Source organism: Solanum lycopersicum, chromosome 7 (assembly GCF_036512215.1).
Source record: "Solanum lycopersicum chromosome 7, SLM_r2.1".
Taxonomy (NCBI): Eukaryota; Viridiplantae; Streptophyta; class Magnoliopsida; order Solanales; family Solanaceae; genus Solanum; species Solanum lycopersicum.
Window position 1 is genome coordinate 67,854,204 of NC_090806.1, and position 245,293 is coordinate 68,099,496.

The 245,293-nt window shown below is 32.3% G+C and overlaps 29 protein-coding genes, 2 long non-coding RNA genes and 1 other non-coding gene across 48 annotated transcripts; 20 read left to right on the forward strand and 12 right to left on the reverse strand.

The window, feature by feature from the left end:
• The first annotated feature begins 3,861 nt into the window (after window positions 1–3,861).
• Window positions 3,862–7,628, forward strand: LOC101262936 (uncharacterized). Its single transcript, XM_004244207.4, has one exon. The coding sequence runs from the start codon at window positions 5,380–5,382 to the stop codon at window positions 7,519–7,521; it is 2,142 nt and encodes a 713-aa protein (XP_004244255.1). The 5' UTR covers window positions 3,862–5,379; the 3' UTR covers window positions 7,522–7,628.
• An 8,500-nt stretch (window positions 7,629–16,128) lies between these two features.
• Window positions 16,129–19,096, reverse strand: LOC101262637 (uncharacterized). The gene is made up of 2 exons (XM_004244206.5): window positions 17,760–19,096; window positions 16,129–16,676 (listed from the first exon to the last, which is right to left on the reverse strand). The coding sequence occupies exons 1-2, from the start codon at window positions 18,609–18,611 to the stop codon at window positions 16,347–16,349; spliced, it is 1,182 nt and encodes a 393-aa protein (XP_004244254.1). The 5' UTR covers window positions 18,612–19,096; the 3' UTR covers window positions 16,129–16,346.
• Window positions 19,097–21,907: 2,811 nt separating this feature from the next.
• On the forward strand, window positions 21,908–27,510 carry LOC101262330 (uncharacterized exonuclease domain-containing protein At3g15140). 2 transcript variants are annotated; one of them, XM_004244205.5, is made up of 6 exons: window positions 21,908–23,676; window positions 23,805–24,007; window positions 25,283–25,363; window positions 26,057–26,182; window positions 26,663–26,786; window positions 26,877–27,510. In XM_004244205.5, the coding sequence occupies exons 1-6, from the start codon at window positions 23,458–23,460 to the stop codon at window positions 27,075–27,077; spliced, it is 954 nt and encodes a 317-aa protein (XP_004244253.1). In that variant the 5' UTR covers window positions 21,908–23,457; the 3' UTR covers window positions 27,078–27,510. The 2 variants fall into 2 exon arrangements, with proteins under 2 accessions (XP_004244253.1, XP_025887918.1); XM_026032133.2 differs by having other exon boundaries at window positions 23,417–23,662.
• A 1,630-nt stretch (window positions 27,511–29,140) lies between these two features.
• LOC101247940 (uncharacterized) lies at window positions 29,141–37,921 on the forward strand. 2 transcript variants are annotated; one of them, XM_010326077.4, is made up of 6 exons: window positions 29,141–31,174; window positions 31,900–32,040; window positions 32,213–33,971; window positions 35,290–35,546; window positions 35,776–36,611; window positions 36,702–37,921. In XM_010326077.4, exons 1-6 carry the CDS (start codon window positions 29,777–29,779, stop codon window positions 37,804–37,806), a joined length of 5,496 nt encoding a protein of 1,831 aa, XP_010324379.1. In that variant the 5' UTR covers window positions 29,141–29,776; the 3' UTR covers window positions 37,807–37,921. The 2 variants fall into 2 exon arrangements, with proteins under 2 accessions (XP_010324379.1, XP_069143261.1); XM_069287160.1 differs by having other exon boundaries at window positions 36,707–37,921.
• Window positions 37,922–38,231: 310 nt separating this feature from the next.
• LOC101262030 (E3 SUMO-protein ligase MMS21) lies at window positions 38,232–41,674 on the reverse strand. The gene is made up of 7 exons (XM_004244204.4): window positions 41,485–41,674; window positions 41,323–41,394; window positions 40,094–40,204; window positions 39,903–40,013; window positions 39,356–39,495; window positions 38,691–38,779; window positions 38,232–38,612 (listed from the first exon to the last, which is right to left on the reverse strand). The coding sequence occupies exons 1-7, from the start codon at window positions 41,578–41,580 to the stop codon at window positions 38,464–38,466; spliced, it is 768 nt and encodes a 255-aa protein (XP_004244252.1). The 5' UTR covers window positions 41,581–41,674; the 3' UTR covers window positions 38,232–38,463.
• A 7,223-nt stretch (window positions 41,675–48,897) lies between these two features.
• On the reverse strand, window positions 48,898–52,108 carry LOC101261729 (D-amino-acid transaminase, chloroplastic-like). Of its 2 annotated transcripts, none has more exons than XM_010326076.4 (5): window positions 52,011–52,108; window positions 51,856–51,920; window positions 50,725–50,900; window positions 49,607–50,280; window positions 48,898–49,301 (listed from the first exon to the last, which is right to left on the reverse strand). In XM_010326076.4, exons 1-5 carry the CDS (start codon window positions 52,045–52,047, stop codon window positions 49,204–49,206), a joined length of 1,050 nt encoding a protein of 349 aa, XP_010324378.1. In that variant the 5' UTR covers window positions 52,048–52,108; the 3' UTR covers window positions 48,898–49,203. The 2 variants fall into 2 exon arrangements, with proteins under 2 accessions (XP_010324378.1, XP_010324377.1); XM_010326075.4 differs by having other exon boundaries at window positions 51,856–51,923; window positions 52,011–52,107.
• A 729-nt stretch (window positions 52,109–52,837) lies between these two features.
• Window positions 52,838–55,177, forward strand: LOC101247638 (pentatricopeptide repeat-containing protein). Its single transcript, XM_004244321.5, has one exon. It carries the CDS (start codon window positions 52,838–52,840, stop codon window positions 54,689–54,691), a length of 1,854 nt encoding a protein of 617 aa, XP_004244369.1. The 3' UTR covers window positions 54,692–55,177.
• A 398-nt stretch (window positions 55,178–55,575) lies between these two features.
• On the reverse strand, window positions 55,576–56,155 carry LOC138337264 (uncharacterized). Its single transcript, XR_011210840.1, has 2 exons — window positions 56,025–56,155; window positions 55,576–55,791 (listed from the first exon to the last, which is right to left on the reverse strand). It is a non-coding gene; the product is annotated as an uncharacterized lncRNA (long non-coding RNA).
• A 9,062-nt stretch (window positions 56,156–65,217) lies between these two features.
• On the forward strand, window positions 65,218–67,454 carry NAM (NO APICAL MERISTEM). The gene is made up of 3 exons (NM_001247325.2): window positions 65,218–65,494; window positions 65,639–65,922; window positions 66,705–67,454. The coding sequence occupies exons 1-3, from the start codon at window positions 65,308–65,310 to the stop codon at window positions 67,290–67,292; spliced, it is 1,059 nt and encodes a 352-aa protein (NP_001234254.1). The 5' UTR covers window positions 65,218–65,307; the 3' UTR covers window positions 67,293–67,454.
• Window positions 67,455–70,983: 3,529 nt separating this feature from the next.
• On the forward strand, window positions 70,984–85,489 carry LOC101261434 (uncharacterized). Of its 2 annotated transcripts, XR_003247522.2 has the most exons (18): window positions 71,018–71,345; window positions 71,429–71,492; window positions 72,386–72,494; window positions 73,622–73,684; window positions 74,244–74,341; window positions 75,361–75,427; window positions 75,550–75,621; window positions 76,536–76,697; window positions 77,534–77,607; window positions 77,711–77,808; window positions 78,849–78,956; window positions 80,772–80,869; window positions 81,186–81,323; window positions 81,933–81,980; window positions 82,386–82,500; window positions 83,338–83,438; window positions 83,658–83,747; window positions 85,068–85,397. XR_003247522.2 is itself a non-coding variant. In XM_004244202.5 (17 exons), the coding sequence occupies exons 1-17, from the start codon at window positions 71,276–71,278 to the stop codon at window positions 85,152–85,154; spliced, it is 1,572 nt and encodes a 523-aa protein (XP_004244250.1). In that variant the 5' UTR covers window positions 70,984–71,275; the 3' UTR covers window positions 85,155–85,489. The 2 variants fall into 2 exon arrangements, 1 of the variants encoding a protein (XP_004244250.1); XM_004244202.5 differs by lacking the exon at window positions 83,658–83,747 and having other exon boundaries at window positions 70,984–71,345; window positions 85,068–85,489.
• An 806-nt stretch (window positions 85,490–86,295) lies between these two features.
• On the forward strand, window positions 86,296–89,516 carry LOC101261139 (small ribosomal subunit protein bS20c). The gene is made up of 3 exons (XM_004244201.5): window positions 86,296–86,514; window positions 86,709–86,875; window positions 89,130–89,516. Exons 1-3 carry the CDS (start codon window positions 86,376–86,378, stop codon window positions 89,376–89,378), a joined length of 555 nt encoding a protein of 184 aa, XP_004244249.1. The 5' UTR covers window positions 86,296–86,375; the 3' UTR covers window positions 89,379–89,516.
• Window positions 89,517–93,282: 3,766 nt separating this feature from the next.
• Window positions 93,283–97,723, forward strand: LOC101260842 (protein yippee-like At5g53940). The gene is made up of 5 exons (XM_004244200.5): window positions 93,283–93,602; window positions 95,392–95,435; window positions 96,963–97,071; window positions 97,270–97,325; window positions 97,474–97,723. The coding sequence occupies exons 1-5, from the start codon at window positions 93,507–93,509 to the stop codon at window positions 97,556–97,558; spliced, it is 390 nt and encodes a 129-aa protein (XP_004244248.1). The 5' UTR covers window positions 93,283–93,506; the 3' UTR covers window positions 97,559–97,723.
• A 1,089-nt stretch (window positions 97,724–98,812) lies between these two features.
• LOC101260555 (protein yippee-like At5g53940) lies at window positions 98,813–105,418 on the forward strand. Of its 3 annotated transcripts, XM_069287524.1 has the most exons (6): window positions 98,938–99,175; window positions 99,510–102,311; window positions 103,047–103,090; window positions 104,655–104,763; window positions 104,963–105,018; window positions 105,168–105,418. In XM_069287524.1, the coding sequence occupies exons 2-6, from the start codon at window positions 102,300–102,302 to the stop codon at window positions 105,256–105,258; spliced, it is 312 nt and encodes a 103-aa protein (XP_069143625.1). In that variant the 5' UTR covers window positions 98,938–99,175; window positions 99,510–102,299; the 3' UTR covers window positions 105,259–105,418. The 3 variants fall into 3 exon arrangements, with proteins under 3 accessions (XP_004244247.1, XP_010324372.1, XP_069143625.1); XM_004244199.4 differs by having other exon boundaries at window positions 98,813–101,705; XM_010326070.4 differs by lacking the exon at window positions 99,510–102,311 and having other exon boundaries at window positions 98,813–99,175.
• Window positions 105,419–106,648: 1,230 nt separating this feature from the next.
• On the forward strand, window positions 106,649–121,543 carry LOC138337051 (uncharacterized). 8 transcript variants are annotated; one of them, XR_011210897.1, is made up of 8 exons: window positions 106,649–107,197; window positions 109,751–109,825; window positions 111,312–111,355; window positions 112,765–112,876; window positions 113,212–113,268; window positions 115,313–115,447; window positions 117,251–117,325; window positions 118,302–118,463. XR_011210897.1 is itself a non-coding variant. In XM_069287525.1 (7 exons), exons 1-7 carry the CDS (start codon window positions 107,129–107,131, stop codon window positions 120,170–120,172), a joined length of 549 nt encoding a protein of 182 aa, XP_069143626.1. In that variant the 5' UTR covers window positions 106,649–107,128; the 3' UTR covers window positions 120,173–121,180. The 8 variants fall into 8 exon arrangements, 7 of the variants coding, with proteins under 7 accessions (XP_069143626.1, XP_069143629.1, XP_069143628.1 ...); XM_069287525.1 differs by lacking the exons at window positions 113,212–113,268; window positions 115,313–115,447 and adding an exon at window positions 120,138–121,180 and having other exon boundaries at window positions 118,299–118,437; XM_069287528.1 differs by lacking the exons at window positions 113,212–113,268; window positions 115,313–115,447 and adding an exon at window positions 120,141–120,217 and having other exon boundaries at window positions 118,299–118,437.
• Window positions 120,141–126,723, forward strand: LOC101259957 (protein yippee-like At5g53940). Of its 3 annotated transcripts, none has more exons than XM_069287532.1 (6): window positions 120,141–120,276; window positions 121,838–121,912; window positions 124,380–124,423; window positions 125,918–126,026; window positions 126,235–126,290; window positions 126,450–126,723. In XM_069287532.1, the coding sequence occupies exons 1-6, from the start codon at window positions 120,181–120,183 to the stop codon at window positions 126,511–126,513; spliced, it is 444 nt and encodes a 147-aa protein (XP_069143633.1). In that variant the 5' UTR covers window positions 120,141–120,180; the 3' UTR covers window positions 126,514–126,723. The 3 variants fall into 3 exon arrangements, with proteins under 3 accessions (XP_069143633.1, XP_069143635.1, XP_069143634.1); XM_069287534.1 differs by lacking the exon at window positions 120,141–120,276 and adding an exon at window positions 122,886–123,021 and having other exon boundaries at window positions 121,830–121,912; XM_069287533.1 differs by lacking the exon at window positions 120,141–120,276 and having other exon boundaries at window positions 121,838–123,021.
• Window positions 126,724–127,469: 746 nt separating this feature from the next.
• LOC101259653 (uncharacterized) lies at window positions 127,470–132,146 on the forward strand. Its single transcript, NM_001329051.1, has 3 exons — window positions 127,470–127,807; window positions 129,251–130,933; window positions 131,561–132,146. The coding sequence occupies exons 1-3, from the start codon at window positions 127,739–127,741 to the stop codon at window positions 131,624–131,626; spliced, it is 1,818 nt and encodes a 605-aa protein (NP_001315980.1). The 5' UTR covers window positions 127,470–127,738; the 3' UTR covers window positions 131,627–132,146.
• Window positions 132,147–132,335: 189 nt separating this feature from the next.
• Window positions 132,336–137,583, reverse strand: LOC101259352 (protein methyltransferase PrmA-like). Its single transcript, NM_001329049.1, has 7 exons — window positions 137,126–137,583; window positions 136,540–136,614; window positions 136,079–136,219; window positions 135,240–135,305; window positions 134,796–134,963; window positions 133,505–133,831; window positions 132,336–132,837 (listed from the first exon to the last, which is right to left on the reverse strand). Exons 1-7 carry the CDS (start codon window positions 137,411–137,413, stop codon window positions 132,742–132,744), a joined length of 1,161 nt encoding a protein of 386 aa, NP_001315978.1. The 5' UTR covers window positions 137,414–137,583; the 3' UTR covers window positions 132,336–132,741.
• A 199-nt stretch (window positions 137,584–137,782) lies between these two features.
• Window positions 137,783–154,080, reverse strand: LOC101259061 (serine/threonine-protein kinase sid1). Its single transcript, XM_004244194.5, has 22 exons — window positions 153,705–154,080; window positions 153,083–153,338; window positions 150,340–150,396; window positions 149,263–149,290; window positions 149,048–149,170; window positions 147,101–147,212; window positions 146,680–146,717; window positions 146,514–146,567; window positions 146,228–146,296; window positions 145,899–146,015; window positions 145,651–145,719; window positions 143,705–143,784; window positions 143,045–143,173; window positions 142,704–142,974; window positions 141,956–142,060; window positions 141,690–141,857; window positions 141,069–141,196; window positions 140,841–140,979; window positions 139,495–139,619; window positions 139,227–139,400; window positions 138,837–138,881; window positions 137,783–138,115 (listed from the first exon to the last, which is right to left on the reverse strand). The coding sequence occupies exons 2-21, from the start codon at window positions 153,175–153,177 to the stop codon at window positions 138,845–138,847; spliced, it is 2,118 nt and encodes a 705-aa protein (XP_004244242.1). The 5' UTR covers window positions 153,178–153,338; window positions 153,705–154,080; the 3' UTR covers window positions 137,783–138,115; window positions 138,837–138,844.
• A 10,916-nt stretch (window positions 154,081–164,996) lies between these two features.
• LOC101258771 (protein RICE SALT SENSITIVE 3) lies at window positions 164,997–168,410 on the forward strand. The gene is made up of 7 exons (XM_004244193.5): window positions 164,997–165,502; window positions 165,582–165,632; window positions 166,334–166,462; window positions 166,646–166,751; window positions 166,866–166,907; window positions 167,200–167,256; window positions 167,474–168,410. The coding sequence occupies exons 1-7, from the start codon at window positions 165,372–165,374 to the stop codon at window positions 168,218–168,220; spliced, it is 1,263 nt and encodes a 420-aa protein (XP_004244241.1). The 5' UTR covers window positions 164,997–165,371; the 3' UTR covers window positions 168,221–168,410.
• A 2,822-nt stretch (window positions 168,411–171,232) lies between these two features.
• Window positions 171,233–172,533, reverse strand: LOC104648566 (uncharacterized). The gene has a single exon (XM_010326068.4). The coding sequence runs from the start codon at window positions 172,281–172,283 to the stop codon at window positions 171,558–171,560; it is 726 nt and encodes a 241-aa protein (XP_010324370.1). The 5' UTR covers window positions 172,284–172,533; the 3' UTR covers window positions 171,233–171,557.
• A 3,455-nt stretch (window positions 172,534–175,988) lies between these two features.
• Window positions 175,989–178,978, forward strand: DIG3 (protein phosphatase 2C). Its single transcript, NM_001247571.2, has 5 exons — window positions 175,989–176,096; window positions 177,145–177,387; window positions 177,540–177,816; window positions 178,353–178,507; window positions 178,642–178,978. The coding sequence occupies exons 1-5, from the start codon at window positions 176,061–176,063 to the stop codon at window positions 178,777–178,779; spliced, it is 849 nt and encodes a 282-aa protein (NP_001234500.1). The 5' UTR covers window positions 175,989–176,060; the 3' UTR covers window positions 178,780–178,978.
• LOC101258473 (squamosa promoter-binding-like protein 3) lies at window positions 178,946–180,146 on the reverse strand. The gene is made up of 2 exons (XM_004244192.5): window positions 179,874–180,146; window positions 178,946–179,282 (listed from the first exon to the last, which is right to left on the reverse strand). Exons 1-2 carry the CDS (start codon window positions 180,065–180,067, stop codon window positions 179,078–179,080), a joined length of 399 nt encoding a protein of 132 aa, XP_004244240.1. The 5' UTR covers window positions 180,068–180,146; the 3' UTR covers window positions 178,946–179,077.
• A 3,029-nt stretch (window positions 180,147–183,175) lies between these two features.
• LOC104648565 (uncharacterized) lies at window positions 183,176–185,295 on the reverse strand. Its single transcript, XR_011210898.1, has 2 exons — window positions 185,158–185,295; window positions 183,176–183,627 (listed from the first exon to the last, which is right to left on the reverse strand). It is a non-coding gene; the product is annotated as an uncharacterized lncRNA (long non-coding RNA).
• A 2,864-nt stretch (window positions 185,296–188,159) lies between these two features.
• Window positions 188,160–192,378, reverse strand: LOC101258171 (phytosulfokine receptor 2). The gene has a single exon (XM_004244191.5). The coding sequence runs from the start codon at window positions 191,534–191,536 to the stop codon at window positions 188,402–188,404; it is 3,135 nt and encodes a 1,044-aa protein (XP_004244239.1). The 5' UTR covers window positions 191,537–192,378; the 3' UTR covers window positions 188,160–188,401.
• An 8,020-nt stretch (window positions 192,379–200,398) lies between these two features.
• On the forward strand, window positions 200,399–203,344 carry LOC101257879 (uncharacterized). Its single transcript, XM_010326066.4, has 4 exons — window positions 200,399–200,731; window positions 201,028–201,249; window positions 202,261–202,373; window positions 202,844–203,344. Exons 1-4 carry the CDS (start codon window positions 200,546–200,548, stop codon window positions 203,211–203,213), a joined length of 891 nt encoding a protein of 296 aa, XP_010324368.1. The 5' UTR covers window positions 200,399–200,545; the 3' UTR covers window positions 203,214–203,344.
• Window positions 203,165–207,277, forward strand: LOC104648564 (extensin-like). Its single transcript, XM_010326065.4, has 4 exons — window positions 203,165–203,303; window positions 203,396–204,004; window positions 204,108–205,148; window positions 205,355–207,277. The coding sequence occupies exons 2-4, from the start codon at window positions 203,833–203,835 to the stop codon at window positions 207,091–207,093; spliced, it is 2,952 nt and encodes a 983-aa protein (XP_010324367.1). The 5' UTR covers window positions 203,165–203,303; window positions 203,396–203,832; the 3' UTR covers window positions 207,094–207,277.
• A 2,986-nt stretch (window positions 207,278–210,263) lies between these two features.
• LOC101247044 (protein RALF-like 22) lies at window positions 210,264–210,650 on the forward strand. The gene has a single exon (XM_004244320.1). The coding sequence runs from the start codon at window positions 210,264–210,266 to the stop codon at window positions 210,648–210,650; it is 387 nt and encodes a 128-aa protein (XP_004244368.1).
• A 1,969-nt stretch (window positions 210,651–212,619) lies between these two features.
• Window positions 212,620–218,397, forward strand: LOC101257584 (probable bifunctional methylthioribulose-1-phosphate dehydratase/enolase-phosphatase E1 1). Its single transcript, XM_004244189.5, has 12 exons — window positions 212,620–212,942; window positions 213,029–213,165; window positions 213,851–213,946; window positions 214,483–214,602; window positions 214,810–214,899; window positions 215,150–215,290; window positions 215,402–215,557; window positions 216,733–216,882; window positions 216,998–217,099; window positions 217,353–217,462; window positions 217,546–217,664; window positions 218,066–218,397. Exons 1-12 carry the CDS (start codon window positions 212,729–212,731, stop codon window positions 218,155–218,157), a joined length of 1,527 nt encoding a protein of 508 aa, XP_004244237.1. The 5' UTR covers window positions 212,620–212,728; the 3' UTR covers window positions 218,158–218,397.
• A 655-nt stretch (window positions 218,398–219,052) lies between these two features.
• Window positions 219,053–219,886, forward strand: LOC112941885 (uncharacterized). The gene has a single exon (XM_026032238.1). It carries the CDS (start codon window positions 219,053–219,055, stop codon window positions 219,884–219,886), a length of 834 nt encoding a protein of 277 aa, XP_025888023.1.
• A 9,053-nt stretch (window positions 219,887–228,939) lies between these two features.
• Window positions 228,940–230,631, reverse strand: LOC101257285 (VQ motif-containing protein 4). Its single transcript, XM_004244188.4, has one exon. The coding sequence runs from the start codon at window positions 229,811–229,813 to the stop codon at window positions 229,112–229,114; it is 702 nt and encodes a 233-aa protein (XP_004244236.1). The 5' UTR covers window positions 229,814–230,631; the 3' UTR covers window positions 228,940–229,111.
• A 4,411-nt stretch (window positions 230,632–235,042) lies between these two features.
• Window positions 235,043–241,873, reverse strand: LOC101256992 (dynamin-related protein 5A). 2 transcript variants are annotated; one of them, XR_742538.4, is made up of 9 exons: window positions 241,474–241,873; window positions 240,794–240,985; window positions 240,503–240,709; window positions 239,513–239,941; window positions 239,087–239,314; window positions 238,807–239,014; window positions 237,779–238,460; window positions 237,216–237,475; window positions 235,043–235,218 (listed from the first exon to the last, which is right to left on the reverse strand). XR_742538.4 is itself a non-coding variant. In XM_010326064.4 (8 exons), the coding sequence occupies exons 1-8, from the start codon at window positions 241,828–241,830 to the stop codon at window positions 237,289–237,291; spliced, it is 2,490 nt and encodes an 829-aa protein (XP_010324366.1). In that variant the 5' UTR covers window positions 241,831–241,873; the 3' UTR covers window positions 236,853–237,288. The 2 variants fall into 2 exon arrangements, 1 of the variants encoding a protein (XP_010324366.1); XM_010326064.4 differs by lacking the exon at window positions 235,043–235,218 and having other exon boundaries at window positions 236,853–237,475.
• Window positions 241,874–243,783: 1,910 nt separating this feature from the next.
• On the forward strand, window positions 243,784–243,856 carry TRNAE-UUC (transfer RNA glutamic acid (anticodon UUC)). The gene has a single exon. It is a non-coding gene; the product is annotated as a tRNA-Glu (tRNA).
• The last annotated feature ends 1,437 nt before the right edge of the window (window positions 243,857–245,293 follow it).

Below are 245,293 nucleotides of genomic sequence, written 5' to 3' on the forward strand. Positions count from 1 at the left end.
ATTAAGTAGTGTAGGTTTACTCAACCGAAAAATAAATTGAATGGACTCTTTTAATATTAGTCGTTCACGTATCTCGCTATTAGATATAAGGGTATATTTAGCCTAAAAATATTATTAAAATAAAATGAAAAGCTCAAAATAGTCTCTTTAAGTTGGGATTTACACTAAAAATTGCTCATTAAATATATGGTAGAAGGCTAATAATTCTCCTATTCAACCCATTTAATATCATTGATTATTAAAAAAATTCCAAATAGTCCCTTCCATTTGTATATTAATTCAAAATTATCCTTTATTTATATGGTAGAACACTAATAGTCCCCTTATTCAATACATCTTTGAAAACCATTGTTCTTAATACATTGTTACTTTGTTGGTGATAATAATTACTTAAATCCAAATTAGTCCCTTAAGTTTGAAGAAAAAACTTAAAATCAATACTTAAATATATGATAAAATAATTACAATCCTTCTACAAGAACATCATAATCCGTAAAGTTTAAACGTAAAGTTGATTTTAGGATTATTAGTTTTAATAAACTTCGATACAAATGATGTTCTTTTAGGAGGATTGCAATTAGTTTATCATATATTTAAATTAATATATTACATTTTTCTTCAAACTTAATGAATTAGTTTGGATTTAAAGTAATTATTGTTATTAACTAGTAATTAACAGTGTGTTAAAAGCAATGGTTTGAACAATATGAATAAAAAGGAATAAAGGCCTTGGGCTGGACTGGGCCATTTCAAAGTGGACTGGACTACTCTTAAGATCCACGGGCTTATAGGTTGGATCTTGAGTGAATGCAACCCAAATTTAATCTGTTCGTTATTGGAGTTTGAGGTACTGCTATTATGATATAAGTATTTTGTTATGTGTGAGTTGCATCGAAGAAGCACTTTCAAAGCGAGTAAGGCAGAGTCAATATATCGTTTCTAGGATTTCCATGAATAGATTAGATGGTCCTCGGCTCCTCGCGCCTACATACTAAATTCATCTTTTTAGTAAGATGAAATTGTATCATATTTTAATATTTCTTCAACCTACCTCTATTTTTCCTTAACTTTCCAAAGTAAATATATCACGCCTCTGCGCCGAGAGACTCATACATCTCTTCTTCACATGTTTGAACAATTTTAGCCCCTCAGCTCTTCATCTTGTCCTCTATCGAGACCACTATTGAAGAAAAAAGGGAATAAAGGCCTTGATAAGGTAGGACCAAGTAAAAGTGGGCTGAATTTTATTCCTAAAATCAAGGGGCTTAAGGTTGGACTTTGACTTTGAACTTTATAAGGAAAGCCCAAAGACAAAAAAAAGAGTCACTATCACTTCACTAAATTGGAGGTTTCAACTTCATTGGATTGGACCACCTTATCTAGTTCTAATTAATTCCAAGTTGACAACCCAACTAATCCTTCAAACTCTTTCTTCATTTCTAATCAAATCACTTATAAATAAAATATTTATAAACTCTCTTTATTACTCAATTGTCTTTTTGTCCCTTTTTGATGTAATAAATGTTGGTCAAAGCCCTCCTTTTAAAGTAATCCTTGACTTAAATTAGACTAATAACCTCCCACCCCCACACAAAAGAAAGCCAATTGACTCAACTTTTATACATGTTAACATTGCTTAACCTTTGAATATTCTCTTTCATTTATATAAGAGAGATTGAAATTGAAACACTTTGTTGATAAGTGTTGATTTAATAAGGGTATTTTTTTTAAAAGAGAAAATTAGAATCTTTTATTTATTTTACTCTTATTTAATTAATGCTTCTTTTTAAAAAAAAAAATAATTATAGGATCCATTTTAACTATGACATCTAGTAATAGATAAAATAGATTTCATAATTTCGAAAATATTATATAAAAATTAAATTAAAATGAACATAAGAATATTTTTTAATGATATTTTAAAAAATAAATACCCTTGTTGAAGTGGGCCGTCAAGACGTGTTTGTTTCAGCAGAGATTTTTTTGAGTGAATTTTTCAGAATTGTTTTCATTGACGTCGATGAAGACATACCCACTTCAGCTTTAAACTTTCTTATATATTCAAATAATACTTTAACTTCATCTCATGTGATATCATACCAGAAATTCATTTCACATGACCAAACATACTTAAAAACTTAATACTAAACATCAATTAACAAAGATAGTACGATGAAATAGTTAGTCAAATTGTTTTCTTAATAGGTATGTTAAATTCAAATATAACAAGTAAACATTAACATAGGAAACATTTTATATGTTTTAAATGACTCTATTAAATTTTACTTGTTTATTTTGGATTTTACACATTTGTTAAAAAACAACACTTACTAGTATTGGGTATTACAAATTGAAAATCAATTTTAAAAATATGGAAAAAGACTAAATACACCTTTATATTATTAAAAATAATCTAAATATATCTCTCGACATATTTTTGGGCTAAATATATCAATCATGTTAGTTATAAGCATATATATACAACGAGAGGATTTACCTCAAAAGTATAACGAAAAGGATATATATTAAGTCATTTTCAATAGTACAAGAGTATCTTTGATCATTTTTTGTTAAAAATAATAGATAAATAAGACAGCGATTGTAATTCACGAACACAAGTGGCGCGTGGGTGAGGCATTTTGATTACTAGTCACGTCACGTGCACCTCTTGTAGTTTTCTGTTTCACCTCGTCTCTATCGATCTTTACTCCCCATGTGATCGGTCCACAACTTGACACTAAAGTTCAATTAAATAACAGAAATACCACTTAATCCAAGCACAAAATGTCGGGTAAAAAAGAAATAGTGGAGCCTACACTTGGTAATTTTACAATAGATTTTTTACTCACAAGAGGACAATATTTCCCTAATTAGTCAAAATAAGAGGAAAATAATATTCCCTCGTTTATAATTGTTCGATAGTATACTAAAAAGAATAATTAATTACTTTTTTTAAAATTTATCCTTAATGATAGTGTAGTTCAATTGAAAAGTTATATAGACTTTTGATATTCTTAATATACTAATAAATTTATATTAGTCAAATTACATCTTGTATTAATTTTCTCCTGAGCGGTGTACATTATCTTACCACGACAAACAGTTGTGGACGAGGGAATAGTAGTTTGGTTTTGCATAAATAGGTCCTATTGTACTTGAGTTATTTTTATAAATATCTAAAATACTACTAGACAATTTTTGTGAGACGTAGGCATAAAAATATTTCTTTGAATAAGGTGGAAAATGATACTCGAGTGTAAAATAAGAAGGGAACTCAACCACAAGAATATAGAAGGGAAAATTATGCTCTTTCTCTCGCTTGGTAGTGTGATTATGATCGATAAGTTGCATCTAATCAATATCGAAATCAAAATCAACTATGAAAGCAATCGAGTCAATTACTATTTTCTACGAATCTACTAAACAGTTCCCGTGTGAGGTAAGCGTGAAAATGTTTCCTTGGATATGGCAACAAATGACTCTCGAGTGTAAAATCAACAGGGAGCTTGACTATAAAATATAACCATCGAATTGGGAAATAATTCAGATTCAATAATGACAAATGAAAAACCATCACTCAAAAAATAAAAGTTACTAATGGATAATAGGCCGACCTTGTCCAAAAGCTCACATCGATGGAAAGATTTGACACCTTAACATCAATTCCTCATCAACTATAATATGTTTCAAAGGGTTGAGTTGTTTGCCTATTATAGTGATACATGAGATATTCACTCTATATTAAAAATAATACTAGACATGCACACACCCCTACCCTATGAATCCTAGTAAAACATATGGTAATTTTGGTCCATTGGCAGCTGGATTAGTAATTGATGAAGTCATGATCTGGCCACGTTCATGAAGGGATTTATTAGAGGTAACATAATAGAAAACATTTACACTACTTTATCATCATTTCATCAAAATCAATATGTCTTAATTAGTTGTTGAATATGATAAGAACCAAAAATAAAAATAAAAATGAAAAGGATCAACCATGTGGTATGCAAGCTACAGATAGTGTTAAATGGGACCAAAAGTTGGAAAATGATTGGGTGGTCCAATGCCATGAAGCCAACGTACGAAACTAATTGACAAAATCACTTGAAAACTTTTTATGTAAAATATGTTATGTCCACAATTTACCTAAGGGTAAAAATATGGGAGAAACCCTTTTTTTTTCTCTTTTACATTGAACCTCGATAAATTTAGCTTCACAGCGAAAGTTTTATATTTGAAGGTAAAATATCTTTTTAACAAAAATAATGTCATAGTTAAAATATTCGAATTTAAGATATCTAATTAAGAATAAAGGAATACTAATTATCCACCGTAATTCTTGATAAGAGAGAAAGCCTTTTGTTAGGGTGTGGGTTATAGCTCAATTCTTTTTCCTTTTTGTTTGTTGTTTTTGTCTCAATCCTAGAACATTTATTTTTATTACATTTAATAGGGAAATGAAAGGGTTAATAATTTTTACCACTACTAATCCTAAAATGTATCAACTTACACAATACTTTTTCGGTTCTTAATTATTTATCTATAATTTTTTTCAGTTTTTTCTAATTATTTATTCATTAATAATATTTTTTTAAAAAATTTATTATACTTTCAATTAATTATTTTGAAAGAAATAGAACTTTTGAAAATATTAAATTTTTAATTCATTCACTTCACAATTAATAGGAACAAGTGATAAATTTATTATGTCAATTATAAATTTCTTAATAGGCATGTCAATTCAAAAGCGACAAGTAATTAAAAACAAATGGAGTATAACTTAAACAACATCACAGGCTCAAAGGCCTTAAACATATGTTGTTTTTTTTGGTGAGGTTTATGGAGTTACAAGCAACCAAGAAAGAATTATTATTTGTTGCTTGAAGGCTCGATAATTTTTATTTCACCAATCCTTTCTATTTTCAATTGATTAATTTCTTTCTTTACGCAAACATTTAATTCGTCAATTATTATATTTACGATTTTTTATTTTAGTTTGCATTTTTCAAATAGCCAGAATCGGACGTTAATTTTAGATGTGGTACTCGCTTGTAATTAACTTTTGCGATGTACATTGTAAAATGGCAAATTATTTTATTTTACTATCGCCAAAAGGTTTCATATTTAAGTCTTGAATATTTCAAGTCTATGCGCAGGGTTCGAAGAAAGACCGAATACGAAGGGCTTATTCCTCTTTTATTTCTGCGACACACAGTCCATTATCCACGCACACGCACCCACTCTTTTTTCTCTTGTTCTCTTCAATTTTTCTGCGCCTTCACAGTTGGCCACTATCGTCCATGGCTTACTATTACACTCTGTATTGTACTGATGAAAGCAAAATATCGTAGCTTCACAGTCAATTTTTAGGGCTTAATGGACTTAGACACCAAAACCCATCAACGCACAGCAGCCGTTACAAGCAGTAGTACTAAAACTGAGCTTTTTATTTGCTTTACTTCTCGTCTTTCTTCTTCTTCATCTTTATCTTCTTCCATGAAATTCTCCAAATCAATTCTTAGTCCTGGTCGTGCACGTGATGGGCCGCTTTCTCTTCCCATTTCTCTTAGCCGGAGACTCAGAGCAAATGGGAGCTTAAAAGGTGGTCAAGCTTCTCCGATGTTTCCGTCCACCGGGAAGAAACGTGGGTCGGGTTTTGAAAACCCGGAACCTACTTCTCCGAAGGTTACTTGTATTGGTCAAGTTCGAGTGAAGACGAAGAAGAAGGTGAAACAGACACGGAGTTTGTCGAAGAGAAGAAGTGGAAGCGGTGAGGTGAGTTTTAGAAAAATAGAGCAAGCTCAAGTCAGTGAGGCATTTAATCAAACAGATGATAGGCTATTGTTAAGGAATCAGAGATACTCACAAGGGAACTCGAGTGTGCATTATCAGCAACAAGAATGTGTTTCTCATAGAAATCAAAGATGGGTTCATCTTCCATTGACGATATGTGAAGCTTTGAGAGCTTTCGGTGCTGAGTTTAGCTGTTTGTTCCCTTGTCGTTCGTCGTGTTTTTCGACGAACCAAAGGGTAAAAGAAGAGAAAGGAGGGGAGAACAATGAACATACATCGTGTGGGGCGGTGTTTGCTAGATGGTTAGTAGCAGTGCAAGATGGGGAAGGAGGGAAAAGAAGGGATATTGAGTTGGTGGTAGCGAGCGGTGAAGAAGAAAGAACAGAGGAGGCGAGGTGTAGCAGTACAATGAGGAGTTCAAGAAGACATGTATTTGAAGATATTGAATTTAAGGATGAGATTGTTGAAATGGAAAGCGGAGGAGGTAGAGTGAGTGTTTGTATTCCGCCGAAAAATGCTCTGCTTCTTATGAGATGCAGATCCGATCCTCTGAAAATGGCTGACCTTACTAATCGGTTCAGGGAGTCACCTGTTTTGAAACATTATGACGAGGAGGAAGACGAACAAGAAGATGTTGGAGAATTGGAAAAATTCGGAGAAATTAAGCGTATGGAAATCTTAGATTATCAGATACGTGAACCAAGTAACGATGTTGAATCAACGGGGAAATTGTGCAAAATGCCTGGTGAAACTAGTCTTTCGGTAGATCTCAATGAAGTCGAAGAGAATCCGGAGGAAATAGAGGAAGAAAGAAAGCATGAAACTTGTGAATTAGCCGCAGAAAAAATGGAGGAAGAGCATGACCGAATAGAGTGTTTTGTAGGCGAAGTCGAAGAGTATCTTGAACAACCAGTCCAAATGGTTAATCATACGGAAGATAATGAAGAAATTGGAAGTAACCATGCTGAAGAGATTGCGGAAGGAGGAGAAAAACTGACCATTTCGCCTCGTTTATCGTTATCAGAGAGCTCGAATAGACGAAGTATGAAAATTGATGAGGAAGAACTAGAACTAGTAACTGAAGAAGCTGCATTGGAAGAAGAAGAAGAACGATTCAAGTTAACCGTAATGAAAGAGATTGAAGAAATACTAATGCTGGGTAAAGTAGAAATGAATTCGACAACGCCCCAACAAGAAGACGAACAAATTGAAGCAGAGAAGCAAATTGAACAACCCAAAGAGCCTGAAAACGAAGAAAAAGAATCCGTTTTACCAGAGTGTTTGTTACTAATGATGTGTGAACCGAAGCTATCAATGGAAGTTTCGAAAGAAACATGGGTGTGTAGAAGGGATTTTCTCAGATGGTTACCCGAAAGAAAACAACACACCAAACCACCCAAGAAAGAGATCCCCGAAGAACTACCCAAAAGGCGGCGAAGCACTGACACTAAACCCACGGAACACAGGAACAAACACCTATTACAACCACCAAGATCATCGTGTTCTTTACCAGCAGCCACGGGGATGTCCATGGCTACTATGATTGAGCAGAAACTAGTGAATGCAGCAGCTTACGAGCCGTTTGTATTGACAAGATGCAAGTCGGAGCCAATGAGGACAGCGGCAGCTAAGCTGACCCCGGAGAATTGTTGCTGGAAAAACAGAAAAATTGAGCCTCACCGGCCAGCTACATTTGGCGTCGGGGCAGCTGGAGTCGGGTTTTGAGCTGACCCGATTGGTTTGTTACTATTGAATACAATAGTCTAGCACTGTGTGTCTAGCTTGTACATTTTCTTTAAATGAAATTATCAATTTAGGTTTATGATTTTTCAGTTGGTGTTCGGTACATTCAAGTCGAAAAGTTTTATATCGAGGATGCAATAAACATTATCTAACAAACACAATTTCATATATCAAGAGTTAAAAGAAGTACTTATCACTCTGCTACGACTCTCGTGATAAATAGTTTAGTTGGTATTTTCTTTAATATCACTCTGCTACTGTTGTCTGAATTAACATCAATTTGTTGGGGAGGTAGACGATAAGGATTGAGGATAGGTTTTATATGAATGTTTTTTTCTGATATACTAATGAGATGTCACCCTCCTTCTATTGGTGTTTCCTTTGTTTTTTTACGATTCCGATAGCATTTGAAGTCTGATTAATTTAAATTTATTTATATGCAAAATATTCACTCTAAAGGTGAAAATTCTAGTTAGTCAATGATATAGAAATACTTACCACTACCATGTAACTTTTAATAGTATGCCTCATTTCATACCAAGGAAGGTTATTTTTGTCATTTTGAAGAAATATTTTCGAAAATTTGATCTTGAAAGTATCTGATATTTTTCTCCGTAGCAAACACATCCTTGATCTTACATTTTCCTATTTGTTTGCTACTTACTTACTTTGTATCTTGCCATTTTAATGTTATATTTTCTTACAATCCAGTTTTGAATACTTGTTTTTTAAGTCGAGGATCTATCAAACACAACCTTCCTACGTACGTTGTTGTTCCAATAAACAAAAATGAAAATGCTAGTATATTTATCCCTAGTACTTAGTTAACAAAAAGCAATCACTAGGTTCAAACAAGCTAAGCAATATACCAAAATTGAATCGTCCCCATTTATGCGTGACGCTCCCAACATAATTTTTTTCTATGTCAATAACTTAAATTTAAAACTTTCAATTAAGGATGAAGCAATTCAACCCTTGATGATATTTAAGTCAAATCTTTATGCAATCTATGTACTAACTTATTAAGTAGTTCCATGTAATCATTTATATGAATCGAAGACTCACAATTGAACGTCCAAAAAGTAAAATTTGACTGAATCTTAATATAAAACAATCAAAGCCAAAATTTCAATGAATACTATAATTAATAGTAATTATTAGAACTATAGTTTTATGTCTTTGACCTAATGTTAATGGGGCAATCTGGCTAACCACATCATAACATAATGTATAAGTATACCTATAATGTAAGTACGGAAATTCGGTTACACTCCTAACAATAACAATATTCACGTAACGTAAAATCTACGTACATTTTATTCTCGTCAAATCTTATTCTGTTGTATAAAAGATTCAAAGAGAATAGTATATGGTCCAAAAGATATTTTAATGGAAGTTGATTTTTTTTTTTTTTTGTATTATTATGGGTGGCTTGTTTAAATGTCATGTGACAAGGAGCCTCTTTAAGCCTCTCTATTTATTTCTTCAACTGTATACCACTAGTATATTAAAGTTTAAAACATTCTTATACAGTTTTACCTCTTTGTGTTAATACATATTTTTGATAATTCTATAATTGGTAAATTTAAGTTTTTGTGATATATGACATATTATACTTAATTATTATTTAACATATTTTTTTATATCTTCAAATAGAAAACATATTATGTATTTTGGACTATTCTTTACAATTATATTACCTTTCAAGGATATACTAATTTTTATTTGTCCGATATACTTTTCTGTTCAAGAGGTGTAAATATAAAACTTCCAAATTAAGGAGAAAAACTAAGGACTCGTTTGATCATAGATTTTTCGAGTAAAATTTGGTAAATATTGTTTGTCAATATAATTTATCGTTATTTAATAAATATTTTAAATTTTCAAATACCAAAAAAAATTAATATTTGGGTCAGATTTCATTTTTTGAGATCTTTTAAAAGTTCAAACTGTAATCTTTTACAAAAACACTCCCTACAGTAATTGTTTGTGCTCTATGACATAATTTTTAACGTGAACACCAAAATACTGATGAAATATTCAGTTATATGAAAGTGGTGATATCACATACTTCCGTTCTCATGGACACTACTTGTTATTTTTTGCAATGAAGATTCAATTGACTTGTAATACGAACTTATAGTTAGTTTGGATAGTATTTAAAATTTATGAGTAGAAATCATATTTTTTAAAAAACGTGACATACGTTTTTCAAATACTATAGTCAAACACATGTAAAATTTCGCTCACATTTTCCCCTAAATAATATTTGTCAAAAATATTTTTAAAAAAATATTCAAACGCTAGTTAAGTATTTTATTGTTTAACTTAAATTTATATTTTGGTCTCAATCGATTAACTTATTTTATTTTTATTTGGTGTTGATAATTATATGAGTTGAGCTTAAATAAAATTATAAAAATTTCTATAATTTATTTAAAATTAAAGCGTAATTATAATTGCATAAAAAAATATAGGAATTATGACCCGACCAAAAATATTTCTTTCCAACATTAGATTATAAGTATTTGCTTTTTTCCTTTTCAGTGATTGTCTTGCTTTTTCAAGTGCTCACTTTTATGCACTTTTATTATAATTATATATATTTTTTATCATAAAGAAACTTAATCCAATCGAAACCATGCAATATATGTCAATTAAGGAAACAAATAAAACAAAAACCAAAAAGATATAAAAGAAAATAAAAAAAAGTGAAATCTGCAAAAGTGATCATGTTTGAAAAGGAGGGAGATGTTATTTATAAGTTAGATTTATAGCTTTCTGATATCGAGTTCATCGGAATATAATAAATTTAATTCGAGTGAAGTATATATAAATTTATACAATATGAAAGTTTATAAAAATTGAAAGTATCGAATATTGATTTAAATTCAATTGCTTACGTACGATTGGATAGGGTTTAAAATATTTTTTATAAAAATTTCATACATAGCATATTGAAACTTAAATTTCTTAATCATGGGGTCATATTCTGATACTTATGCCCTACTTCACATGCAATTAATCTGTGCTTCAACAGATATATTGTACATATAAGATATTTAAATGATTAACTTCAATTCGAAATATATATTTTTTTTAAAAAAATTACTTTATTATCATCGTTAAACAACAAAAAATGAGAAAGATGAAGATTTCGTCAGTTGAAGTTTAATATAATTTTCCATCAACGATGGAAGAAGAAAGACTATAAATATCTTGTATAGTAAAAGATTTAATTAGAAAATACAACCAAATATAATTAAAATAAAATAAGCAAAAGTTAGAAAATGATGTACATTTATATTGATCCGCAATCGGATTAATTCAAATTTGCATGACGTATGAGAAAATGTTAAAGGGCGCGTTTGGTCATAGATTTTTCAAATAAAATTTGGGAAAATTTTGATAAATAGTGTTTGTCTATATTTTGTCATTATTGGATAAATATTTTTGGCAAATATCCCAAATTTCTAAATACTAATTTTTTTTTTAGTATTTGGGTTATATCTCATTATTTAGGATCTTTTGAAAATTGAAATTTATCTCAAACTTTTATCTTTTACAAAAACATTGTTTATAGTAGTTGTTTGCGTTGTATTACATAATTATTTGACGTGAACAATCGGCTCAGAGTAACAAAATCATATGTTTTATCTATTTTACCATGTATGAGATGATGTTTGTTGCACTCACTTTAAATTTAATGTCATCGAGACAATTTGTTATTATTGCAACGAAGATTCAATTGACTTGTAATACAAATGTGTGGTTAGTTTTGATAAATTTCAAAACTTATGGATATAAATAATACTTTTCTAAAAAAGTGAAATTTTTTTCAAATACTATGACCAAATACATGATGAAATTTCATCCAAATAATATTTATCAAAAATATTTAAAAATCTATAATCAAACGCTAATAAATAACGGATTACTTGATTGAATCTTCTTCTTTTTTTTTTTTTTTAGAGAAACCAACGTACACAAATTTCAAGTTACAAATACGTATGAATTATGATGGGCAGAATTTATAGGAGTCCACACACAATTTAGTTATTATTATTTTTTTACTTTTATTATAATAAAATAAAACCTTAATAAATTAAATTCATTTAATCAAATATAACACTTTAGTATTATACAAAGGATCATGTATGTTTCTCCACTTTCTCTGACAAAAACAACTCCCAGGCTATTATTTAATGTTATGTACTCGAGATTTAATAATTTATTATACCAAATTGATTAACATGAAATGAGAAATCATTAATTACTTTTTTTTCTTAATATAAACAACACCTAGGTGACAGGATGTCCTACATATTAAGAAATCGAAATTAAAAAAAAAAAATAAAACAAGTTTTGCAAGTAATTTTGACACATTTTTTTTACATATATACTATTATTTGTTCAGCAAACATGTGCTTAGCTAAATTTAAATTTAACATCAGAAAGTCTAACAAGAAGAATAAAACGTTTTTAATATAGGTGATTTCATATTTAAGAAAATATAAACGAATACTTATTATGTTATTGTAATCTTTGTTGTGATTATTTTTTATTAAACTTAGTACATCTAGTTATAAATATATTTATACTTATCAAACCATGCCCAAAATTCAACATTAATTCATCTTTTAGAGGAAGCATAAATATTTTACATTTTGAGACAAATCTGAATATTTTTTCCCAAAAGGTCTCACATGTAATTCGAATTATATGCACTATATGACTTTTTTCAGGCCACTTCTTGTTTGTCCTTGAGATTGAATGTTCTCTGATTTTTGTCTTTAGAATCAAATTTATTTCTAGTAAGACATAAATTGTGAAATATTATAATGTAAAAATATAAGCTTATGTCCCATAAAAATATTATTCATTTCAAAGGATAAAATTAAAGACCATCGAAATAGGAATAAAGGTACAAATAACCTATTTTTCTCTTTTAAAGTAAGAATAATACACAAGTACACCTCAACCTATGCTCAAAATCTCAGAAACACACTTATACTATACTAAAGTCCTATAACCCTCTGAACTTATTTTATTAATAATTTTCTATCCTTTTAGGTCTACATGACACTATCTTGTCGGTCCAATACTGGTTCACTTTTTTTCAAGCTAGTGCCACGTAGGCCAAAAAGGGATAGAAAATTACTTAAAATATAAATTCAAGAGAGTAATAAAATCTTAGTATAATATAAATATATCTATAAAATTTTGGATGTAGATTAAGAGGGTGCTTGAACATTTTCCTTTTAAAGTAGTTGATGAAATTTATGAAATTTGCATCTTGCATACAAATTTAGTCCATTGGACTGACAGGGAACAAACAAATATTTATAAACAAATGCTCAGTATGGGCTTTTAACTTTTTGTCCAGAAATAATTGGGCCTGCTTGATCTGGATTTTATTGAAAGTTTAGTAAATGTAGACCTTTGCATTGACAAAATGTTAGATAGCATCAAAACGTTTCTCATCATATTTTTAATGCACAATTTTCACATATAGCAAATAAAAAAAATTTATATTTGTATGTTATAGCAAACTCTGCATAATTACGCTCCATAGCAAACATAGAAACTGTATCATTTGCTATACATATACAGTTGAAGCAAATTGTATAAAACAAAGTGTATAAAACAAGAAAGAGAATGACACTTGGACAGAGAACTGTATAAAAACGAAGTGTATAAAATGAATTGTATTATTATACGTGTATAGAACGAATATATACAATTTGAATTTGTATAAAATGAGAAAGAGAGAAAGAAAAAAGAGACTTGACAAGGAATATATAATTGAATTGAATTGTATAAAACGAGAAAGAGAGAAATTAGATACAATTTAAAAATTGTATAAAATGAGAAAGAGAGAAAGGCAAAGAAACTGGGCAAAGAAGTATTTTTATTGTATAATTATAAGTGTATAAGACAAAAATATATGTAATTGCATGTGTATATACAATTTTCTCACGCTTTATACAAACAGAAACGCAATATATATATTTCGCTTCTGTTTGTATAAGTGATAAAGGCGAGGGTGGCGAGCGAGATTTGGGAGAGTGGCGAGCGAGATCTGGAAGAGGGGAGAGAGGAGAACAAAAATTTATGTATTTATACAATTTTCTCTGCTTTATATAATTAGAAATAATTTTTATACACTTGTGTTTGTATAACAAGTGAGGAAGCGAGCAAGAGATTGGAGGAGTGTGGCGAGCGAGATATTTGGAAAAGAGGCGCCTGACAATTTTTTACAAACATTTACTATGGAGCATAATTAAATTAAATCCTAACTACTCCATTTATTATATACAATTTTCTCATTTTTAATTTGCTCAAATGAATTTGTAATCCATGATCTAAAAGGTCCATTGATTGTGAGAAAAATAAAAGATAATCATTTACTAAACAATTGTCCTGAAAAGGCACCATCAACAAAAATTCCAGGCAAGTGTTTGATAATATATTAATAATCATGCGGCTTAACCAATATACATTTGGATCACAAAGCTAATCTTTTGCTATTTCACTTAAAAGGTCACTTAATTCGAAAAGTGATATATATGGTCATTTTTAAATGATGTGACACCTGAATTTTTACGTTAGAAAATATTAAATTCAAACACCTCGTCAACAAAAAAATGTCATATCCGATCCAATATTTAATCGAATGGAATTTCTTCATAAGCTCAGCAAATATCTGAAAATGTGAAATAATTTAAGAGACAAGTATCCAAGACACCTTTAAAATGGCACAAATTTTTAGTTTTATTTTCGAATTATCCATAGCCTTAAAAACACTCATTTACTTGACTAATTAAAGTTAAATACATCCTTGATCTTGCAACATTAGTCAAATACGTCCATAAATTTTTGCCAAGTTTAAGGGTATTTTCAACGCTTCTCTCGTTTCTTATTAAGAATTTCATGCTCCTACAAGAGTTTGAAATCATTTATTATGTCATGTTGCATATCGAGAATGTATATTGAGGTGTATCTAATTTTAGTTAGTCAAATAGAGTTATATTTTTAGACTCTCGATAATTTAAAAATGAGACTGATAATTTACGTTAAATTCAGAAATGATATCTTTTATACTCGTCTCATGGTTTAATCAAGGAAAACAAATATTGTCTGACAAATTATTTCATATAGCAAACATCTCTTGTAGTGAAAATGTGGATGTCAAGATGCCATTGATTAAAAAAGATTATACCCCAAAATTGAAAAAAAGAAGAAGTGAGAGTTACAAATTAAAAGAATGTTGCTTTTGGAAATTAAATGTATCTAATCATGTTCTCTTTTAGCATTTTCCTAATTAGGTATGAAATTTGAAGTAAATTAATTTTTGGGATAAGGATTTAAAAAATATCTTAATTTTAGTTGAATTTGCTATTGCGCTACTAAACTTTCACGAGGATGTATTACCTCCCTAGACTATTTAATACCGTATTTTCAACATTTATATTTGTCTATGTGGACATAAAAAATAATGCAAAATAATAAATAGTAATGTGTCTAAGTAGACACATATATACCTTTAAAAATACACTATTAGATGGTTCAGGCAGTAAAAATACACTATTAAATAGTTCATGAATATAATAGGTCCTCATAAAGTTTAGTATCGCAATAATAAATTAGACTAAAGTTAAAATATTTTACAAATCCTTATCCATTAATTTTAAAATCATTTTAGTCATTTTTAAGACTTTTATTATCAACTTGGGCTTTCAATATCAATTCAATTCACAACCTACGTGCCCTAAAATAAAAAAAAGTTAACATCTACTTTGCAATAAAAATTAGCAAAAAGCCAAAAAAGGTATTCACAACTTCTCTACTTTGTCACCTAAAAATAATAAAAAGTAACTCACAAAAACACATGATTTAAGCTGTTCTCTTCCATACATTATTTGCCTTTTTTCCCTCTTTTTAGATTAATATGACAACTTTTTAGATCGTGAATCTTACATTTCTAATTATCGAAAAGGATAAAGTAATAGGTCATATTAAACGTTTTTGCTGAATTTAATATTATCTTTTTTTAATTTTTTTCTTTTTGTTTCTCGATGAGTCTCTAAGCAACAGTAAAATTATCTTTGTATGATCTATAAATAACTGATTTGAGTAATCAAAACAACTTATAATACTTATATTAGACTAAACCGCTTTGCAGTACACCTTTTAAGTACGACCTTTCCCCAAATGTTTTGTGCACCGAAATAACCCAACATGAATAGGGACCCAAAAATATATTTGACACCTTTCCTCATATATGTTAAGCATATAGAGGCATTTTACGAGTTGATCCTATAGTTTCTTTGGTTAAAATAGGTTATGTTTGATATTTTATGTGTTTTAGCTTGACAAAAATAAGGTGCCACGTTAGAAAAAAGATGGATAAATATACAATTTAATTGCTCAAGTGATCTTCGAATTGTCAAAAGAAAGATAATTTAATTATTGCTTCGAGAACTATTGCGCTGAGTATTTATAGGAAATAATTTTTCTACTCCATACAAAGGTAGTTATAGATCACATAAAGATAATTTTACTGTTGCTTCGAGACTCCTCGAAAAATATTGCAAAAAAGTTCAATTTTTTCATATAGAAGTCACCAAATCTTTTTTTACAAAATTATTCCCACAATGAGCACTTTGATTATACAACAAGTTTTGTAATTAACAATTATTTGTCTTATGAAATGCAGAAACAGAGGTTGTTTCTGTTATAATCAGAGAGTTAGAAGATCATGAGCTTTATATCCTAAAGTAAAAAATTGCAAAAATAGCCACTTTTTAGCGAACATTCGATGCCACAGCTCTAGCCCAATATTTGATCTGTTCTTTCATGTGATCTTCTGGTGAATAAGGTTGTCTTCGTATCTTGTCTAAATCTGATAAACCAACTGGTTTCTTCTTGTTCTTCTCTATCAAGCCTGGAGTACTTGTGTTTGCAAATTTTGAGACCGAATCCTTCTTTTCGTTGTCCAAGTCTAAGTTCTTGAAACCTTGCAAATCTTCAACTTCTAAGCCATTTGAACTATATCTAGTCTTGCTTTCTTGACCTTGTTTTCTCCTTAGTTGGTGCTTTGTGATGCTAGAAATGCTTGGACTTCTTGTGAGACCCTAATATATAACAAACACATTAAAGTTGTTCAATTGATGACATGTTACGAATCAAACATCAGATAAATTCAGAATTTGAACTTCATGAGTTAAATCTATGACATTCGTAGCCTAATGAGTGTACTTTTGAGACTATGGTTATGGATTTTATTGAAATTTAGTATTTTTTTTCAATATGTACAGTTGAATAAAATATGAGAGGCAGATTCAGAAGTCTACACTTGATGAGCTCAACCTTTATTGTTCCTAGCACTGACTTGATGAGCTCAACCTTTATTGTTCCTAGCACTGATAGGTGTACTTTTGAGACTATGGTTATGGATTTTATTGAAATTTAGTGCTTTTTTCACATGTATATTCAAATTCAAGTTTAGTTGATGTTGTGAAAAGATATAATAAAATAAAATAAAAGTGTGTTCTCTCTGACAACTTAAGCATTTTTGCGAAACCCTGTTATATAATGACATACCACAAAATAAAAATAGAGGTGAATTCAGAATTTGAACATGATGAGTTCAACCTTTAACGTTCATAGCATTGATGAGTGTACTTTCGAGATGATGGTTATGGATTTTATTGAAATCTACCGTCTTTTTTCACATGTATATTCAAAATTCAAGTTCAATTGATTGTTGAGAAGATATGGTTAAGTAAACTACAAGTGGTACTCTCAAACAACTTAAGTATTCTGATGAGACAATCACATACTTCAAAAGTTTCTTTCGCCAGTAGTCTAAACCATATTAGTAAAAGCTACTCTCAACAACTTAAAGTAATCTGATGAGATGATCACATACTTCAAAAGTTTCATTCAGTTGAAGTCTAAACCATATTAGTAAAAGCTACTCGAAAACAACTCAAGTATTATGATGAGATTATCACATACTTCAAAAGTTTTATTTGGCTGTAGTCTAAACCATATTAGTAAAGCTACTCGAAAACAAGTACTCTAACGAGATGATCACATACTTCAAAAGTATCATTCGTCTGTAGTCTAAACCATATTAGTAAACGCTACTCGAAAAACTAAGAGAAACATGCAAGTTTAAGCAGGAAGTAAGTAAGTTGTATAGCAATCAATACCTTTGAAGTATGTTTAGGAGGCAAGACTCTTGCATTATTGTTCAAAGATGCTTGCCTAATCAACTTTCCCATAGAAAACTCATTTTCCTCATCATGAATTTCTTCCACTTTCGCGTAAACCGGCAAAGAAGGTGCCCTCTGAAGATTGCCCTGTGATGTCTTTAGTAAATTGACCTTTGTAGTATGTTTTGAAGGTGAGATTTTTACTTTGTTTATAGATGCTTGCCTTATCAACTTCCCCATTGAAAAATCACTTTCCTCATCATGAATTTGTTCACTTTCTAGTAGTGCCTTGTTCTGTGATGATGCTTTTGGTAACAATACTTGACAAGTATCACTGATTTGTTCACTTTCTTGATTAACAGGCAGAGAAGGTGCCCTCTGCAGATTACTCCTCTGTAATGTTTTCGAAATTGGAACTTTTACTTCGTTTATAGATGCTTGTCTAATCAATTTCCCCATAGAGAAGTCACTTTCTTCATCATGAGATTCTTCTTTATAATCCACAAAAACAGGCAAAGAAGGTGCTCTCTGCAGATTACACCTCTGATCGGATGATGATGACGAAGATGCTCTTTGTAATCTTGGTTTGCTTCTTCTTGAATCAAGATTCAATTTTTCAACTTGTGGGAGTTTTTGCAGTGAAGAAAATGTTTCTTCCATGGATTTTCCAGATAAAAAATCTTGGGTTTTCTTTGAAGAAGAACAAGGCTCAGAATAACATCTCAACATTCTTGATTTTCTATCAAGTAAGTTTCCAAAAAACCAACTTTCTTCAAGGAGCATTCCAGGTTCCATTTTGTTACCACTTTTGGGAGAAGTTGGAACAGACATTTCATCAAACACATACATTGCTATTGCAAAATTTCTAAAATTTAACTGTTTTTTGGACTCACAAACATAAGTTAAAAGAGTCCCACATGGGATTCTTGAGGCATCTTTTATACTTTATTTCTTATACTCCCATCTGTCTCCGTCAGGTAATTTGATTCGGTACGAAATTTAAAAAATAACAAATTTTTTTTAAATTTATAATCTAAAATAAAGAATAAAAATGTGTGCGACTATATATCATTTCACTACGATAAATTAAATATTTTAAAATTAAATTATTATTAAATACAAAAATATAATTTTTTTTAAGATTAAAAAAAATCATAAAACTATAAAAGCTGTCAAATGGGGTTGATTAGGGAGGCCATGTTGTGTGATTGGGTGTCATGTGCATATAGAACAGTTGCGTATTTAATCAGTACAATGTGGACACAGAGACTTGAAGGGAGAAAAAAAGAAGACAGATATGTGGTAGGGGTTGATCTAGCGGCTCGATCGAATACAGTAACTAAAAGTTTACTTGTTAGATATAAATATTAGATTTTGAACTTGGTAATTTTATAACTTTTTAATTGATTCACTGATATATCGATATAAATTTTAAATTAAATATGTTATGTGTAATTGTTTTATTAGAGAATAAAAGAGAAAGACATGAATATTGCATCAATGAAGTGAGTTACTAATTTTGAGGTTTTAATTTTCGAGTTCAAAATTTAACAAAACTAATAATCATTAAATACATATTGTCCCATCGATGGATCGGTCTTTCATTTCGCCTTTCAAATGAATTGTTCTTTTAACTTTTGTTCTCCAACTATTGAACTTATGTTTACCAGAATATAAATTCTTTAGTCCTACGAGATGTAATTTGTAAGATATTATAATGGCGAAAATACAAACATATGTTCGTAAAGAAAAAATTAAAGACCAACACATATATAGAGATATAAGTGCTAATGGCTCATAAAGAATACTATTTAATTTATTTTTGATATTTATATTGATGAAAAATAATTAGCATGTACTTATAAAATTAATCAAAATATACCTACATCATAATTATTAAAAAAGACAAATATATGTGTAAATGTTTTATGATGGAGAGAAAGAAAGAGACATTAAATTATAAAAATAAAATAAAACTTGTGGTGTGATAGATAGAAAATATAGAAAAAGGGAGGTGTGTATGCATTTAATTGGAACAAAAAAAAAAAAGGATATATGAGGAAGTATTTTATGAACAAAATACAAAGACTTAGCTAATGCCAGCACATCCCATGTGATGGACTTGTTTTTTTGTTTGATTATTTGCTTCAACAAATCACAAAATTCACTAGAATATTATCAACTTAATAATAATGTAACAGCTAAGTTGTACTAATAATAAATATACTTTTATTTTAGTTGGACAACCTAATAAAAAGGAATAAGTCTAATTTGATGATGGTGTTTCTTTGACGTTGGTTTATTAAGAGAGTTTAATTTCCCTCAATCATATCAAATATTTTTGGTTAGTTGAACGGTTTATGACCATATGAAAAATTTACACGTTATTTTGTTTTTCTGTATTTATTTTAAATATTATGAATAATTTAAATATTCATTGAAAGTCATTCTTTGGAGATAAAATGTTTTTTTATTAGGGGCAGAGCTAGTATTGTTATGAGTTTAACTGAAGTTAATAATTTTGATTCGAAAATTATATTTATCTTTAAGAAATTCATTAAATATGTATTAAATTATCAATCAATTTAGAAGTTTTAAGTTTCGACTCTATTTCTATTTCCTACTAAAAATAATTTCGTATTCATAACTTGTCCATAAAATCTCTTAATTAAGAATGAATTAATATTTTACTGTTCCACCGCTGGTATATATTTTTGGATAAGAGATAGCTTATGTTCATATTGTTTGGACATGAACTTAGCATTTGTAGTATCTCCTCCACTTCCCACTAAAAAGATTATGCAAAAAATACACTGTGGATACAACTTTTTTTTTTATCATATCACTTAACTACCATGTAGTTGTATAAGATTAACTAATATGGGCTGTGGTCGAGCTTTAAATATAAAAAATATATTATTAGAAGCTTTATTATGAACAAATTTTATAATATATAAAATAGATTTGATCGAACTTCGAGAATTATTATATAATTTTATAAAACTCCAAAGAAAAAGCAAAAGTCAAGTTGGATCTCAAGTGCAGTCTAGATCCGGTTTGTCTTGTTTGGGTCCTCAGCCAACATGCCTATCTCAAATAGATCTACACTTTGTCCTCTTATTACCTTCCAATTTTTCAATCTCTATTTTGCCCTTTTTCATAAATTGGTAAAAAAATTATGAAAATATTATTTAGACATTATTATTTAATATACATTTAATTTCTAGAAAGTTCTACGTATTTATCTATTTTAAATAAGTTTAAAATATGTTGCGTCTGAAATTTTATATGACTAAAGTTTAGATCGAAGTAATATTTTACTATCATATTTGGGCCATATCTACTGGCTACTGGTCTAGTATGAGCATGTGCAGCCGTCGAAATTGTATTAGGACCTTAACAAATGCAACTAAATTAATTTATTTTTTGGACTTTGTGGTATTTGGTTTTATTACTTATATTCCAAGTATTGGGTACTTGGTCTTTTGGTTCATTGAATAGACATTGGTGTTTGATGAAGTAAAAAAGAAAGGAAAATTTAAATAAATCTCAATACTATATAAGTTACTTAGATTTATTCTAATTTATAATATTATAAATCTCAAATATTTGAGTTTGGTGTGTTCAGTAAGATATATGGATTAATATGTTCAAGATATACTGTATTTAAGTGGATTTATATGTATCTGAGAGACATATAAATTTTGTTCGCCTCCTTTCCATCTGATTTGCCACTCTTCTATGTGAATTGTATCTCAAATACATATGAATCACACTAAATACATATATATACATATATTTTGTATGTATCTAATGTAATTTGCATGTATATGAGATATAATGACTATACCGCACGCCTCTCTTCCTATTTTAGTGTATCTAGTATCAAATATATGCATATGTTAGTATATTTTCATCAATATATGATATAGAATTTTTAATTAGTGATAAAATACATAATATTTTATAAATATAGAAAATAATAGTAATAATATTAATAATGTATATGATATTAAATTTATATTCCACAGTATTTGTTGCCTAGTCTTTTGGTTCATTGAATAAGCATTGATGATTGGTGAAATAAAAATATTTTTTTCTTTCAACTTTTTGTTTAAGCAATATTGCTCCTTTACTTCTTTTTTGTATTTGGGCCGTATCACTTTAGTTATGGCCCATATTCTCTCAGAGGCCTCAGCCTTTGTCCAATGGGCCTGTCGAACTCCCGATGTGTATAGAAGTGTTCGGTACATATTTTTCCTTCCCCTATCTGTATTTCGCGCTCTTTTTGTATTGATGTATTTTACTATTGCGGATGAATATAAAAATGAGAAAATTGTATATAACAGCAAACTAATAACCTAAAATAAATAGAGTAGCTAAGGTTTGAGCAAACGTTTGCAAAAAATTGCCAGACGTCTCTCTCCCAAATGTCTCGCTCGCCACTCTCCTCCAATCTCTCGCTCGCTTCCTCACTTTTTATACAAACACAAGTGTATAAAAATTGTTTCTAATTGTATAAAGCAGAGAAAATTGTATAAATACATATATTTTTGTTTCCCTCTATCCCTCTTCCAGATTTCGCTCGCCACTCTCTCAAATCTCGCTCGCCACCCTCGCCTTTCTCACTTATACAAACAGAAGCGAAATGTATAAATTGTGTTTCTGTTTGTATAAAGCGTTAGAAAATTGTATATACACATGCAAGTACATATATTTTCGTCCTATGCACTTATAATTATACAATAAAACTACTCCCATGCCCAGTTTCTTTTGTCTTTCTCTCTTTCTCGTTTTATACAATTCGATTCAATTGTATATTCCTTATCAAGTCTCCTTTGTCTTTCTCTCTTTCTCATTTTATACAAATTCAAATTGTATATAATCGTTCTATACATTTATAATAATACAATTCGTTTTATACACTTCATTTTTATAGAGTTTTCTGCCCAAGTGAATTTCTCTTTCTTGTTTTATACACTTCGTTTTATGCAATTTGTTTCAACTGTATATGTATAGTGAATTATACAGCTTCTATGTTTGCTATGGAGTGCAATTATGCAAATTTTGTTATAGCATACAAATATGAAAATTTTATTTGATATATGTGAAAGTTGCCCTATAAAAAATAACAAGAGAGAATGAATATTATTAAAACAAGAGTAAATATAAATGAAATTATAGAACAAATAAATACAATTCAATGTATTGATATATTTCTTTTGTTTCGTATACACCAAATGTAGTTATTGATACATCTTAGATCAATATGCACTGATAAATACAAGTGAAATCAGAGTGAACAAATGAATACAATCTGTACAAGCAAAACTAAAGTGAATGCATACAGTTTTCTATTTTTTTTGTATCGTTATATATACCTAATATATATTCGTTGATATAATTTTGATACGTTAATAAATATAAGTGATATTAGATTGAATGAATACAATTGATATAAAAAATAAATGAATAAAGTGAAATTAAAACAAAAAAATACTATCTTTTATAATTTTTATTTTATATATATAAATTTTCATAAAACCCAAAATATATTCATTTTTTTTTTTAAAAAAAAATCCCCTCTCTTTTCCTGTTTATATTATTCCTTAACTATTTTTATTTTTTTTCTTCATATCCTTTCATTTCTTCTTGACAGAACAAAACTCAGGTGGTTTCTCAAAGTGCCGTTTCCATGGCTATGGGATTTTCTAGAGTCCCCATGCTCCGGCGGTTTCCCGTTTATTCTCCGGCGCTACCTTATTCTTCATCACTTCAATCCAACCGTAAAATCAATATCTCCGCCTCTCTTTCTAGAATCGAAGAGTCTACTTCTTCCCTAATTCAGCATACACCAGTCCGTACCCGGTGGAAGCCAATGTGTCTCTATTTTACTCAGGGTAAGTGCACTAAGGTAATACAGCTCAACCTTCTCATACACACCTCTGTTGTTAGCTTTTCAATTGAGTTCGACATTGATAAATTTGTTTTTAGCTTTTCAATTGAGTTCTACATTGATAAATTTGTTTTCGAACTGAATAGATGGATGATCCTATGCATATTAATACGTTTAATCATAATTGCTCATTGGAGCTTATGCGAAATGCTGCTAGACTTGAGAATTTGAAGCAGCAGGAGTTTGAGTACTTTTTGGTGCTTGATTTGGAGGGTAAAGTTGAGATTCTGGAGTTTCCTGTTCTACTTTTTGATGCTAAAACCATGGATGTGGTTGACTTGTTCCATAGGTCAGTTTCGTTTTCTTAGCTTTAATGTCCTGTTAAATGTAATATCAAGTGTCTTATTTGCTTGAGCTATTATTGGAAGGATGAAATACTTGTGCTAGCATTCCATATTTATGTAATAATGGCCTGTTGGCTTGGATACTTTTAAGGACCTATATAGGTTGCATTTCTTCCGGAAGATAGAATGGAATAGGTTTAGGACTGTTTGATGTTATGTGGAGCGGGATAACCTATGGATGGAGAGTAGAACTTCCCAGAATGCACACGTAATCAAATTATCGAAGTGGATTCTTCAACAATAATTTGACTGATAAAATAGTTGTAGAGAAACACAAGCAGGACTAAGGTAGGAAAAGTCATAAAGATACACTTCTGATGCAAGTATAACTATTGAATTTGCTTTGGGAGGTCTATTCTTTGATATGAAAATGATAATTGCTAGAGGGGTCAAATGAAAATAACACTGTAAAAGAGTCGACAAAGCTTTTTACAATATTTTGAGAGAGAATGTCACATATACTTTTCAAATGCACAACCGCAAGGGAGTGATGAGCTGCATGTGCATTAATATTTTGCAAGCGAATTTGGCTGCCTGGACAAGTCTTGGTTCTCTTAGGAAGCAGAGGAAGAAACCGGAAACAAGCCATTGGCTGTTAGGGTTTCACAAGTTTGAAGGAGGGGGATGTTTGTTACCTATATAACAGAATCTGCTTCTCTAAACTGTGTTACTGATCAATTAGATCTATTAAATTAGTCTGCTACCCATTCTTCACATTCAATGGGTGGTATTACCCATTCCTAGAAACTCATCCAAGCTTCATTTTGTTTTATGTTATGTCGTATGTATTGGCAGTTTGGTATGTATTTGCCACCTTTAACTGGAAGCTGTTCGATGAGATCTGTCATATCATATTTCTACAGCATGATGTGGAAAAGTCCATATGATTGATTGTATGGTGTATTAAGGTTTGTTACATGGACGGTGGCATAGGATTGCAAGGGGGTTCAATTGAACCCCTTTCATTGAAAACTAAACTATGTAAATAGACAATCATGATTCTTTTAGCATATATATATATGTTGTTGAATCCTCCAAGTATAAGAATTCTTTTCTTAAAATCCCCTTGTTTGAATTCCTGTCTCCGCCACTTGTTTGTTAGATTATTGTGTTTAAACTTTTTTCACATCAGTGAAAGACTATGTTTCAATGTTGGAAATAGCGTTGTGTTCTATTAGACTAGATCCATCTTAATTCTTTCTTTTTGGGTATCGCTACAGGTTTGTGAGGCCAACAAAAATGCACGAAGAAAGAATAAATCAATATATAGAGGGGAAATATGGAAAGCTAGGAGTTGATCGGTATGGTAACTACTACATTAGATTGAAATACAATTCAGCGCTTGGCACGTTGCATCTTTTGCTTTTATATGAAGAATTGCAGTGTTGATGTATCACATGGATCATCTCTCTTATGGGTCTCACTTGTGTGTGCTGAGTCTACTATTGGCATTCCATTCTCAGAAAAAAAAGAGTCTACTATTGGCATTGCTTTACCGTTTTCAAAGTCTTCATTATCTTTCCTTCTTTTCCATGAACATAAGAATGAGTTCCTTCACTACTTTGTGATAGCTATTTATTATTGCATGAATGTCATGGGTTCAGATACGGAAGCAGCATGTATGCTTAGGATAAAGTTGCGGACACATTATCCTCCTACACCTTGTAATGTTCCAATTCTTATTAGCTACGTTACCGTCTTAATAAGATATATTCACGAGAAAGTGGCATCAAGGAGCGTAGCTATAGGAAACATACTTAAAGATCCAAACCTGTTGTTAAATCATCAAGATAGCTAAAAGGATTTCCATATTTGGATTTTTCTAGTGAAGGACAATGGCGAGGAAGAAAAAATTGGATCACTATGCATGCTTAATTGCTGAAAGGAATTAATTCCAATTAACCACGGAAGCACACATCATTTATGCAACAGTTGTTAATTCCTGAATTTGACTCTTAATGTTGGTTCATTTGCATGTATGTCAATGCATGCAGTGTCTGGCATGATACAGCTATACCATTTGCAGAAGTTATTGTGCAGTTTGAGGTTTGGCTAGGTGAACGCCAGTTGTGGAGAAATGAACTGGGTGGCTGTCTCAATAATGCTGCCTTTGTTACTTGGTGAGTCATTGCTATGAAAGTATGAAATATTAAATAAATGCTACTGGTTAACTATCAGTTGATAGTTAAACTATTATCTGATATTATAGTTAATGATGCAAAATATAAATGGGTGAGAAAAGTCGTTTGGGTTTGTTGTGTCCTATGTGGATGACTTGGGAGTTGCTTATATCCTAAAAGGTGCTCCAGCTACTTTCTTGTGGTGCATTTGTCACTAACCGGAGAATTACCTGTTTTTAGCTGTACTAGCCGATGTTAGAGCTTCATATTTGGTAGCACATGTATCTTCATTTTTACTGCACAACTTGTATTACATATTAATTTAAGGGTATATCATGAAGTCAGAATAACGCTACATTTAACCCCATCTTTCATATTTGAGTATTTTGGCATTAGCATTTGTATTTATATCCAATGTAAAACAAGGAGGGGGTATGACTAAGTACTTCTGAGTGACTGAGCTCAATTTGTGTACGGCAGTGGGAACTGGGATCTGAAGACTAAAGTTCCCCAGCAGTGCACCGTAGCAGGGATGAAATTGCCACCATATTTCATGGAATGGATTAATCTGAAGGATGTGTTTCTGAACTTCTACAAGAGGAGGGTGAGTGCAAACTTCTAAAAATTCCTTTTCTTTTTTGTATACTTATTGAAATATATAACCGCAAGTATGGTTTTACTTCATTGATGGTAGGCGCCAGGAATGCTCTCAATGATGAGGGAACTCCAAATTCCTTTGTCTGGAAGCCATCACCTTGGAATAGACGATTCAAAAAACATAGCAAGAGTAATACACCACATGCTAACTGATGGTGTCCTTTTGCAGCTAACAGCTAAAAGAAACCCCCGTTCTCCTGAGAACGTTGAATTTCTTTTTAAGAATCGCATAGTATAACCACTTCCTGCTGAACCATTATGCAACATCACCTAATGTTCCCAAGCTTCAGTTGAGGTCTGTTTTTTTTTGCGAAGCATCACACCAACCCATGCGCCCAAACCCATCCAAGACCAAAAAGGTAAACACAAAAGACTATTTGTGGAGACTTGCATCAGTGTTTTTACATTAATATCATTTCCTTTCAATTGTTAGTGGAGTTCTTAACTTGGACAATCACAAATCTTTCTTGATTGGTTGGGCACTTGGGTTGGTTCTATGGATTTGTTCTATTTTTTTTATACTAATTGTTCTCTCTTTGCTCTTGCAATCATCAAATGTATATGCATGTATTATCATATTTGTTCTTGGTAACAGGGTAGAACAGTTAATTGAGCTAAAAACTAGTTAGAGTTCCTTTTAATCCAAGGCTGCCTCTTGGAGTTGCACTTAAGTACTTGATCAACAGTGATATTATCTGTCCTTTTTCATGTACATAGCTAATAGTATGATTATAATGATTTAGCGTAAAGGGGAGACAAAATTAGATTCTTCTAAGTTTATGGATTCTAAGTTCTAGAAAAGATAGTTTATTTGATTCTTTCGAACCCAATTTAGACACCACGAAAAAATTCTTTCCTTTTTTCATGTTGTAGAAAACTAAATCCAAATTGAGCTAAAGTTATTTTGTATAGCCTATTCTAATGTGTAATTTGAAAGCTCCAAGAGTTTTTTGTTGGTTCATTTATTTGTTTATTTTTCATTTCCCTATATCTTTGTAAACATGTTCCTTTTTAGCCGGCAAATGGTATGAGTACCATAGGTTTCCACTATTTAATTTCTCATTACGTATATACATTTGCAAGAAAAGATTCTGTTCAATAACCACGTGCGATAGGATTAAGAAACGTTTTTTTTCAAGAAAGTAATAAACATATTCATTATAAAATTAATCTGAAATCTGAACAAATAAATTCTTAAAAATGTCGTCCAAATCTAAACCGAAACAAAACATTGACATCTTCAATTCTGAACTTTGTAGAATAATTTAAATTTGTCTTTAGTAATCCTTGGGGTTAATTGTACATGATTACATGTCACAAAAAGTTTGTCTAAATTTCTTTTTAAAAACAAGAAGTAATATTTTCTTCTTCAATATTTAAAACACTCGACGGATAAAATCGTTGTTCTCTTGCTCCAATTAATCACCTTCATGTTTCAAATCATTAAAACTCGAATAATGAATAATTACTATTATTAAATTAAAAAATAATTATCTTTGTCAAACCATTACCTACCATTCTCCTATTAACAAATCAATGGCGTTGCCAAAGATCTACATCAAACTCCTAATCCCAAAATAGACTTAAGATGGTGTTCAAATGATTTTGGGTTGGTGATTTTAAATGAAGATAAAATATGATCAAGAAAAATGAAATATGCACAATTTCACAAACTTTAACAACAAATCTAGATAACATCACATAGTTTGATGACACTAGTTTTCATCGTGAAACAATTTTGCGTGGTGAACTCTTTAATTATTAGAATAAGAATATATCCTAATAAATATCATAAATAATAAGTAAGGTATATTTGACTTGACGATATTAACGACACAAATTTAAATCATTCGACAAAAAATCAAGGGTAGTTTGGACCTTTTCACTTTTTTTAAATTTAGAAATAGTCTCATACGTTTAACACTTTTAGCCGTTAGTAGCTAAGGATATACTTAAATAAATCTAATAATGATTACGATATAACTGAGTCGATTATATTATCGACACGTAATTTAGACCATTGCACAAATGTCAGGGTAGTTTGGTCTTTTCCCCTTTTATTTTTATCAGAAACACTCTAACGCGTTAGAACATTTCTATACGTTAGTGAATAACAATATATATTTAAATAAATAACGGTATAACTCAACTATCTTAATAACACCCAAATTTAAACGATTTTTAAAAAACAAGGGTAATTTGGTCATATTCACTTTTATTTTTGTTATTAGTGGCTCTCTCCTACCAGCCCTATTACTTGAAAAAACTTTCCGTAATTGTGGAAAAAAAAAAATTGAAACTCAACACCCTTTATATACGAAAAGAAAATCTATTTGGCGGTAACGTTTGGTGCGAAATACCAATAAAATTTGCAAAATCACTCTGTTTTATATAACACACGCGCATCAGCTAAGAGCGTGGTATACACATTCACAAATCAACTCCAATAAAAAACCACCTACTGTATGTGATATACACGTTCGATTAACGCGCGTGTATATAAAGTGATTTATCTCACTACGCTTTCAAGTGAGAACCCTTTTCTTCTATATACCTCCGCCCCCAGTCTTCGTTTTGTTAAACTCAGAGAAATTTCAGCGAAAAAAGAGAAAAATCATTGAGAGAAATGGAGCAGACGAAACCCTAATCGGAAGAGTAAGAAGGAGAATCGATGATTTTCAAGTGTTTTTTCGGTTGGTATTGTGGTTTTTGATCAATCAATCGAAGGTTAGTTGTATTGTTTTTGCTAATTTATGTTTTTTCAGAGGTTTAATTGAAGAAAAAACGAGGAGATTTGATTGTCATTGGTGTTTATTGGATGATATTAGATAGGGATTTTGATTTGATTGTTGAAACGAGGATATATTGTTATATAGGTGTAGAGACTGTTAAATTAACGTAGAGATATATATTAGGAGGTTGGTGGTTGTTATTGTCATGCGATTTTCGCGGATAGCGTCGTTTGAGAGGAGTAGGTCGGATACGAAATTGGTGTATTCTAGGGCTAGGAAGAAACATAAAAGACTAGATGAAGTCTGTGAAGAAACGTATAATCAGAACCATAATGGTGTTGATAAAGTTGAGACGAGTGAGTGGAATGGTGAGGAGAGTGAGGTTGAGCTACGGAGGAGCTCTAGGGTTAGAAAAGCTCCTGTTGTGCTTGATGCATCGCCTCATCCTGCGAGGAAGCGCCAGAAGATTGATAGGAGTGGGGTGAGAAGTAGTAGCAGGTTGGAGAAAGGAGATATGGTGAAGGTGGAGTCACCTTGTTCAACTTCCAACCATTTGGAAGAAGGCACTAGTGCTTGGGGATTGAGATTGAGAGCTAGGAGTAAGAGAATGAATAATAGAGTGAGGAACAGTGTGGATTCGTCTCCGGTGGGTAAAAGGAAGATTTTTCAAGATGTTGACGAGCTGAAGGAAGAAACAGAGTTAGAGGTTGCAGAGTTGGATAAAGAAGAAGATAGTGAATGTGAAAAGTCAACTATAGTTAAGTCGAAGAGACCTGGAAGAATAAAAGCTTCAAATGTAAGGGTTACTGAGCAGCAAGAAACTGGTACAGGTGGTGGTGTGGAGGATGGTAAGATGATAGACCAGGAGGAGCTGCTACATGTGAGGGATGAAACAGATGACAGCATTTCAACAACTAGATTTAAGGAGGGGGTTGAGGATGGCAATGTGGCATTGCCGTTAGATAATGAAGACAAGGCTCAGTTAGAGACTTGTGTAGAGCCAGAAGAATTCCACACGGCTGACCAGGTGAGTATGCTGGAACAGGATTTGCAAAGAAGAAATGAAATGAGTGTTTGGGTGAATGACCAAAAGGATGGTGTGGAAGGTGGTTTACTTCCTAATGATGAAAAAGATGAAGGCACAGAGAAAGAAGCTCAAGATGAAGTTGACAGAGTTGATTTTGCCCAGGAAAAAGATGGAGGCACAGAGAAACAAGCTGAAGTTGAAGTTGACAGAGTTGATTATGCCCAGGAAAAAGATGAAGGTGTTTTTAGTGATAAAGCTCTGGAAATGGAGAAGGTGGTCAAGAAAGAATGTCCTTCTGATAATAATTTGAGAAAGCGGCGAATAAGAGAGGGAAGACATTGTGGTTTGTGTGGAGGAGGTACTGATGGTAAACCTCCAAAAAAGCTAGTTTATGGGGCTGCCAGTGATGATGAAGAACGCAGTGGGTCCTCTGCTTCTGATGAACCTAACTATGACATGTGGGATGGATTTGGTGATGAACCTGGCTGGCTTGGACGCCTCTTGGGGCCCATAAATGATCGATATGGTATAGCTGGGATTTGGGTGCATCAGCAATGTGCTGTGTGGAGCCCAGAGGTATGTTCCGTTTCCCTTCTCAATTGCATTTTCCTTGATCTATGTCTTCAAATTTAATAATTATTGAAATTAGACTGCCTACTCCAACTGGGCATACTAGAAAATTAAGATCAAGCATTTCCATTTTTTGTTTCAGAAAGAAGAATGAACATGCATTTCCTTTTCAATATTTCTTATTCCTTTTGAGAAAAAAAGAGTAGTTAATTTTTTGGAAGAGACGATTTGAAACAAGTGCAATAGGCATGTCTTCTTAAGGAAGGATAAGGTTTTTTGAACTATTATAACTGTTGCTCTTAGCATGGATGAGGAGTTAATTATCAGTTCCATGGCATACTTGAGACAATTTTAGCAGTTGTGTGGTTTTGAATTTTTCTCAATTGATTATCTTTTCATAAATATTTGTGTCCAAAAAGATAGGAATGAATATTGAAAATAGCCAACCCCAACTAGCTATGGACCAAGGCGTAGTTGATTGATGATTTTTCTCCATTACTGCTCAATGGTGTGTTTAAAAAGTTATTAGGCCTTGCTATTATCATCTGTGGGATGCATTGTGCTAGTATAAAGTAAGCAACAGACTGAACTGTTTGATTTCAGTTTCTATTGGTATATGGCATTCATTGAATTTCATGCTATCTGGATTCTTTTCCTGATTGGGCACTCAATTGTTCAAGTCAATAGTTTCATGGGCAAGGATCCAATACATCTTTTACTTGTGCTCTCAGGTTTATTTTGCTGGCTTGGGATGCTTGAAAAACGTTAGAGCAGCGCTCTGCAGGGGAAGGGTCTTAAAATGTAGCCGCTGTGGAAGGCCTGGGGCAACAATTGGTTGCCGTGTTGATAGATGTCCCAAAACTTATCACCTGGTTAGTTTAAATTTGCTGAATCATTTCATACTTCAAAAACTCAGCATAGACCACCATTGGTATTACTTACTTTTTGGTCATTGCTTTTTTTATTGTATCTATATATCTTGATTACCTCACTTTTTGTCTTTGTAATATTATCTTTTGACTAAGCATGTGTTAAATTTTGCAGCCTTGTGCACGGGCAAATGGCTGCATCTTTGACCATCGTAAATTTCTCATTGCCTGTACAGATCACCGACATCTCTTCCAACCATATGGAAGTAATTATTTGCAACGTATAAAGAAATTGAAAGCTAGAAAAATGAAGTTTGAGCTGAGGAAGTTGTCAAATGAAGCATTGCGCAAGGATGTTGATGCAGAGGAAAAATGGTTAGAGAACTGTGGAGAGGATGAGGAGTTTTTGAAACGTGAAAGCAAAAGACTTCATCGAGATCTATTGAGAATTGCGCCTGTATATATTGGAGGTTCAAACTCCGATGCTGGTGTACAGTTTCAGGGTTGGGACTCTGTTGCCGGGCTCCACGATGTCATCCAATGTATGAAAGAGGTTGTCATCTTACCACTTTTGTATCCTGAGCTCTTTAGTTCTCTGGGGCTTACACCTCCTAGAGGAGTTCTTTTGCACGGATATCCTGGGACAGGTAAAACTTTGATAGTACGGGCACTGATTGGTTCATGTGCACGCGGCGATAAACGAATAGCATATTTTGCTCGTAAAGGGGCAGATTGTTTGGGGAAGTATGTCGGGGATGCTGAGCGTCAGCTAAGACTTCTTTTTCAGGTAGCCGAGAAATCTCAACCTTCTGTCATTTTCTTCGATGAAATAGATGGTTTGGCACCTTGCCGTGGTAGGCAGCAAGACCAGACACATAGTTCGGTCGTGTCCACTTTGCTTGCTCTAATGGATGGTTTAAAATCTAGAGGTTCAGTAGTAGTAATAGGTGCCACAAATCGTCCGGATGCTGTTGATCCCGCATTAAGGCGTCCGGGTAGGTTTGATCGTGAGATTTATTTTCCACTTCCATCTGTTAAGGACAGAGAATCTATTCTTTCATTGCATACAAAGAAATGGCCTAAGCCAGTGTCTGGACCAGTACTCAAGTGGATAGCTAGCAAGACAGTGGGCTTTGCTGGTGCTGATTTGCAGGCTCTGTGTACTCAGGCTGCCATAATTGCTCTAAAAAGGAGCTTTCCCTTGCATAAGCGACTCTCTGCTGTTGTAAAGGTGCCCAATGCTTCATGTCCCCCTCTTCCCAATTTTAAGGTGGAGGAGAGGGATTGGGTAGAGGCTCTTACATGTGCACCACCTCCATGTTCACGTCGAGAAGCTGGAATGGTTGCAAATGACGTGGTTTCAGCACCTCTACACACTTTTCTTGTTCCATGTCTGCTGCAACCTCTTAGTAGATTGATTGTATCCCTTTATCTGGACGAACGCCTCTGGTTGCCGCCTCTACTCTTCAAAGCTGCTGAATTTGTAAAAGATGTTGTTCTTTCTGCAATGGTTGAGAAGAAATTACCAAGCAATAATTGGCAGTCCTATGTTAATGATTTGCTTCAAGAACCAGATGTTATCAGTCAGATTGAGAATCACTTTGTACGTGCCAACATTCTGGATGGAGATGCTAATATTGGTGGTTTTGATGCTGTTGATGATGGCATTGTTCATGGTCTCTCTAATTCTCAACCATCAAAATTGCAGTTGGCAGGGGCTCGGCCTAAATTGTTGAAGAATATCTTTCATATGGCCGGAAACAAATCGGGATTTAGAATACTAATTTCTGGAAACCCAAGATCTGGCCAAAGGCATCTTGCTTCCTCTCTTCTTCATTGTTTTGTTGGTAATGTTGATGTCCAGAAGGTGGATTTGGCTACTATTTCTCAAGAAGGACATGGAGACATCATTCAGGGGTTGACGCAGATACTGAGTATGTTCCTTCTCTGTTTTATTTATGTCATCTTAGTGGCTCAAAGTGCTTACTTGAAGTACAAACGTCTACTGAACTTGCCTTTGTGAGTTCGGGATACCTTGTCTCCAAGTTTTGATATCAGTTCTCAAAGTATTTCTATTCCCAACAACTCAGTTCCATTCTAAAGAGAGATTCCTTATTAATGCACTCCATCTTGTGAAAGTTTCCCTTCTACATTATCTTCCAAACTTGTTAGCACCATAGGTTTTGCAACATCTTAGTACCTTCACCATATTATTCTGATTAATTGCTTGCAATCAAAAATCATGTGAAAAGTATTTGAATTTTGAGGTACTTATAACTGTTCTGTATTGTTTCAATGAGTGCCGTGCAGAAATTGTGGTGAGTATAGTTATCATGGTTGAATGTGATTGTAACAAATAACATGTAGCACGTCTTATATCTTGTGAGCGGAAGATTGTACAGAAGAAATTTGATCTCACAACATGGGAACATCCCTGGACCTTGGAAACAAATATGGAAATCTAAATATCCCTACCAAGATTAAGGGTTTCACATGGAAGGTTTGTAGAAGAGCATGTCTCACTCAGGAGAAACTGAAAAAGAGAGGTTTTGAGACAAATAGCCATTTGTTCCTCCATTGTAGAGTGACTTCAGGTTGTGGCATATGCTTCTTAATCACATCCAAAAACCATGGGTGATGCCTGAGCATGCGGCAGATCTTCTAACCTGCTGGATGAGAAGAGGTGGGAGTAAAAAACAGAAAAAATGGTGGAGCCTAGTCCCTTCTTGCATATGGTGGTCAGTCTGGAAGGAAAGAAACAATAGATGTTTTGAGAATATTACTAATCCAATGCTGAAAGTAAAAGAAAACTGCATTAATACTTTATATCTTTGGTGTAAAGAAGAAAGTATAGATGAGGTTGAACAGCCAGTAGACTTCTTAGACTATCTGTAATTATGATTACTTGCACTGTAATTTTTTTTGATGGTTGACAGCATACCCACATTGCTGAAGAATATAACTTTACCTTGCTCAAAAAAAAAAATAAAATCTTGTCAGCCAAATAAATCTGCATAAAGTTTTTATAATCATTGTGATGAAGGTGCTTTGGCTTTTTTTCTCTCTCATTGGTCTTCTCGAGGATGCTAAATGGTCATTTGTGTACATAGCCTTTTTTAAAAGAAAGGTTATTTGTGGGCACGAAAGGCCTCTGAAACTATGCTAGTATGCTTGAGGAATTACTTGTTTTAAAATTGATTCGTTAAATTTTGAACATCTTACTTAAGCAGTAAATTTGTATCTCATGTGCAGTGAGATGTGCTAGTGTGGATAAGTGCATGATATTTATGCCAAGAGTTGATTTATGGGCCATGGAGACATCTGACCTAGTCTGTCAAGATGATGGTTCCTCTTTAGTAAACCCTGAATCATTAGGCAAGGACAAGGAAAGGAGCTTTAACCATAGTGCTGAGCAGGCTGGAGATGCTCTCAAAAGAGCCTCCTATCTGTGGAGCTCCTTTGTTGAGCAAGTGGAAAGTATATGCATGGCCACATCCTTGATGCTTCTGGTATGTGCCTTTTGTCCTTAAATTTGCTTGGGACCCTTTATATCTTTCTGAATATTATGTTAAAGGAATACATCTTGATGTGGAAACAAGAAAGCCGCATGTGGCATACAATATGATTCTCTTCAATTTTAATTCTTTTAATTAGACAATCCTAGATTGTGCAATTACTTTACAACAAAAGAACTCACTCTTTTGCACCCCACACCCTTTTCCTGTTTTCCTTAAACAGGCTACATCTGATGTACCATTGGAAGCACTCCCTATTAGAGTGAGGCAGTTCTTTAAAAGTCAGGCGTTGAACAACAGTATCCTATTTCCCTTGGAGGATTCAGTTTCTAGATTTTCTGAGCAGCTTGATAGAAATTTTGATGAAGAATGTCTGATTGATTCCTCAGCCGCTAAGTTGTCAAAAGATTTAGCTCAGCACTTCATTCAGCTGATTCATCGTACAAACCATGTCCACTTGCAGACATGCAATGATGAAGCTAGTGATAAATCTGAGGGTGATGCTGCCATAGAATGTCAGAGGTCAGATCTTAGATCAACCATTGAGCCTGTGAATAAACAATGTCCACTTCCTACTTCTGCAATAGCCAACAGTAGAAATGTAAAAGGGAAATCAAACTTGATGTTAGCAATTACCACATTTGGCTATCAAATTCTGAGATATCCTCATTTTGCTGAACTTTGCTGGTTTACATCCAAATTAAGAGAAGGTCCTTGTGTTGACATAAATGGACCTTGGAAGGGTTGGCCATTCAATTCTTGTGTCATTCGTCCTGTTATCTCAATAGGAAATGTTACCCTTCCACTCAACAATAATAAAGGCAAAGAGAAATACTGTATGGTGCGAGGCCTGATAGCCATTGGATTGTTGGCATACAGAGGCAAATATTCATCCGTCAGAGAAGTTTCTGCAGAGGTTCGAAAAGTTCTTGAGCTTCTGGTTGAACAGATCAATGATAAAATTCGGAATGGGAGGGATAGATATCAATTTGTTCGTCTTTTATCCCAAGTTGCTTATCTCGATGACTTGGTTAATAGCTGGGTTTATTCGTTGCAGAGGTAAGTTTTGCTCTAGCTGTAGTTCATGTACAGTTATCTTTGGTTTCTTATTGCGAGCCTTACATCTAATGTAAATGGCTTTACTTTCAGTTTAGGGGGAGAGACTCAACTTGCAGAGGCAAACACAAAGATTAGTTGTGCTGGACTTCCAGAAAGCGCTGATGCTCCTGAGAATACACCTCTGAGGGAAGGAGGTTGCAAGCCAGAAGAATTTCTTGAGAAAGCTGAGACGTTGGAAACATGTCGTCCAGAACTAACTGCTGAAAATTGTACGCCTGCTATTCCTGAAGCATATGGTGTTTCTAATTTTCCAGATATTGGAGCTGTAGAACGTGAGCCTCCCCACTTGGTGGCTGTAAACCATTCTGTCCCTTCTAGGCAAGTTACTAGTTCTGAGCACAGTGTTCTTAATGATAATTCATGCATGCCAGATGATACTGACAAACATTTAGGAAATATTGGAGATTGTGTATTAAAGAGACAATCTAATGGGCTCATTCAAGAGGATGGTAGTAATCATTCCAGGTACGGGCGTGGTATTGATGAGCATTCTAGTTATACGTTGAGTTCCAACTCAAATGGCAGATTGTCCACTCCGAACAACCTTCAAATTGGAGATAGCAACCAAAAGTCTGTTGGCAATAGCTTAGGTCTTGAATGTTCAAATATATCTTCCAATCTTTCTATTGATTCTAGCATAGTGTGTTTATATCGGTGCTGTCCTCAGTGCCTGCTGAACCTTCAGCGCACCTTGAAAAAAATGCTTTCCTACGAGTGGGGACTTAAAAAGGCCGAGTTTATAGTAGAGGATGCTTATGACTTTCTGGCCTCGTTAGCTGCAAATCTTCATTCGGCTTTGAGGGTATGGTTGTTGGCTGATGATTCAACTTCATTTGATGAGAAGCGAGTACAAGAAAGGTACGGTGAATCCTCTGAATGCAAGAAAACTAACTTTTGTGAATGTAGAAACTTAGAGAACAGGTTAATCAAGCTGATAGAATGCAACTGCCATTTGAAAAGCAGTGACCAAACTGAGAAATGCAAATCTTCTCAGAATTTGTCTCAGGATTTTATATTTAGAGATGGTGTACTGACCAATTTAGATGAGAAGAATGTCTCTACTCATTGTAAATTTGAGACTTTGTGCCTTTGTTCTCTTGTAGACTGGATAGAAATGAGAAAAAAAAACACTTGATTTATTGGCGTATGCCGGAATTTTTTTTGTTAATTGCAATGTAATAGTGGAAGTTGAACTCCGAGATGTAAAAATCAAAATTTTGGCTTTCTATTTCAGTTCTATTTTTTTTTAATCTTCAACGTTCACAGTGGCTCGACTCTTTGTTGCGTCTATTTTCTGTTTCTATAACTGCTGATGCAATTGTGGTGCTGGATGCATTGTTGTTAACTTATAGTTTACGCAAGTTTCTGAACTAATTGTTGTTGAGCTTTGAGAGACTATTTTTGGGAGCTGTAATCCTTCCATCTCAATCTAACATCGTATATTTATTTTGGAACGTTTACCTGCTTATCTTTTCACCAACACAATTATCGAGTAACTTTGAAACTAAAACCTCATAATTTTAAATCTACTTCATTAACTGTTATTAGGTCACATTGTCATGAGAGAAAATTAAAATTGTCCATTTGCAATTTATACAAGTATGCACAAGTTGGTCATTTCAAGGAATTTTAAAATATTCATGTCCCCTTCTTGGGAAAGAGAATCAAAATAACTTCCAAAAGATTAAGAACAAGGCTTTCTTTTTCCACAGAAAACATAAGCTGTTCATGAGTAGAACCCTTAATATTTAGATATCTAGATTCTAGAGGGTCCATCAGGGCCTCAAAACCCTCAATCATCTTCATCTTCATCCAGCGCAGTAAAATCTTCTATCGCATCAGGTCTAGCATTTTGCTTATTCATAGAGCGGACTTCATCAATTTCTATAAGTAAGAAAGGGTCACATAACACCCTTTGCGCCTTCAGAATTTTCGGACAACCTGAAAGAACAGAAAATTAACTTGCATTTAGTTATTGAATGAATAGGAACCCAGTTTTGTTAGGAAAAACACAAATACCTGCAACGGGACATTGGCCACGTGTGCTTTTGGACTTCTTCATGTACTGCATGATAGCCTTCCTATCGTATATATGCTTGCAGTCCATGCTACAAGGAACAAAATATGAAAACCATATATTTAAAGGAACATGCGGAAAGGAAATTTCTAAGACAAATTCTAATCAGCCTGTACATGCAGAATTACTGGGTAAAAAGTAGAAAACTAAGAATGTGACCCAAAAAAAAATAAAGAAGAGGTTGTGTGCAAAACTCTGAGATGGGGAGAAGAGAAAATATAAGGAAGCATTCCCGCACTCTTAAACAGAATTGATGTGCCTTACTTACCGATGTGCATTAAAACTTAATAACTGAAAGAAACTATAATAAAACCAATTGTTGGGGTCAACAGTTCAATTGAGAGTTAGTTACAATATAGTGATAAAAAGCCTCATTTGAGACAGGAGTGTAGTGGTGTACTGGATTGAGGTTATAGCATCTGAACCAAGAATACACAGAGCAATGAACCTTAGTATAGTGGCAAGTGGGAGAATAGATCATATCAAATATATATATGCAAATGAAAAGCACTTACACGGGTAACTATCTACAGATGCTCATGTCTAAAGCACCCTCTCCATTGGAAACCTAGATATGTATGAAATTGAAGAAAGATATTCACTATACCTACGAACTGGTTCAACAAGTTCAATAACGGGCTTTCCACTTAATGGGCAAGTCACATTCAGAAGGTTGCACTGTGTACTGGTCATTACAATGTCCTCCTGCTCGTCACCTGGCATTGGCTGTCCTTCGTGATGAACATGCTGCAGAAGAAAGAAAGAGCTCAATTACCCATAAGAGGTTACTCAACAGGGCCCCTAAATAATATAACGGACAAATTAATAAATTTAGACTAAAAATTAATCAAAACTATAAAAGGAGATTCTAAATGGAAATAGTCATCCAGTGGACATAGTTAAATGGAGAAAGCAGATGGTGGCATTCAAGAGGAAAACGTCTCCCTTTTTGCTTGGACCATCTCTCTCTTCTTTATTATTATTTTTTCTTTCATCTTCTTTACCGCTCTTTTCTCTTTTTCCCTTTTCTTTGTTGTTTTTTTCAGCACAGGAGGGTTGAGTTATCTTCTCAGTGCTCTTGATCAATACAAGTAAGATTGCTTTTCTTCCAAACAAGAATACAAAATGTTGTACAAGTAACAAGAAAAACATACCCAAACGGCTTCCCGGAATTTTCTCAACAAAGACTGGTTCTGAGTGTGAGAAGATGATCTAGCCTTTGATTTTGCAATTTCTTCGTCAAACTTCTTCTTGAAATTTGTTGGCTGCATGCATATAATTGAAATCTTAACAGTCCAAGCTGAGCAGCAGAAGACCAATATATATAATTAAAACAAAAGGTCACCTCTGGCCCAGGCTCTAATGTATCACCTATAGACTGAATTGCCTCAGATAGATGCATGCACTCATCAGATGCTGCCAACAACTGAACAACACCATCTTCAAGATCTTTTACCTGCAACAGAATAAGCCAAACTCATTTACATTCCATCAAGAAAGAAATTGTATGGTTCCTGATAATATTGAACAATATTTGGATCAGTTTTTAACTGGTTAACATCAACAACTTTACAGGATAACACATCATCTGCTAGCTACCAACATATAATTCACCTAAACATTTTGAGGAAACTAACCTTATGTGTTCTATCATCAGTCATTACATTCTGATAGGTGGAATCGAGTACTATCAAGCCAGTTTATTCTTCAATTAGTCAGGATAATTATAACCTTCAAATAGCTTCATTGAACCGGTATTTTGTTCAATTTCTGACTAGAGGTTCAGTTCCTATTGCAGATTACACTGGTACCAAAAGTCAAAAGAAACACAATGGACTATGTACATGATTATTCTAACAAAGCTTCAAAATTGGGTAGTATTTCTAGAAATTTACCCCCTCGTCCGTAAAGAATGTGTAAGCACCTCAAATTTTTGGTGTGAATTCAAACATAAATTTCTTAACTTCTTTAAAATTATATTTGAAAAAAACACTACATAGAGACTACTATGAACTATGTAGTCAAAAGAAATATTGCATCAACTCCCCAATAGCAATATTACCATTTCTTCTGAAGAAAAGCTTGTCTACTACATTATTTTCAAAAGCTTTTTGTGAACCTAAGCTTGGTCATTTGACAAGCACATCAAGTTAAAGCAGAACAGTTTGGAATTGGGACGGACAGACGAAGATAAAGTACAAATTACCAAAACCACTATTCCCTCTATCCCAATTTATGAGACACTTTTCCTTTTAGGCCATTCGAAAAAGAATGTCACCTTTCTATAATAAAAAAACAATTTAACTAAACCCTTTGTGATTGATTCATAGTCACACTGATGGTCAATGAGTGTTTTAAACCACAAATTTCAAAAGTGTAAGTTAAACACCGTATAAATTGAGACAAAGGGAGCACAAATAATTATAAGCATTCAAACTAACCAATGTAAAAGTAAAAAATTAAGGTGAGATTCAAGTTCAATACTACATATATTGCTCACATAGCACTGATTACAAAAGAAATATTTAAGAACAAAAAGAATTGAACATATAACTAGGGTTTATCTTGAAGTACCATTTGGGTTCTCTCATCTCTCTCCAAGTGGACCGCAATATCTTTCATCATAGTCACAGACTTCCTAATTTCCTGCAATAGAAAACGAAAGCAATCCGATTCAGAACGAAAAAATTGAAATTTAAAGTTTAATTTCAAAAGTTGCGAGAACAAGCATGATACAAGGATGAGGGATTGACTGTCGGAATACAGCGCCGATGTATGAGATCTGATCCTTCCGGCAGCTACGCCGCTGCCTGCGCCGGACGTCGACGCCATTCTGAGTATTTTACGGCGTCGTTTGAACTCAAACAGTAGCTTTTATTTGTTCCCTTTTTTTCTTCTTCTAAAATTTGGAGGGAAAAGTGACCTTTTTGTAGTAGAAGCGCGAGGGCAGAAAGTAATTTTATAAAAATACATATTTAGGTATAAACTTTGCATATGCTACAAAGAGGCCCTGAGAGTTCCATTTATGATGTTTCGTCCCTCAAATCATCATTTATATGACGTGCGAATAAAATTTCACATTAAAAGTTAATAAAAAAACATATATATATAATATGGAGCTATTCTTAATGTTGGTAAGGTCTATTGAGAAAATTTAGTAGACTTGAGAATATATAATGAGAATATTTTTGAATTGATTTAACTCATTCATTAATATCAGAGTTAATAATTCATTAAGATAATTAGATGATGGAACGATGACGTACGTGGGGGTGCTTGACTTACTTCCTTTCCCCGTCTACAAGGCCGATTTGTTGTATATTCACTTGTAGTTTTGATACAAGATGCATATACAATAAAAGGCTAGCATGTGTACATCATAAACATTTAGATATGTTCACGTTAAATTAGCCCAAAATCATTGTATTGATTCCTCATGTAAAATTTTGTTTGAAAGATAATTATTAAGTATACAAAGAAAGTCTTAAAAAAAAAAAAAGATCATTGTACAATTGAGAATATGAGATCTTTTCTCATTAAATTTCCCACAATTGTTATTGATTTCACCAAGTTGAACAACATTTATTGGACATACCTATCATAGCATAAAGTTCATCAAATTGCAAATTACTATAATTAACCTCATCATTAGGTACCCTTGTAGTAGTACTATAGCTAATCAAATCTTCACAACATGTAGACAATGTGAATTCCCTAATTTGCCCTTGTGCACCTGACTTCAGTCCAATTAACATTTCATTTGCTTTTTCCAACTCTCCTTGAAGAATTTTAGTTTCTTTTTCAAGTAGCATTTTCTCAGATAATGCATTTTCAAGCTTGAGTTGAAGGGCATTGTAGTCATTTTCCATGCTCTGATTTTTCCATCGCGCTCTCCTATTTTGGTACCAAATCGAAATTTGTCGCGGCGGAACCCCTAGTTCTCTTGATAATTGGAGTTTTTTCTCTAAGTCGAGTTTTTTAGTTGAATCGAAACTCGCCTCTAAAAGCTTAACCTGTTCTTGATTTAGCCTTTTTTTGTTGTGTTTTGAGTATTTTTGCAAGTTTTGGGAATTGAAGGAACTATTCATTTTGGAAAAATAATGGAGCTAGCTATATAGGAAGAGTGTATATGGGACTTTGAAATGAAATGATTATGGTTTTCTATTGTTGGCATTTATATAGGAGATAGATGTGAGATATATAAATTTGTGTTATATTAAAACAGGTCAAATCAACAAACTAATCCTAATAAGTTATTCTAAAGTTTATTTGGATCAAAATCGATTAAATCAAAATAGTTAATTAATGTGTCATCATTCAATTTGCTCAACTTGTGCCCCCCCCCCCCCCCCCCCCACACACACACTAAAAAATGTAACTTTTTAATCAACAAATGTTCTAAGAGATTCTTTAGTATTTTAATTTTCTAGTAGTGCAGCTTTCTTAAATTATTTGTGAAAGTTACATTACATATATTTCAACATATAAGTAGTTGATTTTGTATCCAATTCAACTAGTTAGGTCAAATCAATATATAGTTTGATGAGACATTTCAATTTCGATTCATTAAATCAGATCAATAAATATGTTATAATTAATCTTTATCTCAAAAAGGAAGTTACTAATAATGAACCAATTTTGTCACGATATATATATATATATATATATATATATATATATATATATATATATATATATATATATATATATAATGCAAAGTCTTCACTATATAACATGTAATTAACTCTTAAGCCTGATGCATGATTAGAGGTTTACAAAAATTTTAGTGATCGAAATTATTATAATAATATCAAATTCTGGACATAATGTATTACCCTCTTGCACTTTTTAATAATGTATTTTAAAGATATATAAGTATCCGTGTGGACAAATTACTTTTTAATAATCTATTTCCTAAAATTTTATGACAATTTCAAATTACTATATAATGATAATTGAATATACAATCAAGATAAATATAAATGATCAATCTAAACAAAAGTTACTGAATTCACGTATAATTTATAGATCTCCCTGAATGTTATATTAAAGTCTATATATTGTCATAAGTATTTGTTTGTTTAGTAGTATTTGTTTAATCCACATGGGGAAGCTTCAAAAGATTTATGTAAATTAAAAAAATATAAGAGATGGATATGGCTGACTTCTCATGCAGTGAGCTTTGTGAGTTCACGTGAAGTTGGTCCTACTATGTTAGGAGAAAACAGTATAGTATTATTTATTTGATTTTAGTATGTAATTATAGTATTTAATTTTATCCATGACGAACTAAAGAGTTGCTAATCAAATAAAGTAACAATATCCTAATACTTTTTAGCAAAAAAAATATTAATATCAATCTAGTTCCAATCTTGATTTAATGTACTTGGACATCTTTTTTATGATCCACTACAACATTATTTTATTTTTTAGAGAAAAGAAAGCTCACAAAGAGAAAATTAAACAAAACTATCTGAACTAATGTTATGACCATTACACTATGTTAATTTTTTTAGTCATGAAAAATTTAGCGGAAATTGAGTCAGTATCATTGTATCTAGAGAGCGGTTTTTGTACAAAGGGTTGGTTTTAATTATATATATTATTACTATCGTTAAATAATTGTTGTAAAATTCTTTATTTATTGCAGGGCTAATGCTTCCCGTGGTATGTACGTAGTTCCAAATTTTAATAATATATCAACATGGATTTAAGTTTACTATTCTTTGTAGTCGATTTAAAGAATATTTTAGTTTTGCACGTGATATACTTAACAAAACGATAAGACTCAACGATATGTATTCTGATATATTTAGTCTATTTTTAGGAATTTTTAACCAAACTAAGCCATTATATAAAACAATTTACCAAAGTAATACATTTTTCTAAAATTTTACAAAACTAGTATAAACGTATTTCACGGTAACGTTTTAGGATATATTTTTTTAAAAAAAAACTAACAGCATTAGGTTGATATACGTTACTGTAAGTAACATTTTACTCCTAAAATGTTATTTTCAGTAACGTTTTACTCCTAAAACGTTATTATTCTTTATAGTCAATTTAAAGAATATTTTAGTTTTACACGTGATATGCTTAACAAAACAATAAGATTCAACGATATATATTCTGATATATTTAGTCTATTTTTAGTGTATGATCATACAATTTAAAAGTCTTGGTAATAGTTGTCAAAAATGTAAGTTGGTGGAAGGACACTTTCATTCATTTCAGATTACGTAAGGTGTAGTGGTTGAAATCTTTGTCCATGCATGCACCTAAGACTATATTTAGTGCTATTGATATGATTACTGATAAATTCAAGATCTTGAACAAAAAATTTAAGAAAAAAACAAAAATTAATATATATATATTTTTTTTAAAAAAAAGTATCTATCCACATAATAATAACTTTTGTCTTTTGATATACGAAAAGATGTCAACTAATTGATATCAGACACAACAAATAGAAAATCATAAATCTGCTTCACCTCGTTCAAGAAGATACAACATAATGACAATCTAATTAAAATTATAAATATCAAACAATTTCGAATTTGAACAAAAACCAAAAGTACATATGTTTTCGGAGTGCCAATAGGCTGGGTTAATCTCTGTGTGTGGGGTGGGTGGGGGGTGGGGGGATATTGGATTAGGAATATATAAAATCAAATCATTTATGATAAATATTAAACAAAAGTATCCATCACATGACTTGTTAGATTGGTTTCCTCTACTTCTTGAACCATGCATTTTTATTTTTATTTTTGGACAAAGAATAAAAATAAAACAAAAAAAATGCCAAGCATTGGGTACCCATTGTCCATCTAAAATAATATTAATAAAAAAAAGAGCATTTTGGATATAAAGCACCATTGAATAGATAATGATTCTAAGTTCTAACTAAATTAATCATGGATAGACTAGTAAAATCAATCCTAACTATAATCACTAAATAATATTTTTTTGATAACAAAAAAATCCTATATATATGCCCAAATAGCTAATAACTTTGTTTTCTGGAGCATAAAAATCATTCAACTAGTAATAATTATATCTCAAAATGTCACTCAATTTTATATAGTACAAAGAGAACTTTCATTATATTTGAATGATCGAGAATCTGAAAAATAAAATTAAATCTTTTAACTCAACAAGGGATCTTTTGAATGAACCATATGATAATTTTATTAGGAAGCTTTACCATATTTATGGCCACTCTTCCAATTCCAGCGCAACAAAAACAACAAGGACACAAACAACTCAACAATGACCTGCATTATTTTCATAACAAAAAAATATCAAAATAAGAACAACACAAAATGCATAGGGGAATCATATTCTAAAATTGAATTTAAATAATTATATACATTGACAGTATAATAACATTAATGAATTTTATCAGGAGTGAACAAGTTAGTTAATTACTTCACGTTTATGAATTAACTAGTTCCAGACATGAGCGTTGCACGTGTTCCCCAAGCTAAATTGCATGAAGTTGTTGTAACGATGTGTTGTATGACCTCCTTGATATTAAAGATGAAGAAATCACAAATATTGTGAAATAAAAATAATTATATGTTAAATGGTGCGTACATTTTTGATTTAGTAATTTGCTGATAGAATAAAAATAGATCAACAAAATAATAATTACAAATTAAAATAATTAATTAAGAAAAATATATAGAAAACCTTCACATATATAAGAAAATATTAGGCAAAATAGAAGGCATACCACTATATAAGAAAACTCACATTTATAAGAAAACTTTCAAATTTTCTTTTCAAGAAAATCAAAAAAGTCTTTCTTTTGTAATGGAAGATATATATACGTTTTTCTTGTAAAGACGGTTTAACTTAACTAAGAGAAAAGTAATTAACTAAGTTGGACAATTTGAACTTAAACTTCATATTAGAATTAAAATGAATTAAATGAAAGAAAATGAAGGATAGGAATCAAAGTCTCAAACATCTTTACATATTTCACCTGTAGCTAGAGACTTTTAGTAGATGAATATGGTCAATATATTAAATTAAGTGTATTTAATTATTAAGTAACCCTTCAATTTCTTCAAATTTTATAATTTCAAAGAGTGTTATACTCTATACAAATTTATAGGATAATTCTAGCAATCTAACCTTAACTTTGTTGCTTCACACTTTTAATAGAACTAATAATTCTATTTTTACTATAAAGTTTGTAAAATAAGATAGTAAATTCAAGAAAAAGTACTTTAAAAGCTATACAACTTATGTGGTTATCAAAGCAAGAATAATTATCAACTATGCAAAGACTTAAATCATAAAACTCAAAATCTTATTGTGTACAATAATATTTTATTTGTAGTTATTAATTTATTAAATAGGAAAGAAAATAGAAATTTTTTAATGGTAAATAAAAGAACACCTCTAAAGAATCAACAAAAATATTATAAAATGAAGCTAAAATTAACAATGTGAAATAAAAAAGTAGTAACAATGTGAAAGAAAAAGAGATGACAACTTTCTTTATTCTCTTCCAATTATTCAAAATCTCTTCGATAGGATATAATTGAGGGACTCAAAGGATTGTCATGAATATGTCATTAACCCATTTCATAGATGAAAGGTGAAAGTAACAAGTATATTATTATGAACATCAACAAATGTATAATATCTTCATTTCTAATATAATAACACAAAATAAAAATTCCACTTGAACACATAATAGAGAAATCTTAGCAGATCTTAGTTAATCTACAATAAAATTATCAAATAAATATTAAGATACAATAAATGAAGAGAAGTAGCTATCATCAAAACTAAGACAATATATATCATGACATAATTTACAGATCGGAAAATTAGTGAAGCACACGGTGGTATTTATAGCCAAGATATATAAAAACTCAAAAGTCAAGTTAGAAAAAGATCATTAAAATATCATTAAATCTCTTTATTAAAGAAGTAAAAGGACACTTTATATTTTATTTTTTAAAAATGGTTAAATTTCCAAAACTATTAAAATCCAAATTTATAGTTATTCTTTAAAGTTAAAACGTATGACTATAAGTATTCAACATATGTACTAATACACATAAAAGAATATGAAGAACCAATTTTGAAACTGTTAAAACATTTATTGTATGGTAGTCAATATGATACTTAGCATTTATTTAAACATATATTTACATCTTTTTTTACACAAATTATTAAAGAAGTATTTTCTTTATTTAAAGATAAAAATGTTTAATTAATTATATTAGATGAATTTAATTAAATATTTTATAGCCTTTTCATTAAATATAGGGATAAAATGATAATTCAACTTTTATGTTCTGAGCTTCATGCTTATAATAATATATGATTAGTAATGTTAATGATATTGTGACTTCATAACTTTATAACATTAATGAATAGAACTTAAACTCTTTAAAATTTCATCATAATTATTCACATTTATAATTGGATGAAACTAGATAATCATGTGCCTATGGGCTATGAATAACCTAAATCGTATAGCATGTAACTAAATTTTCTAAGTGACTTTTTGGTTACATAAGTATCAATATTGTGAGTTCAATTATCTTATACGATACTTAGGCAAGCTTTAGTAACTTGTTAACCATTATAGTGACATTTGATATGCCAAATTGTATGTTTTCCGTAAATAATAATAGTTTAATGACTCTAGTGAAATGTAATGATTGTTGAAAAAACGAAGGAGAAAGAGAGAGAAAGGAAGAGAAGAAAACGAACCCGATAAGCCATATGAGTGCTCCAAGGAGAGATAGAAACAACGCGATAAAAGCAAAAGGCAAAGCAAACAACAATGCCAATGGCTTACAATGATAATAATCTACCATTTTTGTTTACTTCTTTAGTTTCTTCCACCTTTTTGTGAAAATGAAATAAATTATAGTAGTAATTTATAAAAAAATTGAAAAAGATTGATTATTTGATAATTTGATTCAAGTGTAGTTTTTTGCATTTGAAAATACTGACGGTTTTCACTTTTAACAGAGATGCAAATATCAAAACGATTAGAGTGTAACGGTTATCTTTTTTTAAAAGTAAAAAAAATAATCCTTTTATTCATTTTCTTAAATTCCATTAAAATACTTCAAACACTTTGTTTAAAACTTTTAACTTAAAAGATAGCTGTAAAAATTCATAAACTTCAAATTCTAGATTCGTCTCTAAATTTCATGATACAGTTTTGAAGTTTCATTTGAATAAGTTCAAATGAAAATCGTTTTCAGATTTGTCTAGTGTAATTTTATTCCAAACATAAAACTTAGAAAAAAGTTCATCTACCAACTACCATTACATTGCAAGATATTTAGTTGCGTCACTTCAGGTAGTGATCAATACTTGAAAAGCGACATTATGCAATGCTGGAGAAGCTCAACATGCAAAACAAATCTGTTTAGAGCGTACTCTGTCAGCATTGTTCTTCGATTTGAGATTGATTTCTTATGCATATGGAACTGGAATTCTCTGTGATTCCGGACCAGCTGCCATATCTTCCCAAAGTAAATCTGAGAGTGCCATTGTCAGTTCTCCGACTTCACCTGTCACGATAAACAATGTTATTCTTCTCTCCTATGCTTGCAAGTTGCAAATTATCAATGTCTAGCTAACTTTAGTATCAAGGGGTTTTAGTTTCCGTTTGACTGCTGTTGTTTCAATTTGTTTGTCTTACTTTCCTTTATTGTTCGTTTAAAAAGGAATGCTTCTCCCCTTTCTGCAACTCTTTAATTTTGATTTTCTATGTGATATGTTTAAGACCATTCTTAAACTCTGTGTCAAGCTAAGTCAAGTCAAAACCAGACAAACAAAATGAAGAAGTGAGGAAAAACGTGTTAAGTGAACGTACCATTTCCAATAGGTTTCTCATCCCACATGATGATAGGTAACAAAGGAAGTGTGCTTCCAACGTACATCATTTCAGCCGATTCTTTGGCCTCTTCGACTGTGATGTCTGTTATTTTGACACATTTCAGACGTCCCTGCTCGACCAACTTGGGTGCGAGTTGAAGAAACCTCATAGCAGTGCATCCGCTTAGGATCTTATCAAAGCTAGGCAAGATAAGCTCCTTATCAGAATTTATAAAAGCAACGTTCACGTTTGGACCCTCAGCGATATAACCTTTTTCATCAACCCATATAGATGAAAATGCTCCCTTATCCTCAGCCTCCATTACGGAGAGTACATTGGGAAGGTAGTTCACATTTTTCATAGTGGCAAAAAGAGGTGATTTCATGGGGATCGTAGAAGTTATCACTTTTACACCTTCTTTGCATTGTGCGAAATCTTCATCAATCACCACAGCATAGAATGCAGATGTCGGGCATTTAGCTGGGGAGAGTAAGAAGTTCCCAGGCCCTGCACTCAACCAATATCTCAGAGTGCCTTTCCTGCACTTTGATGCTGCAGAAAGTTGAATAAGAATGCTTTTAAGTTCTGAAAATGTAAATGGAGACGCGATCCTTGCTTTGGATGCTGATCTAAGGAAGCGGTTAATGTGGACATCCAATTCGTACAGATAGCTGCATTAGAAAACCAGAGAGTAGCTGAATCAACCATAGACTTATAGCTTAGGATCTTAGCTCTGGTAGAGGTTCTCTTACTTTAGTAACACTACGGATACATGATACGTAAAATGATTTTAGCATATACTTCCATATTATCGCTACTTAATGATAGGCACATTGTTTTTTTTACTTTTTTTGTTGGGGAGTCCTTGAACCGAGGGTCTATAGGAAACAATCTCTCTACCTCCCAAGGTATACACTATGCTCCCCAGACTCCACTTGTGGGATTACACTGGGTTGTTGTGTTGGGGAGGAGGGGGTTGACTTATAGGGGAATGCATTGTACATCGGAGTTGATAGGAAATGAAGCACGTTATTCACGGGGTCTTAACATAAACTTGATACTTTCAGAGATCAAATCACAAATTATATTTTAAAGGAACAAGACTAGATTCATACCCATCAAAAATAATAGCTGTGTCAAAGACGCCATGTCCTCGATGCACCATGTGATCATCCATTGGAATAACCATCATTGCTGGTTCAAGAATGATTCCACCATAGACACTAGAATACATAGCCGGATAAGGTTGCTGCTTCACTGAATTCCACTTCTCGTGCAACTTCTCAACTAACTGTTTCAGCAAAAAACATCTAACTCAACTCATAATGCACTAAAAATGTGGATGACTGTCAATGACAATAGTCAAAAAATTGCACATACAGGGGAATTTCTTTGATTCATTTTCTTTCGCTTTTAGATATTTTAACTTTTAACTCTTAAACACGAGTCAACCCTAGCTTAAATTTGAGAAAAAGAGCACTGTAAAAAAGTACCAAGAATCAATACTAAGTTTGTTGGGCAGCAATCAAGTTCGGTGGACTACATATATTTTATACTCAAACATGTTTTGGAGCACACAACTATACTAGAGTTTGCCATAACTATATGTCAGAGTTCAAGCTCATGATACGTATTGTCCACTTTGGCCCAACATACCTCACAAATTTGTCCCTTATGATACCAATCATTGAGCCCAAAAGCGTGTGTACCATGTGAACTCGGGTTATACCATGAAAAGCCCTTAACTTTCCTCTCTCATTCCGATGTGAATTTGGCTGATGTGTAAATGCACCCCTTCTTCAAAAGCGTGATAGCCTAAAAGTCTGTCAGTCCTCCTTTTTTACCCCTTCTAGTCAGCCCGCACTCCGCCATGGACGTCACACTATACTAGTTCTTGAACCAATTGAACCAATTCTCCCTCATCTGTTGTATCATGCAACTATTATCTATCAACTCTTTCAATATTCTATTCTTACTATTTTTCCTTTTAATCCCTATTTCAACGTTAACTAGTAAAGCTAAAGATTGTAAAAATATGACATTTGAACCTAACTCAATCCCAAAAGTCAGCCGGAGTAGGCTTGCCAAATCCATATATGCAAACAACTATTCCATTCCCCAATGAGACTCTTAACACCCCTTCACACCCCAGCCCAATTGGAGTGTGGACTCGAAGCCCAAACAGATGAACCCGACTCTGATATCATGAAAAAAATAAAGTTAAAGAGGGATTTAATAATTTTTACCTCGGCGGAGGAAGAGAACACATGAACTGAGAAATCTTCCCCACTCTTAGCCTCTGCTGCTACAGCTGCTTCTCAGGAAGAACAACACATCACAAACACCAAAAAGCAAATTATTTGTTGACATTTTATTAAAAACTTAAAGAAAAAAAAAGTACCTGATGTCTGATCAAATGAAGAGTTTGAAGCTGCCATAGTGCAAAAAGATTGAAACTTTACAAAGAAATAGATGGATGAAATGAGAAGGACCAGAATTTTATAGCTGCAGAAAACAGATGACAAATGAGACAAAAGCAGTCCATTTGGTTTGATATTTTAGTGTAAAAAACTAAAAAGAATCATTTTTTTTTGTCCTTAACGTTTGTTGGTACTACTACATTGTTTTGGAGAAGTGGTTTTGATGCTAAAGACAGAACTGCCGTCCAATTACTCTTTGTTATTCTGTATGATTCGAAATTGGAATTCAAAAGCCCTTTTTTCTACTATTTTTGAGTCATTATTGGACATAAAATTGAATGTATAATGAAGAGAAAATGACAATAATTGTGCATTATCAAAATGTATATACTTCTTCACTTGCTCTACCAATTCGAAATTGATATATTTACTGTCCTTATTTTACTACTATACTGTCAATCAATTTTGTTTGACGTTCGTATATAAATACGAATCTATCCAAAAGTTATGAATTTGTAACGAACCCACGAAAACCTCACCTAGGTCCGACTCAGTGTGAAAATGCAGCAGAGTGAATGAATAACGAGGCAAAAATATCTTGGGCCTTTTAAACTTTCTCCTCTGTGCTGTGCTGACGCATTTTGTTGAAACTTGAATTCTTGCTTTGTTCTATTCTTCCTTCTTGTTTGTTGCTGAAATTTATCAGCTGAGTTCTTCTTTCTTGAGAGAATTGGGGAATTCTCAATTCTTGGAAAATTAGAGAAAGCTGGAGTCTTGCTGCTAATTTACCAACAGCATATACTAGGCGATGTTTTCACCTTCAATTTGCTTTCCAACAACAATTCTTCAAATTCAGCCAGATAACAGAAGTCGGTTCAGAACCCACAAATGTAAAAGCTATACTGATGACAGAAAACTTCCCTGTTTCTCTTTCAAAGACCCATCTTCCTCAGCTCGTTTTGATGTTTCTGCAAGTTTTTGTAGAGACAATGAATTAGTTTGTCAATTGGAAGTTCCAGGTGATAAAATTTGTTCAGTGAATAGTTTTGTGGCTGATTCAAGTTTGCTTGGTCGTTTGCTTCAATCTAGTTCTAGTTTAAAAGAAGTTAAAATACTTCATGCGATTGTTTTAAAGTGTTTGAGGAGCAGTACTATATTTGTTGAGAATAATTTGATTAGTGTGTTGGTGAAATTTGGGCGTTTGGATGATGCTCGTAAGGTGTTCGATCATATGCTCGAGAGGAATGTGGTTTCTTGGACTGCTATGCTTAATGGGTATTTGAGATATGGGTTAGATGATGAAGCTTTTGATTTTTTCGCGGAGTTTGTTCGATGTGGTTTGTTGTGGAATTCCAAGACTTATGTGTGTGTGTTAAGCATGGCTGGGAGGTGTTGTTATTTTGAGCTGGGGAAGCAAGTGCATGCTGGTGTTGTAAAGGGTGGATTAAGTAATTTGATCTTAGATAGTTCGGTTGTGTCTTTTTACGCGCAATGTGGGGATTTGGCAAGTGCTTTCCGCGTTTTTGACGTGATAAAACGCCCTGATGTAGTTTGTTGGACAACTATGATCACTGCTTGTTCACAGCATGGGAGAGGGAAGGAAGCTTTACTAATGTTCTTGCAGTTGTTCTCTGATGGTTTTGATGCTAACGAGTTTACTGTCTGCAGTATCTTGAATGCGTGTGGGGAGGAGAGGGAGTTAAAATTCGGGAAGCAACTACATGCTGCAGTTATTAAGAACAGATTTAGAATGGATGTCTTCATAGGCACCTCATTGGTAGATATGTACGCAAAGTGTAGTAAGATAGATGATGCTAGGACAGTGTTTGATGGGATGGGAAAAAGGAACACGGTGACTTGGACGTCTATTATTGCAGGATATGCACGTAATGGTCACGCAGAAGAGGCCATAAGACTCTTTCGGATAATGAAAAGGCGAAAGATCTTTGCTAATAACTTGACTATGGTAAGCATCCTTCGAGCTTGTGGCCTACTTAGAGCTTTACCAACTGGAAAGGAAGTGCATGCACAAATTATCAAGAATTCTCTCCAAGATAATATTTATTTAGGAAGTACATTAGTGTGGCTTTATTGCAAATGCAGTGAAAATTCTACAGCACATAAGGTCCTTCAGGAAATGCCTATTAGGGATGTAGTTTCATGGACTGCGATGATTTCTGGTTGTGCCCATTTAGGACATGAGTACGAGGCTCTTGAATACTTGAAGGAGATGCTAGGTGAAGGCGTAGCCCCCAATCCATTTACGTATTCATCAGCCCTGAAAGCATGTGCAAAGCTGGAAGATATCGAGAGAGGGAAGCTGATCCATTCCTCTATAAGCAAGACACCTGCTCTGTCCAATGTGTTTGTGGGCAGTGCATTGATCAATATGTATGCAAAATGTGGACATCTTCCTGAGGCAATTCAAATATTTGATAACATGCCTGAGAAGAATTTGGTTTCTTGGAAGGCGATGATTGTTGCTTATGCTAAAAACGGGAACTGTGGAGAGGCATTGAAGCTCATGTATCGTATGCAAGTAGAGGGTATTGAGGTGGATGATTATATCCTTGCTACTGTTCTCACAGCATGTGGAGAATATAAGGAAACTATCAAGTCCAAATCGAAGTATTTCTTGCATCCAAATAGTTCTATAACCTAAACAGATATGAGTCTCCTCAAGAAGCTTCAGCGAAATACAACAACATATCCAGTGTAAATGATGGTTTCGTTCATGTCTCAATGACAGCTGAACTCTGAGCGTTTCATGTTAAGAGTCTGGTTCATAGCTATGTCATCGGCTTACTTCTGGACCATGATGGACATGTCTAGTAGCCCCTGCCTCGCCTGATAAAGAATGAGGTACAATTTATCGGACTGTGCTTTTAGAGGTCCATCATATTTGAACGTTGTATCTTCTAACCTCAGTGATACTCTGTGTTGTATCTTCTAACCTCAGTGATACTCTGTATTATACGTAGTTAGGTCCCTACGACCGCGTATTGTCATATTAAGATCATGTATACTTGAACTTTTTCTTAGTGAAGTGATAAAGAAAAGGTTATAACAACAACTATGTGTACTAGATATTTGAATGTTAAAAACATACTAGTAACATTCATGATTGTCTTCAAATTTTTAGCTAAAACTATTGTTGCAAAAAACTTGTATTTGGACAAAGCAAATAATATCCCTTGGGTTTTATGCCCCAGCTCCAACAAATTTGTGGATTATGAACTCAAAAATTGATTGTACTAACTATTAACATTGAATAACTTGTACTCAATACAACATTAACATAGTCAGTATAATCCTACAAGTTGAGTCTGGAGAACGTGGTGTGCACCAATCTTACCCTACCGTGTAAAGGTATATGTAGTATACAAATGTGGTAGGTGTATTGGCATTTCTAGTGTATTTCCATGTTATTATTACGCTCTGAAATTACCATAGTCATTGCATGTATATAGCAATCAACTTTTAGCAAGCATACCCTTAAGGTGGGTGAGTTGGTGCAACAGGTAGTATCTCTTTTCGTAAGAGAGGTTAAACATCAATATTCTCGACTTATATAGAATAATTTATCTCATACTATGGTATAAATAGTGATAAATAATCCAAAGACTACCTAATACTCCTAGCATAGGATTACATAAACTTGCATTTTATTCTGAGATTAATATACCTTATAACTCACACCGAACGACTCCTTTGCAAGCTTGAAAGTCAATATCATCACTTAGAAGTGACAGATTCCTTCACCTGGAAAAAGCATATAAACCATATGAATACTCACACATTACAGCCATTAATCCTTCAGTTAGATGTGAGCAATTTATGCAGGGAATCTACATCAGCTTTAATTTTCACTAATAAATCACTTTAAAATACAGTTAATTTTAAAAAATTGTTCAGTAATTAGGGACAGCTGCCTACACATTCCCCCACAGATTAACTTGAAACTGATAATCAAGAGAAAAAAGCTGCATTATTACCTTGATGTAAAAACATTTTTGGAAGTTAATATTGCACCAAAACAAGGTAGAAAAAGTTAGAATTTGAATGTGGAAATTACCAAAAATGGGAAATAAGTCAACCATGAACATTGAGGGATTAGGGATGACTTAGGATATTTGTAATTACATTTATACATATAAAAAATAAAATATAATTTAATTTTAATAATTTAAAATAGCACAAGGGTCCGATGAACCCCTCGAATTTAGCTCTCTCAAGCAACAAATTGGAAAGTAGTTGACCAATTCTTTTTCCAGGATCCCTAGTCGTGTTTGTCTCATCAGGTAAGGCCCAAATGGTACAACAAGCCCAATAATGGACGATAATTTACGTAAAAATCTCTATCTTAAAAAATGAGATAAATGACATAAATCTCATCTTTAAGTTTATTTTTCATCATTATTCTCTATAAGTTATACAAATTCCTCATTTTCACGCATTAAATTAATATATCATCGCATCAAATTAATGTATATCGCGCATCAAATTAATGCATTATGTATAAAATGTACATCAGATTAGTGTATCATGTATAAAATATAATGTATCTTACTTAACGATTAATGTATCTTGCACATCAAATAAATGTATGCACTTATATTATTGTATCAGTTAGTGGATTTTTGTAATTATAAACTTATAAGGAACAAATAATAATTTTGCCTTAAAAGTATGTAATTTCTGTTATTTGCCCTAAAAAATGTGTCAAATATAACTCTTAAAAAAAATAATCTTTCTGATATCGTTAGCCTTGAAGCTAATATTAGTTTAAATATTGTTTAATCTTACCAATAAAATATTTGAACTATTATCTAATATTCGTAATACTTATTTTATATAAATACTCACAACGCCATATCTGATTCGCTCAATGTTATAACAATTAATTTAATAAAACCAGTTTGGATTGGTTATATCATACTCTAATAATGAATTCACTAAGGATTAATCTCAGTAATTTAATCACTAATTTTGTTGCATTTATATTTTTGTTGGAGAAAGGGTAATTTTTGTATTAAATGAGAGGTGATACATAGTCCAATATTTTCCTATTATGGTTGATTCTAATGGCAGCAAATCCACCACTTTTTCTTTTTTTCTTTCTTTTATTTCTGTTTTAGTTTGAAATATCATACTGTAAAATTTTATGAGTGAGAATCGAGAAAATTGGATTCACCAATTGTTCACGCCAAACAGAAAATAAATAATATTATTATTTTTTCTGAATATTATTTTTTAAATAATAATAATAATAAAACGTCGTAGTTGGAGGGCGGCGGCTGACTTCAGGTTACCGTCATTGTTCAATCTTCTCGTACAGTTAATTTTCTCGATATTTGAGCTATTTTTGTTTTTTAATAAAATATTTTTGTGAAATTAAAAAGTGGATTTTTTACTATTTGTAAGAAAAGAAAAAAAAGTAAAGAAAGTCAACTGTTTTTACCGATGTCGGAAGCCAAATTCATGGGACGGTGAGAAACAAGATGATATTAAATAACAATCATAATATATATTCAATATAAATTTACAAGAAAAAATTTGAAAAACATATTATATATGTTATTTTATAATTTTGTATATAAATTTTTTTCGATAAAGTTTTCTTCAAGTTGTTCAATTATAAATTATATAGTTAGTTTTTCCTCAAAGGTATGCATTCGTGACGTAATAATATTTCATACCAACTTAGATGTTCGATGTTAAATGTGTCATAACAATTCACTACATCAAAAATAATTATTAGCTGTAATTAATTTTTAATTGTCGCTAAATATGATTTTTAGCGGTACCTAACATTTTTAATACATGTCTCTAAACCGTTTAGCGAGCACTCTTTATTAATGTCAAAATTTATTGACGCTAAAATTGATTTTGTTATAATGATTAGTCCTTTTTATAATGCAAAAGAAAATCCTCTTGAAATTTCAATATATTCTTATTTAATTGTAATGCTCATTGAGAAATATTTTCAATTTTAACATATTATACATATCTTTTTTTATGATCACAAATTTAAAATCTTAACTGTATTTTTAAATATGAAAATCAAATAATTATATTAAAACAGGAGGAGCAAATGAATAATGTAAAATTCGAAAATTGAGAAACTTTGTTGCAACCAAAGAATAGAAATATTTTGGCTTTTTATGGTAACTACTGTGTGAACGGTAGCTAGGCTTGAATTGAGTAGCCAATTGAAAAGATGGCTCCTTTTTATATATCAAAATATACTATTCCTTTATTTTATTTTGTACTTATTTATTATATTAAAAAATTAATATATTTTTATTAAATTTTAAAAATCAAAAAGTATTTTATTACTTAGCTCCTAATTTAAATTTGTAATTAATTATCAAATGATGATACATTAAAATTTTAATAGTCAATGAATATATCATTTAATTTAGTTTTAGCTAATATTTATGTTCTTCAACTTAATTTTATACATTTAAAGCAATATAATACACTTAAGATATGATGTGGATATTAAATAGGAAGTATTTATCTAGCAGTTTGTTCGATTTTATAAAAATTTAAATTAAATAACACGTTTATATATTACGGAAGGAGTATTACTGATGGGAGTAAGTAATTGTGTAAGTATAGTAAGTGGGAGAAAGTAGCTATAGAATAGGTGCATGCAGATTGAAGAGATGATTTGATATAAAGCCTGTTACCTACCCTCTTTTATATATATATATATATATATATATATATATATATATATTTTAAATATTTTGTATATGAAAATTTGATTTTTCTTCATGACAAGTCTAATAAAATCGTATACATCCATCCATCTATCTCTATTTATTCGTATTGATAGTGAGTGATGGATTTGATTGATGATGAGATCCATGCATGAAACTATTTTTGTTTTTATTTTTTAATTTTACTATCTATCCAAATCATGAATATATATATATCCTCTACCTAATTTTCATTTTTATAATTTAAAAGTATTAATGTATTTTCTATCATAATTTATATGATGCAAATATAATTTGGGATTTGAAATTATACTTTTTTAATCAATATTAGAATTACAATTTCGATCCTAAATTACGTTTATATTCAAAATGACATAGTATGACTATACATAAAGTACTGTTTAAAATGAATATCGCTCAGTTAAGATGTCTAGGTAAAATATTGGTGTCAACTTTATCGGGACGTCGACGAATTTGACCTTGATATTATAATAATTTCATATCACATGTGCACACATAAGTTATTTATAACCTAAATTACACATTCAAAATGTTAATTTTAAAATTATAATTTTATATTACAGGTGGGTACACAAGATATTAATAAGATGGTTATAACGATAATTTTTCTCTCCCGATAGAAGTTCATTACGGAGACATTCTAATAAGAATGTGAAAGGAGACGCAACGAGATATCACTTGTATGATAATAATGGTTGAAATAATATATTCTTTTTACTAGAAAAAAAATCAAAATAGAAGAAACTAAATAAATACACAAAGGAGTAAATAAATTAACATTTACTATATTATATTTCGACAAAGATGTTCAGATGACCAACCAACTTGTTACGGTCAGTACGTTGAATGACTAGCCCCACGAAACATATCCTTGAAATTGAACTCTCATGACTTATGTTTGCAAGCTTGTTCATTCACAATCGCGAAATCAGTATTTTAATTTTTTTAATACAAATATTTATTAAATTTGATTAAATCTGTATCTCGACTTTGACTCGGTAATACCCCAAGAAGTCAACCTATATAGTGTAGAGCGACTCTCCAACTTAGCCTTCAAAGCGAATAATGACAATAATTCGACGTAAAGCTCTTTTTTGGATTCCAAACGAACTTAGTAAAAATATTTACGAACATCAATAATAATTATATTATCATCTTGTTATATACAAAATAAAAAATTTGTGAAACCATATTGTAATTTTTTTAAAAAAAAAATTATACTATTGGTTGGACAAATATTAATGATAAAAAAAATTGACTATAAAAAGAGCAGCTTTAAAGCATGGGGGGCCGGGGTATTTCTGGAGTTTCCTAGTTTGCAGTGCAAGTTGCTAGATCACCGTGAGTTTTGTTTTATAATAACGGCAACTCATTGTAAATGCTCTTATACTCTTAAAAACGGTTTTAGAGAGAGTATTTATATATGTAGTAGTGTATATTTGTTACGGTTGGAGGGGTAGGTGGTTTAGGAATCATGATTTCTCGTCGTATCATCGGTAATAACATATTCAGTATAATTTTATATATATATTATTTTTATCGCATGAAAATAGAGAATTTGTTTGCGATAATCGATCGATCGAGCATCTCACAAAGAAAGGATTTGATTAGAGAAAATAGGAAAATGAAGTAGGACTAGTAACAACAACAAAATTTACAATCGCATTGAAACACAAAATATAAAAATTAATAATAAAAATCGAAATAATAATTAATTGAGTATAAGAATAATTCTACTATTAAAATTTTTAGTAAGAAAAGTATTAATGCATTATTTGTATACCTAAAAATATTTTGTTGTATTTGTCTTCAATTAGTTTGAAAGCAACTTGGGCATACGAGCATTTTATTCACGGATTGTCTCGTTATGGTCATCAATTGTTTCAGACTTAAAATTTGTCATTTTCAACTTGGATCACTCAATCCACGAATTATGATAGTAAATTATTAGTAATATTATTATATGACTTAATTAAGGCCTTCATGAGAACTATTAAATGGTTTTATTTTCCATTTTCATTTATAGTAATAAAAAATAATAATAGTGTTTTATATTTATATACATTAGTTCAACACAAGAAAACCTTAGTAACATTAATTAAGAAATTTTAGCCTGCATGTTTACTAAATAATTTATGTATCTTATCTAGATACTAATTATATAATTTGTTATACATTATATATTAAATATACACCGACTATATACAAACTATTACGATTATAAATATTTATCGTAATAAAATATTAGTGTTTTTTTCCTTTCCAGCTATTCAAACCTAAAACTTCTAATTAAAAAATGAAACATTTAATTAATATCTTATTTTACTAAATAATATATGTATCTTATCTCGATACTAATTATATAATTCTTATACATTATACATTAAATATAAAACCGACAACATACAGACTATTACAATTAAAGATATTTATCGTGATAAAATATGGGAAAATCGTATATAATAGCAAATTAATAATCTAAAATTAATAGAGTAGCTAGGGTTTGATTTAATTGTGCTCCATAGCAAACGTTTGCAAAAAATTGTCAGACGCCTCTCTCCCAAATATCTTGCTCGCCACTCTCCTCCAATCTCTCACTCGCTTCCTCACTTTTTATACAAACACAAGTGTATAAAAAATTGTTTCTAATTGTATAAAACAAAGAAAATTGTATAAATACATATATTTTTGTTCCTTTCTCTCCCCTCTTTCAGATCTCGCTCACCACTCTCCCAAATCTCGCTCACCATCCTCGCCTTTCTCACTTATATAAATAGAAGCGAAATGTATAAATTGTGTTTCTGTTTGTATAATGCGTGAGAAAATTGTATATACACATGCAAGTACATATATTTTCGTCCTATACACTTATAATTATACAATAAAAATATTCCCCTGCCCAGTTTCTTTTGTCTTTCTCGTTTTATATAATTTTCAAATTGTATCTAATTTCTCTCTTTCTCGTTTTATACAATTCGATTCAATTGTATATTTCTTGTCAAGTCTCTTTTGTCTTTCTCTCTTTCTCATTTACACAAATTCAAATTGTATATAATCGTTCTATACACTTATAATAATAAAATTCATTTTATACACTTCGTTTTTATACCGTTCTCTGCCCAAGTGTCTTTCTCTGTCTTGTTTTATATACTTTGTTTTATACAATTTGCTTCAACTGTATATGTATAGCGAATTATACAGTTTTTATGTTTGTTATAGAGCGCAATTATGCAAACTTTGATATAGCATACAAATATAAATTTTTCATTTGCTATATGTGAAAATTACTCATAAAATATTGGTGTTTTTTAAAATTTTTAGGGCCTCAAACTAAAAATCTCCAAGAAAAAATGTATACATTTAATTAATATTTTATTTTACTCATAAAACTCATGACCTTTAATTTGTAAATAACATAAAAAACAATTTTGTTGCTACTCTAAAAACTTGATCAAAATGTTCACTATGCACATGTATTCGAGTCCGACTAAATGACATAGTGTTGCCACTATTCTAAAAACTTCATCAAAATGTTCATTGAGCACACGTATTCAAGTCCAACTAAATGACATAGTGTTGCCACTACTCTAAAAACTTGATCAAAATATTCACTAGCACACGTATTCGAGTCCGGTTAAATTCATATCATGAACTATAATTCCTAACATAATTTTTTTTTCATGTTAAGTGATTTTCAAATTCAAAACTTTTAATACTTAATTCTATGTATTAAACTCGTGACGTATAGATCAGATGAAGCTATTACTAAATTTTGTTGTTACTCTAATAAACTTGATGTAAGATGTTCTTTTAATAATAAATGATGAAGTTGTGTAAGTAATTGAAGGTGAGGGGAGTAGGAAAAAAAAGTGTGATGCAGCAGGTATTTTGGATGGATTTTTAACCTTTGTCTCTGTCAATTGGATTATATATATAGTGTGTGTGCTGACAGAAGAGATATGAAACAGCTTTATAGGATAGATAATAAAATCTCTAAATTTTTTTATTTTTTTTACTCTATAGTTTTCTCCTATTTTTAAAACTACTTTCTGTTCCTTCCCTTTCATTTACTTCACTGACACACCCAATACCTGCACTTTTCCTCACGCACGCACGCATAGCCCCAATAATTCAACCAATCCATCCACATATTTAGTACAAAGACTTTATTTTATAAATTTTAAAATTTGATATTTATCAAGTTATACGATACTTAGATAGACGATAGTTAATAATGGTTCAATCCATTTTTAATTTTGAAGAGCGGTTAATAACATATATTCGTATTATTAATTCGAGTGACTTCGTATCTTTCGTCAAAACCTCTTCTTTGAGAACTTGTCTTTATGCATGCAAATGAGCAGTCTTATATAATTAAGCCCTTCAATGATATTGTGTTTTAATCATACGATATTACTAAAATTTCTTTTTGGTGATACGAATAGCGTATCATTTTGCTAAGAACGAAGACTTGTGATCTACTGAGCTTTTATGTTGATTGAAAATCAATTGTGACCGACAAAAAAATTGACTACATAACAGCAGTACGTTTTCATAAATAACATATGGTATTAAGATATATGCTTTCCTTTGTTTTAAAAATGATATTCATAGATAAGATTCTGAAAATTTCAAACTAAAAATATATAAGGTGAGAAGAATTTTTTTTGACGTTACGTATTATTCAATAGAATGAATTCAGTGTGAATAAAATAAATAAAATGGTCAATGGAAGGTGTTGTAACCTCTTGTTATCGATTACCTTCATCTTTTTTTAAAAAGTAAAACTAAAAATAAATTGATAGTAGAGAAAGGAAACATAAGGAAGAAAATTACAAAATGAGATAGTATCAACAAGTTGAAATATCAAATAATGAATCTACTAAGATTCTCATGTGATTATTAGTTCTCTAGTGGAATAGAATATATTAGCATGAACCAGGATGGACACAAATTTGTTGGTATTAAAAAATAAACAATTTTAAGTTAATACAGAAAAAAGGTAAATGAAAGTAAAAATTGTGTTTGTACATGAAAATACAATTTAAATTTTGAAAGTGAAAAACTATTATATTATTTTTCAAACTTTGTGTTACATGTTTGAAGTTAAAAAAGTGAAATAATGAATTAATTTGATGGAAAGAATACAACAAAAAAAAAAGAGAGAAATAGAGTTTAGAATCATTGTCGTGGTCTATAATAAAAAAATTTATGTGTCATTATCAAATGGATTTATAAGGTTGCCTTTATGAAAGCATAAATGATCTTATGGACCCTAGCTATATTAACTTATCGAGCCACATCAAATTCCTTTAAATAGGTACATTATTATAATAGTTTACAACTTCTCTTTTAGGAACATTAACCGAATACCAAGCCAATACCGATGAGAAATAGAGAAATATAAATTTTGCAATTGTCTTTGGACTATTCTATGCAAATTATTTGCACAATCAAAACATTAGAATATAATTACAAGTAATTATAATTTATCCGCTTAAGGGTTGTTTTATAGCTACTTTAGAGGCTAGATATATTCAAACTAAATCTTGCATGAGTTATATTACGTTTGATTATGTACTATCAAATTAGTACTTTTTTTTATTGCAATTTAGAAATCGATGATGAAACAATGATTTCCACCAATTGATTCAAAATATGAAAAGAAGTCAATAAAAGGGTTAAACATTTTAGAGCTATTATAAAAAGATAGATTCAACGTCTATATATATATATATGTATATATAAAAATATTTTCCCTTAAAAGATGCATGGATAAAAGCCCTTGGCTCTATGCTTTGCCCCTGCGCACAAATAATAGATATATAACATATAAGTTAATTATGAGATAATCTATATAATTGAAATTAATAATAGATAAATTCTCGCATAACTGATCTTTACAAAATAAAAGAGATTTATATAACTCTAACCAGCAACTAAAATATTTAAGATAATACTTTTCACATTATTATTGATATATACAATTTACATCTATAATAAATTTTTCACTACAATACAAAAAGTTAAAACCAAAAGTTTACAAATAAGTACATCACCCTCCTCACCCCTACCCCCTCTCTACCCATACTCGTGTGGTTAGTAGTTGTCACACAACTCACAAGTCTCTATACCCCCTACTCAAAATGGTCATTTTCCTCCTCTCTCTTTCTCTCTCTAGGCTTATCGATATGATAATAAGGGCCTTAGCTTAGCCTATAGCATAGTACAGTACAGAAAGATCATCAGAGCTATAAAAAAAATTGAAAAAAAAAAAAAACAGAACAGGACAGGGCAGTTGTACAGATTTTTCCTTTTCCCCACCTACATCATCCATCCTTATGATTTCCTCCCACTCTAATCTTTCTGCAATTCCCATGAACCTAACGTACACTACCATCTCTCCTATAATATAACCCTCAAATCACTCAAATTTCTCAATTTCATAAGAATGTGCTGTGTTATCTTTGTGTGAAAATTCTTGAAATATTAGGTTTATCTATTTCGTGGTGTTAGCCTTTTTTTTACCATGGAGATTTATCATCAGATGCAGTTTGATTGCGGTGATCCGCATTTACCACCGGGGTTTCGGTTTCATCCAACTGACGAAGAACTTATTACTTACTACTTGTTGAAGAAGGTTCTGGACTGCAACTTCACTGCTAGAGCTATTGCTGAAGTTGATCTCAACAAATGTGAACCTTGGGAACTTCCTGGTATGAACTTTTTTTTTTTATTCTCATGTTATATTTGAGTGTGCAAATTTACCATGTTTTACAAGATTTGAACGCTAATTAAATATTTTAACATACTTTTGAGCTTTAACTAAAAAAAAACTAAAATACCCTTATTTTATTAAGGGAAAGCGAAAATGGGAGAAAAAGAATGGTATTTCTTCAGTCTACGTGATCGGAAGTATCCAACAGGGCTGAGGACTAACAGAGCTACTGAAGCGGGTTACTGGAAAGCTACTGGAAAAGATAGAGAAATTTTCAGTTCAAAAACATGTGCACTTGTTGGTATGAAGAAAACCCTAGTTTTTTATCGAGGAAGAGCACCAAAAGGAGAAAAAAGTAACTGGGTTATGCATGAATATCGCCTTGATGGCAAATTTGCCTATCATTATATCTCCAGGAGTTCGAAGGTACTAGAGTATTTTTGTGTTAATAATTAACTGATACACATATATTAATGAATTTTGATGAAGAAAACTGATCTACATGTTTTGTGTTACAACTCATACTTTTTTTTGTATTTGGATTAAAGAGATCAGATTTACTGGAGATATTCTGTGCACAAATATATCATTGATATTACTGCTAGAGCCAGAGATTCTGAAGCAGAAAGTTTTGTGAAACTTCGTTTTCAATGTCTCAATTGCTTATGATTAAGTTGGAAGTATACATAGTCTGAAAAATAACAGAAAAACAAATTAAAAGAGAAAAAAAAGAATTTGCTTTTATTATGATTTATGATCAAAGCAATTAAGACTTTACAGAATAATATACTGTCATATTGATAGCGATTTAATATAATCTCTTTCCAAACTTATTTTATTAGCCTTATCAATGTGTAAGCATGCTTACGTAAATTCATCAGTCTGTTAGATTTTGACTTTTAGCGTTTTGGCATTAATTTAAATGCTTCTTTTTTTAAAATTGCATCATAATGAGCTTCATATTTGTTAGATTACAAACATTTCTTTAATAACAAAATAAGATTCGTAGACGCTAAAAATTAGGTCTTGCCCCAAAAAATGTTGTATATTTGTTTTTCATGGTAAAGTTAAAAGCCTGATGCGGGTTTTATGAAATTTGTAGCTTTCACAAGTTCATAAAATATGTAAACATGCTTGTAGTTATAAATTTTAAATTTTGAATTCGTTTTTTCGTGTTTCCATTGTTCTCATATATTTTTTGGCTACAGGACGAGTGGGTTATCTCGCGGGTCTTTCAAAAAAGCACCGGTTCTAATGGTGCCGCTACTTCAACTGGTGGCGGCAAAAAAAGGCTAAGTTCAAGTATAAACATGTACCAGGAAGTGAGTTCACCGTCTTCCGTCTCTCACCTTCCGCCGCTCCTCGATTCCTCTCCGTATAGCACTACCGCCACTTCCGCCGCAGCTATCGTAATCGGCGACCGCGATCGTGATCATAGCTTCAAGAAGGAGCACGTGCCCTGTTTCTCCACAACTGCTACTGCTACAATAACTGCACAGAGTCTAACTTTCGATCCAACTTCTGTCTTCGACATTTCATCAAACACCTTGCATGCACTACAGCCAACTCCAAGTTTCGCTTCTATTTTGGACTCTTCTCCATCTAATTTCACTAATTACACAAGGAATTCAACTTTTCCAAGCTTAAGATCACTCCATGAGAATCTCCAGCTTCCGTTATTCTCCGGCGGAACCTCCGCCATGCACGGCGGATTTTCTAATCCGATGGTTAATTGGACCGTGCCGGAGACTCAGAAAGTTGAACAGTCTGAACTTGACTGTATGTGGAGCTACTGAATTAGCAAGTGCTTAATTTTAATTAAGACGTTAATTAATTAAGTAATCAGTGTGTTAATCTTTGCTTTTTGTTTAGTATGTACTGCGTGTGGCAGCTTTAGTGGTATTGTCACTTTGTTGTAAACGTTCAGCGTAATTTAATGCATGCTATTATTTCTCGACTACATTAGTACATTATTATAATTTAACGTCGAATATTTACTATATATTTTAAAAATATTAATTTGTTATAATTATTTCGATTTTATCTAGCTTTGCACGTGGGATGGGGTTACTGGTGCTGATTAAATTATGTGGACTAAGAGTTAGGATACACATGGAATATTGTCGGTGTTTGGGAATGAGACAAATTAAATTGAATACACTTGCTTTCTCTTTTAACTTACTTACATTATGATTTTTTTTGTGGCAGTTTATATGATAACGTATATTTGGTGTTTTACGTACGAAAACTCTGCCAGTATGTGTGTGGTGAAGTTCTTAGTAAAATTCATAATTACCTAACAACCAAATGTGTGTTCAGTATTAAATCATAATAACAGGTTGGGATAAGGCAGTTGCTACTAGATGCAACGAAATAGAGAGACCAGGCCAGTGAGTTTTATCTATGTTTTCATATTAGATATATATTTTTTGGGCACTAAATCAAGAGTGCAAGCGAGATGAAGATAAGTGAACGAGATTTTCATATATATATGTGAATTTACTTTGATACAATATATCTAAAATAAATTATATTTAAGTTTGATCTCATATATTTCGAAACATATATATGTGGATATACTGAACTCTTAAAAAATTCATAATATTCCAAAATAGTGCATGTCTAAGTAATTAGCTATAATAGTGAAATTTTTATTAGTTTCTCATGATTCCAAATATTTTAGATGAAATTTCCAACGTTGTCAAATCGAGGTTAATGGAGAAGGAAGTCACACATAATCTCCATATAATTGCAAATACATTGAAGCCATAGTTTGAAAGGTAAATATCTAAATACCCTCTCTTCGCGCTAAAGAAAAATCTCGTGATTATGAAATCATATTATAAAATATTCTTAGTCAGTTCAAGAATAATGCTATGTAGCAAATATTATCAATGTTTGTCCTACTTACAAATGTATCAACATTGTTAAGTCTTCACATACTTGTAAATTAAATTTCGTATCATATAAATTAAAACAGATCAGAGTAATAATTTACTTGTTAGATTGGACATATCTGAGGTACGTAAAATATAATATAATTATAAAAATGTAAGAAAAAAAGGACAAGTAGTATATATAGCGTAGGTGAGAAAAAAAGGAAATGCACAAGTCCAAAGAGAGAAAAGTAAGGGTTGAGATTTCCCTTAGGTAGGAAACTTATAATCATGAATGGGATCTCCCATTCACTTCTCTGTTCCTTTCCTCTTGTCAATATATGACCTTTCAATTTTCATCTGACGCACTCTACTCATTACTCTTTTCTTTAATTTCAAACATTCCAATTTTCATAATATATGAAATATAAATATACTTGAAAAATATTTAATGTGATGTGATTTAGAGCAAAATGAATAATTTTTAATGTGATTTTGAATATAGAAGTTCTAAGATTTTAGTTGAGATAGGAAGTTGAAGAGTAATAAGGATGTGTGAGAGGTTGACTATGATAATTTTTAAGAGAGATAAATGTATATAGATTAAAAAGAAACTCAAAGAAGCGATCAAGCAAGATATGTACATGTTCATCTTATCGATGATATGTTACGAGATAAAAAAGTATAGAAGTCGATGATTTAGATAGAAGGATAGTAAATAAATAAGTGTGGTGGTACTTAATGCGGAGAGTGAGAGGGCTTGGATTCACAAATTAAGTATGTTAATCTTCATTTTGTTTTATTTATCTTGTTATTTTGTTATCGTTTTTTCTTTTAATTATATTTTTATCACATTTATTTTGGAACCGAGGGTCTATCGTAAATAATCTTAATGGTGAATTTAAAAATTTTCATTAAAGAGTTCGAAATTAAAAATATAATTACATCAGATTTAAATTTGAAATCTCAACTCTTATATTTAAGTATTCAATCTATTTATAAATACAATGTAATATTGCTGTAGATTTTTTTTAAAATCATTATAATTCATGAAAAACACGTGAGGAAAATCCTAACCTAAAAGAATTTCTTTTAACTTTTCAACATGGAAAAAAAAATTATTCGTATCAAGTGTTTATATCATATTAATTTAATTTCTATATATTTATGTGATTTAATGAAGTAAAAAACATGTTAATTGATAAATCTTACCTGTATCGGGTGTTAACACCAAATAAATACATATTGTTTGAATTTATAGTTCATTTTAGTTCATAAAATCACGTAATAATGCATTTTGCATTAGTTTGGTGTAAACATTCGATGTGAGTAAGTTAATTAAAATAAACTATTAATTTAAATACATATCATACATGTATTAAATTGATGTAAATATTCAATGCGATAAGTTTTACCGTGAAAATTGTATCATAAGTTGACAAAAGAAATTAGTAATATTAAATTTTAAATTCTGAAAATCTTAAAAGGTCAACTCATTAAATAAAAACCTAATTTTTTTAACTCTTCTCTTGTTTTATTCATGTACATGAACTGTAAAGCAAGGTAAATTATTGAGTTGTTCATAGAGAGGCTAACTCAACTGGAAAATAGACACGACATGGCCTATAACGTACGTGTCATTGTCGACGCTATTGATTTTGAAAGCGATTTAACTTAAATTTTAATTTTTAATTTTTAAATAAATAACTTTAATCTTAAAACATTAATAATTTGTGAGCAACACAATTAATTATCAAGGTTATTTGGTTTAATTACATGTTGTGCAAGAGTTTTTGAGAAATTTGCTTATTTAAAGCCCATTATGTTGGCATGACAGAATTAGGGTCCAATAAGATTCATGCTAGTCTTGCTAGTGGCCCAATTACTACATTTACCATTCCTCTTTTCTTAAAGCACTAGAGTGATAATAATTTATAAAGTAGATTGAATTAATTTTGAAAAATTATTTGAAGGAATGTTTTTTAACAAATAATTACTGATTTTAGTGATATTTATTATTATTTATGATAATACTATGTTACATATGAAATATGTATTAAAAGTGAATTAAATAGGCAATATTATATATTATAATTATTTTTAAAAATATATTATACTTATTTGGTAAGGAATTGACACATTGTATTATAAGTGCGTTAAAATGGATGATAAATGTATTGTCCTTTAATAGAACTTGTATTATATATAAATTATAAATTGTTTTTAATAATATGAATGAAAAGTGTATTATAAATATATTAAAAATGATAAAATAATAATATTATAAATGATAAATATTTAGTTTTCGATAATTTTTTTTAAAGTAATAAAGTGAAATGAAAATCTCTTTTGAGAAAGAAATAATATCATACTATAATGTGTCACACCGTACTCTTTTCATTTGTTTTGAACTTAATATTATTTTGGTTTTGGTTTATGAAGAGTTTTCAAATCAAAGTTACTATTGAGCATAAATTCGCAGTAGTTACTAATTTAAGATGCATTTCCAAACAATAATATTATCCATAATTGTGTCTCAATAAGAGAAAGATTTCAAAACGTCTTAGATTTGAACTTTAACTATTAATAAGTTTTTAATAAAAATATTATTATTAAATAGACTTTGTATCAGAGACTTTTGATACAGGATAGGAAAGAAAATTTCATTCAAATTAAAAGAATTTCACATTTGTTGTCAATCAGCCAGTGCATACAAACAAAAGTGAGGAGGCAAAAGCACAGTAAACGACACTGCACACAGTGTGCGTGAGTGTGTTGTGCAAGTAAACAAAAAGTTTCAAAAACCGATTCAGTAGTAGCTCTTTTTAGCCCTCTTTTGTACTCTCTCATCTTTTTCCTCACCGTCTGCAACATCTTTTTTCTCTCTCTCTGATACACTAACAATGGCGGAAGAGTACTCTGTGGATCCGGCGCAGTTACTGGAAGCAGCTACTGACTTTGCGTATCATCCTGGTATTTGTGATTTTTTTTTGACTTGTTTCTCGTCTTTGGTAAATAAGCAATTGGTTAATTTGTGTATCTTACAATTTTTTCAGGCGCTCTTTCCGATGCTTCAGCTCAAGACTTTCTTAATCGATTTCCTCTTCCAGCCATTATCAAGTATCTACTATTTTCTCTACTCTGTGTTGTCAGCTCTTTCTACATGAGTTTTCGGCTTACAAGTTACAATACACTCTGTATCAATTGCTCACTGAATGTGTGTGGCAGAGTTAGAAACTGTGTAAACTCCTTCCAAATGCTACGATTAATCCAGTGGAGATTTGTGTAGTTTTTTTTTTGAATAAAATGTTTAAACTAGACAAAAGTAATACAGATTACAATCTTTTATTGGCTCAGTTCATTTTTCTCAGTCATGTTTTGCTTCATGAGAGTCAATTTAACTAATATTTGAAGTTAAAGTTGAATTAGATTAATTTAATATTTTATAATTTAGATGTTCGAAAACTATAAATTGCAAGCCTTCTCATATTATATGTTGAAAAATAAGTCTTAAAATGTTGATCAAAATTCATGCTATTTGACTTTTGAAAAGTGAAAAGTGACAAATTAAAGTTAATGGAGTTTAAACCCGTTTGAATCTTTTTGGAATGGAGAGGGTATTCAACTTTCTGTAGTGGTGCTCCTACATGCTTGAATTTTACCATACCACATCACCTAGCTTAGAGAGATATAGTTTTGTCAATTTCCCACAAAGGGGGATTACACTGGGTCTGCTGTTGTAATTTCCCACTGAATATGTGTGGCAGTGTTAGAAACTATGCAAATTCCTTACAATTACAAGGGCTAATGCATTAATCCTGTGGAGATTTGGTTAGGATTCTTTTTTTTTTTTTGAAATGAAATGTTTAAACTATATAAACATACTATAGATTACAATCTTTTACAAGTAAGAGAATTTAAACAATGTTCAAACAATCTTGTTTGTGTATTTTTGGGACAGGTTGGAAATGCTCCTACTGGCTTGCTGATTGTTAACTTTGAATTTCTTGCAGTGCTTTGCAAACAAAAGCAGATTACCCTGGCCTAGAAAGTGCTTTGGTTGATTGTTTAGAGAAGCTTTTCAAAACAAGATATGGAGCATCACTCATTCCACACTACATGGTATGGCAGTAATGCTAGTACTACTAAATAAGCTAAATTCGGATCTTCATATCTGAATGAGTTGTTGTGGGTCTATCACAAGTGTGTGGTGAAGTATATATCAGCTATTTGGTTATTTAAAGCTTAGACCATACTATTGTGGGCAATGTGAAACATTAGATTGATAAGTTTTCCCTTTAGAGCTAAATGCTAAGGAGCTTTTGGGTTCTACTTAGTAGAGAGCAAAGGAGAAGTGCTTACTCACAATGAACGGGTACAGTTTAAGAAAATTTAATCAACACTTGTTATTATTCTGTGTTTTTGTGTATGAAGGAAGTTGACCGATGTGGGGTGATAGATATTGACAGCTATAATTTAAACCAACTTATAGCGGTAGGGGTACAGCTTCCTTTCTAAAGCAACATAAGGAATTTTAAGGTTCATTTTCTTGCAGTTCTTTCTGCTTCGAGCTATTCGAATGGAGCGTTAGCCTTCATCTTGTAATCATGTAACTTCTGTTCATGATTGATTTAAAAGGTTCTTGATTAATGTGATCAAGAATGATTTACTCTTTTACAAAAGTTCTGTTCATTGTTAACACGTAAACTATACCCAGTATTTTCACTGATTTGACTTTCTTTTATTTTATGACTACAAGGAACCGTTAGAGAGCTTAGAGAAAAATAGAGAAGGAAGTGAACATCATAAAATGTTTAGAAGAGACTTTTTTAGAAAATCAGAAACAGAAGATAACAATATCTGTTGGATTTCAGAAATCAAACCAAAACCTTTTTCCAAAGAGAAAATAATCCTATTAATTGGGTTTTCCTAACAGCTAATACCTCCCCTAAAAATTAATTTCCAAAATCTTTTCAGAATATCTAGACTTTTCAATGTTGAGCCACAAATCCAGAGAAATGATCTTAGATAGCAATGAGGAAATATACTTTGAATTTATCTGTGTAAGGATCTCCTGTGTGGTCTTATAGAGCTAGTCAATCGTAATTCAATGCACACAAATAGTTTATTCCCTTATCCATCTCCGTGCAACATTTGTACTTACTCTTATGCGTGTCCATCATAATAGAATTTGAGGTAAATCATTAATTTTTTCTAAATTGCTTGGTCTGGTTTCTGCTTATTTGCAGCCATTTGTTATTGTCGGTCTCGGTGCAGAGTCTCAGAAAGTCAGACGCTTAGCATGCCAAACTGTAAGTGCTTCTATGATAATTTCAACCCTTTTTTGTTAAGCATAAGAGTATGTGCCTCCAAAGTAAATTTAAGATCTTTTCACCTATTAGTTTTTCAGTTTCCACTCCATGGAGACCCTTTCTGTATGGATGCTTATTTATCCGGAAGACATGTAGCTAACTCTGTAGGATGATGTGGGTGTATGAGAGAACTGAATAGTGAGGTTCATGGATTTAACAGCTCTCATATTTCCGTGTATGTGTCTCTGGATATTTTAAGCAGGATTGATGTTAATCTGAAGTTTACAACTTGGCAAGTTTAGACTATTTTTCTTATGAGAAACAGAATATGGGAAAGTGGTTATTGGAATTGCTGAATGTTTCAATATTCGTTGCTACACATTCTCATCATGCTGGAGAATTCACTTATTGTTGTAGCTATTCATTTTGCTTTCCTCATTGAGTGCTCCATGTCGTTCTAAGATTTAGCTATCTTTGTTTGACTTGCTGAAAACCATGAATATGGTCAATCTTTTTTGGTCTCCAAGTTTGACTCTCATGCAGTAGTAACCATGTACAGGTATCCTGCCTGTTGGAGAATATTGATGAAGCACTTGTTATACAACTAATTCATGAGTATGGAGTTTATCAACTTTTGCTTAATTGCCTCATAAGTGGGTAAGGCGCAGTGCAATTTCTTACCATATGCAATCACTGACTGAACTGTCTATGATTTTTACGTTTGTTTTGTGGAGATGGCTTTGTTGGATGTACTGATCTTGCTATGGGCAGGCCTTTTTGTGGCAGTTGATTTGATTTCACGTGCTTCTTTGAGAGTCGATTTACTTCTGCTTTTGCCTGCATAGTTTCGACATCACATGTTATTCTTACCCCTTCAACTGTCATATGGGGTCATTCTAAGAGAATATGGCGTGGTCATGAGTTAGAAAAATAATATGTACAGGAGTTAGATCAGATAACTAATTGTTCTCTTTTGTCGTTTCATCCGCTAGCATGATATGGTCTACTAAAGTACTTCAACCAGGTAGTATGACCTCTTTCCAATTATCCTCTTTGATTTTACATTTTTCTTTTAGAATTTTTTTTTGATCGTGTCATATGAACGAATGGCTCTTGTATTACCTACATGTCTACACTTCGTGAACACATTGTATAATGTGTTGTGAGTTGGGATTCTACGTTTGCTCTTGGAGACCAAAACACAGATACTTGTGACAATATTTCTTGTCAATGACAAAATTTTGAATGAGAACTATTATTTTATTTCCCTTTTAAACCTTTTTCTAAGCCATGTCCTCAAGATGCATCTTTGTTTGCATGCTATTTGCCTCCTGAATTGCTGACTAGTCGGTTTTGGGCTCCCAATGTGGAGGTTGCTTGTGAACTGATTTTGTAACGTCATGCTGATTATGTTTTGGAACCTGTCATCTTTTACTACGACATTCTTTAGTTTCTCACATCCTAGTGGTGATGCTTTACATGCATAGATCTGTGTGATTTTGCTGTGCCATATGCTTGTTGTGACTTCTTAAAGTAGAATTGTACATCATCAGTCGTGATGATGACATGTGATTAGCAAACATCAATCAGAAAAGTATGCACCCTAATGTCACTTCTTTTTCCTCTTCTAGAAATTGGGTCTGCTTGTAGTCATGTAGGGTTTATTATTCTGGCAGGGATGCGGAAGTTGCTGCTGCATCTACAGATGCAATTAGGAAACTGGCTAGCCATTCGAAAGGCATTGTATGTAGTATCTGCTTCTTATCTTGGTCATTGCACATACATTTCTGCATGCCTGTGGTGATAATTCGACCAGATATATTGTAAATAAGGATCTCTGTTGAATTTAATAAAATTTTCTGAAGGATATCATATTTCCTGAAAGCGGCAATGAAGCGACAAACCTCTTGAACTTCGCAACCAACTGTGCACCTCTGGTATGTTTTTTTGTGATGAATGTTAAAAGTTCTGTGTGCCTTTTGATAGGCAGTGTGCTGTATGCAATGAACAGCTCTGCTCTGAAATTAGTTCTTCACTTTCGGTCATGCTTGAATTTGTGTGAAAAACATGTCTAATGAGCAGTTCTCTTTTGAATTTATTGCTTTACTTGATGTCATGCTGAGATAAATTATTATAGTTGCTATCCAGTTAATCATAGCATATGAAATTATTCTTAAATAAAGAATCTATGAGACAAAGACACTACTCTTAATCTATACATACCACTAAGGAGCCTCAGCGCAATGGTAGGAGATTCTACTATTTGACCAGGAGGTCTGGACTTAAAGTTGGGGAACATTCTCTTGCAAACATACAATGTAAAGCTACATAAAATTAACCCAACATAGTCTGGCCCTTCCTTGCACCCCCCACAGAAAGAGTTTCTTGACTAGGTTTCCTATTCTTTAACCATCATACTTATTATTTCTTCTAATTTTGGTGAAGCTTCTTTGACATTCACTTTACTTTGTAGTTTGTAATGAGAGAATCATACTTCAGAAATATCTTTTCAAATCCTAACTTGGTTTTACTTTTTGCATAAATTACACATAACATCTACATGACGTAAGTTCAAAAGTTCTAATATCTATAGTTCGTATATCTTCTCTGATTCAAACAGAAATTATAATCATCGATCTATTTTGTTATGGATGTAATTGAGCTGGTGCCTTGTGTCTGTCTTGATTATTGAACTTATCTTACTCATCCCTCCAAAATTAAAATAAGAAAGAGGAAATAAAGTAATTAAAGTGGAATCCAATGTCAGTGGTGGTTCTTGATTCATCTGAACCTCATTGAGCTGTGGTATGCATTGCTAGTACTTGGGCTTTTCATTTTGCTAAATCCTCAGGGACGAGTTCGTGTTTTAGCTTTGATAGTGAAGTTATTCTCCATTTCCACTTCTGTGGCATCAAGAGTCTACAGCTCAAATCTTCTTAGCTTGTTGGAGACAGAAATCAGCAATTCAGATGATACATTAGTCACTTCGAGCAGCTTGGAACTCCTATATGAGGTTTGCTTCTAGCTAGCTATAGAATTTTCCTCTACATGTGATCATTGCAGTTTGCATTTTTCTTGTCACCATAAGGTCTTATCAGCCATAAATTTTGCATATTTGTTCAGCACTGGTAGAACATATCTCTGGGATTTTATTTGTTCAAGAAACTCAGGAAGTCCTTGTCATATAAGTTGTGCGCTCTTCACGCAAAGTATCAACTTGTAACCTGTTCGACATATCACAAAGAGAATGCAGAACTATTTTCTTTGATCGCAGAATAACATTGCCGACTCTGAACCATAACTATCTAGTAGTATTGGTGATGTGACCATGCCTTTTTTCTTTATGCCAAGCACTTGATGTTCTCTTTTTCCCCAGCTATCGAGTAAATCACTCTGTTGCTTTTTTATGTTTTGTGCCTTCAGCTACTGTTCTGAGATGTTGGTCCCATAGTCTATAGTAAACATAGAAGGAAATGAAATAATGAGGTAAATACTCTGAAAATATAAGGCAGAGAACTAGGGTTAGGTATTTACCTAAAGCAACCTTTTCCTTGTCTGCCGTTAATACCTTATCAAAACTTTGGATCATCATGTGATGTGGAGGAAAGATGGCTAACACTTGGAAGTTTCCATATAAATTTAAGAGCTTTTTCCTGAATATGTTTTTCTTTCTCTAGCTACAGGGGATCTAGTGGTGGCATATATTAAATACCCTCCTTTTATTTGGGGGTTTGTACTTGTGTGCTAATCTTCTATATGTTTTATTCTACAATCACTTAATAGCCTTTTCTTCAATTTGTTCCTGATTATGTTTTACTTGTTTTTCTTGTATGTGCTGGGTGAATGAAGTTGGCTGATGTTGAGCACAGCACTGAGTTCTTGTCAAGGACTAAGTTTCTCCAAATTCTTACTTCTATTATTAGGTTTGCACACGAGAATTGCTGCTTGTGATTCTGAATTTTATGTTCTGGTCATTCAATCATTGTAACTATCATATTTATTTCTTCACCTGTTTATCTTCCTTAGTGATGCTTCTGCTGAATCGATTTTGCGATCAAGAGCAATGATGATAACTGGAAGGCTGATGGCTAGGGAGAATGCCTTTGTCTTTATTGATGAATCTGGTGATACTCACATATACTTCTTCTATGTCTTAATTGTGTGCCAAATTTGTTTGTTTGTTTAAAATTTATTAACTTTACAAGTTGTAGGAATGTTGATTGAGTATTATAGTTTCCATCTTTTAAATTAGCTTATCACTTAAGTGATGAATAAGACATGTTACTTGTACATGACTCTGGTATTGTATTCAGGTTTTATGGTGCATAATTAATGGACTTGTGAGTGGGTCCAAGTAGAGTTCTTTCCATCAATTAAGTCAATATTGCTTGAAGCCCACTATATATGTTAGGTAGAAAAATTCTCATATCCAAGAAATCAGCATCGTGATTTGGCATATTTTAATTAGAATGTAGGAGGAGCTCAATTTCATCCTCAAAGTCTATGGTATGTTCTAGTTAAGGAAATACGTATGTCCCAAGTATATATATAGGTAGGCTTTGGTTTTGTGAAAGAATTTAATCTGCAATATTTGGACTCGATAAGGCAAAGGGTGGGCGGCGCAAAATTATTATAAACCCTTTTGGAAGCTTACATAATTTAGGCAGGATTGTTATAGGACAACACCCTCATGTTAATGAATCTAAGCATCTAACTCATAACCTCAAAGGCCCCTTAAGGCAGGGCATCAGTGGCGCAAGACCGTTGTAGACATCAATCGGAAGCCCATTTTCAAACCATATGAGACCAGAACTCAACTAGTTTTAATGTACGCACTGTAGAAGTGGTATATCAACTGCAATTAATAAGATGTTGGCTGATCTTTAGGATTTTTTATTTATTCCAAGTAGGAACTAGGAAGGTTATATATATAATCTAGCAAATTTAATTCTTTGCTTGGTATTCCTTTCTTCCTCACTGTTGTCTAAGTTAACAACTCAATATGTATCAAAAGAGGATAGACTCTCATTTTGTGGTATGTTTTCTATGAAGTTATCTGGTACCACACTGTTTGTTGTAATATATCCTACCTTTTCTTTTGTTGTTCTACTGCAGCTTTTGCTTGCTCGCATAATAACTCTCTGGTTGTTATTATGACTTTCAGGTTGTAGAAATCTTATTTCTGCCATTAATGGAAGATTCAATTTATTAGAAAATCAAAATGCAGATGAATGTGAATGTGCTCTTGAAGCGCTCGGACAAATTGGGTTGTGTAAGTTTTTATTTTTTTTATATTCATGTCCATGTGATATAGCTCAATTTCTCCTTGACAAGAGATACCTTGAACTACATTTATTTCGACAAAAACTTTAAATAGTTCAGGCAATTTTTATTTATAATTTCTTTAAATTAATGATCACACTTTGTACTTATGAGACCTCTGCTGATTTTTTGGTGACTCCGCTTAGAGTTTGAGCCCTACTCGCTTTTTAATTATCTGAACAAAGTGTGTGTACTGTAAGTGTGCATGACAATAGTAAGAGAGTATTGAACTGTCCTCAGGTGTTTCCCATTCTTTTGAGAAGGTAAAAGGCTTTTCATTGTTATCAAAACAGTACAAAGTATCAACTCCAAAAGAAGTGATAAAAAGAACAAAAAAAGATTAGACTAGGCTGACTAATATAGTCTCACTGTACATGAATAGTTTCAAAAGCCTCTAAAATGGTCTCACTTTGCCTATGTCTTCCATTTTACACTAAGAAGCAAACAAAAGCAAACAATTGAACTTGATCTTCCAGGTTGGGTTGGTTAATGCTTCAAAACATCTTTGATTCCTATCTCTCCAAATAGTCACCATGTACAATCCATGATTGTGGCCCATTTCTTCCTTAGATTTTGTTTTTACTTTTAGCTCCTGTATTTCAAGTGGTGATGTGGTAATTACCCACTGTAATTCTGTTTTTACCCTTTATACAGTATATTTCTTGCTTTCCCTTTAACCACACTTTCTTTGTGTGTTTGATATCATTAAAAATGAAGAAAGATTTAAGCTCTGATGCTATAATCTCTTACATTCCCTATAGAGATCTTGAGCAGAATTCTGGTCTAAGTCAGTGTCTAAGAACTAAGCCATGGATTATCATGCCATGTGGAAGGACCTAACGACGTGAAGCTGTCGTTTACCATTATTGTGCATTATTTGTTGGTCTAGTGACGCTAGTCAAGCTATCTAGAAATTCTAGTTAATGGTACCGGCTATTACTTTTGGTACATCTGGTCAGACAGGAATCCTAGGTGATCTGATGGGATCTCAACTCCAAGTCAACCTGTAAAATCCAATTGTTTACTTAGTCTGTGTAACTGGCTAAATCTATACCTTTTTTGGATTGTGCCAGCTCGCCAGATATAGCTTAATGTTTTGTACATGAGTAGACTCAAATCTTTTTTTTGTTATTTTTGCTTAGTCATCTGCTTGATGCTATTAATGAAACCTTCTTACTCCATCAAAAAGAAAAGTTGTTGGCGTGATGACTCAGTGGGGAAATGCTTAATGGGCTAGAATGGTGTGTCATGATCTAGTGATGTACTAGCTCAAAGATCCATATGCTTTGGATAACCACTTGACGTGATGCTAATCCCGACTTCTGTGCATATTTTATCTTTCTGGACTGTTTTGTAGTATTACGGTTGCTTCATAACTATTCTCAAGTATTAATGTATTCAGGCTATGAAAAACCAGTACTTGGTTGCAGCTTTATAATCGTAGGGAATTGCCATTGGTGTTAATTGATTCTGCAACCATTCTTCTAGTGTTCAATCTACTAGATGTCATCGTTTATGCTGAGCTAATATTTAATCCTCTCATCAAATATTCTTTGATCTGTCCTCTTGTTCTTGATATGAATATGCTTCTCGAAGTACTGGTTCCTGCATTCATGAAGAAGTAAGTTTTTTGTTGCTCTTTTGACCGCCGTAATTTCTTTCTAGCACCGTGTAGTTCACTGTGACACATGCCACTTCAACATATTCACTTGGTTAAGAGAATACATCCTAATAAAAAAAAAATCTTGTCCTTGACATCTTGCAGCCAGCAAAGGTGCAGCATTGCTTCTCTCAGGTGCACAGCCTGCAGAAAGACATGTGATTTATGCAGCTTTTGATCAGCAACAGCATGGTAAACAGCTGGTAAGCACATCTTTTTTTGACATTTCCTCTGCTATGAGAGTTGAATTTGAGACTCCTTAGAGGGCGAGCTTTAACTTATGTTATCCATGTATTTACACAACCTGAATTTTATGAATGTTGTGTGAATGATGGCAGCTTATTATTGTATTCTAATGTAATTCAGCCAGAAGCAAAGAGGAGATGTATTAATATCTTTATCTATTGTTTAAGTTCTGTGCGGAACTCATGCAGACTCTGACTTCATGATTTAAAGAGATTCAGAAATTTGTTACCGACATAATCTTTACTTGGGACTTCCTTTGAATGCAAAAAACAGGCAGCATTGCATGCTCTTGCAAACATTGTTGGAGAAACTCGCGCCGAAAAGGATGTATTGCTGGATGGTGATGCAGAGCAGAATCTTCGGCGTCTGATCTATGAAGCAGCATCCAAGACTTCAAAGCTGACACCTTCAGTGAGTTTAATTTTTGTGTGACATCTGGCTTCGTGATAAAAGAAAAAACCCTGTAATCAGCACTCCATGCTCCCAAAAAGGGTAAGGGGGATTAGAGACAGAAAGGGTAAACAAATGGATTATAAAAAAAAGAAAAACCTGTGAAATGCATCAACCTCGTGGGTTGAAGAGTTTTATTGGGATTTGATGTGCATGAACCTGTTGTGTTCAACATTAATAGCCAGTTTGCTCAAGCTTTTGGGAAGCCAAAAGTGCTTATTTTAGCGAGTCGTGGTATTTGGCCAAACTTTTTGGAACAAATAAGTGTTTTTGAGTAGTAATAGTGGAAACTATTTTTCAGATGTTAAAAATAGTAGTTTTTCCCCACAAGCACTTTTGGTACCTTGACCAAGCACAATTACTGGATTAATATTGGTACAATTGCTTTTGAATTTCATTGCCAAATGCATACTCCTACTCTGCAAAAGTTTTTTTTAAAAAAAAACAGTTCTAAAAAAAACACTTTTCAAAATAGCAGATTTTGGAATTTTGGCCATACAAGTCTTCAAATACTTCTTTGACTTTTACATGAAGTTCTTGGTTATTTATTTGAATTGTTCTTTGTGACAGGGTCTCCTCTTATCAGTTCTTCAACAGGATTCAGAAATTCGTAAGGCGGTGAGATATATCTCTGCTGCTAATGGCTTAGATCATTTCACAGAGGGGAACAGTTAGAAGAAAGTTTCCTTGTTTATGTTATCCTTATAAAATCAACTATTTGAAGAAGCTATTCCTTCCTACCTTGCAGTACTGTGGAAAGTTTTAATTCTTTTAGCAGTATAGTGACATGTGTGATGCATGTGAATCATTTCAACTTGATTTGGATTTTAAAATTGACTAAAGTGTGCATAGGAATAATGGCTACAAAAAAATAGTACTCTATTATTTTTTTTTTGTCATTTTGTATTTTCTGTAGAGTGCAAAGTAATGCACACCGTTTCATGATGCTGGACGTGTTGGTGTGATCAATGATTATATAGTTTCTCACAGTTAGTAAAAGTCAGTATCTTCTTATGTTTACAGGGCTACAGAGTGATAAGTGGGTTGGTGATGCGACCTTGGTGCCTGATGGAGGTTATTTCCAGACGAGAAATAATAGATATAGTAACTGATGCATTTAAAGAGACAGAAAAGATAGGTTTGTATGCTAATATCCAATTTGCTTGACAGTACACACAAACATTGTTGTTACTATGGGTAAAGTATTTGCTGTTTGCATATCTAAATGCAGTCATTTGATGACATTTTTTTAGCATCATCTCTGATTGATCATGTCTTCACCTAAAGGACTTCTGTGCTCCTGCATTTTCTCATTCAACCTTACGTTAGCCCATATTCATGTGAAACTGCAAGATAGTATATTTCTTATTTTAATTGTCTGTTCATCCTTTACCCTGACAATTCCATTAACAAATAGTCTTTAACTTACCATATCTCCGTACTAATAAAGTTGCATCATCAGCTATTGATTTTTCAACTAACCTGGCTAAGCAATATCTTATATGCATTCTATTGTAAAACTGTAACTATTTCACATAATACATGTTCTTGTTTACAAATATACATTTGTAAAGCTCGAGCAATATTTATTTTTTAACTATGGTATACGTGCATGAACATCCTTTCCAGTTATATAGAGATTCAGAATCACCAAAAGTTTACCTGGTTTCAATTGCAACATTTTCTTCTTTTTGTGTCCATCACAATTTCTTTTTATATAAAGAAAACTCTTGATGACTTCCCGTAGATAAAGGGTTGAACATGTAGCTTTTAAGAGAACGAATTGAATGGCCGAAAATGCAACAGCTGGAATCATAAGGCCCAAACCCAGTATATTTGGGTTCTTTCCTAAAATGATGCCATAAGTATCATTGATGACATGGTTTAACCGCCTGAAGAGCAATTATATGTTGAGAAAATAACTGTGAGCCTTTCTGAAGCAGTTTGGCTTTTCCTGAAGTTCATTAATGTTCAGGTATGGAAGCTAGACACAAATGTTGCCAGTCAATCTACAAAGTTTTCACCTCATCTAGTAAACTGATAGCTGACAATGCATTTTCGGGTATAGCTACAAAGGTGCGTCTTTCCTGATTTCTATCACTTGTGTTCAAATCTTTATAGATTACTTGTAGTTCATTGTGGATCTGAGATGGGATTGGTCTTCAATCCTACTGTTCCATGTTATAGAAGTCTGACGTGTCCTTATTTTCACCGACTAACTATAGATATTGACAAGCATGTCAGGTGTTCAACCTTTTTTTTCGCATTTTACTTTTCTTTGTGCAAGTATTGCAGTGAATTTGCAACAACAACATACCCAATGTAATCCCACAAGTGGAGTTTGTAGAGGGTGATGTTTATGCAGCCCTACCCCTACATTGCAAGGTTAGAGTGGTTGTTTCTGATAGACCTAACTCAAGTAACACATATCAAAGATCAAGTATGTAAGACAAATACAATAGTGAAGAAGACATACTTAAAAATAATTGAGAAGGGAATAGTAGCATCAACAAATAATATGATAACTGAATCAAAGGAAACAATGGAGTTTGTAGAGGGTGATGTTTATGCAGCCCTACCCCTACATTGCAAGGTTAGAGTGGTTGTTTCTGATAGACCTAGCTCAAGTAACACATATCAAAGATCAAGTATGTAAGACAAATACAATAGTGAAGAAGACATACTTAAAAATAATTGAGAAGGGAATAGTAGCATCAACAAATAATATGATAACTGAATCAAAGGAAACAACAAGTATTACTGAAATCAAAGAATAATAGTAATAAATCATAATAAAATATTGATAGGGAAACTAGACAACATTATATTACCTACTAACCTTATATCGTATTGTTCGACCTCCATATCCTCCTATCTAGGGTCATGTCTTCTTTAAAGTTTACTTTAATGAGCATAAAACTAGGGGAAGGGTCTACTTTTCAGTTGTTTCACTTTATATGGTAGTCACGGTGCCTAGGTGGGTCATAGAGAAGAAAATACATAAAAGCCTAACAAGTGAGTCATGCTCCCTTGAAATTTGCCCTCGGTAAGATGTAGGTGTGTCATGTCTTGTTTATACTTCTTCGGCCTACTTCTACTACTACTCATATTTACCATGGTCAACCTCTCACACCTCCCCACTGAGGTATCTGTGCATCTCCTTTTCACATGACTAGACCATCTCAGCCTCACTTGATTTATCTCATCTTGTCCACCATGGAGGTCATTCCGACCTTGTCCCAAATATCTTCGTTTCTAATGGTATCTCTCCTAGTATGCCCACACATCCATCTCAACATCCTCATTTTTGCTACTTTCATCTTTTGAACGTGCAAGTTATTGACCAACCAACACTGCCTGGTCAAGTTGGTGCATTTGCCCATTTATTTATTTATTGAAGAAGTCAGATATTTCATGAAGTGAATATGCCTATTGTATTGTCAACTGCACGTGAAATTAAAAAAATGAGTTTAGCCACGATGATAGCAATAGTTGAGCGAAAGAAATGAGATATAATTTACAGAAAGTCCAAGTTAATCTTCATAAATACAGTCTTTTAGCCCAAGTAAATTTTAAGATGGTCGATGACTGATAGCCCAAGTGACAGTGTTTGTTTCATCGAAGATTCTTAATTTTCTGTTCCTTTCTCCTCCCGTAGACAGTGTGCTTTCCTACATTTGTAATATAATAATGTGCTTTATGCAGCTGGAGCAAGCTATCAGCAGAGGTCCTTATCTAGGAAGAAAGCTTTCTGAAGCACAACCTGCAGTGATGACTGAGCAGAGATTTTAGTCTTCTCAACATCTTAGAAACTATCTTACAAGTGTTAATTTCAGCCATGACGTATCAATTTTAAGATGTTAACCCCTGGTAGTACATATTTTATCAAGTTGCTTGTCACTTCCCTTGTAAAATGTTCCCTTTTCTGTAGGCAAACAGCAACAATGATTGTATACTATGTGTGTAGGCATTTGGTGCTAACTGCTAAAGTTGGGTTTTAGCTATTCGAGTTCACTGGCCTTTTTCACTTCCAAAGATCCCATTCAAGAGATTCACTGCTTTGTCATGCGGAATTGATAAATATATGAACTCGAGCTAACTTAGATGAGCCAAGTTGAGCTGAAAAATCTGTGTTTTGGTTGGCTCTACTACGTGCCACTATTATCGTATTTTATTACTGTTGTGCTCTTCACTTTAGGTATCTTTATTACTTTGTTGTCAATACTCTTCTCTTCAGCATTTTTGTATTTTTTAAAACCATCTTTAAATTTTTAAGTTGAGGGTCTTATTGTAAAACATTTTTTCTACCTTTCACAAGGTGCTGATAAGGTATGTGTACCTCCACCTGTTCTAGACCCCATCTTACTAGACATGGGTTTAAGTTGAGGGTCTTATTGAAAATAATTTTTTATCTCTCCAAAGGTGCAGATAAGGTCTGTTTACTCCAACCCTTTCTAGACCCCATCTTACTAGACACGGCATTACAATAGATATGTTGTTGTCATTGTTTCAAATGTGCTTAATATGTAAAATTTGAAGTGTGAATATAATAGAAGTTGCTGCATTTCAGCAGATTATTTCGAGACAATTCTGAGCGACAGGCAAAATGTCCGTTTTTATGATACTTGGTCTTGGAACTTTTATTCCCGGGTTATCCCGTGGGCTAACCTTCACAGTCGCCACTTAGACTCTTGCTTGTGGATCACAACTTGTTAAAACTTAAAAGTGCAATCGCGGCTCAAAAGTTCAAAATCACTTACTTTAAAGGTCATTCTTGTAAATCACCCCGATAATGGAGTGATGTCATCTCTTTTGCAATTAGTTGGGTCTTTTTTTTGTTGTTGGGCTAAAAAAATTGGCCCACATAACACATCAGCCTCCACCAACACAAGCCCATAATCAAAATCAAAAGAAAATAAGACTCTGAGGATAAGATGGGATACCAATTAGTGCAAAGTTCTTCAGCTTTTGCTGTTGTTGTAGAGAGTGTGAGAAATACAGAAAAAAAAAGCCATGGCAGGAGCTTGCTTATCTTCTTCTTGTTTGAGTTTTTCTACAAAATTCAACACCCTTTCTCTCAATGGACCACATGCTGATGCATTTAGGTCACTCAGTTTTTCTGCTAACACTTCTCTCAATCTGTTCTCTAAAGGTATGAACTTCATCTACAATGAACCCATCAGTTCAAGAATCCATTTTTATCTTTTATTTTGATTTTTCAAAGCTTAATCAGTATGGAAATTTTTTTTTTGGGGATCTTCCAATATTTTCAAAAAAAGGAAGTTATTTCAAATTGGTTAGTAGAATTTAGAGTTTATGGTCCTATTGATTTTCTTTGAATTGCAGGGACTGTTTCAGTGAATCCGGTGCAAATGCCGTTTCGTCGTTCCATTGTTTGTGAAGCTGCTCCAACAAAGAAAGCGGATTCTGCTGCTAAAAGGGCAAGACAAGCTGAAAAGAGGAGAATTTACCACAAGGCTAAAAAATCTGAAGTCAGGACTAGAATTAAGACTGTAAGTTGCTTTCACTTTTGGGTTTAATTATGTTTAGTTATTAGTTTGAAGTTCGAACTGTCAACTAATTTGTTGGTTTTGCATTGTTCCTATTAGTATTTTTATATAACATGCTTGTTGTGTTCTTCTGTAATGTGGTATTGTGCAATTGATATTTTCCTTTTTAGTTTCACTTGTGGTGTCGAGATAGGCTAGGCAAAGAAATCCCTCCTTGCTTCTCGGTTTGGTTGAAGTTAATCTAAAGATTTGAATGAATTCTGTAAATAATTAAAGGAACATTGAAATGGAGTAAGAATTGTGTGCAGAATACGTCTACCATGAGACAATAGAATTGATCAACCTGTGTCCCTTCCAAAATACTTGTAGAAGCTAGATGAAATTATGTACTTGTTTAGTCAGTAATATATCACGGCAAGCATTTTGATGGATTGTCGGAGTAACTTTTTCTTTGACTATTTAAAATTGTTCCGTTGGTCCTCCTAGCTGAATTTTGTATGAATGGACACATAGAATCTTCAATGATACTGCGTGTTGTCTTTTAGTTTGGAGTGTTAATGGAGTTTGATAGTTCTCTATGGAAGTAGAGAAAACTCAATTTGAGGAAGAGCTTTATTTACATAGAGTCCCTATTTTATGTGAACCTGCTCCGTGAAATGATTTAGCATTGAGATTTTCTTAAGTTCTGATGTTTGTTAATTTATTTTATTTGAGTGCATGTCTAATATTCTCTAGGTCTCATCTTCGGATGTGTGTCATATGGTACACCAAGTCTTATTCAATTTTTCAACGAACAACGGAAGAGCGAGTGGATGAGTGCAGAGTTGGGGTAGTAGTCCATTTTATGTCAATCTTTTTTCCTTTTTGATCTTTAAGGTCTTAGTCACTATTTTTCCCGTAACTGTTGAGACAATAAACTGCTGATGAGTTTTGGATCTTTGAGGCAAAAGTAGGGTCAAAATTGGAACTGCAGAGAATAAACCGAGTTAATTTCAATAAAATAGCGAAGCATTAGGATTGGGAATTTGTGCTAAGCAACTCTTGCATGGTTTCTGTTGTCCTTCATTAAAATATGAGTTAAACATTTGTCAAAATAATTACCTTTTGCACTTACTCTCTGCTCTTAGACATGTATCTTGAATATATGCTAAGGTACTGAAGGTTATAATTTTGGAGCAAAGTACCATTTTCAGTCATGTATTATTCTTAGACGACTCTCTGAAGCTGCAAATACTACCTTCAGTTTCATTTTAGCTAATCCTGTCTATTAGATAATAATGTGAAATATATCCTAATCTATTGGATCAAGATGAAAAATTAAATACAATAACCTCAAAGATTAGTGTTGTGCCTTGGGTTGCAGTGGAGTGTCATGATTCTGCAGTCAGCATGGCTTCAAGCTCTAGCTTTTGAGGCTGGCTCATAGCTTCAATTGTTTAGGCCTATTTGGCGGCTATTAGAGCTCTCTTATGGAGTCAGCATATTTGCTTTCATTTGGTTTCCTTCCGTTCACCTTTTTCCTAATTTTCAGAGTCCTGAAGAGGAATATTGTTTGTCAGGGTCATTGATATTCAGGATGTGGAGATAATTCCCCTTCATAATTTAGTCTTTTGTTACCTCCAGTTATAGACACACGGTGCACTAGGCTAGGTGGTCCCAGAATTTGTATGACTGAACAAATTGAAGATTTTTAGATAGATGAAGCCCTTGTATTACTTAGTTTTTAAGACAAAGAGATGTAAGAAGCTACTCTGATATGCCCTTGCACCATCCGTTGAAGTGAATTGACGAATAGATAAAAATTGCAGACTATAATAAGAGAAGAGAAGGGTCAGTAACTAACAAGAGCTGTTTTTCTCTGAACGGAAACTTGAACTTGAACCAAGATTTGGTTGTACTTGACTGATTAGTGGAGATTTAATGGTGTATTTGAGAGTGATGAAGATTTGCTATTCTGAGAAGTTTGTAATGAAATTATTGTCATTGCTAAATAAAGTAATGTTGATTAAGTTCCATATGCCCGACCTTAGAAATAAACTCAACAGACTCATGGATCTTTTGATAAAAGATAGATTATGGGCATAAGTCAACTTTCATGGACTGTACTTTGCTGCATTTACATGATGAAATTAATAAATTAGAGGAAGATAAGAAGAAGCATTTTAAGAAACGCGTATAAACACATTGAGAAAAAGATATAAGCTATCACCGGCTTCTTCATCTCAGCATATGGAACCTAACCTTTGTTCTTTTCTAGGTTTTGGAAGCATTGGAGACATTGAGGAAGAAAACTGATGCAGAGTCAGAGGAAGTTGTTTCAGTTGAGAAGTTGATTGCAGAGGCATATTCTGCAATCGATAAAGCAGTTAAAGTTGGAACACTTCACAGGAACACTGGTGCGAGAAGAAAATCTCGTCTTGCTAGAAGAAAGAAAGCAGTTGAGATTCATCATGGCTGGTATGTTCCTGCTCCAGCCACTGAACCTGATCTTGTAGCCACAGCTTGATGTCAATCCATATTTTTCATATTCAATGTAAAGCAGTGACATCTTGTGGAGAATTCAACTTCCTAGAGTATGATCAGATATTTTTCATTCTTGATATTGTATATGACCTTTTTGTGCAATCAATTTCTACTTCTCTTTTGTTTCTTCAGTTAGTAATTATGTGTACTTTCATTTTGTTTCTTGAAAATAATGTTGTTGATGTTTAGATTTCAGAGTTTTCCGACTCCGCTTGTGGGATTACAGAAACTCCACTTATGGGATAACAAACGGGCATGTTGTTTAGAATTCAGAGTTCGTGAGAAATAAATCTTCAAATGAACATTTTTGGGACGTTAGAACACACTAATAGTATAAAAAATCTATATATAGAGTGTATAACTTAAATTAGAGTGTTTAAATTAGAGTGTTTTTCCTTGTGTGGATCTAATAAAAACTTGATGAGTCGATGTATTTTCTTTACATATCTTTTTACTAACAATTATATATTTACTTTGTAAATATGAACCCACGTACACAATGTTTTTTTTTTTCGTACATTAAATTCCGCCTACCATAAAAACTGTATAGTATATTGAATAATAAATTAATGAGAACACCTGCTTCATGATCGAGTTTCTTCTAAAATCTAAATAAGAAGGATAACAAAATTGAGTTTAATTAAATACATTTGCATATACTCCTTACGGTTCCAAATTATTATAGTTTTAATAAATTAATTTTGTCTTAAAATATCTGACATCTAAAAAAATTTACTTATTATATCCAAATTTTAACTTTTTTAATTTAATCATTTAATTTAATCAGTAAAGTATTACTAGTGATTAAATAAGTCATTTTGAGAGAAGTAAAGAAAACATAAGATAAACAAATTAATTTTGTCTTAAAATATCTGACATCTAAAAATATTTACTTATTATATTCAAGTTTTAACTTTTTTAATTTAATTAGTAAAGTATTACTAGTGATTATATAAGTCATTTCGAGAGAAATAAATAAAACATAATATAAACAATATACTTATGATTAATAATAGTAATCTATATACCGTTGCAAAATGATGTCCAAAAAAATAAACAATTTAAATGTTATCTTTTAATTTTTATAAGATGAAAAGTATTTATATTTTATATTATAAATTTAAGAGTATAATGGTGTATATTCAAAATTAAAGGACACAAATATTTATATAAATCAAATTAAAGAACACGTTTATGTATTATCTTCTATATTATTTTAACAACACGAACTCTTAACTTGAATGTTAAATTACTATAATATTCCTAACTTAGAATATCAATCTATATTTGTTTGAAAAGCATATGTTCTCTTGAGGTTGTGACTTTTTCAATGAGTTGTGACTTTTCTAATAAGTCGTGATTTTTTCAAAGGGTTGTGTCTTGTCGGACATGTCATGACTTTTCAAATAAGACACAAAAACCACTTGTTCATGCTACCTTTTGTTGACTATAAATAGAGAGATTTTCTCTCATTATTCAATCACAATTTTTTTAATCTTCTACTCTTCATCTCCTTGTGTTTTAAAATTTTTCATCCGATTTATTGTCGTTGAATGAGTTCGAAGTTTAGAAAATGTGAGGTACAAATATTAATAACTTCTTTTACATTTAAATAGAACTAAAAGATAGGATTAGGTGGCTTTGAAGTTTAACAAAACAAAATCTACATCACTGCAACAATAAGTAATTTTATTTATAATAACATACATTTTCTGATTGATAATCACGTGTCGAAAAATTTAGTTCAGTATAATATTGATAGCTCTTTTTTATACATTTAAACAACACTAAAAGATAGGATTATGTGGCTTTGAAGTTTAACAAAACAAAGTATACACCAAGGAATTTTACTTATTATAACATATATTTTTTAAATTGGTAATCACGTGCAACGCACATGTCGAAAAATTAGTCCAATAAAATATTGATGAGAAAATGGTTAAATACACCCTCAACCTATAATTGAATTCTCAATTATACACTTATATTTAATCGAGATTCTATTACCCTTAAACTGTTTTAAAGTTATATAAATATACCCTTAAGTGCTGACATGACATAGAAAGTGTGCTCACTCTCTTGAAGGTACATGAGAGTTGAAAAAATTGATAAAAATACATTATAAAATGTTTTGACTTTTTTTTGCAAAATTATTTTACTTCTGTCTTTTATTTAATTTTCTCTCTCTCCTCCTCTCTCTCATCACTCAAAAAATCACCTATGTGTACATATTCTTCATTACCATTGTTGAATCACCACTAGTCCGCTATCATAGCAACTCTCTTCACCTATCTTTTAATACTTTTTTCATTATTTGTCTCACTATTTATTCATAATTTGTAACACTATAGATCACTATCGAAATCACCAAATAAGCTTTAAGATTATTATTCATATAGTGAATAAGATTAAATCGTCTTTAATCTCTTTACTCTAATAAAATTCACCAACCTTTAGATCTTATTTTTAATCTCTATTATTGTTCGATGAAAAATTTAAACTACACCCAATAATGATTTTAGTAACTTGAGCAGCAACCACCAGTCGATTATATAAGAAGAAATGGCCTTGATTGTATAGGTGGAAGAAATATCCTTGATCCTTCAATGGAGTAGAATTTATCAATGATAGAAGACAAACTCATAAATAAAAAAGACTCAATAATCGAAATGAATTGCTCAACATAGTCAAATTCTAGCTTCAATAGAGAGCATCAAAATTTTACCGGTGTTCATAACTACGGTGAAGCTCAAAGAAAATGATGGCATGAAGATTGCATCCTCAAATCTGAAAAATTAATTTGTCAGGATCAAAATAAAAGAGGAATAAAAAAAGAAAAGTGAAAGAAAAAATAGATGAAAAATTGTAGAATAAATGATTTAAAAAAACATAATACAATTTACGCCACATGTAATAATAAGTGATTTTATTTATTATAATATATATTTTCTAAATGGTAATCATGTGCAATGCATGTGTCGAAAAACTAGTCTAGTAAAATATTGATAGCTCTTTTTTATACATTTAAACAACACTAAAAGATAGGATTGAGTAGCTTTAAAGTTAACAAAACAAAATCAACGCCGCATGTAATAATAAGCAATTTTATTTATTATAACATATATTTTTTGAATTGACAATCATGTGTAACACATTTGTCGAAAAATTAGTCCAATAAAATATTGATAGCTCTATTTTATACATTTTAAACAACACTAAAAGATAGGATTAGATCGTTTTGAAGTTTAACAAAATAAAGTCTACACCACATTTAATAATAAGCAATTTTATTTATTATAGCATATATTTGTAAAATGATAATAATGTGCAATGCACATCTTGAAAAATTAATCCAATAAAGTATTAATAATTTTTTTCATACATTTAAACAACACTAAAAGATAGGATTAGATCGTTTTGAAATTTAACAAAATAAAATCTACACCACATTTAATAATAAACAATTTTATTTAACATATATTTTTTGAGTGATAATCATGTGCAATGCACGTGTCGAAAATTAAATTAATAAAATATTAATAATTTTTTCATACATTTAAACAATACTAAAATATAAGATTAGGCGGTTTTAAAGTTTAACAAAAAAAATCTCTGCCACATGTAATAATAAGCGATTTATTTATTATAACATATATTTTCTAAATTGCTAATCACGTGCAATGAACGAGTCGAAAATTAATCCAGTAAAATATTAATATCTCTATTTTATATATTTAAACAATACTAAAAGATATAATTAGGCCATTTTAAAGTTTAACGAAATAAAATCTATAATAATATTCTTAATTAGTAATCAGGTGCAATAAACCTTTTAAAAAAGTACTCCAATAAAATATTAATAGCTTTTTTTTAAAATACTTTTAAACAGTACAAAAAGATAGAATAAGGTGACTTTCAATTAACAAAATAAAATCTGCTCCATATATTATAAGTCGGTTTTCTAATTTCTTTGTTTGTGGAATTTGACACTCGCTTCAATGGGTTAAATTCTAAATCCTTAAACCCCCTCAATAAACCTTTGTTCTTTTCATCTTTAAGGGTTTCAGTTTTAGGGAATTGGAGCTGAGCTGCAGTTTGTGTGAAGTGAAAAATGGGGAGATTATTTTTGGTGGATCTTGAAGGTAAAACTTACAATTGCAAATTCTGCAAAACCCAACTTGGTCTGGCTGATGATCTTGTTTCAAAGGTACAATTTCCCCCCTTTTTTTATTTTTTGGTTCTTTTTTGTGGTTAAATTACTAGATTTAGCTATGGAATTCTGATTTTTCATTGACATATGGTTATATATCACGGTTGGGTACAAGTAAAAATCTCAGCTTTTATAGTTTTTCTTTTTTTTTTTTGGTTTTGTTTTTTAAAATGAGCTTTTATAGCTAGTAAATGAATAATTTTTATGTGGTTTAGTACAATTGTAACATGTTTCTGGTTAATTCGTGAGTTTCAAATGTTCTTCCAAGTTTTATGAGGATTGAGGATTCATCATGAATCTGAATTAAGCATTAGGAAAATGGGTGATTCAAGTTAGGGATGGAAGTGTGTGAAGATTTTATTTGACTCTTAAAAAAATTGTTCTTGATATGAGTAAAAAATGAGTGACTACTTCATGGGAGATAGAAGTGACGTGCGAAGAAGTTTGGAAGCTCTCAAGCATGTTGGATCATGTCGATTGTATGTTTATACAGCGATGTTTGAATAAAATAGTTTATAGTTTAGCTAGATTTTCTATTTGTTTGTTGAAGGAGATCGCTTGGGAGAAGTTTTTCCCAAGCTGAGTTGTATGTGATGCTAAGGTACATTTGAATCCTATAGTTGTTGATGCAATAATACGAAGTGTTCAGAGCCGGTGAAAAAATTTCATGAATCTGACAAGTTTTATGTTGGATGCTAAGCATACATTGACCCTCCTCTTCTCTTTCTATATATACCGAGTCTCGGGGGAGCCTTGTGGGTGCCATGGCACCCCCTCGGCCCTTGATTGATCCCCCGCCCCCCTGGTTAGAAGCAGAGGCGAATCCAGTAGTTGAAGATAGGGGGGCACCATGAAGAGTGGCTCAAGGATAAGGCTAGGAGTGACTAAAGAGTAAGGTTAGCGGAGCACCCTGCTGAGGCCTCCAAAATTTTGAGGCCCCAATAAATTTTAATAGTGAATTTTATTAATTTATTTCATTTTAAGCAATATTGAACAATATAATTAAAAAATAAAAAAAAAGTTGAAAGAAGTACAATTCACTTTTTATCAAGAATATCCGGTTGACAAGGGCCTTGTTGAATATATGTCTTCTTACTTCATCTCGTATTGTTGGGCTATAATTTACAATGGATATCCTTTTTCCTAGATCCAATGTAAGTGATTGAAATCAAATTCATCTATAAAACGCGAAGAATTGTCTCTAAAACTAGAACTTAGTTAACAAGAATTATGTGAATCACAGGAATCAACAATGAGAGTAGGACCTTAATTCTGTAAGCGTAGACTTTCTAGAAAACCAAGATTTAAAGTAAATGCTTACCTTCAGCGGGATTCGATCCCGCGCTCTTGCGCTTCATAGGCGCATTCGACCAGTGCACCCACAACAACTTTTGGTTGTTAGGGTACACAATTATATATATTATCGTTTAATCAACTGTCTATACATACATATTCGATTTTGAAAAAAATTACCGGGTGCATGTGGGTCCGCCCCTGGTTAAAAACATTTCCCTTTTTCACTCATAAGTAAAATATATACATAAGAATTGTCTAGCACCAATAGGTGACATAAGTTGGAATTCTCGAAGCAAGTAAAATTAGTTGAAACTTTAATTGGAACTTAAGAAATTCCTTTTATCTCATTGTGTTTGAACTGTTAGTTTACTTGCTTTGTTGTGGTTTATTTCATGAGAAAATTGTGTTTCGTCATTGCTGCATAAATTGCAATTCAGTTTGCGATGTTTAACTATATCTGACGAAATCTCCTTTATGTTATCTTGTTCAGGCTTTTCATTGCCGCAGGGGAAAAGCATACCTGTTCAATAATGTGTGAGTGGCCTCTAATTATTCTTAACATCAGATTGATAGTATACATTGCTATTTCATGAATCAGTACTTCTGCTTTACAAGTGATTGGATTTGTCAGTAAACCTGCATCCATTCATGAGTGACAACTGGTGCTTTCTTTTTGGGGCTTATACGTTACTATATCTGTTGTCGGGAGAATGTGTTGTTTAATATGTTTGGCGCATCATTCGGAAGCAGTGGATAGGTGTTTCTTTTAATTGGTAAAGTGTCATGTTACCACTGATAACCTGTTGCGTCTATTTTCAGTGAGTTTTAGGTAATACCCTCATTTTTATTCAACAAAATGTCATTTGAGATCAAGTATCTTGAAATGTATGATATTCCCTGTTTGGACATTTTTTTTTAAAATGGTAGATTTTTTATTAATAATAGTACCAAGATGGTACAAAAGTACAAGCCACCAAAAAGACAAGTAGCAACCATTCTTTGTTCTTATTAATATTCCTTTAAATTACTGGGGTGGGAGGTTATAGATATAAATGGCTCTTGCAAAGAAATGCACTTGAGGCATATAGGAACGTCTCACATTTAATTTGATTTAAAATGCTTTGTCATGCTTTCTATAGTATTTTGCCATAATTTCTTTACTTTCGTTATTCTTTTTCAATCTGCTTTGATATGTTTTTTCCTTGAGCTGAGGGTCGATAGGAAACAACCTCTCTACCTTCCAAGGTAGGCGTATTGTTGGGTACACTCTACCCTCCCCAAACCCCTCTTTGGGATTACACTGGCTATGTAGTTGTTATTGTTAGTTGCAAGTTCCAAGGGCTCGCTCATCATCAGCATCGGCTAGTTATTTTGTGCATACCTATTTGACTTGGGCCACATTTGAATATAGGGTTTGCTCAGTTGTCCAAGGTATGTACTATACATACATACGTATGTATGCTTGCATTCTCTTCTTGCCCATATACTTTCAAGACTTCGGTTTCCCTGGATTAGACTGGCTATCCAGATGTAATGTTGTCATTAGCAACTATAGTTCATGTTTTTATAGTTTCATTAATGAGATATCAACCTAGCAAGTTAAAAATGGAAGATAATGCTGCATGCTGATGGAATCTGTACTTTTATTGTAGATTCAGTTTTCTGAGGACTGAGCGGTTGTAGTTGGTAGAAGACCACTTTACCTTTTTAAAGATATTGCTATGTTTAAAGCTTATTTTCTGACAGGAAGCTAAACTGAATTGTCTTACAGTGGAAGTTGGTTATTTAATTCGGGGTTGAACAGATTAGTTTATGTCATGGTTGGGAAGTGATGATCTCTTACCAGGGGCACAATTTATTTTGAGAACTTCAAATTTTCAAATTTCAAATAAAATAAACTAGTTCAGTGGTTTTCTTTACTTGGCTTTCTTGATTTTGCAAGAGATGTTTGTTGTTAGCTCCATTTTCTGTTCTTTTATCCTTTCCCGGCCTGATCAGACTATGTTTCTTTTCCAACTCATATGATGGAATTTTTCACCTTTCTTTCTTTGTGTTATGCAGGGTAAATATAACTTTTGGACAGAGCGAGGAGAGGACGATGCTTTCTGGAACGCACACTGTGAACGATATATTTTGTTGTTGCTGTGGGCAGATTCTTGGCTGGAAATATGTAATCCCTTTTATTCCTTCTTCTTTGTCCATAGGCATCAACACGTAGAGCCAAAACATACAACCATGGCAACACACAACAAAAGTCCCTTATATTAGCTTTTGAGGGATATGAGTCGGTGTATATAAGCTAAACTCACACGTTATATGTAACGCTTAGTTCTATGAACGACTAAATATTTGTGTCTCGTTTACACAGGAGAGAGCCCATGAGAAAAGCCAGAAGTACAAAGAAGGGAAATTTGTCCTTGAAAGGTTCATTACTCTCCCCCACTTATATTTTTATAGTAAAAAAAAAAGGTTATGTTAATTCGCATTAACACTTCATCGTAAAAAACAATATGCTCGTTTCAAGTGTTCCTAACATAACATTTCTTTGTTGTTGATAATGCGCGTGGAACAGAGGCAGGATCATTGATGGAGAAGTTGATTCCGAATTCTACATTGATACTCGAGCAAGCACAAGTGATGGTGAAGATACAATGTAAACAGTGGGAGCTTAGTGCATCGATTTGCAGATCACTTGTATCTTGTAGACTTAGCAAAAGAAAAGTTGTATCTTATCTGGAGTTCTCCTCAAGTTTGTGGATACAGAAACTAAGTTTCTGCAGAAGTGTTTTATAATCGATAAAGTAAATGTTTTAATTATCTTACATGTTTTTTGTGTTTCCTTTATTGTATATTAGTCTGCTCAGCATGGTTTGTTATGCTTTCTATATTATTTGTTATGTTAATTTAGGAATGTGCTTGCTTACGCTTTAAGAAAAAAAATTATATATATATATATATATATATATATATGTATAAATAGGGTTCAAATTTTAGCCAATCACTCGATTGAGTTTGGTGTGGCGAGTATAGTACCTCAAAAGGAAAATCAAATATACATGTTCTCAAATAGGGATCAAATTCCATCTGATCATTCAATTGAGTTTAGTGTAGCAAGTGTAGTATCTAAAAAAAAAAGTGTAGTATCTAAAAAAAATGTAACTATGTACATATATTCAAAAGGGATCAAATTTCACCCGATTACTCGATAGAGTTTGGTGTAGCGAGTGTGGTATATTAAAAAAATGTAAACTATATACATATATTCAAATAGGTATCAAGTTCCACCTGATTACTGGATTGAGTTTGATGTAGCGAATGTAGTATGTCAATAAGGATGTAAACTATCTACATATATATTCAAACAGGGATTGAATTTCACCCCAATCATTCGATTGAGTTTGGTGCAGTGAGTATGGTATCCTAAAAAAGAAGGCTGTAAATTAATATATATATATATATATATATATATATATATATATGTATGTATGTATATATTATATCGATCAAATTATACCCGATCACTCGATTGAGGTTGATACAACGAGTGTGGGATCTAAAATAGAAAGTTGCTTGGTCTTTCCTTTCGATCAAATTCATTGAATAGACTTGCTTAACGTTCATAGTTTATATCTCTATATGATTTGTGATTCGCGATATACATTTTCTTTAATATTAGAGTTCTATTTTAAAATGAAAGTCAATTATTAGTTTCATCTCTTAACTATTGACAACTTTAAAATCAGCATCTAATTGATTAACTACATATAGATATAACATGTCAAAGGAAATAGTGTCAAACTCTTATGCAAATATGAAACTTTTAATAAAAGAATCGAGAGAAGGTTAAAAATACCAACAACTTTAAAATATTTTTTACAAAATATATAAAAAGAGATTTTTCAAAGTCTTGTACGAACACGAGACTCTTACTGTTTGAAAACATAAATTAGTTCTTGAATGAAACAAATAAACACAGTTAGCTAAGTTCATGGATAAATCATACAATATATGTATGGGATTGACTGTGTTGGGCACCATCCAGATCCTTTCACCAAACCAAACGAACCTTCTTGCCATCTTCCAAATCCGGATCTACAATTTGCAGATTTTCCGATGTTGATTGCAATTAGCGATTCGTTTATCTGCGGTTTGCTTTTTGCAATTCCAATTTTGTTAACGAAGAAGAAGAAGTAAATCTGAACACAATGGGAGAACACAAGTCTTCATCTAAGAAAAACTCTTCCAGAATGAAGAGGCTCAAAGTTTCCTCTAAGGTATTTTTTTTCAACTCTCCTTTTCGATGCTTTCCATGTATTGACATAATAATATTCGTTTCGCTTGCTCTGTATTATGTATAATTAATGTTCGTGTGTGGTGTGTTGCTTTATTTCTATTTCGTTTTGAATATATGTGTATAGTTATGTATTTTAGGGTTTATCTTCATCTTAAACTAAAGTCATTGAACTTTGTTTTGTATCAAATAAAATCATTCAACTTAAGGTTTTAATTTTTAATCTACTTTAATTTGCTTTTTAAGGGCTTATGTTTTTTCTGATTACTGAATTAATTTTGTGATGTTATGGAATATTTGTTAATGTCCTTTTGTAGAGATGCTAATAGTTCCCTTTTTACTGGTGGTGGAAATATGGAAGAGAATTAAAACTGGTTAGTTATCTGCTATGTTGCTCGGATACTCCTAAAATGCACTACTTTTTGTGGATTAAGCACCCGGCAACATTTTTGAAGTATCCAAACAACACAAGTTATATGTACCCTCTGTTGAACGCAAGTCCAAGCAACATATGGTAATTAGCTGGTTTAACTTTTGGGTCTTTTCATGTATGTATCATCAGGGGATTTTTTTTTGGGGATAAAAATTAAGATAGCCGTTCTTTTAGCTAAAAATTAAAATGAAACTGTTTTCCAAGAACAAGGGTCAAAAGGTAGTTCAAAAGGCTGGTTGTTTTGGGTACAATACTTGTATGAGTTGACATTACTGAACTGGGAGAATATAAGTCCTACTCTTTCCAGTTTGCTTAGAAGGGATTATTTTCATGTAAATATTCATATACATATCTGTAATATTGTAAGGCTTCATGTGATATAGCTCATGATTGCTCGTGGAGTGTTAAGTCACATTGCATAGTCATTTGGATCGCTATAGTTAGAGTTCCATGAATCATTTATTGTTTTTTGATTTTTTTTGTTTTCTGCTCTATCCGCAATACAACCTTAGTGGAGCAAATCTAGAGTTATTTATGAAAGGAAACAATTACTGCACCTGTTAATACTTGGTATCTTTTAGAAGCAACCATGGAAAAACAGATATCTAAGATCATTTATTAAATATATTCTCTTTTGTTTCAATTTGTAATTCCTTAACTGACATCCAGAATAATGAACTATGAAAGACTCTATAATGCTTGATCATGCCAACACGCTTTGTACACTCGTTATTGAATATATTTAATACCCAAATATTCATGGAGATGTTTTCATGAGAAATTGCATTATATTTTTAATTAAAATTAGGCATACTTTCATAGAACAATGTAAGGTTACCTCCTGTTTTCTTATCAATACATTCTCGTCTTGTTGCTGGTAATTCCACTTTATTATCCTTCATTATACATCTTCACGTGTTGTGTGGTTAGATACACAAGAGAAAAAGCAGAAAAAACAAATCCAAGAGGTTATCCAGTTCCAAGGATGACTTGTCATCTTCTGCTTCTTTCTATCTTTCTAGCAGTCCACAGTTTTTGTCCTCTGATTCAGAGGTTGATTATAGTAGGAAAAAACGTAGGCACTCACGTGATATGAAACACGTGAAGACAAGAACTTGGAGAAGATATTCAAGCCAATATGTCAGTGAGAGTTCACCCCTGTAAAGAAAGAAAACTGTCAAATAGAAAAAGTCTTGATTATGGGAGGAAAGTACGAAAGAGACAATAGTATTAGCTCCGTAGGTAGAGATTCTAAGAGCTTTTCCACTTGCCAAGATGCAACTAATAGTGGTAAATAGAAAGCGATTATAATATTGAGTTTAATTAAAATACATTTGCATATACTACTTAAGGTTCCAAATATTTATAACTTTAACAAATTAATCTTGTCGTAAAATACCTGACGTCTAAAGATTTTTTTTTAATATATCTAAGTTTTAAATTTTTTTAATTTAATTAGTAAAGTATTATTACTGATTAAAGAGAGATAAATAAAAAGGTAATATGAACAAGTATACTTGTGATTAAAAATATTACTTTAAGTACTTTTGCTAAGCGATGTCCAAATGAAGTAGGCTTAATAAATAAATATATCTTTTAATTTGTCTTCTATCTAAGGCGAATGTATCTAGTTATTTAATTTGTACAAGTTTAAAAGTCTATTTAGACATATTTAAAAGTGAAGGGCATAAATATTTGCTTAACCTACATTTAAAACACGTTTATATATTATGCAATAAAATACTGATAGATCTTTTTTATACATTTAAACAACACTAAAAGATAGGATTAGGTGGCTTTGAAGTTAATAAAACAAAATATGCGCCACATGTAAAAATAAGCCGGTTTTCTACTTTGTTTTTATGGAATTTAACACTCACTTCTGGCTTAACTCCAAATCCAAAACCCCTCTAAGCCTTGTACCTTCATCCATTCTATAAGAAGGGTTTCGATTTGGGGAAATTGAGGCTGTGTGAAGTGAAAAATGGGGAGATTATTTTTGGTTCATCCTGAAGGCAAAACATGGAATTGCAAATTCTGCGATGCCAAACTTGGTCACGTTAGTTCACTTGTTACAAAGGTACAATTTTTCCCCTTTTAATTATTTTTGGTTGATTGACTAGATCTAGCTATGTAAAATCTTGATCTTTCAATTTATATGGTTTTTGGTACATCCTGATCTTTCAATTTATATGGTTTTTGGTACATCCTGATCACTTTTTGGTACAAATAAAAAATTTCACCTTTTGTATAGGTAGTAATGAGTTGTTTTTATGTTGTTCACTGCAAATGTAATGCTTTTCTTGTTAATTCAGAAGTTTCAAATTTTACGAATTTGTCTCAGTTTCAATTTTTTTTTTATGAATTTCTCAATCCTCATCATGAATTTGAATTGACCATTAGGAAAATGGTTGATTGAGTTAGGGATGGTAGTGTGAAGATTTTATTTGACTCTAAAAAATTGTTGTTGATATGATCCAGAAATGAGTGACTACTTCACTAGAGATAGAAGTGATGTGTGAAGACACTTGGAAGCTTTCAAGCATGTTGGATCATGTCGATATTATGTATATTCATAGATGTTTGAACAAAATAGTTCATAGTTTAGCTAGATTTTTTATTTGTTTGTTGAAGCAGATCTCTTGGCAGAGGCTTTTCCCAAGTTGGATCCTGCATGATGCTAAGGGTACATTTGAATTTTGTAGTCGTTGCTGCAATAATACAGATTGTTTAGTTTCAGTGAAAAAGTTCATGAATCTGACGAGTTTTATGTTGGTTGCCAAGCATACATTAACCTTTCTCTTATTAAACATGTCGTTTTAAATAAGAACTTTATTGTAGATTCTTTTTTGTTGTGTGTACTAAAAGCAAAGTTGCATTTGGGATTTGGAGGTTTGGGGTGTGACATTGTTTTGAACATAGACATCTTGCTATTTAGCTACTCCAAATAGAGTAAATATTAGGTTGGTTTGATCAACTTTGAGCTTCGGTTCAGGTTATTTGTCTCTTTTTTTCTTTCTATTCATATAGATAAATCGACCGGATGGGAATAATGTAGCAATTATGACAACTTGGACAAAGCATAAAGGTTCCAATAATATTATCAATATTGTAAATATACATCATTCATTTAGAAATACCCTCGACGAGTTTTCTTATTTTATACGGCCAATGATTTTACCTTGGAAAATATTCCATACTTTATGTAATAAACTGAACAAGCATTATTCTCAAAGCAAGTAAAATTAATTGAAACTCAAGAAGTTTCTTTTATCTCATTGTGTATGAACTGTCAGTTTACTTTCTTTGTCGTGGTATATAGCATGAGAAAATTGTGTTTTGTTCTTTGCTGCATAAATTGCATTTCATTTTGCAATGTTTAATTATGTCTGACAAAATCTCCTTTATGCTATTTATTCAGTCTTTACGTTGCAGCAGTGGAAGAGCATACCTGTTCAATGAAGTGTGAGTTTCATATTGATAGTATACATTGCTATTTCATAAATCTGTATTTTTGTTTTACTGGTGATTTAATTTGTCGATAAACCTGCATCCATTCGTGAGTGACAACTGGTGCTTTCTTTTTGGGGCTTGTACGTTACTGTATCTGTTGTCGGGAGAAAGTGCTGTTTAATATGTTTGGCGCATCATTCGCTCACAGTTGATAGGCGTTTCTCCTAATTGGTTAAGTGTTACGTCACCATTAACAACCTGTTGCGTCTATTTTCTGTGAGTTATAGGCAATCAGTCATTTTCATTCAACAGAATACCATTTGTGACCAAGTACTTGTGGGATGAATGATATTGCCTGTCCGGACAATTTTTCTTTTGGGAACGGTAGAGGTTTTATTAATAATAGTACCAAGATGGTACAAAAAGTACAAGCCACCAAAAAGACAAGTAGCAACCCTTCTTTGTTCTTATTATTATTCCTTTAAATTTCGGGGGTGGGGGGTTATAGCTATAAATGGCTACTGCAAACCACCAAAGAGACATGTAGCGACCCTTCTTTGTTCTTATTATTATTCCTTTAAATTTCGGGGGTGGGGCGTTATAGCTATAAATGGCTACTGCAAAGAAATGCACTTGAGGACTGAGGCATATAGGAACTTCTCACATTTGATTCAAAATACTTTGTCATGCTTCCTATAGTATTTTGCCATGATTTCTTTACTTCTGTTATTTCTTTTTCAATCTGCTTTGATATGTTTTTCCTTTAGCTTGGGGGTCTATAACCACCTCTCTACCCCCCAAGGTAGGCGTATGGTTTGGGTACACTCTACCCTCCCAAGACCCCGCCTCTATACGATTACACTGGGTAAGTAGTTATTGTTAATTGCAAGTTCCAAAAGCTCGGTCAACATCAGCATCAGCTAGATATTATGTGCATTTGAGCATGACTGCTTGACTTAGGCCACATTTGGATATAGGGTTTGCTCAATTGTCCGAGGTATGTACTGTACGCACATACGTATGCATGCTGGCATTCTTCTTGCCCATCTACTTTCAAGACTCGTTTTTCTGGATTAGCATGGCTGTCCAGATTGTATGCTGTCATCAGCAACCATAGTTCAAATTTTCATAGTTTCATTAATGAGATATCGACCTAGCAAGTCAAAACAGACGACAATGCTGCATGCTGGATGGAATCTGTACTTTTGCATGGATACTTGGTGTATACTGGAGTTCTCTGAGCGGCTGTAGTTGGTAGATGACCGCTTTGCTTTTTTAAAGATGTTGCTATGTTTAAAGCTTATTTTCTGACAGGAAGCTAAGCTGAATCATCTTACTGCAGAAGCTTGTTTTTTAATTAGGGTTGAATGGATTAGTTTATGTCACGGTTGGTAAGTGGTGATCTGCACAATCTAGTTCAGTGGTGGTCTTTGCTTGACTTTCTTGATTTGTGGAAGAGATGTGTGTTGTTAGCTCCATTTTCTATTCTTTTATCCTTCCTCGGCCTGATCAGATTATGTTTCTTTTCCTATTCATATGATGGAGTTTTTCACCGTTTTTTCTTTGTGTTATTCAGGGTAAATATAACTTTTGGAGAGGCTGAGGAGAGGACGTTGCTTTCTGGAATGCACACTGTGATGGATATATTTTGTGTTCGCTGTGGGCAGATTGTTGGCTGGAAATATGTAATCCCTCTCATTCCCTCTTTTTTGTCCATAGGCACCAACACGTAGAGCCAAAACATACAACCATGGGAACACACACACATAAAGTTCATTGTATTGTCTTTTGGGGGATATGAATTGGTGTATATAAGTTAAACTCACACAGTATATGTAGTATGCATAGTTCTATTAATGACTATTATTTGTCTTGTTTACACAGGTGAAATCCCATGAGGAAAGCCAGAAGTACAAGGAAGGGAAATTTGTCCTTGAAGGGTATTATTACTCTCTCATCCTCTTTGTATTTTATAGTAAAAGAAATAGTTACATTAATTCGCATTACATTTTATCATAAAAAAACAATACGCTCATTTGAAGTGTTCCTAGTATAACATTTCTATGTTGTTGATATTGTGTGTCAACAGGATCAGGATCGTTGAGGGTGAATTTGATTCTGAATTCTACATTGATACTCGTTCAAGCTCAAGTGATGATGAAGATGGAGATACAGTGTAATTGTGGGAGCTTAGTGCACCGATTTGCAGATACTTGTATCTTGTAGACTTAGCAAAAGAATAGTTGTATCTTATCTGGAGATCTCCTCAAGTTTGTGGATGTTTAAACTAAGTTGCTGCAGAAGTGTTTTCTAATCAATATGGGTTGACTTAAGTTATGATTTAGTGGTCTTACATGTTCTTTGTGCTTCCTTCATTATAATTATTATTCTGCTCAGCATGGTTCGTTATGCTTTCTCTATTATTTGTTATGTTTTATTTAGGAATGTACTTGCTTACTCTTTTAGAAAAAAACTAAATATAGATATTCTCAATCACTCGGTTGAGTTTGGTGTGGCGAATGTAGCATGTCAAAAGGAAAACTAAATATTTATTCTCAAATAGGGATCACATTCCACCGGATCACTCGATTGAGTTTGGTGTAGTGAGTGTAGTATCTCAAAAAGGATGTAAACTAAGTGTGTGTATATATATATATATATATATATATATATTCATATAGGGATCAAATTTCACCCAATCACTTTCAGTTAGTGCAGGGAGTGAGTGTGGTATCCTAAAAAGGAAGGTCGTAAATAATATACATATATTCAAATAGCGATTAAATTTTACCCATTCACTAGATTAAGGTTGGTATAGTGCGCGTAGAATCTAAAAAGGATGTTGCTTTGTCTTTCCTTTCGATCACATTCATTTAATAAACTTGATTAATGTTCATTGTTTATATCTCTATATGATTTGCGATATACATTTTCTTTAGTATTGAAATTCTATTTTAAATGTGGGCAAATTATTAGTTTCATCTCCTTACCATTCACAGCTTTAAAAACACCATCTAATATGAGTGGGTGTTGAGTTCTTTGCTTCGATTTGATTTTTTGGTTTTCATTTTTAAAAAAAAGTGTGCAATGTATATTAAATCAAACTAATTCAGTTCGGGTCGATTTACTTTGGTATTTTTAAATTAGTTATTGGGTGTGAATGAAAAATAAAATAAGAGTAAAGTATAAAATACTTAGAAATTAAAACTATTTTAAGGAATGATGTGTATTATCGTGGAACACTTGTTGTGCTAACTAAACAATTATATTTATCTTTATCAGGAACTTTGTGTCTCCAACAATTTATCGACTAAAACAAGTATGAAAAATTGTTCCTTTACATAACATTGGTAGAAATATGTTTGAGTTTCTTTTGAAAATTAATATTTCACGTTAGCTATTGAATTATATATTTGGTGTTACTTTGATTTTTTCATGAATGATTTAATTATTGATTTAGTTAAGAGATTGTCTACAACGGAGTCAATCATTTTTAAAATGAAAGCTCAGTTTTTTGTGCATCGAAGTTTTTAGACCCAACATCGAATCGAAGAACTGAACTTCCTAATTAATAACACCGACACCAAACCAAAGAACTAAATTAGTTCAGTTTTTCAATTTTTTGATATTTATACTTATTTACTACATTTAATCGATTAACTAAATGTAAATACACCCTCAAGCCTCTACATACAATAGACTAGCAAGTGATATCAAATTTTTGGACAAAACATAAGTGTTGAAATTATACTTAGTGAGAATTTAAGATAGTATTTCAATGATATTACGAGAGGGGAAGTGTATTGAATTTCAATTACTTAAAGTTAAGGAATATTTTGAAGGTTGCTAAGATAATGGATATATCTATGGGGTTGAGTGTGTTGGGGATCCTTACACCATACCAAACGAACCTCCTTTCCTTCTTCCAAATCCGAAGATGCAATATGCAGATCTTCCGATATTGATTGCAATTAGCGATTCGTTTATCTACGGTTTGCTTTTTGCTATTCCAATTTTGTTAATGAAGAAGAAGAAGTAAATCTGAACAGAATGGGAGAACGCAAGTCTTCATCTAAGGAAAAATCTTCCAGAAAGAAGAGGCTCAAAGTTTCCTCTAAGGTATTTTTTTTTAACTCTACTTTTCGATGCTTTCCGTTTATTCACATAATAACATTCGTTCGCTTGCTCAGTATTATGTATGGTGTGTTGCTTTCTTTCTATTTCGCGTTGAATTTCTGTGTATAGTTATGTATTTTAGGGTTTATGTCATTCAACTATGAGAATTTATTGAACTTTGTTTTGTATCAAATGAAATCACTCAACCTAGGTTTTTATTTTCAATAATCTTTATAGGTTATTGAATTATGAGAATTCACCTTTAGTTTGATTTTAAAGGACTTGTGTTTATGTTTTTACCTGTTTACTGAATTAATTTTGTGATGTTATGGAATATTTGTAAATGTTTTCCTTTCGTAGTGATGCCAATAGTTTCATTTTTACTGGTGGAGGAAATATGGAAGAGAATTAAAAAATAAATGTGCTCAGACTCACCAAAATTGTTGTTGCATCCGTGTTGGATCATTCCAAAATGCACTACTTTCGGAGGGTACGGCACACACACGGCAGCATTTTTATAAGAGTGAACAACATAAGCTATATTGAACATAAGTCCAAGCAACATATGTAATTAGCTGGTTTAATTTTTGGGTCTTTTCATGTGTATCATTAGGGGTTGTTTTTTGGGGGATAAAAATTAAGCTAGCCGTTCTTTCAGCTAAAAGTTAAAATGAATCTTTTTTCCAAGAACATGGGTCAAAAAGTAGTTCAAAAGGCTGGTTATTTTGGGTACAATACTAATATGAGTTGACATTACTGAACAGGGAAAATATAAGTCCTACTCCTTCCAGTTTGCTTAGAAGGGATTGTTTTCATGTAAATATTCATATACAAATCTGTAATATGGTAAGGCTTGATGTGGTATAGCTCATGATCGCCCGTGAGAGTGTTAAGTCACAATGCATAGTCATTTGAATCTTATAGTCAGAGTTCCATAAATCGTTTATTGTTCTTTGTATTTTTTTTGTTTTCTGCTCTATCTGCAAAATAAGCTTAGTGGAGCAAATCTAGAATTAATTATCAAAATAAACAATTATCTGCACCTTTTAATACTTGGTATTTTTTAGAAGCCACCATGAAAAACAGATATCTTAGATCTTGTATTAAATACATTCTCTTTTGTTTCAATTTGGAATTCGTTAACTGACACTCAGAAGAAAGAATTATGAAAGACTATATAATGCTTAATCATCCCAGCACAATTTGAACACTCTTTATTGCATTATATTTATAATTCAAATTAGGCATGCTTTCTATAGAACAATGTAAGGTTACCTCCTGTTTTCTTATCAATTCCAATTTATTATCCTTCGTTACACATCTTCATGTGTTGTGTGGTTAGATACGGAAGAGAAAAAGAAGAAGAAACAAATCCAAGAAGTTATCCAGTTCTGAGGATGACTCGTGATCTTCTGCTTCCTCTGATTATTCTAGCAGTCCACAGTCTTTGTCCTCCGATTCAGAGGTTGATTGTTTTAGGAAAAGACATAGGTACTCACGTGATATAGAACACCTGTAGAAAAGAACTCAAAGAATATCTTCAAGCCAAGATGTCAGTGACGGTTCACCCCCTTTAAAGAAAAGAAAAAGGTCAAATAGAAAGATTCTTGATTATGGGAGAGAAGTGTAGAAGAAGAAGCGAAAGAGACACGCTAGTATTAGCTCCACAAACAGTGACTCATGAAGTTGTTCTAGGAAAATAGTATTAGCTCCAAAGGTAGAGATTTTGAGAGCTTCTCCACTTGCCAAGATACAACTAATATTGGTAAATAGGAAGCGATAACAAAATTGAGTTTGATTAATAGACATTTGCATATAATACTTAAGGTTCCTAATATTTATAGTTTTAACAAATTAATCTCGTCTTAAAATACCTGACGTCTGAAGAATTTTTTTTATTATATCTATGTTTTAAATTTTCTAATTTAATTAGTAAAGAATTATTACTGATTAAAGAGTAATAAATAAAAAGTAATATAAACTAGTATACTTATGATTAAAAATATTGCTATAAATACTTTTGCAAAGCATTGTCCAAATAAAATAGGCATAACATGTAAATATATCTTTTAATTTGTCTTCCATACTAAGACGAATGGATCTATTTGTTTAATTTATACAAGCTTAGGTGTCTATTTATACATAATTAAAATTGAAAGGCATAAATATTTTCTTAAGCTACATTAAAAACACATTTATGTATTATGCAATAAAACACTGATAGCTCTTTTTTATACATTTAAACAGCTCTAAAAGATAGGATTAGGTGGCGTTGAAGTTAATAAAACAAAATCTGCGTCGCATGTAATAATAAGCCGGTTTTCTACTTTGTTTTTTATGGTATTTGACACTCACTTCTGTGGGCTTAATACCAAATCCTTAAAACCCCTGATAATCCTTGGTGTTTTCATCCTTTCTTTAAGACTTCTGTGGGCTTGATTACCAAATCCTTAAAACTCCTCATAAGCCTTGTGTTCTCATCCCTTCTTTAAGAAGGGTTTCATTTTGGGGAAATTGAGGCCGAGTGAAGTGAAAATGGGGAGATTATTTTTTCAGGATCTTGAAGGCAAAACCTTCAATTGCAAATTCTGCAAAACCAAACTTGCCCGTGCTGATCAACTTATTACCAAGGTACAATTTTTCCCCTTTTATTTTTTATTTTTTTGTTGAATGACTAGATTTAGCTATGTAAAATCCCGATCTTTCATTTGACATGGCTAAATATCCTACAAGTGAAAATCTCACCTTTTTTATAGGTAGTAAATAAGTAATTTTTATGTAGTTTAGTGCAAATGTAATGCTTTTCTTGTTAATTCAGTAGTGTCAAATTTACGATTTCGTCATTTCTCATCATGAATTTGAATTGACCATTAGGAAAATGGTTAATTGAGTTATTGATGGAAGAGAGTGCAGATTTTATTTGTCTCTAAAAAATGTTGCTGATTAGATCCAGAAATGAGTGACTATTTCATGAGAGATAGCAGTGACGTGTGAAGATGTTTGGAAGCTCTCAAGCTTGTTGGATCATGTCAATTTTATGTATATTTAGAGATGTTTGAACAAAATAGTTCATAGTTTAGCTAGATTTTCTATTTTTTTTTGAAGGATATCTCTTGGGAGAGGTTTTTCCCAAGTTGGATCGTGCATGATGCTAAGGGTACATTGAATTTCGTAGTTTTTGATGCAATAATACGAAGTGTTAAGTTTCGGTGAAAAAGTTCATGAATCTGACAAGTTTAATGTTGGTTGCCAAGCATACATTAACCCTCCTCTCTTGTTTAAGCGTGAAACTCATTAAACACGTTCTTTTAGATAAAAACTCAATTGTAGATTCTTCTTTGCTGCGTGTGCTAAAAGCAAAGTTGCATTTGGGACCTGGTGTTGGGATGCAACTATTCTTTGAACATAGACATCTTGCTATTTAAACAGGGAAGGTTGTCTTCTCTTTTAGAGGAAAGAAAAGATTTTGGGGATAGAAAGAAGGCAACAAAAACAAGTGAAAAAATCAAACAACGTTAAATTAAATAATTAAGTCTAAAAGAATCAGTACTAAGAAAAAGGAGGAGATAGGTGAAATGCCTTGACTCCTTAATTGTCCAGTGAAGCAAACAAAATAGTTAAAGTACTGTAGAGGTCTGGAATCGAACTGACACAACCTAGAAGGAATTTCCGGAGTTTTGCCTGTGGCATCAGGTATTATTTTATCAACGAGTGGCACTCTTGACTCTTTATTGTAAAGTTTTTTTTCTCTCTCTCTATATATACACTTATATGTACCGAGTTTCGGATGAGGCTTTTTGGTGACGTGGCACCCCCTCAGCCCTTAGTAGATCCTCCCTTGGTCAAAAGGTACTCCTTTTTTCACTCGTAAGTAAAATATATGCATAAAAATTGTCTAGCACCAATAGGTGATGTAAGTTGGAATCCTCAAAGCAAGTGAAATTCATTGGAACTCAAGAAGTTTCTTTTATCTCATTGTGTATGAATTATCAGTTTACTTTCTTTGTCGTGGTATATTGCATGAGAAAATTATGTTTCATCTTTGCTGCATAAATTGCATTCCATTTTGCAATGGTCAACTATGTCTGACAAAATCTCCTTAATGCTATTCATTCAGGCTCTACATTGCAGAAGTGGAAGAGCATACCTGATCAATAAAGTGTGAGTGGCCTCTAACGTTATATTGATAGTATACATTGCTATTTCATGAATCCGTATTTTTGTTTTACAAGTGATTTAATTTGTCGATAAACCTGCATCCATTCGTGAATGACGACTGGTGCTTTCTTTTTGGGGCTTGTACGTTACTGTATCTGTTGTCGGGAGAAAAAGCTGATTAATATGTTTGGCACATCATTCGGACGCAGTTGATAGGTTTTTCTCCTAATTGGTTAAGTGTTACGTCACCATTAACAACCTGTTGCGTCTTTTTTCAGTGAGTTATAGGCAATACGGTCATTTTTATTCAACAGAATGCCATTTGTGACCAGTTACCAGTTTCAAAAAAGAAAAAAAAAGAGAATGCCATTTGTGACCAAGTATATGTGGAATGAATGATATTGCCTGTCCGGACATTTTTCTTTTTGACATTGTAGGGGTTTATTTAATAATACTACCAAGATGGTACAAAAAGTACAAGCCACCAAAAAGACAAGTAGCAACCTTTTTTATTCTTATTATTATTCCTTTAAATTTCGGGGGTGGGGGGTTATAGATATAAATTGCTATTGCAAAGAAATGCACTTGAGGGCTGAGGCGTGTAGGAACTTCTCACATTTGATTCAAAATACTTTGTCATGCTTTCTATGGTATTTTTTAATGGTTTCTTTTCTTTTGTTATTTCTTTTTCAATCTTCTTTGATATGTTTATCCTTGAGCCAAGGGTCTATAGGAAACAACCTCTCTACCTCCAAAGTTAGGCGTATGATTTGACACACTATACCCTTTCTAGACCCCTGCCTGTAGGATTACATTGGGTAAGTAGTTGTTGTTGTTGATTGCAAGTTCCAATGGCTCGCTCTACATCAGCATCAGCATCAGCTAGATATTATGTGCATTTGAGCATGACTGTTTGACTTAGGCTATACGGTTTGCTTAATTGTCAGAGGTATGTACTGTACGTACATACATATGTATTATGCTTGAATTCTTCTTGCCCATCTATTTTCAAGATTTTGGATTCCTTGGATTAGCCTGGCTGCCCAGATTGTATGTTGTCATCAGCAACTATAGTTCAAATTTTCGTAGTTTCATAAATGAGTTATCGACTTAGCAAGTCAAAACATGCTGGATGGAATCTGTACTTTTGCATGGTTGCTTGGTGTAGACTGGAGTTTTCTGAGCGGCTGTAGTTGGTAGAAGGCCAGTTTCCTTTTTTAAAGATGTTGCTATGTTTAAAGCTTATTTCCTGACAGGAAGCTAATCTGAATTGACTGTGTTGGGCACCATCCAGATCCTTTCACCAAACCAAGCGAATCTCCTTACCATCCTAAATCCGAATTAACAATTTGCAGATTTTCCGATATTGATTGCAATTAGCGATTCGTTTATCTGCGGTTTGCTTTTTGCAGTTCCGATTTTGTTAACGAAGAAGAAGAAGTAAATCTGAACACAATGGGGGAACACAAGTCTTCATCTAAGAAAAACTCTTCCAGAATGAAGAGGCTCAATGTTTCCTCTAAGGTATTTTTTTCCAACTCTCCTTTTCGATGCTTTCCATGTATTAACATAATAATATTCGTTTCGCTTGCTCAGTATTATGTATAATTAAAGTTCGTGTGTGGTGTGTTGCTTTATTTCTATTTCGTTTTGAATATCTGTGTATATTTATGTATTTTAGGTGTTTATCTTTATCTTAAACTAAAGTTATTGAACTTGTTTTGTATCAAATAAAATCATTCAACTTAAGGTTTTAATTTTTAATCTACTTTAATTTGCTTTTTAAGGGCTTATGTTTTTTCTGATTACGGAATTAATTTTTGTGATGTTATGGAATATTTGTTAATGTCCTTTTGTAGAGATGCTAATAGTTCCCTTTTTACTGGTGATGGAAATATGGAAGAGAATTAAAACTGGTTAGTTATCTGCTATGTTGCTCGGATTCTCCATAAATGTTAGTTGCACCCGTATTAGATCCTCCTAAAATGCACTACTTTTTGTGGATTAAGCACCCGGCGACATTTTTGAAGAGTTCGAACAAACATAAGTTATATGTACCCTCTGTTGAACACAAGTCCAAGCAACATATGTAATTAGCTGATTTTACTTTTGGGTCTTTTCATTGTGTACCATCAGGGGATGTTTTTTGGGGGATAAAAATTAAGATAGTCGTTCTTTTAGCTAAAAATTAAAATGAAACTGTTTTCCAAGAACAAGGGTCAAAAGGTAGTTCAAAAGGCTGGTTGTTTTGGGTACAATACTTGTATGAGTTGACATTACTGAACTGGGAGAATAGAAGTCCTACTCCTTCCAGTTTGCTTAGAAGGTATTATTTTCACGTAAATATTCATATACATATCTGTAATATTGTAAGGCTTCATGTGATATAGCTCATGATTGCTCGTGGGAGTGTTAAGTCACATTGCATAGTCATTTGGATCGCTATAGTTAGAGTTCCATGAATCATTTATTGTTCTTTGTATTTTTTTTGTTTTCTGCTCTATCCGCAATACAACCTTAGTGGAGCAAATCTAGAGTTATTAATGAAAAGAAACAATTACTGCACCTGTTAATACTTGGTATCTTTTAGGAGCAACCATGGAAAAACAGATATCTAAGATATTTTATTAAATATATTCTCTTTTGTTTCAATTTGTAATTCCTTAACTGACATCCAGAATAAAGAACTATGAAAGACTCTACAATAATTGATCATGCCAACACGCTTTGTACACTCGTTAATTGAATATATTTAATACCCAAATATTCATGGAGATGTTTTCATGAGAAATTGCATTATATTTTTAATTAATATTAGGCATACTTTCGTAGAACAATGTAAGGTTACCTCCTATTTTCTTATCAATACATTCTCGTCTTTTTGCTGGCAATTCCACTTTATTATCCTTCATTATACATCTTCACGTGTTGTGTGGTTAGATACGCAAGAGAAAAAGCAGAAGAAACAAATCCAAGAGGTTATCCAGTTCCAAGGATGACTTGTCATCTCCTGCTTCTTTCTATTATTCTAGCAGTCCACTGTTTTTGTCCTCTGATTCATAGGTTGATTATAGTAGGAAAAAACGTAGGCACTCACGTGATATGAAACACGTGAAGACAAGAACTTGGATAAGATATTCAAGCCAAGATGTCAGTGAGAGTTCACCCCCGTAAAGAAAGAAAACTGTCAAATAGAAAGAGTCTTGATTATGGGAGAAAAGTACGAAAGAGACAATAGTATTAGCTCCGGAGGTAGAGATTCTAAGAGCTTTTCCACTTGCCAAGATGCAACTAATAGTGGTATATAGAAAGCTACTATAATATTGAGTTTAATTAAAATACATTTGCATATACTACTTAAGGTTCCAAATATTTATTGCTTTAACAAATTAATCTTGTCTTAAAATACCTGATGTTTGAAGATTTCTTTTTATTATATCTAAGTTTTAATTTTTTTAAATTTAATTAGTAAAGTATTATGACCGATTAAAGAGAGACAAATAAAAAGGTAATATGAACAAGTATAGTTGTGATTAAAAATATTACTATAATTACTTTTGCAAAGCGATGTCCAAATAAAGTAGGCATAATAAATAAATATATCTTTTAATTTGTCTTCTATACTAAGGCGAATGTATCTATTTATTTAATTTGTATAAGTTTAAAAGTCTATTTATACATATTTAAAAGTGAAGGACATAAATATTTGCTTAACCTACATTTAAAACACGTTTATGTATTACACAATAAAATACTGATAGATCTTTTTTATACATTTGAACAACACTAAAAGATAAGATTAGGTGGTTTTGAAGTTAATAAAACAAAATCTGCGCCACATGTTAAAATAAGCCGGTTTCTACTTTGTTTTTATGGAATTTAACACTCACTTCTGTGGGCTTAACTCTAAATCCTTAAAACCCCTCTAAGCCTTGTACTTTTCATCCATTCTATAAGAAGGGTTTCGATTTGGGAAATTGAGGCTGCGTGAAGTGAAAAATGGGGAGATTATTTTTGGTGCATCCTGATGGCAAAACTTACAATTGCAAATTTTGTGATGCCAAACTTGGTCACGTTGGTTCACTTGTTTCAAAGGTACAATTTTCCCCCTTTTTATTGTTTTTGGCTGATTGACAAGATCTAGCTATGTAAAATCCCGATCTTTCATTTTATATGGTTTTTTGTACATCCTGATCACTTTTTGGTACAAGTAAAAAATTTCACCTTTTGTATAGGTAGTAATGAGTTGTTTTTATGTTGTTCAGTGCAAATGTAATGCTTTTCTTGTTAATTCAGAAGTTTCAAATTTTACGAATTTGTCTCAGTTTCAATTAAACTTAGTGGAGCAAATCTAGAATTAATTATCAAAACAAACAATTATCTGCACCTATTGATACTTGGTATTTTTTAGAAGCCACCATGAAAAACAGATATCTAAGATCTTGTATTAAATACATTCTCTTTTGTTTCAATTTGTAATTCGTTAACTGAAACTCAGAAGAAAGAATTATGAAAGAATATAATGCTTAATCATCCCAGCACACTTTGAACACTCTTTATTGCGTTATATTTATAATTAAAATTAGGCATGCTTTCTATAGAGCAATGTAAGGTTACCTCCTGTTTTCTTATCGATTCCAATTTTTAATCCTTCATTACACTTCTTCATGTGTTGTGTGGTTAGATACGGAAGAGAAATAGCAGAAGAAACAAATCCAAGAAGTTATCCAGTTCTGAGGATGACTCGTGATCTTCTGCTTCCTCTGATTATTCTAGCTGTCCACAGTCTTTGTCCTCCGATTCAGAGGTTGATTATAGTAGGAAAAGACGTAGGTACTCACGTAATATAGAACACGTGTAGAAAAGAACTCAAAGATGATTTTCAAGCCAAGATGTAAGTGACGGTTCACCCCCTTTAAAAAAAAGAGAAAGGTCAAATAGAAAGATTCTTGATTATGGGACAAAAGTGCTGAAGAAGAAGCGAAAGAGACACGCTAGTATTAGCTCCACAAACAGTGACTCATGAAGTTGTTCTAGGAAAATAGTATTAGCTCCAAAGGTAGAGATTTTGAGAGCTTCTCCACTTGCCTAGATACAACTAATAGTGGTAAATAGGAAGCGATAACGAAATTGAGTTTGAATAGTAGACATTTGCATATAATCCTTAAGGTTCCTAATATTTTTAGTTTTAACAAATTAATCTTGTCTTAAAATACCTGACGTCTGAAGAATTTTTTTAATTATATCTAAGTTTTAAATTTTCTAATTTAATTAGTATAGAATTATTACTGTTTAAAGAGAAATAAATAAAAAGTAATATAAACTAGTATACTCGTGATTAAAAATATTGCTATAAATACTTTTGCAAAGCATTGTCCAAATAAAATAGGCATAATATATAAATATATCTTTTAATTTGTCTTCCATACTAAGACGAATGGATCTATTTGTTTAATTTATACAAGCTTAAGTGTCTATTTATACATAATTAAAAGTGAAGGGCATAAATATTTGCTTAACCTTCATTTAAAACACGTTTATGTATTATGCAATAAAATACTGATAGCTCTTTTTTATACATTTAAACAGCTCTAAAAGATAGGATTAGGTGGTTTGAAGTTAATAAAACAAAATCTGCGTCGCATGTAATAATAAGCCGGTTTTCTACTTTGTTTTTTTATGGTATTTGACACTCCCTTCTGTGGGCTTAATACCAAATCCTTAAAACCCCTGATAATCCTTGGTGTTTTCATCCTTTCTTTAAGACTTCTGTGGGCTTGATTACCAAATCCTTAAAACTCCTCATAAGCCTTGTGTTCTCATCCCTTCTTTAAGAAGGGTTTCATTTTGGGGAACTTGAGGCTGAGTGAAGTGAAAATGGGGCGATTATTTTTTCAGGATCTTGAAGGCAAAACCTTCAATTGCAAATTCTGCAAAACCAAACTTGCCCGTGCTGATCAACTTATTACCAAGGTACAATTTTTCCCCTTTTATTTTTTATTTTTTCTTGAATGACTAGATCTAGCTATGTAAAATCCCGATCTTTCATTTGACATGGCTAAATATCCTACAAGTGAAAATCTCACCTTTTTTATAGGTAGTAAATAAGTAATTTTTATGTAGTTTAGTGCAAATGTTATGCTTTTCTTGTTAATTCAGTAGTGTCAAATTTACGATTTCGTCATTTCTCATCATGAATTTGAATTTGACCATTAGGAAAATGGTTAATTGAGTTACGGATGGAAGAGAGTGCATATTTTATTTGTCTCTAAAAAATGTTGCTGATTAGATCCAGAAATGAGTGACTATTTCATGAGAGATAGCAGCGACGTGTGAAGATGTTTGGAAGCTCTCAAGCTTGTTGGATCATGTCGATTTTATGTATATTTAGAGATGTTTGAACAAAATAGTTCATAGTTTAGCTAGATTTTCTATTTCTTTATTGAAGGAGATCTCTTGGGAGAGGTTTTTCCCCATGTTAGATCGTGCATGATGCTAAGGGTACATTGAATTTCGTAGTTTTTGATGCAAATGTACAAAGTGTTAAGTTTCGTTGAAAAAGTTCATGAATCTGACAAGCTTAATGTTGTTTGCCAAGCATACATTAGCCCTCCTCTTTTGTTTAAGCGTGAAACTCATTAAACACGTTCTTTTAGATAAGAACTCAATTGTAGATTCTTCTTTGCTGCCTGTGCTAAAAGCAAAGTTGCATTTGGGATCTGGAGGTTTTGCGATGCAACTATTCTTTGAACATAGACATCTTGCTATTTAAAAAGGGAAGGTTGTCTTCTCTTTTATATGTTAATAAAACAAAATCTGCGCCACATATAAAAATAAGCCGGTTTTCTACTTTGTTTTTATGGAATTTAACATTCACTTCTGTGGGCTTAACTCTCCAAATCCTTAAAACCCCTCTAAGCCTTGTACTTTTCATCCATTCTATAAGAAGGGTTTCGATTTGGGGAGATTGAGGCTGTGTGAAGTGAAAAATGGGGAGATTATTTTTGGTGCATCCTTATGGCAAAACTTACAAGTGCAAATTCTGCGATGCCAAACTTGGTCACGTTGGTTCACTTGTTTCAAAGGTACAATTTTTCCCCTTTTTATTATTTTTGGTTGATTGACAAGATCTAGCTATGTAAAATCCCGATCTTTCATTTTATATGGTTTTTTGTACATCCTGATCTTTCATTTGACATGGTTTTTGGTACATCCTGATCACTTTTTGGTACAAGTAAAAAATTTCACCTTTTGTATAGGTAGTAATGAGTTGTTTTTATGTTGTTCAGTGCAAATGTAATGCTTTTCTTGTTAATTCAGAAGTTTCAAATTTTACGAATTTGTCTCAGTTTCAATTAAACTTAGTGGAGCAAATCTAGAATTAATTATCAAAACAAACAATTATCTGCACCTGTTAATACTTGGTATTTAGAAGCCACCATGAACAACAGATATCTAAGATCTTGTATTAAATACATTCTCTTTTGTTTCAATTTGTAATTCGTTAACTGACACTCAGAAGAAAGAATTATGAAAGACTATATAATGCTTAATCATCCCAGCACACTTTGAACACTCTTTATTGCGTTATATTTATAATTAAAATTAGGCATGCTTTCTATAGAACAATGTAAGGTTACCTCCTGTTTTCTTATCGATTCCAATTTATTATCCTTCATTACACATCTTCATGTGTTGTGTGGTTAGATACGGAAGAGAAATAGCAGAAGAAACAAATCCAAGAAGTTATCCAGTTCTGAGGATGACTCGTGATCTTCTGCTTCCTCTGATTATTCTAGCTGTCCACAGTCTTTGTCCTCTGATTCAGAGGTTGATTATAGTAGGAAAAGACGTAGGTACTCACGTAATATAAAACACGTGTAGAAAAGAACTCAAAGAAGATTTTCAAGCCAAGATGTAAGTGACGGTTCACCCCCTTTAAAGAAAAGAGAAAGGTTAAATAGAAAGATTCTTGATTATGGGACAAAAGTGCAGAAGAAGAAGCGAACGAGACACGCTAGTATTAGCTCCACAAACAGTGACTCGTGAAGTTGTTCTAGGAAAATAGTATTAGCTCCAAAGGTAGAGATTTTGAGAGCTTCTCCACTTGCCTAGATACAACTAATAGTGGTAAATAGGAAGCGATAACGAAATTGAGTTTGAATAGTAGACATTTGCATATAATCCTTAAGGTTCCTAATATTTTTAGTTTTAACAAATTAATCTTGTCTTAAAATACCTGACGTCTGAAGAATTTTTTTAATTATATCTAAGTTTTAAATTTTCTAATTTAATTAGTATAGAATTATTACTGTTTAAAGAGAAATAAATAAAAAGTAATATAAACTAGTATACTCGTGATTAAAAATATTGCTATAAATACTTTTGCAAAGCATTGTCCAAATAAAATAGGCATAATATATAAATATATCTTTTAATTTGTCTTCCATACTAAGACGAATGGATCTATTTGTTTAATTTATACAAGCTTAAGTGTCTATTTATACATAATTAAAAGCGAAGGGCATAAATATTTGCTTAACCTTCATTTAAAACACGTTTATGTATTACGCAATAAAATACTGATAGATCTTTTTTATACATTTGAACAACACTAAAAGATAAGATTAGGTGGCTTTGAAGTTAGTAAAACAAAATCTGCGCCACATGTAAAAATAAGCCGGTTTCTACTTTGTTTTTATGGAATTTAACACTCACTTCTGTGGGCTTAACTCTAAATCCTTAAAACCCCTCTAAGCCTTGTACTTTTCATCCATTCTATAAGAAGGGTTTCGATTTGGGGAAATTGAGGCTGTGTGAAGTGAAAAATGGGGAGATTATTTTTGGTGCATCCTGATGGCAAAACTTACAATTGCAAATTCTGCGATGCCAAACTTGGTCACGTTGGTTCACTTGTTTCAAAGGTACAATTTTTCCCCTTTTTATTATTTTTGGTTGATTGACTAGATCTAGCTGTGTAAAATCCCGATCTTTCATTTTATATGGTTTTTTGTACATCCTGATCTTTCATTTGACATGGTTTTTGGTACATCCTGATCACTTTTTGGTACAAGTAAAAAATTTCACCTTTTGTATAGGTAGTAATGAGTTGTTTTTATGTTGTTCAGTGCAAATGTAATGCTTTTCTTGTTAATTCAGAAGTTTCAAATTTTACGAATTTGTCTCAGTTTCAATTAAACTTAGTGGAGCAAATCTAGAATTAATTATCAAAACAAACAATTATCTGCACCTGTTAATACTTGGTATTTAGAAGCCACCATGAACAACAGATATCTAAGATCTTGTATTAAATACATTCTCTTTTGTTTCAATTTGTAATTCGTTAACTGACACTCAGAAGAAAGAATTATGAAAGACTATATAATGCTTAATCATCCCAGCACACTTTGAACACTCTTTATTGCGTTATATTTATAATTAAAATTAGGCATGCTTTCTATAGAACAATGTAAGGTTACCTCCTGTTTTCTTATCGATTCCAATTTATTATCCTTCATTACACATCTTCATGTGTTGTGTGGTTAGATACGGAAGAGAAATAGCAGAAGAAACAAATCCAAGAAGTTATCCAGTTCTGAGGATGACTCGTGATCTTCTGCTTCCTCTGATTATTCTAGCTGTCCACAGTCTTTGTCCTCTGATTCAGAGGTTGATTATAGTAGGAAAAGACGTAGGTACTCACGTAATATAAAACACGTGTAGAAAAGAACTCAAAGAAGATTTTCAAGCCAAGATGTAAGTGACGGTTCACCCCCTTTAAAGAAAAGAGAAAGGTTAAATAGAAAGATTCTTGATTATGGGACAAAAGTGCAGAAGAAGAAGCGAACGAGACACGCTAGTATTAGCTCCACAAACAGTGACTCGTGAAGTTGTTCTAGGAAAATAGTATTAGCTCCAAAGGTAGAGATTTTGAGAGCTTCTCCACTTGCCTAGATACAACTAATAGTGGTAAATAGGAAGCGATAACGAAATTGAGTTTGAATAGTAGACATTTGCATATAATCCTTAAGGTTCCTAATATTTTTAGTTTTAACAAATTAATCTTGTCTTAAAATACCTGACGTCTGAAGAATTTTTTTAATTATATCTAAGTTTTAAATTTTCTAATTTAATTAGTATAGAATTATTACTGTTTAAAGAGAAATAAATAAAAAGTAATATAAACTAGTATACTCGTGATTAAAAATATTGCTATAAATATTTTTGCAAAGCATTGTCCAAATAAAATAGGCATAATATATAAATATATCTTTTAATTTGTCTTCCATACTAAGACGAATGGATCTATTTGTTTAATTTATACAAGCTTAAGTGTCTATTTATACATAATTAAAAGTGAAGGGCATAAATATTTTCTTAAGCTACATTAAAAACACATTTATGTATCATCCCTTCTTTAAGAAGGGTTTCATTTTGGGGAAATTGAGGCCGAGTGAAGTGAAAATGGGGCGATTAGTTTTTCAGGATCTTGAAGGCAAAACCTTCAATTGCAAATTCTGCAAAACCAAACTTGCCCGTGCTGATCAACTTATTACCAAGGTACAATTTTTCCCCTTTTATTTTTTATTTTTTTGTTGAATGACTAGATCTAGCTATGTTAAATCCCGATCTTTCATTTGACATGGCTAAATATCCTACAAGTGAAAATCTCACCTTTTTTATAGGTAGTAAATACGTAATTTTTATTAGTTTAGTGCAAATGTAATGCGTTTCTTGTTAATTCAGAAGTGTCAAATTTACGATTTCATCATTTCTCATCATGAATTTGAAATTACCATTAGGAAAATGGTTAATTGAGTTACGGATGGAAGAGAGTGCAGATTTTATTTGTCTCTGAAAAATGTTGCTGATTAGATCCAGAAATGAGTGACCACTTCATGAGAGATAGCAGTGACGTGTGAAGATGTTTGGAAGCTCTCAAGCTTGTTGGATCATGTCGATTTTATGTATATTTAGAGATGTTTGAACAAAATAGTTCATAGTTTAGCTAGATTTTCTATTTCTTTTTTGAAGGAGATCTCTTGGGAGAGGTTTTTCCCAAATTGGATTGTGCATGATGCTAAGGGTACATTGAATTTCGTAGTTTTTGATGCAATAATATGAAGTGTTAATTTTCGTTGAAAAAGTTCATGAATCTGACAAGTTTAATGTTGGTTGCCAAGCATACATTAACCCTCCTCTTTTGTTTAAGCGTGAAACTCATTAAACACGTTCTTTTAGATAAGAACTCAATTGTAGATTCTTCTTTTCTACGTGTGCTAAAAGCAAAGTTGCATTTGGGATCTGGAGGTTTGGGGATGCAACTATTCTTTGAAGATAGACATCTTGCTATTTAAACAGGGAAGGTAGTCTTCTCTTTTATAAGTTAATAAAACAAAAATCTGCGCCACATGTATAAATAAGCCGGTTTTCTACTTTGTTTTTATGGAATTTAACACTCAATTCTGTGGGCTTAACTCCAAATCCTTAAAACCCCTCTAAGCCTTGTACTTTTCATCCATTCTATAAGAAGTGTTTCGGTTTGGGGAAATTGAGGCTGTGTTAAGTGAAAAATGGGGAGATTATTTTTGGTGCATCCTGAAGGCAAAACTTACAATTGCAAATTCTGCGATGCCAAACTTGGTCACGTTGATTCACTTGTTTCAAAGGTACAATTTTTACCCTTTTAATTGTTTTTTGTTGATTGACTAGATCTAGCTATGTAAAATCCTGATCTTTCATTTTATATGGTTTTTGGTACATCCTGATCTTTCATTTGACATGGTTTTTGGTACATCCTGATCACTTTTTGGTACAAGTAAAAAATTTCACCTTTTGTATAGGTAGTAATGAGTTGTTTTATGTTGTTCAGTGCAAATGTAATGCTTTTCTTGTTAATTTAGAAGTTTCAAATTTTACGAATTTGTTTCGGTTTCAATTTTTTTTTACGAATTTCTCAATCCTCATCATGAATTTCAATTGACCATTAGGAAAATGGTTGATTGAGTTAGGGATGGTAGTGTGAAGATTGTATTTGACTCTAAAAAATTGTTGTTGAAATGATCCAGAAATGAGTGACTACTTCACTAAAGATAGAAGTGACGTGTGAAGACACTTGGAAGCTTTCAAGCATGTTGGATCATGTCGATTTTATGTATATTCATAGATGTTTGAACAAAATAGTTCATAGTTTAGCTAGATTTTTTATTTCTTTGTTGAAGCAGATCTCTTGGGAGAGGTTTTTTCCAAGTTGGATCCTGCATGATGCTAAGGGGTACATTTAAATTTTGTAGTCGTTGATGCAATAATACAGATTGTTTAGTTTCAGTGAAAAAGTTCATGAATCTGACGAGTTTTATGTTGATTGCCAAGCATACATTAACCCTTCTCTTTTGTTTAAGCGTGGCACTTATTAAACATGTCGTTTTAAATAAGAACTTAATTGTAGATTCTTCTTTGTTGTGTGTACTAAAAGCAAAGTTGCATTTGGGATTTGGAGGTTTGGGGTGGGACATTGTTTTGAACATAGACATCTTGCTATTTAGCTACTCCAAATAGATTAAACATTAGGTTGATTTGATCAACTTTGAGCTTCGGTTCGGTTTATTTGTCTCTTTTTTTCTTTCTATTCATATAGATAAATCGATCGGATGGGAATAATGTAGTAATTATGACAACTTGGAACAAAGCATAAAGGTTCCAATAATGTTATCAATATTGAATATACATCATTCATTTAGAAATACCCTCGACGAGTTTTCTTTTTTTATACGGCCAATGATTTTACCTTGGAAAATATTCCATACTTTATGTAATAAACTGAACAATCATTATTCTCAAAGCAAGTAAAATTAATTGAAACTCAAGAAGTTTCTTTAATCTCATTGTGTATGAACTGTCAGTTTACTTTCTTTGTCGTGGTATATTGCATGAGAAAATTGTGTTTTGTTCTTTGCTATATAAATTGCATTTCATTTTGCAATGTTTAACTATGTCTGACAAAATCTCCTTTATGCTATTTATTCAGGCTTTACATTGCAGCAGTGGAAGAGCATACCGGTTCAATAAAGTGTGAGTTTCATATTGATAGTATACATTGCTATTTCATGAATCTGTATTTTTGTTTTACTGGTGATTTTATTTGTCGATAAACCTGCTTCCATTCGTGAATGACAACTGGTGCTTTCTTTTTGGGGCTTGTACGTTACAGTATCTGTTGTCGGGAGAAAGTGCTGATTAATATGTTTGGCGCATCATTCGGACGCAGTTGATAGGTGTTTCTCCTAATTGGTTAAGTGTTACGTCACCATTAACAACCTGTTGCGTCTATTTCCAGTGAGTTATAGGCAATCAATCATTTTCATTCAACAGAATACCATTTGTGACCAGTTACCAGTTTCAAAAAAGAAAAGAAAAAAACAAGAATGCCATTTGTGACCAAGTATATGTGGAATGAATGATATTGCCTGTCCGGACATTTTTCTTTCTGACATTGTAGGGGTTTATTTAATAATACTACCAAGATGGTACAAAAAGTACAAGCCACCAAAAAGACAAGTAGCAACCCTTCTTTATTCTTATTATTATTCCTTTAAATTTCGGGGGTGTGGGGTTATAGATATAAATGGCTATTGCAAAGAAATGCACTTGAGAGCTGAGGCGTGTAGGAACTTCTCACATTTGATTTAAAATGCTTTGTCATGCTTTCTATGGTATTTTTTAGTGATTTCTTTTTCAATCTTCTTTGATATGTTTATCCTTGAGCCAAGGGTCTATAGGAAACAACCTCTCTACCTCCAAAGTTAGGCGTATGATTTGACACACTATACCCTCCCCAGACCCCTGCCTGTTGGATTACATTGGGTAAGTAGTAGTTGTTGTTGATTGCAAGTTCCAATGGCTCGCTCAACATCAGCATCAGCTAGATATTATGTGCATTTGAGCATGACTGTTTGACTTAGGCTATACGGTTTGCTTAATTGTCAGAGGTATGTACTGTACGTACATACATATGTATTATGCTTGAATTCTTCTTGCCCGTCTATTTTCAAGATTTTGGTTTCCTTGGATTAGCCTGGCTGCCCAGATTGTATGTTGTCATCAGCAACTATAGTTCAAATTTTCATAGTTTCATAAATGAGTTATCGACTTAGCAAGTCAAAACATGCTGGATGGAATCTGTACTTTTGCATGGTTGCTTGGTGTAGACTGGAGTTTTCCGAGCGGCTGTAGTTGGTAGAAGGCCAGTTTCCTTTTTTAAAGATGTTGCTATGTTTGAAGCTTATTTTCTGACAGGAAGCTAATCTGAATCATCTTACTGCGGAAGCTTGTTTTTTAATTAGGGGTTGCATGAAATAGTTTATGTCATGGTGGGTAAGTGGTGATCACTCCAGGGGCACAATCTAGTTCAGTGGTCTTCTTTACTTGGCTTTCTTGATTTGTGCAAGAGATGTTGTTGTTAGCTCCATTTTCTGTTCTTTTATCCTTCCTCGGCCTGATCAGATTATGTTTCTTTTCCAATTCACATGATGGAATTTTTCACGTTTCTTTCTTTGTGTTATTCAGGGTAAATATAACTTTTGGAGAGAATGAGGAGAGGACGTTGCTTTCTGGAACGTACACTGTGAAGGATATATTTTGTCGTATCTGTGGGCAGATTCTTGGCTGGAAATATGTAATTCCTCTCATCCCCTCTTCTTTTTCCATAAGCACCAACACGTAGAGCCAAAAAAACATACAACCATGGGAACTCACGCACACACACAAATTTCCTTTTATTGTCTTTTGGGGGATACGAATCGGTGTATATATGTTAAACTCACACAGTATATGTAACACGCGTAGTTCTATTAACGACTAATATTTGTATCTTGTTTACACAGGAGAAATCCCATGAGGAAAGCCAGAAGTACAATGAAGGGAAATTTGTCCTTGAAAGGTTTAATTACTCTCTCATCCTCTTTGTATTTTATATTAAATAAAATAGTTACGTTAATTGTTAATTCGCATTACATTGTTATCGTAAAAAAATCAATATGCTCATTTGAAGTGTTCTTAATATAGCATTTCTATGTTGTTGATAATGTGTGTCGAACAGAGTCAAGATCATTGATGACGATGACGATGAATTCTACATTGATTACTCGTTCAAGCTCAAGTGATGATGAAGATGAAGATACAGTGTAAATTGTGGGAGCTTAGTGCACCAATTTGCAGATACTTGTATCTTATAAACTTAGCAAAAGAATAGTTGTATCTTATCTGGAGATCTCAGTTGTATCTTATCTGTAGATCTCCCCAAGTTTGTGGATGTTAAAACTAAGTTGCTGCAGAAGTGTTCTCTAATCAATATGAGCTTGACTTGTGTTAAATGTTTTATTGGCCTTGCATGTTCTTTCTGCTTCATTATATTATTCTGCTCAGCATGGTTCGATCTGCTTTCTATTGTTTGTTGTGGTTTATTTAGGAGTCTACTTGCTTACGCTTTAAGAAAAAAATCAAATATATATATTAAATAGGGATCAAATATCACTCGATTGAGTTTGGTGTGCCCATTGTGGTATCTCAAAAAGAATGTGAATTATATATATAAATTCATATAGGGATCAACTTTTACTCGATTGAGTTTAATATAGCAGGTGTGCGGAATACAGAAAGGATGTTACTTGTTAGGGGATGTCCCCCATTTGGTCCTTTTTTTCTCCAATCAAATTCATGAATATTTGTAGATTATATCTCTATCCGGTTTGCGAGCTATTGATCTTTTTAAGAATTATTAAAATAATAATAAGAAAATATACAATTTCTTTTGTATGAGAGTTATTTTAAAATGAAAGAAGTTTTGAAATAATCATTAAATTTAACCTAAATTATTAATTTAATCTATAAATTATTGACAGTTTTAAAAATAAAATTTTAATTGACTAACTACATATAGGTACACTCTCAAAATACAACAGTATATAACAAATGATTTCAAATTTGTACAAACATATTGAATATACCTTAAATTCGGTGAAAATTTAAAATGTATTTTACATGTATTGCAAGATAACTTTTTAAATTAGTTGAAAAATGATATAAATAATTCTATGTCGAATTTAGTGTTTTTAGACTTACATTTTTACGGTATAGTGCAAATTAGAGATAAAGCAGGTGCAGTTTGCTACGATAATGGATGCTATATATCTATGGGGTTGAGTGTGTTGGGCACCTTCCAGATCCTTTCACCATACCAAACGAAACTCCTTTCCTTCTTCCAAATCCTAATTCACAATCTGCAGATTTTCCGATATTGATCGCAATTATCGATTCGTTCATCTGCGGTTTGCTTTTTGCTATTCCAATTTTGTTAACAAAGAAGAAGAAGAAGCAAATCGGAACACAATGGGAGAACGCAAGTCTTTATCTAAGAAAAAATCTTCCAAAAAGAAGAGACTCAAAGTTTCTTCTAAGGTATTTTTTTCAACTCTCCTTTTCGATGCTTTCCATTTTTTCACATAATTACATTCGTTTTGCTTGCTCAGCATTATGTATAATGTTCGTGTATGGTTTGTTGCTTTTTTTTTTCTATTTAGTTTTGAATTTCTGTGTATAGCTATGTATTTTAGGGTTTATCTTCATTGATAGGTTATTGAACTATGAGAATGTATTCGGTAAAGTCATTGAACTTTATTTTGTATCAAATAAAATGGTTTTTATTTCAATATTCGTAAAAGATCATTGAGCTATGAGAATTCTTCGTTGATTTGGTTGGCTTATGTTTTTTTTTGTTTTCTGAATTAATTTTTGTGATTTAATTGAATATGTGCTAATGTCCTTTTGTAGTGATGCTCGTAGTTCTCTTTTTACTGGTAGTGGAATTAGGAAAATGAATTAAAGATAATGGTTAGTTATCTGCTATGTTGCTTGGACTCTCCAAAAATGTTTGTTGCACCCATGTTGGATCCTCCCAAAATACACTAGTTTTTGGAGGATACAACACACACCCAGCAGCATTTTTGAAGTGTCCGAACAATACAAGTTATATGCACCCTCTGTTGAACGCAAGTCCAAGCAACATATGGTAATTAGCTGGTTTAACTTTTGGGTCTTTTCATGTATGTATCATCAGGGGATTTTTTTTCGGGATGAAAATTAAGATAGCCGTTCTTTTAGCTAAAAATTAAAATGAAACTGTTTTCCAAGAACAAGGGTCAAAAAGTAGTTCAGAAGTTTGGTTTTTTGGGTACAATACTTACATGAGTTTACATTACTGAATTGGGAGAATATAAGTCCTGCTCCTTCCTGTTTGTTTTGAAGGGATTATTTTCATGTAAATTTGTTAAAAATACGTTCATATTCAAATCTGTAATACGGTAAGGCTTCATGTGATATAGCTCATGATTGCTCGTGGGAGTGTTAAGTCACATAGTCATTTGAATTGCTATAGTTAGAGTTCCATGAATCGGTTATTTTCTTTGTATATTTTTTGTTTTGTGCACTATCCATAAAATGACCTCAGTGGAGAAAATCTAGAGTTATTTATGAAAAGAAACAATTATCTGCACCTGTTAATACTTGGTAACTTTTAGAAGCCACCATTGAAAAACAGATATCTAAGATATTTCAATTTGTAATTCCTTAACTGACACTCAGGTGAAAGAATTATGAAAGACTTTATAATGCTTGATCATGCCAGCACACTTTATACACTCTTTATTGAATATATCTAATACCAAATATTCACAGAGATGTTTTCATGAGAAATTGCATTATATTTTAAATCAATATTAGGCATGCTTTCTGTTGAACAATGTAAGGTGGTATCCTGCTTTCTTATCGATACATTCTCATCTTGTCTTTGGCAATTCCAATTTATTATCCTTCATTATACATCTTCATATGTTGTGTGGTTAGATACGGAAGAGAAAAAGCAGAAGAAACAAATCCAAGAAGTTGTCCAGTTCTGAGGATGACTCATCATCTTCTGCTTCCTCTGATTATTCTAGCAGTTCACAGTCTTTGTCCTCCAATTCAGAGGTTGATTATAGTAGGAAAAGGCGTAGGCACTCACGTGATATGAAACGCGTGAAGAAAAGAACTTGGAGAAGATCCTCTAGCCAAGATGTGAGTGAGGGTTCACCCCCTGTAAAGAAAAGAAAAAGGTCAAATAGAAAGAGTCTTGATTATGGGAGAAAAGTGCAGAAGAAAAAGCGAAAGAGACACGCTAGTATTAGCTCCACGAACAGTGACTCAAGAAGTTGTTCTAGTTGTCAACGTGAAAACAGTGTTAGCTCCAGAGGTAGAGATTTTAAGAGCTTTTCCACTTGCCGTGATGAAAATAATAGTGTTAATAAGGACACCAATCTTCAGATTCCCAGGATTAAGTCTAGAAAAAAGATGAAAGAAAAGAAAATCCACAATGAGCCAAGCACTGGCAGAAGGAGCAGAAGTTGGGGGCCAGTTTGTTCTTTATGTGACCATCATTCATGTTCTTGCAATACTACTCATAATGGGGAGGAATATGTGGAAGAGAGTAATCCTAAGCGCTTAAGATCTGTTATTACTATTCCAGCAAAGACACATGAAGAAGAGGGTAACGAACAGGGACCAGATATGCTTAAAGAAGAGATTTTGAATAAGCACCATGATTGTCCTTCATGCACAAACCATGACAATAATGACCTGGAAATTAAAGGGAAATTAGCTTCTTGTTCTTGTTTCCCGTCTATCCAAAGAATGCAGGATGGAAATTTGACAATTGATGAAACCTTTGGCCCCACAAAAGTTGATGGTGGTCTGGATCCTCATCGAAATATAGTCAAAGAAGTAAGTCATGATAATGGAGGTGAGAGTGGGAATTCTGATAATATTGCTAATACAGGAATTGAAGATCTTGAGAATGTTTTAAGAAAAAAGGCGTTGGAGAACTTGCAGAAATTTCGTAAAGAGTTTCAAACAAATTTAAAATCTGGTGCCAAGGAAAAGAAGAATGGCAGTGATATTAATCAGTTATCCCCTCCAAAGACTGAAGTTGTACCATACAAGTCTCTGGAGCATGGGGAAAAAGATGGATTGGCTTTAAATCAAGATGTAAAATTTAGAAGCAAACTTGTAACTACTAAGGAATTTTCTCATTCCACAGAGATTGAGATAAATACTCCAGTCGAAAAGAATAATGGAAAAGGATCTGGTTGCTTTGAGCCGTGTGTTACACAACTTGCTGATAGATCAGCACTCTCACAGAGTCCAGAACAGGAGAACCATACCACTGAACCAGTTCTTAGCAATGAACCTGAACCTGGTAAACTATTATGTAGTACCACAGTACAGACATATAAAAAGGAAAATTCATTGGCTTCCAAGAGAAACATAATTAAAACACCAGTTCCCTTGAGACCTGGAGTTCTTAGCACTGGGACCAGCGATAACTTAGACATGGAAGCTGTTAATGCCGGTATCCGTCCCACTTTAGAAACTTCTAGTGCCAGATCCACATCTGATGGACTTGCTTCAAAACACCAGCCTGATGAAACCAAGGATGCCTCTGAGTTTGAACAAAAGACCATGTCTGTAATGAGGGGCGGTGAGATGGTACAGGTATTATATTCGTATTTCATTATTTATGCATGTTAGGCTGGGATTTTTCAACTCCACAGTTGATCAATAATCCTACAAGTAAATAAATAAATGGCCTGTATTTTTAGATTCTTTAAATTGTTTCTGATTGTTTAAACGATTGAATATTAGAGATATTGATAGAAATCATCAGTTATAATGAAGTAATAGTGACCACTAAGTAATTCTTATTATAGATTTTTTTTAGCAATAGCCAAACACTGATAGTGGGAATGGGGGAGCAAACTATTCTCTCTCACAGGCTTCTTATTTGGTAATCTTTCAAGGATTTACTCTACTGGAATTTCATTGCTAGAGATAGTACTAGCATATGTTTTCATATTTTGGACCTCTTGCCTCGGCCAAACAGATATGGTAATATACATTGCTTTGTTGTACTTATATGTTGCGTTTCGGCTAATCATTGGATTTACTTTTACCTGATTTTAATTATAGAAAAAAAACAAATGTGTGCTAATCTCCACTTATTTGGACTTTTAGATTTCTTTAACTTAGAATGTTTATGCGAGTCACTTGAAGCTCCTCTTATGTACCAAGTCTTTACAAAGCTTGAGTATTCTTACCATCTCACATGATTATGTTGGCCAGGTAAACTACAAGGTCTACATCCCCAAGAGGGCTCCTGCTCTGTCCAGGAGAAAACTCAATCGGTGATGAGGCTCAGTTAAATTTTCATGCCAATTTAATTTCATTTGTAGATTATTAATCAAATTTGGTGTGCTGAGACTGAGTCAGGACTTAGGTGCTAGTTGGCTGAATTCAGATGTTCCTGGGACAAACTACGATGTGAATGCTTGTGTATCAAAAAACATTTTCCTGCCTGTGTAGCTATGAGCTCTTTTATCCTCAGAAGAAAGCCGTTACAGTGATCTTTAGCTATGTTTGTGTAGAATAGAAGAAAAGAACAAAATTAAGCATTTCACAATGAAGCTCTCGCATTTTCCTCATTCTGTGTCGTTCTTTTCTGGATGTAGTTAGTATTTTCCGTAGTTATTGAGAACAGAATTAAGAGGATATTATTGACCATTTGGCTGCAGTCTGCTGAATGTGTGTTGAATTGTATAATTTAGCAGGTTCAGCTCAAACTTTTTGGTGGACTCGAACGTCTTAAATGCTTATGCTGATGTAATCCTTTGTTACTTACTGTCACTGTTGGAGAATTTTAAACAAATGAATATTTTCCCTATTTTTGTAAAGCTTCCTGAATCTTATTCATTTGTAGTTGGAGTTTACATTGCAACTAGTTCTAGAGGGATGTTATCAGCATTACATTTCATAATTGCGCCACAGCCCACATGTATTCTACCTTGTGACAACATACCCGATGTAGTCCTTTTAAGTGGGGTATAGAGAGATTAGCATGTACACAAACTTTACCCCTACACAATGGGAGGTAGAAGCTGTTTTCAATAGACTTCATAGCTTCTGAAGATATCGTTTACAGAGCCATTTATAAACTAGATAACTGATAAAGTTGGGGACTTGAGGCAGTCTCTTTTCACACAACCTTCAGTAAGTATGACTTCAACTAGCAATTAGTGAAGTAGGTAGGTGGCTTTTTTACAACTGTTTCCAGGGCTGAATAATACAGAGGTGAATAATTGGCCATGCACATAGAAAGTCAAATGACTTGCAAAGTTCACGCAGGGAGCTGCGAGGGCTGAGGAGAGGACTTCCAGGGCTCGATCTACATCTGACTCCCGTAGTTTTGTAGAATCTTAAGTTCCACAACATTAGAAAACATTCGTTGTCCTTTAGCTGCTGTTATGTCATTTCTTTAAGCCACTTATGCAAGCCCAGTCATCCATCTTTGTAACTGTAATGTTCTCTAGGTATTGTGAATACCTTTCTAGTATGCGAGGAATCTGCAGAAGAATTTCATCACATTGAGAAATCAATAATGCAAATATCGCAATAGGTACACCTGCGATTTTTTTTCTTGTTTCACAAAAACAAAACACAGATATAATAATCTACATCCATAGTTGTAGTCTCATTCGTATGCACATAATTCTACTAATACCTTATTTTTTTAGTTAAAACATTTACTGTTTGTAATTTCATTAGAAAAATATGTCAATGGATGAATTGAATAATTGAGAGGAAATTGTTGACAATCATTAAGCGCACACAAATTTCAGGAACTAGATATGAGTATTAAATTACTGAGAGCGAGAGTCATGTCATTTGAAAATCCAGGAACAACAAATAGCAAAGGAAGTTATAGAACCTGTGACTATCAAAAAGATGATAAAAGTAGAGTATTGTCATATACATGTTTTACTCTTATCGTTTGCTATGAAATAGAGTTTTAACTTCAGACACGAAAAAAGAAGGATGAAGTATAGGGTGTTAGTTATTATCTTTTATGGGTAATGGATGATGATGTTAAGCAAATAATGGCTAATATCAGACGACAGCATTATTCTTATAGTTTTCCCTCATTCTTTGTGGTGCCAGCAAATCAATTAGCAAATGTATCCTCAAGCCTTATTCACTCGACAGTTCAACAATAAAACAGAATGTAAATACCTGCTCAGATATGATCCCGGAAAGAGCAACTGTAGCACCAGGCTTTGCATAGGACACAATCTCATCTGCCAACTCAAGCAGAGGATTCAATAATATGTTTGCCACAACGATGTCATATTTTCCCCTGTTATTTAGAACTTCTGCATCATAGGCAGTTTGATCAATGTCCATACTTGAACTAAAATCTGCAGAGGGAAGAATTCCTTTGCCAGGAACAAGTTTTAAAAGCAATTCTTCATGTCCAATGTTGTTTAAAGTAGCATTATATTGAGCAGATGTGATTGCCTGGGGATCTATATCAAAACCAACTGAAAAAGCTGCACCAAACTGCAGATAAATATTTGACAATGAAGATATTAGCAACACCATGATACTAAATGACGAGTTCAAAAAACTAAAAGTTTGAGGTTTCAAAAGGAAATCAGGTTTAAGTTGTGAAAAGTAGACAGCCCGTGAATTTTATGGAATCTCCTACAGATTAAGAATTTTGATTTTGTTTCAGGTACAGTTATTTATCTGTTGTTCACAGAATGCATTTTTCAGAAAATATGTTTTTTCAAGAAAAATCAAGTTTAGTTCAAAGTACTAATGTTTGTGCTTCTCCAACTATTTTATCGAATCAGGTTCAACGTTTCATTTCCGGATTTATGGATTGGATTCCGTCAGCCTCACGATATAATCAGAGTGAGGCTTTGGTTACCGGCAAACGCTTCTCCAAAGGCGACCCTCTCGAGTTTCCGGCTAACATTGAACATTTTTTCTCTTCCAACTTTGATCCTATACAAAACCAAAGCTTTCTAAATCTATCTTCTCAACTTCCATCCACTTGTTAAGAAGTGAAAGTTCCACATAATCGAAAGAAAGAAGCAAGCCCTTAAAATACCAAAAATGATCCAGCAATAAAAGAAGAAAATAGAAGTTGAAAATTGTTCCTCATCTATTAGTCACATCCACCACCCCTATGTCTAAATCAGTGCATTTCCTGGTCCTTTGCCACAGCTACTGGCCTACTGCCACCTTTTCCGACCTATCACTTCATAAAGTTCAAAGGATTTAGTTTGAGGCTCACGTCTCTATTATTCAAGTGCCAGAAGTTTTGACGTTCATCATGATTTTTGCGTCGGACTTTGTTCCTTAATTATGTTACTAAAATTATCAAGATCAATTCTTTTGACAGAGAGAGCAAGTCCTGGATTCAGTGAGTAAAGGATAAGTTTTAGCTGGAACTTCATTTACAAGGAATCAGTTCATTAGCTTTAGCGATGCAAGGTTTGAATGAAAATCCTAGTACCTTAAGAGCTGCAATTGCTAGCACACCCGAACCAGTTCCATAGTCCAAGAAGAATTCTCCTCCTTTTATCAAATCACGCAATAGCAGGAGACACAACTTAGTTGTTGGGTGCTCCCCAGTTCCAAATGCCAAACCAGGATTTAGGATTATATTTGTTGCTTGAGGATCCTACAATTCAAGCACACACTCTTTATACTTATATATACAGAACATACACATATTATAGATATGTATGAAGTATTGCTTATGGAGGAAAGATGACAATGTGCAGACTGGGATTCATGATCAACAACCAAGAAAACTAAAAAAGGGAAGACCGCAGAATCATGAGACAATAATATGAAAGTTTTGATTGAATAACACAATGCTTTGAATTGTGGTCCTGAGTGTAGAACCAATTGAATCATGTGATAAGAACAAAGGGAGAGAGAGGTATAGTCATACTGGAGGAGTTGTCCATTCAGGCACCACCCAGAGTCCATCAGTAACTTCCACTGGACAAAACAATTCCTGCAATAAATTGACAATGGTTGAAAGATCTAAATTAACTCAGCTGGTTCAACCAGTCACCAAGACGATAACATGTGCCACATATAGACCCCATGACTTGGTAACAGAATGATGTCAGAAGCTCTATTAGCTTCCAAACACGCAGTTGAAATTAAGAGATACAGGAATATAGTGGCATCATAACATCAATTCATCGCATTTACCTGCAAGCTTCCAACGGATTGGTAAAGAACCAATCCGTCTAGATACCTACCTCATCATTAGTAACTCACTAAAACATGCAAGGGTCAGGGAGATTTGCCAGGTTATTAAACTACTGGTTAAATGTCAAAGATGATCTAAAGGGGCCTTTTAAGAGGATAATCATTATTTGGTCACCCGCATTTTCAAAACAACTCATTCTCATTTCATGCTTTTTAACAAGAAATGGACATGATAAACAAGACACAGACGTTATCTAGCTTCATGTTCATTTTTAATACTCATTAGTAATAAGAGAAGAGTTGGCAAGTAGCACATTTGAAATTTGCAGATATTGACTCTGGACTGCAACTTGATTGCATGTCCATAAAGACCGTAAAAGTTGGTAATTGATCATAATCTTGCTGGTTGCTATTAGTCTTGGAGAAAAAAGAAGATTTGAAGCCCTTATCAAACCAAGATTATCAGTGCATGTATTTTGCTAGGTATAAATACGCAGATGAAAGATCAATATAATATTTCTTATATTACTACACTACACAATAGTCATTAGCAAGGGAAAGAATGTTGACCTGTGTAGCTTTTATCCAATCAGTGTGGTCATGCATCGTAACCTCAAAACTAGGTATCTTTTGCAACCCTATAGAATCAGCAGCAAGTGAAATGCAGTCTTTCACATCTTTGCATACAGAAAAGATGGAAGTAATGATAATCTGGGAGGTAGGAGAAAGGGAAAATAAAGTTAATAAATACAAATCAGAAGTTTGAAAGAAACCAGTCAAACATATTCGGGGAGTAACTACTAAATATCAACTGAAGTTTAACGATGATAAACTCCACCTCACACGACTGAAAGTTAAACAGCTCTGAACACCTCAAATTGAATTTACCCAGAAGAGCAAGTTATGCTACTGGTTCTCCAGTAAGATGCATAAAAAGAACCACTACGCATATCCAGTTGCGAAAAGAAGTTAAATGCATGCACACAGAAACAGATGCATAAACATCAAAAGCCTTTTTTGATTCGTCCTACCTCATCACTTCTTTCTTCTTCATCCACAGTAGTTGAACTGGCTCCAAAACATAAAAGAGCCTCTGAGAGCATATCCTAATAATAAAACAGAAATAGAAGTTCAAGCTCAATTTGATATATGCTGTACTTACTACCTGTAATTTCTACATCGTATTACACAGTCACTGATCATTTAGATGATTGAGCACGAACTACCAGAGCTCTAAATTGACATAACACAACTGAAGTTACATGACAGTTTCAGTCTCCAAATTTCCTAAGGCGCGAAGGCGTATGTATGTTTTCACACAGCCTATGCATCCACCGTCTTCGACTCAACTACTCAAACTACACATAATTTAATACTTCTGCAAAAATGAAGTAATTCACCAAGTTCGCACCTATTCCATAATGCACTAACTAGTGTAGTAATTTTTGGCACTCTGCTGATGCTCGAAATTCAGCATTCCTTATCAACATCAATAGTATATGAACTACGGCCTATATAACAATTTAATTGTTCACTTGACAACTTGTATGTACGCAGAGACACGTAAAATAAGCATAACAAGCTAGAGAAAACAGTAAACTGAGAATATTCACTTACGGCAACATCCTTTTGGCAGCATATGCGAACAGAGAGGTATGGAGAAGTGAATGAATCACTAGCCGGAGTCTCCGAAGAAGGAGAAGATAACGTGGAAAATTTAGCTGCAGTCTGGATGCGCTTCCAATGCTTGTATCTTTGCGCAGCACAGGATTTAGATAAATGAATGAACGGAATTAGCCGGTGAACGCGGCGGCCGTTGAAGAAACGGCCGGTGATTATACTACTGGTAGTGCACGAAAGGTTTTTGAAGAAATGACCGCGAAGAGAATTTAATACCATTGTCATGGGATGAAAATTTAGCTCTGTTACTTTTGCGCCATATACTATTTTAGTATGCTTATATACTTCAAGGAAACTCAAGTAAATAAAAGTATCCAAAGAGATAATATATGGTCATATTGAAGAAATTTAATAAGTTAAAAGAGAAAATTGATTCAGAAATTTTTGTTATTTTCGAACATTTTGGTCATATAAATTGGTATATTAACATGTTAATGGTCGTCATTATGAGTACATAGTGGTGATGTTACTGTTCAAATATACAATTGTGGTAAAAGAGCCATTGTGAGGATAATGAATGTATGTATTTGAATCATATCTACGATAATTCATCTTTAGTTGTACCATGAAGCATCATCAGTTTCAATTTAGCCCTTCTAGAGAAAAAATGATGGCCTTTCTGAATTGGAAATCAAAATAACTTTGTAACCTTTTTACACTTAGCGAAAAATATTTCTATAATCATACACATACATCAATCCTTTTACACGCTACCCTATCCACATTGACAATATCTTTATCAGAAATGAGGGTATGGCTAATTTTTACCGCAAGCTAATTTCACCACTTCATTAGAAAAATAATTACTATCGTCAGCTGGTGGGTGCTTTGGAGTTTGGAGTTTGCCCCGAGCAATTTCATCATCAAATGATACATGTGGGTTGTGAGTCGTTCTCATCCCAAGTGTGTGCCCCAAATTCGGCCAAGCTGAACAAGAAGAGAGAACGCATGAAGTAACAATCCAATTAATCAAACAACTTTTAATTAACATACAGGTTAAAACCTTGCCTAATCTCTCACCACAATAGTGAAACCAATTTTTTTTTAAAAAAATAATAACAGAATTCATCCAAGGGTGTTTAATTGGTGGACAGTTACTCAGGTTCGAATTTTTTTCTTCCCATCTGTCCATTTGGTGGACAGTTACCCAATACTGCACTGGGTGGGAAGTTGAGATACCCAAAACTAGTTGATTTTGCTATGCGCAAGTTGGCCCGTGCACTACAATTATACAAAAACAAAGACAAGCGACAAGGGTGAAAAGAGAAAGTGAAATGTTATTTACTATAGGTACCAAAGAAGAAGGAAAAATCAACAAGTTAAATAACAATATGTCAAGTGTACTTTACAACATTCTTCCGGAAGTTGCAACACCGAGGTTAGCAATAAAAACATAAAAAGCTTGTTACTATTACATAGAGCAATAAAAGCGCCCAATCAAAGGGTAAATTCTAACAGAAAATAGAGCTTTAAATTACATTTGCAAAGCAAAAGCAGAAAAGAAAAATCTTCAATTAGGAAAAACCCCAAAAAATTTGAATCAGAGGACGAAATTACAGATGTCCTCGAAATGATATGTACACATAATCAAAATAATTCATGAACAAACAAGATTTGAGAAGGCAAAATTTTGAAACAATAATCTAACCTCAATGTTTAGGAATTTTGATCTCGAGAAGCATGCCCTTGCCATCTGCAATTGAAAGGTCGAACTTGTTTAGGAAGACATGCGTAACAAATGCTTTAACCTTTGATAGATGCATGTCGTAATATGCATTTCATATTTCTAGATATATAAAGCATAATAATTTTCCACTAATACTGCGACATCACTTTATTAATAATCTCGCATTAGACTAAAGAGGCTCAAAATAATCGTGAAACTGAGGAAAAATAGATGTAAATTCTTATATCCAGTCTCCCATCTCGGCTCTCGCAATCTAAAAATAGGCATGTTTTAATGAGGAATATATTTGGTGCCTAGGTATTTATTCACAGCACTACAAGAACTTAATATTTGATGACATTTTAAACAAACCTTGAAAGCAAGAACCTTGCCAGTGGACTCAAATTGGCATTTGAATTAAGCTCTTTACTCTGCTGCTTTTTTTTGCTATCAGACTCGGTAGTTGTACTCTCTGTTTCAATCTTTCCCTTTGAAAAGATGCGACCAGCCAGGTCTTGCAGATCTTTCAAAGACGGATCCTTTGCACTGCAGTGGAATTCAACTTTCTTGAGACAAGCTATTAACAAATACATTCAAGTTATATTTCAACGCTAGCATATAGTGTGGAATATCTAATAACCTTGCTAGTCGCTGAAGCAACCTAGTCATGAACAGATCGCAAGAACCAGCCTTCATACGCTCCATATCCATAAAGGAACTGACCATCGCCTGCATGAGTGAACCATCTGTTTCACTGGTAGCAGCCTACACGCCAAGATAAATGAAGAGACGGTGAGAAAATTATCAGAAGAGCAATTAAGTGCTAGGCTTTTGACTATTGAGCCTGATAGAAGTAAAAGAAGAGCAGCCTGGCGCACAAAGCATCCCACGTTCACGCAGGGTCCGGAGAAGTGTCACACCCTTGGGGTGTGATGTAGACAGACTACCCTAATGCAAGCATTAGTGGTTGCTTCCACATCTGGTAGAAGATCAGCTGCCTTCACGTTGGGCGAAAAGCCAACAGTCACTTATGTGTTTATTGATAGATAAAATGATTCAGGTCAAATCTATTAGGTTCACTCTCAATTTTTTGATCACAAGATATCTCAGATCACATCAGACCATACCACTATTTCAATGACAATTTAGATAAAAAGTAATAATACGAAGGCTTGTTCATCTTAGTATGCAATCAACAATAAATAGGTTTTTTCATAATTTCAGCTTACAAAATCAAGATTTTTCTGGCAATATAGTTCTTTGCAGAAATTTTTCAAATTACTGCAGTTCAAAAAAATCTGCCAAATAGCCGATTTTGAGTCCTTTTATGAATCTAGATACAATAATCCCTTTCTTATCCTAATCCAGCCAGGCGTTTTTTTAATCAATATTTTAGTCTAGATAGTCTGATTTTATACAAGTGGAAGTATTTGGTTCCAAATCCATCTAAGATTACTTCTTGTAAACATGAGTTCGTTGAAGTCTACCAGTACCATTGTAATGCGCTCAATTATAAACATATCAGCAATTACAGATGTCCTATTATCGTTACACTCTCTTTGGATTGTTTAGTGCAATTCTAACCTAGTAATGATGCCTAAGCCACCTAGGAATTGATTCTTATGGTTAGCTGAACTTCTGATTTTTGCCACCATTTTCCAGCCTTTTTTTCTCATCTTTCTTCAGCTCTTTTATACCAATACAACTCAATGGCATTATTCTATTAAAAACCCTTTTACCCCAAAAGAATACCCTTTCCATTTCAAATATGCACTGTTTGAAACCCCAGAAAGTGCTGGAAATCAGGCCTACAACAAAGGTTTGTGATGGAAAAAGGACCAGCACCACATACTCTAGTATCCATACAGATAAAAATGTATCACAATCCAAACAAGCATAGCTCAACAGACCTCAACTTCATCTAGCATGACTCCCATAAAACATCACCTATAAGAGATCTAAGGTAACTGAAAGCCCAAATGATACCTCTTTTAATGAAGGAATAAGGAGAACAGATAAGGTGGCAGATGAAGGTATAGGATATGTTCTCGCACCATCTTCTTCATCACTTGTATGGCGTGATCTCGAAAACACCTTCTGTGCATCAAGATAATCACGCGAGTGCCTGGAAAAATTATGGTGCTTCAGAGAAGAAATGGTGAAACTAGAATAAACCAACTTCAGACCATCTTTCAGCTTCAAAAACTTGTGTACCTAGAAGAATCAGAGCTCATTGTCGGTTGTTCTGTTTTATTTTCTAGCCCATCACGTTGCACCTTGCCCAATTTTGATCTGTCTCTAACATTTTCCTTCTTCAGTCCTGCTAGCATGGCTGCCTTGGCCTAAAAAAGTTCACATCTAATAAGCCTTGTGCAACAAACCACGGAAAGATGTCATATTACTTTAACATAATTAGATTAATAAATCAGAAATAATGAGTGGAAAAAATATGCAAGTTTGTTAAATGTAAGAAGAAATCCCAACCTAATGAATAAACCATTGCTAGAATGAGGTTTTATATATGACCTTTCTTGATAAAAGTTCAACACATTTTCCGTCTTTATTATCCTTGTGGCCATTCCTATACCTAGTTCAAAGTCTAGTGGTACAAAAATCAACCAGCAGATTTCAACATACTTTAGAGCCGAGGGTCTATCTGAAACAACTCTCTACTTACCAAGCTAGGGTAAGGCCCGTGTACACACTACCCTCCCCTGACCACACTAGTGGGATTACACTTGGTATGTTGTTGTTGGATTTTAGCATATTCTAATTAAGACAAATTTTCCATAAATGGAAACCAGCTTGAATTAAGAATTTTCTGAAGTGAGATACCTCTGCAAGATTTGCTGAGCTGTCTTCAAGTGATGCACTTGAAGATCTCTCTTGAATTCCTAACCTAGATTTTGGCGTTCGAGGAGAATCCGGGTCATCATGACGTCCACGATAAACTACAGTGCCACTGGAAGAAGCATCCTCAAAAGAAGCAAGTGTGCTACTGGACTGCAAAGTGAATTGACACCAGTAGTCAATGGCAAATATGCCAAAAAGATTTTCGGCAGATGAGTGTAAAGAAATTTTGGTAGAAAAGCTGACAATACCAGGGAACTCTGATCACTGAATAGAGAAGTGGATTGAATTCCTCTAGGAGATCCTCTTGGAGATCTCACAACCACAGTTCCAGTACCACTCACTGACAACTCCTCCTGCAAATTGAAGATTAGAACAGTGTTGCAAGAAGAAACTAGCAGAAAAAAATACGCTAAGAGCAATGTTGAACAGTTTTTGTCAATACTTCTGATTCTTAAAATATCAAGATCAAACATGCTAGACTGCCACCAATAAAGCTCAAACATGCTAGAATGCCAACAATAAAGCTCAAACATGCTATAATGCCAACAATAGAGCTCTTTACTTTCCTTTTTAATTTTATATCGTTTTTTTGGGAGATCTGTAATGTTAAGTAGAGATTTCTCTTAGCCTCAGGAAAAATTTGCACGAGCTTGATGCATTTGATGTAGCTATGTCATTGGATAATAGTGCAGTATTGAAGATGACAGGATTCATCCACCTTTTATTTCAAGTGTGTCATAATATTTTAGTGCATGAAGAGCACTGTAAAACCACCTAAATAAGGTCATCCTGACAGTAAAAACCTAACATGCTGCCACGTTGCAGAATCAATTACTGTATGTTCTCCTGCAACTTGGATCAATAATCAAATTTTCTCCTTTGTACAAGCTTATAAACTTCAGAAAAGGATATGAAATAGGATATGAAGTAGGTAGACACAGATGTAAATATGCACATTCATATAGAAAAATACACTTATAGAGAACAAAGCAATACATCTTCATGAGAATAATCTCCTTTCTCGGTGTTTGCATCTCCGCCGTCTTTTTGGTTGAAACCCTCTGATGAAGTATAATGGACAGTTCCAGAAGCAGAGGACCAATTGCTAGCACTGTCAAGATTTTTTCTTGAAGCAGGTTGATTCAATGGAACTTCTGGTTTCCTATCTCTAACCTGCGGTGGTTTCACACTTCGGACAGTTCCAGTACTAGATGATCCTCCAATGCTGAAGTCCCATCCAGCAGTTTTTAGGGTTTTCCCCTGGCCACTGTAAAGGTAAAACTCAGTCAAGAATCACCACAGATAGCAGTACAGCTCACCCAAGAGGTTTCACTAACCTGACTTTAACAGTGCCTTCAGTACCCACATCTCTTGTCACCCTAACGGTGCCCGATGCTTCTCCTACAGGTTTCTGTCCATTCCTAGGAGAATCCATATCATCCTTTATTTGAAACTTGGGGCGCTCCCTACAAGAAACACACGTAACTTTTTTTTGGGGAAAAATACACATTTGTTGACCCTGTATCATTAAGCAAACAATCCTTAAATTCTGCCCACTAACTAGTCAAAAAAAAGTTGTACCAATTTATCATTTACTCCCTTCTTCTTTTACAGGACATATTACTTTCTCTTTTTTATCCCAAAATTTTATGCATTTGACTTTGGAACAATTGCTGAGAAAGAAAATTTGAACAATGAATATTCTAATGCTAACGAAGGGAAAGATGCAGGTTGGACCTTTCTGCTTTTCTGGTCTTAAAGTCATCTTGTGAAATATTAAAGTGGGACTCCAATTAATTTTGTTAGCATGATATAAAACTTACCACCTTAGAAGTAGATATTATTTTGGAAAAGTGGAAATATATCTATTTAATGGAGTATTACAGAATCAAATGATACCGTGTATAGCAACATTCAAAGCCTTTAACTCCTTTTACCAAAGCAAACCATGCAAAGAATAGGTGTAGGTGCAGAAAATGTCAGAAAGTGGGGTGCACCTGATTCTCTCCAACAGTCTGGGGCTTTTTCTTGCATTCCTTATAAAACGGTGCTTCAGGAGTTCCTTTGCACTTGGCCTCTAGGATCAATAGAAAGTATAGAATATGAGAAACAAACCTAATCATAACAAAGATATATACATCACCCAACACAATAAGAATTTGATGAAGGAAAACCAACGTAGAACAGATTTTTTTCCTGATAAACTCAGTGTTCGCAGAGATAGAAGACGAATAAAAAGGCATAGATTAAAATGTGTGGATCATTCATACAGCATTATGTTTCTACTAGCGACGATCCATAGTGTCTTAAATTGGATTACACCAGAGCCCAAATTTTGAGCAATTGTAAAATGTCCAAACACCAAGACTAATGATTATATAAGCCCATAGGTCATACACAAACAGTTCCTTCTTAGACCCTTAGAATGAAGTGACTCATAAGAATGTATCAAGTGAGTTGGTAATATTATCTACGCATCTAAGGATACCATCACGAACACAACTTGAAGTGCTTTAGCATTTGGGCAATGGCTCGTTCTCCAAATAAAGCACTAATAATGGAGGATCAATTATTTAGCACAGCAAACTACAGCTGTGCAAGTAGTCCTAGGTTGTCCACACCAGTTTTTGAGCTTATTCCCAATGTCACACTTCTTTATATAATACAGATTGGAAATATCTTGGAGAGATTGGAGTAGAATTGCCCATCAAGCTACATAATGCTATAATAAGAAGTGTTAAGATACCCAACAAATGAGGAAGAGTACCCTAATTCCAATATATGTGGACACAGTATATATTTCAAGTCGTGTGAACTATCACGGCATTCATATTAAATATATTGATGTTATAAAGGATATGTACGGAGTCGTCACTGTGAGAATAGTAGGAGATACAATGAAGTTCTAATAACCGTGAGTGCACACTAGGGATAGGCATCGAGCTCGTACTTGGTTACCCAAATAATGGATAAGCTAATTAGCACAAACCGACATTGAGGTCCTATGGTGTTACTATCTACCGAAGATAATGTGCTAAATTGCCGAAACCAGGGTGTCGACCAGAATCTTGAACTGCAGAGAAGAACTCTCAAGAGTAAATGTTTTAGGATATGAACAAGTAAGACTAAATATGTGCACTATAAATTTAAACATAAGAGCAATGTTGAGGTGAGACTAAATGGGATTCTAATGCCTAAATGCAAAAGGTTCATACATATAAGCTCAATTTTCCAAGAGAATGGTATGATAGATGAAGATGCTACACAAAAAATCAAAACAAGATGGTTGAAATGAAGAGTGAAGGAATTGAAAAAGAACGAGGTTGACATAAAAACCACATAGCAGGATGTTGTCTCAGTCCTCTCGGAATATCCACAATTTCCGGAAACCATGAAGGCTCAGGGAACAATAGGGCACAATAGAAGAAAAAGATCTATAAAGGTGATACAAATTAGTAAGGAACCTGTCATATGTTATGTTCTAGAAGCCTTTTAGTCATGTTAGAGAGGTATATCCAAATAAAATGTAGAGTTTACTTATCAGGTGATATTTGTAGATACCCATATTAATATGCAGGAGTTTTTCCCACGTTACTAAAATTATTTACCTAAACTATAGAGTACTTCTAGAACTTTTTATTATTATTATTTTACATAATACGGGTCTAGATGAACTTAGATTGAGTGACAATCAATGAAGATCCATAACTTTCGACCAATGTGTAATTGCTGTATACTGAAAGCCCAAGTTGTTCAAAAGTGCCGACTCTTTTTGGACCAACTTCTACTTAAAAGAATAGAACTCCAACTCTTTTCTTTGCATGGATAGAGAAACACTTATAGGCACATGGAAGTATGATAATAGTCAGGCACAAAACGGAAAGAGAGATGTTGAGAGGGAGAAAAAAACAAGGGGATTGGCAGCACAAAAAGTGGAACCTACCTCAGCAGGGCTCTTCTTCAAACACAGGGACACGATTTCCTTGAGAGGACGAGAAAAGTGTTCCTCTAGCTGAACAATAACAGAAAAGACAGTAAAGACTACCTCTTAAAGAACAAAAGAGTAAAACGAAATTCTAATATTTCAGTTTTTAAAAAAAGAAATCACAAAAAAGAAGACACTTGTAAATCTTAAGTTGATAAACAAAATAATCTGAAAAATCTAAACTATTGAACTGGCAAAAGTATAACCTGGGGAGGATTTTCTCGAGGTATGATAAAAAGTACTCTCATGGGGTGCAAATCAGCAAGCGGGGGTTCCCCTTTGGCCATCTCAATTGCAGTTATCCCAAGTGACCAAATATCAGCCTGTCCAGAAGAAAAAGCTCTTAGTAGTTGGCCCATGCCTTAAGCAAGAGTATACAAAGAAAAACTGATACAGGAGTTTCAACAAGAATCAATTCTATCAGCAATTGAAGGGATTAAGATTAAGAGCTAAACACGGAGGAACCGGAAGAAGGGAGAAAGGAACAATTAGATGAAGGGAAATGGACTCCATATGTCTGCAGTTCAAGAGATACCTTCTCATTGTATCCGTCTGAGTTCTGAATTACTTCAGGTGCCATCCAGAATGGTGTTCCTACAAATGTCTGCAAACATTAATTACATTAGCATAACTTGACTGACTTGATCTTACTTCTAACCGACAATATCTAATGCAACTTCCAGCAAACATATGGCATGTAACCCAAAGACCTCTATAACTACTCAACAAGAAATGATACTGCACTTCAGCAATGTGATTGAGCAAAAAGGTTAAAAATCTACTCGTCAGAAAAAAAAAACCGCAAGTATAGCAAATTGTACCTTTCTCCTAGAGATTGTCCTTGTAAGCTGTGCAGAAACGCCAAAATCTGCTACCTGTGGAAGAGCAGATCAGAAAACAAGAAACACACCAACAGGATAGTAACCAATAGTTACCTTCCTCTCAGATATAATTTGAAACATAACAAAATTATCATGTTTAATATACCTTCACATCACCATTTTCTGACAGCAAGATATTAGCCGCTGCAAAAACATCAATAGACCTATGTCATTTCCACATTTGAAAAGGGGGTAGTGGGCCTCAAACTGAACACTAAATTGTTAGCAACTAAGAGAAGAAGCAGTTAGCAAATTGAGACAACTTCCAATCTGAGAAAATATAACTTATAAAAACAGATCTCAACTGCTGCAGTTTAACACCAAGAAGCATCTAATTCCAAAATGTGGTATCCTCATGGAAAAAACTGATTATCAAGTTTGGCCCACCCATTGATTCAAAATCTAAAGCTCTGGCCAACATTTCAGCAAATAAAACTGAAGAAAAGTAAGGTAGAAATGGCCCATGGATAATACCAATGTAGCTATTTCCAGGCTATCAATATTTAGCTACAAAGAGAAAAATGAACCTTTAATATCGCGATGAATTTTTCCTTCAGAGTGGAGGTATTCAATAGCATGAAGCAAATCACGTAAAATGCATGCAATAGACATCTCATCCAATGGCTGATTTGGTTGAATCTGCAGAAACAAAATCTTGATAAGTGTGCAGAGAAGAGTTTATCGAATACATGACTGACATCTAGCTTCTGGTGGACCAATGTGGCTTAGTGAAACAAAACAAACAAAGCTATAACTTTTCCTTCATCAAAAACATATTTTAAAAAAAAAATACACATGTATAATATGTGGTCTGGAATGTAACATTGTGGCCGATGGTGCTGAACCCAACAGATATGTCAGCGTAAATAACAAAAAAAGATAATTGCACTTTGATGTTCCAATACTATGAAATGTTTAGGTCTTGGTGCAAGGTACTTTGATTGAAGAAGCTTTGGGGAGAGCGGAACACAATAGTGTTTGGATTAATCAAAATTTCCAGATTCAGAGTATTTTGCAAGCTTTTTTCCATTTATGCAGCACTAACCATCTTTGCTCTTGTATATATAATTAAATGGACTTGGCCAGGAATGTTGTCATATCTGGATATTCTCAGAACTCATGGCATATAGGCTCTTCCCCGTTGGAAAAGCAACTATTTATCGCCAAAACCCCCCACCAAAAAAAAATAGTATGCAGAACAGGTATAAGCAAAACAAAGTTGAGTGGTTGCATGTGATTATATTCCCTTTAGATTTAGCAATTCAAATAGTAAAAGTAACACAACCATAGGAGGTATAAGTTTTTAACCAGAATAGCATTGGGAGTGGAGTATCATAGACTAACTCAACAAATTTGGCTAAGTAAGGTTTTGAAAGTAAAGCTCTACGTTTGACAATGGTCCAGCTGATTCCTGAAACAAGAAATGTTTAGCATTCTGCAGCCAAAGCTTGGTAAGATCTACTGATAGCTAAGGGCCATATAGTGAGTTGCGATGGATGTTATAGTACGGTACAAAGGCATTCATTTTCTTCAGTTAATCATCAAGATACTATTAAGGTTTTTTTTTTTGCTAACCGAGAAATCCGTCTGTTACCCACCCTTTGGACCAATCACAACCTTCTAAACTTGGTAAATAATCGGCCCGCCCCTCTACCCTTCTCCACTTAAATACCAGGCTTTGCTGTGCGTGATGTGGGGCTTGAATACTATTAAGATTTTGAGGCTGTCATTCTATCCCTCTTAAAATAATTCCACATCTGAATTCTAATCAATTGATACTCAATATATTTTTTACGTCTAGAGGCCATTATTCTATCCCTCAATACAACAACAACAACCCAGTGTAATCCCACAAGCTCAATTATAGAAGTCCCAAATTTGGTAACTGCACCTACAATTCATTTTAAGTTCATCCCCACCAGTCAACGCAGGATTTACCTTGAGTTACCAAACTTACTATTTCCTTTATAAGCTTTACCAGAGTGAAATAGTTTTCCTTCATAAGTAGAATAAGATTCAAAAACTTCAAATGAATGTCAGATCAAGACAGGAAACCTTCAATGCTGATACATGGAGACAGAATGAGAGAAACCATAGAACTGTCTCTTTTTCTGGGATAAGTAATAGATAACCTTAAGCTATCTCATATCATTGATTTCCTCTCACCTCAACAGACCCAGCACAAAAACTAGATCTACTCGTGTTGTATAACACATATAGGAAAGTAGAAACAACATACTACACTGATTTGACTTCAAGATTTTGGGACCGCATTCAAAATGCTCTGCGCAGAAGTCACCTAAGTAGCAGTTACACATTTTTTTGGCACTTGTACACATAACATCTTGTATTAAACACCGCGTCTCACAGTCAAAGTTAATCCCATTATTTTATGATGAATATTCACTCTGTATCCAGGATAATTGTTTAGCTAGGGCACAAAGGTTGGCATTATCTTAGATGTTTCCACTTACTAAATCGGCAACTGAGCCACCAGCCATGTATTCCATTATTATCCATAGCTTAGTTTGGTGCAGATATGACCCATAGTACTCCGTAATATAAGGAGATCGACATTGTGATAAAACTGCAATTTCCTGAAAAGAAGTCATCCAATAAAACCCTGCTCACTTAATGTTCTAATATAATCACCAATGAGTAACATAAGTCCATAAAAATGTGAACATACCTTTTGGATATCCTCAACTTCATCCTCTCTGAATGACAATGATAAAAAGGCATTTCAGGTTAAACTAGAACTGTCACGAAGTTTATATCAAGGACAGAACTTAACATGAAATATACAATGAAGCGATTTAATTGTATGAAACTTTAATTTCATCTTCCCACCCCAGCTTAGACTGCTTCATGCAACTAGAACCATTTATACACAAGTTTTTTATTAAAGGTCATAAAAATTGGAAAAGTATTTCTGTCGATGTCTAAGCGGTGATGTATCAGAAAACCTTGTAAATTAAGTGTACTTCAACTACCCCAAAAAAATAGAGGGAATTCATGGACTTCCAGTACAATCTTTTTAACTTTTACAAAGGCACAGTTCAGATATGAAGCAAACTAAGTAGCTTCAGATTTACCTGATCAAAAAATTATATGAACTGAATTAAGAACACATAGGGACTGAATGTTAGGCTGGTCAGTCTATCCGCCACAAAGACCACTACAATTGAAGCTCTAATCAAGTAGATCAACGTAAAGACTCTTGGAACAACTTCCATAACAAATATGAAAAGGAAGCTTTCGACTCATCATTCTTTTAAACTAGCTAGAGAAAAATATGTAGAGGCCTGAAGATATTCATATTAAAACAGCAAGGAGCATAAATCACTAGATATCGTTTGCACTGATTCTGCTACCATTGGATAAATATATATATTCTCCTGTATCAATTGTACTAGAATAATCGATCTTCCAACCTACTTGGCAAAATTGACAAAAGATGATAGAGCTCATAATTTATCAACCTATTTGGAAGTTCTGCCAAGGGAATCTAGTCTCATTTTATCCTTGACTGATTATTCACACAATAGAAACATAAACTAAAAGTGCATGAAAAAGATCTACTGCCCAGATGATATACAAAATATGAAGAACAAGGGTAAAATACAATATTGCAGCTTCCATATTAGCTATAGTTGCACTCTCTCTCCAAGGAGAAGGAGAGTAAATGAACACTAGCTCCTGCTGAAAAACACCATAGTGAACGTAACTTCAAACTCCAAAAAAGTACTCAAGGCCATATACTCACGATTCTTCCAGATCAATAACCTTGATCGCAACTTCTTTGTTTAATTCCTTGTCAAATCTGCAAATCAAGAAAATTAACATGATGATATCTCAAAACAAATTTAATGTCAAGCTGGTGGGAATAACAAAGATAAACTTAAAAATTTCATTGCCAGGATAGCTTTCACTTAGTCTAGACATGAGTTATCATACTATTGTATATTTCTTACCAAAGGACAGTCTATTACACTTTTCCCCGTTTGCATAGCTAAAGAAGAAGTTACGATTGAGATAAGGGACCATGCAGAACAGAATAGATTTTGCTTATCCACCTAATAAAGGATGGCCTTCAAGTTCGTATCAAAAAGAATGGCATTCAAGTCCCACAAGCTGTTAGAAAGACTCTTACCGCAAAAGGCATTTAACCTATTTCTACTGGCAATAGGTTACATGCCTCTCTTTTGGTTACAGAGAAATTAGCTTACTTCAAGAGATTATCTAGAATTCTGGTCTCACCAAGAAGACAAAATCCAGCTATTACAAAAGACGAAATAAGAAATCCAGACTAGATTCGTATGTCATTTTCCCCTATAAACTTCTAATCGCAATTCCTCCATATTACAATCATCATATATCGAAGTCCTTAATCTACTAATTTATAAAGCCTCTCTACCTTCACAAGGTAGGGGTAAGGTACGTGTTACACTGGGTATGTTGTTGTGTCAAAAAAAATATTTTTCTTTCTGCAAAATCCTATACATCATAGTAGTTGTTCATAATGACTTAACCATTTGAATATGAGAAAGATTATCTATAGTGGTTAGACACACATGCTTACATCCCTTCCAAATGTATGGCACATCATCTACTTTTGAACATCAAGATACTTGACAGACTTCCCTTTATCAAAAAGATATTTGACACATAATACTACTTGTACACACCAGTAAACAGTCTTAAAATTAACCATTCAGGAATATTTTCCTTCTCAAATCCACTTTGATACAAATTTAGACAAAGGATGCAAGTAGCACAGAGAAAATGTGCTGAGAAAATTGTCATAAGTGATGATTTGTCTATGTTCTAAGGCAAATCTAAATGTTGTTACATAGGTGCAACAACTTCAACCAATTAAAGGAGCTGAAAATGGATAAAGTATGCCTGAAATAACAAGGAAGTTGTTTCAAAAACCTTACAATCTCTTAGAATTAATGCAGATTTATCAAAGAACTAAGCGTAATGAAAATGAAGGATTCATACACGCAATATCAACTAGTTATAATTAAGGTTTAGTTGTTATCATTTAATGTAGCCTAGAGTATATTTTGTAGCATGACTTGATCATTTGTTTTAAGCCCAAACCTTTAAATATATCGCCCTTTCTTCAATTCACCTCAAATGTGCAAGTATGGTCAATAATGGACGGGTCAAATCGGACCAAGTAGAAATATGTATTATAATAAAATCTGTCAAGTATTTGCTTGGTCACTATTGAATACCAAATATGTCTTGCGTAACAATTGTCAATTGGGTTGAAATGTTCTAGATAACGCAAGAGAGAACTTATGACCTACAGGATGGAGAGGGATTCGAACCTCCGGCTATCCAAATTAACATAAAAGACACTTTTTGAAGTTTTTCCCTGCCTCACTAGGGGACACTGAGTCCCAAAAGCAAAGATCATATCTTGACACGTGTACCACACCGGTATACCAAAGAAGATTAATTATGTAATGGCTTGTGCTAAAGGAACTGAGAGATGTCACACTCTTTAGTATTCCTGTTATCCTGGCGTAAAGGAAGAGAGCATTACGAATTGCTCTATTGAGATACTTTCCTTCTATTTGTTCTTTTTTTGCTTGAGAATCAACTTTTTATGTACTTTTAGTTTAGAATTCAAATAACAAGTGAAGAAACAAAGTATTGCCTTATACTTTTTAAACTTAAGTTGTTTATATTGGTATTGTAAAAGAAAATTTTTATACCAGGTAATCCAGTTGCAACCAGCGCGTGACTATTATAAGTTGGTATATTAAAAAAAAACAAAGTAAGCGAAATGCTACTATGTATTAATTTAAACTTATTGTGATACAGTCAAGTATACAACTTACATCCATATTATTCTATCTCATTTCAGCCAAAACAGTTTTGCTAGATTACTTTGAACCCAACATGCTATGACTTGGTTACCAAAGTTTACGAACAATACCCAGCAGGATAGTTTATGGGCCAATATGGATAGAAGTTGCTCTGGCACAAATAAGTGATAAAAAGACTGGTGGACTATCAATAAGCATATTTTTCAAATACATGGCATCACTCAAGTGGGCTGGAAGGCTTTAGTCCAGCACCTCCATAACTCAATTGTTACTACTAGCATTTACGACAATTAAGTCTTAAACCATTTTTTCTTTAAGAAAACACGTGTATAACATCCCATAAGTTTGTTCTTTGAGACAATGAGTGGTTAATGCTCTGTATATGGACATCAGCTCGCTTAAATTCAAAGTTTCCACGTGGAATTCCACTTGCAGATAAATTTAAAATTCGTGATCCGTTTCTATTAAAAGGTATAACTAAGTATCTATTAAAAAGGAAAGCTTTTAGTAAGCACGAAACAGGACAGAATTGAGTGGCATGGACATGGAAGATTCATATTATTTACCCAAACTAATTGAAATAGAAGTGTAACTGATTGATTCACAATGCATAACAACAAAAGCAAGATGGAAGCACATTAACAAAATAAACATTTTAATCCTTACCCTTTATAGACGTCACCAAATGAGCCTCTTCCAATGAGCTCCAGATCACTAAATCTAGATCCTGAAGCTTCAATAAGAGCAGCTGCATCAGCCATTTTTATACACAACTACCTGTATCCCTTCACACTCTCAGTAGATGAAGTGAAGCCAGCATCCCCTAGCTTGCACTTCTCATTCAACAACTCCTCTTAGTAAATGTTCAACAAATTCATAAAATGTAGCCACTCAATCTCACTCTCTGGCACGGAAAATCAATCTGAAAAAACATTAACTACTTAAATTAACCAATAATAACACAAAATTTAAAATTCACACTACAAACAATTAAACACACATCAATACGCGAAATGAAGCTAAATTTGAGATCTGCAAAGCATAAAAAACAACACTAAATCCGAAATTCAGGAAACTTAAGGATAATACTTGGTTAGGTAAAGTGGAAGACGATAACAATGACAGTTCAGCAAATTCTAAATCGATAGCGAAACGGTGCCAAACTAAACATTGCAAAAAACGAAAACAGCTTATTACAAGGAAGAAAAATTACAAAAAATAAAAAATAAATACTACAAAAACTGCTCGGAATTTTTCTTAAATTATTTTCACCGAATCGAAAACTTACCTTTTTATGAATATAAATTCAGAACGGTCGATGGATGAGCAATTTCATGAGTAAATACATAAATTAGCAGGAGAATCCATAGATCTCTGTATCCCTTTTTGAGCGAAGATTGAAGTAATTTTCTGTTTCTGATACACAGGGGATCGAGCGAGAAGAAGGAATGTTGTTTCGTTTACTGTAATTCTTTTATTGGGAGAAAAAAAATTATTTTTGTGTTGGACCGGTTTTTTTGTGTACTGAACCGGTTTGTTTATAGTCAAACCGGATTGTTCTTATTCGTTACGAGTTTCGTACTAGCTGGAGTCTATTTTCACATCGAGAAATGAGATTTGTTGCTTCTGCGTTTTTGTTCTTTTTTTCCACTTGGCTAAAGTTTTTCTTTTCTTTAGGTATTTGATATTTATACTTAAGTTCGAGTATGAGGGATGAAGGAGCCGCTTTTTTCAAGTATGTTTTCTCAATCACGGCTTGAGCAACCTTATTCCCTACCCAACATCCTTTTGGAGTAAAATTTCAAATAGTTTCAACAAATTGTTTAATTGAAATACTATTGAGTATTTTATAATTATTTTTGAATGGACTTTATCGTTTAGTCGTTTATATATTATAATTTCTTTTTCAATTTGTTATAAATGTACAAATTGATAATGGAATATGAATCGAAAGTTTAAATGGATTAAGTAGAAAATAATGTGCATGCTATGAACGTAAGATAAAATTTGTTTAATAATTATAACATTGACTTGATTATTTTACTCGTATTATGTAATGTGTTTTCATTTTTAGTTTACCGTACAAATCGATAATAAAATTAAAAATCAAATTCAAATGAATTAAGTAGAAAGTATAATGTTATGGACTTGAAAGATTACACTTTGTTCTATTCTTGCTTGGATCAATATTGAAATTTACCAAAATTGTGTTGTGTTTTTTATTAACCTACACGGGTAATGTAAATATATGTCAAATATATAACTTAAATCTATATCATATTATTATAATTATCATAATCATTATCATTATCATTATCATTATTATTATTATTATTATTATTATTATTATTATTATTATATATGGTCAACTCATCAAACTTTGAATAGGTCAGGCATATTGCAAATTTTAGACCAATTTTGTGACCTCAAAAGAGAAAGGAAACCATATGAACTTTTGAGTACATTGATATTTAGAGTACGTTTAAATTGATTTAAAAGTTGATCAAATTTACTTTTTAAGTTATTTTTAGTTTTTGAAAGTGTAAGGCATAGTTGAAAATAACCTAAAACGAGTTTAAAATAACTTTTAAAAAGTTAAAAACAAAAATATGTCTTCGACTACTTTATTTGTATGAGTTAGCTAAAGTTGTCTTTATTCAATTTTTGCTCATATATTAGAAATAACTTTACCCTAATTAAAATGATGGTTATTTGCAAAAATTCTCAATATAGAAAATTACATAGTTAAGCAAATATATACTAGTTAATTAGTCATTTTAGTAATTGTTTTTAGTTGATTACCACTCGTGACCAGTTTTCATGAGTTGTATAATTCGCATGTTTATATAATATGAAAATTTGTATAATATAATTTGTATTATGTTTGTATAGTATAATATGAATAATTGTTAATATTCAGATGTTTGCGTTTGTATAAGTTTGATTTCGAGTTTATATAAAAATATCATACAGACGTACCCTCAATTTATACAAACGAGGTACCTTAAACTGTAACTATAACCCGTAAATATGCAAACAATAGTTATAAAATTCCCATAAATATGCAAACATAATTAAGTTTATTACAATAGCTATTTACGAAAATTCCTCTTCTCAATAGTTTTAGGAAAATTTATGGGCTGATATGGAGTAGAAGACCATCACAAGCCTCATTTCTCAATACAGACCCATTACCCAAGTGGGCTGGAAGGCTTTTAGTCTGTTACATCCAACACTCTATAAGATTTCATTATAAACCATGAAAATCCTTAAGAAAAAATCACTTGAATGACATCCAAAATGTTTCAATCTTCTGAGACAATGCAAGGGATCGTTTGGTTGGTGGAATACTTTAGGGTAATAACCTCGATATATCCTTTAGATTTATTTTATCTTGTGTTAGGTAATAACAACATCAACAACAACATATTCAGTGAATTTTGGCAAGTGAGTTCCGAGAAGGATAGAATGTATACAAATCTTACTATCACATCAAGATAGAGAGGTTATTTCTATCTTAGCAAGCAGTTGGTAGTAAGTGTTACTTAATTTCAAGATTATTTCATCTCGTCGTTGTAGTACAAACAGTGGGATAAGTTATCCTATATGAAAGGTGGGATAAAATAATCTCAATATGGGATGTTCCAACTCATGAAATATCATTATCTATCCCATCACTATAACAAAAATGATTACTAATGGCATTTAATTCTTAATTGCCGCTAAATATGTATTTTTAGTGATAATTGTCACTCTTTGTATATGTCCCTAAAACCTTTAGCGACATTGGTTCAAATGACACTTAAGTAATTCCGGTAAAAATTTTAGCACTCTTTATTAATATCAATATTTAATACCGCTAAAAGTTATTTTTGCTGTAATGCACTAACTAAACGACTCTCGAGTAGTTAGTGTGGTGTAGTATGTTGGTAAATTTCAACTCCCTTGATCTTTGCTTGGTGGATAAGTAAATTTAAAATTCTTCATCCGTCTTTGTTAAAAAGTCAAGTCTTTGTAAGAGCATATTGGTCGTTGCCCGTCTAATATGGACGGTACATAATATATGATAGTAATAACATTGACATGACATCATTTACTTAACTCTTTACAAACTTATTTTTAGTTTTATATTATTTTTTTACGATAGATTTTTTCTTTAATACATAACATATCTGAAAAAGAATAATTATAAATGAACAAGAGATCTCATTTTTCCACAAATATTTACTATTTAACATTTCCTTTCATATACACGTATATATGTGTTAAATCCATGTCAATTTGATGTACGTGTGCTCATGGTTTATTATAACGTGCATTATAAACAAATAAACATAGCAAGTGGCTATGAGAAAATCATTACACAATTTATATTGTCACAAAATATTTCACACGTTGGAACTAAAAAGTCTTTGGCAACACTGTTAATTAGTATATAAAACGTTTACCAAATATTAATTTTGTCATCGTGTTAAATGATTCAAACACATTCAACACAATTATTTTGAACATCTAACATATTTGTACTTCCATATTATTCTTATGAACTAGTATTTAATTATTTGTTCACTATTAAATTATCATATCTATCAACAAATCAATTATTGACATAATGAATTTATTATTTTAATCTGTTAATTATGAAGTGAATTAATTAAAAACTTCTGATTTTTAAAAAGTTTTATCTTTTTCAAAACAATTTATTGATAATATAATACATAAAAATATTTTATTCTTTCTTAATTTATCAAGATGAATAAGTAAATAAGAATAATTAAAAAATAAAAAATAAAAAATAAATAAATTATTACGAATAGAGAGTATTTTAGAAGAGTGATTTCTTTTTCACTTTACAAGAAATTGTCCTTAAATAAGACTTATAAATTAAAGAGGGAGAAAAACAGTGCAGGCTTATTTAGAACAAAACACAAACACAAACACATTATTAAGAGCTTGTTTGGCTCAGCTTAAAAGCTGATCAAACTGACTTAAAAGCTGGTTTTTGACTTATTTAGCTGTTTGGCAATACTCAAAACAGCTTATTTTAAGCTAAAAAAACTTATTTTAAGCCAAAAATTAAAAGCTGGGGTAGAGGTGCTTTTTTCTTTTAGCTTATAAGTTGTTTTAAGTTGACCACATTTTTATCTTTTTGTGCTTACTATTTTTGTACAATCTCCAAATTACCCATATAACCCTAACATTTCTTTCTTCCATTTTTTCCTTTTCACGTTTGACATAACAACTTCAACACTTTTATCCAAACGCATAACTGCTTATTTTAAAAATAAGTTTCAGCACTTTTAAAAGTACTTTTTTAAAGTTGTTTTTATTAAGCCCATCCAAACGGGCCCTAAGTAATAACCATAATCAATTATTCATTCTTTCCGTTTTATGTTGCACTATTTTTAGATTGTTTTAAAAAAATAACAATATTTTTTTATTTAGTATTAACAATTTAACTTTTAAGTTTTTTAGTTACGTTATTATTTAAGTTATTTATGATTCGTTTTAGATTATAAGTTCTAAAAATCTATCAAACATCAGTATCTAATAATAAGAGGTTATTGTACACTATTTTACCACATATTTCTTCAAATACTTTTTTCCACCATATGAACTCATAATTTTTTAATGATGTGACATTAATTTTACCAATTGCTTGGATTTTTTTCAAATTTGACACCATAATATAATCCCAAAATTCAAACTTTAAAGAATCATTTGGTATGAGGTACATATATAATTACTTAATGGATAAGATGTAGAAATATTATTTTATCTTGCATTTAGTTATAGATATTAGATCATATTAAAATTATTATTTTTATTATGTATGCCTTAGTGTTGACATATGTCATATATATTATGAAATAATTTATTTTAATATATTAAATCTTAAAATAATTTATTTCTAATCAAACTTTACAAAATAATTATTCACATAATAATTTATTTTCGATTAAACGATCAGAATTATTTGAATTTGGCAACCTCAATTTGCTTATATGCAGCGCGTGAGGGAGAAATATTGACTGCTCCGCAATTCGTGCGCTACCCTTTTTTTTATGCGAAACGATGCACCGACTCACTGCCATCGCACGTGTGCACGTGACTCCTTAATCACTAATTTTACAGCTTTATTTTGATTAATTATAACATTAACCTTTTTTTTATATATATATATTATATATAAAAGAGTAGGAAAACTATTGTAAACTTTTCCTTTTCCTTAAAATGATGACATTTGACACACTCTCATTAAGAAAATCACTCAGTCTTTTTTCACTCTCGCGTGATATTATAACAAAATAAATTTTAGCGATAAATAAATATATATATATATAAATCTTTTTAAATGACTCAGTTGGTTTGAAGAGTGATTATTCATACGAATAATTCATGATCGATCCCTTCCAAATGTTTTTTAAGTCAAGCCTATCTTGTCTAATGCGATTTACATTCCCCATAAGGTTTGCAGACTATTACACAGTGAGGAGATTTATCCATACAAAGTGTCATATACATAATAAAGAATGCTAAAATATATAGTAATATTAGTTAATTGCAATTCGCTATAGAATTTAAGGATATTTTCAATAATAGTAATTGTTATTAAAAATGCCATCTATTAAACGGCTAAAGATTGTAAATAATTTAAGGCACATTAATGATAAATAATAATTCACGATAGATTCTACTATGATACCGTATAATTAACATAAATTTGAACCTAAATTTTTAAAAAATTAAGTTCAAATCATATTTAAGAAGGCAACTTGTCTCTTTTTCATTTGAAATGAAATTTTTTAAGGAGGATTAATCATTCTTTTTCACCACAATCATAAAACTTAAAAGAACTTTTCTTCTTAAATTTAACAAATTAATGCACGTCGTTTTCGAAACTCGACAAACGTGCAAAATAATAGATCGTGAAATCCAAAATGTTTATAAATATTTACCAATGAATTATTGATGAGACGCAGAATAATGTTAGGAAAAATCAATAAATAAATTTGTGTTTATTTTATTCTAATCGACGTATATTATTAATTGATAAGTTAAAATATAATACTAATTAGTTATAATTAAATGAAGAAATTTATATAACGAATTATCTTATGTTTATATCTCAGCGTTTAAATATGATATTTGGGAACAAAAAGAAACATTGGAATAAATAAGTTTCGAACTCATCATAAAAAAATTATATTGTTTGCACAAATTTAATCCCTTTATAATCACTTAAAATATGAATGAGTTTATTTAAGGATGGTCGAATTTCTATTAGCGAACGTTTGGAAATTATCACGTAGCTTTACTCAAAAATCATGAAATTTTAAAAAATATTTTTGGTCCAAAAAGGTTACTAATTAATCATTTGATTAAATATGATTAAAGTGAAAGTCAAGCAAACAATAATAATAATGTGAGACTTATTTTCATTTTACTTCTTTTAAGAACTAATTAAACTTTATATTATATATAAGTACAAAACCTCTATTCTTTTTAATCAATAAAGCCAACTTGTTTTTTAAAAAAAAAATAAAAGAAAAACTTATTCAATTTTTTGTTCATAGCTTCAAAAATTCAAAACCAAAATTGATTTAATGGAATATTAATTTAAATGACATTCAGAAACTTGAATAAGACCAATAAATTATTCTAAAAAGCAAAATTTTGAGTTCCAATATCTTTTAATTTTTTTTTTTACTATTTTGAGATTCCTTCACGTGCAGCTGACGCCGTTGAGTTGAAGAATACGTATTTAGAGATTTAAAAAAAAAATTGATTTGAATATTTCGAGTTTTTTATTTTCTTCCTTTTGTGATAACTGCTTCGTAGTAAAGAAAGGTCTTTTATAGTGAAAAAAAAAGCTAAAAAAATTAAATAAAAAAGGTCTTTTTATTATCATAATGATACTTAATTTATTAATTATATTTACCAACTGAGAATCCAATTTTTATAATGATTTCATATCTAAACCTCTCAGAGAGTCAGAGTCCTTACCAGTTTTGCTTTTGACTGGTAAAGATTCTGTGTTCCATTGAATTTCCATACATGCCCTTCATCCTATTTGAATATAAAATCAACCTCTGTTTTTTTTCGTCTCGATTAAATTTGAATTCATGTTTATAAATATTTTTTATTTATATATATTCAAATATAAGATGTTTGATTAATGGTGGAGAGTTCTAACCATTTCATCAAAACACATGTTAATTTTTATTTCATGAGTTTACATACGAAGCTGATAAAATGTTTACATCGATTAATTTTGTATTTTTTGTAACCATAAGATTGATAACCCGTAAGCATTTTTAACCTTTTATCACATTTTCTACTAGTCGTATTTAAAAAAATAATTTTTAGCGATAATAAGAAGATACATTAATAAAGAATGTTAAAGTCTTTATTGACATTAATTAAGTGTCATTATATCCAATGTCGCTAAAACGTACATATACAAAAAGTGCTAATTGCCGCTAAAAATACACATTTAGCTGTAATTGCTAATTAATTACTGCTATATTTCATTTTTTATGTAGTATCGTAAGGTACTCTATATTAAATAATTTATACGAACTGAATAAATTCAACAATTTATAATAATTATAAATTATATAAAAACTATAAAATATGCCAGACAAACTTATATGACAAACTCGATTCAGAATACGTTTTATGAGCTAGTATGTGTAATTTAATAACTGATCGTTGAAGTGTTATACTCACTTTTTTTTTTTGTTACCAAAGTCATGGGAGTTGTTGTGCGATATTAAAATGTCATGTTTTTTTTAATCATTTAGGAGCAGTGAATATGCCTTTGATCACATAGCTAGGTTATCAGTTGACTGGATTATCAAATTGTCCTGTGTAGTATTTATATTCAAATTAATTTTACTATTATCACTCAATTAATAGTAATAATTATTATTTTTAAGAAAATATCAATTTCTTAGATTTTATTTTCTTTTGATAAAAATTAATCTTTTAAGATATGTGGTGTTAGAGTTAGAATTTTAACTAAAGAATTCAAAAATTTGAAAAAGTAAATATACGAATTAGTTAAATGAGATTCGACTTTTCCTAGATATAATAAAATATTTTTAATCGTATATTATAACAAAGATGACAAAACCCCTTGATCGTAAAATAACTCTGTGCGATAATAGCTATTAGTTAAGGCGACTGATAAAATTTTCTTCCTATTCTCTCATTTTTTAAATTTAAAAATCAATTGTGGATTGCATGAAAATCATGGAAACCTTCAATTAATTGATTACCGCACCATGTTTTCGCAATTTTTGAAATTTTTTTCTTGTATTAAATAATGAATTTTCAACTCCAAGAGACATACTCATGTGCTCACCCCTTCAAGATTGGTATTTTAATTTAAATTTTCCAATTTTCTTGTTTGACTGGCTTATTTGACCTTTAAGTTTGAACATTAATAAAAATGACAAGTTTGTCTTTGTATAATGGGTTGGCAATGTCCCCTTCAAAATCTTCAATTTCCCACTAGGTAATAGTATAACAACCATTAATTAAATATAAACTAAATTAAATGTAAATGATTTTTTTAAGTATAATTGATCTGGTATAAAACGTACAATAGTGTATAAAAGATATTTATATACAAACATGAGTTAAATCATGTATTTATACTCAAAAGTGAAGTGACGAACTACATGACATAAATATTTTGATGAATCAATTTGAAATTTTAACTCACATTTTAAAAATATCAAATGTGATGCTAGTACTACTATTGTAGTCCGTTAAAATCGTTTTTCTATCTTTAATAAAAAAGTAGAGAAAATATCAGAGACAAAGCTAGTAAAGATCAAGTCTATTAAAATATTCACTTTATCTTTAAAATGTAGGGGCCAGATCAGAAACGAAATTAGTAAAGGCTAGAGGTTGATCCAAACTTCATTAGGACGGAAAAAGCCACATCTTTTTTAATAGATATTACATCTATTTCAACTCTTTGTGTGTATAATTTTTCATATCTTAATTCTCCATGACAAAATTCTTAATTTTACTATTGATTAAAACTGCATATTTTATGCTTTCTTTTCTTCAGATTCTATTTATGAAATTACTATAAAGAGACCGTTATTATTATTGATACATGAATGAACTTTAAACATTCTTGATGAATGCATAGATTTTTATTTAACATCACGTGCAAAACAATTTTAAAAGGCCTAAGTCATCTCCAGCCACTCAAAGTTGTCCGCATAATTCATTTAGACACCTCAACTAATTCTTGTGCCAATTGAACATTTTATTTGTTCAAAAGTCATTCCTATTAGACACAAAATGCTGACATGACAAAAAACATGTAATTCACTTTCCTTGAGCGCGTTAATTTATTAAAAATAATATTTTTGTTTTTTTTTCTTAATTTATACCCCTAAGTTAATTTTTAAAAAATAAATTAACAAAAAAGAAGAAGAACAGTTGTCTTCTTCTTCCCTATTTTTATCAATCCCACCCCATCCCACCCCAACCCCCATACCCATACACCAGTGGTTATCTTCTTCCCCCACCATTCTAATGATTTCAAAATTCTTAGTATTAGTGGTTATCTTCTTCCCTTACCATTCTAATGGTTTTAAAACTCTTAGCATTTTGTTTCATTTATAAATTTTTTGGAGAGATTTTTTCCCCCATCTTTCTCTACCTAAAAAACGAGATGAAGTAAAAAGTTATAATTAATAAAAAAGCTGATGAAAAAAAAAAATTGTCGGGTTAAAGATGGAACTGTATAGGGAGGGGACGATCGCCATTAATGGAGTTAGAGGAAATGTATGTTTTGTTCCAGTTGAAGGCAGTGGGTGTTTAAGTTTTACTTTTTTTTTCCCACTTTTTTTACTTTAAAATAATTTTTTAATTTTTTTACTTTATAATACAATGTTTAAATAATTTTTTGGATTAAAAAATAACACATGTCATTATTTAATTGGTCAAGTTGACATGTCAGCGCGAGTGTATTTCACACATCCTCTATTTTTTGTTTATTCTCGAAAAATGTTCAAATTCAGAATGGTTGAAGTGTTCAATAGGTAGTACGTCTAGTTGAGGTGTCTAAGGGCCCGTTTGGATGAGCTTAATAAAAGCAGCTTTAATGAAGTACTTTTAAAAGTGCTGAAACTTATTTTTAAAATAAGCAGTTATGCGTTTGGATAAAAGTGTTGAAGTTGTTATGCCAAACGTGAAAAGGGAAAAATGGAAGAAAGAAACGTTAGGGTTATATGGGTAATTTGGAGATTATATAAAAATATTAAGAGCAAAGAGATAAAAATGTGGTCAACTTAAAACAACTTATAAGCTAAAAAAAACACCCCTACCCCAACTTTTAACTTTTGACTTAAAATAAGTTTTTTTTAACTTAAAATAAGTTATTTTGAGTATTGCCAAACAGCTAAATAAGTCAAAAACCAGCTTTTAAGCTGAGCCAAACAAGCTCTAAATGAATAATCGGAACAAGTTTGAGTGGCCGCATATGACTTTGGCCATTTTAAAAATTATATCACTCATATAAAAGGATTGGGTGTAACTTGTAAGAAATATTGAAGATTTTAAAAAAAAAGTTTTTTTTTCTTTTCAAAATAATTAAAAAGGGCAAAATAGTAACTTGACATTTGTAGGCACGAGCCTCCTTTTTGGCTGCTCTTTGTGCAGTGTAAGCGCTTTGTTAGGGAGGGAAGATAAAAGCTGTCCCCACCACCTCTCACATTTTCATGGTAAAATTACAAAAGCAAACAAAACATAAAAATATCCCTCACACACTCTCACACCCCACACACGCACGCACGCACCTCTAAAAATATTTTTTTAATTTTCGTTTTGTGTTTGATATTTGATACTCAATATCAAATTTATATTTGATTAAATTTAAATTTATGTATGAAAAATTCATATATAAAGTATCTTTTATATATGATATACTAATTCAATACAATCTTTGTTATTTTCTACGTATCCATTTAAGTATTTTAAGTTAACTGAATATAAAATTTAAAAAAATAAACGAAGAGAATCTTTTTGTGTTAAACTTATAAAAGTTGTGATTAGAAAATCTATTAAATATAAAAAGAAATATTTCTTCCGTTTTAATTTATTTGACCTAGTTCTACCTTTAAGCTTATTTAGAAAATGATCATTATCCCTTTCAATAATTTTTTAGTTTCAATTTTTCACGTTTTAAGATCACCATATTAAAAATATTTTTGTAGATTTGATATATTTTTTAATTTTATATAGCTTTTGATACCGTCCACTATTGTTTGTCATGAAATCTATTTTTAGAATTAAACTATATGGACTTTGAATAAAATTTTAAGATATATTTTTCATCATATTGATACGCAAAAAATTGTAATTTTTAGTTTTTTTTTTCTTAATTTTTGAATATTTAATTTTTTTTATAAAAATACTGAATTAATGTAATCTAATATAACTTGAACCTAGTCAAATTGATTTTCGATAAATACAATATGACAAATAAAATAAATTTGAAATAATCGAACATCAAATAAAATATATAAAAAGTAAGCAACTTAAATTGAGTAGTAAAAAAACTTCTTCCTCTCTCTCCTTTTACTAAAGCCATTCCATTTTATTTTTTTTGGTTTGCCTTTTCTTGGTTTCACCTAAGTAGTCAGATTTGGTAATCTAATACAGAGGAAGGTAAAAAGTAGAACATACAAGGGGGAAGGGGGTAGTGGGAATGTGAAGAAGAAAAAAGGGTCTCTATCTTTGTGGTTGATAAGCATTTGTATTGTATAGTTTTAGCTCAACAAGATAAAAAAAAAAAAAAAAAACAATAAAAATTGAATCTTTAAGAGAAATTTTTCTAGAGGAGTTTGAAGTTTGAGTGTTGAGAAGAGAAAAGGGGTTTAGTTTTTATTATTAAAGAGAGAAGTGGGAAAAAAAAGGGGAAAAAATGGTGGGCTCAGGAACAGCAGATAGAAGCAAAGAAGCAGTTGGGATGATGGCCCTTCATGAGGCACTAAGAAGCGTCTGTCTTAACACAGACTGGACTTATTCAGTGTTCTGGACCATTCGTCCTCGACCGTATGTGTCTTTCCCATGCTTTTTTTCTTCTCTGTTTTTCTTGTCTTTTGGGGGTCCTCATTTTTTGTCTTATTTGCAGGAGAGTTAGAGGTGGTAATGGTTGTAAAGTTGGAGATGACAATGGTAGCTTGTGAGTATTTTGATTTCTTACCCATTTTTTGGAACAAGAAAATGGACTTAAAAATCTATTCTTTTAGCTAAACTTGTTTGGGATTGAGCTGCAGTTATTGTTCAAGAAAAAAAAATCTCATTTTTAGCTAACTTGTTTGAGATTGAGGTGTAGTTATTGTTGCTGTTGTTGTGGTTCAGGAAAAATGGACTTAAAATCTCTTTTTTTAGCTAACTTGTTTTGGGATTGAGGTGCTGTTATTGTTGTTGTTCAAGAAATGGAGTTCAAAATCTCTTTTTTTTTTTAGCTAACTTGATTGGGATTGTAGGTATTATTGTTCAAGAAAATGGACTTCAACTCTTTTTATAGCTGTGTCAAAAAAGAAAAGAAGTGGGGTTTTGTAAAGCGGATCCCAACTTATTTGGAACTGAGGCTTAGTTATTGTTGTTCAAGAAAATGGAATTTAGCCTCTTTTTATAGATGATCCAACTTGTTTGGGATTGAGACATAGTTATTGTTGTTCAAGAAAATGGACTTTAGTCTCTTTATTTAGATATGAGCTTTAATGAAGAACTAAGGATTCATATAGCCGACCCAGACTTGTTTGCAAAACGTAGTTATTGCTATTCAGAAATATAGACTTCGTAAAGAAGAAGCATAAAAGATCCTTTTTTTAGGTGAAAGATTGTAACTTTGCTTTCTTTTTGTGTTGATTTATGCAGGATGTTGATGTGGGAAGATGGATTCTGCAGAGGTAGAGGAACAGATTGCTTGGAAGAGATGGATGGTGAAGATCTTGTGAGAAAAGCCTTCAGCAAAATGTCCATTCAGTTATATAATTATGGAGAAGGGTGGGTACTGGGTAGGTGATTTGGTTGGTATTGGATTTTTGAAACTCTCCATCTCCACACTCTCTCACCACTGAATAATAATAATGGACAATAGTATATATAAATAGAGAATCAAAAGGTGGAGGAGACAAAAGATTTGTAACTATTTTTTCTGTTTTGATTGGTTGGGTTTTGGTTTTGCAGGTTGATGGGTAAAGTTGCATCTGATAAGTGTCATAAATGGGTTTTCAAGGAACCTACAGAATGTGAACCAAACATATCTAATTACTGGCAGAGTTCATTTGATGCTGTATGTTTACTTTCATTTATGTTTGGTTATCTTAGGGAACTGATTTTTTTTTTTCATTTGCCAATTATTGGTCTGATAAAGATTGTATGGTTGATGATGATTTAACTTCTGCAGCTCCCACCTGAGTGGACTGACCAGTTTGAGTCAGGGATTCAGGTCAGCTTCATAACTCCAGAACAATAATTGCCTCTCTATCTTATTTGTTTACAAAAAAAAAATGGAGTCTTGGCGTAATTTAAAGTTGTCTCCATGTGACCAAGAGGTCACGGGGTCGTGTCAGGTCGAGTTGTGGAAATAGCCTCGTCTTGCCCTTTCCTGGACCCCGCGCATAGTGGGAAGTTAGTGTGCACCAGGCTGCCCTATATGAAGATTTCTTGGATTGTTTTGTATGGCATTTTTTGCTTTGCTTTATGTGTGTGTGTGACAGTGTACTGTTTTTATGTTGCAGACTATTGCTGTGATTCAAGCTGGACATGGCCTACTGCAACTGGGATCCTGCAAGATTGTAAGACTTATTTCCCTAAAAAAGAGATCTTGTTTATTTTAGTTGCTACTATAATCTTTGTTTATCTATGGACATGTGATTACTGTGTCGGATCCTCCAAAAGTAGTGCATTTTTGGAGTATCTAACACGAGTACTAGTCTGAGCAACATAGTTGGTTACTTAATATGAATAAAGCACTTTGATGTAATTTAGATGAGAATGTTGTATCCTTCTCAGATACCGGAAGACCTCCATTTCGTGTTAAGAATGAGGCACACGTTCGAGTCACTAGGCTATCAATCTGGCTTTTATTTGTCACAACTATTTTCTTCAACAAGGACTAGTTCACCTTCGTCTGCAATTCCTCTTAAGCAGCCGACCATGCCAATTCGCGCTCCTCCTCCACTTTTCAACTGGGGACCAAGGCCAATGCCTTCAGCGTCTTCGCTACTATCGTCTCCCAACTTCCAGAACTCCGCGAGACTTGGTATTCCACAGTCGAAAGATGAATCACATATGTTCCTTCAACTTCCTCATTCATCCGAACCACGAATGGAAGACATGATGGGAGCTGCTGCTGATCATGAGAGTGATATCAAGTGGCCTAATGGATTAACTTTCTTTAGTGCTCTCACTGGTAGAAATGATGATTCCAGGATCCTGTTCAATCCTGATAGCTTAGGTTCCAAACCGGATCATAATCAGCATCCGCTTAGTCTTGATGGGAAGACATCAAATCCGAACTCAGATGCTTCTAGCTTGCACAACAACGGAGGTGCTAATCCAAACGATTTCTTGAGCCTGGATAGCCACCCTGATAGCATTCGGAAGATGGACAAGTTCAAGAGAAGCTATACGCTTCCTGCTAGGATGGCTTCGTCTTCTAATTCATCGACTTCACTTGATCAGCACGCTAATAATCCCGGAGAATATAGGAATGAAGGAGGAATGTACCCTGATGTGATGGAGAGATTCTTGGAATGATCTTTCTAGGGTTATGGTTGGGAGAAGTTGTACTTAAGAAAAAGCTTTTAGTTGTGTTTTCTGCTTAATTTAGTGTTCTTTTAATAGTTTGATTTTCCTTCATCCTTTGGACCATTGAATGTTTCCACTTTTTTCTTGTAGTCTTTTTGATCAGTTTATCTAGAAATGAAGGAAAATTTATGCTTCTCTATGATTTTTTTTTGTAGGAAGAATATGGATGTCTAGTAGATTTAAAACTAGGGTAGTGTTGTCTGGATATTTCAAAAATGTTGTTGCTTTCGTGTCGGATCATTAAAATATCATGCATTTCTGGTAACATGGTTTGTTAAAAAGAAAAATCACTTCAGGCATCTTAATTTAACTGTGTTAGTTTGACGAAATTTAAGAAATAATGGGAGATTTTTAAATATTGTAATTTTAAACTTACTATGTAAAATGTTGAAATTGAAAACTTATTGAATACAATACAAAAGAAAAGTAAGACATTTAAATTAGGACCGAGTAATTATAGGGTCAAAGTTGAGGAGTGTTTTGTGTAACCTTAGTATAACCACTACATATGTGGGTCAACATTTGAAAAAATGGGTGTGATGACAAATAATAGATCAAATCCTATTGACATTTGGTGAGTTGACATTATACAATAAAGGAGCCTAACTATTCAAAATAATATTTAGTTATAACTTCATGTTCCAAGATTTATCTAAAATAGTACTCTCATGTAAAAAACTAAAATAACATTACTGCTTGGTCCCTCCCTTTATTTTTTTATTTTTATTTTTCTTATTTAATATTTGATATCTGTATTTAAAAATCGTGACCTATTTGATAAAATGAATAACAATTGATCCTACCTTTTCCTCTTGTTCATGTTTTGAGTGGAGGACCCATTTGTACAATATTTCAACAAAATCATTAGGAATTGATAAGATAATAATAAAAAGAAATGCTATATTTGAAAGTAAAAGATTTATAATTATTCATCACTTTTAATCGAACTTAAAATCACTTAGAGCTAGCATGAAAGGTATGAATTCTATCAAACTCATACGAACTATATAGATTCATCGAATACATGTTATAAATTTCAGAATTACAAACTTTAAAATTTTAAATCTGTTTTTATCCGATACCGGACATTAGCTAAAAAAAAAAAAAAAACTAAAACATAAAAAGTAAAAAAAAAAATTTTTTTTTTTGACAGTTTGAGAAGGGTTGGCTTTTGGTGTCTTGTCATGGGGCATATTTTGGGAGGCGGGATGATGAAATTAGAGTAGCTTTTGGTAGTGAAATGATGTTGAATCTTCTTTATTCCTTAATTTTTGCCTTGACACACAGGACAAACTACTAGAATCCAAAGATAACAACTTTTTTCTTTGGTTAGGTTTTAACTCGATAATCGATATTTATATCTAAGTTTGATCAATTGATATTTACACGATATATATAGTGCCAATTTGGTAGAAGTGTTTGGTGTGAATGATTTTTTTTTATATACGAAGCTCAATACAATATTGAGATCTCAGGTTAAGAATGGAGCAATCTGTCCATTGCATCACATTCTTTTAATAGTACCAAGACAAGAATTCACCTTCTTTTTCCTCCCTATGTAATTGGACATGAAGTATAAGTAAAAAAAATAAATTTCTTTTTTAATGATATTAGATATGTTCTAATATTTATGTAGTTATAGAGGAATTTTAGTTGGTTAATAAACTGAATTTATTTCTTATTAATGAGAGTTTGATTTTCTATTTTGTAATTTTGTCCCCCTATTTTCCTATAAAAAAATGTAGCTAAATTATTTTAACACTTATATCTTGTATGTGCTATAACATTTGCGTTATTAACTTTTTTTTTTATCATCAGCGATAAAATGTGAAGTTTTTTTTCTTTTATAGGATCAATAGTGTTTTTACATTTCCTCTGGCATGACTCAAATTCTAAGCCGATCGATCATTGATGGAGGTCCTCAATCACTTAAGCAAGTTTCATTTATTAAACAAGAAGTTTAAGTTAAATTATTGTCAGATTCTTTAAAAACACTCTTTATTAAACTAACTCGAAATCTCAAAAGTATAAATAAAATAGCGTCATGTATGTTTAAATTTAAAACTAGTTAGAGATGGCTCATATAAATCACTTTGTATTTATATTATTTACTATGTCCAAGTCAGTATCAAGAGAGTTTATCATATATAATTTTTAAAGGTTACTTTTCGTTTTATTTGAATTTTGATCGCTATATTTGATCAGACTAACATTTCACAATAATAATCAAGTTTTATTAGGAACTAACTTTCATGTTATCTTATATGTGTTTTTTTATAATAATATTTCGTTATAATAATTAAAAAATATTCATACAAATGAGATCGTTATAAAAATATTAGATCACGAGTATATATTTTTTTTGTGAAAAACTTTGCTCGTCATGTAAGGATAATGTCTTAAGTTAAAAGTAAGAATAATAGACTATATATCCTATCGATTCCCGGCGATCAACTTTCAAGTAAGTTCTTTGAGAATTCAATAAAAGGTTGTCATAGACAAGTTGTTATCATTATGATAATGTCAAATGAAATTATATCATTAATATATGTAGCTGAGTATTTTTTTTTTTAGATCAATAGACTTAAACCTTGTTCTTACATGACCTGATTAATTCATGTCAAATATTTGATCACAATTTTATTTTAAAATTTAAATCTTTGACAACATGAAAAAAATCCAATGCTTGGATGGAATTAGGCAAATACTATCTTGAATTGGTACTTAATAAATTGCTATGCTTGGACGGAAGGGCAAGAACTTTCTTGTAACAAAAGTTTATAGGTGTCATGCATTCATTTGTTTGATATGATCGAGCGTAAGTTAGTGAATAAATGTGTATAAATATAACGGAATGAATGTAATCTTTATTTTTTTCAATTAATCTTACAAGACGTGAATTTAGATTAACTCGACCAGTAAATACATGCATAAGGTGGTAATAAAAGGCAAGAAAAGAGATTTAAGAAACAAAACATGATCAAAATCTATTTGACATAGAAGGTTTGTCACAAACCTTAATCACTTATATGACTTGAGAAAAATATTATCTCCCAAAATCATAGATCAATAATTACCAAAAGTTGAAAATTTAGCCAATCATCACCACACTTGCCACATACAACAACAATTAGCCAGTAATTATTAGGACACAATCAATTAGTAATGTCAAATCATTTCACCTATCTTGCTCGTACTCGATTTTCCAAAATGCAATATTTTTTGAAATATTTGACATGCATTCATTTGCTATCGATATTTTAGAAGAATCCGAGCAATATAGCTTTTAACGACGAGAAAGCCTCTCTCTTCTTGTTGGTTCCATTGCGTGACATTCTCTGCAAGCTGACATAAACTTCCTGAAAACTCTTCGCAAAAACCAAAATCTCACTTTTCTTTTACCATTTTCCTTCCTCTGTTTCTTCGATTTCATCTCTTTGCCTCCTTTCGCACTCTGTTTCTGAGATTTCAAAACAAATTGGCCTTTTTTCTTCATTGCTGGAGCTGAAAATTGTTGTTTTTTCTTCATTACTGGTGCTGGTGTTGCAATAAACTGCCATTTAGGCGAAATTCCAGTATGCAGAGTAGTCGAAAAATTCATATTATTCGACGAATTTCTATACATAGCAAACGCTGAATTATTCCTTTGATTCATCAATTTCCTTTCAGAACATTCGCTGGTGCTGGTCCTCGCGCTGCTACTGCAACTGCTACGACTATTGGTGCTGTTGCTGCGCGAGGACCAGAGCGAATCTCTGCTACTAGCATTACTCGTTCTGCTCGTTGATCGCGAAAACGAAATCGGACTATTGATATTACTTACCGGTTGACAGGGGAAGTAATGCGGCAGTAACCGTCCATTGAAGAACAAATGATCCGCCGGAGATTTCGGAGATCCCGGCGAAACACTACCGGAAAATTCAAATTCCATTTCTTCTCCTTCCTGAACCGGCATAATTATTGGAAATGAAAATCTATCACCTGAATTGCTCTTTCTACGACGATTTTCCATCGAAATTTATAGTTATTATCGTTGCAAACAAAGCTAAATCGGAGAATTTATAACTCAATTGATCCGTTTTTTATACTGGATCACGAAATTGTTTATTGATATGAAAAATGTATAAAGAGTTGGCTTTTTTCCCCTAAAGAGGGGATAAATGGACCCCTTGTTTGGGACTTGCTAATGAAGATTAGTGGTCTAAATGACTAAAAATCATGTGATAATTTTTTTTTAAACACTACTTTAAGTTTCCAACTATAGATTTGATTAATTAAGTTACTCTATATGGATAAGTAATCATATTGGAAGCGTGTAGATTTACCGAATATTAGTGTATGAAATTATGTTGATATGTAGTGTAGATTATATAATAATAATTAGTTTACTGCTATTATTAATTTGATACAGATCATCATAATCAAGATTAGTGATCTGTTGGCTTAAAAGTCAATGAAAAGAGATTTAGATTTATTACCTACTCTCTAATGCAACTAGATGATTTAAGAACGTTGATTTTCAAGATTTTTAACAGTGAAATATAATTATATTTCTTTTTATCACCCTCCGTCTTATATTATTTTTCATTTTAAAAGTTGAAAGAAAAATATAATTATTTTTTCATTTATCTAATAGTTATTGCTTTTGAAGACTATAAACATTTAGTTATGGTGATATTATGAATGTTTAAATAGTAATAAAGAATAAAATAGTTAAACAACCTTTCTTATTATTTTTTAAGAGGCGCGAAAAAAAGAATTACAACTGATAATTTAAGATGAACGGAAACTGAAATTTTCTTCCTCAAAATAATACTTTATCGTCGATCTCCTGTGAATATTATCTACTAGTCAATAAGTGCGTCGAAAATCATGAGGTTATCGTTTAAGTTCATCAAAAACATATGTAATTTCTCCAAATTTATCTAAGCCTTAATGTACAAAGTTATCTATGTACTAATGAAAAAATAATTATCTTCAAAATTAGTTAAAAAGCACGAAGATAGATTTTATCACGATTTACCCGAAAGAGTATCCTCTCATACTATGGTTGATAGACCTACTTTATATTATTTGCTTTTGTTGCTTTTATACATGAAAGATGAAGAGACTAACTCTATGAGAACACTTTCATGTAAAGTAAAAGAAGATTTTAAGCAAAGTATAGATATATATATCAAAGAGGAAAGTAAAAAACTAAAAAAAAAACAAAGAGGGGGGACCCAAAAAACTCAAGTGATAACATATTAGGGATGTCTTTGAATCCCAAGACAAATACAATGATGAGTTCAACATTGGTCTCTTTGATTAATGAAGCAAAAAAGCAAATATTGAGGACTTCCACTTGGATCTATAGGGTATTAATAAATCCAAATCCAAGAGACAATAAAAGTTCTTTGAAATTTCAATGTCTCCCACTTGTGTTTTCTTTTAAGTCAATCATTTAGATTTTATTTCTATTTTTAAATAGTTTGTGCAAATATATTTTTTGAGATTGACCAACATTTGACTATACAAAATTTTACATCGTAATTTAATATTTTTAATTTGTTCGGGATGAACTTTTAAATCACATACTAAAAGGTACGTAAATTAAGGGATAACAAGTATTTTTGGGGGATAATTTACGACTCTATACTCTTTAACCAGCTAGTTTATAAAGCATGTATGAAATGTATATGTTGTTATATGTGTATTCATTATACTAAATATACATATACTACATACATAATATACATGACTATTAATGAATAAGTTGTGTATATTTCGACCATATTTGTAAACTAATTAATCGTACGGTATATATCCATAACCTTTTCTAAACTTTTTCCTTTTGGATGACCCATTTGGGTCCCATTTCTGCCTAACAACTTCTTTTGGGTCCACCATTATCAAGTAATTTAGTTTGGGCCTCTGAATATTTTATACGATTTGGATATGGGCCTTTTAAGTGTGCTTCAGTCTTCATTGTACGGCTACTTTTGAAAGAAATTGGGTCAGTTATTTCTACCTTTGACTTGGATTGGAGCCCACTTAAACAAAAGGTACATGGAATGACCATATTATATATACTTTTTATTCCAAAGCTAGTTTTATATATATAGAAAAAATTTTGAGAAATTGGGGCGTCCCTCTCCGAGATGGCTATTTAGTAAATGATCATCTTTTTATTTTACATGTAATTGACGAATCTTATGAGAAATCGTTAGATCATGAGATAAATTATTTTTCTACAAGTTAAACGACAGTCTAATGTTTTGTTCGTAGGGAGGGCTATACAAGTGTTAATTTTTAAAATAAAGGGAAAATTTAAATAATAGCCTTAAAAGAAGGATGTTTGTGTAAAATTAATCCAATTTTAGGGACCACCAAAGTGCAACTTTGTCGAGTAATTTAGTTTGGGCCTCCAACAATATTTAATGTGTTTATGGGCCTCTTTTAGTGGTACGGCTACCTTTGAAGGGATTGGGTCAAGTTAGTGCTTACTACCTTTGACCTGGTTGGGAGCCCACTAAAAAGAGGTACAATTGTATTACGACTAAGCTCTCACACTTTTCTTATCGAGACATTTTCTCTTCACAAGCTCGATTGTTCCAATTTTACCATTCTCATCTTATATCCACCACGTGTAAACTCTCGCCCTTGTTGAAGAAGAAAGAAACTGATCGACATGTCTACAATATGTTCTAATCGGTAGCTTTCTTCTTCTTCAAAAATCCCGACTTGGATATTTTCATTCCTCATCTTATATCTCTTGATATTCTTTCATATTTATCTTAGAATCCTCATGCCTGCTACTCTCTATCTTCTAAACATGAGAGTTCTTGATTGGTTAACATTCTACCTTACATAATATGACGATATAACATTCATCTTGTAAAATTTATCGTCAGATCTTAAAGACATCATTTTTATCATATATAACATCAGGTGCAAGTCATTATTACATTCACCCCGTAGCAATATAACATATGACATCTTTATCAATCTACCTATTACGTTAAATTACTGACCCTAAATACTTTAAACATGATCTGTCTATCAAATTTCATATCCATATACACTTCATGGATCAGTTACGTGAAGCATTATCAGTAAATTATTGATCATTTTTAATAAAATTGATTAAAATTTAGTTGTTTTATATCAAGGTGGCTAGCTAATCTTGATGTCACTGTCAATATTGAATATAGAATAGAATAATATCAAGACTATGGTATAAAATAATTTCACAACTAATTATCCCTATCCCAATTCAAAAATTCCAGCCAAATTTAGATAAATATATTCTCTTTTTTTTCGCGTACACGTAAAGCTAATTAGAAAATTAAAAAAATCTTATTAATTTAGCTGATTTAATTTACTATTTGAACTTTCGCTTTCAACTTTTTAAGCAATATTTGATTTTTCACCTTGTAACTTTTTTAAAATTTAATTTATTAATTTTTTTTTTTTTCTAACAGGTATATAATTTAAATTAATCTAGAAAAGCTAATATTTTTATTTGATCTAATAATTTTGAACGATTCAATAACTTTTTCATTCGTTAAATTTTTTTTTATCTGTTAGACTATTTTATTCCATTCTAATTCAGTTCAATATGCTCATTTGACGTCGAGGCAAAACGTAGACACTAAGATATGTAAAAGAGGAGACGTGTCAATCATAGGAACATTGTCATTTTGTTTTCCTCTACCACTTGTCATTTTCCTTCTGCAATTTTCTTTTTTAATCTTCTTCTACATTTTTTTTTTTAATTTGTTTTCTTCGTTTTTATTAATTTTGCATCATGACTGGAGGCAAAGAAATCATCGACAAAATTAAGGTACATATACATAATTAAAATTGCTAATCTACCCTGATCTATGTAATTTACTCTTGGATCTTAATTAATTGTAATTAATTCAGCTTATTTTGGTTTTCATTTTGCAGAAAAAAATAATTACTAATTCTTTTTAAGAAAAATAATAATTTACGTTTATTATGGTTTTCCCCTCAAAATAACATATTCAATTAGCCTTCTATTTGTTGTTACAATATATGTTTGAATATATGATGATTAGTATTTAGTGTTGTCCCACAAAAGTTAGTTGTTAACATCAAACAACATATCCAATGTAATAATTGCGGGAAGGTTAGAATGTACGTAGATTTTATCTGACTTTTGTGATATATAGAGTTTGTTTTCGATAAATTTACTTAATCAACAGTTATTTCATAGCAAGTAAACTTAGCTGATGAAGTAAAGTGTCAAAATTTAAAATTGAAGTCTTAGTATAGAGTAGCTGTTTGTGGTTTTAATTTGTTAAAGGAAAAATAAGTTTACCGAGGCTGATGAAGGTTTTCAATGGCGGAGACAGGATTTTCGTGCAATACGGGATTCATTATCTATTTTGTTGTATTCATAAATAAGAAAGTTAATTTTATATATACGGTATAATTTTTAGGTGAAGGGGCTCAGATGAACCCTTTCGTCCCTCTAGCTCCGTCATTGATGATGTAAAATGAGTTTAAATGTTTGAGATTGAGGCATAGCAGTTGTTTTTGTTGGTAAAAGAAGGGGACTGAGAAGTTGGCATTAAGAACTTATACCTCTTTTGTCAAGCTATTTATCTTAAGCTTTTATTACTATTAATGTTAATCTAAGTGGCATTACGTGTATATATATGTATATGATTGTTCAATTGTGGTTTGTTTATTCAGTATCTCAGCTTATGTGGAAATTTTGCCACTTTGTGGGATTATACTGGATCAGTTGTTGTTGTATCTCAGCTTCTATGGAAAATTTGCGACTGTGGTGAAGTTTTTTCCAAGTACTATGATGAATTGCCTGATATATACATGTGCGGTGACATGATTTTTTCGTTTGGCAGGAAAAGGTTGGTTTAAGTTCGTCAGATACCGGAAGAGGTAAGAGTAAGATGTCGAAGAACATAACCCATGGGTATCACATGGTTGAGGGAAAATCGCATCACACCATGGAAGATTATGTTTTTGCACAGTTTAAACAAGTTGATGAAAATGAACTTGGTCTATTTGCAATATTTGATGGCCATTTGAGCCACGAGATTCCTGAGTACCTCCGCTCTCATCTATTCAACAATATTCTCAATGAGGTAATGCTTTCGCATTACTATTAAATGCTTGACATGTATTGTGTAGAGTTAGTTTCGGTCTTCAGTTAGTGCCGGTTGTTGTGCTTTCAGTTTCGTGACTCTTTGCTTGAATTCTATGAACTTCCGTCACATTTTCTGTTTCATTTATGTAGCCTAACTTCTGGGCTGAACCGGAGTCTGCAATCAGGAAAGCCTACCGTATAACAGATACAACTATTTTGGATAAGGCTGCTGATTTGGGTAAAGGAGGATCCACTGCTGTTACAGCCATATTGATTAATGGTCAGAAACTAGTTGTTGCTAATGTCGGAGATTCTCGTGCCGTCATTTACAAAAATGGAGTGGCCAAGCAGCTGTCCATCGATCATGAGCCTGGCAGGGAGAGGGAGATCATCGAGGGCAAAGGTGGTTTCGTGTCCAATTTTCCAGGTGTGTAGCTATAATTTGTAATTTTTGTGAAGAGTCTGAAGGTAATCATGGAAGAAATCAGTCCGTACCAAATGGTATCTTCATTTATGCGTCAATGATAGGAACGAACAAGCCTTAGTACTGTTCAAATGAATTTCGTTTACTAGATCTAAGTTACGTACTACCTTGATCATATGTGGGAATTTGCTTTTGAGTCCAATTTCTCATCGACATTAGGTTAGTTATTCAAATGCAGATGTTGCTTCGACCGTAGTGTCGTTTTAGAGGAGTTCAAGGTGTAGTAGGTTTGCAAATACAGAGTCGAAACCCCCTTCGCCAAAACCAAGAAGTTTTTGCTCATGTCCATTGGGAAATAGTATGTGGAACTTCGTTGAGAACTATGGCCGTCTGCGAATATGTTGTTCTGGGCCAGGTCTTAGTTGATAGACAGAATCGGGGACGAAAGCAGGGGCATGATTGCTGGTGCTTCTATTCTATTGTGCTCGAGTTTTGTGTTTTCTGTTTAAAACAAAGTTCCCCTCTTCTCCTCTATTCAGGTGATGTTCCTCGGGTTGATGGGCAGTTAGCAGTAGCAAGAGCATTTGGCGACAAGAGCTTGAAGATGCATTTAAGTTCAGAGCCAGATGTAGTGGTAGAGCTCATAGATGATGACACAGAGTTTCTCATTTTGGCTAGTGACGGCGTATGGAAGGTTAGCTACTTACATCACCAGAGCGTTAAATATGATTGGATTGTTTGTCGAATATATGATATCCTTTATGTTCTTGTGTGCATGACATAGTTGCTAAGTGTAACCTTTGTACAACTTTTTGCCTGAAATACCAGGTACTGTCGAATCAGGAAGCTGCAGATTGCATTAAAGATATTAAGGATGCGCGATCAGCTGCAAAGCATCTCAATGAACATGCTCTTGCAAGGGGAAGTACCGATGATATATCCTGCGTAGTTGTAAGGTTCCAATAATCTTCTCTCTCTGCACTTGTTAGATGATGAAACGTGTGCTTAGATCGTATAGTTTCTTTGAAATGTAAAATCTGAACTAGTACTTGCTTTTGTCGATGGTTTGGTTGGTCGTGTTACTGTATAAACGTTTTAAAGTTCCAACATCAGGAGCTGTTCGCACACGAACTTCAAATAAACGGAATGTTGTTTGCTAGGATAACCACTAAATCATTATTTGAGTTCTGCTTTCAGTACAAGCATCAATCGAAAGGTCCAACAACGATGCCCCCGAGGGGGCTGACAGAAGAGAGTAAGCATTTCATCCAGAGATGTCAGCAGTGTAGATGGTGTTCCTGCTGGACAAAGTCATGTCCATATGTGGCCTGGCTTCCCCGTTGATCAACCTGCATTGGTTATCTTCCAGCTCAATGGGCAGTGGTGTCTTGCGACGCCGCTTGTTGTGTCCGTCTAAACGCAGGCGACAGCTCTTTTTAGTGCCATCAAATTCTGAGAGCTCATGGAACCTGAATGAGTGGTAATATATCACACGTATTAGAATGTCAGAAGCATAAATAGCCCTGTTTTGTTTGGTTATTAATCTTGGCAGAAGTTATATCAAGATTAGTAACTAATTAGTACTGGAATAGGTTATCGTTATCACAAGGTGGAATAATCGTTACCAAGACTAGTTATTTCGGGATAAAACAATGATACCTAAAATATATGTAAAAAGCAAGCACACAAACTAAGGGGTCTAATATTAACCATATATACATAATATTTTCCAAAACTATACACACAGTATAATTGAAGAAACCCCTCGCCGCCCGAGCAAGGTAGCTAAGTAGATTTTAGAAAGATTGAAGCCGTAAAGAATTGGCTTAAGCCCACAACTCCAATAAAGTTTTTGGGGTTTGGTTCATCTGAATAGCTTATATTACCAGACAACTCAAGAATTAGAAGTTTTTGTTATATCAAGACGAATCAACGATTTATCTACCAATACTATATCTCGTCTAATAGATCTTTTTTTTTTTTGAGTAATCAATCAAAATGCACTCAAAATTGGGTTAACAAAAAAAAATATGACAAAGAGTGGTTTGAAAGAGGAGTACTTGCTGCATTGTTGACAAAACCTCTGCTTTAAACCAGCAAGCAAAACAATAGGTGCCTTGGCATGAACTTGACAAACTTTGTGTCTTTTATGGTACTTCTTAGCACCATCTAAATTAGCCTCACATGTCTCCACTTGACAATAGTGCTTCATCACTTGCATCACCACCCCTTCACCAGCATCATTGTTTGCCATGTTTTTTTGTTTTTTTTTTTAATTACTGAAAGTGAAAATTCTAAGAGAAGAGATAGGAGTTATGTTGAAGAGTAGTAGTAACATAATAAATGTTGCCTAGGTTAGGCATGCTAGGACAAAAGTTGAATAAAGCTTGTGAGGACCACTACTACAATCACAACCAGGGTATTTACCATATCATTTACTACTCCTACTGTATTTACCGTGTTCTTCAACTTGACTTCATGTTATATTTGTGCATTCAACATTGGGTGCATATTCTACGTGACATAATATAAATCAGTTTGAATGCATCTTATTTATACAAGTTTAAGTGTCACATATTCAAAATTAAAACACATAGATGTCAACTAAAGCTATGTTTATATATATATATATATATATATATATATATATATATATATATATTATTTTGGTTTTCCGTCTAGCGGCTGATATTTTAAGCTCGACTGAATTTTAATTTTTGAAGAGAAGTTTCAAGCGTTTTCTAACAAAAACGATTCTATACTAATGAACTCTTACAAAAATGATATCATTTTTGTTGGTATATATATATAAAATTTTGAATCTCCTTAATACTAGAGAAGTCTTTATTGTAGTGTCAAAGATGGATCAGAATTGCTTATTTGAATTCCATTTCCAGATGTTATAATTTATTTATCCCCAAAAGTAGTGACCTTAACAGAGGAGATGATCCCCTTGTGCCCAACATCTCTATACTAAATAAATTTGAAAATTCTGCTACGAGTGATTAAGTGCTTTAATAATTTGAAAATTCTGTCGCAAGTGGTTGAAGTGCTTTAAAAATAGCGTTTGAATCACTTATTTTTTAGCTATTTATAGCTTAAATAGCGTTTGAATCACTTTTTTTTTAGCTATTTATAGCTTAAGTTGAGTTCGCACCAAACAAAAAAGGAAAATTTAATTGTATACGAAAGGAAAAATCTCTTATATCCACATATAATTTAATTGAAAAGATAATACTTGCATAAAAGTTTTCTAATATTTAATTGAAAAGATAATACTTAAAAGTCTTCTATGTTTCATTTTATTTACAAATATCAGATAGTTATTTTTCGAAGTCATGTACAATTGAATAAAATGCAGGAAAAGGAAAAGGAAATAGGCGGATGATTACAAAGTATGTTAAAAATAATTAACGAGTATTCTTCAATTTATGTTCGAAATTTTAGAGATATACTTATTTCCTATTGTTTTCTGAATTTATTTTATAAGTAATATTCTATCCTTTTTTGGAATATCAAGATGATGGAATATTATATAAAATTTTAATTAAAATTTTTATAATTTAACTCTAAAAGTAGAAATTATGGCAATTAATTGTTATTAGGTGAGGTAAAGTTGGTACAATTCAGACACGTAAAGCACATAGAGTTAATCATTGAAGTAGCAAAGAGGTTCCAAAGTAAGAGGAAGAAAAAAGAAAAAAATCATTTAGTGGACCATAATGGACCATGTTATTTTATGAGGTGTTAAATGAACGAATTAGTTTAAAATAATTCAAGTTAATAAATATATGAATTATTGAATAGTTATAATTATCTGGTTTACATTGATTTAAATTTATTTTGAACAAAATAAATTGAGTTAACAAATATATAAAGATATTACTTGTTTTAGCTTTTTAGATAATCTTATTTGATTTTTTATTCAATATTCAAAATTCGTATTAAAATTCATTTAGAAATAACGCTTCTAACTAGCTTTTTTAGATAACGTGTTTACACTCATTATTACAAGGGGTAACTTTTGATAGTTAAAAAAAGAATTAAAGTTTCAAACACGTTGTACTATTATGGAAAAAGAAATAAACCAACCAAGTGCCTAATTTACACCACTATTTTAATTACTTTATGACAAAATATATGGACCATACTATATATTAAAGTATAACTTCAATAAAAAGGAACAATTAAAAATAGCAAATTAAATAGTATGGGTGTTTGTCTTCCTATTCTTTTGTCAATTAATAGTGATGAGTGATGACCAACCTAACCTCCCTCATTTTGTTGGGTAATTATTAATACACAATCTATATAGGGTCATTGTTGTCCAATAAGAAATGACACTTCTAATTTTTAAAAAAATTATTGTTATTAATATGAGTTTTTTCTTTTTTTATATAAATTAAATTTGAATATCATTATTATTATATGTTTGATAACCAATTGCTCAAAATAATTATCTTTTACCTTCGATTTTAAATTAAATAATTATCTTTCATCTTCGATTTTTAAAGTCAAATTCAGACCACAAAGTAAAAAGCTCTTAGGAAAAAAAAAGAACATATCAACTGAATAAGCATCATAATTAAAAAAAAAAAACACCTGATCATTTTTAAATACAATAAGCTTTAAATGTGAAGTATTTCTTTATTAATCTGTATTTTTTGATCAAAAAGTATATAACTCACTTCTAATTTTCACTCATGTTCCTTTTATCATGATTTTCTTTTTCAAAGTTAAAAACTATAAAAAATTTAACTAACATCTTATAATTATTTTTATCAATATTAATATGAAAAATAATTACAATTTATAACATTTTCATATAATAATTTAATATTTTTCATTTAAAATTTCAAATTAATATAATTCAATTTAATATCAAATATTAGTAACTTGATAAATAAAAATGAACTAAACAAATAATAAACCTCAACTTCATCTAACATCCACACATGAGCTAGTTTTTATTTATACATATAAAAACACAAACACAAATATTATGCCACATTGCAAAGTTCAAAAGACTAGAATTAAAAATTACTGTTATCCTCTCTCACCACTCACTTTTACTTATTAATTTTTTATTACTTTTAAAACATTTAGAAAACAAAAAAGAACTTAATTCACATTTCACTTTCAAATATTGATTACTTATTAATCAAATCACGTCTCAAACTATATGTCTTAACTAATAGACATTATACTCCCTCCAATTAAAAAAAGATCATCCCAATTTTTTTTAATCGGTTAAAAAAAATCCATTTTCTTTTTTAAAAAAAATTAAACTTTAACTTTCCACATAACATATTTAAGCCCACGAAATTAAAAAGGCAATTCAATACTTTTAACATCACTTTAATTTAAAATCACAAAGATTTAATTTTTTTTTCTATTTCAAATCGAATCAAACATCAGGAAATAATAAAACGTTATTATGTTGATCATTATTTCTTAGATAAAATACACAAGTTAAAAAAGTTCTAATGAGTATCCCTCAAATCATAACCATCAGCACGTTTCCTCAAATTCTGTATATGTTCATCTTTGTTATTATTATTGTTGTTAGTAGATGGATATTTATATCCCTTTTTTCATTTCATCATTAGCATCATCAACCATGGCATCTTTAATGTTATTTGTTGTTTCTTTAGCTGCATCCCATGCTTCATCTATACTCTCTTTTGCCTTTTCACCCACGTCTAGCCCGGTCTCTACTGCTTTTGCTGCTCCATCCGTCAAGCTCTCTCCTACGGAACGCGCCCGTTCCTCCCTCCGATCCACCGTTCCATCGTCCACGACGGTACGAGGGATCTGAGAAAATATTTTACAAATATTTTGATTGATCAATACACACATATAAAATGCACTACAAAGTTTAAGTGTCATTATGTTCATAGTAAATAGAATGTTCATAGTATACAGGATTCTAAAAATAAGTGTCATTATCATATATAGTATGTTCTAGAGGCGTATACAGAATTTTAAAAAAAAAAAATTTTAAAAAATGAGTGAACTATTAGAAAGACGGAGCTGAAATATTGATTTGATCGAGATTTAGTTCTTTGAAACTAAATTTTAAATCTTAAAAATCATGGATCCTAACATATATAATATTACTAGTTTTTAATTTAAAATCAAAATTTAATTTTAATAATATAAAATTTTTATCCTAATTTTAGGCATTTTCAATATTACCCGGTTGATGATTATTTTGAGAGATTTAAGTAAAAAAAAAAAAGATCATCGAAACACCGAGTTAAAAAGGTGTTACTAATAAAAATAAAAAATAAAACAGCTAGAGAAACCTACATGAATATACTAAAATAAAAAATTATTTGTCATTTAGCAATAATATCTTTCTTTTTTCACTCGATCATTTTAATTCATTTATAATACATATTAAAAAAAACAATTTATTATTCATATATAATACAAATTTTAATAATAAATTATACATTTATTAGACATTTTAATAAACTTATAATACAATTTGTCAAATTTTTATCAAACAACAATAATATATTTCAAAACATAATTATCAATCATACATATTACGTACATAATTCACTTTTAATTCATATTGTAGAGTTGATATGTTATTGTTATAAATGGTAATAAATAAAAAGTATTGCTAAATTCAGCTATGGTTTAAAATCAGCAATGGTTTATTAGAATGTACTAATTTATGTTAGTTTTCCAAATTTAAATTTTTATCTTTTGCTGAGAGAGGTCACTCAATTAACATTTGAGTTAATATATGCTTACCTTTAACGAGAGTTTAAATCTCTATTTTTAAATATTTCTTTAAAAATGTAAGAATACTATATATATATTGCGCTAAATTTACACCTCTATTTTAAATTTTAAAAAAATAAGTAAATGTAATTTTTCAAATATTCGAAGTGTGACATAGTAGATTTAATATAGTGTTAATAGGTACAAAATACGTAATAATACCACCGCATACGATATTCATTATATCATTAATTAGTAACAAATGTATGTAAAGTACTTGTTGTACTTCTATATAAAATAAGATAATTTTAGTTTGCCACTTGTTATATAGTGATTATTATAACTACTTAAAAAAAAAATTAACTACGAATTAGTAGCTAAATAACTCCTAACTAAGTGATTTTTCTTATAATCTAGTGCTAATCCGTAGCTAAGTAAAAATGAACATCAAAATTTTTGCTTGTTAAATCCTTATTTTCAAGTAGGAGGATCAATTAACAATTGAGTAGTTATAATACGTAAAATTAAAGATAAATCTTTTCATTAAATCAATTAATTTTATACATAACAAACTAAAATTAAAAAGATTAGAGCTTTGTAAATTACCTTAAAGTCATTGTTTGATGCAGAAGTAAAAGGCACAAAGGATATAAATATTCCTTTATTTGAAGTACTCTGAAGAACATTCAATATTATGGTACCAACTCTTTTTCTTGCCAACATTTTTTTCTCTCTATATTTTAATTATTTTTAAGAGCTCTATAGACTATATAATATAATGTTTAGTAAATAATTTAGTAATTAAAACATGCGGTCCTGTCCTTAAATTTAGATTCCAAATAAAAGAAAAATACAACGATTTGTGACACGTATGTAATAATATATAACACGTGTACTATGTACCAAACCTTCTACGTGTCGAGACCATGCAAAGGCCAACAATTGTTTCACCCCTCTATTTTGATTTTATGTATTATTGATTCGATTTGTTGAGTTTTGATTTTAAATATGTTAAATAAATAATCTAATCAGATAAGATATTTTTCTTGTAGGTTTTGGATTTATTGATTTGATCTTTAACGTTTAAATTTTTATTTGACCAATAAAAAAATACTTATAAAACAAAAATATGATTTTTCTAATAAATTTGATATGAAAACATAATAATGTAATTTTATAAATACTCATAAAATAGAAACAAAAATAACAAACATGAAAGGAACTATGCAAGTGTATCACAAAGATAAATATAGAAAAATAAGGTTCTTACATTAAATTTTAACGTTTTTTTATAATGTGAAATTATAAACTCAAAATTATTATAAAGTGTAGATCAAAAGTTTAAAGGATAAATATAATGACTTAGTAAGATATTGAAATTAATATATACTATTATTTATGTACAAATAAATATAGTAAATTACTAATCTTAATGGATCATCGATTTATCCAATAACTCAATATTAAAAATCAATACTGAATTGATAAGCTATTAATATTTTTATAAAACCATTAAAATCTATTAACTCAACACCCAATAACAACAAATCAATAATATTTTTAATCATTTAATTGTCGATCATTTTGATTTTTGTATATCCCTAATTCAAAAACCTATATTAAAAATTAACTAAATTTATATTGCGACTCACACAGAAATAGTACTCCCAACCAGACATGATAATACATCTTTTTTACATATACAAAAGGAAATTAACAATCTTTTAGGGGTATAAATATAATAAACTGAGTGTAGAAAATTTAAATGGATTAAAATTGACTCAAAGTTGATAAATGAAGGATCACTAATTCGTTCGACAAAATTAAATAAATGAGTTGAACTTAACTCGATAAATTTTGATAAACTTTTTATTTATTTAATCATAAATAGTAAATAAAATAACAAGCCTTTTAATAAATATTTGATTAATTTTTCATGTTAATTAGCGCTATATATATTAATTTATCCCAAATATATATAAAAGGGGGTAAATTATAGAAATCACATACTTTTAAGGTAAAATTATAATTTATCACTTAAAAAATTTATAATTACAAAAATCTCTCAAAACAGATACAATAATATAAAAGCTAGTACATTAAAATAATGCATGAGATACATCAATCTGATGAGCGAGGTACATTTTATATATGATATACTAATCTGATGCGCGAGATACATTAATTTGATGTGCGAGATACATTAATGTGATGCGCGAGGTACATTTTATACATGATACACAAATATAATGCGCGAGATACATTAATATGATGCGCGAAAAGAAATTTTTTTAAAAATTTATAAAACTTGTAGGAAATAATGGTAATAAGTAAACTAAATGATGAGATTTTTGTAATAAATAAATAAAAAAAAAAAAACCTATCAACATGCAACTAATCTAACTACTTTTTATATACATTTTACTATCTACATATACACAATGATTTGACATATATCTCATCCAAAAGAAAATTTGTGTAAAAATAAATATTTTGGCTTAACACAAATATCTATTTATCAAATACCAAATATATAATAGTGTCAAGCTAAAGCTAGAAATGTCATAATCATCCCTTAGCCTAACACAATAATTATGATCAAGAAAAGGATAGTGAAACTTTTGAGAACATATATATGTGACATCTCAATTATCAACTACTCCTATTCAACTTGCACAACTTGAAACAAACTCATCTTTTTGTTAAAAGTCACTTTTTCCATAGGCAAAGCATGCATGTCTTGACATTGTGTGATCCTAGGAAAAAGACAACATTATTTAAAGAAAAATAGATAAAGTCTTGTCTTTTGTTTATTCGGTTTGATATCCATATTAGAACTAGATTGATTCAGGTCCCACATTATAGTGAAAGTGTAAAATGCTCTCTAACAAAGACAATTTAAACTCGAGATATTTAGTTAAAAATGAATGAGTATTTATCATTTCACTGTAGTCCTGACAAGAGGATATTTATGTATGCGCAAAGTCAACTAGACGTCCAGAATTTATATATATATATATATGTAATTATTTTTTTTATTAAAGGTGGTTTTGACACTATTCTTTGTGTTCCCCCTTCACAATATAAATGAGGTTATTTTTGTGAATTCATTTTTTTCCTATTCAAATGATAACCATAATACATGATTATTTCTTCATAATTATTAGATCATAAACTATAGTTTTTTCTTATTAGAATATTACATTTTTAGGTGAATTCTGCCCCTCAATAGTTAATAGTATTGGAAAAAGGAGGGGGGATGTCTTGTAATTATTTTAGGAAGAAATAAACTCATTTTATGTGTGACTAGAATAAAAAATATCCCGGTACGCATTAGTTGAAGGTGCATGAGAGCTGACTCAAACACCACGATTTTAAAAAATTAAAAAGAATACAAGATCACCATTCACCTCCTCTGTACAAATTGGCATAAAAGCAATGCATAATGGGAGAGAATACACTCTTTGATTACAATTTGTTTATCTGATTTTGACTTGACAATTCAAATATCCGTTAATCTTGTGGTATTAAATATGTCATATCGAAAGTTAGAACTAACGAGTTGTCAAAAAAAGGAAAGATGCAAAAGGAAAATAAGACAAATAAACTGAAACGGAGCTCGGAATTAGTTGTATATTGGTAAAGGACTTGTCCCCAAGTTAAGCATATGTATACAAACACAACTATCACTATTTTTTGTGTATGAAACAAAGTGAACCAAACAAAGCAGTTCATCATAAGTTTTATAACTAACTCTATAAAATTGAAATTTTCTGTTGCTTTACATTGATATTTTTTTCACTTTTGTAAGCAAAAGAAGCTAACTCTACAAGGAAAAACTAGTTGAATCTCACCTCTCCTTTACACTTGCGATTGCCTCGAGCCACAAGACAACTTGATCGATCGAGGGCCTCTGTCGTGGATCTTGCACTATGCATTGACAAGCTATACTTAACACCTCCAGAAGCTGCTTCTCGTAACTTGTATCCCATATCGTTGTATCGAATATCTCCTCCGCTCTGTTCTCAGATTTCAGTTGAAAAACCCATGACACCAAGTCCCTGCAGTTTTTCCCCCTGCATACCTCCACGGGGCGCTTGCCTGTCAATAGCTCAAGTAGAACAACACCAAAGCTGTAAACATCACCTCGAAAAGTAGCTGTTAGTGTTTGACTGTATTCAGGAGGAATGTATCCTAAGGTTCCAACGAGATCTGTTGTGACGTGAGTATCATAGGGACGCAACAGCCTTGATAGTCCGAAATCAGCTAGATGAGCTTCAAATCTCTCGTTCAAAAGAATGTTGCTGGTTTTAATGTCGCGATGAACTATATTTGGTTCCTTATGCAAATAGGCTAATCCGCGAGCTGCTCCTTGTGCAATCTTTAACCTCATGTCCCATGTTAATGAGCTCCCGTCGACTCTTTCATGTAGCCAATAGTCCAAGCTTCCATTTTCCATGTAAGAATATATCAGCAATCTATCACTCCCGTGTTGACAGTAACCTTGAAGGGATACCAGGTTTTTGTGCTGAGCTCTCGAGAGGGCTTCCACTTCAGCTTGAAATTCGCGCTCCATCTGACCACAATCTCCAGAAAGCCTCTTGATCGCAGTCTTTATGCCATTAGGAAGTTCCGCCTTGTAAACAAGACCAAATCCTCCACATCCAACAATGTTCGACTGGTTAAAGTTGTTTGTTGATTTAAGCAAGTCTGCAACAGTCAGTTCCTTGCAATCAGAATTCTGAAAAAGTACCAACTTAGAAGGAACAAAAGTATCAGACGATCGAGGTGGTCTGCTGAAATCTTCCTCGAAGTCCCCAATCTGGTGACCAGCATCTCTTCTAGACACTCTAAGCAGCACTATTGCAAGAAGAAGTGCAATTCCTACCCCTATGCTGATTGTAATTCCAATAATTCCACCTCGGCCAAGCCTACTACTACTAGAAGGATGAGGACTAGCCGGTCGGAGGTCCAAATTGCTGGCAGCACAAGGAGAAATGATTTTTCCACAAAGTCCAGGATTACCCTCAAAGCTCGAGTTGGGAAAGCTCAAGAACTGGCCCCCTGTTGGAATCGCTCCCTGCAAGTGATTATTAGCTACATTGAACTTGGAAAGAAATGTGAGCTTATTGAGCGAAGCAGGAATTGATCCATTGAGATCATTACATGAAAGATCCAAAACTTCCAGGTTCCCCATATTTGAAATCGAGCTAGGAATAGTCCCCGTAATGTTGTTCTTACTGAGATCCAAGACATGAAGTTGTTTCAGCCGACCAATTTCGGGCCAGATTGTCCCGTTTAGTCTGTTATTACTCAATAAGATAGACGGAGGGAAGCTTGAAGCCTGATTGTACTGCAAACCACTACCGCTTTGATTCCTCTTGACAAACAACGGTATACCAGTGGGAGAATTCAGACTAGATGCATAGTTGTGTGGGGAAATGAGACTCTTAAGATCAGTTAAATTTTTTGGGATTTCACCTGTGAGTGAATTATTCGAGAAATCCAAGTAGAACAATTTTTCCATTTCACCAATCCAAGTAGGAATTTCGCCATCCAAATGATTCCATGACAGGTCAAGCACTTGCAATTTACTGCAATTGTATAACCATATCGGAATTCGCCCATCCAGACCACAGTTCCCCAATGCAAATATCATCAGGTTCTCAAATCCACTCACATTTTTCGGAATCTCTTCACCACGGAAGTTCCTGGTGAGAATAAGAGTTGAAAGATTTCTGCAGTGCTGCAGAACAGATAAAGCTCCAGACAAATTTGAAAGGGAATTATTGGACAACGAGAGGAACACAAGCGATGAAAGGTTTGCATAGTTCTCAGGAATTGGCCCCGTGAATTCGTTTTTGGCAAGACTCAAGATTTTTAATTCCCGACTAGAGAGTGATACCGGAAGATTACCTTTGAAATGGTTAGTTGCAAGATCAAGTGTGCACAGACTTGTCAATTTAGTAAAATCAAGATCAACAGGACCAGACAAAGAATTATTCCTAAGATCAAGCACCCTAAGCACAGAAAGATACGAAATCGTAGAGGGCAATGGTCCCGAAAATCTATTAGAATGTGCAGCTAACTGTTCTAACAATGTCAAATTACCAAACACATTAGGAAGCAAACCATGAAAGCGATTTCCTGATAAAACTAAGGATTTCAGTTTGGAAAGCTTACTAAGCTGTGGACTTAGCTGGCCTGAGAAATTATTGGCAGACAGTGAAAGTTGCTCCAAAGATGTCATCGAATACAATGAGTCCGGAAGGTGACCCCCGAGATCATTAGAATCCACATGTAGCTGCTGGAGCAATGAACTGCAATTATCTAGTCCTCCAAGATCACCAGTAAGATGATTAAGTGATATATCCAGAACCTTAAGCTTCTTGGAGAAACTGCAAATTTCAAACTTGAAACTACCAGTAAACGAATTGTTGCTTATGTTAAATGCAACAAGGTTAGGGAATTCACCAAACTCACTGAAATTTCCAGTGAACAAATTGCTTGATATATTGAGAGAATGGATTGATTCCAATCCATCAAACACCCTCAACACTGGTCCAAGCAACACATTATGACTCAAATCAAGAACTTCCAACTGCTTCATTTTGGACAAGTCCAAAGGCAATCCACCTTCCAAATGATTGTGCGAAAGATCGAGCAATTTCAACTGATCCAATCTCTCCAAGGACTGTGAAACCACACCCCTCAAACCTTTTCTTGACAAATTTAGCCTGATCACTCTACTTTGAGTAGAAACATTACCACAGACAACCCCATCCCATTTACAGCAATTAGGTTCATTAGACCAAGCTGATAGAATAACCCCATTTGTTAGATTGCCAGCAATTTCTTTCAATGCCAACAAATCATATGGATGACAGTTTTGAACTGGGGTTTCAAGACTCAAAGTTGTACAAAACAGATAAGCCAAAAACACCCAACACACAAAACTCATTGGCAGAAACTCCCAAATCACCATTGATGAAAACACACAAATCTTTATATAAAAGCTCAAAATCAAGATTCCACCACCATATATCCCAAATTTTACAGTTCCAAAATGAAGAAAAGTTTCCACCTTTGATGCAAAATAAGCACCAAGAAAGAACCTTCCTCAGATCCCCTAGTACAAAAAAATCAAATCAGATCCCAAGACTGTAAAAATCAAGATTACTTAACGGTAGCAGCAGGGCACCACCACCCTTATTATTATAGTAAAGAAAGAAGAGAACCCCAGTTGCAGAAACTTCAAATAACACAAATCCCAAGAAAACACCTCAAAAATCTCAAAGAAAAAAGCCTACCAACTACTTGTAATTAAAGCAAGCCCTCTAACTACTTGTATGAATTAACAAACACTTAACTCCAAATCATAAATAAATACACTAAATTACAAAACTCAAAGCCTAAAACTAGCAAGAAAAAAATGAAAAAGATCAGATTTTTTCAACACCCCATCACTTGTAAGAGAAGCAAGAACCCAACTTTCAACTCAAGCAAACTTTTTTAGTTAATTTCAAGAAAGAGGGGCAGAATCTAATAAAGAAAAAAAGAAGATTGTACATTTGTTATTTAAGCTGATAAAGATTGAGCTTTCAAATCAAAGGAACACTTATTATTAAGATTAAGCTAAGTTTAAAAAGCCTTTATTTAGGCTTGTGAGCAATGTCAATCAAGAAAAAAATCCAAAAACAAAAAACTTAGGTTGAGTGATTTGAAAATGGTGACAACATAGAGCTGACTTTCCCTCATTTGTTTCTTTTTTTTTTGCCAAAAATTTCACAGTTTCTCATTCACAAAGTCTGACTTTGCTGTCCCAACACCCATTATTTGTCTTTATCTCCTACATATACACACTTGCTTACTACATTAATTTGGTGCGGTCTTACGAGGACCAAAAAAAAATTTCTTTCACCATTCCCACGCGCTGTACAAAGCTGTCATAATACCTTGCTGAGTTTTTTTTTTTTTTTTAACGGAGAGTCTATCGAAAATAAATAAGTTAGATTTATGATAAAAGATCGAAATGAACTTCTTTGGTTATACGTATCGTTTCAATCCATGATAAAGAACTATATATTAGTTGAATAATTTTTTGTGAAAATTTTTTTAGTTGAGTGACTTTGTGTGAAGAACATTATTAGTTGAGTGATCATATCAGATATTAACTAGTGAATTGGAACTAAAATGAGCACATTTCATATACATTAAGGACTACTTCGATCAAGTGAAATACATTAAGGACAATGATAAAGCATTACTCATATATTAAGGACCATTTTGGTCATATTCACCATACACTACACCCCATCAAACTCCACTTGTAGAATCACACTTGATATGTCGTTGTATGAGACAAAGTGTTAGTCATTAACAACTTTCACATTCAAAAAATGAAACTATTTGCGAAAATTAGAATGTTACGATTAAAAGTGTGGAAATATTGAGAGATAGAATTAGAAATAATGATATTCGAGATACGGTGGAAGCGACTTTAGTGAAAGACAAGACGTAGAAAATGAGACTGAGATGTTTTGATACGTGAAAAATCCAAAAGAAGTTATTATGACCACATTTCATAATATTTTAGTTGATAGGTATAAATGTAATATACGATTATCAATTTACACTCTCACATAAAATACACACATATATATAATGATTTATGCATAAATACCTAACTTTTATATAACTAAATTGTTCAAAACTAATTTTTACGTTATTAATACGAGCCACCAAACAATTCCTACTATAACAAGCTTTTTGGGGGTAAAGTTTAAGGATGTTAGATAAAGAACATGCCATACTTGTTAACTAGATGAAAATAAAATATAGATATATATAATAAAACTTAAATATCTTAATAAACATTAATGATGAAACTCATGGATGGGCTATTAATAAGGCTCCAAAAGAGGAATGACAAATGATTATTTATTCAACACACTTTCTAAATAGTTTGGTTGAAAAAAAAAACTTGGTAGTTAAGTTGGCAATATAATTTAGATGTAAACTCATGATGTGATTCTAGAGGTTTGAGCACTAAATTGAATCACAATTAAATAAAGATAGGTTGTGATTAAAAAGTAACAATAAGAGGAATAGACTTTAGAAGAATTAATGGATAGGCATAAATTTATTTGAGCATGTTATATTATATATGAAATTTCAAAATCACTTTTTAATGAATTTTCCATGACACTTTAATCTCTTTATTGTTGATTGAAAGCTTCATTCATATCTAAGGTAACTCATACCCTCACTCTTGCTATCATTCCTGCTCTTGATTTGCATCAAATCACTTTATAATATGTTTATTCTTGAGTTTTAATATGTAAATGAAAAATAAAGAGTTCGTAAACTTTTAAAAAATCGTAATTTTTATAAATAATTGCAAATTTTTTGAAGGGCAAGAAAATTGTAATTTTTCAAAATAATTGTAATATTTCTGATAAAGCACAATAAGTATATATCCGTACTGTTCTTTGTTGTTTAAAAATAAAGGAGTTTCATTTTTTTTTCAACGATGAATTTCCTAAACTTCCTTTTAACCTGCACAAATTAATTTTCGTCATTTATCATTAAGTGATTCGCTATTATTGTAATTTTAGGTACTAATAAACTGGTGAGTAAGATCACTCAATTTTGGGAGGATATATTCTAATTTCTCGTATACTTGAGGGAAATCATTTTCTTAAGGACACATTGTACATTCAATGGGCTCATTTTTTTCTTTCAATATTGTTTCTGATTTGCTGCATATTATATTTTATTTACTAATTTTAAAAATACTCTCCAAACTTTGTTGTTTGTTATGAAGTTCTTCAAAGATTGTTTTAGGTATTTTAGTAACACAGATAAACAACAATCTATATTGAGCATGCATAATTCGGTGGCATGCATGACACGTGAGTTTTACTTGTACCAGAGCGCGTGATAAGTCAATTAAATTTTTTTTTATAAAAGAATAATATCTTTCGTCTGATCTAACTCTCATCGCCATCATATACCTTCATCATCACGATATCCACGATAATGGACAATATAGCAGAAGAAAACCAACGAAGGAGGGGTGGCTCATAAATTTGCCAGGTTATTCAGCATGAAACTCATACAGTTCACTTTGTTTACTACGAGTGACTCAATAAACACGCCCGTAAAGTAAGCTCAAGTGATCAATTAATACAAGATTATTGCTAATTCAAACAAAATATTTATATATTTTACTGATAAAATAAATTTATTTTCCGCCCCCGCCCCCCTCCCTTCTTTTTCCTTTTCTTTTCTAGCAATATAGAGTATCAAATTGTCATATATTATAGTGAAAAAAAATTAAAAAGTACCAAACGTACCTTTACTAGTCTACTTGCAATTATTCCTATAGATAGATTGCCTAGAAGAAACTCGATGAACACTTTGGACTTTTAAAACGTGACAGTACACATACATTAAATTATTATAAAAAATTTCAAATCTAACTTAATTAGTTGCCAATATTGAATAAAAAAATAACTTAAGTTGCAAATGTCATTATTTTTTTTCAAACAAATGTCGTAGTACGTGATGCAATAACAAAGAATAACGCTCATATAAGTACATATTATATTATACATTATGATAAGACCAATATAACATCATATATTATATAATTAAATTAAATGTGAATATGGTCAGATACATTATATTATTACAGCTCAAAGGAAAGAAAAGGACAGTTGTGGAGTCAAAACTATGGACTGGCAATATTAAATAAACTAGGTTGAGTTTTGCCTAATATTTTTTTCTTTTTATAAATTATATAGGTGTATCGAATATTAACTTATTTCCTATTTTAAATATACGTATTCAAGACGTTTCTTATAATTCAGTTTGAGGATATTATTACAATAATAATATATTTAATATAAATTATAATGTTACTTACAATTCTTTTTTGCGAAAAATAGTATTTACATAGCCTTATAACCCTATTTAACTTTCTTTTTAAAAAGAATAATATATTTTTATATTTGGTAATAGTTTAGTTTTAAAATATACTTTATTTATTTCTAATTACTTGTCAATTTTCTTTTTTAACTTGTCTATCGACAAATCAAGAAAGGATAAATATTTTTACCTATCATACCTTTAATTAATTACTTTTAAAAAGGTATGAAATTTTTGAAAATCTGATATTTTTAATTATCCACTTCATAATTAATATGGATAAAATTATAACTCATTATGTCAATAAATTGTTTTCTTAATATGTTTATCATTTAAAAGTGGACAAATAATAAACATTGAAAACATACTTTATTCTTAAATAAAATAATTTATCTTCATATAAATATCTATAACATATTTCAAAAATATAATTTAAAAATAATTTTTTTAATTAAATTTTATACTAAAAATCAAACTAACTCGTATAAAACAAAATGAAGATCATTAAGAATACGTAATTATTAATTAAGTAGGAGCATTAATGGGAGGTCAAAAGACCGGAAATAGCCGGTGACATAGAGCGGCGAGGCATGCGGAAGTCACGGGAAATAGTAGGTGATTTGGATGAGAGCCCTACGTGTCAAGTGTGAATAAGAACTCAATCCGTTTGGATTGATTTAAAAAAATAATTTTAAAAAGTATTTTTGAAAGTAGTGAAACTTATTTTTAAAATAAGTGGTTATGTGTTTGGATAAAAATGTTGAAGTTGAAAAAAAAAAGTTATTGATGTGTTTGACAAATAAGTGTTGATAATCACTTTTTAAATCAAAATGTCTGAAATATCCTTAAAACTGTTAACATGATAAAAATTGATTAATTAAGGTTTTTATACTTAAAAACAATTAAAACAAAATTAATTTATATTTTACATCCATAAGTAATAATATTTCCTATCATTCACATATTTCTTTATCATCACAAATTATTTATAAATAATAATAATAATATATAATAATAAAAATAAAAATAGTAAAATAATAATAACAATAATAAAAATAAAAATAATAATTATTATTATTATAATAAATATAAATACTAATAAATAAATACTAATAATTTAAAAAATAAAAAAAATAAAATAATAATAAATAATTAAAAAAATTAAGGGCAAAAAGGTAATATACTTGGTCAAATAAAATGAATTTTAAGTTGAAAAAAAAACATCTCTCACCTAACTTTTAGCTTTTGGTTTAAAATAAATCATTTGATAATTGTCAAATACTCTAATAAGTCAATAATTGACTTTTAAGTCAGTTTGACCAGCTTTTAAACCCATCCAAATATGTTGTGAACCAAACACACTTATTTCTTTAGCTTTTTGGCCTAATAATAATAGTTTCAAAGCAAGTGGTTTCTTGATAAAATAATTGAAGATAAAACTTAGTACTATCATATTTTTCGCTTATATCGTTTTACTTCATCTACTTAATGGACATGATTTTTTTTAAGACGACACTTATTAACGAAGAGAGTAATGACATCTACACCCCTTCTAAAATTATATTAAATTCCAACTTCATAATAGACGTGATTTTTTGCTAAAATGAGGGAGTAATGACATTTTCTAAAGCTATATGGCATTTTCAAAAACATGTACTAATTAGATAGTTAAGTTAATCACGAATTTGTAAATATGTCAACTTAATTAACACATAAGGGTAATGACATCTCCACCACTTATGAAACTATATAGCATTGCATGCATCTTTGTAATAGATATGAATTTTGCTAAGATGACACTCATCTACATCCCTATTAAATCTATATTGTATTTTTAATTAAGTTAAAACATAAAATATATAAATATATGAGCTCAATTTATTAGTTATACACATCATGTTCAATTGGTACAGTTTGAAATTTTACAGTTTATTGAGGCTAATATATATATATATATATATATATGTGTGTGTGTGTTTTATTAAAAATTAGAAAATTATGAAAAAAGTAAATAAAATAATTTAAAACTTAATAAGAATTAGACAAGTTAAGTTACAATTTACATTTTAGCTCATGATTTAGCTAGAGTAGGTTATTATTCATATTTTAGCTCATTTCAATTCAATTTATATCAAGTAAAGTAACTTTTTAATCAATCACAAAATTCATTTAAATTTAATTCAACTTGTCTATTTGACGCCTCTAATTTTAAGACAAAGATTGATGATGACCCCTACTCTTGTTTCAAACAATCTTTTGGGAAGGACCCATAGGGTTTAAATTATTTTTGGTGAATTTTAGGAATACTGATTATGATAACATGATCAAAATTTTATTAGCAAGCTTTTCCTTCCCGTAGATATAAAGTAAAAAGGCATAATGCATAAATATGTCTTTAATTTGACTTTAAATTATATTTATGTATACAAATAGACATTTAAATTTGTATAAAGTTGAACAAATAGACGCAGATGTCTTATATGTCATCCTACATGTCATTTTTTGTCCTACGTGGTGTCCTATGTGTATTGTGCCATGTAGGACTCATGTGTTTATTTATTTAAAAGTTGAATAGTTAAAGTGTTTGTTTGTGCATTATGAAAGTTCGAGGTCAAAATTAAAATTTGAAGCCAAATTTAAGGTCTAATATATGTATTATGCCAAGTAAAAAAGTGGCAATTGTCCAATCAAATTGAACAATTGTTGGTTTTCACCAAAAATAGAAAACTATTTTATTGTATTGTACTATTAAAAAAAAGTGAATATGTTTTATTCCCTTGTTTTAAAAAAAGGACACAAATTTCTTATTATTTAGCCTAAAAAAGAATGATTCATTTTTCTTGTTGACAAATTTCTCATTATTTGTGATGATTCGCGTCCTACATAACATCTGACGTGAATAATGTTATAGCCTACATAAAACGCTTATGTTTATTTGATTAACTTTATATGAATTTAACTGTCTACTTATGTAGATTTTAATTTAGATAATATAGATAAATATCAGGTAATCAAATTAAATAATAATTTTATGTATTATATCTAAAAGAAAAAGTTTAAAATTTTATAATTTCACATTTGTTTTGAAAGTAAAACTCTAATTAATCAAACCTTAAAACTCAATTTAGCTCTCAAACTATATGATTCCCGGCACATTCAACTTATATAAATTGCTATTTTCCTTGGTCTTAAAAGATAAAAGAGAGGAGAATGAGTTATTCATATTTTATTTGATTGTAGGAGGTAAATTAAAAATTTAAGTAATGAAAATATTAAATAGTATTGGCTGAATAATGGATACATCTATTACCTAATATATATAAAAAAAAATGCGAAGGAGCTAATTTATTTTCAAAAATTTATCTAGTCTAAATGTTACATGAATGACTTATCAAAAAAAAAAAATATGAATGAATAAATAAATAAATAATAAAGTAATATAAATGACTTGTCTTAATTTGTTCTTATAAGATACCTAATCTATATTCTAGATTATCAATGTTCATTTTTTTCTATTTGTTTTCGTATCATATTTCTACATAGTAGAAATAGAATAAATAAAAGATTATTAATTTTTTTTCTATTTATTTTATATCATATTTTTTGTTAGTGACTTACCTATAGTAGAATAGAGTTTGTTTGGCTCAGCTTAAAAGCTGGTCAAATTGACTTAAAAGCTAGTTTTTGACTTATTTATCTGTTTGGCAATACTCAAAATAACTTATTTTAAGTTATTTAAAAAATCTTATTTTATGCCAAAAGTTAAAAGTTGGGGTATGAGTGTTTTTTTTTCCAGCTTCTAAGCTGTTTTATGTTGACCACATTTTTACCTTTTTGCCCTTAATATTTTTATACAATCTCCAAATTACCAACATAACCCTAACATTTTTTTCTTCTATTTTCTCTTTTCACGTATGGATGATAGACAATTACTATTACTAATGAATGAAAATAAAATAAATCTTAAATCTTTCAAGTGATATATTCAAATTATTTATTATTAAAATGTAAAATAAGTTGCACATATAACTTAAATAAAAATTTATATTCCTCTTATAAATAATTTGTGATAATACAGAAATATGTGAATGGTAGACAATTATTATTACCTATGGATGAAACTAAAATAAAATCTTAAACCGTTCTTTAATTTATTCAAATTATATATCTTTAAAATCTATATTAAGTTTATATTCTTCTTATAAATAATTTGTGATGAGAAAGAAATATGTGAATGATAGCAAAATACAATTATTTATGGCTGTAAAATATAAATTAATTAACTTTTATTATGTTAACAACTTTTAAGGGTATTTAAGACATTTAGATTTAAAAGGTTGTTTATCAGCACTTATTTGCCAAACACATCAACAATTTTTTTTAACTTCAGCACTTTTATCCAAACGCATAACGGTTTATTTTAAAAATAAATTTCAACACTTTTAAAAATATTTTTTTAAAGCTGTTCTTATTAAGCCCATCCAAATAGCCCTAAATAAAAGATTTTTTTTAGAAAAAAGGAGCTAGAAATAGTCCACACTTGTAGTGAAATCCAAGAAATTAGAAAGAAAATTAAAGAGAGATGAAATGACAACTTATCGCATCAATTTTAAAATTGACTTAAATAAAAAATATATCACTATTTATAAGCAATTAAAGAGAAAACTATAAAGAGAATACATTTTTTTTCTTATAAATATTATACTTAAAGTAAACTAAATTTATGTAATTAATATAAAATCTATACTTGGAAGGAAATAAAATATTCTACAGTTATTCTTTTAGTACTTAAATCATAAAATAGAAGGAAACCATCCTTAATTTATTCCTAGTATAAAATAGAAAATCTTATTTATCCAAAAAAAAAAAAAAAAGTAGTACTGTATATATATATGGTGTGTACCCCAAGGTAGGATTATCTTTTTTATGTATTATTTTTCTCTTCTTTAATTTTTTTTTTATTATATAAGAAAATGACTCTACTTGCAGTAACATATTTAAAATAAAATTATTCTCAACTTAGGTAGCTTTTTTAGTGATAATCTGAATAAATTTTTTAGGCATGGCCGATATAACAAGGATCGGAGTTGTTGGCGCCGGCCAAATGGGTGCCGGAATCGCCCAACTCGCCGCCGTCAACGGCGTCGACGTTTGGCTTTACGATTTGGATTCTGAAGCTCTTACTAAAGCTCAAAAATCTATTTCCAATAATATTCAACGCCTCCTCACCAAAGGACAAATCTCTCAGGTATTATTACTCCTTTCGTTTGAGCTGAAAGCTTTTGTAAATTGCTTGCTTTGAATTTTACGTTTTTTAATAAGATTTTGCTTGCTTTGAATTTTACGTTTTGGAGTTCTGGAATATAAAGTCAGAATTGATTCATCACAAATGTTTGAAAAATTCTTGTGAAAAAAGCTGGTTTGATTCTCAAAGTTGTACTACTTACTCTATGAAGGTGTTGTTTAGGGTTAATTTGGGAGTTATTTATAAGAAATGTGAACTGTGTTGAGTTCATGTGTTTGATGATCTCATTGATGAAACAGGCAACGAGTGTTGATGCTGTGAAGCGTCTTCGTTGTTCTTCGCGCTTGGATGATTTACAGTCAGTTGATATTGTTGTTGAGGCTATTGTGGAGTCTGAACAAGTGAAGAAATCTTTATTTGCTAACTTGGATAAGATTGTAAAGAGTTCTGCTATTTTGGCTTCTAATACAAGCTCTATTTCCATTACTCGTCTAGCATCTGCAACGAGCCGACCCTCTCAGGTTTGCTTTTCTTGGCTGTTGATTGATTGTAGACTGAAAGATGTTATATGGAACTTATTGAAAACAGAATAACTTTGTTCGTATGCAAATATGTGTGTTGAAGTTCAGGAAAATGCCAACATTCAAACAATTGCATAACTTTCTTGCTCACTTCCTTTTTTGAATCATTCAGAAGGAAGATGTGTGAAATTCATCTATATCATGTTGTCTGTCCTTTCAGACTTGTGGAATCTCAATGCCTAGGCACTCTTGCCCGAGCTGGTAGAATTTCTTGTGGTTGTATTATGGTTGCACTAGTGTGTATGTCCCATCTTTAGTAGTCATCATCACCTGTAAAAACACACATTGATTAACTTTATGATGAGATTGTCTGTATTTCTCAGGAACAACATATAGAATATTATAGTATTGGTAAGGTGAGGGAATTATCTTTCGTCGGGTCAATGAAGTGGTTGGTAAGATTGAAGGTGTAAGGCATCTCACTGCTAATCAGAAGACAAGGGACTAAAAGAACTTCTAAATGGCTGCTAAAAAGCAATACTGGAATGTCGTTGTTATGAATAACTGATAGGGAACCCCATATCTCAAAGTGATGATTTGAAGGAGGATTGATTTGCTCATAAAGAAGTTACGAGTTTAAGTCAGAGATAGAACAGACTTATGCTTGCTGCTTTTTCTTGTATATTATGTAGAATGCACTGTTCAATTCATTTTGATAGTCTTTTGGTTCCTGAAAAAACACCGGTAATGGAGTATTGTGCTCATTTCAGGCCAAAAAAGTCTTTTCTTCTTTCTTTGTGTGTGTATATGAAGTGTCTTGTATATGTTTATTTTGTTTTCTTGAAGTTATACTCATTTATTATATTTTTGGTACTTATTAAGGAACAGCAAATGATCAGCGCAAGCTGACAATGAATCAGGCACTTGTAGTCATTTCCCTCCCCAGAGTCTCCATTCATTGCTCATATATCTTCTCTTCCTTTTTTGTGTATGTTATGTCTTCATGGGCAGGTGATCGGCATGCACTTTATGAATCCTCCGCCGATTATGAAGCTGGTTGAAATTATTCGGGGTGCAGATACATCAGAAGACACATATTGTGCCACTAAATGCCTGGCAGAGAGGTGACTGATAAGAAAACCCTGCAACTAGTATTTACCTTTATATGCACGTCTCGTCAACACTTCCTTTTTTAAAAAAAATTCTGCCTTGAATATTTACGCTTTCAGATACGACAGTCATTTATAATCTACATGTCTTATGGATATAACATTTCCCAAAGCTTCACCAACCCCAAACACAATCTCTCATCCTAGCTGCAAAGGCTCATTATGTATCCCTGTTTAATGTTTGTTAATAGATGCAACCGAACAATGAGAAAGTGGTCTTCATTATGTCCCTGTCTCAAGATGTGAGATTGTTTGTTATCTATAATATGTCTACATAAACGTTTTTTCTTTTAAGCTTCATAAGCAACATGGACAAAGCTTATACAGTATCTCTTATTTCCGATATATGAAATGAATTAAAATACAGGTAAAAGAATAGTTTCTTACCCTCTGTAACTAATTTCTGATTTATCTATTATTTGCAGGTTTGGTAAGACAGTTATCTGCTCTCAGGATTACTCTGGTTTCATAGTAAACCGAATTTTGATGCCAATGATAAACGAAGCCTTTCATACACTGTACACCGGAGTTGCAACAAAAGAAGATATCGATACAGGAATGAAACTAGGAACCAACCATCCTATGGGTCCTCTTGAACTTGCAGATTTTATCGGACTGGATGTTTGTTTGTCAATCATGAAAGTTCTTCAAGCCGGTCTAGGGGACGATAAATATGCCCCATGCCCTCTCCTTGTGCAGTATGTTGATGCTGGTAGACTTGGTAAAAAGCGAGGCGTTGGTGTATATGATTACCGTAATGCTGCTAAGAAAACAGGAGGATCGCCTCGACTCTGAACTCCTTGCCCTTGGATTTGATGAAACAAATTACAACTTGTTGAAATACTCTCCTTGTACAATTCAATAAAAGAGAGAAAAATTCACGGTGTAATTGTTCTCATCTTATTGCATAGCTTTTGTTGTGTCAAGTCCAGGCTTTTTGCCAAATTCCTCCCTCATTTTTGTATTACATCCTGCAGCTTATAATGATCCAAGTTTGGCCAACGACAACAAACCCGATGTAATCCCACAAGCTGGATCTGGAGAGGGTGGTGTGTACATGAAACTGTTCCCCAAGTTGTGGCCATTGTAATATTTAAGTAAAAGCTAAAAATCAACCTTAATTAAATTAAATTAAATTAAATTTCCTTATACCATTAGTACGTTACCTTTATCCATGTGCTTGATATCAAACACATACAGTCAATTTCATATAAACTATATATAACAACATATTTACCCTGAAACCTCCATTTCAGTTTCATTTTCCTCTCACTTCACTAATTTCAGTTTCTTGTCCATTTTATTTATCCCCCTTGTGATTTTGTGACATTTTATGTATCTTTACAGTTATTAAACTATCATAGTAAGAAAATCTCTTGCATATTTTGAAACAGAAGAAAATTTCAAACTTCCCATGGCTCTACAGAGACATGTTCCAGTATTAGTCGTACTGCTATTTTTTTGGTCTAGCTCATCGAATGCTTATCAATTCGAACTTGGTGGCGTAGATGATTGGATTGCTAACCCTCTTGAATCGTTCGATCAATGGTCTCAACTAATGAGAATTCAAGTTAATGACACTCTTTGTAAGTATCATCATCCTATGTTAATCTGTTGAATTTGTTTGTATGACAAGATTTTATGGATTGATCTTTGTAATTGTTTGTTTTTTTCGTATGTGTGTCACAGTGTTTAAGAATAAGAAAGGATCAGATCTGGTGTTGGAGGTAAATGAAGATGATTATGACAAGTGCAATATAGAACATCCGATCAAGAAAATGGAAGATGAAAACTCTGTTTTCGAATTTGATCGTTCAGGTAGTTTTTATTTTGTTAGTGGTAATAAGGATAAGTGTAAAGAAGGACAAAAGTTTGTTATTGTTGTTGCTGGTATGGTGCTGCCTCCTTCTACTCCGGTACCATCACTTGCTCCGGTTGGTTCTCACTTATCTCCGAAGGCAGATGCACCTGGAAAGGTGCCGATTGGGGTATCATCACCTGTCCCTATAACGGTGCACGTTCCTCGGGGTACTAGTTCAGACTCACCTCAGATGAGTCATTCACCAGGTGTGGCTCCAACGTTGGCCTCGCCTGGTCCTAGTAGTTCTCACTTATCTCCAGTATCTAGTGCACCCGAAAAGGATCCAGTATTCGGGTTGTCACCTGCCCCTACAGGTTCTCACTCATCTAGTATGGGCCACGCACCTGGAATGGCGCCAACACTAGTACATGTGCCTCGAGGTATTATTTCCAATCCACCTCAAACAACACATGCACCAGGGATTGCTCCAACACTAGAATCATCTCATGGGGTTCCAAGTGCTAGTACACATCGATCTCCTATAAAGGCTCCATCACCGTCATCATTCCATGTGCCTTCTGGTTCACATTTAGCTCCAACGGCTCTATCACCAACATCAGCTAATGTGCCTTTGAGTAGTGGTTCACAACTATCTCCTGAAACTCATGCACCAGGAAAGGCTCCAACTGGTGCGTCACTTGCCCCTGCTGGATCCCACTTATCTCCGACAACACATGCACCCGAAAAGGCTCAAACACCTGCATTATCACATGTTTCTCCAAGTCCAAGTTCACACCTATCTCCAGCAGCTCATGCACCAGCAAAATCTCCAACCGGGGCATCGCTAGGTCCTTCTGGTTCTCACCAATCTCCAACAGTTCATGCTCCTGGTAAGGCGCCAACACCGGCATCATCAAATGTGGATCGAGGTACTGGTTCCCACTCACCTTCCGTTAGCTAGATCGTTTATATACTTCTTTCAATTTTACAAATTATTTAGGCCTTTTATGAGAAATGACTAAATTTCAATTTACAATATATTAAGGCTTTGTTCGATCCTGAAACAAATTCGCTTATATTTATCCAAATAGCACTCACATGAACATTACTTATATCAACCCTATTCTTTTGACAGCTCGTGCACCTGGAAAAGCTCCAACTGGGGTGTCACCTGTGCCCGCTAGTTCCCACTCATCTCCAACTGCTCAAGAACCTGTCGAGGCGCCAACTCCAGTATCATATGTGCCTCGAGGTATTGGTTTTTCTCCTGTGGCACATGCACCAGGAGAAACTCCATCCGGGTCATCACATGCACCTGATGGTTCTCACTCATCTCCGAAAGCTCATGCACCTATAGAAGCACCAACACCGATATACAATGTTCCTCGAGGTACTAGTTCACACCCACCTTCTACGACTCATGCACCAGGAAAAGCTCCATCCGAGTCATCACATGCACCTGATGGTTCTCACTCATCTCCAAAAGCTCATGCACCTGTAGAAGCACCAACACCGATATCAAATGTTCCTCGAGGTACTAGTTCACACCCACCTTCTACCGATCATGCACCAGGAAAAGCTCCATCCGAGCCATCACATGCACCTGATGGTTCTTACTCATCTCCAAAAGCTCATGCACCTATAGAAGCACCAACACCGATGTACAATGTAACTCGAGGTACTAGTTCACAACCACCTTCTACCGCTCATGCACCAGGAAAAGCTCCATCCGAGTCATCACATGCACCTGATGGTTCTCACTCATCTCCAAAAGCTCATGCACCTGTAGAAGCACCAACACCGATATCCAATGTTCCTCGAGGTACTAGTTCACAACCTCCTTCTACCGCTCATGCACCAGGAAAAGCTCCATCCAAGTCATCACATGCACCTGATGGTTCTCACTCATCTCCAAAAGCTCATGCACCTGTAGAAGCACCTACACCTATATCCAATGTTCCTCGAGGTACTAGTTCACACCCACCTTCTACCGCTCATGCACCTGTAAAAGCTCCATCCGGATCATCACATGCACCTGATGGTCCTCACTCATCTCCCAAAGCTCATGCACCTGTAGAAGCACCTACACTGATATCCAATGTTCCTCGAGGTACTAGTTCACACCCACCTTCTACCGCTCATGCACCTGATAGTTCTACCAATGCACCCATAAAGGCTCCAACACCAGTATCATCAAATGTTCCTCGGGGTACTAGTTCACACCCACCTTCTACGGCTCATGCACCCGGTAAAGCTCCATCTGACTCATCTCCAAAAGCTCATGCACCCATAAAGGCTCCAACACCAAAATCATCAAATGTCCCTCGGGGTACTATTTCAAACCCACCTTCTATCACCCATGCACCAGTAAAGGCTCCATCCGAGCCATCCCCTGCACCTTATGGTTCTCACTCGACCCCAAAAGCCCATGCACCCGCAAAAGCGGGGCCAACACCTGCACCCTCACATGTTCCTTCCAGTCCTCGCTCACACCTAAACCCGATTTCTAATACACCCGAAACCGCTCCAACACCAATAACTTCGAAAATATCTCCAAACCCTAGCTCAAGCCTATCTCCAACATCGTCTCATGATGAACCCTCACCTTCCGTTTCACCGACAACAGCGAAATCATCCAACGAATCTTCTCCAATTTCATCTTCCCCATCATCAAGTACGCCGCCGCGATCGGGAACGGATTCCCCGCCGGAAAATATTGCGCCGGCCACCGACGGCGATAATATTCCGGCGGACATTGATTCACCAGCTAATTCACCACTCAATTCCGAATCAGCAGCAGAGAAAGCATCAATCACTCCCTCTATGTCAACAATGTCAGTCTTTTTTACTCTAATTTTGGGATTAATAAATTAACGTAGAAATTAATTATACTTATTACTTAATTTGGTTTTCTTCTTCTTCTTTTTTTGTGTTAAATTAGTTAATTTTGATTACTTGAATTACAGTTGTATTGGGGTGTTTAATTGTTATCTTTTGTATAATTTTATGTGTTACATGAGCTTTTAATATATAAAAGTATACTCAAATTTTCCTCTTATTTACCCTTTTCCTTTTTAACATATTAATCTAATCTTTCTTTTCATATTAGTCTTTGTTTTTAGTTTGAACATATCTTTTAAAGAGAAGTATACTCATAATTTATTAGCATTCAAAGAAGAAATTTTATTCACTTACCTTTGAGTAAATTTCTTAAATATTCACTTAATTATTGAAAATTATATAAAAATTAATTTATCGTAATAGGAGTAAGAAAAAATCACTTTTTTATCCCTATACCACACCCAAAAATTGTTATTTCCTTTGTTTAAAAATAAGTATCACTTTAACTAAAATGATGTTACTGAATAAATATATAAATACAATTTGTAATTTATATATCACATCGAAGTTACTTGATTAGATTTCTACTACTGACTTGGTTATTACTGTCCAAATCCCTAATTATTTGTTAATTTTTAAACTAACACATATTAAGAAAATAATAGTTGACATGGTGAATTTATCATTTTATCCTTATTAATTATAAAGTGTTTGAATTACAAATTTAAGATTTTCAAGAATATTCATTTTTTACATAATAATTAATTGAGAATATAATAGATAAAAATAATTTATCCTTTTTTGATTTGTAAAATGAATAAGTAATTAGATACAATTAAAAAAAATAAAAATAAACAAGTAATTAGGCACAGAGAAAAAGATATTACTTACACTATATTAATAGTATTAAAATATTGATATAGCTTAAGATACGTAAGAAATTAACGCTAAAAACTTTGAAACATATTAGTTGGAGTATTTGGTACTTAGATCTGTCAAAAAGACATAAACAAGGCTTAATTAGTGAATTACCATGATCGAGAAACTAAAAAGGTGTGCAAAGTTGTAAATCCCTAAATATTGATCGTGATTATCGTTAAAATTACGTTAAATTAAAGGAGGGAAAAATTAGCAAATCCCAAAACATTGATTGAGAAATGCTTTAAAGTTACGTTCAATGGTTTAGTAGCTTTGTCTCCTTTTAGTCAGGTCGACTTTGATATTTTTCGTTAAGAAATTAATTTTTCGTAATTTTGTTTGCTTTTGCTTATTCAGTGTATACTAAAAATACTTTGTTTTTAGTTGTCACTCTTAGTATATCAAGAAAAACATGTTTTGTGCATTTAATGATATAAATTGTGGATTCTAAAACTAAACTTTTATCGTGCTCAGCATAAGTTATGTAGGAATTAAGATATGCTTCTTATGACGTAATTTGTGGATTCTGAAATTAAACTTTTATTTCGTTTAACATAAGCTATGTAAGAAATATTTTATGACATTTAAGTCATTGTTATATAACGATTATCACAGAATTAAAAATATTAAATTTTTTAAGAGCAAAAATTAACATCACCTCCGAATAAAGAACATTTGTGCAAAAGGAAAATATATAAATATGTCGTTTAACTATACTTTAATTAACATCTATATCCTCCAACTTTGAGTGTAGATAAGTAGACGCTAAATCTAGTATAATATTGAACAAGTAGATACACACATTCTACATTACAATATACATAGGACATTAATGTACACGTAGAACATAAATTGTCATGTAAGATGCTACTTAAGACATGTATATCCATTTATTCAATTTTATATAAATTTAAGTGTTTATTAGTACAGACTCAAAATTTAAGAATATTAATATTAATTAAGGTAAAATTAAAAAAAAAACACGTTTATATATTATGCCTCGTGCAAAATAACCCATTTCTACTTGGTTAACTTTCCTTCTTCGTGTTTGGGTCAAGTATAATGGGCTACTCTAAGTATGATCAAATTTGGCCCAATAAATATCATGTCATCCTTCTTCTTCTTTCATTTTTCCCCTGTACAAATCTTATACGAAAAATCCTTTCGATTAGAAAATTGATCAGAATAGTAAAATAACATATTTACATTATTTTTTAAAATATTTTTTACCCTTTTAATTTTACTATCTTTTTGTTTAAAATAAAATAAAAATTATTATTTTTTAAATTAAAGAATATTATAAACTTTTTAAATTTCTGATCATTTAAGATATCAATTCTTATTAATTTTTTTTGTTGGACAAGTATGGGGGATGTTAGACTTTGGCATGGTTTTCCTAATTTCACAGTTTAACAAACAAGTAAAAAAGGAAATATTAATTACTTGGTTTCCAAATTTACATCCATAATTCCACATGTAAAAAATAATACAAAATTGGATGTCAACCAAGAAAAAGGAAAAATGAAACAGAGAAACAAAAATAATATATTTTTTTATGTAATTTTACAAATATAACGTGAGAAAAAATAAAGTATATATAGATTTTATTTTTATGACTCGTAAAATAAAACTGTTGTATATGATAATTTTTTGATTCAAAAAATAATAATTTTAAAAAATAGACTAGATAAATACGCTAGTAAAAGTTTACGGTGTTCCATCACTACTTCCTCCGTCCCGTGATGAATATTATTTGTCCTATATTACATGATCATTTTTAAATCAGGATAGAATCAATTTTTTTTTTCATTTTACCCGTATAACTAATATGATCTTTGGAAGTTTATTTCCTTTTTCAAAAGCTAATTAATATGAATAAAAGACAAAATATATCGTAAAATTGATCAATCTATTATAATTTCTTAATTATGATATAAAATAAAAAATATTCATCAAATATGAGACTAAAAAATAATAATTACTCTTCTTATGTACGTGAATACGTGAATTACTCTTTTTCACCAAAAAATTTAAATGCCACAAACCACAAGTTTTTAACCTAAAAAATCTCCACCACTAACAATTTTTCATGTCTCCACAATAAGCTTTTTTACCTTATTTCTTCTTCATTTTACTTTCACATTTCACCCATCCTTTTCAACTTCCTTTACCCCTCATGTTTTCATTCTAAAGGAAGGGCAAAAACAACAATAGAAAATCTCACAAAAATATAAAATTAAACAAACAAACAACAGAAGTCGCATTACTTTCATCAATTTGTCAAGATGGCCAGTCGACCAATCTTCGTTTTCATGCTCCTTGCCACCTTGGCATTCGCCATGGTGGCAGAGTCTTCGTTCTCCTCCTCCTCTTCCTTCTTCAACGACCCTGTAGTCAATTCACTCGGCCACAATACTGGTGGTGGCCTTGATGAATGGATGACTACAGGTCGTATCGGGGACACATTGTTTGCTGATGAAGAAATGATGATGCCGACAGAGTCGGCCCGTAGGGCCCTCAATAATCAGGACCACATCAGTTACAGGGCGATGTCGAAGAACGCCATCCCCTGTGACCGACATGGCGCGTCTTACTACCAATGCACCCGCATGCAGAAGATTCGGCCTTATAGACGTGGCTGCAGCAAAATCACCAGATGCCAACGTCGTTAAAAATATTACGTTTTATTCCGATTACATGGTACATTATGAATGTACCATGCAACCACAGAATAAAAACATTTTTTGCGATCATCGCAAAAATATAAAATTAAACTAATTAATACTCGGTAAACATTTCATCTTTGCGACTATATATATACACACATTAATATAAACATGGATTGGAGATAAATTTGCTAATTAAGAAGCTTTTTGTTTGTCCATTCCATATAATTATTCTAACTTCATTTCATAATATTTACATTGTGTACTTTTGTGCCATCATTTGAAGATGATTCATTGATGGTGAAGACTTTGTAAATTGGTGAAATTATATATTTACAGATTCTCCGTAAATTTCATTCTTTCATTTTTTAAATTTGATTCGTAACTAATATTCATTCATTTTAATTTGTTTTCTTTAAATAATTTTTTAATTCTAACTTTTCATATAACATTCCTCTAAATGACATTTCGGTGTATCCTAAATATTTTTAATTTAAGATTATAAAATTAAAAAAAATTCTTTACTTTCTTAAATTTTATATCAAATCAAAATCAGACAAACATATTAAAACGAAATGTGAATAACCCTTTTCCATTCTCTAGTATCGCCCTTGCATGATCAAATTTATAATATACGTGAATCCACGATATTAATATTACGTTTAATAAAATGATGCACTTGATTGAATATTAGGTTTCTCCGATAATGTCACAAAGTCTTGTGCCACATGTGAATCACGCCGTGAAAAACGTTTGTAGGAAATTCACGCAATTTGGATGAGCTGATGTATACAGGCACATAAATAATGTGCTTTTTTTTTTTTAGTAAAAAAATACCCCTTTTATATATTCTCACCTAACCCAGTACCACCTTATTTTTTATTTTTATACTTATATTAAAAACTAATTAATTTAATATATATATATATATATATATATATATATATATATATATATATATATATATATATATAGCTTAAAACGATCATATTTGTTTACGGTAATATAGTAATCACTAGTGGTGAAGCCAGAATTTTCATTTGGGGGTTCAAAATTTGTAGAAATAGACACACGGAGTAGTCGAAGGAGGTCCACATCTACTATAAATACATAAAATATTATTTCAACCATATATAAATAATATAGTTTTTCGTCAAAGGGGGTTCGAATGAACCCCTTGTACCTAGGAGGCTCCGCCCCTTGTAACCACCTAGTATTATTAGTGTAAAAAACACACTTAAACTATTTTCATTTTTTGAGTTTCATATCTAAACTATTGAAGTATATGTTTATACATAAACACATCTCGAGCGATGTACACTTTCTCTCTTATTTGAAAAAAAACCTTGACACATAATATTCCACGTGTATGAAACACACTCTTAATAATTTATATATGAAACTCAATAAAAAAATATAGTTTATGTATGTTTTAAAACTTATCTCATTTAATTACACAGTCTCCATTATATTGAACCCTAACCATTCAATGAGATATTCCAACTTATCTCGTATTGAACCAATCAAGTATGATATATATGTACATCTTCAATAATTTAAAATTCATTCGGACATAAGAATTTTTCATTTTTTTTCAATTTATTAGACAATGAGCGTTTGAACATAAAAAATCAACTGCAACCTGAGGTTGTATTTGAAACTTGTAAAACATCCAAAATCTTATTTTCACTTCTTTCAAATTTATCGTATGTTTTTCTATTTTTATAAAATTAATCTTATTTAAAATTATATTTCGTGTTTAAATTAATTTTCATTTTTTTAAAAGAATAAATATATCCAACCAACTAAAGATTATTTGCAAAAAAATATTTTCAAATACAACTTCGACCTTTAGCTCTAATTTCATGAAATGAAAAATATTTTTAATAAAATATATTAAGTATGTGATTATTTAATTCGAGATAGCAGTCTTTTTCAAAATAAATTTAATTAAGTGGAGTACTTTTACTATTGAAAAATCGAATAATTTTTTTTGTTAATTAATCTCAAAATCCCGAAAAAGAAATTATTCCATCTCTCTTCTCTCTTCTCTCTTACATTAAAAAAAATAAAATAAAGCAAATATGGCTGCAGCAAACGGAGCTCTGAAAATGGCGACTACCAGTCAAGCATATTTGGAAGGTGACAAGGTCAAAGAGACCAAGTCCTTAATCGCTGAGCTTTGCCGTCATTTCTACAATCAGGGATGGGTTTCCGGCACCGGCGGCAGCATCACCATTAAAGTACATGATGAATCCGTTCCTAAATCCGAACAACTTATCGTTATGTCTCCTTCTGGTGAGAAGAACCCGTTTACGATCTTACCCAACTTTTTAATTTTTGGGTTTTGTTTGAGTTTTTTGTTGATGGGTTTTTTTTGATAGGGGTGCAAAAGGAAAGGATGGTGGATGAGGATATGTATATTATGTCATCAGATGGGTCTATTTTATCTGCACCGGTGGCTAAACCTACCCCTCATAAACCTCCTAAGTGTTCTGATTGTGCGCCTCTTTTTATGAAGGTATAGAGGTTTCTATAATATGATGAAACAATAGTTGTTGTAGTATTGTAAATTGAAGTTTTACCAATTTGAAAAGTTGTGGAACTAAGGCCTACTGGAAGTTGAATTGTTGTTTTTGGTTAAAATGCTGAAGCTAATTGAAGTTGGTGTTTATTCTCAGCTGTCTAAACTTCTTAGTTGCATAGAAAAAGATGTTATTTTTATCCGGCGGATAATTGTTTTGCAGTCATGTCTATTTTGAAATATCGAAAACAGGTACTACCTTCCAAGGTAGGGGTATGGTTGACTACTCTCTCCTGACCTCACTTGTGGGATTAGATTACACTGGGATGTTGTTGTTGTATTGTATTTGTTCTTTCTCAGTGTAATTGTTATGTTATCCGTAGTCCTTTCTTTGTTTTTGTCTAGCTCAACAAACTTAGCATATTTCATATCTCGCGGTATCATGTTATTATTTCTCTGCTGCCATCTTTTGAATTTGTTTTGTCTCTCTAAATAATCTAGTAACAGCCAGGATCCATGATTTTTTGTGTTGTAGACTGCAGTTACTGAGATATAGCATGACTTCTTTGGAATGGAGAGTGTGATCTCATATTAGTTGATCTATAAATAAATGATTCTCTTTTTCTTTTTGATTGACTATTCTACTCCGCTGATTGTAATTTTTTTCTTTTTTTTTCCTCAGGCATATCTGATGCGTAATGCTGGTGCTGTTATCCACAGTCATGGAATGGAATCCTGTCTTGTAACGATGCTCAATCCACTAGCAAAAGAATTTCGGGTAAACATGCTACAAATTTTTGTGAAGTTAGCTACATCTTGATGTGATTCCGATAACATGTTTTTGAGTCATCAAGAAAAAAGAGACTCGGTAATGCTGAGCTTCAAGCATTCAATTCAGTGCGTGTTATGCTGACTACTGATATTATGTCTTTTTATTTGAGAGTAAGAATTTTCTTTCAAATAGAGCAACTTTTGCTTTTCCATACGTTATAAGAAGTGTAATCCTTATGCATCTTCCCTTTGCCTGCATCTGTATAGGCGAGACTTTCTTTATAAATTTATTTATGTAGTTACTTCATGTAGCCGACACAACTAGTTTTGGAATTGAGGCATAAGTGATTGATCTCTTGATATCATTTGCATTTGAAACTTCCTTTTTACGAATGTATAGAGTTGCTATTGTCTCTATATCCTCCACCTAATTCCCCTAGCTCAATTGATAATATTTTAAAGATTTAATTCCGCATTGTAAATTACTGAAACCTATTGTTATTTTTCATCTTATTCACTATTCGTTGTTGCTTTGATTGACAGATCACTCATATGGAAATGATAAAAGGAATTCAAGGGCATGGTTACTATGATGAACTTGTGGTTCCTATCATAGAGAACACTGCATATGAGAGAGAACTCACAGAATCTCTTGCTGAAGCTGTAAGCGTCTCCCTCTTCAAAAAGTCACACCCTTCCATTGTGTATCTGTACTTGTTTAGTTTTTTTACTGCTGCTTTAACTTAGTTTTTAGATACTTGTACTGGAATTTCTATAAGTACATCAACTCCATTCCTGTTTTTGTTTGGCTATGATCACCAAACATTGTGCTAACAGTTTCCACTTGAACTTTTTTTCCATGTTGAACAGATCAAAGCTTACCCGAAAACGACAGCTGTGCTGGTTCGCAACCATGGTATATATGTATGGGGAGATTCTTGGATCAGCGCTAAAACACAGGTTTGTGTCATGGCTTATATTAGGAGGGGAGGGGGAGGGTTTGACATGGTTAGGTAGCAGATTTTAGAACTAATAAGATTAACTTAACTTGTGTTAGTAAGTTAAGGATGACCTCTGAAGGAGTTTCTACGTACATCTTGTAGTCTACTTAAAAATGTACATATGGAAACAGTCTTCAGATCAATTAGTTTAATGTATCTGAGATTTATGTTTCATTTGGCACTCTTCTAACTGACATACTATCTTCCAGTCTGAGTGCTACCACTACCTCTTTGATGCTGCAATTAAACTACATCAATTAGGAATTGACTGGACAACACCAGCTCATGGTCCCATTCAGAATGCAAAAATATCTGCACTTGCTCCAAATGGCAGCATAAAGCCATCAAGGGTAAGCACCGCAACAGTTTAGACTATTCTCTTACTTTCTTAAAATCGAAAGTAGGTGTTTCCATTGAATTCTTATTGTTGTCTGCATTGTGATATATATACTTTCTTGCAGCGGTGCATCGTTTTGGATATCGAAGGAACTACTACTCCAATATCATTTGTTACTGAGGTTCTATTCCCTTATGCACGTAATAATGTTGGGAGACATTTGGATGCAACATATGATTCAGCAGAGACTCAACAGGATATTAAGTTATTACGCGCTCAAGTAAGTAAACTTACAGAGAAAATAGCTTTGTGAAAAAGGTTTTCAAAAGAGTTGAGCATTTTTCTTTGAAAAATTGTGGTAGATGTTATTATGTCGTAATGGTGATGTCTGTTTTGGAGAACATTAAGAAGTTTTAACAGAACTTTTGGGTGTAACTGTAATAAACCTGAAAAGTTGATGAGAAATCCAAATCTGGATTGCTAAGGTTGTGCCAGGCTAGGAACGACATCCAACCTCCTTGGAGCTGCTGAATAAGTTCTGCCAGATGGCCTGCAGAAGTGTTATCTTCAATTTAGTCATTTTGTCTTGTTTTCCTTGGCGTGTTAATGGATGGATTAGAAGTGTCCACATTTGGTATTTAATGCATCGTAATTCATATGAGTTAAAGAAAAAAGACTATCACTACATTTCTTCTTGGTAATGCCGTGATGCTGATCTTTTAGGAATATTTTCTGTTTCAGTTACCAAATTGTCCTACTTTCATATGTGCTTTTCTTTTCCTATATATTCGATCAGTTGCTCATGTGGTCTCATGAATTTCGTGTTGGATAATTAATCCTCCGTTACAATTTACATCAGCACCACCTATTTGAATTTTCTAATAGCAAGATAGAAGTTCTTTTCATAAACACTAATTAGCATATATGTCTCTGACCTTTCACACAATCATACATAGTTCTATTCAAAATTTGATTGCTGGAGCTATGTTTATGTGCTTTGTCTTTCTCTGAAACCAGTGTAAATTGTCAAGTGATGTTTGAAAGGACATTAAGAAATGACAAATATATCAGATAGGGGTCATTTTGTTTGTGACTTGCTGAGAAGAAGCCCCGGGGGGGGGGGGGGAGGGGGGGGGGGAGGGGGGAGGAGAGTTTTGTTGGTGGGTGTCTGGCATGAGTTTTGGAAAAGCGGAAGCTAATCCTGATCCAATTTGAGGGTGTCCATTACAGGGTCGCAGTGTAGATGTGTGGTTTCTCATACATCGAGTCCATCAACACACAAGATGCTCTAGTTTTTTTACATACAAGGTCATCATTCGGTGTTTTTCACATAAAACTGTCTGCTTTCAAATTTAAAAAGTATAAAACAGTACAGATACTTTGTGCTGCTTTTTTTTTTTTTTATATATATATATATATATTCTTAATCTTACCTCCTTTGTGATATTCTTTCAGGTGCAACAAGACCTGGAAAATGGTGTTGCTGGTGCTGTGTGTATCCCAGCTGATGATGCTGGGAAAATGGAGGTAATTGCAGCTTTGGTCGCTAATGTTGAGGCAATGATTAAAGCTGACCGCAAGATTACTGCCTTGAAAGAGTTACAGGTGAGGACAGTGGTGGTGAAATTTCACCTAGGCCCCTCAAATAGTTATAAATGTTATACAGTTTCATCTAATAGTTGCTTACAGTTCGTTCTTTACTTCATATTCTAATACTCAGGGGCATATTTGGCAAACTGGGTTCCAAAACAATGAGTTAGAGGGACTTGTTTTTGATGATGTACCTTCAGCTCTTGAGAAATGGACTGCTTTAGGCGTCAAGGTTTCATCTGTCCCTTTTTTCCGTACAGTGCATTCCTCATTTTAGTAAGCTAGAGTTAACTAGTTGTATCCAAATTTTTGTTGCAAATCAAAACAATTATGATCATCGAAACAATAGCTCTATTTCTTCTTGAAAAACTCCAGCGTCCTGTGTGGTTTAAATGCTCTCTTCCTCTTCTTCATTATCAGAAAGTGGTAATGCTGAAGTCTATGAGCTCCATCTACTAGTCAGATTAACTGGTTTTTTCTCTCAGGTGTACATATACTCGAGTGGCAGCAGATTGGCACAGAGGCTTTTGTTTGGTCACACAAAACATGGAGACCTGAGAAAATTTCTCTATGGATTTTTTGATACAACAGTGGGGTAAATTACTACCTCTCCGCGGGTTTTCATATTTTGGTCCTATTTGTCATTTGAAGTAATTCATCTTTCTTCTCCCGTTGTAGCAACAAGAGAGAAACAAAAAGTTATGCAGAAATTACTGCGTCGTTGGGTGTAGATAATCCATCAGAGATTTTGTTTGTGACAGATGTCTATCAAGAAGCCACAGCTGCAAAGGCAGCAGGTAACATCCTGGTCATTTTGTATGAAAACAACTCTATATATGATATTTGCTAGCTTTCTCACTCTTCAATGAAACCAAATACTAGCTAAAAAAGTAGGTCGGTATTTAAGTGGAGAAAGAAAGAGAGACGTGTGCATTATCCACCGACTCCGAGTTTCAAACCATATGCCAATGCCTTGGGGGATTTCTCGGTTATTAAAAAAAAAAGTAGCTCGGCCAACAACTGTGTTGCCAATTTAGGATGTTAGAACGTCCATTTTTTTGTGTGATTCCTCCTCCCAATCCCAACAACTAGGAGCTCATCTAGACAAATTTGTGCGGCTGGAGCCTGTGTGATGTTTCTTATACTAAAAGCTATACTTCACTTTAAACTGACATTGTTGCCCTTTCTCCTCCTTCAGGTTTGGAAGTGATAATCTCTATCAGACCAGGAAACGGACCTCTTCCAGATAGTCACGAGTTCAGGACAGTCAAATCATTTTCGGAGATCTAAAGATGGGATGTGTCATGTATTGTGTAACATTAACTTAATAAAAGTAGGTTGGGAGTTGATTCATCGTCGAAAAAGTTGAGCCAAATGAGTCTCATACTGCAGCTCTTATCTTCATGATAGTGTTAGTCTTCTTTTTCTTGTTGTATTGAGATGTAATAGTTTTTTTTATCTTTGTGAGAACTATTGTTGGTGATTGATGTTTTCATTGTTCCATTTTCAAAGGCATGGCTCTTTTCTAAATGAGGTATAGCTTGCTTGATTTCTATTCATCCAATATATATCAGATCAAATGGAAACTCGCGAAAAAGTAGTGAACATTTTGTTGAGGAGCGGGACTTATGCTCTTTCTCGACTAGCATAGTCTCAATAGATAGAATGTTAGTTCATTGTTAAGAATTCGTTTTTTATACATGTTTTAAGTAATTAAAAGTGAGTGTAGAGTAAGGATTGATTTTCAATTTGTTTATCGAGACAAGAAGGAATGAATTAGAAGGTAAATGATGTTTTTTTCTATTTTAGTTTCACTTTTATATTGGAGTTCAATTATTTTGAGTTCGATCTATGTAAGACTCCATTTGCGGTAAGGGCTCGACCATGGGTTTTTCAATACTCATTTGAGTCTGAAATCTCTAGTTAAGAAGCAACGTCAACAAATATGATCTTATCGATGAAAAGAATATATTATTTTTAATTTTATTATTTAAAAGAAATTATTTGAATTAACTTTTATAGAATAAAAATGAGTATTCTATAGTTATATTGGATTCGAATTAAATTTGAATTTGATTAAATAGGTTTATCAATGAGAATGGATAAGAGCCTTATTTCTTCTCTCCCCCAACCTGTCCCCCCCTCTGTATCTCTCTTTTACGTAATTTAGGGTTTGATCAGCACCATGGATGTTGAGGCAGGCGAGTTCCAAGAGTGGGAGATGATTCCCTCGAACCGGGCATCTGACTCGGAACCGTTAACTCCGGATGGTTCAGCCGGAAACTCGAACGGTGTCGATGAAGTTGGATCTGAGACGATCGGTGTGATTCAACCCAATTACTTTTCTCTAGACTCTCAAATCAGGTATATGAGTACGTTTTCTAAGGATGGAAGCGAGGAGGACTCTGAAAAATCGGATAATCCGAGTTGGATTGAGCCCGATTCTGATAACAACGAGTTTACCATGAAGAATTCTCGCGAATTATGGTCGGATTCCGGCAGTGAGGGTAAAAATGAATTGGCTTTTGAAGAGATGAAAAGTGAAAATGGTGAAGAATTTAGGCCGGTCTCTGTGGAATTTGGTGCTGGAGAAAATAGTCAGCTCCAACAAGTTTCTGTTGAAGAAAATCAGGAAAAGGAAAATGGAAATGTTGAAGGTGAAGGTGAACAGAGGAGGGATGCAGGGAACCAAAAGAAGAGCCTAGTGTGGTGGTGGAAGGTTCCAATACATCTTGTCAAGTATTGTGCTGCTTTTAGAGTTAGCCCTGTGTGGACATTTTCTGCTGCTGCTGCTGCTATTATGGCTTTCGTTATTTTGGTTCGTAGGTTATCTAAGATGAAGAAAAACACCAAGGCATTGAAGCTCAAACTAACTGTGGATGACAAGAATGTATCTCAGTTCACAAACCGTGCTGCACGCCTTAACGAAGCATTCTCTATTGTGAAGCGGGTTCCTCTCATTCGGCCACAGTTGCCAGCCGCTGGAGACACAGTGTGGCCTCTGATGACTTTGAGATAGGCTGTAATATTTCCCCATTTGATATGTTGTGTCGCTTCAGCGATTGTATAATCTACTATGTTTACTGCTGTTGTTTGATCTCAAACCTATGTATATTCACTGGCCAAAGAAATTGCTGGCTTATGCTTCTTTATATAGAAAGCTGCTTTTTGATCTCAAAGGTGGTTTTGCTTGTGCCTTAAATCTGGTAAAATTTCACAATATCTATTCCAAGATTTGTTTTTTATGAGGTTAATCATGTTTAGATTGCTTAATCCATTACACAATTAGAAATGTTGGATTCAAAATTTGATCTTTATTGAATTTCTTAGTACTTTGTACGTATATATCTATATTTCTGTGTTAAAAATGTCAAGGTGGGAACCATAAAGTCTTAGGATCAAATCCCAGTAGTGACAAAAAGATATTAGGTGATTTCTTCTGATATATCCTATTCTTGGTGTAGAGTTACTAGGTACCTGTTGTTGGGAGGTGGCACGGTCTGAAGAGGGCAGAGTGTACGCAGACCGTCCTTCTACCTTTGCGGGGTAAAGATGTTGGTTTCTGATAGATCCTTCACTACAAAGAAATGTAACTGATGCAGGAAAGTAAGAAATAAAAAGAGACCACAAAATAGCAAATGTACAAATTAAGCGTAACAACATATATTAACACATCGAAGAAAAATAAACCACGTGACACATAAATTATACTACTAGAAGTACGATAACACTTGATTATCTACTTAAAACCTTCTACCCTTATCTTTGACTTACATATCTAACCTTCTATCCTAATCCCTCGACCTACATATCTAACATTCTAAGTCCTCAATCAGCTGAAGTTGTGTCATGTCCTATCAATCACCTCTCCAACCTCTACCTCTCCTAGCTCCTGTTACAGTCAATCTATCACATCTCCTCATTGTTACTTCCTAGCTCTTCCTCTTCACATATTCAAACCATCTTAGTCTTGCTTTCCTCACTTTATCCGCTAGGAAGGTAATACCACATAAATGAGGATGGGTAGATGCTTCAATTCTTTCCATTATTGATGGATCTTGGAACCATCAACATCACATGTAAATTGTAGTTTTACCAAAATTAGAAGTTGGTGGAACTAAGGTACCGTTAAAGTTGAATTGTTGTCTTTGGTTATAATTCAGAATATAATTGAAGTTGGCATTATTCTCAGCTTTCTAAACTTCACAGTTGAATAGGAAGAAAAGGGTTTTTTCTTCTAGCGGGGGATAATTGTTTGCATTCATGTAATTTGAAATACTGAAAACATCCTATATACCTTCGAAGGTAGGGGTACAGTCGATTACCCTCCAGACCCCATTTATGGGATTACACGAGGTATGTTGTTGTATTCTAGATTATTCTTTCACAGTGTAATTGTTATGATATCTGTAGTCCTTTCTTTGTTTTTGTCTAGCTCAGAGAACTTAGCATATTCATTTCTCTCAGGTTAACCTCGGTATCATCTTACTATTTCTCTGCTGCCATCTTAAATTTATTCTCTCTCTCTAAATAATCTAGTATAGCCCGGACCCAGGATTATTAGTGTTGTAGCCTGCAATTTCTCCGACGAAGCATGATTCCTTTGGAATGGAGAGTATGATCTCATATTAGTTGATCTAATAAACGAACTCTCTATTTTCTTTTTGATTGACTATTCTACTTTAGGGAGGGCTAGCGTCCAACGACCTGCCATAGCAGTGATCGCTTAAGTACTTGACGTCACAAATAGCAATATGAAGAGCAGGGTTAAGGATCACTCATGTCACCTGTAAGTTTCTTCCTTTTTTTTTCTGCTAAATGGTTGTGCCGTCATCCACAGTCATGGAATGGAATGCTGCCTTGTAACAATGCTCAATCCACTAGCAAAAGAATTTCAGGTAACTATGCTACAAACTTTTGTGAAGTTAAACACAATCTTGGTGTGATGCCGATAAATCCTTTTTAGTCATCAAGAAAATGAAAAGGGGACTTAGTAGTGCTGAGCACCAAACGCTCAATACAGTCCAACGTCCATATAATATGACTAATGATATTTTGGCTTTTTTATTTGGGAGTATAAGTTTTCTTTCAAATGAAGATACTTGTGCTTTTCCTAATTTCTCATGAAGTGTAATCTAATGTGTCTTCCCTTTGCCTGCTACTGTATAGGCCATACTTGCCCTATATATTTGTGTATGTAGTTACTTCATGTAGCCGACACAACTAGTTTGGAATTGAGGCATAATTGGTTGATCTGTTGATGTAATTTGCATTTGGAACTTTCTTTTTTTCCAATGTACAGAGTTGCTATTGTCTCTATTTCCTCTACCTAGGTCCCCTAGCTCAATTGATAAAATTCTAAAAGATGTATAATTCTGCATGATAAATTATTGAAACCTATTGTCATTTTTCATCTCATTCACTATTCATTGCTGCTTTATTTGACAGATTACCTATATTGAAATGATAAAATGAATTCAAGGGCGTGTTTACTATGATGAACTTGTAATTCCTACCATTGAGAACACTGCATATGAAAGCATGTAGAAAACTCACAGAATCTCTTACTGAAGCCATATGCCTCTCTGGCTCTCCCTCTTCTAAAAGTCACTCCCTTTGTCTATCGCACTTGTTTATGTTTTGAGTTCTGCTTTAACTTTGTTTTTAGATGCTTTTTAGGAATTTTTTTAAGTATGTTAATTTCATTCCAGTTTTTAGTTTGGCTGTGAACACTATAATATCAAGGCTTACAGTTCCCCTTTTGCAAGTTAGCAAAATACATGTATAATTATCACTCGTTCAATTTCCCAATATTATCATCAGAAAATCTGGTCGCTGTCTGTGGTTCCTATTCACTGCTGAAGTTGTAACAGTACATGGAAGAAAGTAGACTGGTTTGGCTTAATAAAATACGTAAAGCATTAATTGCAGTAGATATCCTGCCCCCCTATAAGAAAAGGAAAATTTATAGAATAGTTCTTATTTATAGAGCTGTTGTAACAACACATGGAAGAGAATGGCTTAGGTTCCTTTATACATTTTTATTTTGGGTTCAGTTCCCAAAAAGGGGTTGGCCATTAAGCGAACGGCTGGTTTAGTTTAACAAGTTATGTCAAGCTATTAAGATTGGCTGCAGAACTTACTCTACCTTAGAAGATAGGAAGAGAAGTCATAGATTCATTTTTTTTTCCTTCATCTTTGGAAGCTTACGGTGGATAAGCAGTGGGAACACTTTCAGCATGATGACGCTTGTACTTTCCACTAGATTAGTCTTTTATCTGCTCTAACAATTTTTTTTTTCTGACATGCCCATTGTATGTGAAGTGTAAATCGATATTGTTTTGGCAATAAAATATAAACTAAACTAATTGCATGGGCAAAGAGATGTTTACCTTGCACAAAGAGCTCAGACCTACTATCTCTTCCCTTGAGGACCACTTCGGGTTAGTAAGAGAAATCCTGATCTAGTTTCAAATTCCTTGTCTTCAATGGAAACTCTAGATGTTCTCTTTATTAGCTTCAGCGTAATGTGTATCTATAAGTCAACCAGTTTTCTGCCTTTAGCATTGATCTGGCACTGTGCTTTCATATCCTTGCCATACAGGTTAGTTACTAACCAACAAAAAATGGTTTTCGCAATAATTTTTTTCTTAGAATTTGAAGTGTTATCATTTGTAGTAAAGAGAATTAGTCCACTCCCATGATAATCCTACTTTTGAAGTTCCAAACATAGTTCAATATGTATGCTAATCAGCTCTCTTAATTACAACAAATGGTCTGGGGTTCACTACAGAAGTCTAGAAATAAACAATTAGCCCATATAACATACCAAAATATACTAGGCACATCTGATACTAGGAACCAAGAAAAACATTATCCCCTCCTCTCTGTCTTTCGTGGATGAGTCTGGAATTATGCAGGAGAAGTTCTTGATCATTACTAATGTACAAAAACAAAACACCTTTACCTATATATATGGTCTTCCTTCCAGTTATAAAAAATGGTTTTCCTTAAATGATAACAGCTACTACTACAAGTGTAAGGAGGACATTCCATACAAAAATACTCGTCACTAAATACGGTTCAATTATTATTCACTCCATCGTGTAATCAAATTTGGGTTTTAAGAGTAAACTCGATAGGTTATATTTTAAACAGGGAATAGAGAAGTCTTGCCGTAAGGTGACAGTTAGCTGAAAAGTAGTCAAACTAGTGATATGCTTGAAGGACATTAAGAATGGCAAATATATCAGATAATATAAATTCTTTGTGCTACCTTTTATAATCTTGCCTCCTTTGTGATGTTCTTTCAGGTGCAACAAGACCTGGAAAATGGTGTTGCTGGTGCTGTGTGTATCCCGTATGATGCTGCTGGGAAAATGGAGATAATTATGTCTTTGGTCACTAATGTTGAGGCAATGATTAAAACTGACTGCAAGATCACTGCCTTGAAAGAGTTACAGGTGAGGACAGTTGTGATTAAATTTCTCCTAGGCCTCAAATAGATGTAAATATAATATGGTTTCATCTGATAGTTACATACAATCAGTGCTTTACTTCATATTCTAATACTCGGGGACGTATTTGGCAAACTGGGTTCCAGAGCAATGCGTTAGAGAGACTTGTTTTTGACGATATACCTGCAGCTCTTCAGAAATGAACTGCTTCAGGCATCAAGGTTTCTTTCATCTTTCCCTTGTTTCCGTACACTGCATTCCTCATTTTAGTAATCTCTAGTTCACTAGTTGTATCCAAATTTTGTTGCAAATGAAAACAATTGTTATCATCAATGATAGCTCTGTTTCTTCTTGAAAGGCTCCATCGTGCTGCATGGTTTAAATGGTTTCTTCTTCTTCATTATCATAACGGAGGTGTCCATCTACCTGTCAGATTAACTAGTTTTTTTTTTTCTCAGGTGTACATATACTGAAGTGGCAGCAGAATTGCACAGAGACTTTTGTTTGGTCGCACAAAACATGAAGTCATTTGAAAATATTTCTCTGGATTTTTCGATGCAACAGTAGGGTAAATTTCTACCTTTCAGTGGGTTTTCATAATTTGGTCCTTTTTTTCATTTGAAATTACAGCGTCGTTAGGTAGATTATTCATCAGAGATCTATCAAGAAGCGACAGCAGACAGCAGGTAACATCCTGTTCATTTTGTATGAAAACAACTTACAAAATGTGAGATTTCTCGCTTTCTCTGTGATAAATCTCTATTAGACCAAGAAACGGACATCCTCCAGATAAGCACGGGTTCTGGACAGTTAGATCATTTTCGGAGATCTAACTATGAGACGTGTCATTCTGTTAACATTTTCCATATATGGTGCAGTATTTTAACATAATAAAAGAACGTTGTGAGTTGATCAATCGTTTCTCTAGTAAAAAAAGTAGAGCCAATCGAGTCTTATACTGCAGCTCGTATGTACTTTCTGTGTGTTACGATTTAGTATTTGTGTCAATCAGTCTCCTTTCTCTTGTTGAATTGAGATGGTATTAAGTTTTATCTTATGAAAACAATTCCTTTGAGATTGGTGCTTTCATAGTTCCATTTCTACTATAATGAGGTGATTTGCATGTTTTCTATCCATCTAATCTTACAGCAGATGGAATATAAACTCGCGAAAAAACAGTGAACACTTTGTTGAGGTACGACACTTCTACTCTTGCACCACTAACAGGAGATCTCGATAGAGTTTTGTATGTTTAGCATATCAGTTCACTCTGAAGAATTCATTATTTATATCTGTTTGAGCAAGAATCTATTTTTAGTTTGTATATCGTAATTTGCCTGATTTACTTATTGTCAAAGTTCACTTTCTCGAGATTCCAATCCCTATCGAGACTAGAAGGAATGAATAAGAAAGCAAAGGAATCCTATGATATTATATTAACAAGAGACAATTTTTTTATTTTTTTTTTACAAAAAAAAAAAAAGGTGAAAAGAAATTGCAAATCTTGTGTGGTACACAAAAAGATTGGACAAAATAGAAGTCTTTTTCTAACTATTATCTTTTCATTTTTTTTCTAGTTTTTCAATCATAATCAGCTCCACTTATTGTTTCCCCTCTCATACTGCAACAACTGGTAAGTTACAAGTCAACAGACAGAAACTTATCAATGAAAAATATTACTTAATTTTTATTTGTTTTAAATGAAATGATTTAAGTTATGTATACATTGTGCAAAGATTTTTTTACATTTTTAATTAAATTTTGATATGTGATCAAGTAATATTTTTCGAGTTGCAAGTATTTACCTAGTAATTGACAGATTGTGTAAAAAAAGACCCTTACACTTTGTTTGTATCATTATTACCATTGTTTCATAATGTATCGTACTGTATTGTACTCTATTGTACTGTACGGTAGATACGATGTTTGAGTAGACTGTATTTTTTGTTGTTTAATAACATTTTAATTGTTTGGTTTGATCGTATTGTATTGTAATTCATAAATTTACTAAAATATACTTAATTATTCTAGGATAGGAGGTTTGACTAGATTTAAATAATTAAGGTAAAGGGTAAAATTGTATTTTTGAAATACTATGTAAAGATATAATTGGAAAAAGAAATCAAGTAACAATGGGAACACGCCAAATTGGTTGTTTCATAAAATAGGGATTTTTATTGTTACGTAACAATGAAATTTAACAATACACTACAATAAATTTTAAGTAACAATCAAAACAAACATTATAGGTATATTAACGATACAAGATAATACAATGGATAACAATGATCCAAACATAGTGTTAGTATGGGTTTATTAACGTTCTCTGTCCTAATTTATGCGATATATTTTTATTTTTTAATATGATAAATATATATATATATATATATATATATATATATATATATATATTAATTTTAGCTTATTAAGACAATTTATATCCATGCAACTGTTTACTACTTGTTTTAGGCATTTAAAAAGGAAATTAAATTTCATTATTAGAGAGTGGAGTACCTTCATATATTTGATTCAAAAATATAACGCAAGATATAATTTGTTCTAAAATATAACACAGGATAAAAATAATTTATTTTCGATAAATAAAAGAGCAAATATTACTCTTTTTTAATCCTAGTATATTTTAAGATTTAGAAAGCTACAAGTCCTAGAAAACACTATGATTTGAAGTGTGTGGGAAAAAGTATAAGGATCCCAAGAAAATGACAGTGAAAAAATGAAAAATCTTTTGGAACATTAAAAATGATAAAAAATAAAAATAAAAATATCATAAGAAAAAGTGGGGCCCATTATGTTTATAATTGAGACTTTATGGCTGAATATGAATCAAACATTCAATCATTTTAGCAAAAAAAGGATTCTTTTTAATATCTTCATGATTTGATTAGTCCATCTTAGGAATAATTGAAGGGTCTAATCTCATCCCATCAACAAAAACTATGTCGTTTTCGTTTCCGACTCGGTGTTTTATATTCAACTAAAGCTGAATTCATGTTAGAAAAGTCTCAAATTAAAGAATGATGTGTTTTCTAACAAAGACGATTTTATATTGATAGATAAATATGTATCGATCACTCTACCACAATCTTGATTAGTTTTTATTTCTTTTTGAAAGAAGCACAAGCAAATAGTATTTCAATTTCTTTGGCAAGTGAATACAACCAAGTCATTGACTTTGCTTTATCTCTTTTTTTTTTACTCTTATGTTCGTTATTCAAAATTCACTAGCTTGATTAATTTGGATGTTGTTATGACAAGTTTTTTCATTTTCAAACCTCGAAATTAAGTTACAAAGCTTCTTTAAATCTCTTTTATTATATGAGCGGAAGGAGAAGGAAAAACTACGCTCCCAATGAAATTTGAACTTTCTATTTCGTTAAGTGAAAGGAAAAGAATTCACCAAGTGCGCTAGTCTTCAACTCTGATACAATATTCATTTTAACAGTGAAGTAATAAAACTATTTTCTCGTACATAACACTAAACTTTTAGTGTTAAACTAAATCGAATAAAATTTGATCACTTTTAATAAGATGAATATGTGATTTTATTATTATAGTGGATAAAGTTGAATTCATTACCCCCACCCCATGTTTTTTTTTCCTTCAAATATTCTCTTTAACCCTCTAACTCCCCAAAATCCTACATTCTTTGAAGCATATTTACGGTGCATGATGACTTTGATTAGTGAATCCAAGTATCTTAATCCATTAAAATATTTAATAATCATAGAATCATTAACACTTTTTTCTAAGTGTATATGTGCATATATGCTCATAAGATAATGCAGAATATGAATTTGATCCTACCATTACACACTTTTTTAATTGTAATAATCACTCATCACTTATTCCCACTCTTTGTATTATATATATTGGCAAAAAGAATACGAATTTGATACCTCCACCATTACTAGCATATATTTAAGTTCTCGTTTTGTCGTAAACTCTGAAGTTTAAACTTGAAAATTCGTGTTTTTTTTTATGATCAAAACACTAGTTATTATGCTATATTCTTAAAATGAGAACACCCTTTACTCTATTATTTTTGGATAAAAGTTGTAAAAGTCATTAAAAACACCACAAAAAGATTGAATCTCTTTTCATGCAACACTAAAAATTGTGTAAAATAGAAGAAAAAAATAATTTGTAAAATAGCCTTGTAAGCTCAAATGACTTAAGTATTGTTTTGGTTTGAATTTCTTAACTTTAAGGGAATTACGATAATTTGATTTCTGAATTCGCTTTTTTTTTTTTATGGCTTTTTAACTTTTCCATTTGACTAAACCACGACGCACTAATGAATCTCATTGAGTTTAACCGCGATTCATGAGCTCGTGGTTAGGTTAAATGTGAGTCCATGACGATAATCGTGATTGGTTGAAACTCAAACTCTTATAATGTGGTGACTCTACCCATAGGTTTTTGGTACACTTCTTTGGACTATAATTCTCGAAAATAATATTTCTACCTCACTGATAAGGTCTATATACTGTACCTGACTCGACTCGAGTTAGTGAAATTTCTCTGAATACGTTATTGTTATTTTGTGTTCACACTATGAAATTGCGTAATTTTACTAAAGGAATCATCGAAAAAGTATGGAACAAAAGTTGTTTATTTCAGTTTTCTTCGTTTTAATCTGTTTCTGAAACAATGGATGAAAAAAGGAGATCAAATTATACAATTGAAACTAAGATCTCTACCTTTTTTGTTGGTGAAATTCTTCTCCTTCTCACAGCAGCAGCACAAATCACTGAAAATTTTCACTTTCAAGAAGAAGACCCTGAAACTCTAGGAGAACTCACCGGAAACAGAGGCAAAAGCTGTGGTTCAGAGTCTCTCGGTGTTCTTCTTGGTGAAGGATGCAAATAAAACTTCTTCTCAGCAATAGCTTTATCTTCTTCAGATAGATTCGTTAATGGTGATGATTTATTAAATGGGTCTTCATTCAATGGCGTAACAGGGCTTAAAGCAAGTGAAGGAAAATCTAGAATACTGGGTGAGAGAATCTCCGGTTTGTTCCGAGGAGAAAAACTCGAATTCTGAGGATGAATTCCAGGAATCAAAGGGCTAATCATAAACCCATTTTTCAAACTGTTTCTCCTCTCGTAAAGCTTGAACCCAGGTTTCTTCGGTGCTGTTCGAATTGGGGGAATTGAACTTTTTGCTGAATTTGAATTTGAATTTGAAGAAGAAGATGGATCTGAAGCAGATGATTGTTTCGCAGAAGTTTCAGATGATCCAGTTAGCATTTGAACCACTTGTTTGAAAGAAGATGTATCAGCTTGAACAAAAGTTGTTGGGTATGGGTTAGTTGTTTCAGATCTAGAAATTGTTTTTGGGGTCAGTGGTGGGGTTGGATTTTGGATAACTGATCCATTGCTGTTGCTTGTAGGACTTGTTCCATTGCTTCTTGGTGAGTTTATGGAAGATGGGTTCTCTCTATCTTGAATTCTTGAATTGATTTCCATTGTTACTATCTCAAATCAACAACAAGATGAAGAAGAAAGAAGAATAAAAAAAAAAAAAGCAAAGTTTGTTTTGGAGTGAAAAACAAGGCTAATGGGGAAGGTGAAGAAAGATTACAAGTAATTTTGCTATTGTTTGAGCCTTCAAGTCTTTCCTTTTTTTCTCTTTTTAACACTAAAAAAAAAGAGACTCTTCCTCTCTTTCTCTTTTATGACGCGAGGTTTGTCGTGAAATGAATATAATCCTTCTTACTCTTAAATACGAGGATTTTTAGATCCCTACATTTACGAAATAGTGATAAGGTGTTGGTACACTTTATATATCCTCTTCAAACCCTAAGTATTGAAATTCCACCGAGTATGTTATATGATTATTCACTCTGAACTAAATACTTCGAGTCCAAATTTTCTTTTGGTAAAATGTTAATTACTCGAGGCTCTGAACATATATCTAATATCAATAACGAGTTTTTAAGTATAATCTATAGGTTCATGAAAATTTCGAATATCTTTTATTCAAATCTTGTAGGTATAATATTAAGAAACCTAATAATATATATATTAATTTGAAATTACAATAGAATCTCAACAACAACTACAAATTTAGTGAAATCTCATTGAGTAAGGACTTTGAAGAGGATTAAGTGTGTGTAAGCTTATGATAAAACATATAATTTAAATTCTGAATTCGTAACTCGTAAAAGAGAGTGAGGTTAGGGTAGGAGGGGAAAAGGGGATGGTTGATTGGGTAATTGAGAAAAATACAACTTACAAATTGTCAATTTTAGATAAGAAAAAAAGGTGTATTGGTGGAATTTAGGGCGTCAGCATCAAAAGTGGCCAAAGAGTGGGAATTTCAATTTCAAAGCATATTGAGCTGTACATTGACTTCAGAGCCCTGACCTCTTTTCTACTGTCAACTACACACTTGCACACTCACTTCCTCTTCTCATAATATGTTTTCGTAATGTCCGAATCAGCTAACATGTATCTTAACTAAATAAATATAATCAGATTTTTATAATTATGATATGTTTCATGTCGATAGTTAATAAGATGAATAATTTTTCATCTTTCATTTGAACTATTAACATAGTGTTGTGTTCGTAAGATAGTATCAAAATCAACTTTCACATATCATAACTAAGCAAAAATAATAAGGCCTTCGCTTCGGTAAGTCTCAAAATCAAAGAACGGAATTCAAGTATTAAACAATAAAGGTTGAGATATTATAATACTCGTTACCTCTCGTTAAGAAAAATCAAATTGGAGAATTGAGTTTTCAAGTATTAAGCATCTCAGAAAATTAATTGAGATGAGTAAAAATTGAGACAGGATGATCATCGAAAAATAAAATGAATAATGTGAGAAACACCGTCCGTGACTTCAGCCTTTTGAACACTTCTATTGTTTTTCTTCCTTCAAATCATTGTGAAGGCATCTATTTTCATTATATTGACCCTACCATTTTTTTAAAAATTATTTTTTACTTCTTTTCTCACTTGATTTTTTTCTCTCTTTATTATATATATATATATATATATAAAATCTTGTATTAAACTCATTTACATGAGCTTCACCAAACATGAATTAGTTCTAAACTTGGATTAGATAAGTTAAATTGATATAGACTAATTAGGGTGCGTTTGGTAGGATGAAAAAATATTTTTTCTTATTAAATAAATGATTTTCCAACTTATTTTCTGGTGTTCGGTAAATAAACAAAAAATATAATCTAGATGGTTTGAGGGTGCAGGATGATGGGAATGAGTGTGATTAAATTTGAAATTTTGTGTTGTGAAGTCCATTTTAAGAGGCGATATTTTCAAAAAGAAAATCATTCTAAAAAACTTAAACACGACAATTCAATAAAAAGATTACAACGATTCCACTTGATATGTTTAGAATATGAAGGGAAAAAATAAATTGCATTAAACACAAAGCAATTGCAATAATTGAATGATCTGATTTTTTCAATGGAAGTTTATTTATTGCTCAAACATCAAACCTATATGTTGTAAGGTCAAAATTAGAGATATTTTAATAGTCCCTTCGTCTATTTTTATGTAGCCAGTATTAATTTGATACGTCTCTTATGAACCAAAAAGTATTTATTGATAATATTTATATTATCCTTTAAATTTGATAAACTTATTATTTTGGAAAATGATTATAGTTAATAATGAAGGTAAATTCGGAATTATATGATAAATTATCTGTAATTTTTTAAACTGGACATTTATCTTTTTTAAATATCGTGGATAAGTAAAGATAGACGGAAGGAGTATTTATTTAAAGTAGTGGAAAATTAAAGCATTCTCTAAGCACTTAGATAAAGGTGTATAATCAAATTCCCATTCAATTGGAATTGGAACTAATGATAATTAAGGGGCATAAAAGAAGTGGAGCACTCAATAAAATAATCACTAATTAAATACTTAATTTCAAAAGCAAACACATCTTTCTTTGAATTAGTTCTCCATTTAATTAATTATTCAATACTATCAATTTTTTTTTAAATTATTCTTTTGAATAAATGGAGTTTCAAAACCCCTAATGAAAGTGAAATTTAAAACTTCTATAAATGTTTAATTTACTAAAGTTAAACAACTTATCAATGTGCTTAGTCTAATTGTATTAACTCTGATGCTGACTAAGTTTGAAATTAATTAATTTAATACATAATCTTTGATAATATAATAATGTTTACTAATTTGGCCGGCTTGACTTAAATTGTTAAGACAATATTTTCACAGTAGGTAGGCTGTAATTATTATTATAATAATAATAATAATAATATTTATAATTATAATTATAATTATTTTGTGTGCTTTTTATGTTTGGATAGAATGGTGACAAGATTAAGTGAATCCTACTCTAATAATTGCTGGCCTAGCTAACCCTAGTAGGGTCCAAATTAATTTTCCATTGGTTTAATCTCTAAGTTACATATCTTATTAATTATGATTTGGTATCATTATAATTAATTAAACATTTTAGTAGGTTGGATATTTAAGGACTAAGTCACATGTGAGGTTTTAGATTATGTCCAACCCTAGGAAGCTTTCAAATTAGGAAATTGTACAACAATCCAAACACTAATATTCATCTACTTTTGACTTCTTTAGAAATCGACACACGCTTCGACTGAATCACTTTTTTATATTAAGTTTTAAAATCGATGAACCATATGAATTAATCAATTTCATGGAGCATATATTTGTTGTTAGGACGAGTTCAAACTTAACTATAAGGAAGAAGGAAACAGAGTCATATTTTCGTCTTTTTTTATTTAAGTGACGTTTAGGCATAAAAATTCAGTGATGTTTTGACATAAAAGTCGTAAATTTTGGAGGGGAGAAAGTAGTAGTTGCTTCAAGTTTAAAGTGGTATTTGAAAATAAGAGTTGTATTTGAATAGGAGTGCAGTTGGAATTGTTTTTAAATTTATGTGAACGATTTGAAGTGAAAATGATAATTTTCGAAAAATTCATAAATTCTACAAAAAAAATTTTTTATAATTTTCTGTTTAAAAATTTTTTTGAAAAGAAAAAATTATCCATAACGAAACAAGCACTAAATATATTGTTATTTAGAAGCTCGATCAGGACATATAGTTTGTTGTAGAATTGATAAGCCCAAGAATTTATTTTTGTATATTAAAAAATAAATAAAAACTTGTAACATCAAATGTAATAACTAATCTTTGAACTATTTAATTTCATAGCAAGATTTGCAGTTACTTTCACAATAAATTTTTTGAGGATAATATAATTTAAATTGTTGGGGAAAACGACAAAAAGATAGAAAATAATATATGGTGTGGAGTCATTGCTTGTTTGTTGAGAAAATAAATAATATTGGATTTGATATAGTTTAAGAAGTAGAACATTTATGTCAAATGATAGAAAATTAGTATTATTTAAATCGAGAATTTATTAAAAATAATTTATACGTGACTTCATAAGATAAAAATAAGGATAGTCAATTGATATTCATTTTTGATTAATTAAATTTTGAAATAATTATCGAGCGTTTGGATAAAAATTTTGATTAAGTTTAGATCATTGCTATTGAAGAAAATCTAAAGGGAATCCATGTAGCTTGTCTTGTTTGGATACAGAACTGTCACATTTGCAGAAACTAAATTACAAAATTAAGTTGATTTTCTTGGTTGGTTTCACAGCTAAGTAATGAGTAAACAAGAAGTACTTTTATGTTATTTTCTTGAATTATTTTGAAGGGGCAACTAATGTGACAACCCTGAGGTTGGTGGATCGGTCAGGACGAATCAAGCAGGATTGAAAGTTTCAGTTAAAATAAGAAAAGAAAAAGAATTTTTCGAAAGATATAATTGAAGTTCACGTAATATACATGTTTTTGGAGCTTGATCTGGCGTAGGTCAAAAGATAATTCATATTCGTCTAATATCTAGTACCTACATTGCAAGTGAATAATAGACGCACCATGGGTTTCGGACATGATAAATATGGTATCAGAGATAGTTCTCCTTTTCAGTATGATTGTGGGGCAAACCTTAGTGATGACACTGAGCAGAGCGTACTGACCCTCTTTACAGAGAGTAATCAAGTAGGACTGACAAACTTTTTGAAGTTAAAGTGCTCTCGACATTTTACATAAACTCCACATTCAAATTAAAGAAGGAAAGGACATGGCTTAAGTTCATATATTACGATGCTTTTGGAGCACGATTTGACGTAACTCAAAAAATAAATCCATATAAACCTAAATTCAAAGCAGATAATACATAACATGACACCATTTTTTTTGTCTACTCCTCTCTTATATAGTCATGATGCCCTTAATGTTTGGTTTTGAAGGAGTCATTAGTTGGTTTAAGCTACTTAATCAAACTTAATTAGTTCTCCATTATTATATTTAAAAAATTATTAATACTTTTCTTTATAAATTATTTTGTGAGCTTCCTAGGACGTGAATAGTGGGAGAAAGAAAATGTAAGAGAAGAGAATCTTTTGTGACTTTTGAGATTGAAATTATGAATTTTAATTGTATAAAGTGGTGTTTAAGGTACATAATTATTATTATTTTTATAAAAAAAAGTCGTACTAATTGCCTTGGATCTCTGATTACTTCAAAATCAAACAAGTACATAAAAAAAAAATTAAAATGATTATTTTCCTAATACCTGTGCTTTGACTACCCTTACTCATTTGGATATTTAATTTTATCCATCATTTTAATTAAGGTTCAATAATAATAATAATAAGTGATTTTGTTACTTTTCTCTCGTGGAGCAACGGTAAAATTGTCTTTGTATTATCTATACGTCACTTATTCAAGTTGCTGAAACAGTAACTAACGACTTACATTAGAGTAGAATGTTTACATCTCATTCCTTAATTGTGGGCTTGTGTCCTTCTCCCGGACCTACGAAATAAAATATTTGATGTATATTAATAAAATTGTTCAATTTTTCTATAGAAGAAACTTTAATTTATTATTATTATTCAAAGTCATTGAAATAGTAAATACATCATTATTCAAACTAGCTGGCTAAGTGACTTTAGAGAGAGTCCATCGCCTTATTTGTCGTCAAATAAGAATATTTCCATTTTCTTATTAATTAAAAGTACCTAATAACTATAGGGCGACTCAACAATATTAATTACAAAATATCGAATTATTTGTTAATTTTCCCTTTTGAGCACACTTAACGATCAACAAATTGAAAGAAAATCATTTAAAATAAAAATAGAATTACATCCCAACAATAAAAGGAAGAACTATTTATCTAAAGTTTGATGTATAGAATTACTCAATAATATCTTAGTTTTAAGATATGACGGATGCACTTGTTTATTATTCAGTTGCATTCAGCAAAGGATTCAGAATTTTCATAGAGGTGGTTCGAAAAAAAAAATATAAATTTGTAAATGAGTCAATAACTTTTTTTTCAATGAGTGCGATCTTTAAATTCTTTTGGATTTAAAACCACTTTTAGCATGTTTTATAAAATAAAAACTAAAAAAAAAACGTAAAAAACAGAACTGGGATTCAAAATAAGGACGTCACGCGTTGTTGCAAAGGAACCTATTGCTGGGCTTTCTCGTTTTCCTTGTAATTGAGAGAGTTCAGAATATATATATATATTCATATAAATACAGAAAATTTATCTTATACATATCGTGTAGTCTTTTACCGAGGGAGTTCGGACAAACTCCCTGGCTTACATGTAGGTCCGCCCTATGAATGTTTTGATTGACACTATAGAATACATATTTAAAATCTTGAATTTGCTTTTCATTTAAGTAATTAATAGCAAAAAGAATGAGTTAGAACAAATAAAAGGAACAAGTGAAAGGCCACACTTGAATATGTTATCTATGAGTAGATTTATTTTTTCAATATTTTTTATTAATAAATATATTAGAGCTTAATTAATTTAAATTTATGTTAAATTAAGCATCACTCGAGAATAATAATGCTAATTTGAAATCTCTAATAGAGAAAGAAGACAGGGGTTGATATTAGTTTAAGCAAATTTATACAAATATTTAAATCTAGAGTCTTCAATTTAAGGGACAATACTAATAGATGGGATAAAAGGGACCACTTCAAATGTACATTTTTTATAATTTCTTTTTTCTTACAAGGTTCATAAATAGTAGACAAAATCTAGCTGTCACAATTTTGTTTATGTTTTCTGGTCAATTTTATTAATATATCTTATAGTATATAGTAAGTAGGAATTTACTGTCATTTTTAGGAAGTTTCGTACTTTGAATTGTACTTCATTTTTCTTTAGGTATAATATTATTCAACAAATTTAGATTTTTCAAAGTAAACTTCATGGAAACACCAATAATATTTTGAAGGAGACAAACTTTTGATAAGGTCAATATAATTAATTATTGTTCTGCTGATGTTCATTTCAATCAATTTAGATAAATCAACATACCAACTAGGTGCAGTAAAATTACTATTACACAGAATACACTTGTTGATTGGGTAAATATTTGTAAAAGGGTCTTTGGCTAATTGTAAAAGATTGAACACTCACATTTTTGGATATAGTATCAGAACCAAACATATGGTATCATAAAGACAAATAGAGAGTTAAATAGTGGTTGAGAATCAGACAAAACAAAAAAACACTCGGTGATTCTTCTCTTCTATCCTAACTTTGGTGGATAGAATTATCAGATATCCCATCAAATTAGTAAAGGTCCGCGCGATCATCAAAAAGAGAAGTGCAAATAGGATATTGAAGAAATGACATTTATGCAGATTACTTAAATCATCAAAGGACTTAAACTCATGAGTATAACATTACCTTAGAGCTAAGGTACACACATGGGGTGGGGGGGGTGGGGGGATGAAATGCTGACAAGATATGTAGATGAAAATATTGCTGAGTCACTTACAGACGAGTATTTGTTTGATTCACCAGATGTGAAGCCAAATAAGCTTGTCAAATAAGTGAAAACTGGTTATCTGTCAGAGTGCTCTAGCCACACTTTTGAACTCATTCAAGCAAGAATGCAGGATTTTCTGTCGTTTCTGAAGCGATTGACGTTCATTTTCTAGAGAATCTATAGCTCCAGGTGCAACAAACATGTCCATGAATTTTTCATCATTCACAGCAAACAAATTCAGCCCAAGTGCTACAAAAAGACGTTCTCGACTGTTGACAAATAGGAAATAATGTCAGTTTTGTAGTTACTGGACAAGCTTAATGAAGTATAGAAATTAAAATGTGCAACAAGGAGGTGTGTGATGACAGTCTTGTAATAAATTAAACTATAAGTTGTATACTAATCACTCCTGTCCTGTGTTTAAATTTTGCGTCTGTGGCAAGAGACTGAGATATTATCTAGCGAGTTAGATGCTAATTCGATATTAATATTCATAAACAGTTGATACATAAACACATAATATAGGAATTCTTACAATAAACTCATAGGATCAGAGAAAGCTAGTAGCATACCATGGAGTTAAGAATCCAGAATTCAATGTTGATGCCACGCTGCGCTCTACCAAAACTTCACGTATTCGAGCAAAATGCTGGGCAGCTGATGAGCATATCTCTGCATAAGTAGAGACAGGTCTTGATATGTTGTCTCCATTTCCAAACAAAAGGCTCTCGCCATTTTGGCCATGGTTTCTAGCATTGCCTGAAATTCTAGGTTGGCGTTTTCTTGCTCCAACTTCGACACAGTTTCCAAGTTCTCTTTTGATACCATAATTTCCATCGGAAGGTTGGTCAGGAGATGGGGTCTCAGGCACAGTCATTTGGCATTCTCGCAGGGCATCCCTGCTTTCTGTAACTTTCCCAGGTGTGGTTTCCTGAGCACTTTTTTCAGGGGGCATGTTTTCTTGGTCTTTCATTGCTTCTTTGCGCAATGCAGCACCCCCATCAGATAACTCAAGACATAATGGACTAGCTGTGGCTTGATTTAATTGGTAAATTGAGTTGTTACCAGAGCTAAAACTCCCAATAAAGTTGTTCTCGTAGCAGACATGAGAATATGGACTTGTAACTGAATCAAGATGATGTCGGAGTAGTTGCTTGCACTCTTTGGATAGATCTTTCATAAAATTGTTGTAGGATTGCCTTAGAGCAGCATGAAAACCAATGTATCCTTCCATATCCACTGGTCTATGTCCATCTGCATAGAGAAATGATATCCAAACCATCAAAAAATGACCGTAGTTCGTGGAGCTGCATGTGATATTCCAACTTTAGAATGCTATGTAGAGAACTCCATCAACTGTTTCTGCTTCAGTAAACAGCATAACTTTTTTTTTCAAAACTATCAGTTAAGATTTATCACTGCATCACACAATCTTAAAAAAAGGATGACAGAAACAAGAAAACAAAAGCCTATTGATACCTTTACTTAATATAGGCCTCCTAAAGGTCAGCTTATCCATTTCGCGAAAGAAAATTTCAGCTCATATAGTAAATAGTCTAATGAAGCAGCATGTATCTCAGACTCAAGACAAAATTATTACCTGAATTCTTACTGTTGGAGTCATTTCCATGATTTTTCTCAATGGAAATATCGAAGAGGTTCCCCAAAACAAAAGCCAAACGATCACAAGCTGTGTCAAGAAGAGGAGCAAGCCAAGATCGAGCTGCAGCTCGTGCAATCTCTGCAGCTGCCTCAGTAATTCCTCTACCACCACCACGGCCAGTATGAGCAAGCAAAATGTTAGCCACCTGTCATCAACTCTGTTAAATTGAATTCCCAATTTCTAACAAAAGTTTTTTTTCTTTCAAGGAAAATACTACCTTCTCCCTGGACACAGGTGGGCATTTGATTGAATATGTTGCACATCGAAATTCATGCATCACCCTCTCAAAGGCAGCACCACCATAAAGTCGAAGGGTCGCATTTGGAGGTTTAATTTCAGCTGTAACACTAGGCCAACTCCCAATACCACTCTCTATCCGTTCTTCCTCTGTTGTTTTCCCCCATTGCTCAGGGGCTGGATCTGCAGCACCATCAATAAGTGCCTCCTTCATAAATAACAAGAAAAATCAATTCAGAAATACTTTCATCACTAAAAGATACATTTAAGCTGATGCAGCAGAGCGTAGTGACAAATTCATAACCATTGCAGATATGCTGATGCCTAGAAGTAACACTATAAGCAGATCACTCAAAATGCTAATTAGGAGTACATATATTATGTATATTTTAGAAGTAGTACTGACCACATGATTGCATAATGCGGCAGCGTGCAACATGGCAGATTTTCGAAGATGGGCAACATCAGATGTTGCATTTATCTTGCACTCCATTCTAGCTAAATCAGCAGTGACTTCACCACATCGCTGCTCCAGCAGAGCGAGTGTTGCTGGTGCAGCTTCTTTGTATCTTCTCTGGAGCTCAGCCTCCAAAAAATCTCTCAGACAACCAAACCCAACATAGGACCTGTATTTCTCTTCATCAAACCCACCTTTAACACTATCACGCAAATAGTGTAACATCTCTGCATCCACTTGAGATATTTGACGGCGAAACTCATCATTGGAAATTGTGCCTCGGTCCTTAGGCAAGGCAACAAAAAAGGGGTGAGTATTCTCCCCAAGATAACCACTTGCACTCAAATACCGATCTACTTCCCAGCGTTCTGTGAACTCCTGAACATGGATTATATCACAATTAGATCTTGTAAAATGAGAGGAAAATACAATCCAAAACAATTCATTGAATAGGAAGAGAAGAAGACAAATATGTAGTTTTTGAAAGAAAAAAAGAGGTAGCCAGGTGCACCAAGTATTTCCTCAGCTTATCTTACACTTCTTCAAGAAGCTATTTCCATTTTCCTTGGCTTGAACATGTGACACATGACCATGGAAGCAACTTTTACCATAGCACAAAGGCTCCAAAAGAAGACAAATATGTATCAAGTGAAATTTATCATCTAAGAAATATCATTGATGATCAGTCACTGTACAGGCATACTTCCCCAATAATCTAGGAGTTAACTTTCTCCCAGCTTCATTTTCTATCCCATAAAAAAGCAATGATTTTGCATATGCATTTTAGAAATCTCTGCTCTCATCACCTAATGTAGTTATTTATCTATTAAAGTTAACACAGAGAGAAACATTAGAGCATATGCAAAAGTTTCTTATCATTAATATTGAAAACAACATTTGACATGTGCAAGCATGAGCCAAGAAACTTGGTGGTCATACCTTAAGCCGGTTATCAAATTTGGAGACAACAATGACTGTCCTCCTAAAGCTGGGATCAATCTCTCGAATAGTGTCCAGCCACAAAGATGAACACCATTCCACACTGCTCTGCTGAAGGAACAGAATAATTCGATGAGGCGGACTGGCTAGTGACTTCACCATGGATAAAATTTCATCAGGTGTTCTCTCTGGTTCACCCTTCTTGGCCTGCCACGTGAATATAATCAGTCACTCCAAAAACATGTGTTCTAGTCGAGTAACTGTTTGTCAAAGCCAGATGGAGTAACTTACTTTTAGTACAAATCCAGGTGTATCAATGATGGTAAGATTTGGGCAATGAGCATATTCTGCTCTCATGACAATAGGCTTTGAAGAGACTGCCGCTCTAGTCCTTTTCAAAAGTGACTCAGTCCGAGACTTTATGGTATCTGCAATCTCAGAGGCCAAGACAAGTGGACTTCCATATTCTTCTGAATCCTCATCCTGCATCAAAAATCATATTCCATATTACCAGCATTTCCTCTTCTCGAAATTCAGCACACAACAATTAACTCTCTCAAGATAATCTCCAACATCACACTCCTACTCAATTTCTAAATCCAAGGTCTGATATCTATATACCATTTATCATAAAGCTCGAACAAAGAGGGTGTTATAATAGGTTGACAACCAACATTAATAACAGACTTTCTTATGATAATTTTCTGAACATATGTAGGTTTTGTATAACCAATCCCGACTAGTTTGAAATCGAGGCATAGTTAATTGCGGTCAGCTATGTGAATTCTCTATATCCATTTTGCTCTAATGTCAATACATGGTACACTTATCATTCTGTCTACGTATTTAAGGTCTTTACTGGTTTGCTTTGATAACTTCCAAGTAACATTTTAGATTATTTGAGTAGTAACACATTTTGCATTCAACTTATATAAACAAAGATAAGGAGAAAGAGTGTGTGTAAAGTAAACCTGAAAGCGGCAACGAGGATCTAAAGCGGATTGGTCATGGACCATTTGCAAGATGAGAGGGCGTCGGGTACCCATTTCAACTTCTCGGACATTGAACCGGAATCCCAATAGGGCTTCAAGGAGGGAGCTTTTCCCATCGGACTGTCCACCAATAGCAACTATTTCAGGAATCGGAAGTTTCTCACCGAAAGCTACAGCGGCTGCTTGAAGACGATTGTAAGCCTCAAATCGGTCCTTGAATTCAGAAGCCGATCTGTTTGAATCCGCCGTATGATGCTTGTGGTGGTGCTTTTTGGAAATGGAAGTACTAGTTGGAGTTTTGGTTGGTGTATTGAGGAAGCTATTGGTGGAAGCCATTGTTGATGGAGCGTAACAATGGAGGAAAATAGAGCCTAAAAGGGGATTTTTCATCAATTTTGAATTCGAATTTTGGGGGGTGAGGGGTGGGGGTGGGCGTGGGGGAGCCGTTGGGTTTAATGGGCTTTAACTTTTAATTTTAGACTAAAAAGAGGGCCCAATGAAAATAAACTTAAAACTTCTTGGGCAACTTTCACATATATTAAACATAAAATTCATATTTATATGTTATAGCAAAGTTTGCATAATTGCACTCCATAGCAAACATATCAATGTATAATTCGCTATATATATACAATTGAAGCGAATTGTATAAAACGAGAAAGAGAAAGAGAGACTTGGGCAGAGAATTGTATAAAAAGTGTATAAAAAGAGAAAGAGAGAAAGGCAAAAGAGACTTAGATAGGGAATATACAATTGAATCATATTGTATAAACGAGAAAGAGAGAAATTATATACAATTTGAATTTGTATAAAACGAGAAAGAGAGAAAGGCAAAAGAAACTGAGCAGGAGAGTATTTTTATTGTATAATTATAAGTGTATAGGACGAAAATATATATATTTTGCATGTGTATATACAATTCTATACAATTTTCCCAAACTTCTAATATTTTGAGGCTCAACTCAAATACCATGATGTTTGGAGCCCATTCCTCTCTATTGTTTATTGGCTTTTCTTTTCGATAAGAATAAGAGTTGTTGACAACACAAATTTCATAGTTCATGGCCTAAATTATGTGTTTTTATTTTAGTTTTTGAAATTACCTTTCATACCATATTTACTTTGTCAAATACATGTTTTTAATATACATGTTGATTAAATTACGTGCAATTTATTTCTAATACATTTTGTCCAAGTATGATTTACATGTATCTGAGATGTACTAACTCTCCCACTCACATCTTTCACCTCCCTCCTATCACAATGTATTTGGTATCCCTTATATATGAATATAATGTGATTTGTATATATCTACACCACCTCTCACTCGCCTCTTTCCCTATATATTTGGTATTTCAGAATATATTTGATGATATACATATTTAGTATCTCTGATACATATATCTGACTGGAAATATGAAGGAGTGTTGTATTCGATTTGAAATTCGATACGACATTATTAATTATTGAAATTATGTAATTATTTCAAACTATAGAATGGATTAATATTTACAGTGATAATATTTGTGTAAGTAAATAGGTTTTCCTAACTAGTAACCCAAACGCAAATTAGGCTTATTGATTTATTGAAAGCGGGTTATCAAAATAATGGATGAGGAATAGTTTGAGATTTTATAGTTAATAGCTTAATGGTGCGAGTATATGGATTACTTATGTTACTTATCGATTTAATTATCATTTCGTTAAGAACTATATATCAAATTTACGTACATATATATATTATTTTATATATTTAGTACTTTAGAAGCACCTAGCTACATATTTTCTTTGGTTCAAATATGCACCAAATAAACTTCATATATATCGGTAATTGCTAAACATACATCAAATCAATCAATAGATTACTATATGTTAAAATTGATAACATATCAACCAAATTGTTAAACATGCGCCACTTGCAAGGAAGCCACCATTTTATATATCAATTAGCGATAATGCACAAGTAACCCCTCAATCTATACTCGAAATCTCAGAGACACACTTATACTATATTAAGGTCCTATTACTCCCTGAACTTATTTTATTAATAATTTTATATCCCTTTTCGATCTACGTGACACAATCTTGTGGGTCCAATGCTAGTTGACTTTTTCTTTCAAGCTAGTGTCACGTAGGACGAAAAGGGTAAAATTACTTATGAAATAAGTTCTGGGGATAATAGGACATTTATAGTATAAGTGTGTCTCTGAAATTTCAGGCATGGGTTGAGGGGGTACTTGTGCATTTTCCCTATTAATTATTAAACAAATGTTTAAGTTTTACAATAAATCCGTTGTAGTCTAGTTGGTTAGGATACTCGGCTTTCACCCGAGAGACCCGGGTTCAAGTCCCGGCAACGGAATTTCTTTTTTTTTTTTTTGGAGAAAAATAAATATTTCATCCGTTTAAAAAAGAATGACCCGTTCTTTTTCGGTAACACTTTAACTTTAACTTTCCACGTGACATGTTTATGATCACAGACATTTTGGACATAATTTTAAAATGGACTATAGAATCATGAAACATATTAATAATGAAAATGGACTATCTACTTCTGGTTAAGATCGATCAATTAGCTAAAGACATACAAGTATGCATACACTTTGATAATTTGAAACTCCTTTTTAATTATTCTTTTTAAGACGAAAATTCACCCAAAATGATTAAAATTTACACATAAATATTGTTCTGATTCCCGTACATTGAGTATATCATCGTCATTGTTGTATGTGTTTTACTTTGACTTTAACCTAACGAGATTTGATAAACCAGCTGGATTTGATCATTACATTGAGACTAGAAATTAAAAAAAGTATAAGTCCACTAGATATGTTAGCAGTAAAAAACTAATAATGTAATAATTAGTCAACACGCAGACTATAGACTACGAGCTAATAATTAATAGGTTTTGAACTCTTCCAAAAAATGATTTTTTTTTTGAGAAAAGAACAATGGAATATAATAAATAAATTTAAAAATGAAAATTAAAATAGGCTAGAAAGTCAGTTAAAAGAAAAAGTTTACACAGCTACACCAATTCAATACTCCATCCAACACAATCAAAGATATTTATGTGATTCGTTTACGAATTCTTTTTACTCTGAAAATTTTTATAATGTCAATAATATAAGTATAACTAATGCTAATCATCCTTCTAGCTCAAAGTTTAGAACGAGAATTTCAACTTTCATATATATTTTCTCTGAAGTTAATATAAGTTAATCTATTTTACCAAAAAAAAGAAAAGCTTATAATACTCTTATTGCTTCGTAGTGACGAAAAAAACTTTGTTATTATTTTTTAAAAAAATGTAATTTAATGTACAAAATATTATTTTATTTTATTTGAGTGGTTAATGTAGTACAATATTATATTAATTGAAATAGGGTGGCTGAGGGCATGTGAATAAAATTGAGCTAAGAGAAGTCAACCATGTGAATAATACTCCCTTTTTCAGCTGTGATTACGGTCCTAATTTACAACAATAATATACTTATTTGTCGTATTGTTAGTTTAAATATCTTATTTATTTTAATATTAACATAAGTTTATTATATTGTATCATTTAAATGGATAAAAGTCACATTTAATATAATGATCAATTAAATGTGATCGCATCATTTCTTGATAAATTCAATATATCTATTTATAATAGTTTTACTTCGCATTCTACTTTTCTTGTATGTTTATCGTTCAAACAGTTGATGCGTGATATTATGTAATTAACGACAAAGACAATATATTCAAACATTGTATTTATTAAATGGAAACTTACACAAATCTACCTAATTACATAGAT

Coding starts and splice junctions, on each gene's coding strand:
- LOC101257584 (XM_004244189.5), top strand. CDS start 212,729: ATGGCTGCAGCAAACGGAGCTCTGAAAATGGCGACTACCAGTCAAGCA. Junction 216,883..216,997: donor CTGCCTTGAAAGAGTTACAG/GTGAGGACAGTG, acceptor TCTAATACTCAG/GGGCATATTTGGCAAACTGG. Junction 217,463..217,545: donor TTTTTTGATACAACAGTGGG/GTAAATTACTAC, acceptor CTCCCGTTGTAG/CAACAAGAGAGAAACAAAAA.
- LOC101256992 (XM_010326064.4), bottom strand. CDS start 241,830: ATGGCTTCCACCAATAGCTTCCTCAATACACCAACCAAAACTCCAACT. Junction 240,986..241,473: donor ATCCTCGTTGCCGCTTTCAG/GTTTACTTTACA, acceptor TTTTTGATGCAG/GATGAGGATTCAGAAGAATA. Junction 240,710..240,793: donor CACCTGGATTTGTACTAAAA/GTAAGTTACTCC, acceptor TTCACGTGGCAG/GCCAAGAAGGGTGAACCAGA.
- DIG3 (NM_001247571.2), top strand. CDS start 176,061: ATGACTGGAGGCAAAGAAATCATCGACAAAATTAAG. Junction 177,817..178,352: donor TTTCGTGTCCAATTTTCCAG/GTGTGTAGCTAT, acceptor TCCTCTATTCAG/GTGATGTTCCTCGGGTTGAT. Junction 178,508..178,641: donor CTAGTGACGGCGTATGGAAG/GTTAGCTACTTA, acceptor CTGAAATACCAG/GTACTGTCGAATCAGGAAGC.
- LOC101247044 (XM_004244320.1), top strand. CDS start 210,264: ATGGCCAGTCGACCAATCTTCGTTTTCATGCTCCTTGCCACCTTGGCA.
- LOC101262330 (XM_004244205.5), top strand. CDS start 23,458: ATGGCTATGGGATTTTCTAGAGTCCCCATGCTCCGGCGGTTTCCCGTT. Junction 24,008..25,282: donor GTGGTTGACTTGTTCCATAG/GTCAGTTTCGTT, acceptor GTATCGCTACAG/GTTTGTGAGGCCAACAAAAA. Junction 26,787..26,876: donor TGAACTTCTACAAGAGGAGG/GTGAGTGCAAAC, acceptor CATTGATGGTAG/GCGCCAGGAATGCTCTCAAT.
- LOC101258771 (XM_004244193.5), top strand. CDS start 165,372: ATGGTGGGCTCAGGAACAGCAGATAGAAGCAAAGAAGCAGTTGGGATG. Junction 166,752..166,865: donor GGCAGAGTTCATTTGATGCT/GTATGTTTACTT, acceptor TAACTTCTGCAG/CTCCCACCTGAGTGGACTGA. Junction 167,257..167,473: donor AACTGGGATCCTGCAAGATT/GTAAGACTTATT, acceptor TATCCTTCTCAG/ATACCGGAAGACCTCCATTT.
- LOC101259061 (XM_004244194.5), bottom strand. CDS start 153,177: ATGGCTGATGCAGCTGCTCTTATTGAAGCTTCAGGATCTAGATTTAGT. Junction 145,720..145,898: donor CTCGAGAAAATCCTCCCCAG/GTTATACTTTTG, acceptor GTTATTGTTCAG/CTAGAGGAACACTTTTCTCG. Junction 139,620..140,840: donor TTATTCCTTCATTAAAAGAG/GTATCATTTGGG, acceptor CTTGGCGTGTAG/GCTGCTACCAGTGAAACAGA.
- LOC101257285 (XM_004244188.4), bottom strand. CDS start 229,813: ATGGAAATCAATTCAAGAATTCAAGATAGAGAGAACCCATCTTCCATA.
- LOC112941885 (XM_026032238.1), top strand. CDS start 219,053: ATGGATGTTGAGGCAGGCGAGTTCCAAGAGTGGGAGATGATTCCCTCG.
- LOC101261434 (XM_004244202.5), top strand. CDS start 71,276: ATGGCGGAAGAGTACTCTGTGGATCCGGCGCAGTTACTGGAAGCAGCT. Junction 71,346..71,428: donor TGACTTTGCGTATCATCCTG/GTATTTGTGATT, acceptor CAATTTTTTCAG/GCGCTCTTTCCGATGCTTCA. Junction 80,870..81,185: donor AACAGCATGGTAAACAGCTG/GTAAGCACATCT, acceptor TGCAAAAAACAG/GCAGCATTGCATGCTCTTGC.
- LOC138337051 (XM_069287525.1), top strand. CDS start 107,129: ATGGGAGAACGCAAGTCTTCATCTAAGGAAAAATCTTCCAGAAAGAAG. Junction 107,198..109,750: donor GGCTCAAAGTTTCCTCTAAG/GTATTTTTTTTT, acceptor TTATTTTTTCAG/GATCTTGAAGGCAAAACCTT. Junction 111,356..112,764: donor GCATACCTGATCAATAAAGT/GTGAGTGGCCTC, acceptor TGCTTTTTGCAG/TTCCGATTTTGTTAACGAAG.
- LOC101247638 (XM_004244321.5), top strand. CDS start 52,838: ATGTTTTCACCTTCAATTTGCTTTCCAACAACAATTCTTCAAATTCAG.
- LOC101259653 (NM_001329051.1), top strand. CDS start 127,739: ATGGGAGAACGCAAGTCTTTATCTAAGAAAAAATCTTCCAAAAAGAAG. Junction 127,808..129,250: donor GACTCAAAGTTTCTTCTAAG/GTATTTTTTTCA, acceptor TTGTGTGGTTAG/ATACGGAAGAGAAAAAGCAG. Junction 130,934..131,560: donor GGGGCGGTGAGATGGTACAG/GTATTATATTCG, acceptor TATGTTGGCCAG/GTAAACTACAAGGTCTACAT.
- LOC101260555 (XM_004244199.4), top strand. CDS start 101,610: ATGGGGAGATTATTTTTGGTTCATCCTGAAGGCAAAACATGGAATTGC. Junction 103,091..104,654: donor GCATACCTGTTCAATGAAGT/GTGAGTTTCATA, acceptor TGTGTTATTCAG/GGTAAATATAACTTTTGGAG. Junction 104,764..104,962: donor AGATTGTTGGCTGGAAATAT/GTAATCCCTCTC, acceptor TTGTTTACACAG/GTGAAATCCCATGAGGAAAG.
- LOC101262030 (XM_004244204.4), bottom strand. CDS start 41,580: ATGGCGTCGACGTCCGGCGCAGGCAGCGGCGTAGCTGCCGGAAGGATC. Junction 39,496..39,902: donor AATTCCGGGAAGCCGTTTGG/GTATGTTTTTCT, acceptor TTTCTTCTGCAG/CATGTTCATCACGAAGGACA. Junction 38,613..38,690: donor TGGCCAATGTCCCGTTGCAG/GTATTTGTGTTT, acceptor CTGTTCTTTCAG/GTTGTCCGAAAATTCTGAAG.
- LOC101261729 (XM_010326075.4), bottom strand. CDS start 52,047: ATGGCAGCTTCAAACTCTTCATTTGATCAGACATCAG. Junction 51,924..52,010: donor TTCATTTGATCAGACATCAG/GTACTTTTTTTT, acceptor CTTCCTGAGAAG/CAGCTGTAGCAGCAGAGGCT. Junction 49,302..49,606: donor TGAGAAACCTATTGGAAATG/GTACGTTCACTT, acceptor TTATCGTGACAG/GTGAAGTCGGAGAACTGACA.
- LOC101247940 (XM_010326077.4), top strand. CDS start 29,777: ATGCGATTTTCGCGGATAGCGTCGTTTGAGAGGAGTAGGTCGGATACG. Junction 31,175..31,899: donor GTGCTGTGTGGAGCCCAGAG/GTATGTTCCGTT, acceptor TTGTGCTCTCAG/GTTTATTTTGCTGGCTTGGG. Junction 36,612..36,701: donor TGGGTTTATTCGTTGCAGAG/GTAAGTTTTGCT, acceptor CTTTACTTTCAG/TTTAGGGGGAGAGACTCAAC.
- LOC101257879 (XM_010326066.4), top strand. CDS start 200,546: ATGGCCGATATAACAAGGATCGGAGTTGTTGGCGCCGGCCAAATGGGT. Junction 200,732..201,027: donor CCAAAGGACAAATCTCTCAG/GTATTATTACTC, acceptor TTGATGAAACAG/GCAACGAGTGTTGATGCTGT. Junction 201,250..202,260: donor CAACGAGCCGACCCTCTCAG/GTTTGCTTTTCT, acceptor CTTCATGGGCAG/GTGATCGGCATGCACTTTAT.
- LOC101262637 (XM_004244206.5), bottom strand. CDS start 18,611: ATGTATGTGTTTGATGAAATGTCTGTTCCAACTTCTCCCAAAAGTGGT. Junction 16,677..17,759: donor CTCCTAAACATACTTCAAAG/GTATTGATTGCT, acceptor GTTATATATTAG/GGTCTCACAAGAAGTCCAAG.
- LOC101260842 (XM_004244200.5), top strand. CDS start 93,507: ATGGGGAGATTATTTTTGGTGGATCTTGAAGGTAAAACTTACAATTGC. Junction 93,603..95,391: donor CTGATGATCTTGTTTCAAAG/GTACAATTTCCC, acceptor TATCTTGTTCAG/GCTTTTCATTGCCGCAGGGG. Junction 97,326..97,473: donor GGGAAATTTGTCCTTGAAAG/GTTCATTACTCT, acceptor CGCGTGGAACAG/AGGCAGGATCATTGATGGAG.
- LOC101258473 (XM_004244192.5), bottom strand. CDS start 180,067: ATGGCAAACAATGATGCTGGTGAAGGGGTGGTGATGCAAGTGATGAAG. Junction 179,283..179,873: donor TTTTGTCAACAATGCAGCAA/GTACTCCTCTTT, acceptor CCACTCATTCAG/GTTCCATGAGCTCTCAGAAT.
- LOC101259957 (XM_069287532.1), top strand. CDS start 120,181: ATGGGGAGATTATTTTTGGTGCATCCTGATGGCAAAACTTACAATTGC. Junction 124,424..125,917: donor GCATACCGGTTCAATAAAGT/GTGAGTTTCATA, acceptor TGTGTTATTCAG/GGTAAATATAACTTTTGGAG. Junction 126,027..126,234: donor AGATTCTTGGCTGGAAATAT/GTAATTCCTCTC, acceptor TTGTTTACACAG/GAGAAATCCCATGAGGAAAG.
- LOC101261139 (XM_004244201.5), top strand. CDS start 86,376: ATGGCAGGAGCTTGCTTATCTTCTTCTTGTTTGAGTTTTTCTACAAAA. Junction 86,515..86,708: donor TCTCAATCTGTTCTCTAAAG/GTATGAACTTCA, acceptor TTTGAATTGCAG/GGACTGTTTCAGTGAATCCG. Junction 86,876..89,129: donor TCAGGACTAGAATTAAGACT/GTAAGTTGCTTT, acceptor GTTCTTTTCTAG/GTTTTGGAAGCATTGGAGAC.
- LOC104648566 (XM_010326068.4), bottom strand. CDS start 172,283: ATGGAAAATCGTCGTAGAAAGAGCAATTCAGGTGATAGATTTTCATTT.
- NAM (NM_001247325.2), top strand. CDS start 65,308: ATGGAGATTTATCATCAGATGCAGTTTGATTGCGGTGATCCGCATTTA. Junction 65,495..65,638: donor TGAACCTTGGGAACTTCCTG/GTATGAACTTTT, acceptor TATTTTATTAAG/GGAAAGCGAAAATGGGAGAA. Junction 65,923..66,704: donor ATATCTCCAGGAGTTCGAAG/GTACTAGAGTAT, acceptor TTTTGGCTACAG/GACGAGTGGGTTATCTCGCG.
- LOC101259352 (NM_001329049.1), bottom strand. CDS start 137,413: ATGACAATGGTATTAAATTCTCTTCGCGGTCATTTCTTCAAAAACCTT. Junction 136,220..136,539: donor AAGAAGAAAGAAGTGATGAG/GTAGGACGAATC, acceptor CCTACCTCCCAG/ATTATCATTACTTCCATCTT. Junction 132,838..133,504: donor CCGGGATCATATCTGAGCAG/GTATTTACATTC, acceptor ATTCTTCTGCAG/ATTCCTCGCATACTAGAAAG.
- LOC101262936 (XM_004244207.4), top strand. CDS start 5,380: ATGGACTTAGACACCAAAACCCATCAACGCACAGCAGCCGTTACAAGC.
- LOC101258171 (XM_004244191.5), bottom strand. CDS start 191,536: ATGGTGATTTGGGAGTTTCTGCCAATGAGTTTTGTGTGTTGGGTGTTT.
- LOC104648564 (XM_010326065.4), top strand. CDS start 203,833: ATGGCTCTACAGAGACATGTTCCAGTATTAGTCGTACTGCTATTTTTT. Junction 204,005..204,107: donor TCAAGTTAATGACACTCTTT/GTAAGTATCATC, acceptor TGTGTGTCACAG/TGTTTAAGAATAAGAAAGGA. Junction 205,149..205,354: donor ATCATCAAATGTGGATCGAG/GTACTGGTTCCC, acceptor TTCTTTTGACAG/CTCGTGCACCTGGAAAAGCT.